The sequence below is a fragment of the Amyelois transitella genome, chromosome 25 (assembly GCF_032362555.1).
Source record: "Amyelois transitella isolate CPQ chromosome 25, ilAmyTran1.1, whole genome shotgun sequence".
In the NCBI taxonomy this organism is placed as follows: Eukaryota; Metazoa; Arthropoda; class Insecta; order Lepidoptera; family Pyralidae; genus Amyelois; species Amyelois transitella.
The window spans coordinates 67,351-293,184 of record NC_083528.1 but is presented as its reverse complement, the minus strand read 5'-3'; the positions used below and the strand labels follow the sequence as shown (position 1 = coordinate 293,184).

Genomic DNA, 225,834 nt, shown 5'->3' with positions numbered 1-225,834 from the left:
TGATAAGTACTTATTCAATAAATAAATTGAAATTGAAATAATAATTTGCCGTGACCGGCACCAATAGAAAAAGAAATGTACTCCATCTTTTTTCCCATGGAAGTTGTAAAAGACGACTAAGACTAAGGTATAGGCTTGTAAACATGGATTTTCTTCTTTAGCCGATGGACTTGCAACCTGTCACTATTTGAACCTTAATTTCATCATTAAACCATAACAACTTAACGTGGCCTTTCAGTTTTTTCAAGACCGTTGACTCTGTCTACCCCTTAAGGGCTATAGACGTAACTATTATGTTTGTATGTAATTTTTTTCTATACATTTGTACAAATTCACTTTCGCAAACCTACATCTTTGCACTTCACCGCTTTATATCGAATACTTTTACAAAATTACTCATAAATTCTCGGCAATGTCCACTAGATATAATAGCTGTTAATCCCGGCTTCTCTCGCGTCTAATACGAATGCAGTTCCGACGGAAGTCTCTTTGTATGTTTGTTTGTAACACAGAAAGGATTTGCAACACTTTCTCTCGGTATTATATGACACACTCCGACGATTACGATGTTTTGATGACGAAATTGAAAGGAATTAAGTAAGTAGGAACTTACACTTCATACAACCGCTGATTTTCAATGATGATAAAAAAAAAATTACACACGTATTTAATATTATTAATGTGAAAGTGTTTTTTGTGTGTTAATATGTCCGAGTTTTACGTTAAAACCACTGAACCGATATCCATTAAATTTTGTATACATATATACATAGAGTCGAGTACGGAGAACTACTTACATAGGATACTTTTTCTTCACGGTAAAAAACTAACGTTCCCTTTTGTGGGTAGCGCTACATTCGCGCGTGTGAAGCTGCGTGTTAAAAATTAAGTGGCCATAAAAAATTTAAAAAAAATAATGTCATTTAAAACGTCCACCCCATCTAATTGGCAGTGACAGCTTGTATGTGAGGGCGCGAGGGCGGAGGTAATCCCATCAGAGAGGGTTAATAACGGGACTCACCTGCGACCCGAAGGTGACAGAAGAGGGTTAAAGGGTGTCTGAAAATTACGTACCTACTCATATGCTGATTATTCGTCTAATCAACTAGAGTAAAAATATGTACTTTCAGTCTAATCATCTTGGGTAAAAATACTAACATACATACATACAATCACGTCTATATCCCTTGTGGGGTAGGCAGAGCCTAGGTCTTACTTCTTTAGTCTTTTCAAAACATACTCCACAATCGGCTGTTTTGCCTAATAATACGAGTAGAATTTAGATTCAAATAGTGACAATCGCCAAAGAAGAATTACTCTGGTCGCCTATCACGAAATCTATGGGAAAGAAATAGAAAGCAACACAAATATATTGCACATACGGGTAAAAATAAATTATTTGTACCTATGTATTTGATATTTTATGTATGTATATGTATTTATAATGTATCTTGTATGTATTTATGCATTTTTTTTTGTAATGTATGTATTTTTTCAGTATGCATGTGCACTTTATCGCACCACCAACTTAAAGTTTTTTTCTGTTTGGACAGCTGGTTGACTGGTAGAGAATGACAAACGGCATTAAGTCCGCCTTTTGTAAGTACATTTTTGTTTTTGTGCAATAAAGTTTTAAATAAATATGTAGTACTTATATCTGTACCGCAATAACCCAAAACCTTTTGCAACTTTGCGGAGATCCGATGAAAGTCTTTCGACTGACTCGTCCGATCCAGGATTATGGTCATGGACGCGCCCCGGGCTCCCCCCGAGAATGGTGAGCATATTACGAGACTCCCGCCACGGGGAAGAACTCACGGTCGATTTAACTCACATCTGGGATCAGTGAACTGCGACTGAATCGGCACAATCAGGTGGGAGGCTTATTAACGCCCTCGGGATCTTTAGTTATCCCTCTTACCTAAGGATAACGTACTATAATAATATAAATAAATGAATTATTTATCTATCTGTCTATAATAATTTGATGACATGATTATATGATTGAAAATTTCAATCATATAATCATGTCTCTCTAGCGGCGTAAGTAGACAGAGCCGGCAGTCTTAAAAGGTGTTAGGTTCAGGTGTTAGGCTTAATGATACATACATACATATGGCCACGTCTATATCCCTTGCGGGGTAGACAGAGCCAACAGTCTTGAAAAGACTGAATGGCCACGTTCAGCTATTTGGCTTAATGATAGAATTGAGATTCAAATAGTGACAGGTTGCTAGCCCATCGTCTAAAAGAAGAATCTGAAGTATATAAGCCTATCCCTTAGACACCTTTTACTAAATCCATGGGAAAGAGATGGAGTGGTCCTATTCTTTTTTATATTGGTGCCAGGAACCACACGGCTTTTAAATAATTCCCTTGATATTTTTTACAATCTGTGGTATAAGACAAGCTGTTGGCACACGCTATATATGTTTTGTCACTAAATTAATGTGCTTATCCCTCAGTCGCCTTTTGCGACATCCATGCGAAATAGATGCCTAATTGTCCTATTCTTAAGTGCCGAAAACCACTTTGTAATAGGAACAAGAAAACATATTAATATCGGCTTTATTAAATAATAAAGAGGAAATTATTAAAAAAAACGAATTAACTCATGCACAGTAATATGCAGTAAGTATCATTAACTTAAATTAGTCGACTTATTCCGAGCTTAACTGTACCTACATAAAGTACACTCGACTAAATTTAAATTTAAGGGGTAGACGTCACTCCACATACTACACGTCAGAATTAATTTGCGCTCAGTTGTCTAGTCTCTGCACGCTGCTTTTTCTTCTCGGGCTAATAAAAACTTTGGATTATTTTAGCTAGCAACATTTTCGACAGTCGACTCTGTCTATCCTGTAAGGGATAAAAAAGTGATATGTGTGCGTGCATGTTTATGAGAATTTGTGTCGTGTGACTCAACATTTTATATACCTAGTTACTTTATATGTTGCCGTGTGGTTCCCGGAACCAATACAAAAAAGAATAGGACCACTCCATCTCTTTCCCATGTATTTCGTAAAAAGCGACTAAGGGATAGGCTTACAAACTTGGGATTCTTTTTTAGGCGATGGGTTAGCAACCTGTCACTATTTGAATCTCAATTCTATCATTAAGCCAAATAGCTGAACGTGGCCATTCAGTCTTTTCAAGACTGTCGTCTCTGTCTACCCCGCAAGGGATATAGGCGTGATTTTATGTGTGTATGTACTTTATATACTTCAACTAAATAAGTTTCTCATTTTGCCCTAACCGACGCTCAAACCTGGGACCTTGTAACTCAGAACACATACCCATTACGCCATAAGAAATATTCTTTTGCAATAACTGTATTTTATTTGTAATAGATTATTATCACAAACTTACATGACAGAATCTATTACCCAAAACCATTTTATTAATCCACAAATCCTGACCTATTACAGAACGCTTACAATTCTACCGCAAATTATTTTATATCCGCGAATTACACTTACTAAACCCCATAACAAACAATCTATTTTCTGTATAATGACGACCAGCCGTCAAGACCTCTCCATCAATACGAATTCCAAACAAACACTTCTAACAACATAGCTCTTCATGAACTGGTCTCTTTTAATGACCCAGCCAAAAGATTATCGGATTGTGAAAGAGATAGATATACGGATTACTGTACGTGCGACCAGGACGGGTAGTGATTAAGGGTGTTTTACTTTGACGAATGTCGGCGACAGGGTGTTCTAATGACGTCTTGAGTTGACAGATGTCAAAATGATTTTTGATTTGCGGAGTTACGCTCGGTGATTTTGGAAATAGAATATAAGTGGTTTTTTTTAAAGATGTATTGATCTATTCACGAACGGTTTATTAGGACGGATGTTTTTTTTTTTTAATAAAGGAATTTTTGAAAAGGATTTCATTTTGGTGAAAGGGCAATTTTGATTTTTTTTTAATATTAAGTTAAAATGCATTGATAATTTTGTAAGTTGTCAATTTTTGATGGGAGTAATTACCTTTTTAGAGGTACTTACCTGTGAAATGAATAACCTTCCAACCTATAAGCATTTATTGAATTTAATTTTATGGCTATTATAGTACCTGTCAATTGAATTTAAATTAGTTGTGCAAAAAAATCATTTTGTCAAAAATAAATATTACGATTGCGCTTCATATAAATACAAAACATTTTTTTTTATATTGTTCAAGGATGAACTACAGTAATTTTTTAATTTTTTTTCATGGCGTCTCGCTTACTCCCTCACCTCTCCACAAAAGTAACTCTTTATATTTGTCTATAAATTATTGGAAAGAATCCAGGATACATTTACGTGGCCTTTCAGTCTTTCCAAGACTGTGGGATCTGTCTACCCCGCAAGGGGTAGGTATGTACCTATGTTATTTTCGTGAATTTGACGAAAAATTTATAATGGCTATAAAGAAAAAAATCTTTTGTGAATGAATCTTACCCCCGATCCCACGTGTCAAGGGTGATCGCACCTAATATCCTAACAGCCTAATATCTCAATCTCCCATCTCGACCCTTTATATCAAACCGTATCTTCAAACCATCACTTAATGCCTACGTGATAAGCCTCAATATTGTTTAACGGTAGTTTAACAAAATAACATATTGGAATTTGAACTGTATGTCACTTAAAATACGGAAAAAAATACGGAAGCACTCAGATTATCATTATAACTCAGTAATTTCTATATGGAACTTAAAGATGTAGTTATTTAAGTTGATAATCCATTGAAACTGACGTGTCAGTGAAATGGGATGATCCTTACTTAATGTCAGGGTAATAATTGACAAGAAATGACTCTATTTGTCTCTGGTATGGTGCAAAGGAAGAAAATATTGTTATTTATATTATTGATATAATCTCAATTCTATTATTAAGCCAAATAGCTGAACGTGGCCATTGAGAATTTTCAAGACTGTTGGCTCTGTCTACCCCGCAAGGGATATAGACGTGACCATATGTATGTATGTATATAATATATATTTATCAACACAGGAATTTAATCATTTATTCATTGATATTGAATTGAGACAGCCAGCAGTCATGAAATACTAACAGGCCACGTTCAGCTGTTAGACTTAATGATAGAATTGAGATTTAAATAATGACAGGTTGCTAACACATCGCCTATTAGAACAATGCCAAGTTTGTAAGCCTATCCCTTAGTCGCCTTTTACGATATACATGGGAAAGAGATGAGTTCGGTTCAGTAGTTTTTGCGTGAAAGAGTAACAAACATCCATACTGACATTCTGACATAGTCACAAACTTTCGCATTTATAATATTAGTAGGATGTATGTATGTATGTAAAAACTGTTAAAATACTTATCACCTCCATGACAAGATCAGTTCAATGACCAAGATGTAATCTCGTGATTAGAAATTGCAACTTGCATCACTCTAATAATGATAATGGCGGTGATAACGCCGCCACTGATAAGATCTCAGTGATAAGAGACGTGAGATAAGCTCGTTTCAGTTTCGAGAGCTTTTGATCCGCTAAAAAGGCGTAGATTAGAAGTTGCTGAGTGTATTAAGGTTTTGATGTCGTTGGTGTATTGGAAATTGAACTAGATTTTTCTCGAGAGTTCGCTCCCGTGGCGCCTCTTAAAAAATATATTTTGCTATTAAATAGATACAAATTAAGTGTCGTGTGGTTTCAGGAACTTTGGAATATAACTACTCCATATGATAATTCACATATGGTTTTCATGGATGTCGTAAAAGGCGACTTAGGGAAAAGGCTAATAAACTCGGGTTCTAAGGCTAATGAAGAGCAATCCCAAGTTTATAATTTTTGTATTGGTGCCTTCCCGGCACCACATTAATAATAAAGACACGGCATATCATGAATAATAAAGTCATTAAACTAAGTTGGCCTTCTAATATTATGACTATCACCCCTGTTCTTGTACTTTAAAATAATATGTTACGGGAAAAATGTTCTTAAAAACAAATGCAACTAAAACTCCACTCTTCCTGAACTAATTTAAAACTGTATATTTTCGTTAAAACAATTACATTACACATTAAATACAATCGGGACTTATAAGTTAACAATTGCTCTTTAACTTGTCTCTCTATCGTCACTTTTTTATTTTTGTTCTGTCTGAAAATCTCTTTTTTTATTTGTGGCCAGTTGCAAACATAAAAAGGTTGCTTATTTCCAAACACGTGTCATGCCCGTAAAGGATGAAGACGTGATAAATGTATGTATATAGATATTAATTTCACTAAGTTTTAAACTAATAATCGCGAAAGCTACCAGGTGTGGTAGTTGGAACAACAGAGAGCTTACAAAAGCTTTTGTTTCATGGTACGAGTATCAAAAGCGTTTGCGACTGGGCGGCGACGACTAGCGACTAGCGCATAGTCGCATTGTGTAGTTCTAACTAGCGTTCGCCGGCGGGTCGGATCGCGTGAAACAAAAAAAGAAATGCCGGTAATTCCCGTCCTTAAAGTTCGTCCTTTAAATCTCAATTCTATCATTAAGCCAAATAGCTGAGCGTGGCCTATCTGTCTTTTCAAGACTGTTGGCTCTGTCTACCCCACAAGGGATATAGACGTGACCATATGTATGTATGTAATTCCCGTCCCTATATATATATAATTTCGGGAAATCGTTTCTTTTTTGCACTCCGAGATCGGATAAGTAGGTAACCTATAAGTTAATTTCAAATATCTAGACCAACGTTTGGGCTTTGCGTTTCTGTCAATCAGTCAGTCAATAATGGAAGAGTTTTTAATAACTAACACAGGTATAAAGTAAAAAAAATTATGTATTATAAGTAACAATTCTATCATTGAGCCAAAAAGCTGAATGTGGCCTGTCAGTCTTTTCAAGACTGTTGGCTCTGTCTACCTCGCAAGGGATATAGACGTGACTATATGTAAGTCCCTATACTGAAAGCGCTTAGGAGTAAGATAGGTGTAAAATCGAGTGACTAGGTTAATAATGAACAGCGTGATAACGGAATGTTGTGACGTGAAAGAAGATTTGTAGATATATGTATACCTACATACATCACGTGTATATCCCTAGCGGGGTAGACAGAGCCAACAGTCTTGAAAAGACTGATAGGCCACGCTCAGCTGTTTGGCTTAGTGATAGAATTGAGTTTCAAATAGTGACAGGTTGCTAGCCCATCGCCTAAAAGAGGAATCTCAAGTTTATAAGCATATCCCTTAGTCGCCTATTACGACATACGTGGAAAAGAGATGGAGTGGTCCTATTCTTTTTTGTAATGGTGCCGGGAACCACACCGCGTAAAATCTAGTGACAAGGTTAATAATGAACAGCGTGATAACGGAATGTTGTGATGTGAAAGAAGATTTGTGTAGGTATATACCTATACTTATAATACGAAACATAAGTAGTCTGGGTTGCCTCGGAGCCAAAGTTAAGTAGATACTCCGACGAAGAGAGATGAGAGCAAATCACTTTGTTTTCTTTTGAATCCCCTGCGATCCTCCGGATGAGGAGGTCTGAGGGCCGCAGGGGCTTGTTACGCGACAATAGAGATTACTTAAAAAAATTGTTATAACAAATTATTGTCACTTTATGCGGATGTTATACTTAGACAAGTAGAATTATATTTTATTACGCCACTTGATGTCTGTATGTAAGAGCTATGTTCCCCGGGACTTCGCACCCGTGGCAATTTCAGGATAAAATGTTATACCTATTCTATGCTAGTGTAGTAAATTTTGTGTAGATTTTGCGTGAAAGCACGAGAAATAATACATTCACAAATACTTACAAATATTCGCATTTATTATATTCGTGTTACAGCTGAACGTGGCCTATCAGTCTTACAAGATTGCTGGCTTTGTCTACCCCGCAAGAGATATAGACGTGATTTTATGATACAAATGTTAATGTTTGACAACGGTACACTAAAAAACTTACTGCAATCTCAGTCACTCAGTTGACAACTGAATCACTCGTCCAGACTAAAATTGGTCTTCCTTTTATACACATAATCAAATAAAATAAGGTAAGGACTGGGAAGACGGAGCCATAGGTCTTTTGAAAAAGCGTGGAGCCGTATGGCTCAATGCCAGAACTGAGATTCAAATCTTCCTGATTTTTATAGCAAACCCCAAACACTGAGCTACAGCGAATCAATTGATCAAACACACCACCAATTATAATTATTTGCGCGGCGCGACTCGCGACCATATTGCTCGGGTTAACAGCGGCACATGATTTGAGCTTATTCCTTTTACGTCATGTTCCTTAATAGCCACATATTTAATTTTCACATTGCACTATAGCAATATGGAGTCAAATTTAGTTCTAATGACTTCTAGTTATATTGATATCAGGTACTTATTAGGTATATTTAATGGATGTTACTACATTTAAAACATAGAGTAAAAAAATATATATAGATTCTAATTCAATCGCAATTATTATATAAATTACATAACATGACATAATACATATAATCACGTCTATATCCCTTGCGGGATAGACAGAGCCGAAAGTCTTATAAAAACTGAAAGGCCACGTTCAACTGTTTGGCTTAATGATAGAATTGAGGTTCAAATAGTGACAAGAAGCCCATCGCCTAAAAGAGGAATCCCAAGTATATAAGCCTATCCCTTAGTCGCCTTTTACGACACGGGTAAGAGATGGAGTGGTCCTTTTTTTTCTATAAGTGCCGATAACTACACGGCACTTTGCTGCTTATAATATAACGAGAGTATTTGAAAAGTGAACGTGAAAATCCTACTACTATTATAAAGGCGAAAGTTTGTATGGATGTTTGTTACTCTTTCACGCAAAAACTATTGAACCGATTACCATGAAATTTGGTATGTAGGTAGCTGAAGACCCAGAATAACATATAGGCTACTTTTTATCCCAGAGTTCCCGCGGGATTGATAGGGTTTCCATGCGGACGAAGTCGCGGGCGGCCTCTAGTATACAAATAGTGTGAAGTTAGGAATATGTCGAATCAGGAATGAACCCCCGCCGCGTTCCGTTTCACCCCATTGTTCCGTTTGCCCCGGGGACAGGGACATTGTTTTCTGGGTCTTAAGTGGTCTGTTGTGATGAAATGTGGTCTGTAGGGAAATTTATGTTTCAAGTGGTTATATCGGCTCGATTGTTAATTAACAGCAGCTGTTGATACCGTGAGACGTACTTACTTAATAAATTAAATAAATCAGTGATTGTATTAATTTTAATCGGAGTACGTAATGATCCTGCCCTCTTTAGCATTGTGTATTTCTTTTTTTTAGTTTATTTTGACACAAAAAGTCATTATAACATTTTTACAATAAGAATTACATACATATTAAATAGACAAATAGCGCAATAAAATTTAACAAAAAACATATAAATTATGCTAGTGTGTTGACAACATAACAATTGACAAAATAGCTAAATAAGTAACTGGTTAACGTACGTTTTCTCTTTTAATATATGTATAAAGGAAACTGATTGACTGACTATCATATCGATGCACAGCTGAAACCGCTGGACAGATTTGATATTTGGCATAGTGTCAATTGAAATTTTTCTTTTGACCTTACAGCTTACTCTAGTGTTGAAGAATTGGTTTATTCAAAGTTAAAATTTTCAGCAAATAGAACATAAATTAACAAAAAGAAATAATAATTCTACTTCGTATAGGGCTAATAGGTTTGAAAATATATTCAGTCAAATTTTTCAAGAAACCCAGTTATAGAGGGCATATACCTACTGAGTGCCGTGTGGTTCCCGGCACCAATAAAAAAGACTAGGACCATACCATCTCGTTCCCATGGATGTTGTAAAAGGCGACTAAGGGATAGGCTTAAAAACTTGGGATTCTACTTTTAGGCGATGGGCTAGCAACCTGTCACTATTTGAATATCAATTCTATCATCAAGCCAAAAAGCTGAACGTGGCCTATAAGTCTTTTTAAGACTGTTGGCACTGTCACGTCTATATCTCTTGCGGGAGTGACTATGGCAGACAGACGACACACAGCCCAAACCGCTGGGTCCAGTGACTTGAAATTTGGCTTGTAGGTTGCTTATATAGTCTAGGGGTGCACATTCCCGCGGGAACGGCAATTAATTTTTCGTTTCACGCAGGCGGAGCTGCGGGCGTACTCTCTAGTCTATACTAATATTATAATATATTATATTGAAAAGTTTGTTTGTTTGTTTGAACGCGCTAATCACTGGAACTTCTGGTTCGAATTGAAAAATTATTTTCGTGTTGAATAGACCATTTATCGAGGAAGGCTTTACGCTATATAACATCACGCTGCAACTATTAGGAGCGAAGAAATAATGGAAAATGTGGAAAAAATCGGGTAAAATTATTCGTCCTTGAGGGCTTCAATGATGCCCAAAATAACTATTCCACGCGGACGGAGTCGCGGGCGCAGCTAGTTAAAAATAATTCGTATTTGTCAATGTCCCTCACGAGTTACCACCGCGCTGTGGCGAGGCGTGCCCGAAACACCACAAAGCAGGTTGGAGGCGTTCGTACTTGTTTTAAGTAAATTGCTTCGGGTGGCACCGTGCGGAATACAGAGGGGAGAGAAATAAACCTTGATTTATCATAAACTCAGCTAAGCTTAACTGAGGAGACAACAGAATCCGCGAGAAACAGTGTGAAAACAAAGACATCTCTATTTGTATGTTATATAGATATGAAGGTACTTACTTATTTATACGAGAGATGAAAGACAATCTATAATAATTAAAGTGTTGAAAATACATGTTATGAAAATGATAATAATCAATTATGTATTTCTCTTTTTATTTATTAGTAATGATTAGTGAATATTATATTTATTTTTATATAATTAAGTATTAAATATATATTAAAGAAAGAACATATTACAATCAATACCTTGAGAATAGGTAATTTTTTAATAATTAAAAGAAATAAAGGGCTGGCCTCTTTAAAAAAAAATATGTTACCACGTTTATTTTAAATACGATTTTATTCATTCAAGAATTTCATTGAATGCTTTTAATGATATGAAAAATGCTTTAAACAATATAGGTTCTCTTAAACCTGTGCTGTCATTATTTGAAGTGGCTTTATTTCTATAGTTTCCACATTCCGCGTGGTTGGGGTTGTGTTTGACGCTGTACCCTTTCTGATGAAGTCGCGGCTTTGTTCGCAAATCGTTTGCAAACATTCGCCCCAATTGCTTTTTGTCAATGGATTTTTGATGTCGACTGACGAAGTGGAGTATTCAAATGACGGTACAGTTCGGAGGACGTTTTTATTTTCTATTTACACTTGGTCACTTGAAACTTTAAAGGCAGCTGCTTGGTCTACTGCCTCGAATATGGGGAAATATATATATGGGGAAAGTTATGAATAAAGTTAAAATAAAAAGACATGCGATCTAAATCGACATTAACATATTATTAAAACTTCATCGAGCTATTTGCCTAGACTTTTTTTTGAATGAAACTATACGTCTATAACATATCCATAACATTTTAACTCCTATCAACTGTATGTTCATCAACTGTCTTTTATCCACAGATGCAATGCAGCCGTTCCAGACGACCGAGCGGCCGGACGGGCCCCGGGAGCCCTCCCCGGACCGCGCCAAGTCCCCGGACACGCCCACCGCCCCCGTCCTCAACTTCTCCATAGCTCGGCTCATGGAACCCGACAGAAAGAAGTCCGTCTCACCCGAACCTCCTCACCATCCAGGCTTCCTTTCTTACGGAGCCCAACTCCTGGACTCAGCCTTCAAGCAGTACATCCCAGCGGCCAGAAGACAACTAGTCTCACACTACCCTCTTCTGTATTACGGGCCCGATCTAGTCTCTTTAACGTATGCCCATCAACTACACTTACCCAGACCTCCAGCTCCGACATCACCGGTCCAAAGGCCTCAAAGTCCTAGGGCTCCGGCGGCAGACCATGCTGTATCGTCCACCACAGGGCCGACTCCATCTCCAGCGAAAAACAAGAGCTTCGCTTGTGGGGATTGTGGCAAAGTCTTCAACGCTCATTATAATTTAACGAGGCACATGCCAGTCCATACTGGAGCGAGACCTTTCGTCTGCAAGATATGTGGCAAAGGGTTCAGACAGGCATCTACTCTGTGCAGACATAAGATTATCCATACATCGGAGAAGCCACATAAATGCCTCACTTGTGGAAAAGCGTTCAACCGCTCCTCGACACTGAACACCCATGCTCGGATCCACGCGGGTTACAAACCCTTCGTCTGCGAATTCTGCGGCAAGGGATTTCACCAAAAGGGCAATTACAAGAACCATAGACTCACCCACAGCGGGGAGAAGGCTTATAAATGCAACATTTGCAATAAAGCCTTCCATCAGATCTACAATCTGACGTTCCACATGCACACACACAACGAGAGAAAACCGTTCACTTGTAGTATATGCGCGAAAGGTTTCTGCAGGAATTTTGATTTGAAGAAGCATACGAGGAAGTTGCATTTAGGCGCTGGTGGGTCCAATAATGGCGATTCCTCTTTGGACACACAAGACGAGTCCACACAGGAAGCCGCTCCAAGTCCAGCAGAAGAGGTCAGTAGAGCCGCTTTCCGCCCCTTCTTGGGGTCTTCTTACCCTCGTCTTTTGGACCCGTCCCGGATGACAGCTCCCAACACGTTCTTCTCCAAGCTGTTGTGACCCGCCGCACCTTACTTCAATAATTTCGGCGATTCCAATGAGTGATTTGAGTAGGATTTGATGTACAGTTAGTTAATTTGATCCGTCGAGTGAGAATTTTCACGATAAAATGTTAGGTCTTGTGAAGATTACTATCTTGAAATGCGTTACAAAAGTTCTCTTACTTCTTTACTCAACAAAAGCGGTGGTGAATATTTATATGAAGTGCTGTCGTTTTAAAATAAAAGTACCTACTGCTGATATTGCCACAACGAATGTCCGATACTTTGAAAAATTTTCGCATCTGCTGTTTTTTTAAGTAATCGTACAGCAGAACGTCAAGACTATTGGCTCTGTCTACCCCGCAAGGGATATAGGCCTGATTATATCTGTATAATCGTAAGAATGTTGATAAGCTGTATAGTTAAGTTAAGAATGAATGTGATAATTACGTATTAGGTATACTTATATTAGTTAATTGGTTTGAAAATTAAGCCGTCTCCACTCTCAGTATTTCAATAGAAGCACTTTTGGTCACTGTTTTATGAGGCATATTCTATAAAAAGTAGGTGTGAGGGCTTTCAGTCAGAAATGAAATCTTTTGGCTGTAAATTTTCTCTTTGTACCGATAAAAGGTGAATTTCAATTTTAGTTTATTTGTTGCATATCACATTATATTGTACATTTCCGTGCTAATTACTTAAATTGTCACTGTTTTAATAATGGGTACAATATGAACCCAGTAAAAAAATAGTTTTGAGAAAAATATTGTTTATGTATCTATATTATTATCTATATTTATGTATCTTTGAACATCACTTGATTTGTCAAGTCTTTTGGTTTCAAAACATTGGTTAACGTCGAATATATAACTTAAACTAAGTTTAGTTACACTTCCGAAGCGTCAGTGCAGAAGAAGCGGTAAAGAAGCGGCTTTTTATACCAGTTGTAATAAGTACTATAAATTGTTCAGCTCACAAGGGTCTCTCATTTTAAATTCGAGGACTCATGAACAATATCCATCAGTCATAACATCGTCTAGATAAATCAATTTTGTAAATTTTAGGCATCTTTATGTGGTAGTTTTTGGGAAATGCAGGAGGATTTCCGAAACAATATTCGAATATTCAATATAGCTTAATGTATTGTAAATATTTTTGTATGTCAGTGTGGTGTACAAATTTGTGATCTATGTACATATATTTTTAAAAATTAAAATATACTTTTAAAATATGTAAATATACTGTTTAGATAAAATGGATTCTAAATAAGTATATATGTAGTCCATGTAGTATTATAGCCAATAGTCGAATCAATACTTATTCGCCGTGTGGTTCCTAGCACTTTGGAATAGTACCACACATATCTTTCCCATGGATGTAAAAAGCGACTAAGGCACGCAATCTGTCACTATTTGAATCTCAATTCCGCCATACGCCCAGCTGAATGTGGCCTTTCAGTCTTTCTGAAATTGTAGGTTCTGTCTACCCTGCAAATGAAATAGACTTGCTTGACGTAAGTTTTTTTTTTGATTCAACAATTGTCATGATGTTTATTGATTTATTTATTTATCTAGCTTTGATGAAAAATAGCATACTCGTAAGAAGAAGAAAGAAATATTTTTTTATAAGTTATACCTAGAAGATTTTAATGATCTGCTGTAATTTTTTTTTTGGGAAATCCACTTTCAGAATGTGTAAATATATAGTTAAATATATTATTAAAACGAATATGTGGTAGTAGTCATAGTATTGAGCTGCAATATGAGATGTAATTAAATATACATATGCATTATACAAATATATAGTTTCTTTTACCATAACTACATTACTTTTAGGCTGATAGTAATAGCTGAACGTGACCATTCAGTCTTTTCAAGACTGTTGGCTCTGGCTACCCCGCAAGGGATATAGACGTGACCGTGACGTTTGTATGTATGTAAGCATTATTTTTAGGCGATGGGCAACCTGACACTATTTTCATCTCAATTCCATCATTAAGTACAGCTGAACGTGGTCTTTCAGTATTTTCAAGACAGTTGACTCTGTCTACCTCTTAAGAGATAACGTGATTCTATGTATGTTAATTACATTTGAAACACCTGACTTAGCAGACATAATGAAAGTTGATACTATCACGTCTTCAGGAAGCCTCCAGGCTTTCTGGGGAAAAAATGTCTTGCCATGCTGCCTCCGCGGGTCCAGGTGGAAGAGGCAAGCCGAAGAAATCCTAATACAGGTTATCAATGGTAATATGCGAGTTAATAAACTTAAAAGTGAGTAAGTCAAAGACGGGACGAAATGGACCGAGAAATGTCATAACATACATACATAAAATCACGCCTGTCTGCCCTGTCATAAATGTCGGAAAGTGGACCGTAGACCCCGAAGCATAACGCTTTCAGCCAGGAACAATACAGGGATAAACTAAAGAAAGAAATTTTAAACAGCCTAGTAAGTATAGTACAAATATTTGATGGTAATTCACACCAGTTATATTAAAAAAAAATCTCTTCCCAATGACAATAATATGGCTTCTAAACTTAACAGCTAAGAATGAGACTGGGGTCTCTTAAAGATGAGAAAGAGACGCCATTTTGGTTCAACTTTTATTCAGATTTTTTTAATATAATAGATTTGAGTGCATTTCACCTCAATCGGCCTGGCCTTAGGTGGCATGTTTATATTTCTGCAAGCAAGCAAATAGTGTCTATTCACTCTTGCTTCGTAATTTTTTAAAATGTCAATGCAAATCCAAACAATGCCAACTGCAAAATCAAAAATCCATAAACAAAATTGACTCTCGAACCCACTTCCGGTTCCGTATCGAATGGCTGCCGTTATCCGAGTAATTTTTATAAAGCTTTTGTTAGCTTTCGCGAGGTTTTGTAAGCTCGTGCGCATGCGGCGCATTGTGTGAACTGAACAGTCGAAATTATAGAGGTGGACCGCCTTCGCAGCGGTTCTCAACCTGGCCGATAAATATAAATGGCAGTTAGTACGTACACACACACACACACACACACACACACACACACAGATATCGTGGCTTAAAAACTGAGAGTATCGAAGTCCGTACAAAGTGGAGAGAGAACAGCGAACCACTGACCCTGAAGCAAAGTTGTTCATTTCGTCCACTTTGGTAACAAACTATTTATGACACATACCATATGATTCAGATTTGTACAATAGGTATAAATTATATTATAATTAAAAAATAAAGAAGAAAAAAGAATAGGTATACTCCATCTCTTTCCCAAGGATGTCGTGAAAGGCGACTAAGGGATATGCTTGTAAACTGAGGATTGGATGGGCTAGCAACCTGTCACTATTTGAATCTCAATTCTATCATTAAGTCAAACAGCTGAACGTGGCCTATCAGTCTTTTGAAGACTGTTAGCTCTGTCTACCTTGGAATGGACATAGACGTGATTATATATGTATGTATGTATGTAAAATATTTGTAGCCAATCACAAACAGTTCACAAACCACTGGCCTCACGTCGCGTCAAACGGCACGCAGTAACTCGAGTCCGTATAATTACGAGTTACGAAAACACCGAGATCGCGCTGCGCTTTTGTGCCTTCAAAAGCTTTGTAAAAGCACAATGGCGGCAGCAGATTGACTTTAATTAAACGACCGTTAGACCTTTTGTTCTTGAAGTTGGGGCTCGATAGTTTGGGCTTGACAAACTCTTGATCTTGAATTTTTTTACTAATACATACATACATACATATGGTCACGTCTATATCCCGTGCGGGGTAGACAGAGCCAACAGTGTCGAAAAGACTGAATGGCCACGTTCAGCTGTTTGGCTTAATGATAGAGTTGAGATCCAAATAGTGACAGGTTGCTAGCCCATGGCCTAGAAAAAGGATCGCAATTTTATAAGCCTATCCCTTAGTCGCCTTTTACGACATCCATGTGAAAGAGATGGAGTGGTCCTATTCTGTTTTTTTGTATTGGTGCCGGGAAAGGCGTGATTTTATGTATGTATGTATGTATGTATGTGCCGGGAACCACACGGCACCAAAAGATGAGGACGTCAAAATATGTATATCTACGATGTGTTACAATCTATTGTAGTAATTCAGATAGTTCAGAATATTATTCTCTTCTCCCCAGCTCTCGTTAGTACCAACCAATTTGTTTTGCTCCGACAAGCGGAGCCCGGGGGCAAGCATAGTACGTCACTTGATCACGTCTCGCGTTACTTGCCAATTGGCTGAACACGCCGCCATGACACTGACATGTCAAATGATATAGTACCAGTTAACCGCACATCAAGTCACCTTTGCATAGAACTCTATGACGTGGTGAAACAGGTGAATTTGCAGTGAATTTTTTGTAGGTTTATATGGTGGAGATTCAAATTCAAAACTTTTATTCTTAATTGTAGGACGGATTATATTACACATAGTATTTTCATACCTTAACCTTTCGACCCACACATTTCCCTCATACCATTTTAAAATAACCTAATCTCAACAAACAATAATTAACATATATAATTAATTAACAAAAATAAAAAATTAGGACCTCTCCACCTCATTCCCATGGATGTCGTAAAAGGCGACTAAGGGATAGGCTTATTAATTTGGGATTCTCCTTTTAGGCGATGGGCTAGCAACCTGTCACTATTTGAATCTCGATTCTAAAATTACGCCAAACAGCTGATCGTGGCCTATCAGTCTTCAAGACTGTTGGCTCTGTCTACCCCGCAAGGGATAAAAACGTGATTATATGTATGTATGTGTGATAATTTTTCATTTATAAAACTTGACGATTTGAAGAAAATGCTGCAGTGCAGTTTGTTACCGCTTCTTCTGCACTGACGCCTTGGAAGCGGCAGTAAACTTAGTTTTAAGTAATTTATTTGACGTCAATCAATGTTGTTAAACCATACGTTTTGATAATTATTAAGCGATATATCCTATAATCCTATAATAATAAATAAAAATTTTGAATTTGTATAAAATTTTGAATTTGACTTGCTCTAACAGGATTTAAGACGGCACATCTGACCCGAGCAGACAGCTCATATTCTTCTTCCTCTTGTCTTTAGTTCTGGTTACATCCTCATCTCTCTGAAGTGGAGCACGGGGTGCACCTTTGACTATGCTGGTGATGATTATTGGACTGGATTGGCAAAGTTTGGTATTTACAAGTAGCGACGTCTGTGAACTTTGTAGAGGAAATTAAAACGTTTTGGATCATGATCAATTTGGCATAAATTACAGACTTCCTGATGTTATCCCTCACCGCAAGATGATCGGTTGGCTATCCAACTAATGTATGTTACCCAGAAAATAATCATTGGCACACGGCCGAGGCAGGATTTGAAACTGTGCCTCTATGCACCTCACGCAATTTAACCTTGTTGAAATGACAGCCGACGCTTTCCTATTAAAAAAAAAACAACCTAACCTCCAAACAAACAATAATTTCTCCGTCATCAAACTGGCACTAACAGGATCCGTGACGTCACATCTGACTCGGGCCGACAGCGCAGCATATTGTTCGCGTTTGATTGTGACGCGCGCTCCCCCCTACAATCTGCGCGCTCTTCAAAAACCCGCGGCTGCTTAGACTTAGAAAAGTTATAGATGCGGCAATTTTTGTGACGATTTTTTTTTAAGATGTGGTTGCTTTTCGGTTGATGGGTGTGCAGGGATCTTAGCAATTTGAATGAATGAATAAACGTTTATTTTCATCACAAAAATATATCTAACACTAAAGTATTCAGTTAAAGTAAAATAAACGGTATGCCTAAATTGAAATACTTACGAATCCGACTTCTACAATATTATTCTATTGCAATACCCCCATAGCTCTACTCAACTTGCCTAATCATGAGAAGAATGCGCAGAAATGCGGTTTGACATGGAAAATTAAAAAAAAACCCCCCGTTACTCCTAGTTCTGTCTTTAAAAGCGTACCCTGTTTTCCCAAGCAAAAAAAAACTAAGAAAATATGAAAGAAAGAGACAAATAAACATACTTAATTATGGCTTATACAGAATAACGATATAACGCTGCTGTATAACAAGTTAACTGCTTGACGCTTACGATCGATATATAATACGAGGGATTTTTCGTCGATTTATATAAAAGTTTTTAAATTAAATTTAAAGGTTTTTAAACTGTTTAAAAAGCACATTTAGTCATTCTTCAGCCAATTTCGTTACAGACTTTTTGGAGTGAGTTCAAACAAAGAAATTTGAGATTCAAACACAATGCTTTGATTTCAAAGAAGAAAGAAAGCAAGAAAGTAACATGTCTGACAGACAAGATACATTAAATTATGTAGAAATACAAAAACAAGAAAAAAGTTAAAATAATGCCAGTTCTATACCTACAACAACCAACTCTATGCGGTTATTACGATTTCCCTCGCTTTTTATATGATTTGTTCATTGGAGTGCAGTTAACATAATGTTTATTGCTCCCCCCCTCCCCTCCCAACCCCTCCTCTCGTGTTAACTCCTGTTTATTGGCCGGCGATTGTTGCAAGTCGAATATTAATCGATGTTTTGAGTACTCATAATAAAGTTACGAGAGGTCTTGATAAATTTGTTGAACTTCATTGTTTGATACAAGAGGGTAAGTTATGAGGTTGTAAACTATTCATTAAGGTCAATTAAATGAGAATAATGTGAATGTGTAAAAGTCCCGTGTAGTTCCTAGTACTAAAGAATAGGATCGCTGCGTATCTTTTCAATGGATGGCGTTAAAGGCGATTAAGGGATAGGCTGATAAACTTGAGATTCTTCTTTTGGCAATGGTCTACCTATCACTATTTGAATCTCGATTTCATTATAAAGCCATACAGCTGAACGTGACCTTTCAGTCTTTTCAAGACTGTTTGCTTTGTCTACCCCGCAAAGGATATAGTCGTTACTACATATAGATATAGGTATATGTAATGTCTACACATTCTATAATGATAATTACAGAAATCGGAATGAAATATATATTTAGTCCACAATAGAAAAGTTCTGCCAGTTTTCGGGACGACGCGTCTCTCGTGAGAATGACAGCAGCCGTCATTGAGGGCTTATTCTGTAACATTTGTATTGCGAGAGTTTAATCGATATATTTATTATTTATTTAAAGAATAGAACGACAAAATGCTTGGACACAAATGCCATGTATTTTCAAGACGCCGTACCACAGATAAACAAGAACAAATAAGGGAGTTTGTTTCTGAAAATGATTTACCCTAATAATAAAAAGATACACGCCTACAAGAAGAATCCCAAATTTATTTGACTTTACCTTCATCGCCTTTTACGGCATCAATGGAAAAATATGAATAAGGTGATATGAATATATAGATATGAATTACCATTTTAACAAGTAAATCTACAGGTTTATTTGATAATAAAATTAAAACCTTAAACTTAAATAATTAACATCTGCAATCGATCAGAATAAGGCCGCGTCCACACTGCGAGCGTGGAATTTGCACAAAACACGAGTTTTCCGACAATAGTGTAATCCCGCTTTGTCTGTTACAATACATTACAATACAATACAGCACAACACAGTTCGACAATCACACGTAAGCCTATTAGAGGCGGGGGCGAGTTCGCGAGAAATAAGTACGCGAATGGACAGACAGAGCAGAAATGTATTTGGGAATTGTTAATTGGATTTGAATAAATGTTATTAACTGAGACAGTTCTCTTAAAAAGAGGGTGTTATATTAAGAGGTGCCCGAATAAAAAAGAAATAAGAAACAGATGACTTGCAGTTGTGGACTTTCCTATGGATGTTGTAAAAGGTGACTAAGGAAAAGGCTAATTAACTTGGGATCCTTCTTATAGGCGGTGGGCTAGCTTCCTGTCACTATTTGAATCTCGATTGCGATTCAGTATTTCTAAGACTGTTGGATCTGTCTACCCCGCAAGGGATATAGACTGTATGTATTGCTAATAATACAGCGGCGTGTCGCTATTTAACTTAATTATCTAGTTCCTTTATTGTTTGCCCGCTGACTGGAAGAGATCCCTTCATGGGATAAGTCCGCCATTGCAAGTGATTTATTTCTTTTATAACTACATATGTAAGTACTATTTCTTGTAACTGTGTTAATTTCTGTGCAATAAAGATGTGCAACAAACAAACAAACAAACAAACAAACAGTTTGTCCTGTGTGTTGTCTGTCAGTCCTTCAGTAATAAGTTTTATATATATATATATATATATATGTATAACGTAAATCACTTAATAATATTTTATTTTTACAATATTACAGACACAATTTGGAAAGTTGTTTAAATTATGAGTACGAGTAGAATAATACTCAATACAAAATTGTACAAATATTTCATCACAATAGGTATATGATGCAGTTTATAAGAAAGTACAAATTCGTGCGATGTAACATTCACATTTATTTAAATAGAATTTAATAATGGATTACACGAACCTCTTTTATGACACAATATCAATCGACAATTACACCAAGAATTACAAAATTCTATCAATAAGCTATTCCGTTAATACATTACGTTGTGTTTCTCACACGATTGCCAACTCAGCTCTTTTTGTGACATTTAGCGATTTCTTGGTTACATCAGCGCCCATAATTAGAGCAAGAGATTAATACACGTACCTACATACATTAAAAACACGTCACTTCACGTCACGTCACCCGGAGGGGTAGGCAGAGACTACATCTTTCCACTTGCCACGATCTCTGCTTAGTTTCTCATTGTCCACATTGAAACATCAATCATCTTCATGCAAGCTCGGCGGTTTCGGGTGCTCTTGACCAGACCATTTGCCAGGACGTCATTTATCAGAGTTTGATCAACGTACGTTCGTCTAGACCTTCCCTAGGAGTGGGAAGATTTTATTTAATATTTTATACATATAATTTTAATATAATATAAATATTTCAGTTAAAAATTGTTTTTAACAAAACTTAATACCGTTTTTGCAAATTATGCAAAACGTGAATTGTATGCTCAAACTTAAATTTTTAAAAATACCTACCTTTAACTCTTTAGCGCTTATCTCTGGCAATTTGGCACTTTTTCGGTATATTATCGCGCTTTTTCATCGGATACCGTTGGCAACATTTTCCAAACACCGGTCATCGGTAACTTTAGAATTTCGGCAGCTTTGAGAAGCTCGGAAGTTGCATTGATGCCGGAAGTTGAATATTGAGGTACGTTGTATTGTAGAGTAAGGGATTAGAAGTGTTTAGTGGGATCTCAGTGAATGTTTGGGGGTGTCGGTAAAAATCGACTCTTGTTATTTTTTTTGGCCAGTTAAGGCGATGACATGTCACGTTGTTTAATTTTCTTAACATATATACAGCTATATTATCAGGAGGAGGTTGTCACCAGTTAAGGAAATATTTTTTTTTGTTTTGATACTTTTGAATTAGAAATAGAGGAAGACCGTAAAAGACGTGGATGAACGATGTAAAGGATATTATGAGTAGAAAGGGAGTGACCAGTGAATTGGCAGGTGACATAAGTAATTGGAAAAAACTAACATACTGTGCCGATCTCACGTAGAAAGTGAGAAAAGGTTACAAAAAATACTTACTTTTAAATTAAAATATAAAAGTAATAATATATTCATAGGGTTGTGTTTAATTACTAAGCCTGTTTATTAATTTCACGGTAAATATAAGTTTATATTACAACATGCATAAAATTACTCGTTTTTCCCGGAGCGGAGCAAACTACATGTTGCCACTTGCCACGATCCCTGTATACTTCTTTCGCTTCATCCACATTCATAACTCTCTTCATGCAAGCTCGTTTCAGGTAAGTTTATTATATTTTTAATTCATTATTTATTATTATTTTTGCAAGAAAAGTCCTTTTGGATATTAGGGACATTTGTCTTCTTTTTATCTATATAAACTTAAATACACCAAAAATTTAAGCGACTAAGGGATAGACCTTTAAACTAGAGATACTTCTTTTAGGCGATGGGCTAGCAACCTGTCACTATTTTAATCTCAATTCAATCATTAAGCCGAACAGCTGAACATGGCCTTTCAGTCTTTTTACTGACTGAGACTGTTGGCTCTGTCTACCCCGCAATCGATATAGACGTGATTATATGTACCTATGCATGTGAAAATTTGAAGGGACATCATCGCCTTAACTATCAGTGTCTTCCAGGCGTGTCCCACTGATTGGCTCAATGTAGCGGCATCAAACCTCAATACCTTCGCACAAAGGCCTGCCCTTTAACCACAAAGCAAGGACGATCAACCGCAAACGGTTAGTTTTGTGCTCTGTGCCCTGAATCCTGCAGGAAGACGGAAGTCCGCGGCGGATTTGAAATAAAAATGGGATGAAAAGATGGAAGGTAATGTAACTTCTGTTGACAAAAATTACGAAGTGTGACACGGCTTTCTAAATCATGGGTTCCGTATTCGATGTCTATACTAATATTAATAAATATATACGGAACAAATAACACTGACGCCTTGGAAGCGGCAGTAAACTTAGGTTTAAGTAATTTATTTGACATCAACCAATGTTGTGAAACCAAAAGATTTGACAATTATTAAGCGATATGAAGTATCCTATAATAATTGATAAAAAAATTTGAATTTTGAATTGAGTTTAACTCGAAGTTCAAGACTTGTGTTACGAGATAGTAACTAATCAATACTATAATTATTTTATAATAAATACTTACTTATATAGATTAACATCCAAGACCCAGGATAATCAGGCAAAAAGTTTGTTTCTTATTATGCCCTGACCGGGATTTAAACCCGGGCCCTGCTATTAACAAATTAATTAATTATGTGTTTGCTCTAAATTTTTTTACCGGCTGTTTATTTTTTTTCCAGTAAACTGAACGAACCCTAAACATTTAAATAGATGATCTAAAGAAAAAAGATGATTGTCATCTTTTTTCTGGGTGTCTTTAGAATGAGAATTATCAACTTTTGTGCAATATTTGGCAATAAATGTGGATTACCACTAAATATCTGTTATCTCTTTCCCTCTCATTCATTCATTATCTGAGCGTGTTCCCGGTTTCATTCCTAAGCCTTTTTTTGTTATGGACATCGTTGAAGGCGACTTAGGAACAGACAATAATATCGTAATATTTAAAATCGAATTTTGTGTTTTATAAATTTTATGTATTATGTTGTGTGAAAATAAATCTCTACTTCCCTACTTATAGGTATTATAAATGCGAAAGTAACTTTGTCTGTCTGTAACGTTTTTATGCCAAAACATTTAAACAGAATTTGATGAGATTTCGGTGACCTTTCAGTCTTTTCAAGACTGTTGACTCTGTCTACCTCGCAAGGGACATACATACATATAGTCACGTCAATATCCCTTGCGGGGTAGACCACTACAACAGTCTCGAAAATACTGAAAGGCCAAGTTTAGATGTATAGTTTCATGATTCAAATATTGAAAGGTTACTAGCCCATCGCCTACAAGAGGAATCCCAAGTTTACAAGCACATCCCTTAGTCGCCTTTTACGATATCCATGGGAAAGATATGCAGCGGTTCTATTCTACAGTGACTTAAACCACTGGTATCTACTATAAGTACTCTGTCAATGAGAATAAACCACAATGTGCATTATTTGAATCTCAATTCTATCATTAAGCCAAATAGCTGAACGTGGCCATTCAGTCTTTTCAAGACTATTGGCTCTGTCTACCCCGCAAGGGATATGGACGTGACCATATGTATGTGCATTATATTTTACTTACCTACCTATATTTTTAATCGTGAGTAGGTACCTACTCAATTTCATTAACAACAAATGTATCTAACTCTCCATCAACAAAGTATCGGCTTAACATTGCAACATACAAACAAACATTTCTGCTCCATTTGACTACATGATTTGAGTCAATATTTGAGCGAATTCTAAACGGTGTAGCAAGCGCCGCGGGGAGGCGCACATATGTCATGTTGAAAAGTATTCCTAGAGGAATAAATTTACATACATACATATAATTACCTCTATATCCCTTACGGGGTAGACAGAACCAACAGTCTTCAAGAGACCAATAAGCCACGTTTAGCTGTTCGGCTTAATGATGGAATTGAGATTCAAATAGTGACAGGTTGCTAGCCCATCGCCTAAAAGATTTCCAAGTTTACAAGCGTTTCCCTTAGTCGTCTCCATGGGACAGAGATGAAGTGGTCCTATTCCTTTTTTCTATTCGTTAAATGCGACTTACGGATAGACTTATGAACTAGGGATTCTTCTTTAAGGTCAATATCTTAATTCTATCATTGAGCCAAAGAAATGAACGTGGTCTACCAGACTTTTCAAGACTGTTGGCTCCGTCTACCCCGTAGACGTAGCGGATCAAGCGAATGGGAAGCCATTTGATCGACTATGAAATATGAAGTGCAGGTAACTAAGTATATAATAACATCATTTCCTTTCATTTATTTCAACAATTTCCCACGAGCATTTCAAATTAAAACTATAATAATGACGTGATCAAAAACAAAGCCGGTGGCACGCGCCGTGACGTCACAGTTATGACGTCACGTGGCTCGCAAATTAAAGCGGGCTATTCACGTGGAAATAATTTGATTGGACGCCGGAAACCAATATGTTTTCTATGTTAACTGCCCCTAATTTGATGGTTGATTAAGTGCTAATGGTTTTATGATATTGATTTTGATTAGTATGTTTACATACATACACATAATCACGTCTTGATCCCTTAAAGGGAAGACAGAGCCAGCAGTCTTAAAAACATTGAAAGGCCGTATTCAGCTGTATGGCTTAGGAGTTTAGATTCAAATAGTGACAGGTTGCTAGCCCATGACCTGAAAGAAGAATCCTAAGTTCATGTCAAGATGTCGTAAACCGCGACTAAGGGTTAGGATAAGCCTAACCATATCCATATTCTTTTACAGGCCTGCCAAATACATACATACATACATACATATGTTCACGTCTATATCCCTGGCGGGGTAGACAGAGCCAACAGTCTTGAAAGGACTGAATGGCCACGTTCAGCTATTTGGCTTAATGATAGAATTGAAATTCAAATAGCGACAGGTTGCTAGCCCATCGCCTAAAAAAGAATCCCAAGTTTGTAAGCCTATCCCTTAGTCGCCTTTTACGACAATAAATAGGCGGCGCCCAAAGTAAAATAACAGCATTTTTTTACTTAAATTAACTTACACTATTTCAAGTCTTTTCAAGATTGATGGCTCTACCTACCCCGTCAGAGATAAAGATGCGACTGTTTGCATGTATTCTCTATCTATTCTAAGTGAACTGTGTTAATATTTCTGTCTTTATTACTCATGGGGTAGACAGATTAATGAATATCCGTTTTCGTGAATCAAGTGTATTACTACGAGTGGATTTATAGAGGATGCGGGCAGGACTCTAACCTGCGACCAATTTATTTGAACTTCCAATATCCTGCTTACGAGAAGTTTCATCTACCAATACAAAAGTGTTTTCGTCTTATGTGGTGCAGTGGTTAAGTGGTCGCTTCTGAGTCAAAAGGTTAACCTGTTCGAGTCCCGGCGGGTACTTTTAGAATAAATTCTTACTGATTTTAAAGTTACTTAATAATCTTTCAAGATATAATAAGAAGGTGACTAATTTAATCAGAAAATTACTTTTTTTAGCTGCAGTGTAGTTCTTCTGCTCTGACGCTTTAGAAGCGGCAGTAAACTTAGTTTTAAGTAATTTATTTGACGTCAACCAATGTTGTGAAACCAAAAGATATAACAATTATAAAGACATGTTGAACTGTCCCATAATAATTAATAAAAGATTTATATTTGAATTTTAAATTGGTCTTTTTATACCTAAGTATTTTGATCATGTAATAAGAACTAATTAAATTTAACTTTATATGCTGTTTATATCGTGTAGGTACGCATACTTTTTATACATATGAAATCCGTCCTTATGTTAGCTCTCAAGGCTTAACCGCTATACCGATTTTAAGGAAATTACCTTCGTCCTGAATTTCAAAAAAGTTACAAAAATTTTTTGCAGTTCATTCGCTCGTTTTATTGTTTACTAAAAAAAATAAGTTAACAAATAAAAATATTATTTAACAAATGATTTGGCAAACTCGTTTTCCGACTGTTTATTTCTAAAACACCATAAAGTAATCCTAATCTGCGCTAAATTGTCTCACCAAACACCCAATCAATTCGAACTAGCGGAGGGTTGTCGGACTCGAAACAACGAGGTTACAGAGGTAATTTGACACATGTAATATTTTTTAAATAATATAAATATATACGGAACAGATAACACAGATTGAGTTAACCTCGAAGTAATTTCGAGACTGGTATTACGAGATACTAACTCAACGATACTATATTTTATAATAAATACTTATATGTAGGTATAGATCCAAGATGAAGGCCAATCAGAGAAAGTTCGTTTCTCATCATGCCCTAGCCGGGATTCGAACCCGGGACCTTCGATGTCACAGACTACCGCAGTACCACTGCGCCACAGAGGCACCCTAGACGCTACAGAGGATAATTTTTGTCGTTAATGTTATATTACCTAATTAATTTTTTCACTTATTTCCATGTGTCGTGTGATTCCAGGGACAAATGAAAATAGAATAGGATCACTCCATCTCTTTCCCATGGATGTTGTAAAAGGCGACTAAGGGATAGGCTTTTAAACTTTGGATTCATTATTATTATTAACTTGGGATTCTTCTTTTAGGCGATGGGCTAGCAACCTGTCAGTATTTGAATCTCAATTTTATTATTAAGCCAAGCAGCTGAACTTGACCTAGAAGTCTTTACAAGAATGTTGGCTCTGCCTCCCCCGCAAGGGATACAGACGTCATTATATGTATGTATGTTCACTTATGTTAAGAAAATAATAATTTGAATTTGGAATGATTTTCAAAAGCTTAACTTCTTCACCGTCGTTGATTCCGGGGGTGGTAACATACAGGGCGGTGACCGCGGAGGCACGCGCCTCATCACGGATACAAACTAATTATCTGACGACTGTCGCGCCACTATCGCGCCTCTATCGCGCCACTATCGCGCCTCTATCGCGCCACTGTCGCGTCACGGTTCATTAAACAAGTTTATATCCTGTTACGGAATAAGTCACTTAATAAAATATAATTATCTTTATGTGAAAGAAGGTATTGACAGGAATAGAAATAGTGAATGCTTAGATGGTCTGGTCATGTGGAGACGATGAATGAGAGCTCTCTCTCTCATCTCTTCCTGTTCCCTGTTCACAGAAGTGTTTCGGGGCTCGGGATCTGCCTTCCGATTTAGGATGAATAATCTTAATAAGCAGGTTGATCTCTCTTTCCCATGGACGGCGTTAAAGGTGACTAAGGAATTGGCTTATAATCTTGGAATTCTCCTTTTAGGCGATGGTCTAGCAACCTGTCACTAGTTAAATCTCAATTCTATCATTGAGCCAAAAAGCTGAACGTGGCCTATCAGTCTTTTTAAGACTGTTGGCTTTGTCTACCACGCAATAAAGACGTGTCTATATGTATTTGCTTTTAAAAGTGCTGACTTTATAAAAATAGAATCTCCTCCCAATTTTCTTCTACAATTTCTGTCAACGCCAACCGCCTCAATGTTTTCTATAATAGCAATAATGTCTTTTGATTTTTCTTAAATCACTCTCTTCAGAGTAAGTAATAGAAAAACCTCAATAAATCGCAGGCACAATCGGCTGGCAATTTGTCAGGCTGCCAACACCGGCCTCCCTTCCACACCACAGACAAGTAATAGTAAAGACTAGATAAACTACTAACTTACGCGTTTTTAATTTTAATACAATGTCTATGCCTATATCACGTGTAAAAGTTTATATGTAAAAAAACCGTGTGGTTCCAGGCTCTATAGAATAGGACCACACCATCTTTTGCATGGATGTCGTAAAAGACAACTAAAGAAAAGGCTAATAAACTTGGAATTATTTAGGGCGATGGGCTAGCAACATGTCAGTTTTTGAATCTCAATAACATTAAGCCATACACCTTAATGTGGGATCATGGTAAGTGGAAAGATGTAGTTTCTGCCTACCCCTGTGGGAAAGAGGCGTGGATAGACAGGGCGAACAGATCGAAATGACTGAAAGGCTACGTTCACCAAAGATGGAAATGAGAAGCAGGTTATTATGGATAAGGTATTTGGCGTTATGAATTTTGTTACTTTTACCTATTCTGTTGTTTTAATTTATTAATTTAAACTTTATGCATGCATAAAATGTCACCAGGTAGACTATGCCAGATTTTTTTTCTTCTTAAAATATAATTTTTTACATCTTTACAGTATTTCGGATCATTAATTTAAGACGAACGTACTTTTACTACTACTACGTACAAGGTACCTTGATCAAATCGGAGGCGTTCTAGCAAAAGATCTGGTCAAGAAACCGAAACCGACGAGCTAAAAGAATTAAGGACGTCCTGTTAAAGGGTCAGGTCGAGAGTACCCGAAACCGCCGAGCTTGCATGAAGAGTGTTATGAATGTGGATGAAGCGAAAGAAGTGTACAGGGACCGTGGCAAGTGGAAATATGTGCTCTTTTAATGTAATTTAAGTATTTAATTTGGATTTCATACTTAATTTGATGTAATTTAAGTATGAAATCCAAATAAAAAAATAAAAAACTAACCAGATCTCTTTTCATTTATAATTATAACAATCTTTGCGTAATCTATTTCTGCAGCAGTCAATGACGCCATCGCAAATCGGTAGTCAGGACAGATTGTCAATAAGAAGGGCGGGTCGCAAATATTTGAGTAGTGTAATCGGTTTGGGAATATGGGATATGAACCCCGGACCCTGCGACGGGGTGACGGCGGGCTCAGACACCGGTTTAACGCCACTTTTAATTATGTGCAAGTCGGTAAGTGATTTTATGATTTGTGATTTATTATTAAACTGCGTTAATAAAAAAGTACTTCATTGTTATATTTTAAGTAAGTATTCCAGGTAATTTTCTATGCATGAACCAAATTTCATCAAAAACCGTATAGTGAATTTGTTTAAAATAACATCTAAATAAATAAATAATCACAAGGTATTTATATACCTAATGCCGAGTGGTTCTTGGCACCAATACAAAAAAAAATGAGGACCACTCCATCTCTTTCCCATGGATGTCGTAAAAGGCGACTAAGGGATAGGCTTACAAACTTTTGATTCTTTTTTAGACGATGGGCTAGCAACCTGTCACTATTTGAATCTTAATTCTATCACTAAGCCAAATAGCTGAACTTTACATATGGTCCCCCAAGGATCGTATGTAAAGTTGAAGACCTCAAATGTCAGAAAATTACACACATACATATGGTCACGTCTATATCCCTTGCGGGGTAGTCAGAGACAACAGTCATGAAAAGACTGAATGGCCACGTTCAGCTATTTGGCTTAATCGCCCATCGCCTAAAAAAGAATCCCACGTTTGTAAGCCTATACCTTAGTCGACTTTACGACATAAATGGGAAAGAGATGGAGTGGTCCTATTCTGTTTTGTATTGGTGCCGGGAACCACACGGTACAGAAAATGTCAGTAAAATTCTTTCTTTTTATTGAATTTTATCCTTTCTTATATAATATCAGTGCTTCTAATTAAAGAAAAGTTAGTTATGTTTTTCTACATGCTACTTGTGAATGTTCCGCCTAGCCCAGCTGGCGAGTACCTATGCACACACACTCTTCAACACATAAGTATATGAGTGTCTTTGCCGTAAAGTTCATTACTTCAAAATAAGTCTTAACGTTTGTAGGCCCTGAGAAATTACTCTACCTATTGTTCCTAATGAGAATGAGATTTGAAAACAACTATCACAGTTGTAGGTACATTTTTAAGGGAGATTCGACCCTTAAGCAACTTTTTCAACATTAAACATAACATAACACATAATCACGTATACATCTCCTGCGGGGTAGACAGAGTCAACGGTAGATGGGCCACGTTTAGCTGTTTGGCTTAAGGATAGAATTGAGATTTAAATATTGACAGGTTGCCATTTCCTAAAAGAGGAATACCAAGTACTTATATAAGCCTATCCCTTAGTCACCTTTTACGACATCCACGAGAAAGAGATGGAGTGGTCCTATTATATTTTACTACATAGAAAAAATTTAAAAATATCCGTTTTCTTCAAATTTTGTAGGTACTATTAAGCTTTTTTAATGTTGTCATTTTTGGCGCACAAACAGAAACTTAACTAATATTATGTGCCGAATATTTGATCTGTACCTACATGATACATAAGTATCTATTATAAATAATATTACTTAACCTTTATAGAATGTGTAGGCTCTGTAATGTTACATTACTCTATGCCAACACACGACTTGCGACGGGCAAGCGTTAGCAAACAGTTCATACTAACCTAATGAGAAAGAACGAGACGCACCTATACCGCTCCTATACATCAGAGCGAGACAACTAGATGTGGCGGGCGAAAGCGCAAGCGATGGTAGACAGAGATGGGGTACCATTTTGTATGGGTTAGAAAAGGAGAGGTATAGGTACTCAGTGTTGCTTGGATTGTGAATAATTCAGGCACGAACGCCCTTTAGGTTCGCATCGATTCAGGCAGATTTGACCTTTTGTGTATATAATGTTGTATGTGTATGTGAACAGGTGTGTATGTATGTATGTACAATTGAATACATTGGTATTTTGTTCAGTTTCCACTCGAGATTCCAAAGTAATTTAGGTAAGTTTGACTAGCCGTGTGATTTTACGGTAAAGCGCAGAACGAAATTAAATTAAGCCTCTTTCTACTTCTTTTTTCGAGAGACTACATCTGTCTACTTGACATGTAGGTATGCTTACATTCTTCTTTCGCTTCATACTCACATCACTTTTCCGTCGGGTTTTGGTACTCTTGACCTCTCTTGACCTGACCTTTTGCCGGAACGTCTCCGATTTGATCAAGGTAAGTTCGTCTTGGCCTTCCCATTCAGTCTTTTTCATACATAAAGATATTTCTTTAAGCAAAATTAACACAATTTTAACCAGTCAAATAGTTGCATACGGCGTGATTAATTTCTACCTAAACTTTATTTGAATGACATATCTATTAATTACCTATGTTCTTACATTCGTTTGAGTGCTAACGAATGCTTTTACATTACTAGTTAGGTGTGGGTTAAATTAAGATTTTTAAATTGAAAAGAAAATTAACGTCATTAGATATTTTATAAGCCTGTATGTAATTTGTCATGTATTCATTTTCATTCAGTATTCATCAATTGTGTGGTCTAGGGGTGCATTAAAGACGATTTTGGGAAGAGAAATTGGCGGCTATTTTTATTTACGCAGGCGGAGCCGCGGCCGTAGACTAGTAAACTAAAACCGAACACACTAATAATATACAAGTATGTTATTACCTTTTAAGTAGTAAGTTTACTATTTAAGAGGTTACTTTTTAATCTGCTTCAATATTTTCATAGGGAGTTAAGTTCTGTTGTTTCAATAAAAAAATTAAGACTAAGAAATCGCGCGAATATTTAATGGCATTATGAGGATAGATTTTAGGTAAGTATACCTATCTAATAATTGTAACGCCTACTGCTTTGACTATGTCTCGGGAGTTTAGCTCTGTCCTGTCCTGCCTGAGGAATAATGATGTGTACCTATGTGTATGTGATATCTTGATAAAGTAAATTTTAATCAAACTTGGTTTTTCATAATTTCTGTAAGAAGAGAGCCGCCTTCCATTTATATGTTCCTTTATTAAAGTTGGTTAAATTTCGAAATCCTTCTCTAAAGTGTAACAAACATGAACTTTCCTGTAAACCACATCAAAATCGGCTCAACAAAATGCGAGATAATCGCGGACAAACATACGTAGAGAATCAAACTGTTGAAGACGGTTCAAAAAGATGTCAAGAGTCATTGACAAAACCTTATAAGTAAGTATATTTCTGACTATTCCCTTCACATCCAGATCTTAGCATACCTAAATATATATACCAAGCACTAACGACTCTTGACGGCCTCTGTGGCGCAGCGGTAGTGCGCTTGTCTGTGTCACCGGAGGTCCCGGGTTCGAATCCCGGCCAGGGTATGATGAGAAACGAACTTTCTCTGATTGACCTGGGTCTTGGATGTTTATCTATATAAGGTATTTATTATTAAATATAGTATCATTGAGTTAGTATCTCGTAACACAAGTGTAGAACTTACTTCAAGGCTAACTCAATCTGTGTAATTTGTCCTGTATATATTTATTTATTATTCTGATTTTATTTTCTTCACATCCAGATCTTAGCATACCTACATATATATACTAAGCACTAATATAAAAACCCTGCGTGGTTCCACACCCAGATTCATTAAACCAGCCGGCGTGAAGGCCCCTCAGGCGCAGTGCTATCGGTTCGACTTTGATCCGCGAGGTTCTCAGTTCGAGTGCCGCTTTGATGCACCAATATTTTGATGCGTACACAAGTGCATGCTAAGGGTGGTTTGGGTAAAATACAACTTAAATTAAAAAGAAAGGGACATGTTTATGTCGAGAAGATGTAATTCGATACTGTTATCTCGATTCTATCATTAAGCCAAACAGCTGAATGTGGCCTATCGGTCTTTTCAAAGAATCGGCTCTGTCTACCCCGCAAGGGACATAGACGGGACTATATGTATGTAATACTATTTTATAATTTCATAAAAAAATAACTACTTAGGAACAAATTATATCAAAGTAATAAAGCCGAGTGATTTCCCGCACTTTAGAAAAGGACCACTGCCATGGATGTCGTAAAAGGCGACTAAGGTATAGGCTTATAAATTCATCTTCTTGAAATTATATATACCTAATTAAGAGTTATGCATACCTGTATAAGTATAATGAAGCAAGATGAAAGATAAAGAAGATATTTTTCCGCGAGATTTGCGAAAAACCTGTATTCTAATGCACGTCGCGTTAAATTCATCGCTTTTTGTAATAATATAAACTCTGTGTATGGATTAAAATAAAAATCTATTTTTTACTCAAATAAGCGTGTACGTAAGCTACGCAGATGCTAATGGCTACGAACGTGCTACGAGGAGCTACGACAGCGCTACGAATGCTACGCACTTTTTCTATTTTCATAATTTAAATGATACATACATACATACATACATATGGTCACGTCTATATCCCTTGTGGGGTAGACAGAGCCAACAGTCTCGAAAAGACTGACAGGCCACGCTCAGCTATTTGGCTTAATGATAGAATTGAGATTCAAATAGTGACAGGTTGCTAGCCCATCGCCTAAAATAAAGAATCCAAGTTTGTAAGCCTATCCCTTAGTCGCCTTTTACGACATCCATGGGAAGGAGATGGAGTGGTCCTATTCTTTTTTGTACTGGTGCCGGGAACCACACGGCATTTAAATGATTCTCAGCAAATTCAATAGATACAAAAAATCACGCCTCTTTTCTGGATATTAAATCTTCTTTCCACGAACCTTACAGAAATATCCTATTAAATAATATAGGTATGTAATCTCGTCTTTATCCCTTACGGGGAAGACAGGGCCAACAGTTTCGAAAAGGATGTTCAAGATTTTTGAATGAGACGTAGTAGGTATACAGTATTTTTGAGTTGTGTTCGTAACACAAGTCTCGAACTTACTTCGAGGCTAACTCAATTTGTGTTGTCCCGTATATTACTTATATATTTATACTTATTTATCGATTTATAATATTGAGTTGCAAATAGTCAAATTAAAACTCAAATTAAATCAAAATTAAATAGTTCAAACTTGCCATAACCTGCAGAGGTTAATTCCAGAAGTCTCCTTTTAAATAACCGTCAATTTATGCGCCCGCGTCTCCCAGTTTATTTAATCAAAGGAATAAAGATACCGCATTAACATCGTGAAGGGGAAATTTTGCATAATCTGTGCTTTGCTAACGGCTTGCTAAGTTGAGAATTTCTCTTCATATTGAAGTGATACTTATGTTCTTGTTTTTATAAACTTGAAAATTTGTCACAAGCTATACTTTTGCCCTGGGTTTCGCTCCAGTGAGAATTTCTGGAGTTTTAGTTGAAAATTCATAAAAATCGCTCTACTAGACCGATTTTACCTACAGTACTAGGCAAAGTACTTAGTAATTTTTCGTTAAAAACAAAAATATATTCTGCTTGAAAATTTTTTCTTTTTTTTTAATTATACAAATAGTCTCGAAACGCCTTTACCGCGGTCTTTACTTACGAAGAAGTCATGCGTCTTTACTTTACAGACGCATAACATGATGTATGAAAATTTTAGCGTGCAGGCGACTCAAATTATATCCCACATACACACATAGGTATAATCACGTCTATATCCCTTGCGGGGTAGACAGAGCCGGCAGTCTTGAAAGACTCAAAGGCCACGTTCAACTGTTAGCCCACAACGTCAAAATAAGTGCTATCTCAAAATCTAGTCATCACATTTAGTTAAGAAGTCTCGTTATTGTGCAGGAGGGCGAGGGGCGCGCGCGCCGGCTTTGATCTCGCCTCTCGTTCTGCTTATTTGCTTATTAAAGGATTTACTTAATTGAATTGACTTCTCCAAGGAAGTATGTTTTATTTCGCCGCATCCGTGCAGTGGTGTGCACCCACCCGAAATTAATTGAAGTAGCGCTTCAAATACTGGAACTTATTGATATGTAAGATGATGTTAAGATATTGAGATGATGATGTAATTTGGTTTGATTATGAAAGGAAATAAAAAATATACAATTTAGTACCTACCTATTGTGAAATTAATAAACTGTATTAAACATTGGTGCCGTGTGGTTTCCGCAACCAATAGAAAAGAATAGGACCACTCCATTTCTCTCCCATGGATGTTGAAAAAGGCGACTAAGGGATAGGCTTATAAACTTGGGACTTAGGGATTTTTTGGCGATGGGCTAACAACCTGTAGCATATGAATCTCAATTCTATCATTAAGCCAAACAACTGATCGTGGCCTATCAGTATTTCAAGACTTTTGGCTCTGTCTACCCCGCAAGGGATATAGACGTGATTATATGTATGTATGTATGTCAGTGCATTAGTATAAGTTATTGTATAAGTCAAACAATCTCATATTCCATCTGCGTAATGGTTCGATATCGTTTCGATTTGGGAAAATACACTGACTACAAAAACACATTGGCCAAAGAATTGGAATGGTTTTCCATTCCAATTCTTTGGCCAATCTCTCCATGTCTGTAATTTCCGCATTCTACTATCTGCACCTATTTGTGTAATCTGGTGTCCGCGAAAGACACAAATGTTTTCCAGGTCGTAGACGAAGTTTTTCGACCCGCTGCCAGCCGTACAGTAGGTACCTAACCCACATTTAATTACAATGTTTTAATTTTAAGCTAAAGCTGTTAATGATCCTGGTGTGTAGCGTGCCCTTTAATCTTTTACGTATATAAACTGTATTTGTACATACATACATACATATGGTCACGTCTATATCCCTTGCGGGGTAGACAGAGCCACCAGTCTTGAAAAGACTGAATGGCCACGTTCAGCTATTTGGCTTAATGATAGAATTGAGAATCAAATAGTGACAGGTTGCTAGCCCATCGCCTATAAAAGAATCTCAAGTTTGTAAGCCTATCCCTTAGTCGCCTTTTACGACATCCATGGGAAAGAGATGGAATGGTCCTATTCTTTTTTGTATTGGTGCCGGGAACCACACGGCACTAAACTGTATTTGTATATTTAAAAAAATCTTTATAAGTAGTTAAGCATAACAATTAACATGTAAACAAATTTACAAAACGCCATCTTTGGGATATAAACAACTTTCATATTAACAAGAACCTTACTATGAAGACGTAAGTACAACAAACATACGACGGGGAAAAGCATGCTTTAAAATGACGAGGTAACTTTTTTGTTGCGATTTATCGTTTCACTACTTATGCAAGAGATGGCATTTTAAATTTCAAATTTTGAATCAAGTTGCTTGTTTGCAATAATTTTCGTGATAAAAATAAGTTTTGCTCTTTATTATTAATAAAAAGACCTTGCAACAAGACCTTGGCCACACGTTGGGCGCCATAATTGCTTCGTGTCGGCAAGTCGGCTCTCAAAGCACTCTGCAAACAATAAGACTCGAAAATCATGAACGTCAAGATGGCGGAGCCACCTCGCAAAACACAAATATTGTCGAACCAGCCCTTAGTACCTTCTTTGAAATCTTGGCTATGAATTTATGGTGTTACGTAACAGAGCACTGAAACCAGCGCTTCTCATTTGATATCTCTCTGTAGTAAATTTAAGACTTCCTAGAAAGGGTAGACAAAAAAAATAACAAGACCTAGGATTTTTGTAATTTCTTTATTTTTTCACCATTTATCGTAAAACTTTCCTACGGCACACCGCGCGTCGCAGTCGCGCACCAATATTCCGCTTTGTGTATGTCGAGTAATCTCCGCCACGAGCGGCCCTCTCGCGACGCGTTCGCCGCTGCCGACCGCCGCGGCAATACTGACTGAACTAACGAGCAAACGCCGCAAGATGGCGCCGGCCGCGGTCGGCCGCGCGGCAATCGCATCACGCTCACATAGGTTCAAAAACAGCTAAATCAAATTGGACATAAGACATTCCGCAAAGCAATTTCGAATAATCCTTCCGTTCTTAAAATAAATAGGCGAAACGTTATCTTACTTTTCATTTAGAAATAATATATAATAATATCCTTCGTAAGTACACACAAGCACCATCTAGACGCAGTTTAACTGCCTTTCTTAACCGTACGATATAAACCGTCCTCGCCCGAATGCTTCGCCAAATCCGGACGACAATTCACCGGGCGTGGACTACTGACCATTCCAAAAAATTAGAAAATACATATACAATACAAGTGACAGATTTAGAATTCATTAGAGCATTAACGTTATGCCGATTGGCAGAGACGGCGAGGAGTCAAACCCTCGCTCGTCCGTGTTTGGTCAGATAGGAGACGTTTTCATTAAGTGACGTAGCAAACCGTATACGATGAATTGTTTTTATTGCCCACTTCGTACATACACATTATGAAGCCTCAAAGATGGCTGAAAATTTTATTTCCATGTGCCAGCGTGACCAAACACGCATAATTCTAATTCGGTCTGGAGATCTGTCAATATACAAAAAATCCGATACGAACTAGAGCGAAACAATAGAAAAATAACATGTATATAAAATACTAGTATAATAAACCTATAGGAAGTTAAACATCACACTATACAATCTTTGGATACAAAATCTCTCCGGCGCGCGGCTGTCCCTTGGGTATCAGTCTTTTGGCATTCATTACAAAAACTTTTATTAAAAATTTACTGATTTTAATGTAGAACAGAAGAAATACCAAACATTTTAAAGTTACCGCCCATCATTATGACATAGTCGTGCAAAAATACCGCCATGTGATCAAAGCTTAAAAGCTTTAAAGCAGCAAAACTTAGTTTCTGAAATTGGATACTTCATTATAGAACATACTGTATACAAAAAGTAAAATTGTAGCGTAAGTTCTTGTCTTTTTTTAAATTTGATGTGCCTAAAGCCGTACTCTCCCACAGACCAGCCGCGCGCCGCTCACACACATTACCAGTCTCAAGCGAGCCGTGTTACACACGAATGAATTTAGAAACCAAACTATAAACAAAACTTTATCCTCATCAAATGAGCGGTCAGTCCAACAATTTCCATTTCACGATATCAAAACTTCACCTACCCGCATATTGGGTGCATTAATTCTGAATCCTTGTCACTTCGTTTAAATATTTAAAAAAAACTTTAATTCTTAAATTTTATTGCAAAGAAGAGGGAGTTTTCCAATAATATAATGTTGAAGTTTCAAAAACTTTGTTTAACAGAGTGGTAAATACATTTTTTATCAGACTTTAATCACGATTCCTACTTATATCTCCACTAGGGACGCTCAACAAACCTCCTCTTCATACACAACACCCAATATGCCGTCTCTTAATCCTAACAACCATAATTTATATTGCAATCTATTTTTTTTTACAACTTAGCTCCTCCTGCGAACTTAGTCCGCCTTAATTACCGACAGATGTCGCGGCGCGCCACCGGGAATCCAAGATGGCGGCCGCGACGCCCGCCCAAGTGCAAACCTATCTAGACGACGCCCTGTCTTTCGGTACACCTACAGAACACAGTTTGTATCCATCATCCTCACCCTAAGGAAAACATTTACATGGCTCTCGATTGCTCTCGAACTTTCCAGAGCTAGCCCGGGGGCTCGCATCAAAAAGAACGCAAGAAAGTAACCGAGCTACCGCATATCAATACTATACATAAAATATGAAATATTTAGGACACAATATTTCGAAATCGTTTAACGCTACAAATCATTATCCTTTAAGTATAACCTACAATCAATTGGCAGTATTTTTTACTTTTTCTTTCTTTCTTCTTCTGATATTGAACCGTCCGCCGTGACGTAAGAGTATCGCAGACGACCGTCCGTCTTCTGTACAACGTGTAGTTACCAGAATACGTTGTCGAAAACTCCTACAAACACCGTCGAAAAAAGGACACTTCATTGAAAATTTTTAACCCCCATTGCTGTTAGCAATTAATATTTTCATACATTACGTAACCTTAAACTCTCAGTAGTGTTTTCGACAACGCACATTGTTAACTAAATCTTGGACGTTAATACAAAGAGTACCTAAAGGTACTTCACGTAACCGCACTGCTCAGAATCGAAGCGTCGCCGCCTCGTCCGCAAATGGACGGCGACGACACGACCCTTTCCGTGGTATGGCACGCTCATAGATCTTAAGACCTAACTGATGCGACCTAAAAGGACGCCTCAGTTGATCTCCCTACTCCTAAAAACAATCTATCACCTCGCATGTGATCCCTTTAACCATCTACCCTAACCAGGACCTCTGATATAAGAAAAAACGTACTGATCGCTTTTATGCAACGTCTTAATCGGAACCATTGATAAGTGCATTGTCCAGAAAATCAGATTCCATTCTCAAAATTACGTTGCGTAAATGAGATAAGTGCATCTTTGTTTATATCGACTCATTGGTGTTACTGAATATCAAGGTCCTTACACTCCTTCCTTTCTCCAAATAGCCGAACAAACGCCTCCAACCGGTGTGCTTGGGGCTTCGTTACTCGTCGGCAACAGAGCAAAATCGGCTCGCTGACTTCCTTTAACTGACTACTAAAAACAAAAGAACCTACGAGCGACGTAGATCATTCTGGAAATACTTTGCTTAACGCTCATTCTCGACAGCCTAAATCAAGGAACATAAACACAAACCTGTGGCTTCCCCAGTCCGCATTAACACCGCCTGTTACCAGATTTAACAAGTTATAACCAGTTTGTATCCGACCAATATTACCGTACTATTACATTTTTTTTATAATTTTTATTCAATTTTTCAGGTACTGTGGTATTGCTTATATGTAATAGAAATGAATTTCAAGGTTACATAGTGGCGGTTGTGGTGGTATCGCCTGACTGACAGATCGACGATGCACGGTCCTTATGACATGGCAAAAAATTAAATACTACTACTACTTTCGTTTATTGTGATATTTACGAAATGGTCAAAATTAATCTTTTTTTTTATAATTAAGTAATACAGGTCTAAATATCTAAAATAAGTTTTTAAAATAAGGGAGTTGTCATCAAAACCGCGGATCTTCAATTCACAATTTTCCACGTCAGGCGACATCGCGCATCAAGCTCTTAGTCTATAACTCTGCGATTGTTATAGATAGGCTTTAAACTGATTTACTTTGAACTATTCTTGGTTAAATTGATTGCAATATGCACATTTTGGTTCAAAGTCATTGACATTTATTACACAAGAACCCTAACATTTCTAAAAGTTACAAACTAAGAGCTGCTGCGTCTGTGCTCGCGTCTCTCAAGCATGCCTCGGAATTATTCATATTATCTGGATAACAACCTGTATTAGTGGATGTTATTAGTATGAATTAATCTTAGTAATATATTCTGCAATTCTTTATTAAACAATGGGAAAAACCACCATCTCATCTGACTATTACTTCTTTTTTTTCAGCATACCCGCGATGCGCAAGCGCAGCTGCAGCCTAGCGCCATCTAACGTTGTCACAATAACACTAGTACAGTAGGACCGTTGAAACAATACCGCGGGGCTGCGACGCTTCCCGCAGGCTCCGCGCGAACAACATAACGCTGATAAATTATCTTTAGCAAAACATCAATTAATATCAGAAATATAATTAAAACTAACGTACTATTATAACTCTGATCTTTTTAATTATAAGTTTCGCGTAGTGACCTATGTAGTAACATTATAGGGAGTCGGGCGCGGCGTGGCAGCACTGTCGCCGCAGCACTCACACTAAAACTCTATCCTGGAAACTAGACATTTGAGTTGTTCGGACAGACTGACACGTAAATATGGCTTCGTGGAAATTACTATTACATTTTATTCTAAATTTGAAATACGTATAGTACGAGAGCTTGAAGAAAATTCAGTCTGTCAAAACATTGAGAGCTATTTTCTAAGTAATCGAAAAGATGATTTAATTGTTTTTGTGAGTGTGCGAGCGACATTGCTTTGCGAATGAATATTATAATAATTGACTATCACTTCAGCGCTTGCATCACACGGCGTGATTGTGTGATTCGACAAATATAACCACATAAAAAGGGGACAATAAAAATAACAAAAACCGTAACTGATTGAAGAGAAATATTTTGGATAGTTTCAAAGAAAAATCTTTTTCTCACGCGTTTTGTTCTTACACTTAAGTTGACATATAAAGAAGTTTAAAGTTTTTTTTATTGGTTAAAAAAAGTGGAGAAGAGCAATCACGCCGTGTCCGAACATAACAATACGACAAACTTTAGAAACAATACAATAATACGCAAACCATGCGTAAGGGGAGGCCCTTTGTAACCATTTACAAGTCACGTCAATACATTAATTTGATTAGCATTGCTTTTTCGGTAGGTTAACTGAAGGTCAACGACGTCTTAACAGAAAAGCTGCGCCTAGCGCGTTGTCTAATTATTTTTAATTGTATTTGTCTTAACATAATGATATCAAATTCATGAGAGTTTGATTTATTTTTTAGATATATTTATAGTACGGGAGCTAGCGCAAAATTTTCACGCTCAAATTTAAAGATTCAGATTTTGCACTTGTAAACGGCCAATCACAAAAGGGCGAAGTGTAGGGAGTGGGGATGAGCGTATGCGTCGGGTTGGGCGAGCCGCGGATATCACAGGGGCAGCACACGAGCACGACACCACTCGGACTGCGCGGGGGCCGGCGGGACATATCCGTTTTTTGACACATATTGTCATATCTATTGCCATACGATATTATAATCTCTAAAGTCTTCGTAAGAAATTTACGAAACTGTCGTTTCTTGCCAGATCTGATTACTTCTAGTACTAGAGATTTGCAACTATGTTGTTGAAATATAGAATTTTAAATCTTTATTCACAGTACGTATGAGCTATGTCATTTATTACTGTACTATTTTTACTTTTTCTGTCAAGATATCTTCTGTCAAAAATTTTGATGGTTATATGTGTCTTGACTTTTTCGACGTTCTTTCGACCCCACACCGCCGGCCCGACCGAACGGAGATCTCGAAAATAAAAACCACAGCGAATCCCGATCGTAACTACTGCCTAATGCCGACAGATGGCCTCAGCCTCGCGGCATGCAGACAGACCTAGATAACATTAACTTTTCAAGTTATATATCTCTTTAGTTTATAGAGCATCGAGCGACAGCCCGCGAAACGATCGCTCTTTAGTCGTCTCAGATTTTAACACGAATGCAAAAATATGAATCTTTGATCTTAAATACATTTACCAATAACACCAATCTTGATGGCGCTTTACTTTCTTGTTACCGAAAAATGTGTCTCATCAATTTCAGATCCATATTCGTAAGCATGTCGTGTAAAATCTTCACGAACTAACCTCTAAATATAAACTCTTAGATCTTAAACCTCTATGGAACTAAAATTATATTTTGTACCATAAATAGTTAAAATGAAGCCACGATTCGCGACAAGCGGTACGGAACACTGAACTGTCGCGGTTGCCCACCCCGCCGCCGCTGGCTAACGCCGCGCCGCGCCCGACAGATATACAACTATTTATATAGAAAGTGATCTTTATATAGGTATTTTTTTTCTCTATATTCTTCACTTTATCGGACGTCACCAATGCCACGCTAAGAGTGTGGTCTCGGAGGAGAATGTACCGTAAATTAACCTACTGTCGCTTCGAGCGACTACTATTTCTATTAATCGTAAAGGTGAAAAATACACTAGTTTACATTCTGTTACGTACGATTTCCCAGATTGTGAGATGTTTGTGGATCTAGGGTATGTCGTTATAAAACTAGTCGCGCCGCGCGCCGTGCCACACGCCGCGCGGCGCGTTACAAACAAACATAATTACATCTATGAGAAAGTTCACAAACGGATCACAATGGCGAAGCTGCGGCAGTGTTAACTTCGGAAAATGTCGATTGCAGATTAGCAGTTGCGCAGGGTGCCGCCACGTTAAGTCCAAAAAACCGTAGCTGAACTCTCATCGACTATGCATTATCAGAGTATTAAATGGTTATTATTAAATAAGGCATAGATTCATTACATCAACATGGCAGGTGTCAAATCTAATGTAGTCTGAGAAACCAACGACTGATTCTAATAAATGACTGCTAAAAAGACATTTGAATGGCCAAAAAATTTCTACCACGTTCAGCGTGACGTGCCGACACCCTACGGCTCGCAGTTGCCTCGAAAACAATCGTATACGGAAACATACAAACTTATTGATTACAGGTAAATCTAAAGATGGCTGCATTGACCTCTATGCCTCGCCTGGGCAATGAGTAGATACTTATTTTAAAGCGTTTTGATGGTAAGCTGCGAGATTGGCAAAGCAACTGAATCTCGCTTACCGCATACAAATTTATTGACTCGAAAACGTAGAACCTAACGCCTAGCTACTATGTAGGATATATATTAAAAAAATAATGATAAAAATATGTACACAACGTCGTACGTGTGTTAAGCCGACGGTGTCCGAGCCGCGTTCACCGACTATTATTTTACAAACTAGGTTAATCTAGTTTTAGTACCGACGTGTAAGCCGTACTCGTGGTGGTGGAGAAATATAATTCAACAGTATTCGTTGCAGATTTAATTTAAAAAAAAAACGTGTTTAGACACGTTACAAAATGGTACGTTACACGTCAGTAATGCGTTTATAGTAAACAAGATCCAATATTTGCATCTTGCTTTCTGCTTATAGACAAGAGCGTGACAGACATATACTAGATAATGTTTACTTAACGCGTATGATATAATATATAAGCTAGCACACAATTAAATATTCAAAATTAGAAGTTTAACAAAGGAAACCGTACATTTAATTTTAATCCCTACTATTTTGCCCTTCAATAATATTTAATCCATAATTTAACAAACAAGTGTGTTTTTGTGTGGCTAGCTCCTATACTATATAAAGGTTCGGGCAGACGGATGCTATTAGCGAGCGAAAGAAATGCAACACGAAGTAAAGGTATCTGCACACTATACCGCTTTATTTTTTGATAAATTCGCAATAATTATGTTTAGAATTTTTTCCTTGTAGATACTTTTTTGAATGATAAATTACGGTATAGTGTTCAAAAACCATGAAAAAAATAGTGTAAGGCGCGCCGACGCCCGCTGTATCGTTCTTACAACTATGCGTCCCGCGCACGCACACATACATACATATATACATACACACACTCGCGCACGTCGCGAGTTGTTATTGGTTGTTTTATGGACACATTTCATGTCTCCTTTTATACATTTTTTTTTAATTATTTCATTTTGTTAGTGGCTTGTGTTTTCAATTGTTTCATTTCAGATATCAATTACCGTATGACTATCATTCAGACCTCGCCTTCAAAATTTCGCTTAAATGAATTTTCTTAGGAATATCTAAGTAATTTTTTTTTTTAATTTCAAATCTACTTACAACCTACGATCGCTTTTAAAGTTATTTTTTTGTACCTATAACAACTCGCACGGACAAACAAACAAACACTGGGTGCTTACCAAACCATACTTAACCTATCCAGGGGACGCGACCGCAACGCTGCCTCTCAATAGGCGGAAAAAATACGAAATTCCAGAGACAGCGAACCGAAAAAAATTTAAACAGAATAATTATGAAAATAGAAAATAAATAATTTTGAATTTAATTCTTTTTTTTTTATTTACATCAAATACGATCCTCGCGATACATGACCGGCGGTCGCGTCCGACTCTCACCGATTTGTGTCCGACGACGCTTCCAAATTTAAATCGTTGAGAAACTCCTTTTGAAGGAATTATGAAAAACGCTATAATTAGTAATTAATTATTTTTTTAAAGAACCCTATTAAAAGCTTCTGTATTTTTTTTTCTTTTGTGAATCGTAAATCACCCACTTTTATTGGTTTAGAATCACGACTTTTAGCCGTAAGGCCTAAATACGAACTTATCAGTCTGGCCCATTGTAAGCACGGTCGACTTTGTCGACATCTTATTGACTTTTGAAGCCAATGTTACATTTTCAAATGTTATCACAAATTTAAAGTCTTTAAAGGATTCCCATGATACCATTCACTATGTGCCGGCACTCGAAATCCAGTCAAATCATAAGTTACTCTTGATATAATCGTTGAAGCCAGTTGTAACATTCGCTCATTTTTACTAGATCCACCTGGGAGCCCTAAAATCTGACACTTTAGCTGTCGAATTAAATTACATTGAAATTGAATGTGAGGTTATCCAAAAATGCAAAAAATATTTTGTTTTTAAAATGGTGTAAAACCTTGATATTTCATAGCAAGTCACAAACCAAATGATCAATATCCATTTTATCAATGGATATTCATCATCAATCCCTAATAATATCGGTTTTTAAATTCAACCACTTTTATTAGATATTTTTCCTAGTGATAATCAGTTTTACCTACAGTTTGCATGCAAAAATTAGGCTGTTCTTCTTTGCAACATTTCATATTTATGCAAATAAATAATTATGGGTTTTTTTTTAAAGCGCTTCGGACACAAATCGGGTCGTACGACAAATCGTGCGGATCGTACGCCTATGAGTATATCACAGCAGTGCGTCCTATCTAATTTTCGGAGAGCTCGGGCCAACCAGCGAGCGTAAACACCCGTGCTGGGGCGGCACCGGCGCGACACTGACGGTGAGAAACGCCCGCGTTCCAGATTCGAACGATTCCAATTGCAAATATAGAATTTCATTTTAATTTTTTTGGGGGTTTATAATGCAAATTCTGAGTGGCCAGTACTTTCTGTGGTGTTCTTTTTTTATTTTATTTTAATGTTTTGATATTTATAATTCCTTTTTTAACCAATGGCAGTGAATTAAAAATTTAAACCGATATCAAAATTTGCATTATACAACAGTAAATCTGTTGACAGATCTAATTTTAAAGCGGAAGTCACCAGCAGGGTCGCCCGGTGCGCCCGCACTACGCCAAATACCAATTGTAACAGATGTAACACTATCATTAAATTAATAAATCATAAAAAAAACACATACACCTACGAACTAGATAAGAGGCATTTTACAAATGAAACATTTTTTTCGAATTTTATTATTTTGCGTCGACAGGGATGTACTCGTACGTTCATTATTCAAGTTATTTTTTTTTTCGATAAAAAATAATACTATATCATAGCTTTTCAATATGTCACTCTCTACTTTAGCAATAAATACTAGCTGCCAAATTAGTCGATATTAGAATGAATTAATCTGCATAATTTACAAAAAATGTCAAATATTTATTATTTATTTTATTTCATTTTAAAAGCTGCCATCCTCGAAATTCAAGCAATAGATTTTTATGGAGACACCTAGTATATCAGCCTTGTGACGTGACATATTGAAATAACTTTAATGTCATATTATTATTGCTACAAAATGAAAAGATATCGCGCTTGAACGATTTTGGTAAGGATTTTACGACGGAATACTCTACAAATCTTGAACACGTGAAATTACTTATTTTTTGGATGAAAAGAAATTAAAGTTACGTGTAAAGACTGAGTTTTGGTGGAACCGTCTTTTGGCCACAACAAAATGTATCCAGAAGGTAATCTTCGATAACAGAAATAAAATGACTATCTAGTAGCCAATAACTTAAAACCATGCGGGCACTAAACCATTTATATAGTTACGAAACTGTTTTAGATAACATTTTTGGAATTTTTTATTTCTTATTCATGTTTTTAAGGCATATAATATTTTATTTAAACTAAATGAGTTATACATATTTTAAAACTACAAAGTTTTTAAAGTTTTCTCAATTAATTTCTGGAGAATAAACCGGAATAAAGTTTAAATCTATTATCATTTAAAATAATTTCTTTCGTTATCGTACATAATAATTCGTAAGAAATCGGGCAACTCGTTAATAGCTTACAAGTAACTTAAAGTACATACATTCATAGAGTCACGTCTCGTCCCTTGCGGGGTAGACAGAGCCAACAGTCTTGACCAAGACTGAAAGGCCACGTTCAGCTGTTTAGCTTAAAATACAACCTTATTTTTTTGCACAAGCATTATTTTAAAAAATATACTTATTCATATTTACTTTAGAATCAAACCTGCTTAGTGTTAGAATATACATTTATCTCCTTAATTTTCAGATCTTTCGGTATTTTTAAACGGCAATATTTCTAGAGTCGACTATTTTTCAATGCTACACGAATTGTTACAAAGATTACCTTCTGTTTCTGCATTGTGTTGTGTGCATATCACATCACCTTACCGGACCTGCGGAGACGCGACTTGTTTTCTATGATATATAAAATACTATATACATAAGACAGCTTTTGAGTGACAGCGGGAATTGACCATTGGCGGTAAGAATTTTTTAATTTTGGAAAATATTTTTTTTTTTTGCTTTTATTTCTGTGTTCACTGATCGTGAAGAATTAATAAGAGAATTTTAAATTGATTTCGTTCAAAAAAAATAGTTTCTCTTACACTTTTACTTTTATAATGTACTTATTTTTTTTTCTGTTTTAATTTTTATTTATTTTACAAATCAATTTGAAATAATTAGCTTAGCAGAAAAACTCTTATTAATTCTTTTTTTTTTTGTTAATAAGATGAAAATTGGAGTTATTCAATACAGAGATAGTGACAAAACGCTTTATAAATTAAATCGTACGCGGATTTACAAATCTAATCACGATTTTTACTGCTCAGTTACTGTTAATAGTATTTGTGATTCAACGGTTCAGACTGCAGAGAGAAATTTACAAAGGCAAGTTAATTTGCATTTTTAATACTAGTTCCGTGTCTCGCCTATATTTCTTAACTGCAGTCACTTGCCAGTCAAATCAACCATCAGCAATAATTATAAAAAATTACATTTCCGTCCGCACATTCCAAATTTAAATCCGCGTTTGAAATTTGAAATAAAAGTCGACTGTTTTTTATGTTGAAATTGTGACGCGCAACGCGTTACTGCCTGCGCGACTCAGTCCGCCAATGAGAGGCGTCCCCGCCACCGCGGTGGTGTGGATGCTGTCGGCGCTCACTGCGGCCCGGAGCATCAAATCCGCGCCCCGCCGGAGCCCGCGCCCGGCGCGCACGACGAACCGCCCATGGACTCCTGTAATAATACATAAATAGTATACATTCAGTCAGAAAAGTATCGGGAATGGATTATTTATTTATGGTTCCAAATTCAAATTTTTGTTTTTTTTGTTGTTGTTAGATTGGCACAACTGTTTTCCATTTTGGCGCGGAGTTTGAGTTGCATCTGTTGTTTACATTAAATACAGTGCTATTTTTAGTTATATCATATCTAGTGTGTATTGCTAATTTCATAATGGATAAAAACATCGAACAAAGAGTTTGTCTTAAATTTTGCATTGCCAATGGAATATCGTGTTCGGAGTCACGGAAAATGTTACAGAAGGCTTACGGTGAATCGACTTTATCAAAAACTCGTGCTTATGAGTGGTACAAAGCGTTCAAAAGCGGTCGAGATGTGATGGAAGATTTGCCTCGCTCTGGTAGGCCATCAACGTCTGCAACTGAAGTTAACATCGCAAAAGTGAAGGAAATAGTGACTCAAAATCCTCATTCAACTTTGAGAGAGATAGCCACCGAACTTTCTGTATCTCACGAGTCGATCCGTACCATTTTAACTAATAATTTGGGTATGAAACATGTTGCCGCTCGGCTAGTCCCAAAAGACCTGAATTTTTTTCAAAAACTCAATCGCATGAGAGTCGCTGAGGACATGCTAGAACGAGTCAATTCCGACCCAACATTCATGAAACACATTGTTACTGGTGACGAGACGTGGGTTTACGAGTTTGACATGCAAACTAGTCAACAAGCTTCGGAGTGGCGCCTTCCAACTGAACCGAAACCGAAAAAACCACGCCAAAGCCGTTCAAAAGTCAAAGTCATGTTGACTGTTTTCTTTGACCATCGCGGTGTTGTGCACTCGGAATTCTTGCCGGAAGGTCAAACGGTAAATAAGGAATATTATTTGAGTGTTACGCGGCGTTTAAGAGAGCAAATCCGACGAAAACGGCCAGATTTGTGGAAAGAAAATTCTTGGATTTTGCACCATGATAATGCACCTTCGCACAAGGCCATCATTGTGAACGAATTTTTAACCAAACACTCAACAAATACCATCGAGCAACCACCATATTCATCAGATATGGCTCCAGCCGACTTTTTTCTTTTTCCTAAACTCAAATTACCACTTCGTGGCACCCGTTTTCAATCGTTAGAAGACATAAAAGAGAATTCGCGGCGAGAACTGACCTCAATTCCGGAAACAGCGTTTAAAAAATGTTTTGATGATTGGATTATTCGTTGGCGTAAGTGTATCGTTTCTAAAGGAGCATATTTTGAAGGTGATAAAATAAATTTGGATGAATAACAAACAGTTTGTGTATTATTGATCTTTTCCCGCTACTTTCTTGACAGAGTAGTAAGCTAGAGGCCGCCCGTGACTTCGTCCGCATGGAAACCCTATCAATTAGTAAACCCTATTAATAGTTATTCTGGGTCTTCAGCTACCTACATACCACTCATTCAATTTCATCGCAATCGGTTCAGTAGTTTTTGCGTGAAAGTGTAACAAACATCCATACTGACATACAAACTTTCACATTTATAATATTAGTCGAAAAATTATCATTATCTATCAGAACTATTCCCAGTTACGGCCTCTCTGCTCTGGTGTGAAGCTAGTGGTCCGCTTATCACTCTGAACCTTGATTGGACGAGTCAGATCAAAAACCGACGTCCAACATCACAGCAACGAACTCGCTACACGTTGCAATATCGGCCAACACTTCGACAACACATGCACAGCACGGCTCACTAGCGCCCCCACCTGGTGCAACTCCTGCTGTTGCGCGCGACACATCTTCTCGCAGTAATCGGCGAGTATGTCGCGGAAACGCGTCCAACATTTCTCTGGGACAGTGATCGCTGTGCGAAAGTTGCTCTTCACCTGTAACATATATAAACATATAGTCTTTATCGTATACGTTGTATGCGATATAAAGGAAAAGAACTACTTAACCTTAACACGAAGCGACTTCCGTCTGACCTTACTTAAGGTTTATAAACTTCTTTTTGCAAAGGTTGCGGAGGTCAGACGGGAGTCGCTTCGTGTAAAAACCTGACTCACCCAATCCAGGATCCATGGTACCTGACTCACCCAATCCAGGATCCATGATACCTGATTCACTCAATCCAGGATCCATGGTACCTGACTCACCCAATCCAGGATCCATGGTACCTGACTCACCCAATCCAGGATCCATGGTACCTGACTCACCCAATCCAGGCTCCATGGTACCTGACTCACCCAATTCAGGATCCATGGTACCTGACTCACCCAATCCAGGATCCATGGTACCTGACTCACCCAATCCAGGATCCATGGTACCTGACTCACCCAATCCAGGCTCCATGGTACCTGACTCACCCAATTCAGGATCCATGGTACCTGACTCACCCAATCCAGGCTCCATGGTACCTGACTCACCCAATTCAGGATCCATGGTACCTGACTCACCCAATCCAGGATCCATGGTACCTGACTCACCCAATCCAGGATCCATGGTACCTGACTCACCCAATTCAGGATCCATGGTACCTGACTCACCCAATCTAGGATACATGTTCCAAGGCATACTCCGAGCTCCTCTCCAGAATGGTTTGGATGCATTTGGAACCAGAACCAGGAGGAAGAATACTCGTACACACAAACAAACATACATTTCACAAAAGAGGAGACGTACCTCGCTGACTTTCATATAGATCCCCCGATTGTTCTGTCCGATGTCAAAGTAGAAGTTCTTATTGTCGACGCGGAGGTGCCGGCCCTCGGGCAGCTCGCCCTTGAAGCTGCAATCAGAGCTGAATTGAAATAAAATTTTATTTTATTTTATTTTATTTATTAAAGACCAACAGCTTACAATATTAATAACAAGTTAACAGTTATACAAAACGAAAAGCCAATTTACAGGTCTTACTGTTAGAATTTGATTAGTTATTACAAAGGACGAACATATTTTATACACGCTATTTATAACTTACACACACGACACAATACACGTATAAAATAAAAAAACGTATAAAATACACATATTTAAAATTATTATGCCATATCTGCATCCTAAAGTGTTATTCTTACTGATCAAGCTATCATTTTTTTAAAGAAGGTTGCTTGAAAATAGTAAAAATAAATAAATAAATACGGGACAAATTACACAGATTGAGTTAGCCTCGATGTAAGTTCGAGACTTGTGTTACGAGATACTAACTCAACGATACTATATTTTATAATAAATACTTATATAGATAAACATCCAAGACCCAGGCCAATCAGAAAAAGTTCTTTTCTCATCATGCCCTGGCCGGGATTCGAACCCGGGACCTCCGGTGTCACAGACAAGCATACTACCGCTGCGCCACAGAGGCCGTCAATTAGTAACAAAAAGTTAAGTGGTTAGTCTGACAACTATGAATATCCACATCCCTTGCGGGGTAGACAGAGCCAGCAGTCCTGAAAAGACTGATAGGCCACGCTGAGCTGTTTGGCTTAGTGATACAATTGAGATTCAAATAGTGACAGGTTGGTTGAACATCGGCTAAAAGAAGAATCCCAAGTTTATAAGCCTATCTCTTAGTGGTCTTTTACGACATCCATGGGAAAGAGATGGAGTGGTCCTATTCTTTTTTGTATTGGTGCCGGGAACCACACGGCACATAAGTATATAACCGGTATTAACGTCAGTGCGCTTGTTTGTGACACCGGAGGTCCCGGGTTCGAATCCCGGTTAGGGCATGATGAGAAACGAATTTTCTCTGACCGGTCTTGGATGTTATCTATACAAGTTTCTATTATAAAAATATAGTATCGTCGAGTCAGTACGAGTATCTCGTAACACAAGTCTCTTTTTTTATTATCAACACTAGGAGTAGTAAAATAAAGATAAATAAATTAAAAAAATAGGAGGAAGAAGACATCTTATACTCTAACTTATCCGCCATCATCAACTACATCCGATTGGGAGTCTCAATATACACCTTTAGATCCCTCAATTCCAGATGTCGGTCAAAAGAAGCACCCTGCTGGAGCCTGGAGATTAGTCTACAGAGAGATGAGGAGGGTGAGATGATGAAGACAACTTACCCGCCGTCATCAATTACATCCGATTGGGAGTCTCAACCTTTAGATCCCTCAATTCCAGATGACGGTCAAAAGAAGCACGCTGCTGGAGCCTGGAGATTAGTCTACAGAGAGATGAGGAGGGTGAGATGATGAAGACAACTTACCCGCCGTCATCAATTAACCGTCTCAACCTTTAGATTCCTCAATTCCAGATGACGGTCAAAAGAAGCACCCTGGAGATTAGTCTCCAGAGAGATGAGGAGGTAGCCAGGAGGTAGAGAAGATGAAGACAACTTACCCGCCGTCATCAGTGCCGAAGTCGTCCAGGAGGTCGGTCAAGGCGTCCCGGAACTCGATCATGCCCTGCGCCGGGAGCGCCACCTGGCTGCGCGGCCCGCCGCGCGTGATCGTCTGGGAGACCCTCAGGAACCGACCGCGGGAGTTCTCCTTTAAATCCAGGTAGTACCGTCGATTGTCCTGGGGGAGGAGATGGGTGGTGCTGATTAGTTTCTGTCGACTGTCCTAGGCAAATGTGGGTCAAATACTGGGAAATGCATTTTGATTCAGGTCAAAAGTATAAAAGGAACTGAAAATTCCAAAACTTGGTAAATGTTTAAGCATAATTCTTTGATCATTGCGTATTTTACACTGAAGATAGTCTGTGAACTTGGTATTAAGAAACTAAAGGTTTTCTTTTGTGAAAGCAGAACCTAGGTATATCTACAATGAATCCCTATCAGCAATCCAAGCCAACCGTCGTGCCGGTGAATCCCTTCGACCCTCGAGCTGATGCGGCGGTGCTCCGCAAGGCCATGAAGGGCTTCGGAACTGATGAGAAGGCCATCATTCAAGTCCTGACGAGGCGGAGCAATGAGCAGAGACTGCGTATCGCGTTTGAATTCAAAACTTTGTATGGAAAGGATCTGATCTCCGATCTGAAGAGCGAAACGAGCGGGAAGTTCGAAGACTTGATCGTGGCTCTCATGACTCCATTACCGCAGTTCTACGCCAAGGAGCTGCATGACGCCACCGCGGGAATAGGAACAGATGAAGACGTCCTCATTGAAGTCATGTGTACCATGTCCAACCACGAGATTCAGGTCATCAAGCAGGCTTGATGACTAATATGATATGATAAGGCCATGTATGGAACTCTTTTGGAGGACGACCTCCGCGGTGATACTTCGGGCAACTTCAAGAGGCTTATGACGTCATTGTCGATGGGTAACAGATCTGAAGAATTCCACGTGGACCAAGAAAAGGCCAGGCAAGACGCTAGGAGCTTGCTGCAAGCTGGTGAACTCCGCCTAGGAACAGACGAGTCGGTGTTCAACGCGGTGCTGTGTTCCCGTTCGTTCCCGCAGCTGGCGGCCATTTTCCAGGAGTACCAGTTCCTCACGGGGCACGACATCGATGACGCGATCAAAGCGGAGTTCTCTGGTGATCTGGAGAAGGCCCTTAGGGCTATTGTGAAAGTGGTGCGCAACAAGCCTTTGTTCTTCGCCGAGCGTCTCCACAAGTCCATGAAGGGCTTGGGCACCAACGACCGGCAGCTCATCCGCATTATGGTGACCCGCTGCGAGATTGACCTCGGGGACATCTCGGACATGTTCCAGAGCAAGTACGGGGAGTCTCTCGCCAGCTGGATAGAGGGCGATTGCTCCGGACACTACAAAAAATGTTTGCTCGGACTTTTGGGTCTGTACTAATGCCAAGTATCTAATAATAATGTCTATGGTCGGTGTCCCCATTGATTCAAGCACATAACTTATATGTTAAGCTTTTTATATTTGCTCGAATATCTATGTATCTTTACAAAAATATGGTACGGAAAATCTGAATGGTTGAAGTTCTGAAACTTCTTTATTATACAAATGTAGTAAATAAGACTCCTTTTTAAAGAATCTCTGCCGTTATCTGAAATTTCAAATTAAAGTCCGCACATGATCTCGTATTTGCAAATATTTGATTTTCCTCACTTGAATATTTTATTGTTTAGCTTATTCCGTCAATACTAAATTAATACTTTTTGTTAATAGGTTGTTATAAAAATATAAAGTACATATATTATCAATGACTCAGTACCGTGTGGTTCCCGGCACCATTACAAAAGAATAGGACCACTCCATCTCTTTCCCACGGATGTCGTAAGAGCCGACTAAGGGATAGACTTGGGATTCCTCTTTAATGTAAATCCCTGCCAATCTAAGGTCTGCCGCGCCGATGGATGCATGGCTAGGGGCGAGCCTAGTCTCGAGCGTGCCACTTCCGCCATGGGGTTGGGCGACCCCCAGGTAATGGCTAGCCTTACCCTGGCATGCGGGGCTCTGCTGGGGCGGACAAAATTTTTCCCTAGCGTCTCGTGGGAATCGCATGGATGCAAATTTTTTGAAAGAGCACCTAGATGGCGGCGATGGTGTCCGCACCCCATCACGTCTCGTTCCCGGCGGGAGCGGTATGCGGTCTGCTGAAAGCCGCTTTGCGACGATGAATGTAAGAGGAGGAATGAAGGATAAGATTGAGGAAGTATGCCAGATGATGGATGAAAGACGTTTGGATGTGTTGTGCGTGAATGAAACGAAGCGGAAAGGATGCGACGCGACGCAGCACGGCCCTTACACGGCGTATTGGTCTGGAATTTCCAGTACCAGCCGAGGCTGTCAAGGGGTCGGTCTAATTCTTTCTGCACGAATGGCTGAGTGCGTGAATGAGTATGAGTGTGTCAGCCCTCGTCTTCTATGGATTAGGCTGAAAGTTGGAATCACTCGGATCTTCGTTCTAGGTGTTTATGCACCTTGGGATGTGGGTTCGAGGGGTACAACATCAGCAAAAAGCGAAAACGAGGAGTTCTGGAATAGTGTAAGAGAAGTATTGAAAGTTACCAAGCCAAATGAGAAGATTATTATGTTAGGTGATTTTAATGGATGGGTGGGTGTAAAGCGTGATGGATATGAAAAGGTGCTTGGTGCGTTTGGTGACGAAAAGGTGAATGATAATGGAAGAAGTGTATTAGAAATTTGTCTAGAGTGGGATCTTTTTGTGTCGAACTCAATGTTTCAACATAAAGAGATCCACACCTACACAAGAGTGGAAGGTATTTTAAAAAGTATGATAGACTTTGTGATTGTAGATGAAAGATTGAAGAACAAAGTGCTGGATACCCGTGCATATCGCGGTGCTGGCATTGACTCGGACCATTTACTGGTGATATCCCGGATAAGGGGTATCTTCAATCGCTGGCGGCACAGGGTAAGGGAGCAAACCAGCGCTTTGGAAAGAGTAAAAGTAGAAAATTTGCAAGATATGGATGTAGGTAAGAAGTATATTAATAGACTGAAGGATGAATTTGAAGATTTAGAGGAAATGAGCGATATTGAAGATGGATGGAAGGAATTTAAAAAAAGAATTGTGAAAGTAGCTGTTGAAGTGTGTGGTGTAAGTAGAAGAAGGAAAGGAAAAAATCACAAAAATGCGTGGATGAGTAAAGATGTGCAAGAACTTGTGCGATTAAAGAAGAAAGTATGGCTGGATTTGTTAGCAGCAAAAGCTAACTTAAGAATGCAAGAGGTTATAGATGAAGATGTGAATGAAGCACGTAAGGAATATAAGAAAATGAAAGATTTGGTTAAGAAAGCTGTGATTAGAAAGAAAGAAGAGTATAAAGAGGATTTTGATAAAAGGCTATCAGAAGACTTTCAGTCAAATCTGAAAGTATTCTGGAAATCCGTAAGGTCAGCCCGAGGAAATACTATAACCAGAGAGCTGACTAGGATCAGATGCCAGGATGGTAGCGTTGTGAAAGGAGAAGAATGTGTACTAAAGATATGGAAGGACTATTTTGAAAGTTTATTTGAAAAAAAAGGAAGGAAATAAGAAAGATTTCTGCTATAGCGAAGAAAAAGAGAATGAGATGGAAGGCGAAATTGAAATGTTCGAAATTGTGGAAGCACTTAAGAGTATGAAAGCGGGAAAGGCTGCTGGGTGTGATAGAGTGTCGGTCGAGATGCTTAAAGCAGGAAAAGGCGTAGTAGCTAGTCAGTTGTACTGCCTTTTCAATTTGTGTTGGAGAAGCGGCCGAGTACCAAAAGATTGGTGTAAGGCTGTTATCGTGCCACTTTACAAAGGAAAAGGGTCACAGCTGGACTGCAAAAATTATCGTGGTATAAGCCTGCTTAGCGTCGTCGGCAAATTGTATGCTAAGGTATTGATTAATAGAGTCAGGAATGAAACTGATGACAAAATATGGGATGCTCAAGCGGGATTTCGAAAGGGAATGGGATGTACTGATCAGGTCTTTTCCTTGCGGTGCATAGCCGAAAAGTTTTTGGCCAAGAGTCAAAAAGTCTATTGCACATTCGTAGATCTGGAAAAGGCCTATGACAGAGTTGAGAGGAATGAATTGTGGTCAGCACTTTCTATGCATGGGGTGAGCAGTCTCTTAATACGAGCACTGAAATCCTTATATGAGGATTCGAGTGCTTGTATCAGGATAAACGGAGCGCACACTGAGTGGTTTAAGATTGAGAAAGGCGTTAGGCAAGGATGTGTTGCGTCACCGTGGCTGTTCAACCTATTTATGGATAGCTGTTTGACAGATTTGAAAGAGTCTAAAAGTGGATTAAGGATGAATGAGTTACTCGTCAAATGTCTGCTCTATGCCGACGATCAGGTTATACTGGCGTCATCAGCGGAGGAGTTACAGGAGATGGTAAACTGTATGCATGAAGCTTTAAAAGAGAAAGGAATGAAAGTGAACGTAAGTAAAACTAAAACACTGGTTTTTGAAATGGAGAAAGAAATGACAGCATGTAATATTTTGATTGGAGGAGAAAAAGTGGAGCAAGTGAAAGAGTTTGTATATCTAGGATCAAAGTTTACATCAGATGGCAAGTATGATAGTGATATTGAAAGGAGAGTGAACGCGGGGAACATGGTGAATGGAGCTTTGCATGCCTTTATGAGCAGTCAGAAACTATCCAAAAAGGCTCGACTGGCTGTGCACAGGGGCGTGTTGGTCCCGACATTAATGTATGGGAGTGAAAGTTGGGTATGGCAAAAGAAGCATGAAAGCAGAATAAATGCAGTGGAAATGAGAGCGTTAAGGAGTATGATGGGTGTGAAATTGAGTGACAGGATAAGGAACAGCGTGATAAGGGAATGTTGTGATGTGAAAGAAGATGTAGTTACAGGAATAGAAAAGGGTATGTTAAGATGGTTCGGTCATGTGGAGAGGATGAATGAAAGCAGGTTGACTAAGCAGATATACAAGGAGAGTGTGGAGGGAAAGGTCGGAGTGGGAAGACCTAGACGAACGTATCTTGATCAAATTAAGGACGTCCTGGTAAAGGGTCAGGTCAAAAGTACCCGAAACCGCCGAGCTTGTATGAAGAGAGTTATGAATGTGGACGAAGCGAAAGAAGTATGCAGAGATCGTGGCAAGTGGAAAGAGGTAGTCTCTGCCTACCCCTCCGGGAAAGAGGCGTGATTTTATGTATGTATGTATGTATGTTTAAGCATTACATATATATTACATACATACATAACATACATATAGTTACGTCTATATCCCTTGCGGGGTAGACAGAGCCAACAGTCTTGAAAAGACTGAATGGCCACGTTCAGCTATTTCGCTTAATGATAGAATTGAGATTCAAATAGTGACAGGTTGCTAGCCCATCGCCTAAAGAAGAATCCCAAGTTAAAGCCTATCCCATAGTCGCCTTTTACGACATCCATGGGAAAGAATACAGTAATTGTTCTAGATGTGAATCTATTTTCTCTTGTTTTTCGACATCCGCGGGAAAAAGATGTAATGGTCCTATTCTAAGGTCCCGATATACCAGTAGACACCTCCGTACCTTGAGCATCATCTCTGACTTGAGTTTCCCGTCGTCTGGCACGTTGTCTGGATTGGGGGGACCCAATGAGGAGTAGTAATCGCTAAAGCTGGACAAGTGGTCCCGGAACTCCGCCGCTGTGGACATCGCCAGGAATATCTGGCTGCGACGACCGTCGGCGCCGATCTGAAACAACAAGTTAAAATTAATAGTCTTTAGTAACCTCGATACAATTTGTGTTATATTATTCTACCACTCCAGTTATTTTCTACTACAATCCGTTGGGCAGCTTCAATGCCACAGACACCCACAGCCAGACATGTCCAAATTAACACTCCGTCGTTTTTTCGTCGGGGGTTAAAACAGAAAACGGCTTGTTATCCTCCTGGCTTATCCCTGTTCCTTTCTTTTTTGGGAGGAGGGTTTCGCCTATGGTCACGAACCAGGAATTTTTATTTTAATCAGGTCATATCACAAAAAGCCTTTTTGCTTAACAGCTTCTGCCCTCGGCGATAAATTGACTCAACTTAAATCGTGTTTAATCCAGTTGCTCAAATCTTTTTAAACAGGGTTAATTTAATTGATATGCATGTTAGTTTATTGGTGAGGCTAAAGCATTTGGGCATTTTTGGTTCAAATTATGTTCAAAATATGATGGGAAGTCTACTGCTAACAATATTCACGATAAAGCATAACAATTTCCTTCTAATGAATAATTAATGAAGGAGGCTACGCCATGCAGACATGGCATAATCCAGTTTCAACTTTGGGTTGAGACGCGTGTGTGAGGTACCTACCTATGAAACAACTAGACCGAACGATATGAAAGATGGGAGTGTTATGACTGGTGGTAAGGGTATTCAAGTAAAGAAACCTGTAAGTGATAATTTACACAGAGATAAGAGTGATTGATTTATTATGTTTCAAGAAAATTGCATGAATCCTAAACCGAAACCGAAAGAAGGTGATCATCATGACCTTTTTTGTAAATTTCTTTTTTTTGTAAACTGACTTACTTTGCGTGTTCCCGCAATGCTTGTGGACCTAAATTCCGCCTTGGTAGGGCCCACTACGTCACTGACACGGTTACTAATTTATATTACGATGATAATACGAGTACAATATGACAAGAAATTTAGTTCCAATTCAAACTGTCTTGTGGTAATCCAGGCTAACGTCATATAATAAATTAATGCAACATAGCAGAGCATCGGATGCAACATTTGCATAAACACAAATGCACAAATGGCAACAAGCACGGAACAATTCATAATCCACATAAATATGTCGCCGGTTATAATTTAATGGGATCTTAATCATAGCATTTTACTTCTTCGCTTGAAGAATAAAAAGAAATCATAAGAAAGGATCCAATGTGCGCTATTTGTTGTACTTGTTCGTTTCATACATACATCAAATTACGCCTTTTTGCCGGAGGAGTAGGCAGAGACTACAGCTTTCTTCGCTTCATCCACATTCATAACTCTCTTCATGCAAGCTCGGCGGTGTCGGATACTTATGACTTGACCTTTTGCCAGGACGTCCTTATTTTGATCAAGGTACCGCTTCAACGCCCACTTATTAACCTATGCGTGGCTCTGTCTACCCCGTAAGGGATAAAGACGTGATTAACTAAAGAAGGTAGTTAATATCATATCTGAAGGAAACAAACACGCGTTCCGATCCTTTAAAGTTATAAAGAGACTTGAATTAGTGAAGACAATAGATTATTATAACATTTCAAGTAAAATTACTTGAAAGAAGTGAAATTTTTATATAAAATCATTCTTCTGGCTTTTGGTCTAAATTGCGTTTTCACAGAAAAAAAAACTCAAACCTATAAACACGATACAAAAGTGGAAAAATCAGGGAATCCCATCGAACAGTCGATCGGAGGAACCCCCTGATTTGACCTAAACCGATAAAATGGGAACTTTACAACATGACATATTTGTAGCACGAAAGTAGTGAAAAAAATTCATTCCATTTTTTTATCAGGCAGAGCGGTGGCAGGTCAGTGACCGATACTCGCTTATCGAAACATTACATAAGCACAATCGGCGCTTAGTATTTCAGTAATAACATAGATTGCAGATGTGTAATTGATTTGTATTTGCGTAAAACAAGACAATAAAGCTTTATATGGACTTCTAACAATTAGGATGTTGAATTAAATTATCTGATATAATTAAAGTATTAAAAAATTAAATAATGAATAAGCAATGAACCCTGAAATAAGTATCTTACACAATCAAAAAAATTACAATAATTGTATTCCGTATAAAAATAACTTTTATCTTCTCAAACGCTTTTGATTGCGTCCACAATGTGACAGTCATGTTCAAAAGTCAACTAATGTGGCTTTCGAATGCAATCTCAATAAATTGAAGTATTATGTAGAGGCATACTAAAAAATTAACCTAAAATAGTTGAAAGAAGTTACGATAGAGAGTTAATATTATTTGCTTTGATGGAGGACCACAGGGGTTCATTCTGGGTCTACTTCTTTTTCTGTCTCTTTTTACTTTTTTCGGAAGTAAAAATTATGCTCGTGTACTTTAATTAAAGAAATGGGATTACGACGTAACAACTGCACTAATAAGATGCTTATATTTGGGTCGAAAAACATTATAGGTAGGTAGTTGTCATTTTAAAATCGTAATTTATGCTCGATTTTGTACTGACCTCCGCAACTTTAATGAACCGCCCCCGCCGGTTCTGCTTCACGTCGAGGTAGAACCGCTTAGACTGGATCTGAAGCATCTTCGTCGCCAGCTCCTGTTCCTGTTGCTGCTGACCTGCAAACAGACACATCGAATTTACATTACATATTTACTTAACAATTTTATGTATACCAAACTAGCTTTTGCTAGCCAGAGGCTACTGTTAAACGCAAGTTCTGATTTTTTTTTTAATGCCTAAGAATGTTCTCTTAGTCTGCACTAAGAGAAACTTTGGGTAACTTGTGACAGCTCCCAAGTTACCCAAAAAAAAATCTTCATGCAAAATATCGACTTCCTACGCCTTCTAGTTTGATTCAACGTTTTCTGTCTGTCACTGACTCAGTTTTAAATCTATAGCCTTTAGGGATTTTCAGAATAAAGCCTATGTAAGTACTCCTCAAGTATTCTATCTATGGTCCAAATTTCATCAAAATCAGTATAGTAGTTTGAGTTTATTCGTTACAAACAAAAATAAAAGCCATTTATGATTATAATATTAGTGTGGATATTGATTGATGATTGTCACCGTAAGCGTATGTCATTGGTGAGCTGCGATGCTGGTCTTCCCCGAAAGCGAAAAAGTATTTAATGTTAAAATAAATTAAATAAAAATGGAAGGGAGGAAAGGGTCTTACTGTCCCCCCGCACTCTGTACAATACCCGTAACTACCATGACGTCTACATACCTGTCAAAAGCAATAAATTAGAATCTCTCCACAATCTTACCTCAACTAAAACCACCGATTTATCTCTCACCTAATCTTTATCGCAACCCACAATTTTATCTCTTTATATAGACCCTTAAATTTACCCGATCTGACATTAGGAGTAACCTATATACTTATATCATTTGGTAATCTTCAGTTAGCCAGCAGTTATCTGGCAGGTGGGCGATCCCGATAATTTGGGGGAACAAAGACCACCTCACCCCCTTCACCCTACCACCCTTTCTCCCAATCTAGCCCGAGTGTCTCGGAGTGTCCCGTCCTTTGGAAGGTCGGGACACGGCCTTAAAATAGATAATAATAATAATATCGTGACGGATTGAAACGGCGATGAAAACAATATGTCGTTCAAGCAGTCTTTGAACAACTTCGATTGTGATGGGGTTTTGAAAAGTAAAGGTTTAAATAGTTAATTCAATTATTTGATTCATGGATTCCATTCTTCTTTCAAACACAAACGCATTTCTACAAATAGTCACCGAAACTCGCGTCAACTTTATAATAACCGTCTTTTTAATCAGTGGGTTAAAACAAACTCGAATGATTACGAAAACACTAATGAAGTAATACGAACTCGTAATTATGATCAGGAACCGGCTCAGCAGCGTCGGTTATAGCGGTACGTTACGTAGTCCATTTTTCGGGCTAAAATTAACAATCCTTTATATAAATTGTGGATTATTACAGCTTTTTACAGATAGACATATATCATTTCTTTAAACAGAGCAAAAAGTCACAAGCCTCAAATGCGAAAAAGTATTTAATGTTAAAATAAATTAAATAAAAATGGAAGGGAGGAAAGGGTCTTACTGTCCCCCCGCACTCTGTACAATACCCGTAACTACCATGACGTCTACATACCTGTCAAAAGCAATAAATTAGAATCTCTCCACAATCTTACCTCAACTAAAACCACCGATTTATCTCTCACCTAATCTTTATCGCAACCCACAATTTTATCTCTTTATATAGACCCTTAAATTTACCCGATCTGACATTAGGAGTAACCTATATACTTATATCATTTGGTAATCTTCAGTTAGCCAGCAGTTATCTGGCAGGTGGGCGATCCCGATAATTTGGGGGAACAAAGACCACCTCACCCCCTTCACCCTACCACCCTTTCTCCCAATCTAGCCCGAGTGTCTCGGAGTGTCCCGTCCTTTGGAAGGTCGGGACACGGCCTTAAAATAGATAATAATAATAATATCGTGACGGATTGAAACGGCGATGAAAACAATATGTCGTTCAAGCAGTCTTTGAACAACTTCGATTGTGATGGGGTTTTGAAAAGTAAAGGTTTAAATAGTTAATTCAATTATTTGATTCATGGATTCCATTCTTCTTTCAAACACAAACGCATTTCTACAAATAGTCACCGAAACTCGCGTCAACTTTATAATAACCGTCTTTTTAATCAGTGGGTTAAAACAAACTCGAATGATTACGAAAACACTAATGAAGTAATACGAACTCGTAATTATGATCAGGAACCGGCTCAGCAGCGTCGGTTATAGCGGTACGTTACGTAGTCCATTTTTCGGGCTAAAATTAACAATCCTTTATATAAATTGTGGATTATTACAGCTTTTTACAGATAGACATATATCATTTCTTTAAACAGAGCAAAAAGTCACAAGCCTCAAATGCCACGTTTAACAAGATAATTAATTTATGGAGTAATTGAGAATTCAGACATGGTGACTAATAAGAAAGAAAGTTTATACCTATGATTAACTTGACTATTAACAAAATATGGGTATAACCTATATACAATTTATATGAATCACAATTCTATAAGTAAGCCAAACAGCTGAACGTGGCCTATCAGTATTTTAAGGACTGTCGGCTCTGTCTTCCCCGTAAGGGACATACAATTGATTATTTGTATGTACATAATGTATGTATGTATGTATATGTATGGATGTTTTTATATACTGACAATCAGATGGAGCTTATGCTTTACTAGAGAACGGAAAAATTCCAATCATTGCCGATTCCTTTCAAGAAAAATCAAAGTATGTACCAGCTGCTACTCTTTTTGAAACGCAGACTGTAAAAGTCAATCAAGACAAGTTAACTTGCTGTTCTTCTTTTAGACAATGGGCCAACGTGTCACTATTTGAATCTCAATTCCATCATTAAGCTATACAGCTGAACGTGACCTTACAGTCATCATGACTATTGGCTCTGTCTAAGCGATAAAGACATATATGGATGGATAGATTTCCCTTACCACGGGATTTCCAGGATTTTTCTTTTAGTTATCTTCTCTCTTAACCTAGATCATATATGGAACCTACATGCCAAATCTCTTGACTGAACTGATGGGGCTGCGCGTTACCCTCTTTTATCATAGATCCCGGTACGTTTTGTTTATAAACTACTTCAAACACTGTATCGGATAAGGAATTCCTGGAAATAATTAGCGTAAGTCTCCCTCGGCAGACGACACCCACTCGCCACTCGTCTGTGCGTCTGTTCGGGTGGGCGTTCACTCGGAAACTCGAGAGAGTTAGCGGCAATTACGTAGGCTTTTCATATTATCACGATATATATTATAACATATCACAATAATTTTCAGGAGTTTCATAAATATCGTACGGTTATTGATTCGCGTGCAAATTTTTACAATACATAACAAACATATATTCTTCCTCCTAGCGTAATATCTGGTTACATCCTCACTTTTCTCCAGAGGAGCCTGGGGTTTGCTTTTTCAACATGATCCTAGATTGGGACTTTACACGAATACGTCTTTTTCTAATACAGGGCAGACATTGCCTACATTCTCGATAACAGCTGCAATAAAGTGGATGGAAATGCTTAAGAGCGAAAGAGATGGAAGAGACTAATTAAAGAAGAAGAAGATTGTATTTTGTACAATAAAGTTTCAATAAATAAACCTTTGCTGATCATAGTTTAGGCATTTTAAAATATAACAACTCCAACCAATCATTCCCATGGATGTCGCAAAAGGCGACTAAGGGATAGGCTTATAAACTTGGGATTCCTCTTATTGGCGATGGGTTAGCAATCTGCCACTATTTGAATCTCAATTCAGTCATGAAGTCGTACACGTAAACGTGACCTATCTTTTCAAGACTGCTGGGTTTTTCTACCCCCCAAAAAACGTGACCATTAGTATGTATCTATGTAAACTCTACTGATTTCTAAAAAAGGCTTATTGGTCAATCTCTTTTCACATACGCTCGTGAGATCTATGTCTAACTTCAGGGCCGACCTTCGTCCTAACTTTGAAAAGCACTGAACGATCACTAATTAGTAAAAGGTTTCATCCAGCCATAACTTTGCATTCGCACCACGCACTCAACAAGGTGAAACCTGTATCTTACATACATGAATACTACATATAAATTACGCTTGATATTTTTTTATTCAATATTGGATCAGGCATTTTCTTCTATCACACCTGATCTATCAAAGAGATACCTATTTCAATGTTCTTGACTACTTTTGTATCCATATTTTGTATGATAATAGTACTATTTTTCCCGAAAGATTTTCAAAAAAAGCAAAATCTAGTAGAAAATGTACTCACCGGAGTCAAAATTGTTTCCACCCGCGTCCATGCCTTGACCATGATATTCTGAAACGTCAAGGGATCTGTTATTAGTTACAATATAATCTTTATTACCGACAGCGGCCAATGGAGCTGGTCGCTTGGCTACGATGACCACTGTCCATCATCACCATGAAGTTTGTCCTTTATAGAGCTAGCACAAGTTCCTAAAGGCCACTTCGCACCAAATACGCGAAATTTTAAAAACAAAACACGCAGAAATATTTTTATTTTCATGTAGTATATAGATAAATAATGTTGTATTTTAAGTCGAACTTTCAAAATGTCGCGTCTTTTGGCTTTGTCTACCCCGCAAGGGCTATAGACGTGATTATATGTATGTATCAAGCCAGGAAGATGTAAAATGAAAAAAGTTAAAAAAGAAATTATATAAAATTAGTCAAACGATTCGCAGGGACACAATGCAGCCTTTCTTTGCAAGCTGTTAAGTTTTGAAGATCGTTAGTTTATTATAGTTCCAAGTAAACTACATCGTAATAATATTCATTGAAAAAAAATTTTTACAAGGAATGAACGAATGTCATATACTTATAATAGTTAGGTACTTATGATTAAATAAAACAATCCTTCTTCTGTGAAACAATATAACATATAATTTTTCTATAATAATTAATTTCAACACACGTAATTTACATAAAAGCAATCACACTCTTAAATAAAAGCCTTCGTCTAATAATATAACATAAACATTAAATTATTTATGAGCCATTGTTAAACTTTGATTGGGGTGTACTCGTGTGTAAATTTTAACATGTTTAAGTTTTTCAGCGGGCAGGCCAGAGTCACGCAAGCGATGCACGCTTATGTGATAACGTGCCTGTTTGCCACATCACTGAAGACAGGATTAGAAAATCATGATGGTTACTATATAACTTTGGGTTGTTATTTTGTTCTTTACTTGCTTAAGTGCCGTGTGGTTCCCGGCAATTAATAATAGGACCATTCTTTATCTTTCCCATGAAAGGCGACTAAGGGATACGCTAATAAACTTGGGATTATTCCTGTAGGCGATGGGCCAGCAACCTGTCACTATTTGAATCTCAGTTCCATCATTTAGCCATAGAACTGTACGTGGCCTTTTACTGACTGTGTCTATCCCGCAAGGGATATAGACGTTGCTATATATATGTATCTAACTAGGCATACCGTGTGCAGGTCAGATAGCAACAGCGACGTGCGTTTATAATCGAATAGAGCTGGCGCGCCGCTCTAAGTGGGTTACGTCCATTCCGTTACTGTTATGGGCAGATTGATGGACAGGCCATCAGACTACCTAGTATCTGCCAACACAGCCGTGTGGTTCCCGGCACCAATAAAAAAAAAAGAATAGGACCACTCCATCTCTTTCCCATGGATGTCGTAAAAGGCGACTAAGGGATATGCTTACAAACTTGGGATTCTTTTTTAGGCGACAGGCTAGCAACCTGTCACTATATGAATCTCAATTCTATCATTAAGCTTAATAGCCGAACGTGGCCTTTCAGTCTTTTCAAGACTGTTGACTCTGTCTACCCCGTAAGAGATATAGACGTGATGATATGCATTTATGTATGTATCTACCAACGATCCGGGAAACATCGTGAGGAAACCTACGGAACTGGATGTGTTACCATGAACCAACATAGGTTAAGGTTCCGTGCAAAGGTCGCGGAGATCAGATAGGAGTCGCTTCGTGTAAACACCTGACTCACCTAATCCAGGATCCATGGTCAAAGGCGTACCCCGGGCTCCTTTCCAGTGTTTGTGAAGATGACACATTTTACAAAACCAATATTGATAACAACTACTGCATTTTTTTCCCATGGATGCCGTAACAGGCGACTAAGATATAGGCTTATAAACTTTGGATTCTTCTTTGAGGCGATGGGCTAACAACCTGTCACTATTTTATTCTCAATTCTGTTACTTAAATTTGAATTATTAATCCAAACACTCTTACAAGCTTTTCAAGACTGTTTGTTCTGTCTACCCTGCAAGGGATATAGACGTGATGTATGTAATGTTTTGTACTGGTTAGTGTGTGGTAAGTGTTAACTTTTGTTGTGTAAGTTACAGAAGTAGATAATATTGTTATAATATATTTTTCGCTATCGCATTAGGTCAGAACCTGTAATGATAGGTTGTGAGATTTTGAAAATTAAAAAAAAACTTACCTCACACTAACCAGTTATAACTAACCTTGTTAGTGAAACTGAAAATAAGTGGCAAGTGGAAAGCTGTAGTCTCTGCTTACCCTTCCCGAAAAAATGCGAGATTTTATGTATGTATGTATATGTATAGTTAGTCTCTGTACAAACCCATAGATTTCTCTCACCCACAGGATTGTAAAAACAACTCTAGACATATAAGGTCATCGACTCGCCAGCCGCCACACAATACGCTGACGGTCGTAACATCCATGGTGCTCGTAAAATTCGAAATTTACTACAGACTGAGCTGGTTAAACGTCACGGGTGATCGGTCTTGGAAGGGGGGAGGGTTATGTATTAAAGGGGGGAGAGGGGGGAATGGATGCAGTTGCACAAGCCGCATTGAAGCGACGCCGGCACCGCGCACTGATTAACAAGCATGCCTAAACAGGATTATTGGAAGAAACGGTTGGAATTGAAACTATTCGAGACTTGGGTTAGTCCGAAAGTAAGACAAAAGAGTATAAAATAAGCAGTCTGTCTAAACAATGAATATTGTTTAAAACGGAACGAAAATCTAACATATAAATAACTGATTGATCGATAAACACCAGCTACCATCCCTATATCTATCTATAATATACTAAATATATCTATCTATAATATACTAAATAGGTAATGGAAAATCAGGGATATCATCCACAATCAAAGTGGCCTCCAGTCTTTTCAAGACTGTTGGCTCTACCCAGCAAGGGATATACACGTGATAGATTTATGAAAATCTAATTATTTCCTACTAGCTGTGCCCGCAACTGCGTCCGCGTCGAACAGTTATTTCGGGCATCATTGAAGCCCTCAAGGATGAATAATTTTCACCGTTATTTTCACATTTTCCATTATGTCTTTGCTCCTTATAGTTGCAGCGTGATGTTATACATATAGCCTAAAGCCTTAAGAATTGAAATCCATACATATAATAAAACTGTAACTGAACTTTGTCTGTACATTGAAGATATTTAAGAAAAAAATTTATAAAGGGTCTTTTTAAGGTCAATAGAAGCCAAAACAAATTTTTTTAGAATTTTTGTCAAAAATTATTCATCCTTGATATGAGCTTGGTTTCAATGATGCCCAAAATAACTATTCCACGCGGACGAAGTCGCGGGCACAGCTAGTAGACAATAATCATGATTTTATAATTGTATGCTTCATAAATAGTACATCATTATAGTCGAGTGAGGCGGGCGTAACACATCACCTGGCATCGATCTTTGTGAAAAAATGAATAGGTGCAGTTGCAAGCAGGCTGCACGAACGTTACCACATCGATACTCGATGAGGATACGATTAAATCGATTTCACTTTATAATTGCACTTTCCGAATAAATCATCCGGTCAGAGTTATAATTTCTAATATTGTACGCATTCTTCTTCTTCAGTGACTTAAGTACCTACTTACCACTCTGGAGAGGAGCCCAGGGTATGCCTTTGACCATGGATTCTGGATTGGGTGAGTCAGGTTTTTACACGAAGCGACTCCCATCTGACCTCCGCAATCATTTCAGGTAAACCTAACCCATATTGGATCATCTTTACACATCTAGTTTCCTGAATGTACAGGTTTCCTCGCGATTTTTTTCTCTCACCGTAAGAGCATCGGTTAGTATTCAATGTACTTACTTATAATTTTCTCGACAATAGTCATTGATACATGCAGTGGACACTCACAACGATCAAAAATATAAAAGGTGTGTCTGGTGGTCTCAAAAACACCCATGAAAGTTTGATAAAAGATTACATTTTTACCTTACCGTGACAGCGAAAATAACCCAATATTTAACATGTTCGATAAGAATAGTTAGCAACAGTGGGTGTGCCGCATGATAATGCCCTCAAAAGCGCCTGTCTAGGCCGCGGCGTCACTCGCGCCCCCGTTCCGACAACCGCGAAAACTTCTCAATAAATGCCCGTCATTTCATTGGCGGACACCCACACCGCACATGTACACGACTCAAGTCATCGACCCCCGAATCAGCAACAGTTATATATCTTGTAACCCATTCAGCGACAACGCTATGACCATTCATTTTGGAACGATAAGACTCGCTAAATTTAGAAATATTCGAGGAATCAGGCCTGAAAAATAGGTCTTGATCGTAAAATTTAAAATAAAACTGAACAGGCATCTAGGCGTACACGATTCATCGATGACGTTATTGTGAAAACGCGATGTTCAAGAGACATTACTGTGTAAAATAATTCAATTGAAAAAGCAATGAGCAGGAATTAAGAGTATGTATATTTTGTAATAGATACATTTTACCGCTCATAAGCTCTTTGGAGCAGTCGTATTAAGAGTTGTTCAAGGATTTTTAGGATGAAATACAAGAAAATAAGTGGAAATAAAAACATTCGTAATACCTTAATATGGCAACACATACCGGCTTCGTCTTATTTCCACGAGTTATGGCTGTGCGAAGAAGTCAATTTCCTAACATCCATTTCATTACACACACTAAGAAATTTTCGCTAGTAGATAATAATATAGGTGGTGCAAATTGATGATTTCATGCTATGCACGCTGAGTCGTCGGTCTAGGTAGCCATCTGACGGTTACCGCAGCACATCAGCCGATGTGATCCATTCTTTGAGCTCATAATTTCTAAGCACGTTTTTGCTATAAAGCTTTGGCCTTATAGCCAAATAGCCTTATAGCAAAAATTGGCCTTTGAAGTGGAATTGTGATAGAAGAAGACTATGTTTATGAAGTAGTTCTTTGTAAATCCAGTTACCTAGACTATTTAGACCCCGGACTAAGGGTACGACCACACTGAAGTGAAGATGGTAAATATATGTATAAAGCGAGACAAAACGATACTAATTCACTAGAATCGAGAGGTGCAAAAAGTTGCGAGGGGCCTGTTATTTCTATGTAGCGAGACCGTGCAAGGCGCGCTTATGTAAGTGGTTCAAGGCAGTTCATTGGCTGGCGGCTCAGACGCGAGCTAGACGGGCAAAAAAGTGAAACCTGCGTTTTTGCGCAAGCGCTGAATGGAGCCCGGGTCTCTGCTGCGCGAGCGCACATATCCGACTATCAGTGATAATTACTGGCTTTGTAATTGTATGGTTTTCTTGGATAATCGTTCCGTTACAAACTTATAACAGTATGCACACACATAAACGACCCTTACGGGGAAGACTGAGCTAAGACAAAAGACTACAACGTTACATTAGGTTGGACTGGGTGACTTTATAATGTACTTGAGCTTAATAAGCTTCCTTCCTCCCTAAAAATAGAGTTACCTTTAAATTGAATGTCTCCATGACGAGTTTTCTATCAAACCAACAGCCTTACAAAAGGTAGGTAAAGGAACTTTTGCGTAAGTTGTCTAAGCACACATTTTGCTACAAACGATCTTTCTGTTAATTTGCAAAAGGAACAGATTTGCTGCACAGTTGTAAATTGTAGACCCCCGATCAGCATCCATTCTTGATAAATGCTTCGCTTCTTTACGACAAACAGAATGACAGAAGTGAGAAGTTTTCAGCAGGATCCCGTGGATCGTAACAAACTTGTTTGGCATAAGACGCAACTATAAAGATGAGGAAGCTTGCGCACACGCAAGTACCAAAATACTTCACAGTAGTCGAGTATCCAAAGTTCGTAATTCCTAAGAAACATTTATTATCTATGGTCCTGGCAGAATCATCAGCGTCGCAGTCAGTGCCTATACCTGCGACATTATGCTGAGTCAGGACCTTTTCACTGACCATCTTTGTTCGTGGTACATACATACACATTGCACATTCACCTTTGTTATCACTGTTAATTATGCATTTAACTAACAAATGTAATGTGATAGTGAATAGGTAAAGCTTTCATATATCTATCTTTATAAGCAAGAGCATCAGCTTCAATTTACATAGCTCTGAAAATATGTTCAATAATTATGATTTCGGTGTTACGATGCAAATCCTCGACCTCTGGGTCATAAGACGCCTAGACCACTGGACCAGACAGTCGCACAGTGTGACGTCACGCCGCCGTCACGCGTGTAATGAACAAAAACCTGTCTGTTCGGTTTTACACAAAACATTGCAAATGTCTACTTTATATAGCGTATAAAATACCTATTATTATATGAGTTTTTGTGTTTTTATTTCGGTTCATAAAATACAAAGAATGAGGAGGTAATAAGTACTTACAATGAGCGACCACTACCACTGGGAATCTGATCATACAGGATCAGAATTAGACACACATTCAACTGCCTAAATTCTTCAGATTATCTGTGATAATCTATATACCCTGTGGGGTATTTCCCTCACGAAAGGAGAGGTTAAGAGTACTCGAAAGTATCTTGTTTTAATGTTAATGAAGCGAAAGAAGAATTCAGGGAGCGTGGCAAGTGGGAAGTAGTAGTCTGTCTCCGGGAAAGAGGCGTGATCTTATGTATTTCTGTCGTCATATGGTCATCAAACAATCTATAATAACCTCTCGCTCCTTTCAAATCTAGAATGGCTAATTGTGGCGACATCTCTACGCCACAAGTCACACCAGTCCAGAGCGTAGAGTCTGAATCGCGCAAGTTAAGATTTCACGGATACCCTGTGGATCTTCCCTGTGGTGGCGGTAAAACCCGAATCATCGCTCCCGCTACACTAATCAACTTAAAGTTTTTCTGTTTGGTCAGCTGGTAGACTGGTTAAGAATGCCAAACGGCATTAAGTCCGCCTTTTGTACATATTTTTTTATTCAATCATTTTTTTATTAAAAAAATAATTAAAATTATTTCTCCGAACACGTGTTACCTAAAATGTTAGCATCTTTCGAAGCCTCTCTACCGAAAACTTTTTTATTGTGCCTGATAAACCATATCAGCCAGGGTTAATCCTCACGGCACCGATCGCCATGCCCAAAAGGCCCCATTGCCAAACAGAGCCGCGTACCAACATGGCCGCAGACAGACAGCCATGACCTACATTTTTTTGGCACGCATGACACAAAGAGCTAACAGGAAATCGCAATTGCTAGATGCCGGCCGTTTCTCCGCCATGTACCTACGATCCGATTAGATTTTGCACGTTATTGAAATTTCTATTGAAAATATTAAGATCAGTTAAAATATCATGTGTGCGAGAAACTATGAGAAAGCGCGAAAAAAGACAAAGATTTATATGTGCTATTATCAAAATATAAAAATTACATAAATCACACCTCTTTCCCGGAGGAGTAGGCAAAGACCACATCTTTCCACTTGCCACGATCCCTGCATATTTTTCGCTTCCACATTGATAATTCTCTTTATTCAAGCTCGTTGGTTTTGGATACTCTTGACCTAACCTTTTGCTAAAACGTCTCAAATTTGAACAAGGTAGTACGTCTAGGCCTTCCCACTTCAACAGTCATATTCGTGTGAATATGACTGTTAACTTTGACTCGGTTGACTAAGTAAATATACGAAAGAAATTTCATTCATCCTCTGGCCTTGACCAAAACATCTAAGCATTCCCTTTTCTATTTCTGTCACTATCTTCTTTCACATCACAACTTTCCCTTACCACGCTGTTCTTCATCCTCAATTTTATATCTTTGATACTCCTAAGCGCTCTCATTTTCTCCGAGTTTATTCTGCTTTCGTGCTTTTTCTGCCATACCCAACTTTCACTCCCATACATAAGTGTTGGAACCAACACGCCCCTACCTTAGGATACAAGACTTAAAGGAGTGCATAGTGTGCAAATAAAGGACAAGAGCTTAACTAAGTAAATCTATCTAAAATTCTCAATTTCTGGTTGGCTAGCGGTTTCTACCAAAAAATTCTACTACCTTACACAACCTATTTCTATGAATGCTGTAAGCACTAAGCACCAACATACAGAACATCACTCCATCTCATTCCCATGGGTGTCGTAAAGGGCGACTAAGGGATAGGCTAATAAACTTGGGATTCACTCAGTCTACCGCGCAAGGGATATAGACGTGACTACATATGTCATGGAATACAATATCTAATGAAAAGAACAAGTACAAATGTGGCCGCTGGTCAGTTAGATCAGAATCAATACTAATTAGTGTTGTCCTCAAAGCCCACAAACTGTGTCAGTGGGGGCTGTGTTGCTATCCAACATAACTTTATTCATTCATACTATAATATAATCACATTTTTATCGCATACGGGGAAAACATAGCCGACAATCTCGAAAAGACTAGAAGTCCACATTGAAACTTAATAGCGGAATTAAAGTTCGAATAGTGACAGGTTGCGAGCACATCACCTACAAAACCTCTGAAACCTAACCCATATTGAAATGTAGCCATTCCAACTAATATGAATGTTTGGCAAACAACACAAAAAATCTGCAACAGCCTGTAATGCCATTAAAATTTCAGAAAAAGGAAAACTTTAATGGCATTAAAGGCTGAAATGCAGTGGAAATGTGAGCATTAAGGAGTATGATCGTTGTGAAATTGAGTGACCGGATAAGAAAAAGGGTATGTTAAGATGGTTTGGTCATGTGGAGAGGATGAATGAAAGCAGGCTAAGCAGATATACATGGAGAGTGTGGAGAGAAAGGTCAGAGTGGGAAGGCCTAGACAAACATATCTTGATCAAATTAAGGACATCCTGGCAAAGGGACAGGTCAAGAGTACCTAAAACTGCCAAGCTTGCATGAAGAGAATTATGTATGAAGTATGCAGAGAGTGTGGCAAGTGGAAAGATGTAGTCTCTGCCTACCCCTAAGGCAAAGAGGCATGATTTTATGTATGTATGTATGTATGTATGTACACAGGCTGAACTCTGATCTGAATCAAGAGTACATAAATATCTAAAATTACCTCATTGTATATTAGTGGTCTGCCAGAACTAGTATCAAAATTTATTGACATTAATTGAGTTTATTAATATTTTTTTGTAACAGGGGGAATACCCTGACCAGAGCTGTAAAAACACATTGTATTTTTTAGGATCCCAAGAATTTCTGTGATATATATATCAGTACAAAATATTTAGCGTGTTTGATAGTAGAAATATGCATTATTCATCAAACTTCAGCCTATCATGCTGTAAAGAAATATAAGCTGGTGTGTACACAATGAATCAACAAAGTCTGTGTTAGCTTTCTATTCCCACTTTTTTATGTATATCCTTGATTTTGTTAATCTTATGGGAAGTCACTGGATATCACGACACAGGGAATCCTAATGAATGTGGCGGCAGACAGTGTTAATGTTACAATGTAACTTGTTTTTATGCATACATACATACATAAAATCATGCCTCTTTCCCGTTTTTTTTGTTTTAATGATTTGAATAATTATTTCTTTTTTGTTGATTTGTGCAATCTGTGCAATAGTCAATCAGGGGAAATCTTTAAAATTTGGTTTAAATTTTTTAGACAATGGGCTAAACACCTGTCACTTTGTTTGAATCTCAATCAGTTCAATTATCTAGTCATCCAGTTTAAAATGGTGTTTGAGTCTAGACTTTGTCTGCCCCTAAAGAGATAGAATATGTGCCAATACAAAAACATTCCTGAATTTGTAACAAGAAGAGAATTTTGTCATAAATTATCAAAATTCAATGGGCAAGAAACCTGACAAATTAATTCAGTTCCACAACTAAAAGACCAAATAGCTTTTGATTTAAACATTTGGAAAGATTTGTATGCGTGCTTGTGAAAAGTTTATGTTAAAACATGTAAAACAACGAACTCAACTTTTGTGAATTTCTTATTAGACAAAGGCTTTTGACCCATTTTACTTAAAATTTTACACTTATTTCCATTATACACTCTTATGACATATTGCGAAACTGTATATTATAATAATGTGTCCATTGAGAGGTTTGACTCACCCTTCACAGATTTGTGCTCCAGGGGACGTGTACTTACAGTAGCAGACATCCAGACATTCTATGCTTAGCAACACTAATTCAAAGCACACCGGCCCTACATCCAGGGACAAGCCACAATAGGATTCCCATTCACAATGACAGCTCCTTTGTGTCAGTCTGTTACTCCAAATCCTTTGTCCTGCTAACTCACTACACCACATAGCAACACTCACTCCACTATATTTCACTTCACCGAACATCTGATGATCACTTTTTGACACTTTTGAACACTTTCACATATGAACAAAGAAAAATAGAAAAATCTGAGGTTATGTCAATCACAAAACTGTGATTTGGGAGAGTTCAGTAGGTTAGACCATCGAGGCTGGAACAGCGGCCACTGACCTTCCATGGTGCAGCCCGCTCAGCTGACGCGCCGTCGCGACAAACAAAGGGCTCAGAGAGCGCCGTCTTTGCTGGCTCCTGCGCACACGGAGCAGGCTTCTGAGCCGTCTTGGCCTCCTGACGAGACCCTGCGAGCGTGCCGGGCGTCCCAGCCGCCAACAACGGCCCGCCCGACGACGAGAGGTCGCAGACAAAAAAATCGATAGGTCGTCAACCTCCGCCGGCCGACGGTCGGAGCCGGTCCCGGGCGGGCGTCGCGCCGCCGCCCGCTCTCGGAGGACCTGTCCCGCTCGGGCAACCCTAGGAGCCTTCGAGCCCAGGGAAATACGGCAGACTTCGCCATTTTGAAACGGGAACAATGAAATATTTACTTTTGAACACTAGAACGGCCGCGGACGTGGTTCGAGACTAAAGAAACCCTGGCAAGGTCTGTGACGAGCACAGGACCCTCTGCCTCTGTAAATAAATACGTACTCTGACTAGAAATCCCCTCGTCACCGCTGCCGATATCCGACATCTCAATCCACACCGAAATCTACAGGCAATCCGCCGATCTTTTTGAGACTCTCGACAACTCAAGTTGTCTATGATAACGAAACCATCAAACTGAGGTTCTTTGTCGTGACAGCAAATGTCAAAAAATTATGATGTAACGTCGTTTTATAAATCTTTTCTTTTTTTGTCAATTTCCTCCAAAATAAATATAAAATGTGATTAGGAATAAAATATAACGTTAATATTAATTCTTAGATATTAAACCTTATGAATCCTAAACAAAAATTTTATTTTTGATAATAATTGTTTCCTAATGGTGAGTATAAAAGACCCCATATTTTTTAAACTCTACATTGGTTATAGTTTCCTTTGTCATGTTACAAAATGAGAACGGAACGTCTTTTAACTTTGACAACTTACTATGCATATACGACATAGAAACGGAACGAAATCTCAACGGAACAAACTGGTCATTTCACCTCTTTTGAAATTGGTGCAGATTGTGGAATCGACAGAATCGAAAAGAACTACAGAAAAGCAATATGGTAAAAAATAACTTCTAATGCAGAGGCAAAATTTTTGACTATTTTATTTCAAATTAAGCCTTTTTGGAATAACTTATACACACATCTTGTCTTTAACACCTTACGGGGTAGACAGATACAACAGGCTATGTCCTTTTTTAACTGAATGGCCAAAATAAGAATGACGAGTTTTTAGGTGGTAGTAGGTAAGATACTACTATTATCTCTGCAGCTGCTGTTGTTAGTAAGGTAAACTTATTATATATTAAGTTCAAGAAATACCGGCAATAGTAATTTATATAATAATTTATATCCTTGGCTTATATATTTTCTAATAATTGCCTTAATTCCATCTAGTCATTATGATTGGAATCCCCTTCGATCGGAGAAATGTTATTTTGGCGAACTAACACCAACTAGCATTGAGGTCATTTAAAAAGAAGTAAACAAAGAATGTTAATTCTTAAAACATATGATCTCTGCATGATTTTCATTTTTCCGTCAACTAAACCTATGTTATTAAATTCTTGCGAAGGATGTTCTCCCTCTCATCTTATGTTTGTGTGCTCCCGTTCACTCCAGCTGGTCTATGGTACCGAGCCAGAGGACCCCGCGAAGGTAACTTATGCCGTATATAAATTAAGGAACAATAAAACAATGCTGTAATATTACAAATGACTATAATTTTGTCACAAATTTTTCCATACAATGTTAATAACTTTTTACCTTACTGCTATTTATATAATACATCACTTAACCATTATTATGTTGTAATTCTTTAAAATTTCCTGTTATCTCTAATTACAATCCACGGAGTCAGTTTCAGACAAGACATTAATATTTAATTTAAACAAACCAAGGACCATACAAAGTTAAAAATGAAATTTCGAAAACGTTTACTTCATTATGATACACTAAAATGTAATTCGATTAGATCTTATTATACTAAAAAATATTTTTTGCTTAAAATACTACGAGAAGTATCGTTAAAAACTGTACAAACATATCAACTTTAGTTTTACTGCTAGCGTAAATATAACGGACACACGGACTCCCGGTCGATTGGGGCGCGACATCGCTCAACAGTCACAATATTGTATCAATTAATTAATAATAGAGTAAGTTATAATATAATAAATTGTACTTTATAACGCGCAACGCGGGGACGCCGCGGCGGGCATGTAATTGACAGGCGGCCATTTTGTTGTGATGACGTCATGCGTCCGCCACGACACGCCGCGTCCTCCGGCAGAAACAAGCACCGTAATGAAATGCGAGTCGTCTGAGTATCAACTGCAGGAATAGTGGCTCCCTGGCTGCCCCTATAATTATCTATTTATAACGACCGTCTCCTTTTGTAGCCCGCTTCTGTTTTGTATATTGCTACTTCATACGTTTAAATGCAAGTAGGACGTTACAGTACGAATAGAAGCTAAAAATATAGAATTGTTTTAGGGCAGTTCGTGAAATGCTACAAGGATGTGGTAAAAAAATAAATTTATTATTAATGATATGATGATTTGAGGGTGAACGCGGACAGCCAGGTGTAAACAACTAGATTAACGGTTAACAAGCAAGTACAATAAGTAATAGCTAATAATTAAGTATCAATAAAATTGAGCTAAGACCGACCCGCCGGGATCAATCTACGACGTACAGCGCGGTGTAAAACAATAGATACCTATGTAATAATGTAACATGTACTTCAAAATGTTATGTAAACTATTGGTAATAAATTAAGGTAATGTAAGAGAAAACGAACTCTAACCCTAAGTTGTCTAAAGATCGTAATATCACTTCTCCGAAATGTCAGTATAAAATGTTAAAAAAACAATGAAATTTTGAATGACGATGAATTACGCGAATTTGAGATAGAGAGGCGAACCGATTTATTGCTATTCGAGACTATACGACGTTATTGCTCAGAGGTCCTGCGTGGGTTTGGCACGACAATACTGACTTGTCCAGGCGGACTGGGGAGGCGACACTAATTCACAACCAAGCATCGCGCGCACGCGCGTATCATACGACTCCACCGCCGCGGGGTTGCCGCCCCGCCGCGACACAAACCGCCCACAGATCCTATGACGCGATTAAATGTTTTGAATTACCAAGGAAACTGCTAATCTTTCTATCAATAAACTTTGCTTCACAGCAGTGTTAGCTACACAAAGACGCGTGACAACTTTGTAAATCCAAATTTCGTTTTGTGGCGCGGCGGAGCGGTCGAACGGCGCAGATTTCGACATCAGTGCGGCTCGTGAGTCGTACAACTATACATTTTGAGCTTATGAACAGAATCTACATAGCAATCTCTTAAAAATCGTGTAAGCGAAGCAATGAAAGCATAGAATTTTCAGTGCTTCGCTCACAAAGCCTGCTAGTTCAAACAGAATTAACCCTCAGTAACCGCACACTACTAAATCGGACACCCGCCCCGGACAACTAAGGATGTGCCACACTAGGCGACGTCGCGGGCGGAATCGATTCGCGACACATTAACTGTTTAACAATAATTGTACTAGTATTAATATTAGAGATTTAAAAATTCCATATATTGCCATAAGTTAAGTGAATTTTACAAAAATATACATACTATACAGTTGAGCGACTCAATGCATACACTGGTCGACCCTAGGCTCCTAACACTAACTCGTTGATAAAGACTTAAGCTAGGGATATAGTGTTGACATCCGACACCAGAAAACTTACATCAAAATTTCGAAGGACCATATTTGGTCCTTCGACCCATATCTTCGTAAAGAAATATATAACGAAGTACCTACCAAGTTATTTGAAAGTTTACTTCTACAGATTTCCAAAAAAAACATATGATTTAAAGTAAGTAGTACGTATAGATTAACTATGTAGATTTAATGGAGCGAATGCCATCACTAGATCATCAGTTTTACACTAGCATCTACGGTTAGTCCGCCGACGACCTGCTTAATGTACGTTATCGCTATGCACCCGATAGGAATAGTCACTTGTTGACTTTCGGTCCGTGCCAATAAAACTCGCGACGAGATAAAAAAAACAAAGATTGAAAGGAATTGTAAATTGTAAAATACATGGACGTCGAAAAATAGTGCAAATATCAAGTAAAACGATCAATTAATTAAACTGCATTCAGTTTTTGACTAGAATGAGTAAATAAGTACCAAAAACTTGATATTTAAGAACATGTTTTTTAGTTACTATAACATCTTAATGCTTAAAGGTAGGTAGTAGGCTTTATTTAGGTATAAATGATTCGTGCCAAAATAACATCTTAGCAATTGCAACAATTAAAAAATATTGTACGCACACTGATATATCTAATTGTACAATTTTAACAAGCATCCATGTACTGTACAAAAGTGATCAGAATAATTAAGTACGATTAAAAAACAACCGCTATGTAGTTGCAGCGTACACATACCTTTCACACGTAGCTGTAAAATCATAATGTGTTGCCACTACTCACGAAAGATTTTGCCTTTATATTTGCGGTTTCGTTTGGCCTACCAACTTTTCGACGACATAATTTATCGTCCTGTCGACAGTTTCTTCATTCAACGATCCGAACTGAACCTTTGAACCTGATATTTATTTCTTTCTTTTTTGAGATTTAGAACACGATACGTGTAAAGTAGAGGAATCGCTGCAACTTCACAGCGAACGAAGCTCACAATTGCACTCCGTTGCAGGGATAATGGCCGTCAGTCATATTCGAGAAAAAAATACTACTAAAATTAAATCGGTGCCAACAGAAACTTGCCAGAACTAGTGAGGGACAGGGTATAGCTTTTCTCTTTACTTCTGAAAGGTACTTTATTATTTCGTGGACATAAGGAAGGAAATTTTAATAATCCCAATGGAACGAAACTTAGCTAACTTTTAAACCAAGTAAGCAACTAACGAAACTTACTTGGTTTAAAAGTTCATAAATACTTTGGTTATTGATTTAGATAATATCACCCACTGTGTCCGTCAAGTTTGTGTTGCGTCTGCTGTAGACGTGTACGTGATGACGTGATATCACGCCATAAACACACACATGCAAACATAATCGACGACGTTAGCACCGACAGTCAAAGATTCCGTCACGGTGGCGGCTACGGTTCAAATAAAGAAAATTAAAAAAAATATTTTGAAGCATTGTGAAGCAAATCAATTATATAAATGACAGCAGTTTAAGCATATTTTAAGTTTATAAAAGTATTGTGTGATGCTTAAAAACTATGTATTTACTGAAAATACATAATAACTGCATGTAAATTTATTTATAAAACTATAGGGTGATGAAGGTTTTGGCGAAATGGCGACACCATTCGCGAATAGCTATGATTATTTTCTGTAAAACATATATATTGTTGCGTCTAGTCTGCAAATAAAATGTAGCTACAGTGTCTAGTGGCAGTCAAATAGATTTTTGACATTTGGTGCACTATAACTATAGTGTACCAACTGTCAAATTCAAAAATTGTTCCTACAGACAATGTTTGAGGAACCGTGGCCGGCAACATGGCAGAATCGTCACAGCTTGCAGCAGCGTGTAGGCCATTTTAATTCGATATCAGAAGCGAATTGCAGACGAAATTATCAGCTTTTGTCGATGGAATAGATCTAGACATTCAAGAACGCAGCAAGTATATGCAGGCATCGTACCAACGGTTGACAGTAACGCCATTTGACTAATACTATGGTAAAAATTCACCGGTGAATAGTAGATATTTATTTTATTAAAAATAAGGGAAAGCGGGTTGTAGCGGCCGTTCAGCCTCCATGGACAATCCACTTTTTGACTTAACATTTTAGATGACTAAAACCGACTGACAGACTGGGAAAAAAAGGACAATCGACTTGGACACTAAGGAGACGACCATAAGACGACGAGACGACAAGACGTATCTTGAACGGGAAAAATTCTTTTTATTTTATTCAGACTAGACAAAGACCCTAACAGACCCTCGGCCCGTTCACGGGTTACCCAAGTATTTTATTTTTCATGAACGATCCATTAATTAGAATGAATGAGAACACATTCTTTCACATTTTTCATTAATAATAAAATGATTGAACAAAAAACGCTGTTGGACTTGGATAGGACGATGTTAAGTTAATGAGCTGTAAAAACTCGATCCTATATACAACATGTTAACATAACAATAATTAATTAAAAATAACTGCTAGATCCATTCTCGAGAAAGCTGATAAACCACCCGTCCACAACTCGCGGGCCGCGCGGCAGTCGCCACCTTACACTACAAATAGTAAACCAAATGATCACAGCTTCATTGGCGTTTCGTTTCCAAAATTCGGTCGCGAGTGAATTTAAAAAAAAGTAGCACGCAAGCGAATCCGCGAGGAACTAACAAATTAACCCGTGACGCGTCCGCATTTCCTATAGTCTACACTCCGGTAACGTCCCGTACAATGAAAATTTTGCCGACTTTCCGCAGAAAAGTTAACTTTGTGCTTCAACCGTATAATTATATTCAATGAACTGTATACCTAAAAAAAGATAACGAAACGAGCATCAAGATAAAAGTAAAATTATATACTAATAAATACCTCAAGTATCATCTGTAGCCCCAAACATTTTAAAGATGACATTTTTTTGGCCGCCATTCACACTTTACACGTTAATTGCACGAAATTCATTCACACTTCATTAAAATATTTCCCAATAACACAAAGTTTAGTAAATTCCGCTACGAATGAGTATAATCACAACACTTGAACGCAAACAATTACTCTTCAATTGTTTATTAATTATATACTATGCAAATGACACACGATAAACAATTGCCGTCGGACACTGTCAATTTCGACCGTTGGCGAAAGCGCGAAGGCGGGGCGCGGGCGGGGTGCGTAGCCACGAATCGAGCAACATACCGTTAGCAACAAAAATGTAATTCAATCGTAATGTGTCATTTTTACGCAAGTTTATTGTGTGTTTTTTTTGCAAAATCCATAACGTGTTTTAGTGAATGAATCGACCATATTCCTTGCTAAGTATCGAATAATTTTATGTGGGTCCATTCTGTATAAATGTTGTAATACACCAGAATTCGGGTGTCGTATTTTAACTCCTAAATCTAATTAAAATACCACACAATACATTGACTATTAAAAACATATTCAGATAGCTTAACTAACGAATAAATAATATATATTTTTTACACTTACTAGTGGAAAAAAAAATATATTATTTATTCATTCGTTCATACAAATGATCTTGTTTTCCGCCCAGCCGAATATTGCTTCTCCGCGATAGATTTGTTTTTTTTTTTGTTTATAATGAATAAACCCAGAAACTACTGCACAGATTTTAATGAAATTGTCACAGAGACAGATTAAACCTTCAGGAGCTACTTTTTTACCACGGGCGGAGCCGTGGGCTACAGCTATAATAAAAAAAAGAACAAATCACATAGATCGAACGTGAGTTTGAGATTTGTGTAGCGATAGATAGATACTACTTACATTTATATAACAACATCCTCTTGGATATTCTTATATTCCAGATCCATCCTACTTCCTACTAATATAATATTATAAATGCAACTTCGTAAGGATGGATGTTTGTTACTTTTTCACGTAAAATCTACTGGATGGAGTTTGATGAAATTTAATACATAGGTAGAATTATTACCTGGAAATATAGGTTAATTTTTATCCCGAAATTCTCACGGGACCAAAGCCCAGGGGCGCAGCTAGTAATAGATCATTTGCGCTTTATCGCACCATTCTGCTATCACAGTTTGGTCTGATGGTTAGTCAGTCATCAGACTAGTCAGTAGAGAATGCCATATGGCATGAAGTCCACTTTTGTACATATTTTTTTGTTAATTTGTGCAATAGTGTTTTAAATAAATAAATAAATCAGGGGATAATGATAATTTTAATTATTTAATAATACACATTATAGCCATTCCACATTTTTTTTAATGAAAAATACAGATCACTTGAGAACCCTGGTCAAATGTCAAAGCATTTATTCAGAAATAAGACCTTTACAGGCACATATTCACTATTAAAAAAATTTCATTATATAATATTATCAAAGCTACAAACTATTAGCAAGTCAAATTCAAATTTTTTATTCATTATTATAGTATACTTCATATCTATTATAAAGAGGAAAACTTTGTTTGTTTGTTTGTTTGGTTGTAATGAATAGGCTCAAAAACTACTGGACCGATTTTAAAAATTCTTTCACCATTCGAAAGCTACATTATCCACGAGTAACATAGACTATATTTTATTTTGGAAAAAAAATAGGGTTCCGTAATATATTTGGATTTTTCGGACACAAACTGAAAAAATCAACCAAAAAGTTACTTATTTTGCGTACGCTGCCTAAACTACAAAAGATAGAACCATACAATGTTTTAATTAATTGTAGATCTTATAAATATCCGCGATTTCTGCTGCACGGCCTGTTGCGAAGTGAGCAAGACTTAGTTAGCCGCTGTGCGGGCGGTCCTTTAGTTAGTTCTAATAGAGATATATTTAGTATCGGCTGTGCATCCGTGCGAAGCCGGGGCGGCTCGCTAGTCACTTAATAATTGTCAAAACGTATGGTTTAACAACATTGGTTGACGTCAAATAAATTAGTTAAAACTAAGTTTACTGCCGCTTCCAAGGCGTCAGTGCAGAAGAAGCGATAACAAACTGCACTGCAGCATTTTCTTCAACAACGTGAACTTCACAATTATCCAAACTTAGAATAGGCAGTCGACGATGAAAGCTAACCTTTTTATTTATTCTTAAAAACTGCTCAAATTTAAAATTCAAATTCAAAATTTTTATTCATTACTATAGGATACTATATATCGCTTAATAATTGTCAAAACGTATGGTTTAACAACATTGGTTGACGTCAAATAAATTACTTAAAACTAAGTTTACTGCCGCTTCCAAGGCGTCAGTGCAGAAGAAGCGATAACAAACTGCACTGCAGCATTTTCTTCAACAACGTCAACTTCACAATTATCCAAACTTAGAATAGACAGTCGACGACGAAAGCTAACCTTTTTATTTATTCTTAAAAACTGCTCAAATTAAAAATTCTAATTCAAAATTTTTATTCATTACTATAGGATACTATATATCGCTTAATAATTGTCAAAACGTATGGTTTAACAACATTGGTGGACGTCAAATAAATTACTCAAAACTAAGTTTACTGCCCTTTCCAAGGCGTCAGTGCAGAAGAAGCGGTAACGCTGCTAAACAAATTCCTTCATTTCATGGACATTATCTGGCAACTACTAGCATTTCGCACTGCTGAGAAGAAACAACGAATGAATGTCTTAACTTTACCCACGAATCGCAAACATGGCATTAAATCCCGCTAACATTCATCACATTCACTCAATGATATTAAACCAAAAGTTAATTTCGGCGCCTACTCTTGCGAGATAAAACAACCCTACCAGGAAGTTCTTCAGCGGAGTGCCAAGTCTCCCAACAACTTCCTAGGCACATAAATTCATCGCAAGTTTTGCATTTGAAATTAACTTTTCTTTTAATATCATTCCTCAAGCAAATGTGGCAAAGCGATCTATTTTCGTTTCCCCGAAACATTAAAGGAACATGCAGCAAGTCTCTGCGAAGCCTCAGATGTTCAGTTTCATCTACCTGAATATCTCTTGGGGCTCTTTGGCAGTGTTTCTGCACGAGAGATTCGGCTAGTTGAGTGCGGAACATCCGATGCGACAACAAAGGCAAACCGCGACGCTTTAATGATTCGGTTAACATAACAAATGCATTTAGCACACTTGCATTTAGTAATCTTTTAAACATTTTTACATACCATTTCACACATCTCTTTCTCTCCAATAAATACATAGAAAGTTTTTGATCTTTAAGATCAACACCTCCCATGGTATTATTGTAATCCCGTACAGCAACAGGCTTTACGAGATCCCTTCCTGCCTTACGACCAACGTAAGTTTCGTCAGTGTGATAAGACGAAATCATGTTCACCATTTTGGAGTCCTTCCATGCAATACATGAAACGTCTCCAGAATGGCGAGCGATGATTGTCCCCTTTGGCACGTTCTGCGAAGCCTTCGCGATCTCCACTGGTACATGTTTGCGATTCGGACGCAAAGTGCCTAAATTATCAAACCCTAAACTCTTAAGGTATCTTGTCAAAGCTGGACAATTATAAAAATTATCCATTGTGACAAGATGCCCTCGATTTTCAAGGCCTGATAACAAATCAAGTACCACTTGCGTTGTTTTTCCAGCAAGGTATTCACTAGGCGCGACGAAATCGTTACCTGCGGGATTTTTGCCGGTATATATTCGGAACTGGTACAGATAACCAGTTCTCGACTCGCACAATTCAAAAGATTTAATGCCAAAGCGCGCAGCCTTTGACCTTATTGCCTGGATCCAAGACAACCGACCCTTGAATAAGGTCAAAGACTCGTCAATGGCAATATCTTGTTTTAAATTGTACAGAGCCGAGAACTGCTTATTTAAATGGACTATTACAGGTGCCAGTTTCGCTACTCTAGCTGAAAGTGAATACCCTTCCCCTTGCGGCAAATTCTGCGGAGCAGAATTGTCCATGAAGTGAAGAAATTTGTTTAGCAAAATGTACCGATTGTATGACATCAGCTGCCTAAAATAAGGCAGCTGCAGAATCCCAGTCGTGAGCCAGTATTCATGAAGTGACGTTCGGATGTCGATGCCCATCAAAATGAATAGGGCAATAAAAACATACATCTCGTCTAAGTTGGTGTCAGACCACCGACTTAGACGAGATGTAGGTGTTAATTGCCCTGATTCCCTACGTGCATCGATAGTTTGCCGGGCATATCGGTTGGTCTCCCGCACGATGGTCCCCATGAAGTCACTAGTAAATATACTAGTAAAAGCTTCATAGGGACCATCGTAGTCATGGATAGGTCCAGGAGTTGGACCAGAAAATATCTCAGCATGACCGCTAAAGGTATTATAATCGGCCTGCCACGAAAAATCACTCGATATGCCCGGCAAATTTTCGGCTGCGTCATCCAAGGCCCGGCTCATCTCCTCCGATAACGGCACTTGCTCCTCCGCAGCTGTTATTGGCAAATTTTCCTGCAATTCGAATTCATCATCGAATTCGGAGTCAAATTCACTCCCGACATTTTCTTGGTATATGTTATGTGGTACCCCACTTTTTGATGGCATATTAGGCTGGCTGGGTCCAGGCTGCTGTTCCATCTGTGTTGAACTCCCCGGGATATCTTGCAGCCACTTCATAATGTGCGTCGACTTTTGCTCGAACAATTCCTTCCCTTCTTCTTCGTCAATGCCCATTTCCGTAACCCGCTCTAGTGCGGAGGTGCTACATGAAACAAAAAAATATATCAATCACCTTTTAACAAAGAAACTTGACACATCATGTTCAGTTTAAAGGCTCAATGAGTAAATTATAGCCTGGGTTGTTACCAATTGTTACCCCGAGGCACCGCTCCCATGAGAATTTTGGGATAAAAAGTATCCTTCGTGATTTTCTTGCTTACCAGTTAAACAAGATTCACCAATATTCGTTTTGTAATTTTTGCGTAATTAAATAACAAACACCCAAAATTTCGCAATAAAAAACATCCAAACTTTCGCATTTATAATTCACTAGAGGCCGCCCGCGACTTCGTCCGCATGGAAACCCTATCAATCCCGCGGGAACTCTGGGATAAAAAGTAGCCTATGTGTTATTCTGGGTCTTCAGCTACCTTCATACCAAATTTCATGGTAATCGGTTCAGTAGTTTTTGCGTGAAAGAGTAACAAACATCCATACATCCATACAAACTTTCGCCTTTATAATAGTAGTAGGAAGTAAAGCAAATATACTGAAAACCTATAATCAAATTACTTCATCAAGTTTTTTTCTGGCTGCTCATTACACCTATTGCCTAAAAATTTGATTAAGAAGATTCACTTACAGCATTGACTGCTCCAGTTTTATTTTGAGGGGGAATTGGCGACGCACACTACCCCGGGGAGTTTGGCAGATTGGAACCAAAGCCGTGGGGTCCACATAATTTGAACCACCTGGTGTTCGCTGAACAGATAGTGCTTGATCAACGCTGAGAAATAAGTAAAATTATATGTTTAGGTATACGTGTAGCATAAAATATAAAATAAATATTTAAGTAGTTATTGTAAATACTTACACAACGGGCGGTTTCCAAATTTTTGGCATCTCCTCTACGTGTGGTTCCCTCCGCTGGTGCGTTGACACCATTTGCTCGATCAAGCACCGCCTCGATCTTGATGCCGGCGTCACAGACCGTGAACGGGATCGTGAACGTGATCGGGATCGGGATTCATTGATACGAGCCATAGCTCTTTGCTTGCTATAAAAATTACGAAACAATCTTAGTGCAGAAACCTAAATTAAAATTTACAACTTCCGCCACATAAACCTAAGCCTACCACTAAACACACACTCGATAAACTTATAAGACCTTTTTTGACTGAAAAATTTTGACTATGTTATTAAATAAACAAAGTGAAAATAATATTTAAAAGAAAAAATAATTAAACAAATTTGCAAAACTTTTTGCGAACGGTACTGTCTAAACGACTTCAATCGCGATCGCATTATTACAAGGTCAATGCCATGCAATGAAAAATATGGACGATCGGAATCACATAATTACGAATTATTGTTTATATTATAACTAGTTCAACAGAATTAATTAAAAACCCAGAGAGCTGAGTAAATTTACGTTAAACTTTATATAGTTTATATGGTACTTAGTTTGATAGAATAAATATGAAAACGAATGAAAACATTGTCGATCGTAGTTCGATTTCAGTTCGTAAAAGTGATGTCGATTTTTCGACATGAAATCATAAATTTAGGCCAGAACAAATAATGTTAATAAATAGGTTATTTAATAAGCTGTAATTTGATATGTAATACATTAAACAAACACTTACCTTCTAAAAGATTTTGACATAATTCCGCTAATAAATTTTACACACCGCACAATAAAAACAGTAATGGCGGAAGGCACTTGTCTTGTCGCGTACTTCACTCACGAATATGTTCTTATTTACAAAATTTTTGTTGATTGTCATTGGTTTAAAAAATAAAAAACGAAGGACAAAGACTTTCTGTTGGTTGTTACAGAAGTTTTGGGCGGACCAATGATATTTAAATGATTGAAAAAAAATACCAAAGACAACAGACTGCGTTATTGCCTCGGTTAGGAACTAGGACGCTTCGTGCCGTTTTACGTTAGTGCCTCGGTTAGGAACTAGGACGCGTTATGGGTTAAACATAGATTGAGTGCCGCGGCACGATCAGATGAGATAGTTATATCACAGACTGAGAACAGCTCCTAACATACAAGGTGGTCGAAAACCGAGCGGCGAAAAAATTAACCTACGAAAAAAAATTCCCATCACATACAATATACACAATAAAACGATTCGATTATTGTACAAAAGCAAAAATATAGAAATATTGTAGTTATTATTTTTTTAAATAAAATATAATATCAAAAAAGCGTAATAAAGCACTCATTATATACAAAGGCAAGTGTTAACATACAACGTTATTGCCCGGGCGGGGTCGGACGGCCGCGCGTCCGACTCGGCCGCCCGTCGGACCGACAACTAAAGTAACACTAAACGACGGCGCGCTGGCGCGACGCACCGATACATATACATAATAAATATAAAATAAAAAAATCCTATGCGATCTTATACCCTGTTGATTTTATTAAAACAAATAAATTTTCGAAATGTAAGTAAACGCTCCTAAGAATTGAGATTATCTAGGTGTTTCAATGAAGATCACTAAATTAGAAGTAATACGACAGAAACAGATCGTCTCTCACGAAATATATTGCAAGCGCGACGCGAGTGTGCGGGGGTGCTCTCGAGTCACACACACACACAAACTATAAATATTACACAAAACGCTCAACTGCACGAAGCGTCATTTCTAATAAACAACGCTGCATATAGCAGAGATCTGTCCATCCACTTCAACCAGTTTGTCCTTAACCCTAGTCTGAATGTATAAGACAACAATTTCAGATATTGCTCTAGTTCCTCCGTCCGCGAGCACTCGAGCCCCCGCCGCATTGAGCACGGCGACCGGCCGACAGCGACCCCCGCTGTAAACCATCACTATCATATAAATTCTTTCAATTAACCCTATCATTAACGTATATGTCTTTATTACGTATGTTATTTCGTTTTAGCCTACATTAAGATTTGTTTGTTTGTGCAAAGAAAATTATTCAATTTCACTAAGTTTTAAAGAGAATTTTGTACAAGATTTACCGGGAAAATTTACAAGATTGCCATCAAAAATGGAAACGAAAATGTCAACAACATACCACAGAACATTCAGAATACAGCATTAAGCTATATGCATTAAACTCCATTTGTCAACTACATGTCTGTACTCTCAACGTTTTGTGTACTCACCAAAGACTTAAATTAACTTAGTGCGAAGCGACACTCGGCCTGTACACGGCGCAATAAAAATATATAAGTTTTAATAATAATCTTAAGTAAATTATGCTATCACTAGCGTTCCGAAGCTATGTAACTGATCGGTAACAAGTCAAAATCGTCGACGCGAGAGTGAATGCTTCGCGAAATGACAGCTGTCAGCTAACTTCACTTTAGGAACACATAAATATTAAAAACAATTTGTGATTGTCCGTTTCTAAAGAGGTTAGACAAAGTTTTTGGTGGCATTGTTTATCTGACACGTAAGACAAAGTTTTGAGTTCATACATGATAAGCAGATAAGAATAGTCATTTTTATTCATATATTTCTATTGTATATAATAAATTTATAAGAATAAAATTGAACCACCAACTTAATTATTTTTGAAACATTTGATGGTATGACAATATGAAGCCAACGTTTGTCACATCACGAAGTAGTCACGGCTCACACAGACGGTCAAAATGCAGGGTTGTCCACGGCGTCGCCCGCCCGCCGCGAGGCTCCACGCAGCGGGCGGCCGAGCTGGCGCGGTTTTAACACTCTTCTGGATGTTAAAGTTTTCATACGAACGTTCTTTCGCTTTCATTTACAAATGATTCATTGGATATTAATATAATTTTGCCAAAGTAGAGAAGTTACATATCTAATCTCATAAAGATTGTTTTTTTTTTCTTTTATTTTATGGAATTCTGAAAGTTGATATTAATTTTCCTAATATATAAACTGACAAGAGTATGTGTGTACTGTATCATTAGCGAATAAACTTTCGTATAAAAGCTTAAACATACACAGTGAATTTACTCAAAAATGCTAAAATTTAAAGTGACGAAAACTAAACTAACGAAATCGTACATAGGCCGTTCTGACTAAGATGGCGGCGCGGGCGCGCGGGTTTGCTTGGAAATTTGACTAGCCGACACGAATTAGTTAGTGACTAGAACGAAACGTTGGCAAGAGTACGCTTCGGGCCGAGATCACAGACAAAAGGGCGCGAAACGGCGACGTTATGTCATATTTTTTTTTAATCTTACTTTTTGTTTTAAATTTATTTTTGTCATGAGTCTAGGTTTATTATTAGATAGAAGTCATAATAATATGCTCCTGAATTTGATCCCATGATATCTTATATCTTCGTTCGTTCTGTTTCAAATATATTTGTATCAAATATCGCGCTTTTAAAATGTGTAGAATGATGCATCAATTCGAGATTTTATACATAAAAATTCACAATAAGATTAGATGTAATGCCGCCGATGTAGCGCCCACGCGCCCGCGTCCGCCACACACAAGTACATTATTTACAAATAAACCCTACGAAATTAAGCTCTGTTCCGAAACGATTACGAATACTTGACTAACTTCCCGCCACAACCGCGGGCATAGAGGCGGTCAACACTTTTTTTTTTAATATCAGAGATCCGCGCGCCCGCTCCCGAGTAAAAAGAAACAATTCCAAATTCAAACGTCCCGCGTTTTAGGACGACGCTCGAAAAGCGCCGAATCTTGACACACGTCAACGAGTTTTATCTACAAAATATCAGTTCCAATCTTGGTTTCACACATTTATATCCACAATCATTGTGAATATCATTGCTTCAGCCGTCTCCCGAATCATGATAGTTTCACTGGGTGTGATCACTTCACCGTCGGCTACCAATAGTCCGTGACCGTAGGGTAGAGTAAGGGCTAACAGAAGCCGCCGAAGCCGACCGAGGGCACGGAGGGCACGGCGGGCACTCCGGCGGGATGCTCGCCGTTCTTGTGCAGGTCTATCAGCGGGGGCGCGGACAGGTAGTGCGTCTGGAAAATGGCGAAAAACATATACATATAGTCACGTTTATATCCCTTGTCCACGTTCAGCTGTATGGCTTCATGAAGGAATTGAGATTCAAATATGGCAGGTTGCTAGCCCATCGTCTACATTGAGTACACACACTCGAGTGGTGGGCGGGCGGCACGTTGAAGTAGGGCGGGTTGTAGCTGCGGGCGGGCGGCGGTGTCGCGTGTGATCTAGCGCCCCGGCCACAGAGAGCCCCCGCTACTGGGCGGTACCTGCTGGTGGGCGGGCGGCACGTTGTAGTAGGGCGGGTTGTAGCTGTGGGCGGGCGGCGGTGTCGCGTGTGACTCTAGCGCCCCGGCCACAGAGAGCCCCCGCTACTGGGCGGTACCTGCTGGTGGGCGGGCGGCACGTTGTAGTAGGGCGGGTTGTAGCTGTGGGCGGGCGGCGGTGTCGCGTGTGACTCTAGCGCCCCGGCCACAGAGAGCCCCCGCTACTGGGCGGTACCTGCTGGTGGGCGGGCGGCACGTTGTAGTAGGGCGGGTTGTAGCTGTGGGTGGGCGGCGGTGTCGCGTGTGATCTAGCGCCCCGGCCACAGAGAGCCCCCGCTACTGGGCGGTACCTGCTGGTGGGCGGGCGGCACGTTGTAGTAGGGCGGGTTGTAGCTGTGGGCGGGCGGCGGTGTCGCGTGTGACTCTAGCGCCCCGGCCACAGAGAGCCCCCGCTACTGGGCGGTACCTGCTGGTGGGCGGGCGGCACGTTGTAGTAGGGCGGGTTGTAGCTGTGGGTGGGCGGCGGTGTCGCGTGTGATCTAGCGCCCCGGCCACAGAGAGCCCCCGCTACTGGGCGGTACCTGCTGGTGGGCGGGCGGCACGTTGTAGCTGTGGGTGGGCGGCGGTGTCGCGTGTGATCTAGCGCCCCGGCCACAGAGAGCCCCCGCTACTGGGCGGTACCTGCTGGTGGGAGGGCGGCACGTTGTAGTAGGGCGGGTTGTAGCTGTAGGCGGGCGGCGGGTAGCCGTACTGCCAGTCGGCGAGGTAGCCGGGCGTGGGCCGCATCACGGTGGCGCCGCCGGCCACCCAGCCGCCGCCGTACCCGACGAATGGCGCGCCGTAACTGTGCACACAAATATAACGTGATGAGTAAAAAGTGTGGAACAATTCAAAGAATTTGAATCTAGAATTAATGTTAAGGAGCTGTAAAGAAGTGTATAGAAGCGTGAACACGTGGAACATGGTGAATTAAGTGTTTTATGTTTTTATGTCCAGTCAGATATCATCCAAGAAAGCTGGTCTGTCGGTGCATGGAGGTGTGCCGTGTTGGTCCCAACACTAATGTAAGTAGGTAATCTTCAGGGCCCAGTATGGCCCGTTGCAAGCTGCGAGAGAGCGGTTGGCGGCTCACCCGTTGTTGCCGTAGGGCGCGCCGCCGTAGCTGTAGGGCGGGTAGAGCGCGGGCGCGTAGTCGGGCAGCGCCGACACGGGCTGCGCGGGCGCGGGCGGCTGCTCGGCCGCGCCGCCCTCCGCGATCGACGGGATCTGGTCCACCAGCGACTCCAGCCCGGACAGGGACTTCGATGCTACGTCCTGCAAAACAAAAAATATTACACTTGGAACTGAGAGAGAATAAGCGAATTTCCGAAGGTAAAAATGAAAGACCGTTCAGCGCCCTCTTCAGCGAATGACTACCATCGTCGACCACAGACGGTAAAAATACTGTGAAGGAGCATCATCGCTCTTTATTGGGAAACCTTGAATGGTGGTTGACATGGTGAGAAGTTTTAGTTTAGCGAAATTAATTTAAGTTAATTACGATATTAAGACATCCTATACCTCAAAATTTAAAGTCCTGAGTGCCTTGAAACTCAGATTTTCTTGAGCACAAACACGATGTCTGTTCGTCTCCGAACGAAAAGACCATACAAGTCAAGCTGTACCAGTACTTACTGGTACAGCTTGACTTGTATGGTCTTTTCGTTTACTTAATTGAGGATTGACCTCAAATTGTGCATGTTCGAAAGAAGATACCCCTCTTTCCCCCCACTAGAAGGGGAGTTCACCACTAGGGGGGAACTATCACACGCCGCACCCTTACTTGGCTCCCTACAAAATCAGTTCAGCGTCTGTATCTGCGCCTAGAGCAGGAAGGCTATGGAAGGCTGTGGTTACCTGCGGCTTGGGCTTGTGCTGGAAGTCGTCGTGCGGCGTGGGCGGGTCGGGCGGCCGGAAGGCGGGCGAGAACTGCTGCTCCGCCGCGCCGGGGGAGCTCGACCTGCGGGAGGGGGATTGCGTATAAGTCAAGTGCTCTTACCATTTATGAGTCTGTACCAAAAACATTTTGAAGACATACATAAATCACGCCTTCTTCCCGGAAAGGTAAGCAGAGACCACATCTTTCCACTTGCCACGATCCCTGCACACTTCTTTCACATTCATAATTATCTTCATACAAGCTCGTCGGTTTCGGTTACTCCTGACCTGACCTTTTGCCAGAATTCCGATTTGATCAAGGTACATTTAAAATCATAATCCTCTGATGTTTATACCGGTTACACCCTCCTGTATAATTGTCCTGACTTATTCCATATTCATAGACAGGGAGGGTTTAACAAAGGGAATCGTCAGTAAGATAATGTTGCGAATAAAACAATTAACAATTTGTCATAAACAGAGTGATTTTTCACCAGATGTTTAGACATTACTAATAACATACGTATTGTATTTCGCTTATTTGAAAGATTTATATTATCAAAAAAGTAAAATACATAATACATAAAGCATAAATTAGTAAGGTACCTGTTAAAATCACTAGGGTACATGGAGGGATGCTGATGCAGTTGGTCTAACCGAGGACTCTCCTCCACGCCGCCGCCTGGAAACATCAATTTATTTTATAAATCTGACATCCGAGTTGAATAGCGTTGAAACTAGTTTGTCATTAAATTTTTAACATTGAACATTTAAACACACTGTTCATTGCACTGCTGATAAATGGGTGATGACTTGTAACTTTCATTGTAATATAAACCTTAATCAATACATTGATGAGCTAAAATCAGTGATTTCAATTAGGTATGTATTAACATAATAATTATACCCTCAAAAAACAATTCAAATTTTTCATTTCGTTAGTGCTGCGTTTCATATACCAAAAAGTTATGTAATATTGAGTGAAGTGTAAGGTGATTTGATATTGACTTGTCAATAATGCCAAATATAAACCGAATATTTTAAGATATATAAGGTATACCAGAATGACTATTAAACCGTCGGGTTATGCTTCCTTTTTTTCGGTAATTATTGCTAGCTTAATTTTTTTAATTCACTTCTTAATCCGCAACATGCATATATGCACGCCATATGTACCTCTGGGTGCTTGTTCCCTCGGGTAGTGGAAGTGGTCCTTCTCCTCTGGGCTGGGCTGGTGCATGTGGTAGGGGAGCCGCTGCTCCTGGTCGTAAAGGCCGAACGCGGGAGCGGGCACGCTCGACAGACCGCCCACGCTGCCCGCCGGAGACATCTCGCCACCGCCAGGGTTTGACTGTGAGGTGAATACAAACATTGTGTTTTAGATAATTGTCGAGACTGTTCGTTTAGTCTGTATGTATGTTAATAGCGTATATAATATTGTGTTCCATATGAGTATTGTGTATAGCAAATAGAAAATGCAAAAGTAAGCAGAGATCGTGGCAAGTGAAAAGATGTAGTGTGTGTGTGTGCAATACATAAAGTTTGATAAACATCCGACATAATCGCGGTGCCTGGTGACCTGGTCCTCCGAGCCGGATAGCTGAGCACCCACCTTGCTGTAGTCGGCGAGCGCGTCGGGCGCGGCTGGCGGGGCGGGGGAGCGCGGACCCTGGTGACCTGGTCCTCCGAGCCGGATAGCTGAGCACCCACCTTGCTGTAGTCGGCGAGCGCGTCGGGCGCGGCTGGCGGGGCGGGGGAGCGCGGACCCTGGTGACCTGGTCCTCCGAGCCGGATAGCTGAGCACCCACCTTGCTGTAGTCGGCGAGCGCGTCGGGCGCGGCTGGCGGGGCGGGGGAGCGCGGACCCTGGTGACCTGGTCCTCCGAGCCGGATAGCTGAGCACCCACCTTGCTGTAGTCGGCGAGCGCGTCGGGCGCGGCTGGCGGGGCGGGGGAGCGCGGACCCTGGTGACCTGGTCCTCCGAGCCGGATAGCTGAGCACCCACCTTGCTGTAGTCGGCGAGCGCGTCGGGCGCGGCTGGCGGGGCGGGGGAGCGCGGACCCTGGTGACCTGGTCCTCCGAGCCGGATAGCTGAGCACCCACCTTGCTGTAGTCGGCGAGCGCGTCGGGCGCGGCTGGCGGGGCGGGGGAGCGCGGACCCTGGTGACCTGGTCCTCCGAGCCGGATAGCTGAGCACCCACCTTGCTGTAGTCGGCGAGCGCGTCGGGCGCGGCTGGCGGGGCGGGGGAGCGCGGACCCTGGTGACCTGGTCCTCCGAGCCGGATAGCTGAGCACCCACCTTGCTGTAGTCGGCGAGCGCGTCGGGCGCGGCTGGCGGGGCGGGGGAGCGCGGACCCTGGTGACCTGGTCCTCCGAGCCGGATAGCTGAGCACCCACCTTGCTGTAGTCGGCGAGCGCGTCGGGCGCGGCTGGCGGGGCGGGGGAGCGCGGACCCTGGTGACCTGGTCCTCCGAGCCGGATAGCTGAGCACCCACCTTGCTGTAGTCGGCGAGCGCGTCGGGCGCGGCTGGCGGGGCGGGGGAGCGCGGACCCTGGTGACCTGGTCCTCCGAGCCGGATAGCTGAGCACCCACCTTGCTGTAGTCGGCGAGCGCATCGGGCGCGGCTGGCGGGGCGGGGGAGCGCGGACCCTGGTGACCTGGTCCTCCGAGCCGGATAGCTGAGCACCCACCTTGCTGTAGTCGGCGAGCGCGTCGGGCGCGGCTGGCGGGGCGGGGGAGCGCGGACCCTGGTGACCTGGTCCTCCGAGCCGGATAGCTGAGCACCCACCTTGCTGTAGTCGGCGAGCGCATCGGGCGCGGCTGGCGGGGCGGGGGAGCGCGGACCCTGGTGACCTGGTCCTCCGAGCCGGATAGCTGAGCACCCACCTTGCTGTAGTCGGCGAGCGCGTCGGGCGCGGCTGGCGGGGCGGGGGAGCGCGGACCCTGGTGACCTGGTCCTCCGAGCCGGATAGCTGAGCACCCACCTTGCTGTAGTCGGCGAGCGCATCGGGCGCGGCTGGCGGGGCGGGGGAGCGCGGACCCTGGTGACCTGGTCCTCCGAGCCGGATAGCTGAGCACCCACCTTGCTGTAGTCGGCGAGCGCGTCGGGCGCGGCTGGCGGGGCGGGGGAGCGCGGACCCTGGTGACCTGGTCCTCCGAGCCGGATAGCTGAGCACCCACCTTGCTGTAGTCGGCGAGCGCGTCGGGCGCGGCTGGCGGGGCGGGGGAGCGCGGACCCTGGTGACCTGGTCCTCCGAGCCGGATAGCTGAGCACCCACCTTGCTGTAGTCGGCGAGCGCATCGGGCGCGGCTGGCGTGGCGGGGGAGCGCGGCGCGCGGCGCGGAGGCTCGAACTCTAGCGCGGGGGACGGTGGCGGCGGCGACGAGATCGCAGCGCCGATCTCCGAGCTCAGCTCGCCGGGGAACTGCGTCGAGCCCGATACGCTGCCCGACCCGCTGCCATTGCTGCCGCTCTGAGGATAAATAAATAAGAAAAAATTCAACAGGATAGAAGAGAGAAAGTTTAATGAAAATGAGGAAGACAAAGACCAAAAATTAAATATTTTGATCAAATCAAATAAAATGGGGGCAACTTGACTTAACTACACCGATGAGAGTAGAACATTCAGTTTCAATGATGACATTTACCGACATTATTAGACTGTTACTTATGAAATGCTTTTTAATAACTTTTTTGTGATAAGTTACGTAAAAAGGAACGTAATTCATTAATAGTGCTGTTATCGAATCGGTGGGTTTAAGCAAACGTGACATCGCTACATTAGGCTGACTCGTGTGAGGTGATGTGTCGTCACACTGATGATGGTCCACCTGCAGCCGGACACTGACCTGCGTGAAGTGGTGCGAGTCGGTGTAGGTGGGCGTGACGCAGGCGGAGGCGGGCGAGGAGTGCTGGCTGTAGGGCGAGGGCGTGTAGCTGTGGCGCGCGTCACACTGATGATGGTCCACCTGCAGCCGGACACTGACCTGCGTGAAGTGGTGCGAGTCGGTGTAGGTGGGCGTGACGCAGGCGGAGGCGGGCGAGGAGTGCTGGCTGTAGGGCGAGGGCGTGTAGCTGTGGCGCGCGTCACACTGATGATGGTCCACCTGCAGCCGGACACTGACCTGCGTGAAGTGGTGCGAGTCGGTGTAGGTGGGCGTGACGCAGGCGGAGGCGGGCGAGGAGTGCTGGCTGTAGGGCGAGGGCGTGTAGCTGTGGCGCGCGTCACACTGATGATGGTCCACCTGCAGCCGGACACTGACCTGCGTGAAGTGGTGCGAGTCGGTGTAGGTGGGCGTGACGCAGGCGGAGGCGGGCGAGGAGTGCTGGCTGTAGGGCGAGGGCGTGTAGCTGTGGCGCGCGTCACACTGATGATGGTCCACCTGCAGCCGGACACTGACCTGCGTGAAGTGGTGCGAGTCGGTGTAGGTGGGCGTGACGCAGGCGGAGGCGGGCGAGGAGTGCTGGCTGTAGGGCGAGGGCGTGTAGCTGTGGCGCGCGTCACACTGATGATGGTCCACCTGCAGCCGGACACTGACCTGCGTGAAGTGGTGCGAGTCGGTGTAGGTGGGCGTGACGCAGGCGGAGGCGGGCGAGGAGTGCTGGCTGTAGGGCGAGGGCGTGTAGCTGTGGCGCGCGTCACACTGATGATGGTCCACCTGCAGCCGGACACTGACCTGCGTGAAGTGGTGCGAGTCGGTGTAGGTGGGCGTGACGCAGGCGGAGGCGGGCGAGGAGTGCTGGCTGTAGGGCGAGGGCGTGTAGCTGTGGCGCGCGTCACACTGATGATGGTCCACCTGCAGCCGGACACTGACCTGCGTGAAGTGGTGCGAGTCGGTGTAGGTGGGCGTGACGCAGGCGGAGGCGGGCGAGGAGTGCTGGCTGTAGGGCGAGGGCGTGTAGCTGTGGCGCGCGTCACACTGATGATGGTCCACCTGCACCGGACACTGACCTGCGTGAAGTGGTGCGAGTCGGTGTAGGTGGGCGTGACGCAGGCGGAGGCGGGCGAGGAGTGCTGGCTGTAGGGCGAGGGCGTGTAGCTGTGGCGCGCGGGGGACGCGGCGGGGCCGGCGGCGGGCGCGGCGCCCACGCCCGGCCCGGCGCCGGCGGGCGCGGGGGAGCGCGAGTACGGCCGCGTCGCCGTCTGTGGGGGAAACGGTATCGTTACATTTCGTCATTGGTCGACAGCTGTTTGGCCTGAGAGCCAGATAGTAAATAGGGCGTACTTCTCCCACGTCTCGCACCTTATGACAAGATATTGGCTGGTGCGTATATCGTGGCGGAACCCGACAGGATCCAGAAAGACGCCTTTTGTATCAATCAAGTGAACGTAAGTAAAACTAAAACATTGATTTTTAAATAGAGAAGGAAATGACAGCATGTAATATTTTGGTTCGAGGAGAAAAAATTGAGCAAGTTAGTAAATCTAGGATCAAAGTTGACATCAGATGGCAAGTGTGATAGTAATATTCAAAGGAGAGGGAATATGGTGTATGGTTTATGAGCAGTCAGAAACTGTCCAAAAAAGCTCGCCTGGCTCTGCTTGTTGGTCCCAACATTAATGTATGGGATGGGGCGTTTTTAATATGGAGTATTCCAGAGACTCCGTTAGCATGTAACATCTTGCAAATTCACGACTCCATATAGTCGAAGCCGCTCCCGATCGTCGTCGCGTCGTCTCGTGACGTAAGATTATTCTAAACAAGGAAGCCATCGAGCCCGTATACTCACGATGGGCGAGTAGTGCGCGTGCGGCGACTGCGAGTAGCGCGGCTGCGGCGCGGGGCTGTGCGAGTAGAGCGGCGAGCGCGCCGCGAACTGGCTCGCGCTGCGGTTGGCCGGCGAGCCCGCGTTGAAGGCCGCCGGCGAAGACGGGTACTGTAATGTAACAATAATACATTTTAGGCACAAGCCTGATTTAACAACAAATTCTGCCGAGGCACACTCACTTTCTTAATGTTCATCTGAAAACAATGACATATTGTGAAAAATGTTAAGTAGCGCAACTGTAAAAGCATGTTATTATCTATATATATAAAACTCTTCCGTTACTGAGTGACTGACTGACAGACAACGCACAGTCGAAACTACTGGTCGTAGACAGCTGAAATTTGGAATGTAGGTTCCTTGGGATATGTAGGGGAGCACTAAGAAAGGATTTTTGGAAATTCAACCCCCAAGGGGGGGAAAAGGGGTAAAAACGTTTCTATGAAAAATCTTATTCCTTGGGTTTATAAACTTGAAACTTGGCATGAACACGTACATAGGCAAGTAAATATGTTTGACATTATAAGTTTTTTCAAACTACCCTCCAATCGTGATTTAGGGGGTGCGATTGGGTGACTGATTTATTAACGCACAGCCGAAACCGCTCGGTATAGGAGTCTGAGATTTTGAACAGAGGTTCCTTTAGTAACATAAGTGAGCACTAAGAAGGGATTTTTGAAATGTCAACCCCCAAGGGGGGGAAACGGGATAAACTGAGCCGGGGCTGCGGGAAAGTTCTAACGAGATACCGTGGCCCCGGAACGCAAAGGGCAACTGAAGGAACGAGGTGGGTTTTAGTCAGTAAAAGTCTGACACTTCCTTCCGTTCCACCCAGAGCGGGAGAGGTCATTTGATGATTTCCCATCCTTAAAAGAAAAGACTTTGTATGACAACTTTCAGTCGTCTCTTTAACATACATAATAACATACATAATCATGTACATACATGCATAACATTAATAACATCACGCCTTTAAATCCCTATTTTGTGTTAACACTACCCATACAAACAGCTAAAAGGAAACAAGTGAAGAGACGAAATTTGTCTGCATCCATTTTCACCTAAATTCTTAACGTTAATGAGATTTACTTTTTATTATCAGGTCAACCTAATAGCCTCACATGTACGTTTAACTTCGTAAGAATTTTCTTTCAACTCCTAACCGTTGAGGAGTTGTACCTTCCATCATCAGCTCATTCACATGGGATGATGACTATCAGACGCAAATACTTAAACAGATCTATGAAATTGTCAAAAACGTAATTGCCTGTAAATTTGAGGTTTGCCCTTGATTTCCCTGGAATACCATCATCAGATCCTGACTAGGTAACAACGGGACCAACTTGAAAGTATACTCTACCGAAGAAAAAAAGAATCACGTAAATCGGTCCATAAATCTCGGCGTAATCGGTATGCATAAATAAAACACCCGAATTTTATTTTCTATTAACTATCACGAGGCTACATCATCCCTGAGTAACACAGGCTATATTTAATTCCAGTTGTAACAAGATTTCAGCCTGTGGAAGAAAAAGCCCTGTCGAGATCATTAAAAAACGCTACATATAACCGAATTACACGTGGGCGAAGCCGCGGGCGGAAAGCTAGTTTCATATATTGCTTCTCCACACATGACGTATAAAAAGGCGGCACAATTTAAAAATGAATGTACACAGCTGTAAAAAAATTGAATAGCTTATTTATGCATGATTTTATTACAAAAACACATCAAAAATTTTATAATTGGAACATTATTGTAGATGACAGATCATTGTCTCAATTATGGAATATACATTACAAATTTAAATAAATCCAATACTCTTTATGGTTCCCCTACAAAGGTTGCCAAATATCAAGACGGGAGTTGCTTCGTGTAAACATCTGACTTAGGTATCCAACCCATCGTGATCAAAGGTCTATTTATTCCTGAGCTTCACTCCAGAGAAGTGAGGATGTAATCAGGACTAACGCCATAAGAATGATGACCATACTTGCCGTACAAAATTTGTTATTTTGGCTTTTCTACCCCGTAGGAGATAGGGATGTGGTCTGTTCTAATACTCAGAATGCATGCATCGTTTACCCCGTAAGGGATTTATAGAAGTCTTCTAGTCGTAAACGAAACTTGTAGTTATAATTAAACTTCAAGTTATGTTGACGTCATTAAGCGATATACTGTATCGTATTTTGAAAAGAAATCTTTTTCCTTTTCATACATCATTTATTCTAGTGATTTTTTATTTATTTATTTAATAAGCACACCATACAGATGACAAACAATAAAAATAAAAAATGCGCACACAAATAGAACTGATCCAGTTTATAATCTTAAAACAAGCGTGCCTAAGTGCAACAATATTTACAAAACTGTACTGCTAGTAGGAAAATGAGCAAAAATCTTGCGTTGACATTGCTGAGACAATAGGAAGTGCGGTCGGCCATCTTCTCTGACTTCATGTGGAATGATTTTAGCGTCTGATCTGATAACGTAAGGCGTAGCGGAAGTGGTAGACATAAAACTCTTCAAATTCTCTTCAGGAGCATCGGCGTGACGTGGTGTGGCGTGTCCTTGTCTCCTACGGGGTGGACACAGCCTCGCCAAACGCTTACACTTGGCGAGTCTGTGTTCACCCCGCAGGAGGTAAAGACGTAATGTATCCTTGTCCCATGAGGCTGCGGCTTGGTGTACGGGCTGTGGGCGACTGACTGTCTACCCCTGAAGGATAAAACCATCATGTCCCCACTAAGGAATACGCATAAAATTAAATTGGTCTCAATTTTTAAAGATAAAGCAATAACTCGAAGCGATTAGGTATATACCAATTAGCCTATACAAACCTTATATACTATCCAATAAAATGGCTTTAAAACATCCATTTCATTTTCATGCGCCGTGTGGTTCCCGACCCCAATGGAAAAAGAATAGGACTACTCCATAGCTTCCCATTTATGTCGTAAAAGGCGACCAAGGGAAGGCTTACTGTCTACCTGTCTACCCCGCAATGGATATAGGCGTGTACGTATGTTAAATCATGTGAAAAAGTGCCGGCGACGATCAATTTTGTGAATAAAATTGAATTTGATTTTAAGCTATATCGCATCGATGGAGACCATTCGTCCAGCTCATACTTATATTATAGCTCGTACTACTTTTTGATATAGATTAGGAACAAAATGTGATTGTCTACAGCTCTTCATCGTGCACAAGACCGCAGTAAATGGAGAAGGCATACCCCGAGCTCCTCTCCAGAGTGGTGAGGATGCAACCGGGTCTAAAGCCAGGAGGAAGAAGAACGGCGTTTCTAAACAGGTTCAATTTTTGTTCGCGACAGTACACGTGTGATTGGCTGTCTAGACTCCAACTCGGCCATTAAGTAATATGGTGCAGTGCGGCCGGCTCACCTGCGGCGTGGCGTGGCCGGGGCTGTAGGCGCTGGGCGAGGCGTACACCCGCGGCGAGGCTGTGTACGACCCGCCGCCGCCTGGGGACGCGTACCCGCCCCGCTGGAGCCCCAGCGGCCCGGCCTCCAGCCCGCTCTCCAGCCCGCCTCCTGGAACACGGTAGAACAATAAAATACATTTATACAAGGTAACACTTATTGACGTCACATAGTCATTGATTTTTATTTATATCGTATTACCAGGTTGAAAGGTGTTTGTTAATGGGAGTGAGAGTGACGGTGAAAACGTTGTAGTGTAGTTTGTTTCGCCTGACTCGTCGAGTCGTAGTTGTGTGACTTGGCCATTGAATTGGATCCACTAACGTATAGAGAATGTTCAACAATCAGTCATATAACATCAGCTATAACAATAAAGAAATCGCAAGAAACCTCAAATTTGACACAAATTTGTCTAGATTTCTCTCTCACTTTCAATAGTTTAGGATTAACCCATCTCTTACCCGTGAATGTCGTAAAAGACTATTAAACGAATAACTAATAAACTTTACATTTTTCTTGCAGGCGAATGGGCTGCGACCAATCAGTCTTCAAGACTGTCGGCTCTGTCTACCCCATAACTCACCGTTGTTGGGGAAGTAAGAACCGCCGTCCTGCATCTGGTGCTGATGCTGGTACATCATGGAGCCCTGGCCGAGGGGCGAGGGCAGCTGCTGGGGGAACTCGGAGCCGCCGTGCGGCATGTACGGCTGGTCATGTAGCGGCATGTTCGGCAGCTGGGGCTGCATCATCGCCGCTTGTTGCTGGAAATTTGATGAAAAAATGTATTACATATAATATTAAATCAAATAATAATCATTAAATATTTAATGATTATTATTTGATTTAATATTATTAGTACTAACTTCCTTAAAGTAACTACAGGTGATCATGAGATGCCATTAAATTTTTTTGCAAATCAACGTTACAAAAGATTTCATTTACATATATCTAATGTTTAATTTATAAACGTTAAAAATAAATCCATCACCGCTACCAAAGCGCAAGTATTTTATTTTTTGTTTGAAGTATTGATAATTTTGTTTTCATAGAAACCCTTCCGTCTTCCCCGCTAAGGATATAGATACATATGATTAGAATAAAATAGATTTACTTGCAAAATTGGATACAAGGTATCACTTATTGACGTCACATCACTTAAATCTAATTATAACTACTACCGCTTCCAAAGCGCATGTGTAAAAGAAGCGGCGGAACAAACTACACTGCAGCATTTTACGGATGTCAATTTACAAATATAGATCTCTTAAATCTAAATTGTGGACGAATACACATTGTCTACATTAAAAAACATAAATAAATGTAGAACTAATTATTTCAATACGAATATTTCGTCAAATAAATAAAGATAAAATAAAATACGACGTGTCATCTGCAAACAACACGATGCCATTCTGTTTCTTAATCATGCAAGGCAGGTCGTTAATATATACTAGAAAGAGAAAAGGTCTCAGAATGGAACCTTGGGGTACCCCTATTTTTACCTTCGCTCCTTTCGATTTTGTATTATTTAAATCTGCCGTCTATAATGTATTACTAACATACGTATAATTAATAAGTTCAACGGCAGTGGTGTCGAACCCGTAATGAGCGAGCTTGAGCAGAAGCGTTCTATTATCTACGCAATCAAATGTTTTAATCAGATCGCAAAACACTCCGATGGCATCCTGTGAGTCTTCCCATGCATTGAGAATATGAGTGACAAAAGCCACACCTGCATCTGTTGTACATTTAACCTCAGTGAAGCCGTATTTCTGACTATGAAATAATTTGTTAGACTTAAAGTGAAGCTAAATTTGATTAAGCATGATTCTCTCGAACACCTTGCTCAAAATTGGCAAAATTGAGATTGGTCTATAATTACCAGGCGCCGATTTTTCACCTTTCTTGAATAGTGGAATTAATTTACTATACTTCATTAAATTTAGAAAATCCCCTTGTCAACACAATTATTGAATATATATGCTAAGTCACCAGCTATAATATTTAGAATATGACATATCACAACAGCCGACATACCCCAATGGATCATTCAGACTTCACTTCATTCAAGACTTTTTCAGATTAAGTTCTTTAAAGGTATTAATAATGTCAGTAGGATCAATATGTGAGAATTTAAATTTGGAATTGCAAAATGATTATACATATATAGTATTTAATGTATGTGTAAAAGAAGCGTCAGTATAATTACAACAACAATTCATACTGAAACGAGATGTCAAATCATATAAGCAACAACTGGAGATGACATACCTGTTGTTGTTGCTGCTGCTGCTGCTGCTGTTGCTGCTGCTGTTGCTGCTGCTGCTGCTGCTGCAACAGGAACTGCTGCTCCTCCGGGCGGATCTTCTTGGGGCGGCCGCGCTTCTTCTTGGGCGGCTGGTCGGAGTCGGGCCCGGGCGGCGCGCGCGGCGGGCGCGGCGCGCGCGGCGGCGCGGGCGCCACCTCGCCGTTCTCCAGCTTCACCTTCTTGGGGCGCCCGCGCTTCTTCTTCAGCGGGACCTCCGTGCCGTCCTCCAGGATGATGGTGTCCCCGGGCTCGGGCTCCATGGTGAGCCTGCGGGCGGGGGGGCGGCTGATCGCTCAGTCGAGTCGCCGAGCGAGCCGCCAGTAGCGTGCTTTCTCGGCGGACATGATATAGATGCATGGAATGTGCGAACTGTTTCTGTCGCGCGACCTTGACCGTGTCTTTAACACTATGGGCTAACAACCTGTCGCTATCTGAATTTTAATTCCATCATTAAGGTCATCCAACTAAACGTGACATTCTTATCTTGTTGTGATTTATTTCTAATAAATGAAAACAAAATATGTTTATTATGTACAAAACTTAATACCAAACTCCTTTTCGAAAAACGCGCCAAGAGGACCACGAGTATATAGGGACTTGTGGCGCGCCCACACATTCGCCCTACCTGCGTATCTCCATCTCCTCCTGCGGGCGGCGGCTGGTGGTGTCGGGGAACACGAGCTCGGCCTCGTCCACGTGCGGCAGCAGCCCGTTGAGGAAGTCGCGGAACTTCTTCAGCGCCGCGTAGAACGGCACCTTGTCGGCCGCGCGCGGCAGCTGCGCGCAGCGCGCCGACGACGACGGCATCACCCACATGTACTGCACATGTACAAAGTACAATTTACCGCGATTGACGATATCGAATTTTCTGCTTAATTTCATTTTATTTAGTTCACGATTACCAATTCAAGTGTGCACACGTCACTTTGTTCCTTTATTAATAAACAAAATATTGTTCTATATCTTATCAAGTTTTATTTATCAAGATCATCAAGCTATCAAGAGGAGTCTCTACTTCTACATGAGTGGTCCTTCGAGCCGGATTTATTTGTTTTAACTTAATGCGCGTTAAATGTGCTTAAGGTGGGCTTGATGCCTTAGGAATACATCATTGTGGTGACAATACAGGATTGTGGACATAAGCGGAGCATCCATATGGTAAAAATAAAATTGTGGACATAACCACTGGCTCCTCAATGTAACGACAGGATAATTAGACAAGAACAAAAGACGGGTAAATCTTTTTCGGAGACTTTCTTCACTTGACTTGAAATATTTCAAAAGTATTTCCTCTCTTTACCATGTACATGTAGCTAGCAAACGTAAATCAATATCTAGGTTTCATCAGAACATTGAATGATAAGTAAGCGACGTTCATATTTACATTATAACACTGATAAAAAGAAGCGTCACTTTATAATATATGTAATTACACTGGTGGGATACTTGGGATTCTTCTTTTAGGCGACGGACTATTATTATATATATATGACTATTACTAGGCAACATGTCACTATTTGAATCTCAATTCTATATTAAGCCTTACAGCTGAACGTGACCTATCAGTCTTTTAGGGCTGCTGGTTCTGTCCACCGCGCAAGGAATATACATATATAGTCGTGATTATATGAATGAATGAATGATAACACTAACCGTGTTAGTCCCAGCAATAGTGTCGGGCTGCTTTCCGAAGCAAAAGTCCTTCTTCCCGGAGAACACCTCGTAGATGAGTTTCCCGTTGAACACGGCCACCTTCGGCCGGAACGTCTGCAGTTTCTCCAACAGGATAGCGGAACCCTCCTTTATTTCGCGTCGGGTTAAATCCGCGGAACCTTTGGTGGCGCGAGGGACCATGTTCGTGAAGCCGATGCCGAAGTTTAATAGCTGGATGGACAGACAAACAAACGATTATTATTGTCATATGTCATTAACGATTTAAATTGAAATATTATTTAAATTAAAAATTTTAGTTAAGTGACAGTGGACGAGTCTATAAGCGAAAGATATCCTGAATCGATTAGCGGTCATTTATATAGTCAGTTGGAAGTATCTGGCAGTGACAGCGTTGGCCGAGGTTTGCTCTGGCGCGAAATCACCAGACAAAAGTAGTCAATGTTATGACTGTCTTTTATGCCGAAATAATCAAAATTGGTCCAGTTGTTTTTGAGCTTATTTGTACAAATAGAACCACACATAGAACATTATCTTTAGAATATCGATCACCGTAGTTGCTATTACGGCCAAGTGGCCAAAAAATATCGTGACAAAACCTGCATATTCGGGCAACTGAATGTGTACAATGTGCAATGTGTACAATGGGCAAAAATGAGGAGAATGAAAATAATCACTACTCCTAAACTTCCTTTGGGGCAACTTTAATTATTGTAATTTATCCGTAAAGTATATTCAATAATATAATAATAAATCTTATTCAATAAGCATAATATAAAAATTAACATAAGCGACTAATAATAAGGTTTTACGGCGGATGACAGGAATAGAATGAAAGTAATCACTATCCCCAAAACTTTTTTTTAGGACCAGTTTAATTATTGTGATTTATCCATATAAAGCAATTATTTACCCATCTATTTTGATTATAAAACTAAAGCTGTATCTAAACCTCTCGATATATAGACGTTAGTAATTATTTATTTATATAATGTAGTATTAACTTTGCGGTCTCCGACGTCACATCTTGACAATCCAAGGGCGAGGGGTCGGCACCCTCAGTAGGGTAGGCAAGGTTACAAGATGTGAGGTCATTGTACCACCTTCCTTGAGCAGTCGGTTAAAACTAACAATGACATGTTTAATAAGGATATTTAGTAGATTGGTTGTACGGTGACGGCCTCTGTGGCGCAGCGGTAGTGCGCTTGTCTGTGACACCGGAGATCCCGGGTTCGAATCCCGGCCGGGGCATGACGAGAAATTAACTTTTTCTAATTGGCCTGGGTTTTGGATGTTTATCTGTATAAGTATAAGTATTTATTATAAAATATAGTATCGTTGAGTTAACTCAATCTGTGTAATTTGTCCCGTATATATTTATGTATTTATTTAATTAATTATATTTAAGTATAATTAGTAATACTTAGTTTATTTTATTTCATTGTATTAGGTCAGTATTTGGTTTTTGGTAGGCTTAATTAAAAAAGTACAATACATTATTACGTTATTCCAGAATCCAAGCTATATTAAAAATTTCATTAAAAAATACTTTTCAGAAGTTCATGCGTAAAAGTTTATCAAAAAACACACACTCTAACAAACCTCACATTTGTAATATTAGTATTATAGTTATGCGTTGGCAGTGTTGCTAACATTGATTAATGGCGTCCGAGGCGCGCACTGCGCATGTCACGCGCGTGTTTTGTTCCCCATGGCGACACGTGGCCGTTTGAAATACGCGCCGTACGGTACACGCACCATTGTAATACGATGGTATTATAACACGTATTTATGGTGCCGTGTGGTTCCCGGGCTGTTTATTATAGGACCACTCCATCACTATCCCATGTCGTAAAAAGCGATTATGGGATTGGCTAATAAAATTGGGATTCTTCTTGTAGGCGATGGACTTGCAACCTGTCACTATTTGAATTTCAATTCCATCACAAAGCCATACAGCTGAACTTGTTCTTTTCAAAACTGTTGGCTCTATTTACCCTACAAGGGATAAAGATGTGATAATATTATGTATGTATGTAAGTATTTTTGGTATTGGTTAGTTATAACTTTTAATTTTAGTTCCACATCAAATATTACCAGGTTTAAAAAAAAAAATTAAAGAACAGTCTTTTTATATTTATTTTAAAGTAGTTTCCACTAACTCCTCACCTTTAAATAGCTGCTTTTCTTGCAATGGTCTGTTAAAATACCTGACTATATTTTTGCAAATAAACGATTTGATTTACTTGAAATACTTTTCAAATATATCGTTTCCTCTTAAGCTAGCACTTTCATCGTCAACTTACGATGAAAAACAGGCACAAATGTCTCAATATCTTAAGCACCCCCTCACCTTATAATCCTCGTCAGCTGACATCTGTTCCCGCGTGAGTCCGGAGAGGTACAGGCATTTCCAGAAATGGTTTCCTGGGCCGGCGTAGTGGTGGCCCTTGTACGCCGCGAACAGTCCAGGGTTAATGCCGATCTGTGGAACAATTAGCCGAAGGTGTTATAAAAATGGTTTTCTTTGGCTTTGGGGTGATTTAATAGATGTATTGTGTGACCACAAATTCTCGTGGTAATTTTGGCAAAACGATTCTAGGAGCTCATCATGGCTGGACGTCGCAAAAGATGATATGCGAGCCAATGAACTGAAATCCGAGGACGCTGAAAACCGGATCAAGTGGGGAGAGAAAAGTCGGAAGACGGACCCCGGGCCCCGAAACACTTCTGTGGAGGGTGCGGCCGGGAACACGCAGAGATGAGAGAGAGATTCTAAGAGCTCATCAACGTTCCCAAAGTCAAAACCACATATAAAAACGTATGTCAAATTTAATTCCAACGGCCGGTAGTTTGGTTGTACTTTGTCATCAGCTAGCCATGATTGTTTCAGGTCATCTATACTGTAAGTTACTTACAAACGAAGCTCTTTCGAATTCACGACTTTTGGCTCATCCAACATGGAGGCATTTGAGTCTCTTTGTAGATAAGTGGTGAACCCAACTAAAGTTATCCAGAGCAGTATAGGCGTGTTGAACGTTTACTTGTACCGGTACTGTAATTTTGCATGTAAATGTCCAGTTTGTGAAATCTTAGAAACATTGAAACCAACGTCATTTGATGTCAAGATTCACCCTCAACGGTAACGTTTTCCAGGGCCAGTTTAAGACAATTTTCTTTCTACATTGTTCCATTTTCGCAAACTGTATTTGCAAACAAACTACATTCTGTCTACAGTAACGTAATGATCGCGATCATACTCACAATGATGATATCCAGGTTCTCGGCCAGGTGGTCGGGCAGGGTCCTCCGGGACACCTCCTCCTCGCTCATCCCGTTGAACCGGTCGTGCTTCTTGCGCTCCTTCACGGGCCGCGGCACCAGCGCGCCCTCCATCCCTGGCTCGGCTTTGATTTCCATTCTGCGGGAATGGGATTAACACATTTCAGGGGTTTGTAACAATATACTCACAACTTTATTCTTAATAAAGTTGTGAGTATTTGTTTAGTAAGGGCTAGCAACTAATCACTAGCTGGGGCTAGCAACTAATCATTGTCTCAATTTCTTTGAATTAAGCAATCAATATTAGGCAATCCAGCTCAACGGAACCTTCGAGTATCGTGATTCTTGGCTCTGTCTGCCACGTAAAGAATCATCATCTACGTTATCTCTGTTGTACCCACTGCCGCTTTGCTCGGGTGCCTGGGAACCGCTTTTCGATTTCCATATTTAGATGACATTTTCCATTATTAAGATGAAATGTGTCACAGAGATAGAAAAAACCCTCAGGTATAACATCCATCTATAGATTTCCGTGGTTTAACGAATTCTTATCTCATGCAAACATTGATGTATTCCCTCAAATACATGCCTGACCCTACCCTTCACAACATAGAACAATGACTATGGCATGCTACCTCCATTGTGATACTACGTAATCTTTTGCGCACGAGTAAATTGGCGTGTAAACGACACAGACAAAACACTAGTGTTGCCGAACTAACGATAGTTAGACTATCGATAGCTGACACTCCAAAATCCCCTAAAGTATCGATAGCTATACCAATTGTAAATAAAAATTACTTTCGCCAACAACGATCGTCTACGTAATATTGTGATAAAATACTATCGATAATATTTTTACACAAGTTATCAAGATTCTATGCCATCTGGGGATTTTATTTCACGAATGTCGACAATGCATAATAATTTGTCATATCTTCTTTCGTTTTCGATTGCTTTTGGTTAAAATCAGAGTTAGAGATACAGGGAAGATTACTATTTATGTTTTAATAATAGAATAACACCCAAATAATACTATTGTAGTTAACAATATTATTTCACTAAAATCCACAATCGTTAAACTCAACCACCGATAGTTCCATATCAAGCTGTAACCATACACATCAGTCATACAATGTATTTCTTGTAATCGCAACAAAGTTTTATGTGGTCACATAATGACAGTCGTCACAACATTATGTGGCGACCTATCTTCGCCACGAGTCACAACAGCCAATCATGCGACGCTATCAGTCAATAACAGCGAAGAGTCTACATCGCGCAAGCAAAGTTTTCACGGATTGAAGCATATATACAAACTCCGATTCAAATCATCCTAATACATGTGGCTAGTGTGTTACAGTGGTTAGACGCTTTTGTTATTCCTCAAATTAGCGATGGTTTATCGATAGCGGACGGTCGAACTTTAACTCTACACATCAGTGTTATACAATGTATTTCTTGTAATCAGCGTGACGCGTCCGCGACCACCGCAACACAGTTCGATGCGGTCACAAAATGTCATTACAATTCGTCATTATTTAGCTCAAAATAGATGTCGTCAGTGTTCATAAGTCAGTAAAAAATTTGACAACCGAGAAAATATGTATATTGTACAAAAAAATTAATTTATTCCATTTCATCATACATTTCAGCCATGGTTTCTGAAAGTGGCCTACCGAGATTATGCGAAACTACTGGCTTACCCTACCTAGTGTACTACTTTTAAAGGATAAAGACGTGGTATATATGTATGTATTTATTTAATAAATATTCAAGATCGGCATACATTTAGAATAAACTATGCCGATCTTACACATATTTTGAGAAAATAAACTTAATTGTATTATTAGGTGCTTACTGAGTTAAATAGCGTACAGATATAATAGATTCAGTAATTACTGTGAATACATCACCACTACTTTTATTACCCTGATAGTTTTCTCATAAAAAGTGAAGTGAATAGATTCCACCTTGATCCGATTGGCTGTATTTTTGGCAGATCGACCGGCGCGGGCGCGGTTCCGGCACAGAAATAAAGCACGTAAACAGACCGCGCGACACAGAACTAATGGGCGGAGGAGAAACATTACGGAGACTACGAGTCTATAGAGCCAGCAATCAATGCACTACATTTATTGGTCAAACCTAAAAATGCTGAGTTCGAAAATGTTCTTTCGTCAGTCGTTTGGGGTGTAAACCGTTCGACGAAATAATTTCCTCGGGAGTTTTGTCGACATTTGCCGACACAATGGACTTTTCTGTAGACGAATCGTTGAAGTCTGGTCGCCCAATTTCCCGATGAGCAACATTGTGCAGTCAAATTTTTCGCAGAGACCAACAGATCGAATCGATTAGAGTGAATAATATGGAGACAATACAAAAAGAAACGGTTTGACGTGCTTTTGACAACCGGACCCTCAGACAGAAGACAAAACCCCTCAATGTATCATCTCGTTGATCGAATCTCAGCAGTCACACTTTTGGGCTCCGCAATACCGAGTTTGTAGAAATCTGTCTTCCGCCTTGAACTTTAGTTGTCGCTAACACCAGTCAGTCGCTGTTTCTACCACAGACCGTTTCTATCAAGACTAGGTACCCGAATGCTACGAACTTGCATGAAGAGAGTTAAGTATATGGATGAAGTAAAAGAAATATACAGGGATCGTAAGGTGTAGTCTTTATCTTTTAGGAAAAGGTACATAACTAAGGATAATTATGAAGCGTAGTCTCCGCACGCGACTACTCTATACCCACACCAACGCAGAACGTTCCGTAGCGACCTGCTCCCTAATGGCTCCTGGTGACAGTTGCTTATGCGTTTACTATCTTAATAAAAGACATATGTGCCGTGTGGTTCCCGGCACCAATAAAAAGAAGAATAGGACCACTCCATCTCTTTCCCATGGATGTCGTAAAAGGCGACTAAGGGATAGGCTTACAAACTTGGGATTCTTTTTTAGGCGACAGGCTAGCAACCTGTCACTATTTGAATCTCAATTCTATCATTAAGCCAAATAGCTGAACGTGGCCTTTCAGTCTTTTCAAGACTGTTGGCTCTGTCTACCCCGTAAGGGATATAGACGTGATGATATGTATGTATGTATGTAAAAGACATATGTTGATAGGAACACTGCATTAGAACGAGACTTAATCGTAAACTAAATAATTTGATTTCTTATTCTTTTCCTTTTGGTACTGAGAACCACACGGCACCAATAGGAAAAGAATAGGACCACTTCATCTCGAGCTTTCTCATTGATGTCATAAAAGGCTACTAAACTAAAGGATAGGCTTATAAACTTAGGATTCTTCCTTATCTTTACTCCTTACGGGACAGACAGCGCCAGCAGTCACAGGACTCACTTAACTGAATGGCTTAGTTATAGAACTGATATTCATAGAGATAGTAATAGGTTGTTATCCAATTGCTAATCCCTCCTAATCGCAGTTTAGAAGCTAAACAATTCAAATAGAAAAGTTGTCACACTAACAACTGAATAATTCGCTATATTTAGCTGTCAAATATTCCAATTGTGTGTCACGTTCATTATCAATGGCGCTAGCTGCCAATCGAGATGCGAACAATCGGGAACTATCTAATTGTTATTAAAAGTTTGTTGACCTGCTCTGACTATTCTTAAATTGCTTTATTGCAATACAGTCTCAAGAATGTCGTTTTCACGTCCCTGGTCGAATCGGTAAGGTGCCCGGTTAAAATGCGTGTGGCGCAAAAACGCACAGGTTCGACTCCCACCTCAGCCATGTACCAATGAATAGTTTCAAAGTTATGTACATTAGTTTGAATACTAACCGAGGTTCTTACGATGAGGGAAAGCATTTTGGGTATACCTGCGCAAAGATCCCAAATGTCCCTGACATTATATTTAGATACCCATCATTACTTCTGTCTACCAAAATCAATGTATAAACAGTAGAAATAACTAATACATACATATAGTCACGTTTATATGCTTGCGGGGTAGACAGAGCCAACAGTCTTGAAAATACTGATAAGCCACGTTTAGCTAGCCCATGGCGTTAAAAAAGAATCACACAAGTTTACAAGCCTTTATTAATAATCCATCCATGCCAAACGTCTTTTACGTGAAAACCTTAACCCAACGATACTAAAACTGAAACTGATACTAGTACTGATGAGACTGAAAGAAACAGGACAACCCGATATAAAACTCGGTGGAACAGCACGATAGCCAACAAACACGTTCGCATGGCCTCCTCCCAGCATGCCGCCATGCTGCGAGGAAGATGCATACAACAATGAAAATAAAATCCTAAAATGTTTAGTGCCCAAACACAATGAACAATTTTACAGGTCTATAACCTTAACGACCATTAAGTTGACCCATTGGACGCTGAAATCTAGAAAAAGACCATTACTCTTGGCCATAGTAAAATTAAGTAACAGAATGTCTGAAGGTAAATGAATGCCTCTAAGTCTAATTTTTTTTACACCATGTCATTAACCTATCTGGTGGTTTTAGTCTAATTTGAATAATAATTAGCTATACATATGTCTTTGTATCATCATCAGACCTCTGCAATCTTATACAAAAATAAAAAGTAATCCTGCAAAAATATTAGAAAGACGATTAATAAATTAATAATCACTTTTAAATTATTTTAGTATTATTGAAATTATGCTTTTTATTTCAACTAACCAACGAGCGATTAATTGACAACTTTGTGTCAGCCTTTTAAGCTAACAATAAAGGAACTGATAATTAAGAAAACAAGCGGCACGTCACTGTGTTATTAGCAATAATATAATAATATGTTAACATTAATGCATGACGCGACGCGAAGATGTCGTACTGTTACTTTCTTATACTGTGCGTTCTGCGATTATTAGCAAACTGAGGTCTAGATGCGGAAGCGCACAAAAAGACAAGCAATTATATGCTGTTATTAGATTCGACAGCGTCGTGGTTCACCGGAACCACGGGAAGCCATCTTTCATAAAATGTGCCACGCTGAAAGCCTAGACTGGACAAAATATCGAAGGTATATAGCATCGTCCTTAACACAAACATAACTCCTCTCCTTAGGAAAGTGTATATTAAGTTTTAGAGACATTTATACTTTTTTTTAATGGTTCCCCCCCAGACCACGACCCTTGTAAGCAGTCGGCGTGTCTTCCGGGACTTTATATGGTTTATTGTTACTACAGCGAAGCAATTTGCATTTTCCAGACGACTACACTAGGATTTTCTCCAGAGGAGAGGAGAAAAAGACATGGGGAGGGATCCGTTCCACCGAAGCTAAGCAAAGAGATATGGAAATAACAAAATCTGATTGGTTATTCAAAACGTATTTCATCTCATCTCTCCGTTTTAGTGGAAACCGGGCCTTACACTATGATTTTGGTACGTTACACTATACCTAATGGGATAGATAGAGCCAATAGTCACAAGACTAGAAAGCCACGTTTAGCTGGAAGGCTCATTGATGAAATTAAAATTAAGAGCTAGTGAAAGGAGTGCCCAACGCTTAAAGAATCTTGAGCAATCCCAACTTTTTAAGCAATTCCCTGCCAGCGTCATTATAATATTAAAAAAAAAAAAAAAAAAAAAAAAAAAAAAAAAAAAAAAAAAAAAAAAAATTATATCGATTAGAAAAAGAAACCTAAGATTTTTAAGTCTTAACGGTTAGTTTATTTCAGATTGATGTAGGTCAATTGCATTATCAGCTTGTAGCAGTGACGAGCATAAACATTTCTCACGGCTCAAGCAAATTTACGTGATTTGATTCCGTTTGTATTTTCATATAGGAGTCAGTCTTAGGTGTCAGGATAATATTACTCGTATATATAAAACTAGAGGCCGCCCGCGACTTCGTCCGCATGGAAACCCTATCAATCCCGCGGGAACTCTGGGATAAAAAGTAGCCTATGTGTTATTCTGGGTCTTCAGCTACCTACATACCAAATTTCATGGTAATCGGTTCAGTAGTTTTTGCGTGAAAGAGTAACAAACATCCATACATCCATACAAACTTTCGCCTTTATAATAGTAGTAGGAAGTAGGATTCTCGTGTCACAATGTTCGTTCCCGTACTACTCGAAAACGGCTTGACCGATTTTCATGAATTTTTGTGAGCATATTGAGGTGATCTGAGAATCGCCCAACATCTATTTTTCATAACCCTTAGTACCTAATAAGGGTTGTCCACCCTTAACATTATTTTTAACTAGAATTAAAAAAAAAAACGTTTGCCGGGACAGTTAGGATTTCTGTATAATTGTCTGCAAGGAATCGTCGTCACCAATCTGGACACATAAAATGCAACAATTGCATAGTCATTTGGTCAGTGGTTCAACTTTTGAGAAACCGAAAACTATTATTTTAGCAGTTAAAATATTAGTTGAAATCTTCGCAAGGCGAGTCATCTCTGAGATTGTCTGTCTGTCTGTGCGTTCGTACCCATGCACTATTATAATTTCAGTTATGAGATATAATATCGAGGCGGACGAGTGGGGTCTCGGCGGGAAGCCGCCCGCTGCGTGGAGGGAGTCCGTCACGCGGCTTTTGTTGAGGTCTGCAACCTGACGATGGACGCCACCTGGTGGGGCGGACAAAGAACCACCATTTTGCTACGGGGGTTACGCCTAGATAATATAGTGCTAAAAATTAGCCTTTTGTGTGAAAGACAGGAGTTGTTTCTTTGCGGATAAATTTTGGTATTCAAGGCTTCGGACCAAGTTACGAGTATGTTTTGTTCAGTCGTGGTAATGATACTGAGTATTTCGAACTGAAATGACGATGGAAATTAAAAGAAAATACTTCAATAATAAGAGCTGCACTGTTGGTTACACAACTCCTGATTTCGTGGAGCAATCTGCTCAAATGTAATACTTCTGTAAGGGTAGGTTAGGAAGTATTAATCCCAAAATTGTGTACCTATGTTGGACAAACGCTTTCCCCATTTCCTTTCATGATGAAAACTTAAGCATCGATCTCAGGAGCTCAAAGTAGCGTGACTTGTGTTATGCCACCAAGACTAAGGTAAGAATAAGAATTTCTAAATATGTAAGTAATAAACTAAATAAATTGAATTTGTTCAATTATAATTAGAAAATTATAAAATAATTCCAATTCGTACAATAATCATTGTTAGCTCAGCTATTTAATTGGATAAAATATATCACTTTCAAGATAATTATATTCAAGCCTTGAAAAGGACGGCAACTTGTGTGTTACTACTGAAAATGATTTGACTTTTCATGACTTTAATAATAAGGAGAGTAATTTGCGACTATACTTCCTACAAAATTTCTTTCTTTAAATTTATTTCAGCAGTAGAAGTTTATTCATATGGCACACTCCAATATTTTACTTATATTTTCACTATTAGTAACTTTTGCTAAGGTAACAATAACTGCCCATGCATCTATTGCAGTTTTTAACATGACCCAATATGGGTTAGGTTCCTCTGCAAACTTTGCCGGTAAACCTAACCCGTATTAGATCCATGGTTACACATCCAGTTGCCTGAATGTGCAGGTTTCCTAACGATGTTTTCCTTCAAAGTAAGAGCTTGGATTTGTATTCAAACTAATGTGCATAATTTAGAAAATAGTCATTGGTCATCATGAGCCGGCATGGCCGAGGTGGGATTTGAACCAATTCTTGCGCAACACGCATTTTACATACATACATATAGTCACGTCTATATCCCTTGCGGGGTAGACAGAGCCAACAGTCTTGAAAAAACTGAATGGCCATGTTCAGCTATTTGGCTTAATGATAGAATTGAGATTCAAATAGTGACAGGTTGCTAGCCCATCGCCGAAAAAAGAATCCCAAGTTTGTAAGCCTATCCCTTTGTCGCCTTTTACGACATCCGTGGGAAAGAGATGGAGTGGGCCTTTACTTTTTTGTATTAATGCCGGGAACCACACGGCACCAACACAACAAGCATTTAATCGGGCATTTTTTGCCGATTCGACCACCGACGCTCTCTCTCCGGACGACTTGATCTTTCAGTCCATTTCCTAACGGTATCCCTGGTCCACGTAACGTTCGGCCCCACGTGGCGTGGTTCCGTGCTTTTCAAGTGGGTCGCGAGTGCGGAACGCTAATTCTGGCGCGGGGTCGCCGCCCGCACTAATTGTGTCACCGGAGTGGGGGGACAACATACTAGCTTTATTTTGGGACAAATTATAAATCATTGACATCCTCTCATTTGTTATATTTCTCTTGGATTTGATAAGAGGCGACTAAGAGAATAAAGAGTAACAAGCAAGATCCGGGGTTACGTGAACGTTTAGTCGTGTGAAAAATTGTTTGAAAATACAATAACGCAACCTCTTTGAATAAGCAATAGATTGAAATAGGTTAGAACTGGCCACCTATAAAAAAAATATTTAACAAAAAAGAAAGAAAATGACGCGGGAACTACGTTTTTTAATACAGCTCAGTACAAATGTTTAAGTCCATATTTTTGTAATATATACCTATAACACATTAAATGTCAATGAGTCCAAATATATAAGTGCAGTGATTATTAAGAATAAGTGCAAATTTACTTCATAGAACATTACCTTCCTTTTACAAATTTCAGTAAAGTGAATAAATAAATGCATGCATCACCATTAACAAAAATAATGAAATACTAGGCTCCTTCTTGGCGAGGACGCCAACCAAGACTAGGGACAGAAGAATGATAATCCCTTCTCCTTATATACAAAGAAAACTTTTTTGGGAATAGTTCGATGTATGCGTCTTTTCTTTATTTATTTTATCGTTATCGAAATTAGGTCCCGTGTGCAGCTTACGGATTTACGCATAGGCCGCCAAATTTAGGTGAAATACCGATTAAAACTGTATCAAACCACTAGGTGGTTCATAAAAAAAAGTAGCGCTGCCTTAGAGCACCTTTATAACGATAAACGAAGGAAAATTAAATTGAATTTTAATTTAAATAAAAGATTTTGATTTCATTGAATTAGATAGGAACAAAACATCGTGCTTGTTTGAAGGTGCGACGGGTAGATAATGCCATATGGCATTAAGACCACCTGTTGTACATTTACGTGCAAAAAGCTTGAATAAATAAGGAAATTAAATTTTAATCTTTCACATAAATATATACAAAATCCGTTCTTAAACGTCACATAATGCAACAAAATACGTTAATGATGTAACAGCCACCGTCCACGGATATCCCGACTGCGTGGTGACCCTACCAGCCGCGCGTGCTGCACCGAGCGGGTTCGATACCGACCTGTGTATAACTATACGTAGCTTGTACCTAGTGAAGGTACACTATAGCTACCTTTTATACCAAACTCCTGGCGTTATTCGCGGCTGCGTCCACCCTGGGAAGAGGCCCAAGATCTGTTTACGAGACCGTAGGAGTATCGGAGAGGGTTAGTAAGATAAGAAAACATTATAACCGTCTACTTCGCAAGGGATATAGACGTGATTATATGTAGGTATTTATAATCTTGCCCTTTCCTGGATATTTGTTGCTGCACCAGGTAAAATTGTTAATAAACTTAGCATCTCTTAATTATGGGGAAGTAATGAAGTGGTTCTATTGTTAAATACCGAATCCACAAGGCAAACACTAATAAGTGAATAATTACTATAAATATTTACTTCGCCTTTCAGTGTTTTCGAGACTGCTGGCTGGGATAGACAGAGCCAAAAGTCTTTTCTAAAGCATATGACCACGCTCTGCTATTAATGATAGAATCGAGATTTATAGCGACAGGTTTCTACCACATCGCCTAAAAGAAGAATCCTAAGTTTATTCGCCACAAGCTTATAAAAACATTTTAAACATTCGACAGTACGCTTGTTAGCTCACGTCTAGTAATTACTACGCTAATCCCGACTTCACTCCCTTTGTTCCCTCTGTATATTTTGATTGCGATGTCAGCAATAAAGCTTGTTGTATATTGAAGATCAATGGACAATGCAATTAATTTATCTATTTCTGTTATCAAAAAAAAATATGATATCATATCAAATATAAAATATAAACACACTCCCGAAATTATTATATTAACTGAATGTCACTTACCCAACAACCCAGTCATCCCCACTCTTAATGATTATTCATTTTCTGCGTCCAGTAACCCAGTCAACAAAAATGATGGAGTTGTAATTTATTACAAGACAAGTTTATATGGTGTGACGATAGAGGAACCAAATTTATCGGATGCTAGTGCACTATTAATCAAGCCTAATCGGGACACAGCTATACTAGGAATCTACAGACCTTCTGCTTTCTCTAACAAGGTCAACTTTATAAACTCTTTGAACTGTCTCTTGGAATCACTGCGTACTTTCAAAAACATAATAATAATGGGTGACATAAATATTGACATTATACCAGAAAACTGTGATTCCGATGCCGAAGATTATCTCGATATAATAACTAGTAATGGTCTCCTTCCTACTCACAATTTTCCCACTCGATTCCCTACCGCAACTTGTCTTGACCACATTATGCTTAAATCACCTACTTCGGCACTAGCTCTTGTTATTGAATCTTCTCTAACAGATCATAGCTCAATTTTCTTGTCTCTTGATATAACGAAAAAGTTCCAGTCTCCCTCTTCGACTAACAAGTTGAATCATAATGGATTGACCGAAGCTCTTTCATGTAAAGATTTTACCCCAGTACTCAACTCGAAGGACCCGGAAGTAGCCACAAACATGTTCATAGAAATCCTTCAGTCTAGTATATCTTCTAACTCTAATGCAGTTATTCCTTCTCATCGTCGAAGAACAATTAAACCCTGGATTTCACCCGGACTTTTGCGATGTATAAATAATAGGGACAACATGCATAACAAGCTAAGGAAACAACCTAATAATAATATATTACGTACAACTTACTATAGATACCGCAATTTTTGTAACTCACTGCTAAGGAAGATAAAGATCGAATATGACAAGTCCCTACTTAAAAATGCAGGTACTAATTCAAAAAAATTATGGGATGCCATCAAGACTGTGAGTAATTTAAATATGCAATCAGTTAGACCTACTGCTCTTCTCCATAGCAAGGCAACCCCTCAAGAATCCGTGAACCATGTCAATTCTTTCTTTGTTAACGTAAGTAAATCACTTATCGAAGATAACTCGATAAAAAATTTTCTGCTTCATTGCCCTACGACGACTCATGTCTCTTCACCGCTTCAGTCTTTTGTACTACTCGAAAGTTCCATTGGTGAAATTGAAAATACAATATTATCCCTCAAAGATGGTTGTGCTGCTGGGTGGGACAACATCTCGTCTTCGATACTTAGGCGTAATGTCAAAGCTCTAGCTCCCTCAATAGCTCACATCTGTAATCTAAGCATAAGATCTGGCATCTTCCCATCTGCATTTAAAAAAGCCGTTGTACTTCCAATCTTCAAGAACGGGGACCGGGGCTGTGCGAACGATTATAGACCGATCTCCATTCTTCCGGCTTTGTCCAAGATTCTCGAGCGGTTAATTAATAAACAACTAATGAAGTACCTTGAGGATAAACTATTACTGTCGCCTAACCAATTTGGCTTCAGATCTCACAAATCAGCCGCGGACGCTGTACATGAACTAACTGATCATGTCGCCAAGCACTTGGACAGTGGCAGGAAGTGTGTGGGCGTTTTCTTGGACTTAGCTAAGGCCTTTGACACTGTCTCGGCCAACATTCTTCTACGTAGGCTTGAATTGCTGGGAATACGTGGAACTCAACTAGCGTTGTTCAAAAGTTATCTAAGTGACCGCTCTCAGTGTGTGGTTATAGATGGAAGTCGTAGCTCATATTTACCCATTGAACACGGTGTACCCCAGGGTAGTATCTTGGGACCTACTCTTTTCCTCATTTATATTAATGAGCTCTGTTCACTCGAACTACTGAGTTGCAGAATAATATCGTACGCAGACGATACTGCCCTTTTATTCACTGCTGACACCTGGCAACTTGCTTTTGAACATGCGCAATCTGGTCTGGACTGTGTCTCTGGCTGGCTCCGGGAACACTTATTAACCCTAAATACGCAAAAAACTTGCTATTTAACATTTTCCATTTACACTCCACCTACTATACCTTTCTCTCTCACTGCCCATTCCCATTCTACTGATCTTTCCAATTCTTGTTCCTGTCCCACTTTGACCTGTTCCAAAAACACTAAGTACCTGGGCATTACCTTGGATAACAGAATTTCCTACCAATTACACCTGAAAAACACAGCTGGCAGAGTACGTAAACTGATATTCGTGTTTAAAAAACTCCGACATGTTGCAGAACCTCACCTCATCAAAACTGTTTATTTGGCACTGTGTCAGTCTATTTTAGTCTATGGCATTACCTCGTGGGGTGGAGCAACTAAAGCCCATGTTCTCTGTCTTGAGCGCGCCCAAAGAGCGCTTCTTAAGGTGTGTAAATTCAAACCCTTTCTGTACTCAACTTTTGCTCTATATCAGGAATGTCAAGTGCTTACTGTAAGACAATTATTTATACTAAATACTATAATGAAACAACACAAGGTCACTACTGTCCCATCCCGATCAGTTCGAAGACCTCCTTTTATTCCATCCCTCTCTTTTAATACAGCTTTCTCACACCGCTTTTTCTGTTTTCTGGGACCATATTTATATAATAAATTAAATCGCCAATTTCACTTGTACTGCCTACTTAAATATAGTTGTTCTAAGATTGTCTCAAATTACTTACAGGGCTTAAACTATGACCAAACTGAAGACTTGCTAAATGTAGTTAATTAAATCACGATGTCAGCTTATTTCCCTCTCGGGATAATTATTTATCTATGTATTTTTGTATTTTAATATGGAATACATATATGTAGATATACTAATGTTTATTTATATACACATTTGTCTCAATATATGTATAATATAGTTACTCCAGTAATAGTCTACATATGTTTAGTTAAATAAATACTTTTTGTTTTCATATGAGATTGTGCATGAGATATCATGACTTATGTTAACCCCAAGTGGGGGGAGGCTGGTTTTCTGAGATACAGGCATCTGCCTAGTTCAGACACCAGTCTCTCATATTCATATTCTTACCTATTGCATTTGCTTCTTGATATTTGAGAGAAAATAAAAATATTTTTGATTTTGATTTTAAAATATTTGATTGATCAATCTTTTATATATTATCCCATATGAAATCAAATATAGGATGGGATGGACTTTAAGGAATGTGAGTCGAACAAAAGTTTGTCTGTTGGCTTCCTTCCGAACGAACGATTCTTAAATCGAACAGTAGCCACGAGTATCAAATCACAAAAGTTCATGGTTTTTAAGAAAAATAATATTGCATCGATCAAATCAAACTAACATTTTAAATTCAGGGCCACGCTACTGTGTGATTTTAAGAAAAAGACCATGCATTCCATCAATGTCGGTGCAGCATTTTATCCGTGAAAGCTTGACAAATGGACGTCATTCCCATTTATCGTATAAGTATGAACATATGATCAATTCAAATAGGCATATACTAGCTGTCCCGGCAAACGTTGTTTTGCCATATAAATATTATTTAAATTATTTAAATAATTTCTAGTTAAAAAAAAAATGTTAAGGGTGGACAACCCTTAACACTTAGGGGTATGAAAAATAGATGTTAGCTGATTCTCAGACCTACTGAATATGCATGCAAAATTTGGTTAAAATCGGTAAAGCCGTTTCGGAGGAGTACGGAGACAAACATTGTGACACGAGAATTTTATACATACATACATAAACTCACGCCTCTTTCCCGGAGGGGTAGGCAGAGACTACTAATTTTATACATAAGATTGATAATTTGATTTTCATTTACCCTGATGTCGGACTACAATAGATATATGTATGTAAGGTTGGTAGCAAGTGTACGTATGTATGTAATGTGTGACGTTGATAGAATCTCAGTGCATCATCAGAATCACAATACGTTTCCGCGGCCCACCGTGATTCACCAGCCAGGCCGCCTAGCAACATGTGAAATATAGACAAAAGCCCCGCCCACGCACTAATTATATTGATCTTTTACACTAATACCTGTGGGAGCACCGTGGGAATTACGGGGAATATTCCCAATTTCCATTACAAAGGTTTTCGCCAAGTATTTCAATCTCAAAGCAGATAAAATAATTTGTATTGGTCATTTCAATTCCATCATTAAGCCAAAGGGGCCTATTCATACAGCTGCACGGGGCCTTCCAGTCTTTTTAAGACTATTGGCTCTGTCTACCCCGTAATGAATAAAGACGTGACCAAATGTATGTAATCAACGTTTCATTTATAGTATGTTGTTCATTACATCTTACGTTCGCATTGTCAGTGATAATACAAAAGTTAAATTGGACGGCATTCTTCCGTCACTGAGCTATTACAAATTTTTATCCCTTACTGGGGAGACAGAGACCACGTTCAGGACTGAAAGGCCACGTTCAGTTGTGTGGCTTAGTGGTGGACTTGAGATTCCGATTGTGACATGTTGCTAGCCCATCGTCTAAAGGAAGAGTCCAAAGTTAGTAAGCCTTACAACTATTATATCACTGTGAAAGTAGCCATACTAACATTCATTGATGCATTTTATGAACTTGGAGAAAGTACTTTTCAACTTCAAAAAGTTGTTCAAGGCGAATGTCACACTGAGAAAGATAGATTTGTTATGAAGCTGAAGAAATTGAAGCTGTGCTGTTTTTAAGATCTCACATTTGATCTTCTTCAATATAATAATCTATATTCTTCTATATAAAGATAATATACATAATAGCATACAGACTGATACATTAACAGCGCACAGCGCTAACCACAGGATAAAGAGATGTGAAATTTAATGTATTTAGAGAGGATTTCCCGAAATTCCTATGGGAATAGAAATTAACGAGATGTAGCGGGAGCGATGATTCAGGCTCGACCGCCACAAAGGGAAGATCTTCCGCCAGGCTAGGTGTTATGCCTGAGGAACCGCGCGACAGACGATTTTGTGTCGGAGGTTGTATATATGCTCCAATCCGTGAAATCTTTGCTTGCGCGATTTAGGTTTTTCGCTGTTTTTTGACTGATAGCGTTGCCTAATTTCAGATTTTATTTTGGTGACTTGTGGCGTATAGATTTCGCCACAGTACTCCCCCCAAGACCAATTCGAATAAAACATGTCAATTTCTTTGTAGAAAAGAAAAACATAATTGTTGATAGCCAAAAGAATTCTCAAACTGCCGAGGTTCAATAGTGTAGGAGTCCTTGAGCGAACCACTCATATCACGACATTTCCGCACTCATACATTCGTGTGAATCACCGCCGCGACATGACACCGTAATATGTACGAACGAGGTAAACATACTATCGTGCGTACTATATGTTCGAGCTAGTGATAAAACGTGTCGAATCATCAACATATATAACACCAGAAAAAACTTTAATACAACCATAAAACCCTAGGATTCCAAGAGGCGTTTTAATCAAGTAGGAATCAAGACTGTTAGCTCTGTTTACCCCGCAAAGGATATAGACGTGATTATATGTATGTAGGTATATATATCTAATAAGTCAATTTTCAGTTTTACTTCTCCGACTCCGAAGTACCTACTTGGTTTAAATTGTCTAGTTTTTAAACTATCCCTAAATATCTTGAATATGCCGTACGTGACCATCGAGTCTTTACGAGATTGTTGGTTCTGTCTACCCCATAAGGGTGTGGGTTGACAACAATTATGTATCTCTTCTCATACGTCTTTTCCACGATTCATAACTAAACAATTAGCGGAAACATGACGGCCTCTGTGGCGCAGCGGTAGTACGCTTGTCTGTGACACCGGAGGTCCCGGGTTCGAATCCCGGCAAGGGCATGAGGAGAAAAGAAATTTATCTGATTGGCCTGGGTCTTGGATATTTATTTATATAAGTATTTATTATAAAATATATTATCGTTAAGTTAGTATCTCGTTACACAAGTCTCGAACTTACTTCGAGGCTAACTAACATTCTATGTAATTTGTCCCGTTTTCATTTATTTATTTTATATGAAGAGAAACGAATCTGAAATACAGAAGACCACATTAAGTCAAATATGTACTCACCCATTTTCATCTTTAATCTTCTTCTTCCTCCCTCTCTTCTTGGGCTGGTTCAGCATCATCTGCTGCTGGTGCATCATGTGCGGGTGTTGGTGGGGGTGGTGTAGCTGGTGCTCGTGGTGGGGGTGCGCCATCTGGTGGTGGGGCTGGGGTTGCCCCAACATCGCGCACATCGCCTCCTCCTCCACGAACGAGTACGGGTCGTCGCATTCTCTTTTGATGCCGTTGTACATGTCTTCCCTGTGAGGAGAATGATTTGGGTCAGTCAGTCAAGGAGTTGGAAGGATTTTGTTATTGCTTTATGCGGTTTTTACTTGGATAAATTGAGAGGTAGCGTTTCTACATTCTGCTACTGTTTATCATCCATGTGGATTTAGTCCCGATTGGATCCTGGTAAGGAAGTCAGTGTCGGCTAATGACAGATTCACATCCATGATGTAGGGAATGTAACATGTATTGCGCAGCAAAGGAAGGAAACCCAGCTTGGATCATGTTTAGTTACGTCCATGATTTTTATCCATGTTTTCCCTCACCTCAACCCCAAGTAAGATAACTAATACACTTTTCTGCCGACAGACACATTGCTATAAGTGTATTTTGCTCAAAACTCTAAACGATGACATTGTAGACAACAGCATATCAAGTTACCCTACCCAGTCACTGAAAATTCGCCTCTATTACAACGCCATAGACTTGGTAAGCAACTGTACAAGTTTTGACACTGAGCAGTTCACAGTATTGTCTCAGTACTGACCTTTCCTTCGGCGGCCCATAATGCTGCTGATGGTGATGGTGCTGGCTCATGTCGTAGGGCGCGTCCGGCTCCCGCTTGAACGCGTACGGGTCATTGTATTTCGGGAACGGGAAGTGCTGGTACTCCTGCTGGGGCGGCTGCGGGGGAGGGGGAGCGGGGGGCTCGAAGTGTCTGTACGACTCGTCCGGCTCGGGGTAGTGACGCAATAGGGGTTCGTAGGGGGGGTCGGGGGGCGGGGAAGGCTCGGCGGGCGGCGCGGGCGACCCTTCCGCGCTGGAGGGCTTGCGGCGCGCCGCCTCGCCGCTGTTGCTCGTCTCATACCCGTCGTCTTGGTTTTCGGTCGGCTTCGGCTTTTCTTCGCCCTCCTCCCTGCAAGCGAAATATTTTTCAAGGATAAGAAACATGAATTTAGAGTAAAGAGCGTCGAACAAGGACGGACAGTTTTAAATCCTACCGCGGTCATGTACGGAGAACTCTTTTCTGGGATACGATTATGTTTATTATTTTGTTTGTCAACCGATGCTCTTACGAAAGGGGAAACCTTTGTGGAAAATCTGCTAATCCAGGCATTTGTATAACTATAACCCAAAACGAGGTACGGTCTCCGTTCTACTGTTGCAAAAAGATACGTAAAGGTTGCAAAGAAAATACTTGAATCGCTTCGTTTACAAGTACTTAGTACTTAGTTAATCCAGGATCGTCCTCACTTCTCCAGAGAGATGAAGACACAACCTTCACTAGAACCAGAACGTTGATAAGACATACAAATATTTGGAATCCGATGGTACAACCGAGTCTTGTCTACCCCGTAACGGCAAGAGGTCACGAGGTCGACTGCCGAAACAAAATCCTGGGTGACGCAATGCAGCTCTCAGGTTAGAGGCGTGAGCCGTATAGTGTGACATAATGGTGTAGTAAGGGAGGCGGTTAAACAATTTAGATTAGAAATTGTGCCGTGTGGTTCCCGGCACCAATACAAAAAAGAATAGGACCACCATCTCTTTCCCATGTATGTCGTAAAAGGCGATTAAGGGATAGGCTTACAAACTTGGGATTCTTTTTTAGGCGATGGGTTAGCAACCTGTCACTATTTGAGTCTCAATTCTATCATTAAGCTAAATAGCTGAACGTGGCCGGTTCAGTCTTTTCAAGACTGTTGGCTCTGTCTACCCCGCAAGGGATATAGACGTGCCCCTGTATGTATGTATTAGAAATTGACCGGCTCCACTGTGGTTTAGTTCCCAGATAGATTCATAAAAGCTGCATAGCAACAATACATGAGTGAGGAAGATTTACACAAAAATACCGTAACTTCCATAATCTGGTGTATGTGACAGAAGCCTGTCTTCCGTAACATAGAGGGTAACTTATCGTGGTTGCTGGCTACGATATACGAGTATTAATAAATTTGAATTAGACCGTTTCAACATTTCGGACACATACATAGAATTCAGAAACAAATTATTAATTAGTCTAGTGGCATGACAAACGTTTGTTCGGTCCTAGCCTGGGCACTCGATCTGTTCGTCCTTGCGCCGACGGCTCAACCTTGTGATGCCATTGCGTCACGCGACAGGGTTCACTACTTTCGCAGCTCAAATTCTAGACTTTTCCAAGCGTCGCGCTGGCAAAATCAATTACTTTTCAAATAAAATAAAAAAGTTTGCCTGTGACGCAGTTACTTTCAAACGGGATAGGAATTACGATAAATCGTATTTCTATTCGACGTAACGTCACTTAATTTAAATGTTTAGTAGTAGTTATTGCCCGCGACTTCGTTTGTGTGATTTGTTTTTTCGCAACAAGATGTACTTCTTCCTCAGAGTCAACTCTATTTCTGTTTTATCTATTACTTTATTACTAAATTTCTTCAAAATCGGTTCAGTGGTTTAGGCGTGAAAGACAGATTCTCTATCGCATTTACAAATTAGGAGGAACTAGAAATGCAGGATAGGATCTCAGAGGATACGGTGACAGTTTATTATGTTTGTAAGTTGTTTTTGACAATTATTTTGAAATGTTACATTTCAGTACATAACGAAGAGGTCAAGTGCCTACTTCGCTGACAGATTAAGGAAGTAAATGTTGAAACGACTTCGTCTTTATAATGTTAGACGCAATCGCAATGAACAGGGGCCTTAGCCATAAGGAAAACTTACAGAGCGCAGCAGCCCCTGTAGCACGGCGTGACTTTTTCGGTTTTTGTTATGTTTTAAAAAGGGACAGCGATAGTTTTTCTCTCAATAAATAACGCGTGTTTGTTTGTCTGTTTGCCGTTCAACTCCAGTCCAGACGGAGATTTGGTATTCTATTAGTGGTAGACGCGGGCGAAGCGACGGTTAACAGCTAGTATGTCAGAAGTTTGGTTTGTCGAATGCACTCAGAATGGAGGTCATACTTGTCATATTCTGGGTACCGGACGATCGTCAAAGAACATGAAATTAAAAGAAATATTCACTTAAGATACCAGAAAAATCTGTGATTGAAATAAACAGAGAGGCCTTTACCCGACAATGGGATACTTGGGAGGATCTTAGGGCATACATTCAATCACGCCTTTTTCCCGGAGGGGTAGGCAGAGACTACATATTTCCACTTGCCACGATCTCTGCATACTTTCTTCGCTTCAACCTTTCATTCATATCATTCTTACGACAATTAGAGACTTTTAGATAACAAAAAAGCTTGTACTCGTAAAAGAAAAATTGAAGATGCAAATCATGACTCCATTGACGAGCAAAGCAACGTTCAATCATAAAAAGAGCAGTCAAGTAAAACTTGTACAGTGCGTATTGTATCGATTGTAAACACGTGTAATTTTATTGAGAAGCGGTGAATAAATGAATACCAAATTGGAGCATGCCGGTAAAAAAAATGTAAACGAAACCATACAGGACAGCCATTCATAAAACGGGCATACTTTATTGTAATAATGTTTACATCACTTCGGCTGCGATAAATTAGTCTCAAACTAACTTTGTGGCCAACTTTACTACTCTGTAATTTTATTTATATCAAGCGAATTTTTTGTTTCGTCATAATTTAACTTTCTGGTTACCCTCAGTGTTAGAACAAGGGGGTAAATAAAACATACGGCTTGTCAAATTTCGTAAATAAGCAATTCATAGTTCCTTCAACAATAAAATATGTGCGTCTACGAACAATAAGATCGCCTTTTGTTGATGTAATGCGGTGCAGCCATCTTTTTGAGAAATTTTTAACGTTTATTGTGTCATTGAGATTGACAGCTTTTTGCAATTTTCGCCTTTAGAATTTTCATACATTTCTTAAAACAACCTTAATTTCTTAGTAATGAAATAAAAATTTGACGAAAAAACATTCACAATGCCATAATATATATTTTTATTACTATAATGGTAGATACTGATACCGCTAAAGCTAACATTGACGACACTTTATAACTAACGCTGCGGTGCAAATGGTGCAATTATCCCTAAAATTCTAATAAAATTAAATACGCATTATAGTTTGTCCATGGCGCGGCTACATCAAACGGCAGTAGTATTTTGTAGTTTATTGACCGAATAAATGTAATAGTATCGGACTTATCTATGTATATACGAGAAAAAAAAAACACATACAAAAGAAATAAGTCACTGGATCGTACGCCAATCTATTATTACATCAGCACTGCAAAAGGTAAAAATGATCAATTGACTGCGCCGCTCCACAAATAGCCACTTTGTTTACAAGTTCAATAATAGCAATAAGTGTTATGAATGGTCGCCCGCCGGCCTTATATTTATTACATGTGAATACGTTAGACGCTACGACAAATAGATGGTTTGCATTCGATCAGCTGATTTAAAATGCTGTCATAGTAACATGTGAACTTTATTGTTTATATCGTTTTGGTTGTTATTATTTGTTCTTTCTCAACGGCTACTTTGAACGCCTTCGGATTCAGATATAGGATAACTACTATTTGAAGTCATTTTTACGATAAAACGTCTGTCATTCTAACCAAATTAGTAATAGGAAACACGTGTAAAACCTGAGAGTACCTATCATTATAAATGTACGCCCGGCCCAGTATCGTGGTCGAGTGACAAACGTGCGTGGGCGCAGGCGCCTTCTGTACGCAATGAGCTCAACGTAAAATAATAACGTTACAGAAATTAATCGAGAATATGAATAACGAACAAGCAGAATTGACAGTTCAGCTGGATGACTTAATGATGGAATTGATATACAGATAGCGGCAGCCCAATGTCTTAAAGAAGAACCTCAAGTTTCAATCAATGTCAAAACTGTACTTGGGTCTAATACAACCTTTCCGTCACAAATAGAACAAGCGGCGATTATGGTGGTTTAAATCCCAAGAAACCGCGTGGCTTCCCATGGGTGGGCTAGGAGACGAGGGTCGACAGGCAAAAAAAGGTGCTATAGACATCTTATATAACACATAAGAAGCGAGGCAAACCAAATGCTAGTTGAAGCTGTGATACTCGTACCACCATCGTTGGCATGTTTTGGAAAAAAATTCTATAAAACTCAGGTAATTAATTAATAAAATGGCAATCCTAACTATAATTCTTATTGTAAAACGTGACAAATTAATATTAAAAAATTACGCTTCATTTCCGTAGAGGTGGGCAGAGACTACATGCTTTTTTTAAAATAAATAAAATTTATATCAAAGTTTTTTGCCCGCCGCAGTGTTAGCTAACACACCGACGGACATACAAACAGTTGTGGTCAATATCTATGTTCTTAATATTGTGTTATGGCATGGTACTTGTTGCATAGAAGGCCACTCAGGGCGGCTTGAGAACGCACTTTCCGTTTAAATGCTGGCTGCACTGTCATACTGCACCAGCGTAATCAGGTAAGTATCCTGTTGCGTCTCACTACGTAAGGGAGAAAGATGTTGAATAAACAACAATCAAAACTTATTGGCTTGTATTGTTTTATAATACAAATATCATTTATCCTTCGCGAACGATGTACGAGTACTCGTATCCAGTGAAAAGACCGCAGTCAGCCCTTACATTGGTTAAAAGAAGAATGTCAAGTAAATGTCTTTCACTTGATTGACTTTCAAAATTTGCGCAAAGTTTTTTCTTTACTACGAGACTATAACGATAGCTTAGAAAAATAGATTATCATAGACAAATATAACACTGCTACTTAAATCAACATTATAATCAACAATAATTATATCACACGCTTGTTCAATGTGATCATGGCGTTTTGGTAACATTTTGTGGTGTTCTCTTCGCAGTATTCAGCGTATTACTGAGGTTCGTAACATGCTGAGGATGGCAAAACTTTACGGCCAGCTGCATGCCTTACTTACACCAACGAGTCTTAGAAATTTTATATGCACAAGATTTCAGTGCCGTTCTCCTATGCTGACCTCTTATAACATGTGGGAGAGATCGTGTTTGTATATTCTAGACAGCATAAGGATAATATAAGCATATTTTAATATTATATTTCATGGTCCTGGTCCCACCCTGGTCTCCCCACATATTTTAAGTGGGTGAGGCGCTTATAATACAAATTTTATTTAGTTAAACAATAGGTTAGAATAGGAAATATTTTTATTTTTTATTTTTTAGGACCTCAAAAGGTTGTCATTTGAGACCTTTGTTTTGAGACAATATATATACATTTATTAAAACTGTTGATTTTTAAAAAGGAAAAACTCCTTTTCCAGCTATGTATGTGTTATATCTACGAATGTTTGATGACATAAGTTTAACAAGTAAACTATTAAACAGAATTGGAAAGAGAACCCCAAGAAAAAGGAGCGAGTTAATCAAGGGGAGTTGAGTATACAACCGGGAAAAGCAGAAAGCCTTCGTACTTCATAGCTAATTATATGTTGGCTTGTACACCCTTCAAACCGGAATGCAGAAGCTATGTATATCTGTGGTGTAGATATATACGGTGGTGCGCGCAATAACACACGCGTCGACGTACGAGTACTTTGGAAATATGTACTTAAGTATACACCTAGCAGATATCTTTCATGCCATAATAACTAGTTTTATTTGTATTATTTATCGAAGCATTACTACACAAAATAAGGAAATACAATAATATAGAAAACCAACATGAAGGTAGAATGATTCGCAGGCGCAGAAGGCGTCAAAAATTGCAATACGTTAGCAACTCCACAGAACAGGAATAGATGCAGGGACAAATAAGGGAATGGATAACATTGTGCCCTGCAGAACCTATTGTATACGAGTATTCGTTTTCACTTATGAACACTAAAAGTCTCCAAAAGTGGCCATTACGTAACCATAGATTACCAATATCAGAATACAGAAGGCCGTTCCGTGCTATTGTAACATTCCGTATACGGTATTTAATTGTTCTCTAATAGCTAAATTCTGAAATCTTTGTTTTCTTATTGACATTATTGGCTAACACCATAAACGCAGTGCTTTTAAATTTTGTGATTACTGGTTTCCAAAATCAAGCGATCAATACATTTTATTTCTTTCATCTTATGCGACTAATAGTCGCATAAGATGAAAGAAATAAAACAGGATGAGAATAAGGTTTTATAGCTGATGGCGCAGGTCTAGAGGACACAAACGCAGAAATAAACAAACACTGACAAATAGCGGTGATGGATAACTGCAAATATTTGTCGCGTCGGATCCTAACTCGGGATTTAGAGTGGCGAGCCGGAGTCCGCGACGTGACCGTTATAACAAACCTCGGGAAAGCTTAATGATTTTGTCAAGACAATGCTGCATTGGAAATACTGCTAATTTCGTAGAAAAGCACAAGGTAAATTAACAAAAGTACGAAGAATTTTCAGATTATTTGTTGTTTGTTTTCTTTGTTTTGACTTGTCAAGCACAAAACGTTCATCAACTGATAGAGATAATAAGGATGATCATCATACACATTATAATACATAATCACCACGCAATAAGAAATGCTATTTCGTTGAATAGTAGTTATGACATAAAACAGAATGTCATAAGAAAATGATCTGTTGTGCATAGGAGTTCTAAAACAATTTCATCTCAAACATATGAGTTAATTTTCCATAACTAAATATTTATGACAACAAACAATCAATTACACCTTAATGAAGAGATGTCTAGTTAAACCATTGCTCACCGAAGTCAGTGTAGTCAATCGAGCAGCCTAAATTGACGTGCGGAAGAAGCGAGTCGCTTTGTTTGAGAGACGGCCAGGCGAGAGGCGGCGGCATGCGGGCGCAGTTACTGCCAGTTGCAAAACCGGGTAATAATATATTTACAACACCTTAAAATACACCACTAAATGTAATGAGAATGTGTTAATGATGAGAAATAGGTATGGGTGAAACTGTTTATTTAATTTCTGTAGATTCTCTTCCGAACTAAATCAAACGTTTCTTCCGAGCAACTTGATAACAGTTATAACCTATTTGGAGAATTGATATTTGGCCGAATGATCTAAACGATGGAATGATTTATTCATAAAAAGCTACCATAAAATAGCTAAGATTTTATTGAAATGAAATGAATTAGCGTCACTTATAGAAGTAGGTTTATTTTTTTATGAGTGGCGCGGCTTAGTCGTTGGGTAAGAGATGTCGCCTCGACTATCGGCTGCGAACGATGTGACAAGCAGAGCGTGAATACTCATCATTAGGATTTACTAGGTTCCATCGATTTTTTATCTGACTCTTGTCGGTTCTTTCCGAGTTTGCAGTTTCAAATCACATTTTTTAATTTTTAATTGGGTAAGCTATTGCAGATTGTAGTCAACGGTTTGTTGAGAAATGTAACTTCATTTTAAGTATCAGGTCTTCGCAGTTGCTAATACTTAGCTCATCAGCAACTACCATATCGAGAATAAGTCTAACACGAAGTACTTGAAGAGTACTCTCACCGCGTACAACGACCCAGTTCCACAGATAACGAGGCGAGATATCGGCCGCTGATTAGCAGTTAGTCACGCCTTATCACTGCACCATACGTACATGTTCTTTCATCAGAGCGTACGTGCGTTTTAGTCACGTGTGGAAGATTAAACAGAACTTGACACGTCTGCATTTCTTAGCACACTTCTACCATCTATATCAAACCCTTGCTTACCATCCGGAAGATTACCATCAGGGAAATGTTAAAAATAAAAACAACTCTCCTACCCATTTTTATCAAATGATGTCGTCTGAAATAGTCGTGTGTATTCCGTGTGGGAGTAGAACCGGAAAACTTCATCCATTCCTGTCGACTCTGCAAGGCACTGAGAGACTAAATCATCAAAGTCTCTTAAGGCGATTTTTTTCTCCTTTTAGCAGCAGTCTTTCAGGATCACGTGAGCAATCGAAACCGATTTGAAATGGAATGCAGACTCGTGCGCAGAAGAAAGTGAAGCTGTAATCGTGCGTGATCTCGTCGACTTGTGGCGGTGCGGTCGTGATAATTAATGGCTTATAGCCAACACTTATCATTATTTGTTTTTATCTGCATATAATGATATGAATTATACCAAAACATGAAGGGCCACTGATTTACATAAAATTATGACGGTTAGGAAGTTGGACTTATATGCTGATGACGTGACGAGATCTGGCGCAGGGCAAACCCAAATGGAAAATCTAATAGCGGAGGCTGAAATTCAGTTATGGTGGCTGCGCCAACTGGATAATTTGGAAATGCAAGTTGTAAAAAAGCATTTAAAGTACCCATCTCTAATGTCTATAGTATTAACGTAAGGTATAATTAGGGTCACTTGTATTATGATTGGTAATCAGTGGTACAATTGTGGTTCCCTTAGAGCTGAATTTGTTGTTTTATACTGCGATTTTTGACAATCAGGTTAGATTTCCCGGAAAATTATATAATTATCGGGGAAGGTTTCACCTAGGTTTCTAAGTAAATGTGTACTGTGTCTTGGTACTAAATACCAATCCCAATCACACCTGCTTTCGAGCAGGTGTCGCAATCTAGAGAGTGCAAGTTCGGGCAGAATTTTATAGCTAGCGCGTAATTTGCTGGTCCGAACATTGGTGCTATACATACTGCAGTTGTATAGAAACCGGGGCCAAAGATATTGGAGGAGATGCGGCCAAACGGCCTGATGGTTTTAGTGTTTAAATTAACACAAGTTTACTAAGTTAGGTGGTTATGGGTCTAATTTTAGCTCATTCTGATTTAATACTCATTAACATAAAGAGAATTATATTAAACTAATACGATAATTGGTTGCGAATCGTACTGAATGTGCTACAACGCCATTCTCTCCGTCCTTAAACCTGTGCTATTCTCGTTAATCTCATTCCAGCAATCTTCTCATAAATATCATATCAATTCAATTAACATCAACCACATCTCCTCTCTTTCGTGCTCAGCGGCCGGTCGAAATGTGCTATAGCTGGCGTAGGTATACACACGTACGGGGGCGGTTAGGACGCCGCAAGCGAAGCGCAAACTAGTCGCCGGGCGTGCTCGCCTCGCCAACACAGCACTCGCACAAAATGACCATAGCACGGATATAGCATCGTTCATATTTAATAATTATTGCACTATGCCTTCTAGAGATCTCTTTGCTTCTTCTTTTTCTTTACGGTGGGCAAATTAGGACAAGACGAGGTGATAAAAGCACTAATTCATGTTTCTACAGTAATATTATTATATATAGACGATGTCTTCCTCATGTCTCATCCTTACAATTTAGCCTAGACTGTACAAGAATATCTAAAGAAGGCAAACGACCATAACGTCTATTTGTACAATACGTATTTGAAAACATACCAACCCAGTAGTTAGTTAAATAAATAACTGAGCAACGCCAAACAACACACAGAGAAGTGTAGTAGTAATAAACTGGCTCTAATAGTACATTTAGAAGAGTAAACAAATTGTGTGAAATTAGGCCAAAACTACCTACACTCAAAGTCTAATTAAAAAATTCTAATGATTTCACAATATATCGAATTATTTTTTTTTTCAGAATTTTTAACATACTCGTTGACACATGAACTTTTGTAACTTATTAACGTTCTTAAAACTAACAGCTACGAATTCGTTCGTGGTAATTACCATTACGTGTGTCCGCAGGGCACGAAGACGCCACATCCATACACCGGTTATTTTACGACAGCACCGACGCGCCATACCTACCTATACATCATGTATAGTGCTATACACATATATACGTGTGGAGCATTTCGCCTCCACTCGTTTAGGGTGGATACGCTCTTATTCTTTTAGCCTCCTCTACACTCATCTTCGGGTTTAGAGATATTATATGCCATGAAACAAGAACACACTTTGCAGATAAAAACGGTCAAGTGCGAGTCTCATTCAAGTCGTGTGGGTTCCAAAGACAATCGAATTTCACCACATGGTTTGAGCAGATTGTCCTCATTGTAGGTAAAATGAAAATATTTGCCTTCGGGTAGGTAAGTAATTTTAATAAATATGTTGGTGCCTACAAAATTTGAAATGGATCGATCCAGTGAACACCGACCAATTGACTGTGACAAATAGTCATAGATTAGATAAACACTTGGGCTTTCCTCCTTATTAACATTTTCTACATGTTTTCATTTCGAAGCACAGAACCCTAAAAGCTAATTAAAGACGTATATTACCTACAAAAGTAAGTAATAAATAGAAGAAAAGGTGTTCAGTAAGGACCCTAACGAGTGGTCTACAGTCTATCTCCACAGACAACGAAAAAACATATATATATGTAAGCGAAGAAAACTTAAAAAAACTGTCTACTCTTTTAGAAACTATTCGACTAGAATTTGCATAAAATAAACATTATCTCGTTTGGAATGAGTATAGAAAACGACAAACCGCTTCAATAAACACTAGCAAATTGTCTAAAACACAAACTCTATCTAAAAAGAAGAAAAATTAGCATTCAAGGTCTCATGATTACAGTCTACGATAAAATTATATAGGAGAAATATAAACAAAAAAAATATTCATGAAGTATTCTGTTTGTAAAATGTTAATTTCGATGGAACTTTAACATACAACAAAAGTTACAATGAGATCCAGACAGTAATTAATTCCAGATTATGTTAGCGAAGCTGTGACCAAATGCTTAACGTATAAAAGAGATAACAGCTAAACTAAAACCTAGTTTTAACGGAGTTGATAAGTTATGTATGGCCACATGATGAAACAAGCTTCATAATAACAGATTGCTAAACATCATCCAAAAAAGAATCTAAGTTTATGGACATGCCCCCTTATTGGCTTTTACAATATGCGCGGGAACAAAAACAGCTGCTTTACACTATGTTCTTACTTCGCTATCGTGTTTTCTTCTCAAACCGGGGACGTGCTGGCAAAAGGTCAGGTCACCACTACCCTTAGCAGACGAGTTTGCCGATAAAGAGAGTTATGAATGTGGAGGAAGCGACAGAGGTATGCAAGGTCCGTTGCAAGTGGAAACTGCTACGATCCTTGCATCCTCTGCCTACCCCTACGGAAAAGAGGCGTGATATTTTTTTTTTGTATCATGGTTCTTCGCCACCAGCTTGGACGATATACATTGTCGCAAAAAAGATGCGATGAAGAGTAGAACTTAAATCTCCTTAAATATCTTAATTAGACCCGTGTATGTATCAATAAATTGACGCTGACTGTACCGTCGGCGACTAAGTTACGCATTTATGTAAATCAGTATTAAGAATATAATTGCGGTGTTCTCATCAACAGACAAACGTTACGTGTGACGCTGACGACCTCCGCGGCGTGATCATCACGACGCTGGCTCGTTTCGAGGGACCAGGTTCAATCTTTACAATACACACGTAAATCTCGGCTCTTTATAAAGAAGTAGAAGATTTAATTCTGTTTTATTTATCCCCTTAAGTTTGCAAAGAGAGATTAAACCGGATGATGCGAAGTATGTGGAGATCGTGGCAAGTGGAAAGTATAGTCTCTGCCTATCCCTCCGGGAAAGGCATGATTTTATGTTTGTATGTTATTTATCCTCTTAGCATGCACCCACGATCGCATAGGGTTGGGGTCGCCCTCCTGGGTTGATCCCGTTTATTCTAAACAAGAAAAGGGAAACGTGACTCCAGGACTTTTATATGTAGTAAGCTTAATAGATGATAAAGATGATATCGGTCTTGAAACCGAAGACACCGCAGACCGGCTAAAGTGGAAAGATAAGTAGGAAAGCGGACCCTAGGCCCCGAAGCACTATGGTGGAGGGTGCAACTGGGAATGTGCAGGGATAAAAGGGAGTAAGATTAATAGATCCTGCAAATCATGGTTTCCCACCTATTCCAGGACCTGCCTACTTGAGTCCAGAATTTAATTCCGAATTACCTAAACTAAATGTAATGTAACTAAACTGACATAGTTGCAATTGCAATAAAGCCAAAGGTCCGCAAGGCAAAATACTGCAGAAGGAAAAACTGACGTTTCACATGGCTTGCAGGATACGTGATCGTATTTATTCGTACGCCTATAAGTGGAGGGAGTAGTTAACCACACGGCATATTTAAGATTAATCATTCATATTACCAAAAGGAAATGTTGGGTATATACTACCACAGAGCACCGAAGACGCTTTAGGGATCGCGTACTCGTGAACTACTCTTTTATGATCAAGACGCCATGATTATAATTTGCCAACTTCATGCCATATTAATAATGTACATATGTATGTTACTCACCTTATGTGTTGTTCAGCAAGTTAGCGGACCATAAAATAAATAAATAAAAAAACCTAAACGGCCTCATCAAAACCCAAAATGGATAATTCTGACAAATAAATTGTCAGGCGGTAAAATTAAAGTTTTCAAAAGTACATTCTACTCAGTCCCAACCCAACCCAAGTCAAGAGTCAGCGCTAGGGTTACCACACGTCCGAATAAGGTCATAGTAACACTAAAAGAATTATCGCGGACAAAGCGGTATTTACCAAGTCATTTCACCTTGACCGTGGGATTAAAATCAGAATAGAAATAACTTTTGTAAAAGAAAACGGTCGATTAGTTTAACCTTCTCCAAAGTGTAACAAACACTTCCTGAAAACCGCATCAAAATCGGTTAAGCGAAACGCGAGATAATCGAGGTCAAACAAATTTACAAATAGGTAAAACTGAGAACCATCTTTTTAAGACAGGTTGATATGCAATGTTATCATCAATAGTCATATCACTTATTTATAAATAAAATATCGGTTGACTTTCAAGTTTGAGAATTTAAAAACTAATTCTCGCAGTAATTCCAAAAAGTCTTTCTTAGCAGACGTCTCCCAGTTACAATTTACCTTCCAATCAAAATTATTTTTTATTGGCTCATTATTTTGAGATTTCATGATAAGTGCGCGAGTGAATAAGTGTTTTTGGTTTTTATTGTTAAATGAAGTCCTGTTTCAACGTCAAATCATGGACGTAGTAGTCAAAGGTCACAGGTCAATGTCTAACGTTGCCGTCTGGCCGTGCGCGTTAGTACCAACACTTTTCTAGTAAATATTGATGAATGCGCTTCAAGGCGCGCGTAAAGGTCGGTATTGGGCTCGCGAATCCCAAGGGCATGTAATGGCGACTGTTTGTATGCAAACGCAGTCTCGTTGTTATGTAAAGCATGGACTTTAATAGGCATGAGAAAAGTATGGAAAAGCGATATTAAATATTTTGGTGACGTGTGGTTACCGGCTCTTTTAAAGAATAGGATCACTTCATCTGTTACCTATGGTTGTGCATAGTTCTACTTGTATCACGTAAAAACTATAGCATCGTTTGAATGCGGTGTTCTCAGATGTGTTAGGCTTGGTTTAAATTAAATCCAAGTATACAAAAATTTTTTGCCAAAGGGTCAGCTTTTATTACTTTTACGGCGAACGAAGTCGCGAATTTTTTTTATTTTTTTATGGGACATTTTAACATCACTTAATAATTGCCACATCTTTTGGTTACACAGCATTATTGGTTGACGTTAAAAAATTTGTACTTCAAACTAAGTTAACTGCTGCTTCCATAGCGTCAGTGCAGAAGCGGTAACAAACTGCACTGCAGGATAGTAGCATATAATTAACATAGCTAGTCTAAAATAAAACAAATTTTCAAACAAGAAATACAAGTACACACGACAGTTTCTAAGCAAAGAAAGGTTTTTCATTTAGACACAAAAATACATTTATTTTAATTTCAAAAGTATTTTATGAATGAAACGTCATGAATTTATGGTTTGTTTACATTCGGGGTTCAGTCAATGAGCCTCACGTAATCTGTAGTAAAATATAAAGTATAAATATGTTGACACAGTGTTATTAAATTAAAATATTGATTTAAATGTTATATTTATGTTGGTGATAAGCATAAAATGTGATTCTAACAAAACAATGAGAGTGTAGAAAAACAGCTTGAATGTATAATGATGTAGATTATATGAAATCAATAACTATAGATATGTGTAATTAATCATATTAAAGGATCTTTCTCCATAATCAAAAGAAAAGTTGTTTAACTTCAAAAATATCTATTTAGGAAAAATTATTCGAATTAATGCATTCAATGATAAACACAGAGATCTACAGCTGAGTGAAAACAAATGATTTGCATTTTAAATAACATAATGCAGTCTTATTTCTGTACATACAGTGGTTTGTGTCCGGCTGCATATTTATAGGACAGGGATTTCTTTGATAGTATCATTAAATCAATAAAATATATACATTTCAATATGTTTATGATTTAGATAACAATAAGTGTGAATGGTAGGCAGAGTAATGCCAACAGAAAGTAAATAATGTGATGAAGCCGAATTTCTTTATAATAAGTAGTCTGTACACCCACCCTGTGGTGGCTTTATAATAGGACCACCCCAACACTTTATAATAGGTCCACTCAGTCTCTTACACATGGATGTCTTAAAACATGACTAAGGGTAAGGCTAATAAACTTAGGATTTAACTTTTGGGGGATATGGGCTAGCGACCTGTCACAATTTGAATTTCAATACCATCATCAAGCCTGTGATTATATATGTATGTAGATAAATAAGTAAATATTTATCATTCATTTTTAATTAGGTAAAGCTATTAATACTCTAAATTGATGTCATCTCATTATTGAGTATTGTCAGTTACAAATTCAGCTGATGAGATTAAAGCAGTCTGAGTTAGACATTTTGGAAAAAATATTTATGACTTGAACTGTGCCTGTAATGCTTCCATAGTTGCTCATGTTATAAATGGGAAAATGACTTTATTATACATTCAAGTCAACTTCTGGCTCAGCAGACCCAGTCAGGGATAAACTATTTGAAGAGTTGTAATCAATTGACAAAACCATCCGCATCAGAACAAAAATAGTTGCACACGCATTGCACAAATCAAAATCATAGTTTTCTATCTGGCTTTAGTCCCGGTTGCATCCTCACCACTCTGGACAGGGGCCCGGGGTATGCCTTTGACCATGGATCCTGGATTAGGTTAGGATTTTCAGTCAAGTATTACACGAAGCAACTTCCATCTGACCTCCACAACCTTTGCAAGTAAACCTTACCTGTACTGGATCGATCATGATTACACATCCAGTTGCCTTAATGTGCAGGTTTAGGATTTTTCCCTCACCATAAGAGCATCGTTTAGTATTTTAACTAAGGTTCACAACTTCTAAAATAGGCATTAGTACATGGCTGAGGTGGAATCGAACTTGTGCATTTCTTCACATCACCGACAATCATAAATCAAAATCATAGTATACTTTTGTAAATAGATGAACATATAACAATGTCAAATTATACCAGACTTATATTACACAAGAGGTATTTTGATACTACAAGGAAACTGTCCATTATTAGTGCATCAAGTTAATCTAATTGCGCAAAACCTATAAACACTCCCTAAGAAGTTGTAACCATATAATTGATATAGAAAAAAACATTGTGTTGTGAAAAGCAGTATGTTGGATATGTTGCCAGTGGAAGAATGGAGTCTTCCCTGATTTGGAAGAGGTGTGATAATATGCTGTGCTGAATATAAACCAGTTATAAACCAAAACTGAGGGTGTTGGTCTAATAGCTGCATAAGAGAACTGAGATATAATATATCACTGTAATGCACTGTTTCATATCTGTTGTGAAATATTTTTATGTAAAACCTATTTATATAATTTAAACTGTTTCTTTTTTAGTATGTCACTAACTTCAAATAAAATTACCCATTCGAGGAGTTTGCATCATTTTATAATAAGAACCGATGTTATTTCATCTGGTCAATACAGTCTGCCTTTTCAAAAGAATACCTGTACACATCTACCTCTAACAAATTAAGCACTGTCACATACATGTTCACAATGTGGTTAACAAGGTACAGTGACATCAGTACAGGGTAGAAGCATCCACCACAAACAATATGCACCTCTATAATATACGGGTGTATTTCATATGTGGGACCCACTGTACACACAGATTTTCTTTGGCAATGTAGTATTAAGTCATGGACCACACTGGTTTGCGTGTGGTCAATACTTTGTTGGGGTCAAGCAGTAACTTCATGATTTACGAACACAAACTAAGTAAGATATCCCTGGTAACTTGACTTTGCGAGGATTTTAAGAACAAAGGCAATACAAAAATTGCACCAAGTCTTAAACTTGGGATTCTACTTTAAAGTATGTAATTACGTCCTTATCCCTTACAGAGTAGAAAGAGCAAAATGTGTAGACAAGGCTGTAAGGTCACATTCAGATGTATGGCTTAATGATGGAATTTTGGCTAATAGGCTGACAAGCTGGAATATCAATTTTATCATCAAGCCAACAACTAAACATGATCACTTGTGACTATTGGCTCTGTTTACCCAATAATACACACAAATGTGTATGTAAATCCATATAATGCTATTACACAACACATTTTCTTATTAGATTTGTTTTTATTGAGGTTATAAGTATTTGGAGTAATATCCAATGATTAAGTTTAGATCATGGCACTCAAATAAACGGATAGATTTCTGAGGTATCACTGTTGTAAATTGTAAAGAACATTCGGCTTTGTAATTTTAAAGCAGTTAACTAGATTAGTATTCTTACTACACATAATAAAGGGACATGTTCAATAGTTTTTGTGATTAGTTTGTGTTTCATACTTGTGCAAGGTAAAATTTTGTTAGCAAATTCTGGTATTCTTAACTTTAAGTTGCCAATGTACTTGCTCTTTTGATGAAAGAGTAAAACATGGTTATTGCCAGATGAAACCATGTGTTCAAACTTGTTGGTAAACCAAGTGTTAATTGAGTACCACAGACCTGATCATGAGGACGGCAGTGTTCTCATGGACCGCAGGCAAGCCGGCCTCCAGGCCGTGTCCTATTCACACTCACACCACATAAAATCACTCAATTGAAATGGTTCAATATGCTATCAACTTGGAATTGGTTTTTAATCACGGCTCGGAGCACACACACCATCCTGCACCACCGGCACTCAACTAAACACTCAACACTAATCTACAATCCTCCAACTTTATTTGCACTGGTCTGTCAATGAACTAGCTTGCAAGATAAATTCTCAACTCACAATCACTAACTAACCTCAAAAAGGGCACTGAAAAATCAATTGACATTCACATATGTTTTGATTACCATTATTTACTATATGTTACTTACTATTACAGACAACTAAACATATGAAATCTCACAAAGATATAGGGCCTATGACGCGAAAAGGTGGCAATATGGATTTGTGGGCAAAATGCTTTGTTTGAGTAGGTAGGTACTTGCAGCCTTGCACATAGCTATAGATAGGTAGGCGCGTATGTTAGGTATGTGTAGTGCACATATATGCACCTAGCCATAACTCACTCGGGCGTTTCGTGAGCGCCACGGCGAGCCCGAGGACGGGCCGCGCGCCTCTCGCGCCGCCCCGAGACAAAGGGCAGCGCGACAGGTTTCGTGCGGCCCGCAAAAACTGTAAACACGATTCTGATTTATGACCCGGCCGTCCGAGCAAGTCATTCATACACACGAGTGGAACCGGGCATGAGCCAGGCGCAGGCAGTCACGCTCGACCGCCGCGCTGCCAGATCACTATCGGCGGCGCCCTGCCCGCGCTCCGTCGCCGTGTCCTCGCAGGCTCACGCTCGCGCGGACGATGCGACCGTTTTGAAATGGCGCAACGCGAGGCCGTGACGCCGTGCGAGAGAATGTCCGCTCTGCGAGCGAGAACCGAGCGCGGACGGGACGTTTCGCAACATCGGATGGGCTCACGGAGACCGAAATAATCCACGACGTAAGACCGCGGGCGAGGCGCCGCCGCGGGAAGCGGGTGCAGACGGGACTGATACTCACGGCCTGGCCGCTCGCAGCGGGTCAGCAGCGCCGGCGTCCATGGCGCGCCCAGGCCCTGGCCGCGGCCGGGCTCCGGGCCGTCGGCCGAGCGACGCAACACTCTCTCCGATCTCACTCAAAACGCGACGTGAAACACCGTCGCACCATTTCGACGACACTGCACATCAACCACGGCGGTTTTAAACGCGTATAAACACTTCGCGAACGGTGTTTTGTTACATCGGTTGACTTTTCTTTGAAAAATCAATATACATTTTCCCAGAGTTTAGAGATACGGACGAGTCGATGTCCAGCGCAGGTTAGGTGCGTGAAGTTTGCAAGCTTTTTTAGCGCACCGGTGTTACCAACATTTTTTTGCCCATTTTTTGTTTTGGGTGTTGTGATTTTTTTTTAGTGATTTGTGATGCACTTCGCACTAGTCTATGCCACGTTAGGTCTTTCATAATACTCCTTGAACAGAGAGCTCACTAGCGCCAAAGTTTAAGTTTACTACATACATATTATTTAGATTTGATGATAATTTTTGGATATACCTAGTTGAATTATAAATGATAATAAAATATGTATTTAATATATTTTATTTCTGGATCTTCATATTCTTTAATGTTATATCGTTAAAGCAGAGGAAGGTTAAAACTCAATAAAACTACTTATTATAAAAAAAGTGAGTTTACTTTATTAAGACAAACATATTTTCATAAATTATCCCAATTATATATATTTGAAAATAGGTAGATATCGCCTCGTCTGTGATGAATGTGCAGTTCAGGATTAAGTTGGAGGAGTTGAATCTCACTTTAAACAAAAAAAGTGAAGAGATCACACCTCCACTTAATCCTTCACGCTAACAGCATTTTGATCTTTACTGGACTCCTCTTTGATTCTTGTCTCATTTGATGTCGTGAAGTGACTCTTCGTATGAGCTGGAAAGATAGATCTGGCAGCAGTGTAAAACTGTCAAGATCCCCTGTCCAACTCAGACGTACAGCCTAACTAACCGACTTTCAGAATCCTGGAAAGAAAAAGAAAATAAGTTATTATGTGAATATCTGCTAGGTTTTATACAGTGTGACTGCTGAAGCGTACACACTTCATATGGAGTCGCACACTGCGCTATCACCACTAAAAGGTGCGGCTAACGTTCTCTGATAAGAGCACCGCTTTTCCCTGTCGCGTCAACGGTTCTACATAACTCTCAAACGAATATTACTCACTGATCTATATTGTAACAGAGGATAAATTTAGTACTTAATTATAATGTTCTGCTACTGGAATCATGTGGTGGCGGAAAACACATGTGACATGCAATGAGATACCATATGCTGTTACGTAATCACTTTGTTTTTGGTTAAAAATAGAATTATTTTAATTCATTATCATAAATTGAACTTTTAAGCTTTATAAATTCAATAAAAATATAAATGCAACGTCAGCATTTATTTGAATAGGTAATGCTAATGTCTAATTTGAAAGTTTAAGATACCTATTATAACTGTTAATGAAACGATACAATTACCGGCACAGGGATCAGCTAGTTACCGTGAAGGCGATGAGGCCATCTCCTGGGCCCTGGACAGAAACACTCATCACGCTGGGTTCCACACCACAGTCAATTGGATTCACACACTTCGATAGAGACCCGATCGATCGATCAGCTCATATTTATACTTTCGATCATATCTCTAGATATGATATCGGGGAACTGCCACGAGGTACGAATGTCCACCATGATAAAGATAAGATTCGCTTGTACAGGATATCGATTGGTTCCCGTAGGTTTTATCGGCTTCGCAAACACTCCAGTCCACCAATCGGCAAGGTATCGGCGATAAGGTGTCGGTGACGGTGTCTATCGAGCGATGCAGCCCAAAGCCCGCACCCGAGGAGGCTCGGGCTCCACAGCCGTGCGTGGCCGCTGCCATCACTCCGTTATCTGCAGCGAGAGCACCACAATCATATTGTTTACAATGGAGATATACCTTAATGACATTATATCTAGGTAACAGATAATGACAATTTTCATAACTTACGTAATCTAACGCATTACCAGCCAATTTTGAAAAAAAATATATTTAAGCTAGCATTGCCATGCTAGATAGGCATGGCAATGCTAGCTTGTATATTTTTTGATTAAGATTAATCATTCTCATGATAACGATTACAATTACTAACCTTATGTAAGTAATTTATTTTGTTTCAAATATTAAAATAATTTATTTTATGTTAATTAATTTGGGTAGCTTTATATTGCTTTAGTAAGTAATATTTAATTGAGAAAATAGTTACAAGTATTATACTCTTGGAGGGACGTGATACGTGGAACAATTTCGACATGATACTTAGATAAGGTGACAAAGACGCATATCAAACGGTGTCATTTGATAAGGCACGAGGTGTGTGTTTTCTGGAACACTTATAGACAGGTGTAAAACATTTACTTGTACTCATAGATATGGAAATTTTATCAAAAGCATAAGATTTTAACATAATATTTTAACATTTTTAACCTTCATCTTCATAACTTCATAATAATACCGATCATTTGGCATAGGCGCTGACAGATATACTTACCTACAAAAATTTTTTTAGCTCTTATTGATTGGGTCAATTCTGTTTTTATGCTGTATGTATTAGTATCGATGTATAACTTCCAATAAAGTTTATGAAGGTTTTCAGAAAGTTGCCTGGAAAATGTACCAACTCTTTCTTCAACTTCTTCTTGGGTAGAAGGTAAATTGTGTTTAGATACCATTACAAGAACTTTAAATTCTACTTACTGGATACTTAATATAATTTATAAAAAAGGAATCTACTAAGACGATCAGAAGATACTAATGTACTACTACTATACCTACGATCATGTCTAAATAAATTTATGTATTATAATTTCCCATTTACCTTAGCTGAAGATAAACCAATAGCTGAACAGGCAGCCTAGTCTTTCTTATTTAAAAAAATCTTATACCTACATAGCGTACTCTACCTATCCTAAAACAAAAAGCCTGTATAAAAAGATCAATTAATGTGAAAGAAGCAATGTAAATATGCGTAGCAAGTGGAAAGGTGTAGTCCCTGCCCTGCCTACCCCTCTGGGAAAGATATAGGAGTCACGATGTTTGTAACTATGTAATTTTAAACACCAAAAGTATAATCACCAAACAAAAACTGTAAATTACTAAAGAATTAAGTATACTTAATTATGATTATCTAAATAATAAACAGAAACTCTTATTTTCATGACAGCAGGCTCACAGAAAAGAAGTTTTACTGGAACGAGAGAAGTCGGTCGCTAGGGGGAGAGGGTGATCGAGGGTGACCGAGGAGGCATCGGCGGCGCCCGGACGCCTCGCGGCCGTGAACCGAAACTTCGGAAACTTCTGCCGTATTGTGTTTACATTGAACTTTGTTATGTGGGTTAAAGTTAAGCCAGAGTTCAACGTATGTGGCGCTCGTTTTACTCGATTGCAAAGTTAACTCTCAAGTTTATGGCATCGATTTTCATCTTATGTTTATCAGATGTTTCAAGGTTGTCGCTATCGATTATGGAGTTTCATGTGTTTTATCTTCTCATATGTAGAATTACATTGTGTGCCACTGGTATCAATCTAAGCAGGCATCGTGGCACTGATAGGTACGGCCATGTCGTATCATACAGGCTCAAGGCAAGTTTTTTAGGTCATAGTATAACGTACACAGTGTATTTCATGACACGTATCTTCAAATAGAGTGTTCTTTTGTTTTCCAGCTATTATTCCTTTTATTTTATTATAATATATATAAATATATTAATATTCCCCATGTTATTTATTTACGTGGTCAAGAAATATTCGAGCTGAAACTCTTAATGTAAGTTGATCGATACATCATCCATATACAAATAGATCAGAGCAGCACAAAGCTTACAATACGTATATTTTGGGCTTTAATATCATATTCCCTTTGCTCTCCAACCTGTAGTCTGTAGTTACAAGCTGACTATATTGGTTAAAATACTTATAGCTAGTGCAATCAAAATCAAATCCAAAATGATTTAGATTAAACGAGTCGCAGAAGTCAACGGATGTTGCTAGGTATTATGTATAGGTATTAGGATTTTAGAGATTTACGTAAGCGAACATTGTACTGAATACATTTCCAAACATAGCAGGAGGAGTACTACCGAAGTATCGTTGAAGACAACAAAAAGGATAATAGTAATATCCACTTTATTTAAGTACTCATTCTCCATAAATTCATAAAGTTATGCCTTTTCTCATAGAAGGAAGCAGAGAGCAAGAGTAATTACTACGATCCTTGCATACCTACTTAAATTTTTTCATGCAAGATGTACTCTTGATGCGATCTTTAAGCTCGAACGAACCCGGTATAGTCTTTCGATTCCGACGTTTCCATTTAATGCTATGTGGTTTTCGGTTGTTTAGATTATGACTACTCCATTTCTTTCTCATGGAGTGATCCTAATCTAATCTTTTATAAATTATAAAAGGTGAGTAAAGACATAAACATAATCTTAATTTGCAAGCTTTATCAGTGAAGAAAAGAATTATAATAACTGCTTGTCTTTCTGTGTAGATTGTAAGAGTCCATCAAAAGAATGGTTAAGAAACTTTTTCATATTTTAAGCTAAAAGTTAGTCTCTCCCTGAATCTCCGTATAATTCATATTACTTAGATCAAATTGCCTGAGTATAAAAAAATTCTCATCATGATTTTTAGCAATCAAAGTAATGTAATTAACTTAGAAAGAGGTAATGCACATGGCCGCAGTAGTATTTGTAAAACACTGACACGATTTTTTTCATTTTGCAGTCTCTACTTATTGATAGAATTATCTCTAGTAATACTTTCATATTTATTGACTTCAGTATTTAGACTGTTTGCATGATACTTTACATTTTACGAAATAATTTTATAAAATTATGTTTCATGATACACTGAAAGAAATAAGAAGAAAGGTAGAAAAATGTATACGTTTTTTTTCTTTCAATATTTTGTCAGTCTGATGAAAGGTCAAGTAAATTATTTCTTTGACTTAAAACCGCCGAGCCAGCATGAAAAGATTTATGAATTTGGAATAGCATGTGAATATTGTACGAGTATCTAGTCTCTGCTCTCACATTTGTTATAATATGTTTGTAATAACAGAATAAGTTCACTGACTTTACAGCAAACTTCAATTTTCCGAAATTGGATCGTGCGTAGGTACCCCTATCACTGATAGCAGCCACACCTGAACCCATTTCTGATATCTGCTGGTTCCTGATAATTTTTCACATGAAATTGCGATAACACGTTGAACCTGTTAACGTAAACCTAAAACAAAATAACTTACTTTTTAATACTATTTTAAAAGCTTTTTCCGGAGAAATTACGCACGTGGGAATTTTATTTAGCGCTGTAAATGCAAATACAAGAAAAAGACATGTAAAGACAAGAATCGTCTCGCGTTTAAGTAGATGCGTATGTTTTTTATACCTATAGTACTTATATAAATAATAATTAAATCTGTATCCCTTGCGACGTAGAAATAAAATAAGATTCAAATAGTGACAGGTCGCCTATGCATAATTCAAGCCAAATTTAGTGACCTTGTAAGAAGTAGCTAGTAGTTTCGGCTTTATTATTTCTATTATATATTATGCTTCTATTTTTTTATATATTTTAATTTATTATTGAAAATCCGTTTAGAAATGTTTAATGGAAGAGTAACAAACACACACACATACGTACGTATGTGTGTCATACACCCTTACCAACTTTCATCATATTGCTGACTCTCAATGTATTATTCATTAGAATACTTATTATTAACTAATAAATTCAAATTAGAATTGAAGTAAACTTTCGGACTCGCTAGGTATTTTGAATATTTTGTCATAGTGTTTTCGTACATTTTTCTTCAGACAACAGACAAAATAAATTAAGTTTCTCCTTGCGTACAGAGTTTTGACTGTACATTGTCTTTCAACTAGTCACTAACGCAACGTAACGCAAGAATATCATTTCATGAATTGATTAGAATCATCAATGATAAAAATATATACACACATGAAATCACACCTTTGTCCCGGAGGGGTAGGCAGAGATATCTTTCTAATTGCTACGATCTCTGCATTATTCCATCTCTTTTTCCAAATTCTTCTCTCTTTTTCATAAGTCTTTTCATGCAAGCTCGGTTGCGTAAACTCTTGACCTGACCTTTTGTCAGATTATTTACTTTATAGGTACGGACGTCGGATTAGTATTACAATTTAAGAAACTGTTTGTTTTTACTTTAAATAATTACTTAAGTGATATAATTGTGTGATGCTAATAAACTTTCATTCATTCATTCATTCTAAATTTAGAAAATCAGGATATTTCATGTTATCTACATATATAATAGAGGACACCTACTGACTGATGACTGACTTATCAATGCACAGTCCAAAAAAACTGATGGGTTAAGAGAAATTTGAAAGTTATCTAGTTAGGTGTAGGATGTTTAGTAGTCGAGCTATTTCCAAGAATTCCCGTGAGAAGGGAAGTTAGGAGGATTTTAATGTGTATGCGGGTAGAGCCACAGGACGTAGGCACTCTAGCGTTTTACATACTTACTATTACTTTTATAACTGTACTTAGTAGGAATAGAAATTTTTGGAAGGTTAATTTTCTTTAATACATAAAATGATGCCACATAATTATTTGTGCAGTTTTATTAGATTGAAAAGAAATGTGTTCGCGTCATTGTTACAATAGTACACACTTTATCTCGTTTTTTAGACTTTATTTGTTGAAGGCGCACGATAATGATAAAGATAAGTACAAGTTGACAGTTTTATCGAACACCTACGCCTGAAAAGAACTTTGCTTCAGGAAGTAATACCATTTTGATTCGGTATATATATGAAAAGTAATTTGTCTCATATTTTCTTTCTACTTTGGTTCGGGATTATACAATTACACTTTTATTTAAGTGCTTTTATTAAAGTATACGAGGTGTGTTCAAAAAGTATCGCGAATTTTGAATTTTCGCGGGTTACGTATATTCGAATTTCGATTTTTTTGTGGCGTTATGTTGGTACTCATGTCTCTCACTTATGCCGACAAGCTCGGCCATTTTGAATGTTCACTTAATTGTTGACAGCTGCTTTGCTTGCACGTGTTTTGGATCGTCTTCGATTTTTACCTATTCAAAAAAATGGATCAAAGAACCTGTATCAAATTTTGTGTGAAAAACGAAATTTAGTGCGCGGATGCATTCCGAATGTTGACTGTGGCATACGGAGAAGCTACCTTAGACCGAAGCAACGTTTATCGGTGGTACAAAATGTTCTCAGAAGGCCGAGAAGATGTGAACGACGAAGAGCGTGCCGGACGCCCGAGCACTTCAACAACAGACGAAAAAATTAATGAAGTGGAGAAAATGGTATTGGCCAATCGTCGAATCACCGTTAGAGAAGTTGCTGAGGACAATAAGGAATATTACCTGCAAGTTATGCGCAATTTGCGCGAAGCAATCCGCCAGAAACGCCCGGATTTGTGGAAGAACAAAAATTGGCTTTTGCACCACGATAACGCCCCTGCTCACACATCGTTGCTTGTGCGCGACTTTTTGGCCAAAAACAACACACTAATGATGCCGCAGCCACCGTATTCTCCAGATCTGGCCCCCTGTGACTTTTTCTTGTTCCCTAAACTGAAGAGGCCCATGAAAGGACGACGTTACGCTACGCTTGACGAGATAAAGACGGCATCGAAGGAGGAGCTGAACAAGATAAAAAAAAATGATTTTTTGAAGTGCTTCGAAGATTGGAAAAACCGTTGGCACAAGTGTATAATATCTCATGGGGATTACTTTGAAGGGGACAAAATAAATATTCATGAATAAATAAATAATTTTTGAAAAAACACAAAATTCGCGATACTTTTTGAACACACCTCGTATATTTCATTGGTTTATTTTTTGGATTATATTAATTATTATTAATATTAATAGAGAGATCAATAAGGAACAATAGACAGCAACTTGTTCCTGCATATTCATTTTTTTAGTCTTTTGTTTATTGATGGAATAAGTTGATGGCTAATTTATTGACCAATGCTATTATGCCTTCGTATTTTTTGTATTACCATATTGATCCATAATTAGAGCCAAATCTTGCTAGTATAGTACTGTTGTGTACATATCACTATAGATAGACTCAATATTTATAAAAGTTTAATAATATAATCCATTCAACCCAAACCACTTGTTAGGCTTTTCAATGTTTTGAATGTCTGCAATTTAACAGAAGTAAGTTAACTTTACAAACATTCTGTTCATTAATCAAAAGTTTGGCGCAGCGTCTCTCCATCTCCGCCCTCGTGTCTGCGTCCACCCACCCTCTATTCGGGTTTTCAGTATTCTACGCTATATATATACATTTCAATACTACATTTAAATTTCGGTCTTCAATAATACTCTTTCATTACAGGGCAACACCGAGACGAAGAAGGTCAAATATTTGACAAATGGCCGAATCATCTGTCACTTCCTCAGATTGGAATAAATATCGTAGGGCTTACAATTTAATCTCATAAATAATGGATGATACTTGTCGCCTGTGTTGTTCGACAAAGTATGTGAATAACAATATATTTGACGAGGAAACCGCATTATATTTAAAAATGGCACTATACCTTCCTATAAAGGTAAAAAGTTAAGTTGATTTTATTATTTTGCTTTTTGTTATTTTAACCTTTTAGATCTCATAAATCTCTATTTCGACAGGTGTTCAAGAATGACCGGCTACCTCAGAAGATATGCGACAAGTGTAGCTGCAAGGTTAACGATATTTATCAGTTTTGTAATGAAACAATTGAAGTTCAAAAAAGGTTGGTAACCATGTCGGTCATCTTAGTAAATAGTAAATAATTTGCGATTTCCATACATAGCATATGCATGCCTTAACCTTTCTTTTTATTAAATAAATATTATAAATCTGTCAGACTCATATTGTGAAGGTTTAACTAACGTAAGAGGTTTCAACTAACCAATCAAAATTTTTTGCATTTCCAGGTTACAATCTATGCTATCAGTAGATTATGAGGTAAAAGAATCTGTTGACATAACTCTAGCAACATCTGTAAGCGGAGTTAGAAATTGTGATCAAGGCACTCAGACAGACAGTGAGCCGTCCAGTTTGTCTGTTTCTGTCAAAGTCAAACAGGAGCCGTTTCCAGATTCACCGGAGCCTGTGAAACAAGAGCTTGCTGTAGAATCAGATAACAATAAGGATTTTAGCACATTAAATGATAATGTCAATGATGACTTCAATGACCACGCCGATATCCCATCAGATAATAGTGATAATATATCTCTGCTTAATCTCAAGAAGAAGAAAAAGAGTAAGAGAGAAGTGAACGGGCAAGTAGAGAAGCGGGGCCGTAAAAAGAAGCCTAAGTTGAATGACTGGAATGTACTTATAAGTGAATTGCCAGAGGGCGCTGAATTTGGTGTGGAAAATAATAAAGGTGGGTTACAGATTTTTTGATCCTGAATAAATATGTATTATCATACATTCATTGCCCACCTGAGGAATTGAACTTAAGTTTTTGTTTTTGAGAATTGAACCTTTATTCCAAGACAAGAACTTTCCACTGCACACAGAGGACAAGTATTTTCTTGGCATTCTTAGCTAAAAGATCATTAATGTGCATTACAGTAATCTCTGGTACTGTACTATTAAAACAACTTTCCTAACTTAAGTTTCAGGTAAAGACATAGAAGTGAAGCGTGAGCATCTAGAAGATTTGCTGGAGCCTCCGGAGGTGAAGAAGGAGCCGGAGGACGTGTTCCAGTGCTGCATCTGTTTCCTGCAACTGTGCAGCCGCTCCGACATGCTGCAGCACTATAAGTGAAGTATAATCTTCTGGCTAACAAAATGTGCACTTTCAGCTAGTGCAGGTTTTACTATAATCTAATATAATTAAAGTTCCTTTACAAAACTTGGGTTCTTTTACAAGTAGTTGTTTTGTGTAAAAGCTTGAATTTACCTCTTGATATTGTTGATTTTGAAACGTCCCATAATAATGAAAAACATGTGGTGTGCCTTGCAGACAACACGCGGTAAGCGCGGACGCGAGCGCCGCGCCGCCGCCCGCGCCGCCCGCGCAAGGGCCGCTGCGCTGCGTGCGCTGCGGGAAGGTAATTGTGCTGAATTGTAGGAGTAATGCCTACAATTCATTATGTTAAGTAGTCAACATTAAACGACCTTACCAGAAACTACTTATTTGTCTTGAAAAATACATTTTGAAATTTTTTATACTTAGCTATGTGAAGAAAGAGTAAAATGAAATAAGCAGAAATATAAATACTTAATTTATAAGACTTTATTGAGAGGAGCCCGGGTGCATCTTTTACCATAGTGTATTTTTATACTAACGCGACTCCTGTCAGGCTTTCACAAGCTTTGTAGATTTCAGGGAACCTAAAATCAAACCATTAATTTTATTGACAGTCTCGAAAAGACAGAAAGGCAACATTCATCTGCATGGCTCAACGACGGAATTGAGATTGAAATATTGTCAGGGTGCTAGCCCGCCGGCCAGAAGTAGGGTCCCGAGCGTAGAGCCCGCAGTGTGTGACAGTGTGGTGGCGGCAGGTGCTGCAGAGCGGCGAGTGGGCGGCGCACTGGGCGCGCCACTGGGAGCGCGACCGGCGCCCGCTGCGCTGCGCGCTGTGCGAGAAGACGTTCCGCGACGCGCACCAGATCCTCAAGCACGGTCGGTGGGGCGCTCCACGCGCTTATACTCACTCTATTGTCTTATTGTATCACTCTTAGGCAACTCAGTACGTAGTACAAGTTCTATTGTCCAATGAATTACTTTTGTTCAATTCGTTATGTTGTTTATACCTACCTCACTCTAATTTCGAATTAATGTCATTTGATAAATTTGAATTATTACGAGGTCTATTCGAAATCCTAAAGCCGTGAATGATCTCCCGCTCAATGAAACCAATACTCTTTTTTTCGGGCAAATAGGAGCGAAAATTATTTCTTGAGTGTATGTACTGATGTGAAAATTGCGTGTACTGATAAAGTTTGTAACGAAAGTACATAGGAAACTAAAATACAATATTTCTGTTGATAGTGTTGATACGCAGTGCATCCAGTCATTTTCAAGATATATTAAAAAACTCCAATACAATTTCGTAGTGAATAAAGTACACAGTTGCTTTACTTGCAGCAACTAGTTTTGAAATCATTACACATTTTTTAACAAAATATTATCCCAACGAGTACTTTTAAATGGCAGGTTTAACACACAAAGTGGGCGAGGAAGGCGCGGAGCCGGCGCCGCTCTCCAAGCGGTTCATCTGCGACCTGTGTCCGGAAGGGTTCGTGTATATGAGGTGAGTATATAAACAATATTAATTTTTTTGACATGAAAAGTATTTTTTTTATTCATTTTTTAGTGCAACGTATTACGCACATTCGCGGCCTCAGCTGTAGTATATATATATATATCGCGGGCCCGCAGACACCTGCTGTCGCACCGGCTGCGCAGCCACCCCGAGGCGGCCGCACATTCGCGACCTCAGCTGTAGTATATATATATATCGCGGGCCCGCAGACACCTGCTGTCGCACCGGCTGCGCAGCCACCCCGAGGCGGCCGCACATTCGCGACCTCAGCTGTAGTATATATATATATCGCGGGCCCGCAGACACCTGCTGTCGCACCGGCTGCGCAGCCACCCCGAGGCGGCCGCACATTCGCGACCTCAGCTGTAGTATATATATATATCGCGGGCCCGCAGACACCTGCTGTCGCACCGGCTGCGCAGCCACCCCGAGGCGGCCGCACATTCGCGACCTCAGCTGTAGTATATATATATATCGCGGGCCCGCAGACACCTGCTGTCGCACCGGCTGCGCAGCCACCCCGAGGCGGCCGCACATTCGCGACCTCAGCTGTAGTATATATATATATCGCGGGCCCGCAGACACCTGCTGTCGCACCGGCTGCGCAGCCACCCCGAGGCGGCCGCACATTCGCGACCTCAGCTGTAGCATATATATATATCGCGGGCCCGCAGACACCTGCTGTCGCACCGGCTGCGCAGCCACCCCGAGGCGGCCGCACATTCGCGACCTCAGCTGTAGTATATATATATATCGCGGGCCCGCAGACACCTGCTGTCGCACCGGCTGCGCAGCCACCCCGAGGCGGCCGCACATTCGCGACCTCAGCTGTAGTATATATATATATCGCGGGCCCGCAGACACCTGCTGTCGCACCGGCTGCGCAGCCACCCCGAGGCGGCCGCACATTCGCGACCTCAGCTGTAGCATATATATATATCGCGGGCCCGCAGACACCTGCTGTCGCACCGGCTGCGCAGCCACCCCGAGGCGGCCGCACATTCGCGACCTCAGCTGTAGTATATATAGATATCGCGGGCCCGCAGACACCTGCTGTCGCACCGGCTGCGCAGCCACCCCGAGGCGGCCGCACATTCGCGACCTCAGCTGTAGTATATATATATATCGCGGGCCCGCAGACACCTGCTGTCGCACCGGCTGCGCAGCCACCCCGAGGCGGCCGCACATTCGCGACCTCAGCTGTAGTATATATAGATATCGCGGGCCCGCAGACACCTGCTGTCGCACCGGCTGCGCAGCCACCCCGAGGCGGCCGCACATTCGCGACCTCAGCTGTAGTATATATAGATATCGCGGGCCCGCAGACACCTGCTGTCGCACCGGCTGCGCAGCCACCCCGAGGCGGCCGCACATTCGCGACCTCAGCTGTAGTATATATAGATATCGCGGGCCCGCAGACACCTGCTGTCGCACCGGCTGCGCAGCCACCCCGAGGCGGCCGCACATTCGCGACCTCAGCTGTAGTATATATAGATATCGCGGGCCCGCAGACACCTGCTGTCGCACCGGCTGCGCAGCCACCCCGAGGCGGCCGCACATTCGCGACCTCAGCTGTAGTATATATAGATATCGCGGGCCCGCAGACACCTGCTGTCGCACCGGCTGCGCAGCCACCCCGAGGCGGCCGCACATTCGCGACCTCAGCTGTAGTATATATAGATATCGCGGGCCCGCAGACACCTGCTGTCGCACCGGCTGCGCAGCCACCCCGAGGCGGCCGCACATTCGCGACCTCAGCTGTAGTATATATAGATATCGCGGGCCCGCAGACACCTGCTGTCGCACCGGCTGCGCAGCCACCCCGAGGCGGCCGCACATTCGCGACCTCAGCTGTAGTATATATAGATATCGCGGGCCCGCAGACACCTGCTGTCGCACCGGCTGCGCAGCCACCCCGAGGCGGCCGCACATTCGCGACCTCAGCTGTAGTATATATAGATATCGCGGGCCCGCAGACACCTGCTGTCGCACCGGCTGCGCAGCCACCCCGAGGCGGCCGCACATTCGCGACCTCAGCTGTAGTATATATATATATCGCGGGCCCGCAGACACCTGCTGTCGCACCGGCTGCGCAGCCACCCCGAGGCGGCCGCACATTCGCGACCTCAGCTGTAGTATATATAGATATCGCGGGCCCGCAGACACCTGCTGTCGCACCGGCTGCGCAGCCACCCCGAGGCGGCCGCACATTCGCGACCTCAGCTGTAGTATATATATATATCGCGGGCCCGCAGACACCTGCTGTCGCACCGGCTGCGCAGCCACCCCGAGGCGGCCGCACATTCGCGACCTCAGCTGTAGTATATATAGATATCGCGGGCCCGCAGACACCTGCTGTCGCACCGGCTGCGCAGCCACCCCGAGGCGGCCGCACATTCGCGACCTCAGCTGTAGTATATATATATATCGCGGGCCCGCAGACACCTGCTGTCGCACCGGCTGCGCAGCCACCCCGAGGCGGCCGCACATTCGCGACCTCAGCTGTAGTATATATATATATCGCGGGCCCGCAGACACCTGCTGTCGCACCGGCTGCGCAGCCACCCCGAGGCGGCCGCACATTCGCGACCTCAGCTGTAGTATATATAGATATCGCGGGCCCGCAGACACCTGCTGTCGCACCGGCTGCGCAGCCACCCCGAGGCGGCCGCACATTCGCGACCTCAGCTGTAGTATATATATATATCGCGGGCCCGCAGACACCTGCTGTCGCACCGGCTGCGCAGCCACCCCGAGGCGGCCGCACATTCGCGACCTCAGCTGTAGTATATATAGATATCGCGGGCCCGCAGACACCTGCTGTCGCACCGGCTGCGCAGCCACCCCGAGGCGGCCGCACATTCGCGACCTCAGCTGTAGTATATATAGATATCGCGGGCCCGCAGACACCTGCTGTCGCACCGGCTGCGCAGCCACCCCGAGGCGGCCGCACATTCGCGACCTCAGCTGTAGTATATATAGATATCGCGGGCCCGCAGACACCTGCTGTCGCACCGGCTGCGCAGCCACCCCGAGGCGGCCGCACATTCGCGACCTCAGCTGTAGTATATATAGATATCGCGGGCCCGCAGACACCTGCTGTCGCACCGGCTGCGCAGCCACCCCGAGGCGGCCGCACATTCGCGACCTCAGCTGTAGTATATATAGATATCGCGGGCCCGCAGACACCTGCTGTCGCACCGGCTGCGCAGCCACCCCGAGGCGGCCGCACATTCGCGACCTCAGCTGTAGTATATATATATATCGCGGGCCCGCAGACACCTGCTGTCGCACCGGCTGCGCAGCCACCCCGAGGCGGCCGCACATTCGCGACCTCAGCTGTAGTATATATAGATATCGCGGGCCCGCAGACACCTGCTGTCGCACCGGCTGCGCAGCCACCCCGAGGCGGCCGCACATTCGCGACCTCAGCTGTAGTATATATAGATATCGCGGGCCCGCAGACACCTGCTGTCGCACCGGCTGCGCAGCCACCCCGAGGCGGCCGCACATTCGCGACCTCAGCTGTAGTATATATAGATATCGCGGGCCCGCAGACACCTGCTGTCGCACCGGCTGCGCAGCCACCCCGAGGCGGCCGCACATTCGCGACCTCAGCTGTAGTATATATAGATATCGCGGGCCCGCAGACACCTGCTGTCGCACCGGCTGCGCAGCCACCCCGAGGCGGCCGCACATTCGCGACCTCAGCTGTAGTATATATAGATATCGCGGGCCCGCAGACACCTGCTGTCGCACCGGCTGCGCAGCCACCCCGAGGCGGCCGCACATTCGCGACCTCAGCTGTAGTATATATAGATATCGCGGGCCCGCAGACACCTGCTGTCGCACCGGCTGCGCAGCCACCCCGAGGCGGCGGCGCGCGCGCTGGCGCTGCGCTGCGCCGAGTGCGGGCGCACGTTCGCGCACCTCAACTCGCTGCGCCGCCACCTGCGCGCGCACTCCGGGGAGCGCAACTTCCTCTGCAACGTGTGCGGGAAGGCGCTGTCCTCGAGGGAGCACCTGAAGTTCCACATCAGGATACACACGGGGTACAAGCCCAACGTTTGCAAGTGAGGACTGCTAACTTTCACTATCAATCAAATATTATTTAAAACACATTATTTTATAAAAAAGTATTTCACACATTCATTCCACTTCACTGATTGTGTTACCTGGAAGATTTCGCTTTTAGTGATAAGGTCACCTTTTGCTTCTATTTTTAATATACATATTTGATGTTACTAATATAAAATAAAATAATACAACATTAATCCGGAATGATGCAACACGATAACATATTCTTTTAATTCATTGGTAACTTGCTACATTTTTAGTCGCTCGGAACGAAATAACATTCAAGTTTTGAAACTAACACAAATAACAGTCAAATTTAACAAAATATAAAGTATCCTACTTCCCCGTACCTATTCCAGGACATGCGGTAAAGGTTTCGTGAAGAAATGCAACTTGACTCTACACGAGCGAGTGCACTCCGGGGAGAAGCCGCACGTGTGCTCGCACTGCGGCAAGGCGTTCAGCCAGAGGTCCACGCTCGTCATACACGAACGGTAACTATACTCTCAGCCACGTGCCAGTGAACCTGACTCTGTCCGGAGAGAAGCCTCGCTGAATTTGTCTTTGATGAATTTTCTGAAAATAAAGTTCTAATCAGATTTTGCTTAAAAATATTATTGAAATGAACAATAATTCCTTTATTATCCATTAGTTGTTAAAACTTTTTTTGTAAAATTGTTAATATTTGTCGGTAGTTACCACAGCGGGGCGCGGCCCTACGTGTGTGCTCTGTGCGGGCGCGGGTTCGTGGCCAAGGGACTGCTCTCCATGCATCTCAAGAGCACGTGCATCTAGCGGCACACGGCACTGTGTGACGCAGGAACAGTGAGTAGTGGGACTGCTCTCCATGCATCTCAAGAGCACGTGCATCTAGCGGCACACGGCACTGTGTGACGCAGGAACAGTGAGTAGTGGGACTGCTCTCCATGCATCTCAAGAGCACGTGCATCTAGCGGCACACGGCACTGTGTGACGCAGGAACAGTGAGTAGTGGGACTGCTCTCCATGCATCTCAAGAGCACGTGCATCTAGCGGCACACGGCACTGTGTGACGCAGGAACAGTGAGTAGTGGGACTGCTCTCCATGCATCTCAAGAGCACGTGCATCTAGCGGCACACGGCACTGTGTGACGCAGGAACAGTGAGTAGTGGGACTGCTCTCCATGCATCTCAAGAGCACGTGCATCTAGCGGCACACGGCACTGTGTGACGCAGGAACAGTGAGTAGTGGGACTGCTCTCCATGCATCTCAAGAGCACGTGCATCTAGCGGCACACGGCACTGTGTGACGCAGGAACAGTGAGTAGTGGGACTGCTCTCCATGCATCTCAAGAGCACGTGCATCTAGCGGCACACGGCACTGTGTGACGCAGGAACAGTGAGTAGTGGGACTGCTCTCCATGCATCTCAAGAGCACGTGCATCTAGCGGCACACGGCACTGTGTGACGCAGGAACAGTGAGTAGTGGGACTGCTCTCCATGCATCTCAAGAGCACGTGCATCTAGCGGCACACGGCACTGTGTGACGCAGGAACAGTGAGTAGTGGGACTGCTCTCCATGCATCTCAAGAGCACGTGCATCTAGCGGCACACGGCACTGTGTGACGCAGGAACAGTGAGTAGTGGGACTGCTCTCCATGCATCTCAAGAGCACGTGCATCTAGCGGCACACGGCACTGTGTGACGCAGGAACAGTGAGTAGTGGGACTGCTCTCCATGCATCTCAAGAGCACGTGCATTTAGCGGCACACATAGCACTGCACCATGATGAGAAAAATAAGTATTCATAAACCCCACAGGTTCTACAGGTCCGCAAGTATTGATTGATTTATATCGTTAATTTCTGGAATTTCGGGAATTTCTTAATGTACCCTCAGACTGCGTAAGGAACCAAAATTCGAATTTCTAAGCTGGCAACTTGTTACTCATAAAAACTGGCGTCTTCTACCAATAGTATGGTCTAAAAATTGTCATTAATATACTATTGTTATACATACAGTACATGCCTAACCCAAAGTGCCATTCATCAAATGTGGCTACACGTATTGTTTTCAAGACTTCTGACCTCTGAATAAGATAAAGTTATTTACCAAAGTGGCACCAGCAACTTGCGTTGTATGTACATTATGAATGAGTGAACTTTAATTTTGTTCCGTGTAGTTTTCGGCACTTTATAATAAGACCACTTTAAATATTTTCCATGTATATCGTATAACGCACACTCAGGGCTTCTCCGCACAGAAGCTTTTACTGGGATTAACCATTAAGACATCATTTTGGATGTCGTAAAAGGTGACTTTGCAGGCGAGTTAGCGGAGGTCAGACGTGGGGTCACAATCTGACTTATCCAGTCCAGGATTATTTTCAAAAAGCGCGCTCCGTATGGCCAGATGATACCCCGATTAAAGCCAGAAGGAATAAGAGGTTCTCAGAACAGAGAAGTTCTAGCAACAGGGAATGTATAAATTTTTAATAAATATGACATGTCCCACTCATCCATTTCGTATATTTTCAATAATTGATGTTTCCATTCGGCTCGGTTCCCCTCCATAGAGCTTATGTCGTAAATAATTGCCATCTTTTAACACCAATTTTTATTTATTTTCCAGGATGGACCCCAAATCAATTAGACTGAACTTCGATGTGATTCATGTAAATATATATATTGTAAGATACAGGATACTTCGTGTAAAAACCTAATTCACCCAATCCATTGTCCATGGTCAAGGACGTACCCCGGGCTCTTCTCCAGAATAGTAATATATACATATAGTAACGTCTATTTCCGTTGCGGGATATACAAAGCCAATAGTCCTAAATGGCAAAACATAGTGAAGAAATCTGCGCACATTTAGACAACTGAATGTGCAGCCGCGATCCTAACTGGTTAGGTTCCTACGTTATCAAAGCTACGTTGTTTAAATCTAATGTTTACATTGTTAAACCAATAAGTAACCATAACATAAGGATGCCCTGATGTCAAAGAATGTAATTTCACTTTTGTGATACAATTAAACTAATATTTGATACTAAACAATAGAAATTTTGCCTCATACAGCAACTGACACTTTTTAGTCTCTCAAATATGTTGTTTTCATTGCACAAAGTAAGTGTAAAATGTATAATTATTGTCTGCCCTAGCGACGTAAATACGCAACATGTTCCTCGTAAATAAGCTTAAGTATCTTTATAGAAATGTACTTTTTCACAATTAACTTTATTAAATCAAATAATTTATTTGTAAAAACTTAAGTGTTTCTTGGAAGTATGCATCTGCTTTCAAAACGAAGATTATTTACCTCAAGACGGTGTCAAACCGTGACCACAGATTTATTTATAGTACTAGTTTATAGAACTGACACCCAACTTCCACTTGCTCAAATACGTCACCCCACACCCTACTGGGTGGTAAGGCACAGGTACAAAATGAGCAAATGTGTAAAAAGCAGCTTTTGGATATCGCAAACAGATTTGCAAACAGAATTTCTTTTCAAGTTTGATAACCAATGATTACATACATACATACATAAAATCACGCCTCTTTCCCGGAAGGGTAGGCAGAGACTACCTCTTTCCACTTGCCACGATCCCTGCATACTTCCTTTGCTTCATCCACATTCATAACTCTCTTCATGCAAGCTCGGCACTTTTGACCTGACCCTTTACCAGGACGTCCTTAATTTGATCAAGATATGTTCGTCTAGGTCTTCCCACCCCGACCTTTCCCTCCACACTCTCCATGTATATCTGCTTAGTCAACCTGTTTTCATTCATCCTCTCCACATGACCGAACCATCTCAACATACCCTTTTCTATTCCTGTAACTACATCTTCTTTCACATCACAACATTCCCTTATCACGCTGTTCCTTATCCGGTCACTCAATTTCACACCTAACATACTTCTTAACGCTCTCATTTCCACTGCATTTATTCTGCTTTCGTGCTTCTTTTGCCATACCCAACATGCCATACACAACATAACAACACACCCATATACAACAACCAATGATTGTTTAAGCGAAATCCAATCTTGAGCTATCTTGAGGTGGGTATTCTCAGGTGTACCTTTTTATTTCTGCCTGGCTCTCAAGACAGTGGGGAGACAAACGAATGGTTCGATACTTTAAAAAAATTACTTGATAATTGAATTACAGAGTGGATTTTTAAGGATTTGATCAACTCTTCATAGAATTGTGAAATGAAAAATATTTTTTACTGTCTCTTCAGCTATTAATTTAAAGTACCAATGTTACGTATAATACGTACGCCGAATTTTAAGTACCAATTTTAATTTTGAGTATTTAATGTTCTATAACTTATGGTAATATTCAAATACCCCTGTTTAAAAATCCTCTCTAGTTTATAGCTGTGATCAATTTATAACGAACAGCTAATATTTGTATAAGGATGATGCGACAAGTGCCTCAACATGTGATATGTTTAGTAGGTAGTTATTAAATTAAAGGGCCTTCGTACTCTTAGTGGCCGGAGTTAGCCTGCAGGAACTGTCGAACCCGTTATGAGTAAAGACGTGCTGCGAAGTACAATAAGAAAGGCAACGAATTAGATGTTGTTTATTTCTTATATTTTGTCATTTAAAGAGATGGATGTGGGAAAATATTTGTTCTTATGTTACGTGGCTATTTTACACCATTATACAAAAATACGTAATACAAAAGTTCGTGATTGATTGAATTCTCTAGAAGAGAGTGAAGGCCTTTACAAAATAGTAATATAAGTACTTAGTTGTATATAATGTCCTGTAAATACAAGTTTGAATGGCTTACGTCCAATACATAAGCTAAATCTTCGTGCGTTTTAATCATACAGAACCTTTAATTTGGCACAGAGCGCACAATCATTGTTATATGTATTAAGAAAATAATGTCAAACAACCTATTTCAAATGAGCTGAAATCGGAAAATAAAATGTCAAATGAAATTGTATTTTTATTGAGTCAGCCCTATCTACTTTTTTTAAGATTATGTTTTGATATGTAACAGTGTTATCCTTTCTCGAATTCTTTCTGAAATCGGAGTGTATGATAAGGATTAAGTATTTTTAAATTAAGGTGATGTCTCTTTCGCAATTAATCCACTTACTTTAAGTCTTCCCCATAGAAATCGAACTTAACGTAACTATAGAAATTATGTGTCGTTTTCTGCTAACAGGCGTATTTTCTGTGTATCTTTCTGTGAAACTTATGGCAACTGATGGTGGCGATAACCGTTAGTTGGGTTACTACATATCAGAACACCACTTCTTTGGTCTTGTCATATTCCGAATTCTATGGTCTTCCCATATTTCCTACCGGCTTCTATATTCTACAGAGTAACCAAATATACCATAACTTATTATACCGGTAACCGGTGAACCGATGTATGAATAAAAACTATATACAAAATGTCAGTTGCATCACTGCAGGCGTGTCTGCCTGCCCCCGACCAGCCTCCGAGCAACGCGACCTATTTTAAAACACCATTCGCCACTCCCGCGTCCATAACATAATGCGACATTCCCACAAGTCGGGTAACCGGTTGCCGTGACATGGTATGTAAATAGTAATTTCTGTCCAGTGTGGCATCGTCCGCCGTGGTTAACAGACGTATTAAGGGCCGCATTTTTATCGAATTAACCTTGGCGCTATTTTTCGCCGTAACTACGCAGACGGACTACTTGTAAGTATTTTTTTACAGTATTTTAAAACAAATATGCTTTTTGTGATTTTTAAGTTGATGAAACCATTTTTTGGCATAAGTTAAATAATATTTACGCGCATATTTTCTTTTATATAAAATGAAGCTCTTAATTTAGATAAAGAGACAAGCAATTTGCACATTAGCTTAATTGAGAAAACGTATTATCGAATAATAATAATAACATTGAAAGTTCCTTCAACAATCACAATAAATTATTTGGCGGGAAGATATTATGTAGGCAATTTAAAATATACATAGGTATTATGTATCATGACGTACACCTTGCTTATTACTTCATGAGAATCATCCTGAAAATTTAATTTGACTGGCCTCAAAAATGTATAATGTTTCATTAGAATATAATTCGCTGTTGTTATAACCAAAAGAACATTATATTGAAATTACTGTGAATACTAACGATAATTTAGAGGTGATCAAAGAAAACTTATTGAAAGAAGGGTATAGACACAATCATGAAAAAATAACTAAATCATCATTTCAATCTTCCATTTTGAACACGAAGAAACGCCAAAATTATTCAAAATAGAAAAGAAAAGTGAATTCAAACCATAAAACATCAGGTAACTCCGCGGATTTGGTAGGTATAGAATTAGTTAAATATTGACAAACTTAGCAGGTAATGCAAATCGACACGATTACCATACAAAGCGCCGCGCTGCTACAAAACTAGCAAAAAAATTAAAAAGTGGCGATTGATGACATTCCACAGATATCAAATGTAATCAGCGGCGTCTTACTAAATGTCTTTTTTATTACGCAGTTAAGTTCTAATCCAATTAAATATTTGTATACTTTACCAATCAATAAATGTTAAAAAATAATTAATTGAATAAGTTAATTGGCAAATAATGAAATGACATTTCTTCTAAAATTGCTTAAAGTATAGTTTTCAGCAGAGTGAAATATTTAGTAAAAGGTAACTATAACACACCACTACTAAAACACATATGAGAAAATAAATGTTTTAACATATTTAGAAAATAATTTAAGTTAATATCTTAGGTTGTAACTTGATTTTTAAACAATACGAGTATGTTATGCAAATCTATGGTTTAGTTACAAAGGTCGTCGATTCGCAAACAAGTCGCAGAAATTAAAATTAAAAAAATTATGTCCTCCGGTAGGTGTCAACCTTTGAAAACATACAAAATGCTCATCACACCTTTTTAAATAAAAAATGAACTTAAAACCTGAATTATAAATGTTAATTCTAAAGTTTTGATTAAAGAAGATTAAAATCAATGTTTGGTCATTGAAGTCGTCAAATCTCCTTTTTTAATCGGCTTGTTCAAATATTTGTATCTTAGATGTGGACAAAGGCCGATCACAGATCATAAGGATGGATGAAATTCGGAATTAATAAGACTACAAGTTGTAAGTTGCGATTACACAACATTTGCTGCATCTCAATTTTAAAATTTATATGTGAGCTTTTAAACTGCGCGGTAACCGCTTGCAATACGACAAGTCATTCCTATAATTTTTAATATGTCATTTCTATTGTCTTATATTATTCCTATCTCTATGTTTGAACCTATGTTCCATTGCTATTTTCTCTGTAGGTCTTCTACAGGCGTGTATAACGATACACCCAACATATACCTGATATATGTTTGGTGCAGGTATCGTTGTTTATTTCTTTCTGCCTCAACATGCTGAGTTTGAACTGATCAAGTTTACTAAATATAAATATTCTTGATTTTATGTAACGAATATTCTCCAAAACTTGTGGGCTGAGTTCGATGAATGGCGGTAGTCCCATAGATTTTATTTATTTAAAATTTAATTGAACCTTCTTGCCTTGAATTTTATAGAACCTTTAGAAAATTGCAACCAAATTATAAATTGTTTTTTACCAAGAGCCTTGGTACTTGGTAATTTTCAAAGAGCCTCCTGGTAAAAGCATCGAATGTACATATGTACCCGTAAAACGTATGCGATCGGGTACGTATGGCAGTTTCCCCTGGTCTTGGAAACGGATTCACGTAAGTGCTTCCGGTTCACACTTAAGGGTTTTATCATATTATCTGTCATATAGAACTTACATCGAGCATATGTGTACGTCCTGTTAAAACAGTAGGTTAAACAAATCAAATGTACATAATTTAATCTGTAACAAGTGTCGTGACACTGACCCCAGGAGTGATAGCTTATCAGTATTTGTTCCCGCAAATTTCGGAATCTTGTTGTAGTCGTAAAACTAAATGTATCCAATTACGGACAGCGCAAAGTAATTTGACCTCTGTGAGACTGCCTCCGATACTAAAGAGGGTCAGATTTCTATGACACTCTGGATATTTATGTCATGTTTGTTTAATTTTCATCTTTTTTAATGCAGCTCTTTACTATCTTCGATTTTTTTGAAGTGTCTTCAATACTCTTTTTGAATATTAGTTTTGTCGCAGAACACTGATACTTGCGAGTAATTTTAAAGTTCATAAATTTACTTACTTTCACTACAAAATGGGAATAATTTTAATCAAATTAAGTTTTTACAAACTCTATAAATAAAAAGTTTAAGTAATCAAACTAAATTACCTTAAACTAATTCAATGTTATCGTATTAAAATGCGAAATAAACAAATTGAACCTAATGAATGGAACAATTTCAACAAAACATATTGTAAAGTTTACAAGCTTGTAATTTTCCCAACAAACAAAATTAATTTAAAACAATATCAGAACAATAAATGGCAAAGCCAAGTTAATTAATTTATGAATATCGTAATGATATCGCATCCGCAGGATTAACTTTGGTGCTGTTATCTCGTGCGGAGTAGATTCGGTGCAGAGACCGATCATTATTACACCAATGATACTAGATATAGATCATTATTAGATTTAGGACCACGTAGTTAACAAAGAAATGAATATAGCTTTTTGAAGGATAAATCACAGATTGGCATCAAAATGGTTAAAATGCTTCATACTTTTTATTTATGATTTGATTCATCGTGCATGAGTGTCGCGCATTCAATAAAAATAAGTAAATTTTCTGAAGTCGCTACTTGAATCACAAATCCGCGTACTAGCTTTGACCGGTGATATTATATGTATTCCAACCCGTTACACTTGCACTAATATTGTCATACATTTAGATAATGTTTAGTCTCTCTGCTATACCTACTGACATCTGAGTTGGCGCCACTGATACGATACACAAATAGATACACCCGCTGATTCTCAGCCGCGTGGGCAGGCCACAGTTATGGTTTGTTTGGCTCTTGACCCATGGGCGACCCATCGTTATGAGAGGTAGAACATTGCGAAATTAACGATTGGACCTACATAAATCTGGGGACGCCGTGGAACGGACAAAGTGATGAGGGAAAGTACGGTGTAGGGAGTCGATCGTTACAATAAACGAATATGACCATTATCTAAAAGATTAATTGGCGCCTTTGTCTTCAAACCGAAACTTACTACATAAAAGATAAAGACGTAAAAATATGTAAAAACTATTCATGTAACATTTAGAAAAAACTTAAAACTCTAAAATTTTTTTTTATCATTATTTAATTGCGGAACCTTCAAAACAATCTCTTAAGAATTGATATAAAAATAAACTCGTCTAAATATACCGTCGTATATTTAGTGTGCCACTCTATTGAGTTCTTTTTGCGTCATGTGAAAGCTATATATCATGGTCTGGATTCTTCATTGCAACAAGTAGTGTCAATTGGCCCTATTGATGTTAACGTCGCAGGAGACAGACAGACGGACGGACAGCTAAAAATAAGATTCAGAACTGATTGTATGCTTTACTGAGTGCGATATTTGTGAGTTTATATGGATAATAAAATAAACAACAAAACTATTATAAACGTTATGTAAGAATGTAAATAAATAAAACAGATCTCACGCCAGAGTCGGAAAAATATATGTACACAAAAATTATGTGTAGGTACAGATTACAAGCTAATACCTCCAAGGCTGCGTCGTATTTACGATAGGCACTGATTACTTATCTGTTAACCGATAATAAAAATAATTTGGGTGGTTTAGTGGTCGCGCTGTGGGCGGCCAGACCTGTGGCTTACCCCAAGTCACAGAATCGAAGCCTATAAACTGATTGCTTTGATTGATGATCTCTTTCATCGAGTTCTCATTCTGTGCAAATTCGTTTATATAGCATTTAAATTAATTATTGTAAATGATTATACGGACAATATTCAAAAGAACAACATAAGCCCTATTGGCACCCAAGTTTCTAAGTAGTCCCTTTGTTTTGGTCTTCGTATTTGCTCTCCTCTGTATTATTCGATGACACTTCTTTTGTAATCGTTATTGTCAGACCACAATGGGGTTGCCATTGAGGTTTAAAGGAATTCCTTGGCCAGTCTTTATATGCAGTAGGTATGAAGATGATTAAGTAAAATCGGCAATCAGTTGTAGTAGTGACCGCGCTGGCGATCGCTATCTCTCATGTTATCTGTCCAATTGCAAATTTTTGCTTTGCTGGTGGTCGGAATGCATACATTGACATTTTGTTTTTTCCATGCTTTTGTTCCACTTCACAAATTTGTTGTTCAGATCATCAATCATTCGTGACTTATGATTTTATTGTAAATGGCGATGAGACGAGTACAAATCCTTATCTAAATTAGAATCTAGTCGTCGTTAATAGTGACCAATGTTTTTCTATTGTAAGCGAAGATTGATAGTTAAACCGCAGAATTTATTAGAGTAAACATTACAGCACAATAAAATCACGTACCTAATTGTAATGTAGTCTCGGCATTAGTTAATTTAGGTACCAATTTTTTTCTAAACGATCTTTTGTGTCGTGCCAATGTACAGAACAGTTTTGAAGGACAAGGACAACGACAATACTATTTGGGACAGAGTAGAATACATAGGAAGACAAAGTATAAATCCCACTCTATCTTTTTTGTTATACAATATTCCCAACTTTTAACTTAAAGAGCCAAAAAAATGTATGTACACTAGGTATGTACTTACAATTAACAAACCCGCGATAGTAAATGTTTCCTGCTCTGTTTCAGCGGCCGCTTCAGAGCTTAAAAAACTGAGATCGCAATTAGACACATGAAAACGTGAATTTTCAATCTCTCTTCTTACAACCGTGGCCTCTGAATACACATTTTATTTTGCGTAAGTATACCGTACGTATACGTAGTTATACCATTGAGGTCTGCTCTCCAAGTTATCTTTCCACTATGTTCGATGTACAGTATCCTAAGTACTTATTTATTCCATTTCTCCTCATCCCACTTGTATTCTCAATCATTCACCTGAACATCAGTAATTAAATGTTTCCTCGGTAATAACACTCGCCACACATGGAGTGTCTGTGATGTATGTAGATATATATGTGTAGCGGTATGTCTGTGTGTGCATGTGAAGCCGCGCCCCCGCGCTTTTAATGGTTCATACATTCATGTTTACTGCGCATTCTGTGGGCATAGCTCACTTTTGTATGTGTATCATACATAAGATATATTTTCACCTCAATCTTGTATATTACGTAAGTACATTTTACATTCCCTATAACTTTTCCTATTATTGTATATGCGATAAATATACCTAATAAAAGAAAGCATTTTGTCATGTTGGTGATAAAACCATATACATGATTACCAAAACCTAAAGTATTTTTTTGTAGGTGAACTATATCAAACCAGACGACTAAACCATTTTTTGAAGTGAAAACTTAAGCGGCGTTACGTACTTTTTGTGACGGGTAAAAAATGTTTAAATCGCGTGAGGGCACGTGTCTGTATTATTCAACTTTTCGCGAGAACACCTCGTTGTTTCTTTTTATTAAACCTCGCTGCTGACTGTACTAATACAACTGCATCCGCGGATGATGGTCGCTGCACCCCAGTGTTGCAAGAACAATAATAGGAGACATTATCTTTGTAAGAGTTATGGCTTGACATGGCCGCTGGCCGTGATGTCTATAAACTACGACTTCATTTAGGATATAACACAGTAATAATCATATAAGATATAATACAGAATATAATAGAGATATACTTAGAATGAAAGTCCAATTACTTAATCCTTTGATCAGATCATTTGATGAGGTACAATTAATTAACTGTTACTTCAGCTGAACGATACATCCATCGAAAGGTAGTTAATGATTGGTGGAAACAAAATCTATAAAATACAAAAAAAATATGCCTTGACAGCGATCTCAGCTTGCGTGCTTTTTTCTCTCTTCTATATCTTCTATCTATCTATCTTCCTCTATTTCTATATCCCCTCTCTTTTTATCTTTAATGTTACCCTTAAAGATAAAAAGAGAGGGGAGATTAGATATATTTACATATATAAGCCTCTGGGTTCCGAAGCAATTTAGAAAGCAATCAGACCACCCCTGCTGCAGCGATGTTGGATACATTCGCAGCCAATATATTGCGCACCCTATATTTATCTCAACTAAAATGTACCAGCAAAATATTTGACAGGCCACGGCCGTATCGCAGGGATCAAGTTCATTACAACTACGTCATGGTGACGTACGGACGTACCTACTGTATGTTGTATGTACGGCATACATTACCTACCAAGATGCGACGGATGTTTCTACTGTTTCTTTCGATCGTTCATGGAAAATTTTACGAAGAAGTTACTTCGAAGAAAAGTTCTACAAAGATTGATATGTATAAAGTTTTTAATTTTATCTTTGATGAAAGAGAAAACAGTTTAGATATGTGTCATGAATACAAAAATGAAGTCGCAGTAAAATAAGCGCTTAGTTGTGTCCGACCTCAGTGTCCTACGTTTGAAAGGCTGGGGAATATAATAAACTGCTAAGAAGACTATTTAACTCCTAATTCGTCAAAGATGGACTCTAAGTTCTTAGCAGTCGGGAGGCGATTAACAAAATCTTAATAGTTTCTTTATTTTATTAGGAATGTACATACATATGTACATTGTTTAGTTTGGGTCAAATTAGACATTGAGACATGAACACCTAGGCCATTACATCGTCATTACAAAAAGCAGAGCTGCCTCGCAGTCATCATACAAGACAACTGCCCATCACCCCGACGTTATCAACCTCTCATCAACTCGACAGACGTTATCGTTATTTGTCGTCGCTTTGGTAAAGGTGTTTTGTAGGCTTTAGGTATTCTTTACAGCAGGTTAGAATTTGAAACAGGTCAATTCTAAAATACTAATGATGATCAGAATTTTAAGGAAGAAGCTAAGATTAGAGGTTTGGATATTATATTATACTGAACACTATTATTGTAGCTTTGCTGAGCATCAGCGCTTGTAAATAATCAAATTATCCTGTCACAACTTATACTTAGCTAGTTTTATGCTTTGGTGATGTTATTTTTTTGCTAAATTTTACGTCGACGTGTGCTAGATATCTAATGCGATGAATTCAACTATTCCTCAAAGTACAGTAACAGTCACAAACAAGTTTGTAATCTAAATTCTAATCACGTATTGTGCTAACGCTAAACTGCTATCACCATAGTCATTATGTCTGGTATAAATGAAAGAACTTCATTTGAAAACAGCAAAAGGTACAATGAGAGTGTTTCATCTTAAACTTCGGGCGGCGAGGTAACTTTTCTTAGTTTCCAACTTTTCAATTCAAGTCCCGATTTTATTTAGAATTATAGATATTTCTTGTAATTCTAATGTTATCTCATTCGGCCATTTGACACAGTGCCTTGTTTTGTCTCTGTTTACCGACATGACGTCTCCCCTTGACTTCGACCAACCCGTCGCAGTTGGAATCAATTCGATTCGACCTTGACTGACTGATTGATTTCATTCCAAGCAAATTGATAAGGCAACGCTTGCTCCAATGATTTGAGTTAAAATAAATTAGATCACGGGTTCGAATCCCGCCGAAATTAATTACTTTGTGATTGTAAGTATGTAATAATAAGTAGATATAAAGTTATTATTATATACATGTATAAACATCACGGCTCTTGCGCGGAGGGGTAGGCAGAGACTACATCTTCTCCATACTTTCTTTGCTTCTTTTACATCATCTTTCCACTTGCCTTGTATACTAAATTTCATATTTTAACCTGCTTTCATTCATGCTCTCAAAATGATCACACCATTTCAGCATCCCTTTTTCTATTAATGTCACTATAATTTTGTTTCATATCATAACAAACCCTCGGACTGTATCTTGTTTATTATAAATTGACGTGATATTTTTTGCCAAGTCATCTGATTGTTCTCGAGTCATTGAATAGATTCAAGACTCGATTCGGCAAATCGATCGGCAATACGAGTAGTAACCTTATTATAGATTGATATCATTCGGGACCAATTGGAAAGAAGCCCCCTGAAATAAATGGTGTTCGTATTGTCATGACAGCTTTTATTATATTGAACTGACATTAAGTCTACGTTCTGCTTTCTTGAGGTAAGTAGGTAGTAGCAGGCGAAACTTTAGTTATTTTTGGTAGATAATAGAGCAATATACTCGCAAATTAAAATTTTGATGAATGTGGGTGACGTGGCAAGTGGAGGATGGTTTTGGCAAGTCAAAATAAAGATGTAGTTTCTACTATCCCCACGCCTGCGGTAAACAGTCTTAATATGCATGTTTGTTACTTATGAGTATAAAATAAGAACAATTTGGTATGTATTTTGACAATCAAATGATAGGCTTATATGCAAATTCAAAATTTTTATTCATTACTAGCTGTGCCCGCGATTTCGTCCGCATGGAATGGTTGTCATTGAAACCCTCAAGGAGGAATAATTTTCCCCGTATTTTACACATTTTCCATTATAATTTATTTATTTATTTAATAATAGTTGCAGAGTGATGATAAATAGCCTTAAGCCTTTCTCGATAAACACATAAAGAAGATGAGCGCATTCAAACAAACAAACAAACTCTTCAGCTTTATTATATGTATTTGTATAGATTGTAGGACACTTCAATATCGCTTTATAATTGTAATATCTTTTGATTTCACAACAATGATCTGCTACGTTAAAAACATTAAATTACTTAAAAGGAAGTTTACTGCCGCTTCCAAAGTGTCAGTCCAAAAGAAGCGGTAACAAACTGCACTGCAGGCTTTTCTTATAAACTTGAGATTCTTCTTTAAAGCGAACGTCTAGCCACCTACCAATGTCTGTATTTCAATGCTCTCTCAACGCCAATCAGCTGAACGTCTTTCTGACGTGTTATTATATATGTATGTATGTTATCTTTTAAATCAATATCTGTGTCTACTTTATTTATTTCTTTTATTTTTTCGAGTATTTTATATATAAAATGGCCAGACCACTAACTTTGCGGCCTGAGCAGGTGCGGCCACAGCTGTTTACGGCGAAAATGACTACTTTTGTCGTATGGACCATTACTACTGTATAATCTTCACAAATCTGTGTAAACAAGTGCACGTTCCAAGTGCCTCTAAGTAATTTACGATTGTGAAGGTCGAATCAACTAGCGGAGATTATACGGAGGTAAGTAGGTATGTACATATAATCTATCTTGACACTTAAACTGGTTTTTGTCATCAATTTTTGAATGATTTAGGTGTTTGCGAGAAACAAACAGTTTTTTGTAGATAGGTACATAGTAGTTTTGTTTCGGACGCCGGAAAAGAACGATTTTTAGTTTAAAAATTTGGATAGGTTATATAGTGATCATGATCGTTAAATACGCTTTTGAACTAGTAATTTTAATTAACGAAATAAGTGTTAAATTGAGCTTCTTCATCGCCGACTTTTAACTCATTCACGTATAAGACGATTATAGGAAAACTTAACAACTTTAATCCGAAGGCGGGTTGACTTCAGACGTTCAGGCAGCTATGCGAGCGCCAATTGTGTCGTTCATATACACTACCTATATCAAATGGCACATTGTGTTACACAGTCTATTAGCGGTCCTACATAATATGTACGCATCGTGTTTTCTCGACTAATTGTGATTAATAAGTCCGCAACACGCAATCTAGCCGAACCAATTCCATCCAGTTCGGTCGCTGGAGTCTCAATCACAATCGCACAGCTCTTATCGCCATGTCAGATGTCCTGTTATCAGGCGACCCCTGCCGATAGTGGAGCAGCTTCCATTGAATGTTTTTAACGTAGCAGATCATTGTTGAGTAAATCGCAATATCTTTTACTACAAGTCCACATCTAAAAAGCAACGTGTGGTTTTAATCAACCGAATTAGGAGATGGTTTCCAATTATTTATATTCGAGCCAAATATGGACCAACTTTGATTCTTATTTTGCACTAGAGTAAACCCGCTGCTCCGCACGTGTGATACAAAAAATCCCACTAATACCACATACATTCCGTGGGAATTTCTGGAAATCCTCTTTTAGTGCACCCCAAGACTACATTATTAAATAATCAGATCTCTTGATATGTCTATCTGTCACATTTCTCATGTAATCAAGATTCCAAGAAGAATCAAAAACAAACACGGAGAAGAACAATTAAAACGATGTCATCCCCCGCCGACATTGTTCAAACACAGTGAACAGCTCACGTTCATGTCATTGTAAATTATATTATTTATTTATTTAATAACATAATAAAAATTATCTGTGCTATGTGACTGAGATATCGTGGAAAATTTGGCTAATGCCAGTGGTTGTAATCGTGACTAAAGAACAAACGGTAGTTCTGATGATAAACAAATAGTTGCTGATATGACAGTCAGCTTAGATCATATATCAATTATATCAAGTCAGTTTTATAACTGTTTTGATTCTATCGTTTATCAAATTCCTGCTTTTGCCTTTTTGTCGTGTATTGCGAAATGTCTAAAGTATAGAATTCTTACCTTTCATTGAAAAAGTAAATCTTTTTAGCAGATAAGCTTTGCAAATTAGAGAGTAAAAGGGAAAGATTCTTAGCTTAATTTGTACTTCAACAGGAGCATACAACAGTCTCTCTAGAAACGGATTTCAATCGATCAAAGAATGACTATATACTTAAAAGTGGGGAAATTAGATAAATAAACAAATTTTTACGGGACAAAATACTCAAATTGAGTTAGCTCCGAAGTAAGTTCAAAACTTGTCGTACGAGATATTAATCAACGAATCTGTACTTTATAACAAATCCTAAAACATCCAAGGTCCAATCAGAAATTGTTTGTTATTCATCTCGACCTGGCCGGGATTCGAACCCGAGACTGTGGCACAGTTACGCATTACCATTGGAAACATGTCGAAACGCCAAAAAGAAGGAAGAAACGACATACTTCAAAAAAATTTTAACATTGGAACATTATCTCATAATGATTTGTAAAACTTTTGAAAGAATTCGGCATGTTGGTGACGTCACGTGACTCTCCTTACATTTTCGCGATGTGAGATTAGATGTCTACAAGGACCATGTGTAATCGTATAATAACCTTATCTTCTGCTTAACTTTTTATCAGGAGATCAGTGGGTTGCTACAATGCTTATTGGTTGGTTTCACAAAAAAGATAATTAGGCGGGGGCTAATTTATTGTATTTAGAGTCTGACCATGATTCAAACATACATATAGGCGCGTCTATTTCCCTTGCGGGGTAGACAGAGCCAACCAAGCTCCAGAACCAGCCACGTTCAGCTTTTGGTCTTGATAGAATTGAGATTTAAATAGTGACGAGTTGCTAGCCCGTCCCTTAAAAGATATACCTATCCCAAGTTTAGCCTTTTACGATATCCATGGGAAAAAGGAGGAGTGGTTCTATTTTTTTTTTTGGGTGCAGGGAGTTATTCATTTTTATAATATATAACTTGCACAGGATTATCTGAACTTGACACCCCACTGACATTTTTCGAGATAAAACGATAAGATGTCTATAAAAATTAAATAATCTTACTTTCGTGCGGAATTATTACCTTTATCTGCTTATCAACTGACTAACATTTTATATACTTGTAAGTAACGAACGAGCGTTTGCGTAAATATCATAATAATTATATTGTGTTTTTGGCTTTTCAATCTAATCGTTATTATTGTATTATTTATTCTTAGCGCTACAAAGACTGTGCGATTTCTGCTAGAATAGAAGCTCTGTAAAGAAAATCACGAGTAACGATGTTCTCGTTAATCAAGACTTAGTTAAATCATAAACAAAATAACAAGTGCATCAAAATTTCTTAAGGCCAGTGGCGACAGATACTGAAGAAGTAGGTCGAAAATTTTATTTTATTTTTTTGTAATTTGGGTGGCAATATTTTTATGTCTTGGAGTAAAGGGCCATCAATACTGCGATCAATTAGTGTTCTTCGAAGATTGTCTGGGAGCCGACCTCGGTAAGCCCTCGCAGTTCAAGAGGTGGTCCACTAACCCCGTCATCTTTCTCTGTCTCATAATTTTCTTGACAGTGTTCGACAAGTAAATAATTGACTCCTTATTTATTTCTTTTATGTTCTACATTAGTAGCGTTAATTATCTTGTTGTTAGTAATTAGCAACATAGCTTCTTGTGTTTTATCATTTTAATCACGGTTTGTTTATTTTAGTTTATAATAATTTTAATTTTTTCTTAATATCTGATTGTGAAATGCCTACATACGTTAATTATGGCGTGCAGTGAATACAACTTTATGAATGTTGTTATCTTCACGGCGAGGTCGTCAATAGTTTAATTGGCGTTACCTATTTGTTTCCATTGTGTGGCATTTTGACCCTGCACAAGATAGCGTGCAATAAAACGCGATTTTTTTCCAGTAATTGGATTGACCTCAGCGACATAGCTCAAAACGATAATGCTATCTAGAAATATTTTTTTTATTTCCTTTTTGATAAAAAGTTTCTATGCGCTTGCATATTGTAATGATAATTAAAAAATACCTATACAACATTTTAACTTCGGAGATTTTTCTTTTATCAATGTAGCCATTATTTTTGGGTGGAGGTATCCTGTTTGGATTGACGATTGAGTTATTGAAAAAAATAAACGAAAATATCGCATTGCAGAATGCCAATTTTTCTCTAAATTAGGTTACAATTTAGAGAAGGAGCCTGATCTTGTTTCATTGTTTCTCATTTATGTAATTCTAGCAGCGCCCTGGGTCTTTGCCTCCATGCGAATTTCAGGTAATGTTCTACCCGTGTAATAAATTTCTTCGAAATCCGTTGAGAAGGTTTCAAAAGTATCAAACATACACATGTCCACAACCTTGCAAACTTTCGCATTTATAATATTTGTAGGCTTAGGCCAAAAAAAATATATGTAGATAAGCAATCTATGGAAGACGAGGTCTATAGTATATCTGTAAATTACAGGCCACAATACTTTGACCATCTCATGCGGTACATAATTATTAATATACTTACGATTTCGTATTCCAGAGCCAACCCTCCTGATGTCGGCAGCGTCCGCTCGCAGCCAGCCGGCGCTGGGCCGGGACCTCGCCAACGGGCGCGCGGAGGACAGCGAGCGCTGGGACCAGCTGTTCCTGCCGCCGCCGCTCCGGATTGAAGACAGGGTCAGGGCGCAAAAGGTAAGGTGGTCTGTTTCCAAATCTTAAAAGAGAAAACCTAAGATCTATAGGAAAGTTATCAGTAATGAATAAGGCTAGAGAAATCTACTGTATTTATTGTGGAATGAGGCCAATAAGCAAGTAAAGCGCTAACAACTAGTACATCAAAAATTGGCAATATTTGGTGACGATATCTGTAGACAAACAGCAAACCACGAAAATTTTGTTTAGTCTTTCCATAACTTCGACGCTGCGAACTTTATCAAAATCTTAAACTAATGTTTTATAGGCGAATCGCTTAGAAGACAAGCCATCAAACAAGACGGATCGTAAGTAATCAGAAAGACGGGAGGAAACAAAATATCTCAACAATAAATTTGCGTATTGCATTAAAATGGCAATTAACATCAGCTTTCTCTATTTATCTTTACATTCTTTTATGAATTGGGGGCTTGGCAGCTACGAGCATTGAACATACAAATGTTTAAAAATATCGAGCGAGCGATGGTAAACATTGAACTATGCGAATTCAATTTTTATGATGACGCAGATGCGGTGCTAAATATACTCGGATCTAAGATAACATTGGTCGGATTCGGGATTATGTTTTTACTACACAATACTTATAGCGAGTTGAGTACGCCCGCGGCTGCCTCCTTGTGAAACCATAAATCCCGTCAATTTCTGTTTCCGTGGAAATTTCGCCAAATTCTCTCATAGTGCCCTCTTAGACCCCGGAATTTATGTAGCATGTATTTTGTCTCTCTGTACAAAAAAGAAGAAAGAGAGTTATGAATATAGCTAAGGCGAAAGGAGTTGCAGGGCTCGTGGCAAGTGGAAAGACGAAATGATTTGATTGATTATGTGGTCTCTGTTTACCCCGCCGGGGAAAAGGCCTGATATTGTATTTGTAGGTATGTGAAAGTCGTCAACCTTAATGAGGTCGTCAAACTATCTAGTGACTGCTTTTCTTTCACTGAATATATCTTCGATACCTAAAGTGTCTTTAAAAATTATTTTATTTATCGATCTGAATTAACTGCGTATGCGCCAGCGTTCGTATGCTAGAATATTATCATTTATCTGTCGGGTTGCGTTGTGTTGTGGGAGAGTCAGATTGTTTACCCTTCAAGTAAATTTTGCGATGGCTTCGTCGGCTCTGCTTTGATTGTTTTTTTCACTTTCTGCGTTCCGGATTTCGAGGCAAGTCTAGCTGACTGCTTTGAGGCAAGTATATTTAGGTACTAGCGCGGGGCATCGCTCCCGAAGAAATTTCCAGAAAAAAGGCTGTTTTTCCAAACGGTCCATTCTATTTCTGTGTCAAATTACGTCAAATTTGATCTAGTATCTTCTATCTATCTATCTAGTATCTATACTAATCTATACTAATATTATAAAGCTGAAGAGTTTGTTTTGTTTGTTTGTTTGTTTAAACGCGCTAATCTCAGAAACTACTGAACCGATTTGAATAATTCTTTCACTGTTAGATAGTCTATTTATACATACATACATACATATGATCACGTCTATATCCCTTGCGGGGTAGACAGAGCCAACAGTCTTGAAAAGACTGAATGGCCACGTTCAGCTATTTGGCTTAATGATAGAACCGAGATTCAAATAGTGACAGGTTGCTAGCCCATCGCCTAAAAGAGGAATCCTAAGTTTATAAGCCTATCCCTTAGTCGCCTTTTACGACATCCATGGGAAAGAGATGGAGTGGTCCTATTCTTTTTTGTAATAGTGCCGGGAACCACACGGCATCTATTTATCGAGGAAGGCTATAGGCTACATTTTATCCCGGATTTCCTACGGGAAACGTCAACAATGCAGGTGAAAGTTGAATGAGTCGGCCATCTGCGAGCTTTCCACGCGAACGCTGCGCAAACCAACAAAGATATAGTAAAACAATGTACTAAAGATGTGAAGTACTCATTTTTTGCCACAAAAAAGTCCGCGAGAGCATATATCTATCTCTTAAGGTTTACTTACAATAACCACTTTTATGTTCATTTTTTAAGATTATTTTTTCATTATAAACATAAGTTATTTTGAAACCAATTTTCTTTAATTCAGTATTAATCCTTATCCAAATAAATATGTTTATTACTTTCGGCTTTTCGTGTAGACTAAAATTGCCATTAACAGTATATAAATCAGACGAATAGGTTTTGAGATATAGTCGTTATAAGCAATTTGCAGCGAAACATTTAATACGGCGAACCAGCGTTCTTTCTAATACGCGTGACCGCCTGACAAATAACTATTCCACGCGGACGAAGTCGCGGGCACAGCTAGTAGTATATATATCTAATCTTTTCTTTTTATAATATTAATATGAATAACTGGATGTGTCACCATGATGCAAGTTGGACTAGATGTCCTGGCGGACAGACGGCAGGCGTTCCGTGAATATTATCCCATACATCCCACGCTCAGTCAACTCAGTGTCCTCCCAGACTTTTGAGGGATAAGGAAATGGAAATTTTGCTATCAGAAGACATTCTGCGACAAAGCACCAAAAAAATATATTGTTGACGAACTGTAAGATAACCTCTCGAGAGACCTCACGACCCAGGGGCCTGGTCGTAAAACAGCGTCACAGCACACGCGGCGCGGAACGAGACTCGCGGCGCAGCATCAGTGGTTCTGGCAATGTGGATAGCATACAAAATGGTGCTGTTTTTCGGAGGGGTAGGCAGAGACTACATCTCTCCACTTGCTCCATCTACATTCATCACTCTATTCATATAAGAATATATTTTTTTATAATTCTTATTTTCTTATTATGGTCTGCGAATAAAAAAACATAGCATGCGCCGGCCGCTTCTCTTCCCGTTCAGATTGTGAAAGTCAATCAAGGGAAAGACTTATAAACTTCAGATTTTTCTTTTAGGCGATAGGCTGGCAATCTGTCACTACATGAATCTTAATTCCATCATTTAGTCATACTGCTGAACTTTCAGTCAAGACTGTCTCTTCCCTGTAAGGGATAATGACGCGATTGAATGTATGTTTGTCTTTAAATTATTTATGGCCAATAGTCATCATACTGGTATTTATTCCGGCTTATAACGGATCAAGAAGGGAGTAAGTGGCCTGACAAGCAACTACATGAACCGATTCAAAAGCAAATTGAACTGAAGCTATGTCTTCTTGTAATATAAAGTAATGTAAAGTACATACGGGTTACAACAACTATAAAAGCCATCTTGCGTCTTTCATCAACGTCGTAGAAGGTCAATTAATCGTTTGACAATCTGCTACAATCAGTTGGTATGAAGCGAACTAACCACGCTCTACGCTAGATACGATAAGAACATTTTGTTCACATACTCGTATATATATATTTTGTAGTGACTTGTGAAAATTAATCAGAAATGTCATCCCAATCGTGGATGACGCGAAGGAAGTAAGCAGAGATCGTGACAAGTGGAAAGATGTAGTCTCTGCCTACCCCTCAGAAAAGAAGGCGTGATTTTATGTATGTAAGTCACCCCCAAACTTCATTTGGCTATATTGTACTAGCGGCATTGTCTTTTTTGATAAAAATTGACATCCTTTGAAGCAGATATCAACCAGAAACCCAAAAGTAAACTGACAGTTTTTGAACTGTTTTAAGAAACATCTTTTAGTTAAAATGTTTAAATCCAAAAGATATTTTCAACGGAATCTACATTGACTTACTAATTAACACAAAATTATTTTCCATTTTACGAGTTACCTACAATCAAAACGAGTTCAGTCAACTCATGATCAACTTCATTTTAGCGGTCAATTAGCTGGATTCGAGCTAGAGAGTAGGTAGTTTTAATAGGAAGGTTTTGTTGTTATGAGTGGATAGGGCATAAGATTTTTTTATCTTTGATCATTTCCCGAGTTTGGAACCTTTCTGTCGACTATTGGCTCGGCTCGTATATGGAAAGTCGATTTGGACGAACGTAAGAGGACGAAAAATTATGTCCTTGAACTGCCACAAAATAGTTTCAAACTCTTCAATGAATGCTGTTTTCAATGGGTAGAAGTTAGTAAGAATATTCGTTTCTTGTTGATTGTACTTCAACACATTTTTCTCTGAAACTCGGCAGTTGTGACTATGATGAATGACCGCATTTATAAGTTTAAATTGATTTGCGACAAGCTCGCATACAAACTTGGAGATGATGCATCGGTTGGAAGTTTATAGCAATCGCGCACGAGCAAAAGGCTCAGATATCTCACGCTGACTATTGAAATTGCTGGTTAGAAGCTTAATTACTTTAATCTTCTATTTCCTTGGCCACTATTTCGTGAGTTTTTTACTTGAAGAGCTGGATCAGCTTCAATTGTATCATACCAGCTCCCTCAAGAAGCAAAGCAGTGCTAATGGTGTGTACAGGAAAATTGCAGAAAATTAATCTCGTAAACAATTTCCAAATGTTCAATGTAATTGTTTAACCGTTTTGTGTTTGAGGGGTGTTTGCCATAAAATGAAGTTTCTGTAATTATTTCTTTTCAGATCGAGTCCCGATTATCAGGGATGATCCTAGGTGGTTTTACCCTGCGGAGAGTGGCAGACGCCTTCAACAGAGAGATGGACCTGGGGCTCGCCAGGAACCCCAAGGAACCCTCCAGTTTGCAGATGGAGAACACGTTTATCCCTGAACTGCCTAATGGAACAGGTAACAGGTTTTCTGTCACTGTTATATTTACCTTTTACTTTTTAACGTCGTTTGAGTTACTTCCATGCTGGTTTAGTAGCCATCTTGCGCTGAATAACTGACAGTCAATCAAGGAAAATGAAAAGAATTTTAAATTAGGATTCTTCACTTCGAATTTCGTAATTATAGGAATAGAGACGTGATGTAACATATTTTCTTTGATTGTGCTTTATAATCTGCGCAGGAAGAGAAGTCGGTGAAAAAAATACTGAAAACCTTTTCTTCGCCATTAAACCAGCAGCATGGAAGCTATTATATTACAGTATTTACTGCAGAGACTAGACAACTTGCATTCGTTGTAGGAAATTGAAAGGGTCTTGTGGACAAGCAGGTAAGAAGAGGATGGCAAAATTAATAGTTTACAGATTAATCTGTGCGATGTATATAATTGCAATTTTTAATGATTTTTCAGAGGAAGGAAAATTCCTGGCGTTGGACCTGGGCGGCACCAACTTCCGAGTGCTGCTGCTGGAGCTAGTGGACGGGAAGCTGGTCAGGGAGGACGTAAAGCAGTACCACATCAAGTTAGTCCTTCTTTCGTAGATTTTATTTCACTAAGTAGACCAAGCTTGCATGCTGGTCAGGTAGCGGAGAAAACCATAGTGAGTGCTAGTTGCTTCAAAAGTCAACCAAGGGGTGGCTTCTAAACTGGAGATCCTTCTTTTACGCAAAGGGCGAGTTTGCAAGGAAAAAGATATTGTTATATGTATGTATGTCAGTAGAACAACAGGAATTTGACTCATTTGATGGTCAGCGGTTATGAGATATAATGGAAATGTAAACGTTATTAAAGTGTATAAATTTAAAATTGTTGTTATTTTTACAGTAACGCGTTGAGATTGGGCCCTGGCGAGGATCTGTTCAACTTCCTGGCTGACTGCGTTTTGGATTTCGTCAGGTCAGAAGGTATCGAACACGAGGATTTACCATTGGGTAAGCTTTCCTTCTTTTTTTCTTTTGTTTGTACCTTTCGTAATATTTTTCTCTTTTATCTTCTTCTTGGCGTTATTTCCGTGCCGTCACGTCCAGGAGCCCTTAAGTATTAAAGTATTAATTGTTATTACTTTTAAAACTTTTGCTGTCTCTAAAGACGTCCCCAGAAAAATTAATCCTAATCACTTCTTCAGCATAAAGTAAAGCATTTACTAATCTCATTTTCTCTATTTGTGTTTTTCCTTGATTCTTAAGTCCTAAACTCTAATTTTCACTCCTCCAGGTTTCACCTTTTCCTTCCCGTTGGAGCAGACTTCGATCACGTCTGGACAACTCATCACCTGGACTAAGACCTTCAAATGTGGCGGGATGAAAGGCGTCGACGTGGTGGACCTTCTTCAGAGGTGTCTTGATGCAAGAAACCTGAATATCACAGTCCAGGTCCTCCTTAATGACACAACTGGGACGCTCGTGGCTGGAGCCTATGAGGATCCCACTGTTGGGGTTAGTATTTTTAGTTTGATTATTAAAAATATGGAAAACAGAGGTAGGGGTTGTCTAAGTTTTAGTCTTCATAATCTTAATGAGACAGTAGGATGCTTACTTAAACTTAATGAGGATAATGATAAGAAATTGAAGAAGTTATCTTCAATTTCTTATCATTATCCTCGGCGAAATCTGTTTTAAATAAAACATGAATATTGCTGAGCGAATTACTTAGACATTATCGTCCTTATTAACAAACAGATTCACCATTCGCGTTTCACTTTGTGCAGCATATTTTCGACTACACTCTCGTAATATCCCAAAGGTGAACTGATAAACAATGCATTAGGACAGTCTTACATAAGAAAAGTGTGTGCAATATATAAATAAACAAATCAACGCTCTTGAATTTCTAAATAAAAGGTCCATGTGGTTTTAGGTGGGCGTGATTCTAGGCACTGGCTCCAACGGCTGCTACATGGAGCGCGCCTCCCGCATCACGCAGTGGGGGGAGACGCACCACGACAGGGTCAAGGTATGTTATTCAATTGATTGAATCCATTCATTTGATCATACAAGCATTCGTATTGCACAGTTTTCTATCACAAATAACGGCTAATAACTCTATTGTGGGTTAAGTTTTAATCCTAACCGGTGCTCTAATGGTGATAACCTACACATCCAGGGAACTGTACATGTAACTATTATCCATTATGTGTAAGGTTTCCCCGCTAAAGTTGTAAAGACAAAGCAGGAGTCTCTTTCGAGTGAAAACCTCACTTACCTAATACAGGATCGTGATCATAGGCACACCTCGGATGCCTCTCTGGAGAGAAACTTTGTTCATTTAATAATCATAAAAAGGAAAGATTTTCTTGTAATGGATAACTCTGAAACTTGTAAGGGATTTATTATAAAAAAGGCTTTAGGTGATTTGATTAATTATCAAGGCAGGAGGAAATCGCTAATTACGAGCAAATCTTGGGTTATAATTGAAGTATCTAATGTACAAATTTTCAGGACGTGTGCGTGGACATCGAGTGGGGCGCATTCGGGGACAACGGCTGCCTCGACTTCCTGCGCACTGACATCGACCGCGACGTCGACGCGCTCTCGCTGCTCGTCTCCTCATTCACGTTAGTTTCGCTTTTAATGAGATATAAAACACATTTACATATTACCATCAGTTCTCATGTCAATACTATAAATAATACAGTTTCTAATACGCGATGTTTTTATGTCGAAGTTTCTGCTGTCGATGGTCCCAAAAAATGTTGACCTGAAGTATGTCCATCCACCGGCACAATTAATTCTTTTTCTTCAATTATACTATTAACTTTGCCATCATCAACATCATAATAAATTTGCGGTTTTGCTTCTGATCACGAAATTCACTACTTAAACTAGATACCTACTGGTGAGTTACTGGTTTTTACACAAAACGATTGCCGCCTGATTGGCATACTGAAAGTCCTAAATTAGAATCAAGCCTCTCGTAGCTTGATGGTTGATGTTTTACCTATTTATCCACGGTTTCGCTTAAGCACGTTGGCGTGTATACAAATCCTACAGGAACAAGTTCTTACTGCTTCTTAATATGTCCTGAAATTTGTGACCTACGCGAACAGTGAAAAAACACACTTTCTCATGTTTTTTATTTTAATTTAGTTGACTATCCTTGTGTTGTTAATACAGGTTCGAGAAGTACATCGGCGGGAAGTACCTTGGCGATGTGCTGAGCGTGGCCCTGGGAGCACTCGCCCGCGACGGATTGTTCCCGGCGTCTCCCAAACCCGGGGTACTGCTCACCGCGCAGCTCAGCCTCATCGAGGAGTACGTATATGTAGCTCATATAGGACCCCTATCTAAGACAAGGAAACTTCGTAGCATCTAAATCTTATATTTTTTGGACGTTTAATTTTCATATGATGGGGGCACATAGCCTCTTTCCGCCACGTTTCTTAGAACCATATATGAGATCTATAATATCATCTCATATCAAGGGATGAGTCTTGGTGATGTTTTTTGAGTAAAAAAATTCTGATATTGATTGCATCATAGACGTATAAATTCAAGATTGATAAGCTTTTTATTTAAATTTAAGTAAACCATACAAAGTGAAAGTATTGCACAAATAACGAAGTAATTGTTTTCAGGGAAGCGTGTGCGGGCCAGCTTACTCAAACCATGCAGGTGCTGCAGGAAGCCTGCGGGACGCCGGTGGCGGAGGAGGACGCGCACATTGCGCAGTATGTCGCACAAGTTATTTCTAACAGAGCAGCGCAACTTGTTTCAGTCTGTGAGTACCTTTTCACACGTTCACAGATGAATTTGTTGTACACCTCCTAAGCCCAATCGGCGCAGTATCCAGGATCGTGGTCATAGACGCTACGCGGGCTTTAGTGGTGATATTGCAACCGAGACTACCGATTGGCAACCGTGATGGGGTCTTCCGGATCGTAAAGGATCTCGGGCGTCGGCGCCGCAACGGGGCTTCTGTCCTTGGGGACGACTATTGAGCAATTTATCATCCATATATCACAGGAAATTGAAAATAATTACTCTAAAAAATTTAACATAGTATCCATTTTATTGGTTAAACCGAACGGATATAGTTTTAGTATTCAACTTTAAGTTAAATGTTTAAATATCTCTTACAAGTGACATTTAAACTGCTAATCTGAAATTGTTGATATCCTTATAATTAATCCATTATGTACATTTTAAGAGGATTATACATTGTAGATTTTTTTTAAGAATGACATTTAATCATCCGTCGTCTTTTATTTAAACTTAATAATACGAAGTGAAAAATAAATTGTATAAAGTCTCATCTCCCAGTAATATAAATGTTCATACTACCTATGCAAGTAACTATTAGTTGGAACTACATTTCATAATTTATGAATGCAATAAATAAATTGAGACAATGTACAGGTATATCCACAATATTGCGGCGCATGGATCGGCCGTACGTGTCGGTGGCAGTGGACGGCTCCGTGTTCAAGAAGCACCCGCGCATCCGCCAGCTCATGTACCGGTACGTCGGCCTGCTGGCGCCGGAGCACAAGGTCAGTGCATCAGCAACAATGACAAAACTCTAAGCAATTGGCATTAATAACTATTGGAATAGACTTGTGTTATGGGATACTTAGCTAACGATAATAACTTTATAGCAAATACATATCAGGGATCGAACTCAGATTTCATGACAAAGTCGAGTTATGAGTAAATCATTTTTTTTATTACAAACATATAATTTCGTCTTGGTCCCTTAAGGGGTAGACAACAGTTTCGAAAATACTCAAATGTCACGTACAGCTGTATGGCTTAATGATAGAATCGAGATTCAGATAGTGACAAGTTGCTACTCCATCACCTAACAGGAGAATCTCAAGTTTATTAGCCTTTTATTGTTTGATTCCAGTTCTCCCTCCTGGCGGCTGAAGACGGCAGCGGCAAGGGTTCAGCGCTGACGGCGGCCATCGCCGCTCGCATCGCCGCGCGTTCTCCGTAACACAAACCTACATAATCTTCTTAGTTATGAATTCAACAGATGTAGGTTTCGTAGCCGAATTTGGAAATTTAACAAATCAAATAGTCTTCCGTGGCAGTGAAGCGTAATTTACTTGAGAACAAAATGTTTTCAAACTTTTAATAGTTACTTTCGATTTGCACAGGATTCTATATCTATAAAGATCTACATATAGCGGGGCTCGTAGGGGCTACGGTAATAACTACTGACCTACTAGTAGAAAATTACTTGCCAAGTAACAAATAGTTGTGTCGACGTTTAGTAATAAATGTTATTAAAGTTGAAGAAATGGTTATTTTAAAAATTAGAATTCTGAATTAATGTGCTATCAGGGTAGAGCTCTTAAATATTTGTTAAAGGCTGCCTTGGTTCTTGCTCTGCTTGTTTTAAGTACCTTTTTTTATTGAAAATCCTCATGGTTTTTATTATTATAATTCTTTTATTATTTTAACAATTGTAATGTAAGCCATCGTCAATGTGGCTGTGTTGTGTAGAGAGATCATGGTCAATTCAATCAGTTTATCAATAGAGCCATACCTGTTATAGGTAGATAAGTTATAGGAAACCTCTACTCCTAATTGGAGTCCAATGTACCTACTCTTAGTTTGCAAATAAATGAACATAACAAAGTAATCACTTTAATTTCCTTTGGAACATGCTATTGTAATGAGTTCTTTATTTTTTTGATAAACTGTGAGATTATAGACAAGTTGAATTTTAATGCATTTCTATACGAATGGCTGATACGAGTAGAGTGAATGAATACTTTAATTAAGCCTTAGTGACATGGATGACACAGCGGTATATAGATGTGAAACTCGCAGGTCGAGAAATTAAATTTAAATTAAAATAGAATGTAAAAATAAGTAATAGAATAGTGTAAAATATTAGTTACTTAGGTTTAGTTAATTATGGAGGACTTTGGGTACATCCTTATTTAGATTCCACAAATGATAATTTTTCAAATTATGATTATCAGATAAAAATGTGAGTGATAAAGACAAACAATTTTTAGCATATTGTAAATAGTGGTTAATAAGTTTAAGCTCGTAACTTATGAAATGTTAAAATTGTTTAATTTCATAATAATGTGCAATTAATCATGTTGATTATTTTAATTGATTTTATATTTAATGAACCGAAATATGATTGAAAACGATTAACGCAGTTCCTAATACTTTGGTAAACCTTAGAAATTAACCAGATTCCAATGAGTAGCAACCCATAATTTCTTGTCACGGCTGTATTTTGAGATAGTTGTAATAAGGACATTTAGATTTAAGCGTATACATATCGTGCCATATCTTCTTGTTTTATTTATTTCTTGCCAACTATTGCTCTATTATTCGCTCAATTTTTTCCAGAGCAATGGAAAATTGTTATCTTGAATTTGTTTCTGGAAGTTGGTCAATCAATATCTGTTTCCATTGACATTTTTTAATTTGTAGTCAGCTTTGCTAGTCCATCATATGATGGAATTTATAATATTTTATGTATTATGTGTGTCAGCATTCCTTAATCAAATTTTCACCTCTTATACGAAAAAAAGTATAAGTGAAAGACGGTGGTTAGGCAAATTTTTATAGTGCCTCCTAGCCTTGGGATTTTTTAGTTTATGTACAAGTGATTTGTCATTTACTCTATGATAATCGCAGATTTTTTAGGATTTCACGTTGGTTCCAATATTTTCTTTTCAAGTTTATTTCCTAAATTCAATTCACATTATCTAACTACTTAATTTTTGTTAAAAGAAGCAAGTTGTACCAAATTGTTATCAACTGGAATTGTAATCTTGTTATTAGCTATCACTTGGTGACGCATTATAATTGATATTAATGATAAAATCGACTTACAGAACAGTCAGTGCAAATTGTTATGTTTAATTCCCTACATTTATTACTATTGTTATGCAGATATCCCTATTTATCTACGTGTTTTGTTCAAATTTGTATAAGGTGTAATTTGTTTATAAAAAAGAATAGGACCATAATATCTATTTCCCATTGATGTCGTAAAAGGCGACTAAGAGATAGGCTTATAAAAGATTCGGGTTGTTCTTTTAGGCGATGGGATAGCAACCTGTCACTATTTGAATTTCAATTCATTAAGCCTAAAAGCTGAACGTGGCCTGTCAGGCCTTGTCTACCCCGCAAGGGCTATAAACGCGATGAATTTTTATTTGCTCATATCTGACAAAACTGTTCAAAGTTGATCTGTGTAAGGTTTCCTAACATCTAGCAGCTATTGTCAATTATTTTCTATAATATTGTTTTAAAACTGACTACTATGAATGATGTAGGTTTGTTGTTAGAAGGGGTGAGATTCAGCTTTATTTTTCTACTTATTTGTAGAAATGTGTTATGAACTATAGAATAAATGTTTAATACGTTTAAGTTACGGGTGTTTTATTGTTTTCTTTACCACCTTAATTATATTAAGAATGAAAAACAAATAAAATAAGGTTTTATTTATATTAATCAACGTAAATTTATAAATTTGGACTTAAACATATAATAACTTAAAAAAATAACAATAAATTATTTAAAGAATTTACCTAGTAACATATAAAATTAATAATATAACTAGGTATATAATAAAAATCTTATATAAAAAATTCTTCCGAAATTTCACTGTAATAATAATTATTGTCTTTTTATAGAGTTATATTAAAAGGTGAGGCATAAACTGAGTGAGGCACGAGTTTTGAAAATTTATGAGTAGCTAGTGAAAATTTTATACTTGATCTTAAAAGCTAAGAAGACACGCGCGATAAACATAGTCTTTCCTCATAGTCGGGTAAAAATACTACAGTGCAGTTTGTTTCGCTGCTTCATTTTCACTTTTGCTTTGGAAGTGAAAATAAGTTTGATTAATTAGTATTTGATGTCATTAGGTTAATGTCCTATTTAGGAAATAAATAAATTGAAACTAAAGTAGTCAAATAAGAAAATTCATTAGCACTAAAAAGGCACATCGTATAGATCCATAGCCACATTGCTACAGATGACACTGACTCAGCAGCACGAAGAGTTATCACCATCATCGTCTGGTCTCCGGGAGGTCATCATCGAGCTCACGACACCTCCACCTTCTCGCGAGCCTTCCGCAGGATGCTTTGTAGCTCCGATGATGAAGTGGTTTTGTACTGGAATTAAAAAAGTCTTCAGAAAATACTTTGGACCATCCGATATTTTGTTTAATTCAATTCAAACTAGATGTTTTTCAAATTTATGTAGCCTTCATACCATAAGTCACTTTAGAAAGCAAAATTCGTAACTACATAACTCTATGTTATAATAATATATAAATATACATATATATATATATTATATTAATCTGAACAATGTATTCTCTCGTCCACATTCTATTCTAAGTTCGGATAATTGTGAAGTTGACGTTGTTGAAGAAAATGCTGCAGTGCAGTTTGTTATCGCTTCTTCTGCACTGACGCCTTGGAAGCGGCAGTAAACTTAGTTTAAAGTAATTTATTTGACGTCAACCAATGTTGTGAAACCAAACGTTTTGACAACAATTAAGTGATATTATCCTATAATAATGTATAAAAATTTTGAATTTGAATATGATCTATTTAACATGACTTGTTTAAATCAAAATTTTAGTCAGTTGTCTGTGATGCAGACTAACCTAAGCCTCTCATCACTGTCATACCTCTTTTAGTGGTTTTGCTCGGTAAACCTCGTTATATTCTCATTTTCGGTATTACTTTGATTCCTTCCTTCCTATCTCCTCTTGCCACGCATCTTTTTAGGAAATTGGAAAGCCGGCCGATCACTGATGGCTTTTTGTCTATTGCTTTCTCATTTATAAAGTTGACAAGTTAATAACACACTTAGGTATAAGCCCACCATTGTACTGTACTACTGTTTTATATTTGTAATGTACTTCTTTAGTGAAAAATAAAGCATTTACGTACTTATTTTCTTACTAACTTATTTTTTTACTTACTTAATAAAATGATTAAAAATACCATTCAGCTTCAAACTTACAGCTAATTCCTACTGTACTACTCTTTCTTTATCACCTAATTTGATTCGTAATTGCAATGTATTTATTTATTTATGTACACAAAATTATATACAGAAGCATTTATTACAGTAACTCTAGTACAAAGGTGCTACTTATTTCAAAAGAAATCTCTTCCAGTAGACCCATGAGAGGAGAGATTAATTTTGGAGCGGTTTTGCAATGTAGGTTTGCCTCAGTCCCTCTCAGCAGCATGGCAGCCGCACTCACCCCGGACACGTTCCTCTGCACCAGGATCTGGCTGTAGAGCCGCTTGCCCTCGTCGCCGCCCAGCGCCGTCTCCAGCTGCTGCCGGCTCAAGGAGAACAGCTGGTGACCGGACATCCGCAGCTGACGCTGAGCGTGGGAGCTGAAGCCTTTCGCTTCTAGCCAATTCACCACTTCGTCTGGATTGGATTTCTGCAAAAAATATTTTTTCTAAATTAAAAATACACAAACTCAGCTCGAGAATATCACATATCATTGATCTTTAAAGGTACAATAGGTTAACTTAAAGCTAATAGCTTATTGAATCAAGAATTCGCACAGTGATTGGTATGAGTTAAAGAAGATAAAAGTACACTTATTATATCCAGATAATTTCTTTTGGACATCTTACTTTTGGGCACAAATTACCCTGGTTGTATTGCAGCCGCTAAATAGGTTGCGTTCTGATGTCGGGAGCTGTATGGGGAACACAATAAAAGTGGCTTATCTCTAGCAACAGTCGCTCCACTTGTAGCAGCATGCTGACGATGCATCACTTATCGTTGTGCCCTAGCTGTCTTTACTCATGCACAAATAATGATTTAGCTGCGGCTTCTGACTAGATGTTTACTTTCTGACACACGACTACTTTCTGGGCCAAATGTGGACAGCACAAACCTGATGAATGAAGATGTCGGGCGTCTTCTTGATGTCCAGCAGCTTGTTCCGGCGCTGCTGGATCTGCGGCAGCACGACCAGCAGCTCGTCGTGAAGGCCGCTCACCGTGCTTATGTTCGATCGCGTCGCTGGAAGAGGAAATGAACATGTAGTGACCTACAATTTAACATTTTTTGTATGTAACGCGATAATTTTCGAAACGTTGGTGTGAAGTTGATGATATTAAAAAATGTGTGTAGGATCTGTCAATAGAATTTTAACAACAACAACAACAAAGAAAGTCGGTTTACACTTCATGGTATCAGTTTTCTTCTCCACTGGCTCCGGGGGCGGCGGGGGCGGCGGCGGCGGCGGAGGGGGCGCTGCCGGCTGCCGTTCTAGGAGAAACAATATAAGTCTGAGACGTGCTATAAAGTTTTCTGTACGGTAAAGTTTTCATACATACTAAGCACTTTATTTTTTATAACTCAATATGCAAGCGGAAAATTCATCTTATTCTAAATACAGTATTAATTTGGAAATAATAGCGTAGGTAAGTTTGTTTATTTAACTGAAAATTGGAGTGCGTTTGACTTCAATCTGTATGATGGCAAGCAAGATGAGGTCTAAGGTGGTGCACACACGCTCAAATATCTTATTCTGTGCCTTGAATGTTCTTGAAAGTTGTAGGTCGCGGAGCGATCACGCGGGGTTTGTTTGAAAAGTTTAGGGTAGGTACAGGATATATTAACTTACACGCAAACTCTACAAAAACATAAAGTTAACTTACCACATAGAAAAACACAGCACAACACAGCTGAAGCAAGCAAGACACACACACACACACATAAATACAAATCTCATTTTAAATTTGTGTAGATATCATTATGAACTCTGATAACGATCAATCTTAATCATCATAAATTATGATTAAGTACCATTAAGATTCGATTTCGTTTATCAGATAATTGATAAATTATGTAGTCTTATATAAAATTTAAATTTAAATGTTGGTGTTATAAGGAATTGGGTTATAATAAGCAAAAAGCAAAAAGATTGAAAAAAACATATTTTAATGTATAAAAAGTTTAAAAAATACAAACATTGTAAACTAATTTGTAAAGACGTTTGTCTACAATAAAAGTTATTTGTATTTCTACGAGTATCTTCCATTTATAGTAATCAAGAAATACGAGAGATGTAGGTATGTACCGATTGTTCAGTCTGTCCTTATGTTAAAGAATGCAATATGAATAGATAATAAATTGATGGAACGTGTTCTATAGAAATATCAACATAGAGTTAATTAAGGAAAGTATATAAAACGGGTGTTTTTGGAGGAGTAAATTTGGTACCGATCTATTTTTATTGTAGATTAACGCCTCCGTGAATGGACACATGCATTTACTTACTATAACATGTTCATTCACTCTCCATACAGTATATATTACTTTATACTTAGGTACTGAATTGCTTTTCATTCATAGACATTTATATAACCTTAAAATCTTTAAATATGTCTTTAAAATATAGTCTTTAGGATGTAGTTCTCTAGCTACACTAATTATGTACTTTGATATAACTATATTATTATATTTATTCTCACATAATTAACACAAATTATTGAATACATTTGTTATTGCCAATGCATTAATAGAAGTTTCTGTTTATTATTTAAAACAGAGACAAGTCTAAATCATTAATTTAAAATTTTGATGCTGCATCGTTATTATACTCGTATGCACAGAAAATTTAATAAATTGCACATGGCTACAATAAACTTACTGAATCGTTTGGTTTCCTATGAGTGAGCGTAACTGAGCATCATGTTACAGTGTTTGCCGCACGGTAGTTGTGGCTTTGGTCTGCAATCTATTACTTCAAACGCAAAGTAAACTCGAAATATTAACAAGATACTTTCACGTAACTTGTGTTTGCGTTTGTAGTATTAAAAATTAGTTGCATTCTATAAATGTAGAATAAGTAGCAGTTACCTTGTTGACCGTAAGTTTTGGCGACCAAAGCCATAAGCCGCGTCCAGACTGAGGCCACTCGCTAGCAATGCCGGCGGCGTAAGTCAGGGCGCACCTTACATTAGTGACGGCACTAGCACAGACATTAGCGACCATTAGAAATCTGGATAGTATATTATATTATTGTTATCTTAAAATCTACTTATCCAGATTTCTGCTTTAGCGACAGACACAAGCGCACACACAAACGCGTTCCGACCGCGCCGCCGCACTCATCAATAAATATCTACTTACAATAGTCCTTGGATCACACGAGTTCAGAGCAACGCTTGACATCGTGAAACATACATACATACACAGTAAAAAGATATGTAGGGCATGCACTCTTTATAAATGCTCATCGGGGTAGCTTTATTTATACTCTGTAAATTTATATACCGTGGCGACATCTTTTATATATATAAGACGTTAAGTACTTAAAGATGACGCTGTATAGATCACCAAGTAATCGATGACTAAATCGCAGCGCAGGTGAAATTCCTGTTCATAAAAAGCTAGCTATTTTTTTTATTGTAACGATGCGAAGCGATTGGCTCTTTCGATAGAACGTTTAAGTCGTGCGAACCAAGCGCGTTAACTAATGATATGACTAACAGCGTCGAAACTAATTAAAAGCGCGAGAAAGCACTTTGGTTGAGAATTGTATGGAGGTGGGCGTGGATTTGAAGGGGGTGCTTCAGTCATATGGTTACACAGTTACAAAGACAGAATAAGAAGTGGGTTCAGAATAAATAAATTAAAAGATAAATAACCTGCCTCTATCCGAGCCGTGAACTGTTAAAAAAGTGATGATAGCGAAACACTTTCTTTGAAAATGGCGTTAAATTATAGGATATTGATTTAGTGTTTCTGTTTTGGAACATAGAAAACACGATCTAGTGAAAAAGCATTCCTGCTGAATGCTCATGAAAATATCAAATTATAAACGCAAAAGAGTGAACCATATGACTTATTAATAACTTCTCATGCCCTATCCCCGGAGTGCGGCGGCTAAAAGTATCGGAACTCGCCCTTCTTGCCGATGCGCTCGCGGCGCACCCAGTCGGCGCCCGCGCCCCCCGCGCCCCCCGCGCCCCTACCCGCCGCGTTTGTCGGACTGCTGCCGCCGGAACCGCGACCGCCGCCCTCCTGGAATGAGACAGACATGTTGATAGTAAGTTAATAAATAATAAGGGGTCAAATTTTGAGCATATCAATCTTGTTGGTAAAGAAAGTGTAGATTTCAGGCTAGTCCAGGATTTTATAAACTATTTTCTGATGCAAAACTTGCAGGTTATCCGTAATCAATAATAAAAGCAATTCATAGTACCTGATGGCAGCCGTTTGTGCCTGATATATAGTTATAGTTGTATAAAAGGATACGTTACTGGTAATAAGTATTTTATTAAATAGCCCGTTAGTGCCAGTTTGTGCTCCCTAGGCGCTCTTAGTGCCATCCCGATGTACCCGTTCGTGCTTGATGGCGCTCGTTAGTGAGATAGTGCCCGCCAGTACCTGGTAGTGCGTGTAGATAGGGTTGGGGTAGAGGTGCGGCGAGGCGGGCGGGGACAGCGCGGGCGCCACTATGGTGTGGGGCACGTGCGCCGTCACGCCGCGCCGGTTGCGCGCCTTCCACCACTTGCGGGAGTCGTCTAGCACCTGGCAAAAGGTTTTACAATTGAAACGAGAGGAGATTAACTTGTAATATTTGTAGGTAAGTTTTAAAAGGCAAGTAGAGCGCATGAGCAAATAGTGGCAACATAAAGCGACTAATACACTACACTACACTACGCCTACTTTTTGTTTTGTCTTCAGGCTTCAGGCAACAAAAGAAATTGACCCACTTTCATGATATAGCCTTCGTTAGAAGAAACCACTATATAATCGAGCGTGTCACAAATATTATAAGATAGAAATGCAGAGACTGTACAATTTGTCAATTAAATTTAAGTTTATCATCTTTTTTTTCTTTCTTTTTTATAAGTACTTAGTTTTAGCTTTAATTTTAATTTGAGTTCATTTAAATTGAGTTATCTTTTAACTAAGTAAATAGCCTAAGACAAAATCATTAGGTAAGTTTTACTGTGATGTGTAAAGCAAAATATAAACTTAATAGATAGAAACACTAAGAGAGGCGTACCTCCAAGTATTCGCCGCGCACGACGGAGAGCTCCTTGTCGTTGTTGGCGGTGCGCGGGTACGTGACGCGCACCACGCGGCCGCCGCGCGCCGCCACGCCGCGCGCCCACGCCTCGCCCAGGTCGTCTAGACGAGCAGGCACATTGACTATATTCATTGATTTACCATCTCATCCCTTGCTAATATTATAAATAGGAACGTCTCTGACTTTCTGTCTGTTCCGCTTTCACAGTTAAACCACTGAATCGATTCGAATGAAATTTGGTATGCATATGTTTAGAAACCCGCGTTCTGAAATAGGATTCTTTTTCGCACCACGGACATCCTTATGATGGATGTTATCATGGTGACAGGTTGCTAGTCCATCACCGGCAAGAAGAATCCAAAGTTTTTTTAGCCCTTCCGTCATTCGCCTTTTACGACATCAATGGGAATACATATATGGAGTGGTCCCATTCTAAAGTGCCAGCAACCAGCCGGCAGGGTTGTGAGATCCGGTCGTTATTTTTATTTAATCATAAGTTCATATTATTTATAAATAATAATATGTACTAGCATTAAACGTCTACGGTCACGGAGCGACCACGGATAATTATTGTAACATGATTCGAAACGTCCATGATAAATGCACGTTATGTGCACGTGAAACCATTTTTATGCAAGTATTATGCAAGTTTAAAATCAGTTATAATTTAATGTAAACATCGGTTACCATCTTCTCTGTCCGGGCCCCGGAACGGCGGCTCCCGGTCGGGCGACGACGCCGCGGAGCCCGAGTCCTCGTGAGCCAGCGCCCGGGGCGCTCTGTACAGGGGAACATTGATCAGTAACTGTAAGCATCGGCGAAGATATGGTTAAGGAATCCTAGTCACGAGCGAGAGGTTCCAAGCTTAAAAGTTCACTGCGGTCATGTTTCAATTCATAAGTTTCTGTGTTACGTAAATAAGTTAACAGGTGCTCTGTTTGAGGAAAAACATCAGGAAGAAACCATATCGAACGCCAGGAGCATGATGACAAATTGGTTATAATACATATTACTTTATCTTCTTTTTTTTATTCATTCATATCGTTAACTACCTCCGACAGTGAAACCTAAATTTCCCGCAGGTATACAATGAACATAGATCGGATATGGACTCAAATTCAAATTCAAAAGATTTAGTCGATATGGGATATTTCGAACATCACTTAAAAATTGCCATATCTTTTTTTTTTAACATTGGTTGACGTCGAAAAAATACTTAAAACTAAATTTAGTGCCGCTCCCACAGTCACCACTCGGCCAGCAAGACCAGACCACAAAAGCACCTGTTGTAAGTCGTGTACTGGTCCCCGTACACGTCCGGCTCGTCCCGGTCGTAGTACGGGCCGGGCACGGCCGAGTCGGCGCGGTCCGGCGCGCGCTCGCCGCCCCGCTCGCCGCCCCGCTCCGCCGCCCGCTCCGCCGCGCTGTCGCTCCGCCGCGGGGACGGACTGTGTGGGTGACATATAGATAGACAGGACAACACTAGTAGCAACAAAGGCAACATAAACGGTAAACAAACATTAAATTTAGCTGAAAACATAAAAGAATCTGATCTATGGCGTCGTAGCTGTATGAATCACATCCCAAGATCATCAGTGATAGTCAAAATGTGTATTATGTGAGGATGAATTATTGATGAGTTTCGCCAAATAAATATAGTATTTCTTTCCTTTTGTTTACTGTCATTGTAAATGTTTTTTTAAGAGCTTTCATTCTTATCGCATATTAATTGTGATACGGGATAAAAAACAATGTCTCTGACGGGGTAATTGATAATACCCGTTAGTGTACCTAAACATATAATTTACCCGAATGACCTTTGTGTTTACACTTAAAACCTGGTGTAGGGTTATTTTCAATACATTGGAATTACAGATTGTTGAATTGTTGGCTCTGTCAACCCCGCAATGGATATAGACGTGACCATATGTATGTATGTATAGAATTTCAGAAGGTCTACACACAATACCACACATAAGCGCACCAAGGACGTGTGTACACACACACACACACTCAAAGCAAGGTAATGGTGGCACGTACCGCCTGAGGGGCTGGTCGTCCACCTGGTAGTCCGGAGTCCAGCCGTCCATGAACACGGGCTGGTACGGGGGGATCGGAGTCTTCCACTGCTCCCTGAAAAATAATAAGGTCGAGGTCAGTTTTGAAAATTACAAAGAGATGAATTAACGGCATTCCCTTCCCTTTTTACTAAACTGATTCACCGACTAATCGCCAATGTAACTATAGCCGAAACTACTGGGCGTAGAAAGTTAAATACATAATGTAGGTTTGGGTGGGAACGAACTAAGGAATTTCAGGAGTTCGTTCGTAATAAAGGAATTTTTAAAGTACTTTTATACTTTTTGTGTTGCTTTATAGATAACCAGAGGTTTGCGGTTCTAAAAAGGAACGACCTGTTTTATTCATAGTTATTTAAAAAGTGTTTACTAAAACATTGCCCATATGTAACAATTAACTTGTGATTGAACGAAGTGATGCGCAAAAACGGTCTTAACTACTTGTGCAATCTGTTCATTACAAACTTTTGGAGATTCCTTGGGAATACTTTCATCCAATATGTGATAGATTCCGATGCGAAGGTAACGGCGGTCAGCTTCATTGCTTCGTGTAAAAACAAATTAGAAACAGATTTGAGTACATCACGACGTGTCGTGACACTATATTTTCCTACTGGTTGATCGGCGTCTGATAACAGTTATTTTAGCGTATCTAATCAGAAATATTTTAATTTCCACGCTGACTAATGCCTTTCGTTTTATCGTGACCTGCCATCGGGGATCAGGAGCTAGATAGAAACTATTGATTTTATATAAGTATATGCGAAAGTAAGTTTGTTTGGGTGCCGTGTGGTTCCCGGCGCCAGTACAAAAAAGAATAGGACCACTCCATCTTTTTCCTATGGATGTCGTAAAAGGTGACTAAGGGATAGCCTTACAAACTTGGGATTCTTTTTTTAGGCGACGGACTAGCAACCTGTCACTATTTGAATTTCAATTCTATCATTAAGCCAAATAGCTGAGCGTGGCCTATCAGTCTTTTCAAGACTGTTAGCTCTGTTTACCCCACAAGGGATTTAGACGTGACCATATGTATGTATGTATGTAAGTTTTTTTGTCTCTTCACACGCTATTTGCTAAACCAATGTAAACTGACTGTGTAAAAGTCTGGAGAAGAACACAGGGTATCGTCCTGGTAAAAACTATAGTTCCCCTGGGATTTGCGAAAAAATCTATATTCTCTTGGTGGCGCTAAATTCGCTCTTACGAAGTTACGGGTGATAGCTAGTAATATATACCTAAAGGTAACTCAGTTCCGCGCCTGCGTTAAGTGAGAGAATTTCGGGGAATTCCTCTCTTAACACATCCCCTGACCACAAAAAGAACCTGCAAGCCCAATTTCAGGACCCAGCGCTTTGGACTGTACGTTGATACGTCAGTCAGTCTGTATCTTCTTATAAACTACTTCAACTTATATTTTTTTCCTTAAAAATACTTATTTTACATCTTCTAACCATTAAGTCTTAAGTAAATAGGATTTGTTTACACGCCAAAGATTACCCAAAACTTACCTCTTTACAGTATGAGCATGGATAATATAAAACAGATAAGTGGATAATCCTCCGAGTTTGTTGTTATCGTGTATAACACTGGCAGGTCCGTCCGGCAACACGGATAAAAAGATAGAGGTTCTAAATTCGATGTCTGTAATCCATAGTCTCTGCTTTCGTTATTTTTTATTTCATGTCTATGTTGTGTCAGTGATGCCACAATAGGGTTCTGGCTGGAAGTCAGTGCTGAACGGGTTTAGCGTATCATTGAGTATATTATAATATTTTCTTTGTCGCCTATCTAACTTTTCGACTTTGTCGGTCCTGTCTACCCCGTATGGGATAAAGATGTAAATATGTATGTATGGATGTACATTTGCTCTTCCAGAATTTTTTTAAACTCACATAAGCATAATGGCAAAAGATTACAATGCTAATAATATGAAGAACTAACCTGGGTATAAGCCATGCATCTCCCAACGAGTGCCACAGCTCCGTTTCCTTGCTGGTCACACAATTGGCCAGCAGGTTCAGGGCGTCCCTGGTCAGCAGCGGCTGGACCACGCGCGCTGGTAGCCTCCCGTCTGCTGCATCTTGAGCGGCGTCCACTATGAGGGCCAGGGGTGTGAAGAGAAAGTGGACGAGCTCTGGGGCGTTCGGGTCGTGGATGTGGGCCCGCAGCCGCGCCAGGAGGTTGAAGGACAGCTTGAACTTCTGCAGGACGTCCACGAAGTCTCTCTCTGGCGGTGGCCGTGTCCGTAAGGCGAGCATGCCTTCGCCGGCGCCTGCTCGTTTGCCTCCTGTGATGAAAATAGATAAGTTTTACAGGTGTTCTTATTTCTTATTGTAAGTGCGTTATCAGACGCCTTCTATGCGGTCGGCTGAATAATTTTAATGTGAGTGAAGGCGTCTAATCATTGGATTATTATTAGGTGATATGACACTGGAAACGCGGAAGACATGGGTCAAACTAAAGTATAGCGACATCTCCAGCTCTCTGACAGCAGCTGCCACAGCTATGACCTTCAGTACTTACCCTTAATATCTAGATAGAATCTTTGTTAAGCAAAGACCGTTTATCTCATGTATACCTAATGTGTTCGTTGATTTTTGGCATCCCAGAGCCAGCACTTATCTCTCAATTCTCCTCCTGTCGCACTTAGCAGAATAAAATGTAAATGACCTCCGCCCCTAGATCTCCTTCTCCTCTCCAGCTCCCTGGAGGCAGCCGCCGCGTGCTGCAGCCGCGCTATGAACTTCTCGATGTCGTCGAAGCAGCGGTTGAGGATGGCGATGTCCTGCTCGTACAGCCGCTCGGAGCCCGTGGAGGAGGCGTCGTCCCGCTCGCCGCCCGACCCGCCCCGCTCCCGGCCCCCTCCCAGCTGGGCCGACATTTGCTGGAAACAAAAGACTCACTTAAATGGAGAACAGGCTGCATGGGGCATCATAAGGGCAGTAATATAATAACTTAGGGTAATATATGTACTACTACTACTGGCTAATAAACCTATTTCCTGCCTTCGAAGTTCATAGCTGAATTGTTAGGATGATTCGCTTGTCTACGTAAATCTTTGAAAATAATAGTTATAGTTTTAATTGTTATTCAGTCGTCTGTTTCCCAAACACCAATCCATTTTGAAGAAATACACATAATGCTTCTGAAGCAGAGAAAAGATTTGACTGCTGTATGCTTATTCCGCTTCGTTCGCATGCATCATTCACTTCATGCGAGCTCCAAATAGTTGGGATACTTGGAAAAGTTGATGCTTTAGATACTTCTAATATCCACGGGAAAAAAGGAGCCGGCAACACTATCAGAAACCACACGTCGAAAAATGATAAAATATTTGAGTTACGAGGATCTGATACTATAGGTGCCACTCACAGTAAGCACGGCGTCCCATTGGTTGCGGGTGTACGTGTGGTAGAGCCGCTCCATGCCGCCGCTCGCCGCCGACTGGCTATCTGCCACGATCTCTATCGGAAACACTCGTATCGCTATCGTATCTCACAGATAGAGTGTTTACCAAACGTGGACCAAGTGTTTTAATCGGCTGTACCATTGATTCATCGAGGAATTAGTCGATTATGAATATTACCTTCAGTAACGAAGACTAGTCTACTCCTATAACTTTTGTGTTGTATTATACTATTTTATATTTGGTTGGTTTTATATTTACTCGTTTGTGGTATTAAACGAGCACGTAACGTACCTTTATTTTATCTCTGAAAGTGAGTCGCTCGGTGATCGCGGATTATTGTAACATGAGTCGAAATGTCCGAGATAAAATAAAGGTTCTTAACGCGTGTTCAATACATGTATTTATCAGCTGTAGTCTAAAATTGTAGAGCTGTGTGAATCATGTTTTTGAAAATTCTTGAGATGATAGGAATGCATTCGAACATGCATTGATTAACTATATCATGTCTTTTAAGTCTCAAAAACACTATGATAATATGTGTTGAATGTAGATACGACTGTAGGACAGCTAAAATAATAACTGCAAGTCAGATATTACCAGATTATTGACCTATAAACCTAAAGAGAGAATCTCAAGTTTATTCGCCTTACCCGTAACTTACTTTTAGATACAATCGCCACATGAACAGAAGGAGCCAAGTCTATGTTTCTTCTTTGCTCCCAAAGCAGCGTGGAGCTTGGAATAGAAAGATGACGTATTCCAAAGTGCGGAATAATATTTCAAGGAGTAGAATGATAAATTGACTGACTCATCATCAGTGGAGGCTAACCCTTGGTCGTAGAAAGTTGAAGCTGTTAGGTTGGGTTCTGTCAGGAGAGTATGACAAGAGAAAATGATCCGTATTCCGTGAGTAATATAAGTATGGGACGTAAGTTGGATTTATTCAACCTTTTTATGTTCAATCAATCTTAAATTCTTAACATATTTTCGGCCGATAAGTAGATACACTTTATAAGCTAACTATCAGTACCGAGTATTAATGGTATGCGGCTTGGTTGACGTAAACATTGATTATCAAGATATGAGAATTATTTTAGGATAAGTAGATACTTAATAATCAAGGACGATATTTTATTATTAGGAACAATCAATCTAGAATTATTAATAAAATGGTTTATTTTTTGTTTAATTTATAGATTAAAAAGGACGACATAATTTTTTTAAAGTATTTCACAATACGCTTTTATTAATATTTCATTTTTGTAAGAATTTTAGTAAAATGTAATTAAATGCAAAAAGATAAAATTGTTATACTATATATTGGATGTTTTCTGAAAGAATTGAATTGTATCACCTCACTTTTCCTGTAGGTGGATGACGTATGAGGCGACTAAGGACCAAGCACTGCTACCTGCAGGTAGGTTGGGTGCACGGTAAACAGTATACCCTAATAGTAAAAGGTCTGATGAAAACTCAACTTCATTAACTCATTTAAAAAATTGGTGTAACTTGTTAGTGGAAACGGGCAACACCTACCCCTAACTAAGTATAAGATAAGCTAGGTACTGGATGTGTTACCATGGATGCAGTACGGGTTAGGTTTGCATGTTATACATATAATATGCATGTAAAGTAAGCCCCTGCTAGTTCTGTCGTCGGATCGTCTCACCTGCCGCCTCGGCCGTTCCATATCTCCGTCCCGCTCCCGCTCGCGTTCTCTCTCCCGCTCGATCACGAAGTCGCGACCCCCCTCGCCCGACCCCCCAGAACTCACGCCCCTGGAACCAACATGGCCATTATGTTAATTGTTCTATCACCACACGAATACATCAAGTTTTGATACTGCTATAGATTTCTATAACAAGACTATTGGAATGTTTAGGCACACAATTCGGTCGAAATATAAGACTACAGAAAACTGACGTTTGGAATGTCAAAAACTAATAGTTAAACTAAACTAAAAGAGAAGAATTCTGAAAAACTAATGTTTAAACACTTGACCTTTCATATAAAGCGAAAAATAAAAAAAATAATGGAACACTGCACACGTCTGTGACTCGAGAATTCAGAAACACTTGCGCACTTTGATTAAATTAGGTTTTATCGCTGATTAAGAACGTTAAGATCAACTGATAAAAATAATTTCCTTCATTTATTGGTACTTTATACTTATTTATCCAAATGTCATTAAATGCTTATTCATACAAGTGGACATAATTTGGATAAATTTTTATATTACAATTACAAAAATAAAAAGCAAAGAAAACAGCCGACATATGTATCCAAATGTCATTAAATGCTTATTCATACAAATGGACATAATTTGTATAATTTTTTATATTACAATTACAAAAAAATAAAAGCAAAGAAAACAACAGAAATATTTGAAAAAAAAAAATTAAGAAGAAAAGCAGTCTGAATTAAACATTGGAAATTCGCAGGATCTTATATACAAGGCATAGGGTTGCTGTTCCTTTGTGATTGGCACGGCGTTTATTGACTGTGTGGTGTAACTGACACGGGACTCCATCATCGTGTATTTGAAACTGATGGAATTGATATTTTGCTACAAACATTGAAGGTATTAATCTTGTGAATCTTAAGCAATCAGTAAGATGATTTTGATGTTAAGAAGACTTAGTTGTTGATTTTGTTGGTGGATGTAAAATTTCAACATTAGCTGTAAAGTTGAAATATGTATAATTTATCAAAGTACAGCCAGCTGCAGGAAAGATAAACATATCTACAACCTACATGATAAGTGAGAAAGGCATGTGGTTGAGTACAAATTATTTTTTTTATTAATTAATATGGGATATTTCAAACATCACTTATTAATTGGTTTCACAACATTGGTTGACGTCAAATAAATTACTTTAAACTAAGTTTACTGCCGCTTCCAAAACGACAGTGCAGAAAAAGCGGTAACCAACTTCACTGTGGCATTTTCTTCAATAACGTACACTTGTTAAATTTACACAAAGACAAATCGTACCAGGTGTAAGCCGACACGGGAAGACCGAACAAGTACTTATGACGGAAGTAGATCATACGTGGTCACAATCCACAGCGTTCATCTCCACTTCGGGATCAAAACTGCGAGATAACGTAGCTTGAGTCGGTATCGGAAGATTGCGGCTATCTCGAGAACGATGTTGTAAGAGCCCCAGTTAAGAATCGAACAGACATTTTAACTGTTGCTGATAAAATGATAAGGAATGACCGAGTATGGGGATTGGAAGTAATACCAATTGTATGAATAACTGGGAATTCTACAATGTACTCTTATCATATTTTATTCTGACATAAACATACTATGAAGTAGGATTATTTTGGTAATTCAAACAAAAGCTGAACGGTGCTAACTTATAAGGTTCCCCTGAATTTACTCCCGCGCGATCAATTGTTAGGAGGATGACGATGATCAAGGAATTCAACCCATCAATATCCAAGCCACTGACTGACTCACACACAAGTTTTCTTTATTGGCTGCTGACATTTGATAGCTTTAGGACAGAATCACTTTTGAGCAGATTTGCTTTACGGTAGTATTTTTTACAATATTATCAAATTCCTTACTTCAGAGCGTTCAGTTCTTCGACGAGTGCCTGCGCCCCCACGTCATGGCACTGGAAGATGTGCAGCTCCCGCCGGGGGGTGCCCGCGCCCTGGGCGTCGGCCGGGGCCCCCACGACGAAGGCTAGGACATTGTTGTACAGCTCGGCCGGCTCGGGGGACGTGAAGGCCGTGGGGGAGTGCACCCACGATGCGGGGAACCGCTCCATTATTGACTAGACAAAGAAATAAGTACACAAATTATTTAAGAAGTAAAATATTTAAAGAAAAGAAACCAAAAAACAAAGAGGACAATGTACCTTTCATCTACAGTACTACCTAATTGATTGTGTGCAATAAACTTAAATGAATAAATAAACATGTCATTTCTTATAGTTTGTAACCTTGAATTTCAATCAAATCTTACTCAATTTTTTAATGTTGTCAATACACTAAAATACGTAACAGTCTCCCGGACAGAGAGCTGACGAGGTCTGGAGAATAATGATTACAGTGTGAATGACCATGTTGAAATTTTGGGTAATTCTTACAGTGGATTACGAAGAATTGCAAGGAAAGGAATTATACAAATTCCAAAGGGCGATCAAATATGTGTGAAGGAGGACTTCCTTACCCCAGTTTCATAATCCATGACTAGCACCCACTGCCCCTCTAGACACAGCTGCATCTTCTGGCTCCATATTCCTGAAACGGGGAGATAACTGGTCAGCTTTCATTTTCAAAATAATATAAACACTCGAGCTTAGGATAAACTTCATACCATTTTTTTGGAAGGATTGATATTCTCTATAAATGTCTAGATGGGAGATGATTTAAGACTGGAATCCTCGTTTTTTGTAGTGTGTTAACATTCTTGTAGTTTAAGCATATAACAGCCTACTTCATCCAAGTCGAATTTGTCCGCCTAGATTTCCAAGTACTTTCTGGAATTTACTGACAAGGTAATAACACGGAGTGACTCCGGTCCGATTTCGTGAAGTCGTCGTGAAAACGACTACGTGGTTTTAAGGGATCACCCCCTGAGACCTACCATTAGTCTTCTCCAGCTGCAGCAGCCGCCGCATCCCGTCGGCTGGGTACACGATCCCGGTCTCCCGCGTCACGGTGAAGGTGGCCAGGTGCTCCAGGACGTAGGCAGATCGCTCGTCCCCCCGCCCGTCCCGACCCTCACCCCCGCGGAGACCCGCCAGCTCTTCGAACTCATCGAGCGCGCGTTGGGCACTCCTGAAATCAACGAAGAGTTTCTTTATAAGCGGAATTAATGTCACGATTTTAATAATCATATTCTCGCAAATTATGAGCGAGTCTTCTTCAAAATAGGAATTTGATTTTTGAGCTTTATTATATTGTAATATTTTCTCGAATTTCTCGAATGCAAAAGCACCGTTACCTTGAGAGCCCGGAGAGGACTAGACGTTTCAGGGATCTTGACTAATCTGACAGTAACCACACGACAGTCTTCTTCGTTCAAGGAAGATTAAGCGCTATATTTATGGTACTATAATAATTGATATTAAACTTTGAGGTTGCATTGTACTATTTATGTATAAATACTACCTACAGGTTGTAACGTAGTTCCTGTAAATCGTTTGCCCACGGCAACGTGCCCAGAAGGCTGTTGCATTGCCACGGTGAATGGCAATGCTTTATCAATGCAATTATTATCTTTGACCTAAAATTGATATAATATTCCAGCCTTCTGGTCACGGAATAACTCGATCAGTCTCTTAGAAAGAAATAAAATATAAGTAGTATTCATGGTAGTAATTAACCAGATGTTTACCTGGAAGTACCACTTCCGCTTCTGAGCGCCATCTTGTCTCCGCTGCGGCCTCACGCTGAACCCATCACACCTGGTTACGGTCACCGCTTGCCCCAGCCTCCTGAAAATTAGGAGAAGAGATTGTTTAATTGGTATTACTTATACATATTTAGTTTTTGAACGAATCGAGGAAGGCGTATTACTATCTTTAGTCGATTATTTTATTGAATCCAGCTTCAGTAGTTGAACGTGGCCTATCAGTCTTTCCAAGTCTGACGGCTCTGTCTGCCCTGAAAGGGATATAGACGTGACAACATGTATGTATTCAGCTTCAGAAGCTACATATGCCGATTGTGTCGTCATTACCTGCTTGGTAACGCATAAATAAATCTAATCATAACCCATCTTGCATTATATATATCTAAACATAACCGAAGTTTTGGTTTAAGAATAAACTGTCCCTAGGGTCTGCAGAATGTGTCAGTTGAAAAAAGGAGGAATAGGTCTGCGTCGGTTAATTCTAGAGAAAGGTTGGTGCCACTTGCAGGTTCCAAGTCTCAATGATTTAACGGTTTACCCTGCCTTCCTAACTAAAGAGTCACCTGCCTTATCAGTTAGATTATTCTTACCACGTCCTTTACAAACAGAAACCTTATTATACAGAGATAACTTATGCGATTTGAAAGACCTTATCACGAGTCAAATAGACGTTGACTATCAGAGCAGTCGCGGTCAAAGTAAATACCGACCCCAGTCGTAAACGCAGGTGCGCAGATAAGGGAACAGGGTTTGTTTGCTGTGAGGTAAAGATAATATTGTCTAAATGGGATAACGTCAATAAATAATAGGGAAACAGAAATTACGGAATGTCCGGAATCAGAGCTAAAATGTTATGCTTTATCATTTATTTATAGGTTCCAAATATGCTCTTTATCACATCTCTCAATAAAAAAAGGAAAAGCTTTTGAAGTCTCGATGGTCGTTTGTGACAATTTAATAAAATCATAGTAGACCATAATCTTCCTGACGTTTGTCCGGGTTAGGGGTTCCGATAAAGGAAAAACTCTTATATTTTGGAATTTTTGGGGGAACAAATATAAAAAGAAAACATTTTGTCGAGTTTATTGTCCAAAGTTGCAATATTATAAGGCTGTACTGAATTTGCTGTTCGAGAGGCGCTCGCTGAGCCCAGTCTAAGATCGAGATCGCCTACTTCCACGACACGATCCCAGACTTAATCTGGTTGCTTGAATGTGCAGGTTTCCCCAATATGGCTTCCTTCACGTTGAGGGAAATTACACTTCAACTTATTGTTATTCAAATTACGTATACGTGTGAATAGCTTACATTGAAATGTGTGAACGATCCGTTGCTTTCTATTTACCAATTAAGAGTGAGGAGTGCGAGTGAAACCGACGCCCGGCGAGGAAAGTGCGCGTGCCCACCGAGTGCTGGCGGGCGGAGACGGGGCAGAGGCTTGTATGCTCATTTAGGTAGTTGTGGTATAAAAGCATGTACTAACTAAAGTTTGTTACGTTTAGCTTCGAACTTAAAGCAAACAATATTTAAGTCTTTGGTAACAATAACTCAACTATCTGTTAGTAACAGGATTATGCCACTGTACTTAATTATACTGAATATTTTATGGAATTTTGATTATATTATAGGCTTGTCTAATGGATTATATGCTATAAATAATGTTCCACGTGATGGAAAGAAAAATATTACAAACACATTGAATTTAATAATTATTATGAATTTTTGCCTCATACGAGTAGTTACTACTGTACCGACACTAAAAATTATATGTTTAAAACCTAACAACTGAGGATACAGCTGAGAAGTAACCGTCATGACAGGCAGACAACCCACACCTACTTACATGAATCATCTATGTACATATAATGTATGTAATTATTAATGTTTATATGAGAGTATTTTATTATGAGTCATACCTAGCGTTGAAAATTCCGAAAGAAACAAATTGTTTTTTCGGTGAAAGAAACGTTTTTTTCGTTTTTTACCGTTTTATTGGTTTGTTACATTGAAATATATCAGAATAAAACCTTGGGGAAAAAACGGTTTTATTGAGATTTTCGTCGTTTGTTTCGAAAAATAAGAAAAAAACGATTGGAAAACTATATATATATTCTATGTATAATTATAAATTTTTCAAACAATGATGCATATTGTAAGGAAATCAATACTTTTCCTATCGTATTTTTCCGTTTCTTTCATATTTTTCCGTTTTATTAATAAAAAACATGAAATATTTCATTCTTATCTTTCTTGAATCGTTCGTAAAAAACTTGTATAAAAACGAGGGAATTTGAAAAAAACCGGAAAATTTCCCGCTTTTTTCAACCCTGTCATACCGCGACGTCGCCGCGACGGGCATTGATTGACTTGTCGTGTGGGTCTAGTATCTCAAGTTTAATTTAGATCATGTGAGGAAGACTAGAATGAAATATTAAGTTTAAGTATTAATATATTTTTTAGCAAACGGAAAAAAATATTTAAACTCCACATGACATAATCGAATGTAAAATTAATTTCATTGTTTTTAACTTTTCATCAACTTGTAACAGGTACATATTTAAAAAAAACGCTACGCATCGATTGACCTTTTCAATTCGAATAAATAACATAACAACACACATCGCATACAAATCGTAAGTGAAACCGAGCGCGTGAGGTAGTATAGCTAACGGGACGGGCCGCGGGTCCCGTGGGAGCGCCGCCGCCTGCTGAAGACATCGACGCGCCACACTCACTGCACACGGTACTTAATGTATGTACCTATGTAAGATTTGACATTTGAAGCATAGGATTCAAATATTAATGAATGAAACTCCTTTTATTGCGCAAAAATATTACATACAGTGTATTGATTTTGGTGATTTGTCAAAATGTATCAATTTTCATAAATTAATTTAAAACTTTATTGAGCCTTGAAGGTGCTCAATGGGTGGACTTAATAATAGATAGATAACATAATAGATTTCTCTAGCATGCAACATTTAGAAAATATCAAAAATAAACAATTGAATTGACACATAATATCATCAGGTGTAAATTTGATCGAAAAATACACAAATGTTTTATTTATTTACATATAATATAATAACAATAAATAAGAATTTAGATAGATAGATACATACTTCAATATTATTTTTTTTAACCAAAACTTCTTTTCTTTTTTATTGCAGTTGTCATAAATATATATAAATAGACATACCCAACAAACCAAAGCCAAAATGAGGGGTTAGATTATTTTTTTTAATTATTTATACAACAAGACCTTAGTGATTGGAAATAATAGATTTTACTACTTAGATAAGTTTATGTTATCAATTTGCTTCGAAAATATTTGGTAAAGAATCAAATTTTAAAAGTTACGGTCAGTTATCTCTGTAATACATTATAATGAGTAAGATATCTAACAAAAGATATCAACAATACTATGATTGTGTTAGAGTGAAGAAGCCAGAAGTGGCAGGTGGGTGCGGGCGCGCCGGGGCCGCGGAATGTGGCGAAGGCCGCCCGCTGCCGGCACTACTGCCTGCTGTCTAATGTAGTACACATAGCGACATAGGATTCAGAATATGAGTAATAATAAGTTCACCGCGAACATAGACCTCGCAAACACTATAAATTTTTACAAAATTTTGAATATCTTAAAATATGTTGTTGCCTTAAGGACATACATACACATAATTACGTCTATATACCTTGCGGGATAGGTAGAGACAATAATTTTTAAAAGACTGAAAGGCCACGTTCAGCAGTTTGGCTTGATGATGTAATTGAAATTCAAATAGTGACAGGTTGCTAGCCCTCGCCAATAAGAAGAATTTCTAGTTGATTAGCCATTCCCTTAGTTGAATTTTACGACATTTATAGGAAAGAGATGGAGTGGTCCGGTTCTAAATTGCCGGGGACCACACGGCAGATCCTACATACTTTTTAAATTACAACAAAGTCAGACCATCATCAAATTACAAAGTAATCGCGTTACAAACATAGTCCTTCCTCCTGGCTTTAGTCCCGGTTGCATCCTCGGAGAGGAGCTCGGGGTAAGCCTTTGACCATGGATCCTACATTGGGTGAGTCAGGTTTTTACATGAAGCGACTCCAATTTGACCTCTGCGACCATTGCAGGTAAACCTCGCCCGTATTAGATCCATGGTTACACACACATACATATAATTAAGATTCTGGAGACATACCTTTAATCCCGGTAAAAACTGTAGGTCCCATGGTAATTGCGAAATACCTGTATTATTTTGTAAGTGGTGCTACATTCGTCGCTTTGTATAAATGCCGCTAAAATAACGCGGGCGAAGCTGCGGCTACAAGCCTAGTTGGCAGTGATATTGTTTGTTTGTTTGATTGTAATTACTTTATTGTACATAACAAATTTTAAGTAGTACATAAAAATACATTAAAAATAACGAACATACAAGGGCGGACTTATCCCTGTGAGGGATTTCTACCAGTCAACCAGGTAATTCAAAGAAACATATTAAGTTAATATTATTATCAAAGTAGTTATATCAACGTGATTGGATGCACGTTGTTTAACGTTCACATTAGATCCGATTAGATGCGTCCTCAATGATAATTATCACCTCCGATAAGGCTGCGTAGGAGTGGGCAAGGGGGGAGGGGGGGGGGGGGGTCGTAGGAATGTGTGACGTCACGTCGGCGACGCGACTCCGCCGGCAGCGGTCATGCGTAGTGTAAACTAAACCTTTTTACTGTAATAGTTCGGTAGTTGAGGTCAAAGTTAAATTCAACTTTATTCTTTTTATGAAATGACTTGAAGGCCATGTTCGGCTGGTTGGCTAAATGTTGATAATGATTCTAATATTTCGGTAGATGAGGTCAAACTTAAATCTAACTATAAGTTTGACCTCAATTACCGGAGTAAGAAGATACTTTCATAAAAATAAACAAACGAGTTTAATTAAAATTGATAATTTCATCTTACTTATATAATCTTTTTTTTTTTGAATGAACATTCAAACTAATTATATAGAATTATAATGTTTGTTCGGGTAAATTAAGCGACATACACAAAAAGCGACGAAATTAGCACCTTCTATAAAAAGCAATGATTTAAACCGCCACCTGCCAAAAGCAACGAATTCAGCGTCACCTACCAATAAATACAGGTTTTTCTCAAATCCCACGGGAATTATAGTTTTTACCGGTATGAAATAGGTACCATATGTCCTTTCCAAACTCTTAATTACATATACGCAATTTAAGAAGATTGGTTCAATAGATAACCCGTGAAAGGTAACAAACAAACACAGCGACGGCCTCTGTGGCGCAGCGGTAGTATCTACGCTTGTCTGCGACATCGGAGGAAGATAGATAGATATTTCATGTGTATCAGGTAGGTGCAGGTTGCAGCAACGCATTCCTCGCTGATGCGTCAGCGAGTGCCGATTACATCCACCAGCGTTTGTGGTGACCTCGTGATTTCCAATACGTTTTGCTTTGTATCGGTTTGGAATAAAAAACTCTGAACGCACTGTGCGATAGTACAGCTACGACAAAGAAAGATGATTAAAAAATTCTGCGGTGTAAAACAATAATTAGTACTCCGTTAAGCTTCAACGAATTCGATTGTAAAGTACTTTGCTCTCTAGATAAGATATCCACTTGTATGTACTTGTATCCTGAATGACTCGCTTGGTTAATTAAAGAAGAACATGAAGTAGGTACTTTGAATTGAAAATGCTGAAGACCGAACAAAGTGGAGAAACAAATGTGGGAAAGAAAGCATGAAGATCCAGTCAGAGAGTTACGAACTTATCGCGACGCTAACAGACTCGAAAGGAAACGGCAGATAGGAAGACATTTTAATAAAATTCAACAGAAGTAGAAACTAAAAACTATAATTAAAAAACGAAAGATGTGAGCGAAGTAAACGATGAATGTAACCCAAGACGAAAGCGATTTCTTCTGATCCCGTTCGACCGCTAAAGTATCGTCATAATGTATGTAATGGTCAATTAATAGCTGCGCAGACGCATGCTAGTGTTGCGTGTGCGCAGGTAATTATGCAAGCGGGGGAGCCAGCTGCGACGTCATTACTTACATTCATTATTCACGAAATATTAGAACGAAAATTTCCAATTAATTTTATTACCTAAAATAGTCAATAAAGTAAAGCATGTTTCGTTATATGTATTGTAAAGGTACTGACATCATTTCTAAATAACCAAGTTTTATATTTATTCCGACGTTACGCGTGTTTATTATCATCACGCCTTCAAGCTGAAGAGTAGGTATACTAACTAGGTTTTCATCTGCCACAATAATGGGTATACACAGGGGTATACACACAGGTCTAGCAACCTGTCACTATTTGAATCACACTGAACGTGCCTGTCTACCTGTCCGCAAGGGATATAGACGTGATTTTTATATGTACTACACTCATTTGCCGTGTGGTTCCCGGCACCAATACAAAAAAGAATAGAACCAATCCATCTCTCTCCCATGGATGTCGTAAAAGGCGACTAAGGGATAGGCTTACAAACTTGGGATTCGTTTTTAGGCGATAGGCTAGCAACCTATCACTATTTGAATCTCAATTCTATCATTAAGCCAAATAGCTGAACGTGGCCATTCAGTCTTTTCAAGACTGGTGGCTCTGTCTACCCCGCAAGGGATATAGACGTGTAGTACATATGTATGTATGTACTACACTCATTACATTTTCCTAGAATCTCTCGAACACCAGATCGCATTCTATATTTAAGGCTTTCCATATTGCAAATGAAAGGTTTCCGTTCTTATAGGTTGTTTACTGATTTCAAAGTGGACTTGCGATAATGCCGCGCCGCATGCGTTACTTTCCACATAATATTTGTCATCGAGATATACAAACCCGGTTGTTTTGTAAGTATATCTAGGGCTGTCAGGCGTCTAAAGTATATATAGTCGGGATTTTAAGTTCTGTAACCATGGATCCAATACGAGTTAGGGTTACCTGCAAAGCTTGCGGAGGTCACATGGGAGACGCTTCGTGTAAAAACATGGCTCACCCAATGTAAGATCCGTGATCAAAGGCATACACCGGGCTCCTCCCCAGAAGGTTGAGGATGCAACCGGGACTAAAGCCTCCTGGCTTTAGGAAGAAGAAGTCGGGTTTTAGATTGCCTGTGCGGCTTTAGTTAGGCTTTTTTTATTGAGATTAGTAACAAAAACCGGCCAAGTGCGAGTTGGACTCGCGCACTAAGGGTTACTTCCATCATCACGTTTCTACGACCTACCTTACCTACCTTAAAATATGAAGAATTCATATTTTTAAGCAATTTTTCATCATTCCATACTAGTTCTTGTTTGTTCCTGGTTTGTTATATAATTGTCGTCGCATCACTTATACTTAATCATATCTTCTACCGCTTCCAAAACGAACACGTGTAGATGAAGCGGCGGAACAAACTAGATTGCAGCATTTCACCGGACGTTAATTTACAAATATAGATGTTATAATAACGGCAACGCCAACAACAAAAATATCTCCGATCGTTATGTATAGCGACTTGGCAACCCTAGGGGTGTCTATTCAAATGGCTGCATTATGTCGGCAACCTGTCAGCAATCGAACGTAATTATTATTCGGAATGCGTCCACCTCGCGGATGTGGGCTCGCTGACATTGCTAATATATATGTACATATTGGAATCCGCAGTCCGAACAGGTCGGCTGTCTGTCCGTCCTAATTCTACTCGTATGCAGATCAGTGCGCGTCAGCTCAGAGCTGCTGCTACAGTAGCACTGTATGTTTTTCCTATTTTGTTGTATTCTACTTTATAACTAATTTATTTTACACTGGTAGGCCGCCGCGGGCTATACCCGTATAACACTCAAAATGTTACTTTTTTACGGTAAAAGAATTTTCATGATCGGAGTAGTATTTATTGTGTAAACTTTGCCTCTTTTTAAAATAAATAATTTTTATTTATGAATTTTATTATAGTTAAAATTTATTACAAAATAGCTTTATTTCATATGGCATATATGCAATATTATATGAAATCATGTCATTATAATTTTGTCTACATATTATTAAGTGTACAAAAATATGAAGTTTGATTTATAGGTACTGTTTGATGGCATGCGTCACTACACTACATGACACCTGTGCACAAATGGACGTCATAATATCACAATGCTGACTGATAAATTTGGATTAACCTACATGCCTGATATGTTCAGTGTTGACTCTTGCTGTTGCTATTTTACATCATAATTTTTTACTGCCTAGTTAACATAAGTAGAATTTTCCAATTCCAATTTAGATGTTGAGAATATTTTTATGTCATTAATAGAAAGTTATATAAAGGTATATAGTTCATTCTTCTACGGATTTCAATTCAACCTTTTTCTTGATCAGGCGATTTTCATTTCTTTAATTTTAGATTCCCATAAAGAGAACAAACTCTTTCCATTGACATGAAACATTTAAAATCTTCCACAGTGAATATGAACTTATGATTTCGATCACGTGTACCACCGGATCTCCTTTCCTGAGTTTCCTATTGTCCACCAACAGTTATTGTACAGTAGGGTGTCTATCACTGCCATCAATATTATTTGAAACAGTTTAATAATGCACGAAATTAGTGAAAAGTTTACCCTGTAGACCAGTGTACCTGGCACGTCGTACGAGATCTATTGTATTTATTACATCATCAGGAACAGTTATAATTTTATGCATAGCTGTATGATTATCAGCTTTTTATTTAGATAGTTACTATTATTGTACTTCTTCTATTTCCACCAAGATTACGAGTATTCAGGTGATTATGCGAATTCCGGTAGTTTGATGTTATTGACTATAAATAAATTAGCTGCTTTTAAATTGAATTATTTAATGGTGCTCAGCCATCTTTTTTGACTGCGTATCCTATTGCTTTTTCATTGTAAGATTGCATGTTTAACTTATATTGATTCCTACTTGAAAATCCATTTACTATTATCAACTGTTTTGTTGTGATAACGCCATGCCTGACGTTGGTTTACAGTTTAGGAGAGACATATAACCGAGTATTAAACAGTATAAAAATCATAGATTATTCTAACAGCAAAAAGTCAAAGTTAAAATGACATGAACCATAGTAAATGAGCGTGGTAATGATTCATGCGCGGTGCTTGAGTTCACGCTCGTTTTTGTGGGAACCTCGCGATCCAATAAGCATCAGTGTGAGGAACACCGTGCTAATGAACATCTCCATTAGCGATTGTTTTTGACGAACGAAACAATCTGGTTCGTACAGAAGATTCAACGAGCACAGTTATGTGGGAAACGGTTTAACATTCCTTTTGATAATCTTATCTTTTGAGATTAAGTGGAGGGTATGCACTAACCAATACAGGATTATAATTATGTTTGCTTGATTTTCGGAGTAGGAACAAGAAATGGTTAGTGTGACTAAATAACGAAAGCTAATAAATAATGAATAACATAACATATGAGCGAGAGTGGTGTGGGGAGCGAGCACACGCCGCCGGAGCAACGACCGTGCGCCGCCGCGGCATCTAGCGGCCGGCCGCGGTAACACTACCTCCAGCCCATCAACAATCTGCCAATAACTCCTCCATTCATAGCTGATCCCAAAACAACTACCGATCAACTACCTCACTATCAACATAAAACAATAATATGGAAATAACTGCCCATTGTGTGAACTGAAACAATCACAAACAATGGCACACTTATGGCACGTCGTCGATGCAAATGGCTGGTACAGTTGGAACAACTACTACAGTTGGAACAACTAATTGAACCCCGAGCCTGGTCCGCAGCCGGCCGAGGGCCTCGAAGGGGCACAGTTTCTGTGGCATCAGGGAATGTGTGACCGCGGGAAAGCGACCGCTCGGCAGCTCTCTACGGCGCCCTAAATTACATACCCTGCTTATCTAGGCTGAGCTCGTTTTCGTTCAAATGGCAGCTGTGGTGACATCCAATTTTGCTCACCTTTAGATTAGCGTTTCCAAAACGGTAACTCCTCGTTTTATTAGGTGACTGTACACTTCACTCGCGTGGTATGCGCCGGATCGGCGTTTCGGTGTGCACTGGAGGCCACGGCGCGAGGCGGCCCCCACCTCTCACACCTGAACAGAACCTGCACAGGTGTGGCGGGGAGCGGCGCGCGGGGCGGAGCGCGATGGAGCCTCCGCCGGCGAGCGCGGGCGGCGGTCAGTCTCGGCCCGAGTGCGGCACCAGGCACGTGCGTCAGCGAGGAAAATGTCCGCGAACGGGTCGGCGGCGACCGAGCCGCGACTGTGTCACGTGCGGAAAACCCCAGACTTCGACGGCTATGGGTTCAATTTGCACGCGGAAAAGGGTAAACCCGGACAATATATCGGCAAGGTCGACGAAGGATCACCTGCGGAAGCGGCGGGCCTGCGCCGCGGGGACCGCATCCTCGAAGTAAACGGCCACAGCATCGCCGGCGAGACGCACAAACAAGTCGTGTCGCGAATCAAAGAGCGCCCTGAAGATGCGGAGCTGTTGGTGGTGGCGCTGGCGCCGGGAGAGGTGATGCCGGACTTGGACGTGCCCGCGGCGGCGCACGCGCAGCCCGACCGGTCGCCGCTGCCGACCCGCGACAGCCCGCCGCCCGCCGAACCACCGCGACTCAACCTCCAGATGACGGCGGCGGAGATGCGCGCGCATCTCGCCGCTAAAAAGAAGATCGACCCTAAAAAAGTGCCCATGGACCTTAAGTCCAAGTTTGACATCGTCAAGAAACTCTGAGAGTTTGCTGCCGCGTGTGAATAGTACCTGTGAGTGTAGCGGTCGCGTGCCGTTGTTGTTGTTCAAAGATGTGCATCTGTGTATAATGGGCGGACTGGCCCGGATGGTGTTATTATCGGCTGCCGTGAAGGCTGTGCGCCCCCGCATCCCCCGCCCCTCGCCGCGGCACACGAGCGTTGTTGCCAACTCTCGCGCCACGACACCGATCGGTTCTCACACGATTTATCGCATAAGTACACAAAATGGAACAATGACATCGATAGCGCAGGCGCGGGTGCGACCGAGCGCGACGTGCCGTGTGGCTCGTGTGAGTCGCCTCTAATGTAATTTGATTAGAATGACATAAGTCGTCCACGTGTAATTGACAATTCTGCGAAGCAACAAATTTTTTGATTTACATCTTCTGCACATAGCTTTTTTGTCAAATAGTGTTCCTGTGACGCTCTAAAACTTCTATTTCTTACTCAAAAAACTATGTTTAAATTAACTAATGTTTGACAGCTGTCATTCTTATCACCTAAATTGGACGGACCGTGTCGGCGTTCAGTAAGCAATGCGCGGCCATTTTATTGTTTAAAAATTATGCCTCTTTTATGATTGCCATTGAGAACTGTACATACCTAGGTACCTTACTATTGAGTTTATTGAATAGTATGTATATTTATTGTATGTAAAATGCAATTGTTTGAGTTTTAATTAATTGTGATTATCTAAATGTGTAGTTTAGAGTAACATTTTTTAAGTGCAATTTTGTTGGATTTGAATTAAATATGATGTATGTAACTACAGCGAGTTGTGATTTGTCTAAGCCGGTTCCAGCTCGTACACCCACAAACGTACCCGTACACACACACACACACACAGTCACACACACACATGACAGGATGCTCCGCGCCCTTCACCGTAAACGAGTTTTACACTCGTATTAAAATAAGAAATAGCTGGAGCTTTGAAATGTTATGTCAAATCTGTGCCCTGCGCCGGCGCAAGCTTCAAAACGCATTCTTCGTAGAACTATGTTTATGATGCGGTTTACAAAACTTATACTTACCATGAAGTGAAACGTGGCTGAATGTTGAGGTCAGTATTTGTCTTCATACTTCAGGTATTTAGTAACTTGTGAGTAAGCATGTGAATATTCTTACCATGTCTCAAATAAATGTATAAGTACTTACTTAAAAAAGGCAAAATAAGTTTTATAGTTAAACATACTTATGTTGAACTATAAAACTTATTTTTTTTTAAATCATTCATAGAAACAAGTAGGTAGATAATTGGCAAAATCCTAGTCTAACTGATATTAATCTTGAATAAATCTGAACAGTAGCCATGATTCATGTTATCAGCGTCACGTCGATCTTGACGTCATGATAAGAGATACGTCAACTACATAAATGATTTTTATTTCATTAACTTCATTGTTAAAACTTAGCTAAATTTCACAACATGTTATTACATTTTTAATCCCTTAAGAGGTAAGGGATACTTGAAAAGACTGAAGGGCCACTTTCAGCTGTATCCATCGTCTATAACTAGAATATACTAGAAACTGTTGGCTCTGTCTACCCCGCAAGGGATATAGATGTGATTATATGTATGTATGTATGCATAACTAGAATCGTAAGTATATCGGCCTTCCCCTTTTAACAATCCCTCCATTATAATCTCCCATCAGACCTGAAAAGGAACAAACCTAATAATCAATACTTTTTAAACTCGAAACTGTTAAACGTTCCATTTTAGGTAAAATTTGATAAGCACAAAAGTGATAGTATCGATTAATTCAAAACAATTAATATTTTCTCGTTTTTAGTTTTGAAAGAACCCTTTTTTATTGATGTCGTTAAACAGAACACAATCTTAGTAAGGATTGGTTTCTGTTGATCTCCTTGGATCCTACTTTTCATCATCAAAGGTTAGAAATAAAAGCATCAGTCTTCTTGCCAAGCAATCACATCATCGAAATTTCATGCGACTGCGATGAGAAACTTACAAATATAGTTTCACAAAAGGAAATGTGGATTTCCGACCAAGGTTTCGGTCTTTTTTGCACAAATTACATACAGACAAACAAACGGACGGACATTACGCAACGCAAGCCGGATTGCCGGCGAAACCAATGATTTGTAGATCATCAAAATTTTATATTCATGCATTGATAATAGGTAAAATCGCGTTCGTATTTTCCTATGGATGGGCGATGGGTAAGTAACCTGTCACTATTTTAATCTCTATTCCATTACAAAGCCGAAAGCTGAAAGGGGCTGTCTTTTAACACTGTTAGGCTCTGTCTGCCCCGCATGGGATATATACGTGATCTAATGTACGTATGTAAGCTTTCACTTCTGCATCGTGGTCATGACACGCGAACCCAGGGTCCTACCCAGGGAATAGGAAACAATAACGGAACACGATGGGAACGCTCGACAACTGCTAGGGCGCATTGTGCCACGGTCGGTCAGTCAGGTATACATCTCTATTTTACTAAATATGTATTATAAATTTCCCCTTTTTTCTGTCTGTTAGTATGCGCTAATATCTAAAAGTTAGGGACGGATTTGGTTCCTATTTGAAATGCTTGAAAGAGGCTTTATTAACTAATTTTATTTTATATCTATAAATGCTACCCGTGCGAGACGCTAGTTAATAAAACACATTGCCTATATTTTTATGCTATTACTAACTTATTAGGTTACAACGATAGGTACCTTTTGAAAACTAAGATACTAACCTGATTTTTCAGTGTGGTGTCACATAAAACACACGAGGCTCATACAGAAGAAATTGTTTGATGCCTTTTTGGAATCAAAATTGGTGTCTTTCTAAAACCAACTTCATTATTTTAAAACAGATATCGTCCCACGACGTGTGTAGTATGCGTCTGCGCATGAAGTCATCCTACTGGTGATTCATTAAACATCCTTCTATTATTCAAACATTTACTTGTCCTTACGTATCTAAATTTATTACAAAGATTAAGGTTGCCATGATTTTTATAAGCGAAATCTTACGCATCTCGGAACAGTTCAATGTCTAATAATGAGTCATCGTCATCAGGCAATGTATCTATCTACAAATCATTCATTCGCGGACCTTCGAGGGGAAGGTCATCAAATAGTAGATTTTTTGTAAATAAGTTTAAATGTGCCTATTAGCCTAAACCAAACCTTATGAACCGTGATTGGTTGTCAAAACAATTAAAAAACTAATCTCATCTTTTATAATTTTTGAACAGTGTTATTTTGTTAATAATAAAAGTTTTTTTTTTTAAATACTTAAACATAATTAGTTTAAGTACAAAACTGATGAGATTATTCTGTTGACTTCATAAGATCCACGCGATTAATTCAAATAACTAATTCTGAGGCTGCATATCCATTGGATTCATAATTGATAAAATAATTCTAATTGAAGACCAGTAATTAAGTGATGATCGATGACGCGCGAAGTTTTAATAAAGGCGTCAATTACGAGTACATCATGCTACGAGTAAAAGAACGCGATTATGATCACACGCAGCTTGCAGCTCGGACACCGGCGAGCACGGTGCGGCCTTCGTCCTTTTCCAATACGCATTAAAGATGTCATTTTTTTATTAAGCATTTTTCATAATAAAATCGGGGCGGTTTAGTGAAAGGTCAGCGGTCGAAAATATCATAAACTAACAAGCTTGCATGAAAAAATTTATGAATGTGGACGAAGCAAAATAAGTATGTAATGATCGCGACGAGTGTAAAAGTAGTCTGGTTTCAGGAGAAAGGCGAATTGAAATGACACCGTCGCATTAGCATCGGTTTAAAATGCAATGCTGGGACTTTTAGCGGCGGCGAAACCCTGAGATACATCGAAAAAAACATTTTGTACTAACACCCGAGCCAAACAAGAAGCTGCTAGTTTTACAGAATTGATTAAAAAAATAGGAAATAAAATAACAAGATAATTTCACACACGATTAGGCCAAAATATCCAAAATGTCTTTGAACGGTCTTACTTAAGACTATGACCCCATGTTTCCTTTTTGTGTAAACTTATTTAGCTCAATAGCTGTTTTTGCGTTGCTATAATAGCAACTGTTTTCACGTATAAAAACAATAATTGTTTTTATACGTGAAAACAGTATGAATCACTCGGCTGCATTTCTATCTGCGATTCGTCACCATTCGCTTATTATATTTATTTTTAACCTCTTAAATGTAGTTATAGCGATAGCTCTAATTGTTGTGGTCAATTTATCCGTGGAACAACCCAATTGATCAAATTAATCATAGTTCTTTATAATTTTTTTCTACAAAGTATATACTATTGTCAAACCCATCGCCATTGAAATGCACAAGCGGATTTTGTCTGTAAACTGGCTCACACACATAGTTTTGCTCAGAAACAATTAAGAAGATTTAGACGTAAAGTTAGTAGACCGCCATAGACGACTGCTAAGAATGTTTTTATTAAATAGAAATGAAGCCTCAAAAATATAAAAGAAAGCCCTAGTCGTTATTTAGTCAAAGTGGTCACGTTCTGGTGACAGGTCAGCTCAAGAGTAAAACAATCTGACGAAGTTGCAAGAAGAGATTTATGTATGTGGATGAAGCGAAAAGTACGCAGGGATCGTGGCAAATGGAATAATATGCACCCTCTGCCACACCTCGCGAAAGAGGCAAAGAAATAAAAATAAATAATAATTTCCATTCAGCTGTCAGGCTAGCCGGTGTTACAAAAATGTAAACAAATTTTCAGCTTCAAAATATTAGAACGAGCCATATAAGTATTGTAAGTTACCTTATCAAGGTTCTATTTACACACGAGCTACAATAAACCACGCCACGGCCGCGCTATCGCAGAGTGATAACATGGAGTCGTGCTTGTTGACAGTAGCTGCCGTGCGTGGTTTCACTCGGGTGGGAATTTCGGGAAAACAGGTCAGGTAATGCCAAATAGTTATGATAATCAAACATTGAATAAGAACTTTGGTCCAAACATCATATTGGATTGATACAAGGATTGGATTTATGTCTCCTAATTTCAACCAAGCTTTCATAAATAATAAATTCAAAAGATTTAATTTAATCTGAACTGTTTTTTCGGGATTTGCACGAGTGTAAAAATGGTAATTTTTTTTATCAAAACCAACGAAACTTCCATAAACTGTTAAAAGTAAAATAACTCAGTAAAGATACAAACGTTCACATGTATTGTGAGTTTGTATGATTTTTATGTATATTTGAATACTGCGTATACTGCGGTAGTGAGTACGTGCGCTTAGTACGACTGCAGACCTCGTACCATTATGTTTTATTATGTTTTGCAGCGCCAGTGTCGCAGCGTGGGCG

General features: G+C 39.2%; 9 protein-coding genes across 28 annotated transcripts; 5 read left to right on the top strand and 4 right to left on the bottom strand.

Moving 5' to 3' along the window:
* The first annotated feature begins 11,529 nt into the window (after nucleotides 1–11,529).
* On the top strand, nucleotides 11,530–12,651 carry LOC106137450 (fez family zinc finger protein erm-like). Its single transcript, XM_013338280.2, has one exon. The coding sequence runs from the start codon at nucleotides 11,530–11,532 to the stop codon at nucleotides 12,649–12,651; it is 1,122 nt and encodes a 373-aa protein (XP_013193734.1).
* Nucleotides 12,652–38,550: 25,899 nt separating this feature from the next.
* Nucleotides 38,551–76,175, bottom strand: LOC106141524 (transcriptional activator protein Pur-beta-B). 2 transcript variants are annotated; one of them, XM_060951634.1, is made up of 8 exons: nucleotides 76,052–76,175; nucleotides 65,164–65,211; nucleotides 60,839–60,951; nucleotides 58,175–58,339; nucleotides 52,615–52,793; nucleotides 50,941–51,058; nucleotides 50,025–50,144; nucleotides 38,551–48,272 (listed from the first exon to the last, which is right to left on the bottom strand). In XM_060951634.1, exons 1-8 carry the CDS (start codon nucleotides 76,092–76,094, stop codon nucleotides 48,213–48,215), a joined length of 846 nt encoding a protein of 281 aa, XP_060807617.1. In that variant the 5' UTR covers nucleotides 76,095–76,175; the 3' UTR covers nucleotides 38,551–48,212. The 2 variants fall into 2 exon arrangements, with proteins under 2 accessions (XP_060807617.1, XP_060807618.1); XM_060951635.1 differs by having other exon boundaries at nucleotides 50,941–51,046.
* Nucleotides 52,942–54,380, top strand: LOC132903382 (annexin B9-like). The gene is given in 1 exon segment (XM_060951633.1): nucleotides 52,942–54,380. A coding segment is annotated over 1 exon segment (984 nt). The 5' UTR covers nucleotides 52,942–53,041; the 3' UTR covers nucleotides 54,026–54,380.
* A 7,305-nt stretch (nucleotides 76,176–83,480) lies between the features above and the next one.
* On the bottom strand, nucleotides 83,481–88,579 carry LOC132903379 (piggyBac transposable element-derived protein 4-like). Its single transcript, XM_060951607.1, has 4 exons — nucleotides 88,536–88,579; nucleotides 87,764–87,946; nucleotides 87,533–87,676; nucleotides 83,481–86,932 (listed from the first exon to the last, which is right to left on the bottom strand). The coding sequence occupies exons 1-4, from the start codon at nucleotides 88,553–88,555 to the stop codon at nucleotides 84,982–84,984; spliced, it is 2,298 nt and encodes a 765-aa protein (XP_060807590.1). The 5' UTR covers nucleotides 88,556–88,579; the 3' UTR covers nucleotides 83,481–84,981.
* Nucleotides 88,166–147,364, bottom strand: LOC106139460 (uncharacterized). Its single transcript, XM_060951442.1, has 21 exons — nucleotides 147,090–147,364; nucleotides 145,574–146,585; nucleotides 127,316–127,684; nucleotides 126,565–126,801; nucleotides 110,486–110,642; nucleotides 109,575–109,706; nucleotides 107,204–107,434; nucleotides 106,176–106,369; nucleotides 105,514–105,817; nucleotides 103,826–104,003; nucleotides 103,205–103,353; nucleotides 99,767–99,913; nucleotides 98,988–99,179; nucleotides 97,885–98,955; nucleotides 97,314–97,508; nucleotides 95,212–95,386; nucleotides 94,642–94,717; nucleotides 94,015–94,117; nucleotides 93,251–93,432; nucleotides 92,800–92,962; nucleotides 88,166–91,869 (listed from the first exon to the last, which is right to left on the bottom strand). The coding sequence occupies exons 2-21, from the start codon at nucleotides 145,612–145,614 to the stop codon at nucleotides 91,756–91,758; spliced, it is 4,410 nt and encodes a 1,469-aa protein (XP_060807425.1). The 5' UTR covers nucleotides 145,615–146,585; nucleotides 147,090–147,364; the 3' UTR covers nucleotides 88,166–91,755.
* Nucleotides 147,365–147,414: 50 nt separating this feature from the next.
* LOC106139466 (zinc finger protein 649) lies at nucleotides 147,415–165,975 on the top strand. 11 transcript variants are annotated; one of them, XM_060951616.1, is made up of 13 exons: nucleotides 147,415–147,572; nucleotides 148,820–152,464; nucleotides 154,029–154,245; nucleotides 154,325–154,428; nucleotides 154,613–155,067; nucleotides 155,309–155,450; nucleotides 155,653–155,740; nucleotides 156,198–156,318; nucleotides 156,853–156,949; nucleotides 160,798–161,034; nucleotides 161,398–161,532; nucleotides 161,734–162,732; nucleotides 163,648–165,975. In XM_060951616.1, exons 3-12 carry the CDS (start codon nucleotides 154,138–154,140, stop codon nucleotides 161,831–161,833), a joined length of 1,587 nt encoding a protein of 528 aa, XP_060807599.1. In that variant the 5' UTR covers nucleotides 147,415–147,572; nucleotides 148,820–152,464; nucleotides 154,029–154,137; the 3' UTR covers nucleotides 161,834–162,732; nucleotides 163,648–165,975. The 11 variants fall into 11 exon arrangements, with proteins under 11 accessions (XP_060807599.1, XP_060807594.1, XP_013196373.2 ...); XM_060951611.1 differs by having other exon boundaries at nucleotides 147,417–147,572; nucleotides 148,820–152,449; nucleotides 155,303–155,450; XM_013340919.2 differs by having other exon boundaries at nucleotides 147,417–147,572; nucleotides 155,303–155,450; nucleotides 161,734–161,863.
* Nucleotides 165,976–166,579: 604 nt separating this feature from the next.
* Nucleotides 166,580–192,227, top strand: LOC106139465 (hexokinase-2). 4 transcript variants are annotated; one of them, XM_060951618.1, is made up of 13 exons: nucleotides 166,609–166,718; nucleotides 171,767–171,875; nucleotides 180,046–180,197; nucleotides 184,675–184,837; nucleotides 185,289–185,400; nucleotides 185,703–185,809; nucleotides 186,093–186,313; nucleotides 186,735–186,830; nucleotides 187,316–187,431; nucleotides 187,991–188,128; nucleotides 188,452–188,594; nucleotides 189,233–189,366; nucleotides 189,723–192,227. In XM_060951618.1, the coding sequence occupies exons 3-13, from the start codon at nucleotides 180,060–180,062 to the stop codon at nucleotides 189,810–189,812; spliced, it is 1,458 nt and encodes a 485-aa protein (XP_060807601.1). In that variant the 5' UTR covers nucleotides 166,609–166,718; nucleotides 171,767–171,875; nucleotides 180,046–180,059; the 3' UTR covers nucleotides 189,813–192,227. The 4 variants fall into 4 exon arrangements, with proteins under 4 accessions (XP_013196366.1, XP_060807601.1, XP_060807603.1 ...); XM_013340912.2 differs by lacking the exon at nucleotides 171,767–171,875 and having other exon boundaries at nucleotides 166,580–166,718; XM_060951620.1 differs by lacking the exons at nucleotides 166,609–166,718; nucleotides 171,767–171,875 and adding an exon at nucleotides 178,641–178,878.
* Nucleotides 192,228–192,282: 55 nt separating this feature from the next.
* LOC106139473 (epidermal growth factor receptor kinase substrate 8-like protein 1) lies at nucleotides 192,283–219,877 on the bottom strand. Of its 6 annotated transcripts, none has more exons than XM_060951601.1 (18): nucleotides 219,725–219,877; nucleotides 209,743–209,842; nucleotides 208,990–209,183; nucleotides 208,573–208,643; nucleotides 207,963–208,174; nucleotides 206,053–206,161; nucleotides 203,645–203,858; nucleotides 202,916–203,261; nucleotides 200,934–201,026; nucleotides 200,177–200,341; nucleotides 199,581–199,672; nucleotides 198,870–198,994; nucleotides 198,245–198,388; nucleotides 197,761–197,878; nucleotides 195,029–195,115; nucleotides 194,739–194,866; nucleotides 194,085–194,273; nucleotides 192,283–192,991 (listed from the first exon to the last, which is right to left on the bottom strand). In XM_060951601.1, exons 2-18 carry the CDS (start codon nucleotides 209,772–209,774, stop codon nucleotides 192,845–192,847), a joined length of 2,466 nt encoding a protein of 821 aa, XP_060807584.1. In that variant the 5' UTR covers nucleotides 209,775–209,842; nucleotides 219,725–219,877; the 3' UTR covers nucleotides 192,283–192,844. The 6 variants fall into 6 exon arrangements, with proteins under 6 accessions (XP_060807584.1, XP_060807586.1, XP_060807585.1 ...); XM_060951603.1 differs by having other exon boundaries at nucleotides 192,283–192,975; nucleotides 219,725–219,876; XM_060951602.1 differs by having other exon boundaries at nucleotides 197,830–197,878; nucleotides 219,725–219,876.
* A 57-nt stretch (nucleotides 219,878–219,934) lies between these two features.
* On the top strand, nucleotides 219,935–221,293 carry LOC106139463 (Na(+)/H(+) exchange regulatory cofactor NHE-RF2). The gene has a single exon (XM_060951622.1). It carries the CDS (start codon nucleotides 219,995–219,997, stop codon nucleotides 220,505–220,507), a length of 513 nt encoding a protein of 170 aa, XP_060807605.1. The 5' UTR covers nucleotides 219,935–219,994; the 3' UTR covers nucleotides 220,508–221,293.
* Nucleotides 221,294–225,834: the final 4,541 nt, after the last annotated feature.

Excerpts from the sequence above, each read along its gene's own strand:
- LOC106137450 (XM_013338280.2), top strand. The coding sequence starts at position 11,530 with ATGCAGCCGTTCCAGACGACCGAGCGGCCGGACGGGCCCCGGGAGCCC.
- LOC106141524 (XM_060951634.1), bottom strand. The coding sequence starts at position 76,094 with ATGTCGGATATCGGCAGCGGTGACGAGGGGATTTCTAGTCAGA. Across the intron at positions 60,952-65,163 it reads TGGAAACAATTTTGACTCCG|GTCAGCAGCAACAGGAACAG; the intron begins GTGAGTACATTT and ends GTCTGTTTGCAG. Across the intron at positions 58,340-60,838 it reads GGTTCATTAAAGTTGCGGAG|ATCGGCGCCGACGGTCGTCG; the intron begins GTCAGTACAAAA and ends TTGTTGTTTCAG.
- LOC132903379 (XM_060951607.1), bottom strand. The coding sequence starts at position 88,555 with ATGTCAAAATCTTTTAGAAG. Across the intron at positions 87,947-88,535 it reads ATGTCAAAATCTTTTAGAAG|CAAGCAAAGAGCTATGGCTC; the intron begins GTAAGTGTTTGT and ends TAATTTTTATAG. Across the intron at positions 86,933-87,532 it reads AAACTGGAGCAGTCAATGCT|CACCTCCGCACTAGAGCGGG; the intron begins GTAAGTGAATCT and ends TGTTTCATGTAG.
- LOC106139460 (XM_060951442.1), bottom strand. The coding sequence starts at position 145,614 with ATGGACGCCGGCGCTGCTGACCCGCTGCGAGCGGCCAGGCC. Across the intron at positions 99,914-103,204 it reads CCGGCCACGCCACGCCGCAG|TACCCGTCTTCGCCGGCGGC; the intron begins GTGAGCCGGCCG and ends GTTACATTACAG. Across the intron at positions 97,509-97,884 it reads ACTCGCACCACTTCACGCAG|AGCGGCAGCAATGGCAGCGG; the intron begins GTCAGTGTCCGG and ends ATTTATCCTCAG.
- LOC106139466 (XM_060951611.1), top strand. The coding sequence starts at position 154,138 with ATGGATGATACTTGTCGCCTGTGTTGTTCGACAAAGTATGTGAATAAC. Across the intron at positions 155,741-156,197 it reads GCTGCGTGCGCTGCGGGAAG|GTGCTGCAGAGCGGCGAGTG; the intron begins GTAATTGTGCTG and ends TGGTGGCGGCAG. Across the intron at positions 156,950-160,797 it reads GAAGGGTTCGTGTATATGAG|ACACCTGCTGTCGCACCGGC; the intron begins GTGAGTATATAA and ends GCGGGCCCGCAG.
- LOC106139465 (XM_013340912.2), top strand. The coding sequence starts at position 180,060 with ATGTCGGCAGCGTCCGCTCGCAGCCAGCCGGCGCTGGGCCGGGACCTC. Across the intron at positions 187,432-187,990 it reads CTGCTCGTCTCCTCATTCAC|GTTCGAGAAGTACATCGGCG; the intron begins GTTAGTTTCGCT and ends TTGTTAATACAG. Across the intron at positions 189,367-189,722 it reads TGCTGGCGCCGGAGCACAAG|TTCTCCCTCCTGGCGGCTGA; the intron begins GTCAGTGCATCA and ends GTTTGATTCCAG.
- LOC106139473 (XM_060951601.1), bottom strand. The coding sequence starts at position 209,774 with ATGGCGCTCAGAAGCGGAAGTGGTACTTCCAG. Across the intron at positions 208,644-208,989 it reads GCAGCTGGAGAAGACTAATG|GAATATGGAGCCAGAAGATG; the intron begins GTAGGTCTCAGG and ends TCCCCGTTTCAG. Across the intron at positions 194,274-194,738 it reads CCGACATCTTCATTCATCAG|AAATCCAATCCAGACGAAGT; the intron begins GTTTGTGCTGTC and ends TATTTTTTGCAG.
- LOC106139463 (XM_060951622.1), top strand. The coding sequence starts at position 219,995 with ATGTCCGCGAACGGGTCGGCGGCGACCGAGCCGCGACTGTGTCACGTG.